Source organism: Thermobia domestica, chromosome 17, assembly GCF_964235325.1.
Source record: "Thermobia domestica chromosome 17, izTheDome1.hap1.1, whole genome shotgun sequence".
In the NCBI taxonomy this organism is placed as follows: Eukaryota; Metazoa; Arthropoda; class Insecta; order Zygentoma; family Lepismatidae; genus Thermobia; species Thermobia domestica.
Window position 1 is genome coordinate 171,565,686 of NC_137470.1, and position 279,265 is coordinate 171,844,950.

Here is a 279,265-nt window from a genome sequence, read left to right on the forward strand (position 1 = left end):
TTTCAAATTTCGAACCAGGAGGGTTTCAGCGGGAGGCGTTTTCCGGTACCGACCTGGGGATCAGACAAGTTGATCGAAAGTTACCAAATTTTGGTCATGGATACCTTGGTTCAGGCCCCAGACCTAGTGATGGGTACTCCCGGGAATATTTCCTGGGAATATTCCCGGGAAGATTCCCAATCTGGGAATTTTTCCGGGAATTTATGTACAATCACAAAGAAAATTGCATTCTATTACTATATTATGATTTCAAAGTTAAATTTCTTCGTATCTTCGTATATTGAAAGCAACAGGGATTAAGTCCTTGGAGAAGTAAACAAATTCTTTTTAATTCGTGGAATTGTGCCAATGCACTAGGTCCAGAGAGTCTCTAATTTAAGATTATTATTATTATTATTATTATTATTATTATTATTATTATTATTATTATTATTATTTTATTGACAGGTTTTCCTGAATATTAAGCAATACTTCACAAAAAGTTGGTATTTTTTAACAAATATGTTCGATATCAAGTTTTCATCTCTCCTATAAATAATTTCAGAGGGGCCGCGGTGGCTCAGTGATAAAGCGTTCACCTTTGGTGCATGGGATCCTTGGTTCGACCCCAGCTCGGACCAATGGAATTTTGTGGTGAACTAACACCATGTGAATGGATTTTCTCGGAGTTCTCCCGTTTTCTCCCACTTTCTTCATTTCATTCATTTCTCATCATCACCGTCTCCTTTAGCCTAGCCGGTATAACCGTGGGTCGCAAAACTTAAAGATTTGATTTCAAATAATTCCAACCAAACAGTTGCAGGTAGTATGTCATTTCGAATAAAACAAACTACTCTATAAAATTCTGGGTATTATTGTTTTTTATATATATAATTCTAGCGGACCTTATTTCTAAGTCGAAGGGTAAGAAGACTAAATTCACTCTCTTATCATTATATATTCATTTCAATTGAAGCAGTCAAAATAGTTGGGAAAAATTAGAAAGCCATACCCTATATTCCAGTGTGCTACAACCGGATAACGCGGCACACTGGCGTGCCCAGCAAAACGAACAGTGTGACGCAAATTTTTACCTATTATTTACAATAATATTTGTAGAGTTTATTTTATTTACTATTATCAACGATTCTTCCACGGATCAGCTATCTGTATACAGTTAAACAAACAAGTATCACATTGAGAAAATGAGTGTAATTATTTACTTTTATAGTATTAGAAAGGTATATTTTCTTGTATTTTCTACCGGGAATAACTGCATCTGGTCTTCAAAGCTGGGACTAATAACAAAGGAACCCGATGTGCCAACCACACACCAGCCTATAGTCGTGAGTGCCACAAGTCCTTTTCTACGTCTTGGCACCCTAAAGGTTGTTGCCTTCAAAGAGAGAGAGAGAGAAATAGCTTAAGTCCATTGCACTTACATGCTTAAATAAATAAATTATATAAATAACTGTTTCTTCTTCTTCTCATTATTATTATTATTATATTATTTCTTTATATTATATTATATTATAATATATATTATATTATTTCTTTGTATTATTCATTAGCTTGGTTAGGCTTGTTTAAACACTTTTTTCTTTGCACCTATCTATTACCTATACCTTAACGTTGGATAAAAAATACACTAGCTCTCACCGGGAATCAAATCCAGAACCAATGCACTTGAACTATTTGGCCACAACAAGGCACATTTAAAAAGAAGTTTCGATTTTGTTAGAAAATTTGTGATTAGGTATAACATTTAAATACGCGTGTCAAGTTAGACCAACCATCAACACCAAAACGACCGGAACATATGGGCTATTTATGGGCTAATTAGATGCTCTAATCCCAATTTTTGGGCTCCTACTGTTTAGCGGGAAATCGGATTCAAAGTGGGCGAGTCTAGCTTGATATCAAGCTAGTACCCCCATATGGTTACAATGGTCCGATCGAAAAAATTCAAACGCCAAAATTATGGGCTATTTATGGGCTAATTAGTTGCTCTAATCTCAATTTTTGGGCTCCTACTGTTTAGCGGGAAATCGGATTCCAAATGGGCGAGTCTAGGTTGATATCAAGCTAGAACCCCCCCCCCATATTTTTACAATGTTCGAATCGAAAACATTCAAACGCCAGAACTATGGGTTATTTGTGAGCTAATTAGTTGCTCTAATCCCAATTTTTGGGCTCCTACTGTTTAGCGGGAAGTCGGATTCAAAATGGGCGAGTCTAGCTTGATATCAAGCTAGAACCTTCCATACGGTTACGGTTAGAATGGTCCGATCGAAAAAATTCAAACGCCAGAATTATGGGCTAATTTGTTGCTCTAATCCTAATTTTTGGGCTTCTGCTGTTTAGCGGAAAATCGGATTAAAATGGGCGAGTCTAGTTAATTTCTTAAACTGACTCGTGGTAGGCTGCAGCTATTACTAAAACATTTATTTGGGAAATGCGAATAAAATAATGGGTTTTGGAAAACTTTGTTTGAAGCAACTTACGTCCAAAAGTAAAGTACCCATTAGTCATATTTCTGTTAGAAATAACTAATGCCATATATTAGAATTATTAAGGAAATAATTGTGAACTATGAGCAAAAGCGTCTGAGTACTTTCTGAGAAAATCGTCAAAAAAGTTTTTCCCAAGAATAAAATATCCCTTGTATATCTTTTCAGGACAAACGAGTTATTTTATTTATGAAATACGAACAAATTTTCCTGAGTCGTTCTCGACAAAATCGTAAGGTAAAACTTGCTCCGAAGGGTAATATACCATTTCTAGCTTTTTAGGATGATGGAGTTATACCATATCGTTAGGTTATTTATGTAACATTTATTTATGAAATATGAACAAAATTGCATCAGGCGTTAATGGGAAAATAATCGGAGAAGAGTAAACTACCCCTTCTGAAGTTTAGAGGACGAACGAGTTGTGTCATATTGTTAGGTTATTAATGATACAATCATTTATGAAATGTGATTGAGAAAATTGTTCGAAAAAACGCATCCCATACAGTAAATTACACCTTACGTATTTTTTAGAGCAATGATTCATACTACGGTGAAGGATTATTAATAAAATATATATTTGTAAAAAAAAAAAAAAAAAAAAAAGTAAAATCTTTACAGCTGTTTTTGAGACAATTTAATTATTTTAAATTTTCATCCTTAAGTAAACTACCCTTATTTTTAGGTGTCGGAGGATATAGAATTCGAAACGATAAAGTGTTATAAAAACTTCATGTCTAGAATTCGATCCAGATGTGTCGAACAGTATGGCCCCTATTTGAATGCATGTAAAAGCGTGACGAACCGGCAGACGAACAGATGGACAGACATCAAAATCACTTTTTCGATATGTGGGGTTGTTGCAGGGGCGGATCCAGGACCGACTTCTGGGGGGCGGTGGGTTGTCATACTGCTACTTTTAAGGGCTCCAAACTTTGAGATGGGTTTTATTTATATATATAAAATAAGAAATTTTCCTCTTCTGGGCGGGGCATTTGCCCCGATCGCTCCCCGCTGGATCCGCCCCTGAGTTGTTGAATCCATTGAAATCTCGAGTTCGATTTTTATCACTATCATTACAATTTCTTCTTTCGTCGCTCGAACGTGAAAACGAATAGGAATACGACGAAACGTAATGTGTTGTTTAATATAAATTTAATAATAAATTTGAGTATAATTAAAATAAATGTAAAAGCTGTTCTTTTTAGAGTCATGTCCTTAAGACTATAACTAAGAACTAGCTTCAAGCAAGTAGGGCTGTGTGTTGTTTAATATAAATTTAATAATGATATTGAGTATAATTAAAACTTTTAAAAATTCATTTTAATATAAAGGCAATAGCAGCACTCTTTAGAGAAAAGGTATTTCATCAGACGTACAAAACATTGTAAACAACTTCTGGTGAAAGGGAAAGTGTTCTGCCACAATCATATAAAAGGACTCACTTTTAACAACAAGTTAGGATTTGAAGATTCGAGTTACCAAGATCTTGAATAGGTTCTTCGAGGTTTTTCAAGAATGGCAGCACACTCTCCTGGTCAGTAAGTTGTCCTTTCTCTCCTAACTGCTTATTGTTATGACAACATTAGCTATGCCAGATTGTTGGTAGGTCTTCCAACAACAGGCTTCACTTATACTACTGAGTATTCAAATTTATAATTTATGTAATTATCGTGATTGACTAGTACATTTGTTTTTGAGAGTGCAAATCTCAGTTGGCTCCCATTCATTAATGTGTTTGTTTTAAAAAGATATCTGCTAATGCTAATGGCACATATATAACTAATTAAGTATCCTCCATAACTGTGCCTGTAATAGCGAAGAAGCAAATGTGACTTTGTATATTATCTGTCTAATAAATCTGTTAACAGATCTCGTCATTTCATTTCACATAACACAAAATAACATAATAAAAAATATTTTTAAGAGACGAAATAGTAAGGTGATAATTTGTAATCCCCAAAATTTAATGAGTTACGTTTAATGTGTTGCCGTGATAGCAAAAAAAAAGCTTATGCCTGTTTGTTATATCATTTTAATATCAGTTTTTCACGCTACTATATAATGTAGAAATATGGTATGATTATCGTTCATATTCATGCTATCTTTTGAAAATATTCGTGTTTCGCATACATAGATCTGTATAATTTAGTTTCGTTCAACGAAAGCATAGACTGATGATTGCATTTCTTGCACTTGTGGATATGAAAAAAAAAGAGAGGGAAAAAGTCAATACTCTAAAAACGAAAAAAGAACACAAGCACCCACACATATACACACACAAACGATAATTTGACATCAGCTTTTTCCTTTCTTCCTTTTTTTCATGAAAACAAGCTATTCTAACATTTGATGTAACGTCATGTCGATGTAACAAGGGTAAGACTGAAAAGACTGTCAAGGTCGCGTATGTTCTTTTTCCAGTTCCTGACACACAAATCCGAAGTGAGTTGTCTGCTGTTCAAGAACGGGCAAGGAAAATGAACATACAAGACCATAAACTGAAAACAACAACTGTCCCCAATATTACACGTATTCTAATACTGAATAAATACGTCGATTAAAGGATACTATCAATAAGTTATTTCTTTATTTTATTGTTTCGGTTCTTATTAACATCAAAATTATACACTTCCTATAATATTTTATAAGAAAAAAATATATATGGAATGAGATGAGATTCGATCTCGTGTCAAAATAATAAAATTACTACTTGTCTGCAACTCTATCCACCTAACCACGTAGACCATGTTTTGTTTGCTTTCTTTTCCTTAACAAATAATGCTCACAACCATCGTGCGTATCGCTTCGAATCTTAAGATAAGAGTTTTTCTGTTTAATTCTATATTTTCGTACGACAACAGTTACAGGAGCTAATTTGTATTTGGCAAACCATCTAGACACTAGGTTTAAACCAATAAATTCAATATTTTACTTGACTTTCCAGTTTCTTACGTCAGCTCGTTCACTGCCTATTGTCAATTTCCCTCCGTATCGTGCTTTGCTACTGAAAAATCCCTAGAAATCATGATTGCCAGTATACACAAAACCGAGCATAATTTTGTTTTTTGCTTATATTTTTATTATTTTATTATATTTTTTTGAAATATCTGCTTAGATGGATTGCTTTCTATTATATCCACATACTAATAACTGAATTTTACCTACAAACGTAAGGAAAATGGAATAAATGCGAAAAATCGTGAGTTACAGTATACGCGCAATTTTTATTGCGCATGAGAGTACAATTTATTAAAAAGAATTATATTCCTAAGTGTACACTGACAATCATGTAAATGGCTTATTATGCGCGCCTTGCGCACATCTATACGTATTAGAGACAACAACAGTACTTATTTTCTGCCACCTAATAGCGGAGAATGCCTTGCAATCTCCTACTTGATAAACCTTACATTTACCATAAATACTCATGGTTTAAAAATATAAATTTTGTTGCAAGATTTTTAAACATTTATATATAGCATTTTCGTAAACACTACGTTTTGCCGTGTAATATATTACAATGTATTATAATGGAATAGTTGGGGATAATTGTAAAACATATTACCTGCAGCAAAGGTACTTCATATATGTTATATAAAAGTGGGAAAATATTTGCAGTCTTCCGACATATTTATTTTTATGTTTTCATCGAAGACTACAGTTTAGTAGATAATCATTTCTCAATAACTCAAAATCATATTTCTTATTACTATCAGCTAACAAAACATGAATTATATAATAATATGCTGTAAGAAAGCGCATACATAATGCCATCAGTACTCCGATTTTAGAGGTGTAATTCCATAGATGCTGACCCCTTATGTACCATGTGAGTACTAAGTAGAAACTTGAATAAGTAAAATTTTAAGCAGTTCAGTAGTCCATTGGAAGCATGCCAGACTACTGCGAGCGAGACCTGTGTTCCATCCCCGTCAATTTTCTTTCTTTAAACTTATATTTCGTTAATATATATTGAGTGTCAATAAGGTTGAGTCTATTATACACGGCATTTCATTCCAACCGTTCCCCCCACACAAACTATTAAATCGAAAGGGGCACTTTTCCACGTATCTTATATATTACAACTCTCTACGCTGCCGACGAGGCAATTTTCAGGAGTTGCCCATTTGTGTGTGTGTGTGTATTTCCTTAAAATTAATATTTTATACTTTCCAGTTATGGTATTCACTTCAAACTTGGTATACGCATGTATCTTAACGAGGGACATAAAAGCAGAGAGAGATATTTTGCAATCATTTCCGGATTTAAGCAGACACTGTTGTCGTGAGACAAAATGTATTTTTGTCTTGTATTGACACTATATCGTGAATATGATGCCCAAGGTTTCTTTCAGACTCTTTTCGGGAGACACTGCCTCCTTAGAGCTCCCCTGGAGGAAATCAAAATAATACCTTTATAATACAATAACAAATAGAATATTATCAGCAGTGCCCCCGGGCTAATAATTCCCCCTTCCCGGAACATTGCTTCCGAAAGAGACACTGCTGATGCTTCATTTCCAAAGCTACATATGTTTGATTTTAAATACTTTAGTATCGTCTCGAAACTTCACACGAACACACTGCCTCGTTTTGGGACCATCTCAAAAGTTGCCGTATAAATATATCTTTTCCCTCTACGTATGTAATAATGAAAATATTTTGTTCCCGCAATACGAACACAAAGTATTTTGCTAATACAAAGAAATGGAGATAAGAAAAAATACAAAACAAAAAACCGTTTAGTCGGGAATAGAACCCAAACCTGCTACTTACAAAACCCACACGTTATCCCTGAACCAAGCTCGTACGTTGATTTATGTTTATTCTATTATGCTTAACGTAGCTAATAACAAGGCAAATCAAGCCAATTCAACAACATGGCAACTTTGCTTTCAAGATGGCGACTTCTCCAATAATTTGTTTCTTCATTGAAACTGCACTTCATCGTTAAGAGTATAGCAAAACATGACTGTCCTACCGTGAGAACAACTTACAATTTTCATGGTTACAAACTTTTGAACCGCCATCTTGAATCTAAGATGACGACTTTTGGAACATGTCCGATTTTTTCCCTTACTTACTGTAATCTACACACTTGAATGCAATTTCGTGATTCCACCATATCTAGAAGTTGTCCAGAATTAGGTGCACCCTTATAACATTCCTAGCACTTTCTTACACCGAAGATGACTATTTTTTTTAGTTTAAGCACAGATTCGCAAACTACGCATCAGAATAAACATCACCTCGAAATTTCAACGTCCCAGACACAGCCATTCCAAATTTCACATTTTTTTGGTTTGCGCCACAAAACCAATACGAATTTAATGCTCTTTTTTTCTAACGTAAACTATGTTCTTATCTTCACTCCCTGACAAAATATGACGTTTCTATGATGTGCGGCACTACTTTAAAAACCAGCATTTCGAAACGACGAAAAATTTCGACACTTCATTTACATGGAAAATGTCGCCTTTTTCATGATATCGGAATTTTCCCATTACTCGTATCACATAACGAACAAGTATGCCAAATTTGGTGTTTGTATGTTTTGCGGAAGTATACAAACAATTATGTGTGATTGCGACTTTAGAGGTATATAATTCGTTTTTTATCCCAGTATATTATTACAGTTGTCCCCAGAGGATTATTTAAAATGTATATTCTGAACGGTACTATGTTACTTTATTAATATTTTTTTATATTTAGAGAGTATACATAAATGCATATTTACTTACAATATGTTCTATGAAAGTAAATATGTGGAAAAATGGTATAGTAAGTCCAAATATTTTTACACCGCTAAAAAGTTAAATTTATAAAAAGTGGATTTTCAAAACTTCACTCTACTATTGATATTATAAACATATTACATTTTTAAATGTTATGAACAAATTACATTGGGTAACTGCCAAAAAATACATGTCCCACCAATTTATCAACATTTGCGCATACATATTTATGTTCACCATATTTGCAAGATACTGTTTTATCTTTATAATATAGCCGTAACATTGACACACACGACCTTCCTTCCTACTTATTTCTCGAAATTTCATGCGTTAATTCACATGTAAGAGAAGACCGAGTACCTCTTTCAGAAATTCGAGTCAGAAACAGGAGACACCCGACGTCTATTACTAACGATGATTCGAGATGTATTAATTGTACTTCATCTCTACTTCTACATGATTTCTGCATTACTTTACAAACTCGTTCCTTTTCATCAAATGAGTACTTTGCTACTTTTTAGTGCAAATGGAAATGGAACTAATTAATCATATGATTAGTTATATAAAGTACAGCCAAGGAATTTTATTTTTTTAACCTCCAAATTATTTAAAGCTTAGAAGTAAATGATAATAAATGAAAATAAAGTAATTAGTCATACGGTTCTTATAATTTGGAAGATAAAATAAGGAAATGGAAATAAATTCCTTCCCGGGAATTTATATACCAGGGAAGAAACCCGGGAATATTCCCATTTTTTATTTTCCTTCCCACCGGGAATATTCCCACTGCCCATCACTACCCAGACCAAGGCGAAGCGTTTTTGTCAAAATTCGAACTAGGGGTTCCTTAGTGGGGCTGGAATTAACCCATAAGGCATTTTGATGCCAATTGGCATCATAGTGAATCAATAACAAAAACAATAATAATGATATTCTTAAAATGTGTATATTAGCGAATAGCGCACGCTGATGCCATATGGCACCAATGGAGTTAAGCTTTCTACTACAGTTTTCGCCTAGTAGCATAGGTCGGACAGAGAATGTCAGAGAGCGTCAAAAAATATAGAAAAAGCACAAAAAGTGTACATTTGTTACTTGTAAATTTTTACACAAAACTTGTTTTTTTTGTTCTCTTAACATTAAAAAAAATGTTTCACAATTTTCCACACTACATGGTTTCTGCTGATATCGACACTAAACTCTGTTTTCTTTAGTGTAATACAACCATGACATCTATCGTGTAACTTGATAGCCCAGAAGTAAAAACGAAAAAATCATATTATTGGATACTATTTACGTTTATCTACATAATTCATAAACAAAGAAAGAAGAAAAATAATTTCAACACGACCAAAATCAATTCGTACAATAAAGGGTTAATAAATAACTAAATTCGGTAAACGTTCTCTCTGATCCATTGTAAATTTTGGTGTGTATCTTGTTGCCTCTTATGGGTATAAACATGGCCAAATAATCAAATTTCGAAGGTTATTGAACTATTTTATATTCTTTGATACAGCCTTAACGGGATGATCTACCTTTTCTCGGCACAAAAATGTTTATATTGGACCTTATGGGGAGAACATGGCTACCGAATTTCCTCAGTTTCTAAGGAACTAGGTATCTCTAATGGGAAAGAAAAATTTGCAGCATTCTACAGAAGTTTATGAACAAGTTGAAATACTTAAATTGTATATTTGTCTGCTAGTTTAGCAGAAATAAATTATTAAAAAATAAATAAATTAGTTTCTTTTTATACAAATTATAATATGTCTAACTTTGGAACCAATTATGGTAGAAAGATCAACTTTTTTTTTGTTTTATTCCTTGAGAAGAAACGACTCTAATAGTTTTAATCACAACCATATCTGATACGCCAATTAAAAATTAGTATTTTAATATATGTATTAAAGTCCACCTGTCAAGAAGTTTGACGAGGGTAAGGCATCCGCGCCCACCCTTTCCTTTTTTTTTTCGTCCCGAGAGATATGAAGGGACCGTTTTCACAGCAGGTGTCAATGCAGATGTAAACATCCTGTCCTCACGTTCAATAGCCCAAGTTCGGCCACTTTCTCTCTTTTTTTTCTCTCTCTCTCTTCCGAGGAGGTGTTTCTACCCTGTATGAAAATTATAGATATGTAGAGAAAATGGTGATCAATTATTTCTGATAGCCAGATGATAGACAAGCATTCTAAAATGCCTTCGAATTCCAAAAATGTATCAACCATAACTTTACCATCTGGTTATTTTCAGGAGGCAAAAGTTATATTATTATTATTATTATTATTATTATTATTATTTGTAGTTAGAGTGCAAAGCCACGAAGATACAAATGGCTCCATTGGCTAAACATACACATAGCTGCCCCCATTCAGAACATCCCTTTGTGCGTTAGAAAACATGCTATAACAATGCGCCCCTCGCAAAAAATATAATTCAACTCTTATTGACCTCAGTAGCGCTTACTAATAGCGTAAATGCTATAAATCACGCATTTGCAAGTAGGAACAGAGATTGGCCGAATCACAGAAATCTTACTGTCGTCACGGGCTGTAAAAGGTAATATATGACATTTTCACAAGAAATAATTATCGGATAATTTAATAATGGACAATTTCGCGGGCTGTATAAAAGAACTCGGCGTGTCAGATCCGGCCCTGTAAGGACTATTATGAACGGAACGTGGCAGTCAGTAGTGAAAGAATCAAGATAATTGAGGAACAAACACGTGATCAAAGCCTAACTGAGACTTGGTTTAAGGAAAGAAAAATCCGGATTACTACATCAAATGCAAAAAGGATTGCTTGCAGAAAACAAAACACTAGTTGTGCAAAGATAGCGAAGGACCTGGTGTATCCTAAGGAATATAACACTGTTGCGACAAATTGGGGGAAAGCACACGAGGCTATAGCACGAAGAAAATATGAACAGGTTCTAGGAGTCTCTGTTATTCCTTGTGGTCTATTCATAGATAAACAAAACCCCTTCCTAGGGGCAAGTCCTGATGGTGTCGTTTATCCAGATGAAGGAGAACCATATCTCTTGGAAATAAAGTGCCCTTACAGTGCACGATTTTGCGAAAGTATCGCTGAAGCTTGCGAAAAAATAAAATCCTTCTGGCTACGCAAGAATGAAAATTTTTTTCTCCCAAAAAACCACACGTACTACTACCAAAGTCAACAGCAAATGCTTTGTGCTGGAATGAAGAAGTGTGATCTTTTCGTGTTCATCCTTGTAGCAAGTGAGATACCTAGTAATCAGAATGAAAATTATGCCATTATAACAATAGAACGTAATGAAGACTTCCTCAATGACCTTGTGCCAAAACTGCGATGGTTTTATATGAAATGTATACTACCAGAGCTCGCTGATTCTCGTGTGTTTCGTGGGCTTCCAATCAGGTAACCAAAGAGGCCATTCACGAAGGCAGATGACAATCCACAAAAAAGGTACAAAGGAAGTAGTGATGTGAACCTCGGTGTCAGTAACAATAAAACTATTTAGTGGCCACAAATATAAAGCATATTGTAAGTATGTACTGGGCAGTGTAACGCATTCTTAAGCACAAGTTTATTTGTGAGAAACTGTCACTTTGTGTAAATATACAAATTCATATATCACTCAAATATGAGTAGTACATGGGAAGAACGATGAAAGCCACATTTTCAGTCAGGTTTGGTTATTTCAGAAAATGTTTTTTCTGCACCAAAATATATAAAATGGATGGTGAACGCAGGTTGTAGTTCACTCATGGGTACATCCATGAGTGGATTACAACTTATTGTTACCACCCATGTTATATATCTTGGTACAGGAAAAAAAATCTAAACATAACCCAGGGGCGGATCCAGGACCGACTTCTGGGGGGGGGGGCGGTGGGTTGTCATACTGCTACTTTTAAGGGCTCCAAACTTTGGGATGGGTTTTATTTATATATAAAAAATAAGAAAACTTCCTCTTCTGGGGGGGGGGCAATCGCCCCGATCTCCCCCTGGATCCGCCTCTGACCTAACCAAACCTTACTAAAAATGTGATATTCATCATTCTTCCCCTGTACTACTCATATGTAATTCATCACAGTAAACATTTGCAATAACCTACTGTTTACAAAATATTACTCGTATTCTAATGTAAATATTGTAAATAAGTGCATGGATGTCATTAGTGAATAGTCTCAGTAGCTTAATCTCCATACAGAAACTGCAAATCAATGGTTTCATATCATACAGGGGAACCTTCCATTGTAAAAATAAAAAGGTAACGCATCATGGATAGTACCCCTCGGGTGATATGGAAATCTATCCAGTGTTTTCTGCATATATATATATATATATATATATATATATATATATATATATATATGTGTGTGTGTGTGTGTGTGTGTGTGTTTTATGTATGTATGTGTGTGTCGTGGATGAATAGTTAAGGCTCATCCCTTATAATCAAGGAGTCCCTTGTTTGATTCCCGATGAAAACACAAGTGGTTCGGATCCTACGTTAAGCTGTAGGTCCACCCATAGGACGTCATCATTCTGAAAGTATGTTCTTTTCTGCGTATCCTGCTTCTTGTTTCAACTCTTTAGGATAAATCGAGACTAACTGACAGTGCGTAGTCTTAGCGGGGTAAGCGCGGAAAACGAAAAAGTCAAAGAAAACAGGGCTTTGATCCCTTGTCCCCATATAACAATGCACAGTATGGACACCGTTCCAAATGGGTCTTATAGGAGCTATCATGGCAACATTTTTGTATAAGACAATTGGTGTGTGTCGTCTGCATGATTGTCTGGGGACAAAAAAGGGCAAACATGTTTTTCAATAAACAAATAAATAAATAAATAAAAGAAAACGTGCATTTTTCAATTCCCATATCCTCGTCCTAAGAAGGCGCTTAGAGCAACGAGCCTAAACTTTACATGCTTTGAAAGTTTGTTCTTTATTGCGTATCCTGCTTCTTGTTTCAACTCCCTAGGACAGTGATGATTTCAGGGGTGATTCTGGGGGGGGGATTCTCCCAAGAGCTACGAAATTCACCCTCGGGTGCTTGAGATCTTCGCAGAAATTTCTGTGGAGCACGCAATTTTTAGTCGCTTTCCCCCCTGTGCGTGGTGCCTCCGGAGGAAATGATCTGAAATTAACACTGCTATAGGATAATTGGAGATTGGCTTACAGTGCTTAGTCTTAGCGAAGTAAGCACGAGAAACCAGAAATATAACAAAAAACAGGGCTTTTGCTCCGCTGTTCCCCCGTGAAAATGCACGGTTTACACACAATACAGGTTGGATCTAACAGGGCTATTGAGAGAACGTCTTATAGAGCATTTGGTGTGCAGTGTTGTCTGCGGACAAGAAGGCAAAACCGTGTTTTTCATTAAAAAATGGAGTATTTTAAATTTCCCTTGCCCCCTCAGGAGACGCTTCTTTAATGAGATCGTATCCTGCCTCTTTCTCCCATTCTCTAGGCTCTAGGCCAATTAGGACTGACAGGCATTTGAATAGGTGGCGTGCTAACTGCCACGGGTGCTGACTGCCACAGCCAATTATTGGTGCTGATTGCCACGACTGGCACTGATTGCCAATATCAAGGTGCTGACTGCCACGATGGCGTGCTGACTGCCACGAGCCTGAGAAAAAGTTGCTAGACGTAACATTACCGGACGCCAAGAAGCATGAAACAAACTAGATGATCATTAGGAACGTGTTGTTCAGACCAACACCTAACCAGGGTAAACAGGTCTCTGTATGTACACTCATGTCCAAAATTATTGTGACATGATTATAAATATGTTGTTCTAGTAATATAATTTGATAACGAATTCGCCCGGTACTTCTTATAATGTTAGTATGTGTATAATCGGCAAAGACAAGTATGTGGTAAATTTCATGTCAAAAGAGCAGTAAATAAGAACAATAAAACGAAAATAAAATTTTCTTGTCCATTTAGTTACATTTTATTTTACTCATTATGGTTTTCATATTTATAATCCTTTTCTTATGAAATTACCACAAATATAAATATCCTGATTATACACATAATATAAGTATTAAAAGTACTCTGCAAAATTATCAAATTATATTCTTACAAGAAGACAGTTATAGATATGCGACAATAATTTTGGACATGAGTGTACTTTCAGTTTTGTCAGGGAGCGGTGCGTACAAAATTGGTACGATTTATGTATTCTCACTTGAACTCCCTATGTCAGCATGAACTGTGTGCAGCTGTGCAAATTGTTTCGAGCAGCTCTTGAAAGTTCCATCAAAAAAGCACTGCTGGCTGTACCTCACAAGGGAAGTGCAGAAGAAAGCACTCGCCTGCAAAGAAACTAAGCATGCCATTTGAAGTCCCAATTCATGCTGATTATAACAAGCTAATAAAATTCCTGTCCTGTTGAGAACGGTTCGAGATATTTAACTTGGAAGTTTATATGAGAAAATGAGGATATACGCGTTAAGCACAATATAATTAGTAACGAATATTGACATACGAATTGAAAGCTATCGGAAGTAACAGAAAAAAAGTGTTTCGCAATAACTAACGGGTTTGTCAGATACAATTAGTCATTACATTGTTCACAATAATCATAGGTTAGAGATGAAAATTGATCACTGTTGTTCTTCTGTTTTATGAAGAAATGACGCAGGCAAAAGACTCCCTTGCACCATGAACATTTTATATGTGCAATTGTGTTGCATCCGTCAAGAGAACAGTTCGCAGAACCAAAGCAAAAAGCAAATTCGACAAGTGATTCAAAAGTTATAGGCCTATAATTTGTTCGTAACCTGCCTTGTAGAACGCAGACTGGAACAATCCAATGTATCGCGGTGATCGGAAGTGATTCGTATGGACACGAACTTTATTTGATTGTTTTGTTGGTACATTATAACGTCCAGATGAAGAAGTTTCATACTATGTACAAATCTCCTGCCATAATCTTTGATTGATCGGAATCAAAACACATCAAATGGTTGCACAAATCGTGTGCAATTCTTTGGTATCTTCTCAACCATTAGGTCTTTGCCATCCGTCATGCAACTTGTAATGGACAATTTGTCTGTGAATGGACCCCAGTGATCAAGCAATAGCAAGTTCAAACCATCAGGCTTCGCCATGGGTGAGAATACTTAACGCATTGAAACGTGCATCCACTCATTTTCTCATATAAATTTCCAAGCTGAATATCTCGAACAGTTCTCAACGTACAGCAGTTATATTACCTGTTGTAATCAGCATGAATTGGTCCATCAAATCACATGCTTATTTATCTGCAGGCGAGTCCTTCTCCCAAACTTCCCTTGTCAGCTGGCTTCAGACCATCATATCCATTAAATAATACAATAAAATAATTAATATAAACAATGAAATGTGCAAATTGTACATATAACAGAAAAGACAATCCCTTTATAAACATCCAAGCGTATGTCGTTCCACTTAGTGAGCAACTTTGTAACTTATAGGATGCCACATAGATTTGCTGTGATTATTACTAAATTAATTAATAATCATAAATTTAGTATGAGGGATTAATTCCTCTCTTTCCAATGTCGCAGTACGTTTACACCCGTAGGTGAGGACAATACTCAGTCGGTAACAAGAGAATAAAAACTAACCGAGTAGAAAGAAGAAGAAGAAGAAGAAGAGAGGAATGGTAGGTTTTTCGGCCGACTGATGTGCAAAAAGGCAAACTGAAAGTATTAAGTTCTCCGGGCTATAACGAAGACTGTGTTATTGTGAAAAGTATATATAGACAACGTAGATTGTGTCAGATATATGGTCTGTCAAATATATAGTAGTGTAAAGATTGTGAGTAAAACTTTTGTGACAGTGGGAACAGTGTGCAAGTAGTTCATGGCACATGCACTTGTGTAAGCTAACTGCGTAATTCCAATAAATCAAATGTGTAGAGGAATGTACATAGTTTATTACAACAGATACAGTCATTAATTTATATCAAGGTAAGTGGTGTTTCTGCACTGAACTACCATAACAGATTATCACACGCTAATCACGCGCAAAAGGTGAGTATAACAGCGTGTACCTGCTGAGTCTATTCATACGTTGATTTATCCATGTTGTAGCACGTGACCTTCACGGGCTGTAACTTTCATCTACCGAGGGCGACATAAAGATTATGTTCGACTCAAAACTCACACATATCCGCGTGTGAATTAGTGCTATAAGTGTGTTTACATCTGAACGGTATTAGTGTAACAGTGCATCGAAGTAACTAAGGCCAACATTAGGCTTAGAAGTGGTAAAATATACAGTGTAAGTATGGAGGCGAGTGCAGACAACCAAACAACGACAGAAAACATGGACATTCTTCAAGTGTTGCTGAAAGATATGGCCGAACAGTTACACTCATTTCAACAAGACACAACAGTAAAGGTGCAATCACTACAACAAGGTAATGAAAACATTCGTAAAGAAATTGGTGACCAGTTCAAGTCATTCCAAGAAGACACAGCAGTGAAGTTACAGTCATTACAACAGGATTTGAGTACCGACATTATGTTAGTGCAGTCTGAATTAAATAGTAATCAAGAAGAGGTGAAAAACCAATTACAGACACTCCGTGAAGAGATATCTGATTGCCGCGACACTACAGAAGTGCAGATAGCAGGCTTACGCTCCGGATTAAACGAAGTAACTCACATCATGCAAACAGTGCAAGAAGGTGTCAGTCGATTGTATATTGAAGTGGAAACACTGAAGACTACTAGCAACGAGCTGCAGGATCAGCAGCAGACAATGAGGAAGGACATGGAAGAGATGCAAGTAAATCAGGTGGAAATTCAGAAACGTCAAGGTGATCAGGAACTACAAATCCAAAATTTGAAACAGAAATTTGACCATATGGTTAGTCACCAATTTGAACTACGTAAAACATCGAAAGTGACAGAGGGACCAATGAACCAAATCGTTGATCCAAGCCCAGACAGTGACTCAGAGGGTTCTTCGAATCAAGATGAGTTAGTTTCACGATGTTGTAGAAATAGAAAACACCGAAGACAGGAATCATCACACCATAATATATCAGAAGAAAATTCCATAACCCAAGATGGACGACCGAGTATTTCTGTGTGGTCTAATGACGAATCGCCAAACATGCCCAATTGGAACAAGGACCGACTATTTAATGGTACACCCAATAAAAAGAAAAGAGTCTATCCAGGAAAAGTCGTAGAAAATATTAACCATGAGGAACTACCGTGTTCAAAGGTTTCCAGTGGAAGTGTAACGCTATTGAGAATGAGTGATATCAAACATCTTTCACGCTTCTCAGGTGAATTTAACGGTCCCTTGGTATCGTCATTTTTAAGCAAGATTGAAGAAGAAGCTAAAGTTATGAATATGTCCCATGCCCAGTTACTAAGTATCATCCCATTAGTACTTGACGAACCGGCACAGTCGTGGTTCAAACTACAACCCAAGCCATTTAAGACTTACCAAGAATTCAAGATATCTCTTTTAGATACGTTTCAATCAACTCAGGTTATATCTAGCAAGTTAGCAGCTTATAAGAACACTAAGTTTGACCCAAGGGTGAACCAGTCTGTGAAGCAGTTTGCAATCGAACAGTTTCAGAAGTTGCGTGAATTGTGTCCTACGTTATCGGAAACGTATCTGTTATCAGACGTCACTGCGTTACTACCATGGAAATACCGTGAGGTGTTTGTGATTAAACCGGCGCAGTCTTTCCCCGAATTTTTGTCTACTATCGAGCGTGTAGAGTCTTTACGAAATTGTGAGATGAAGAACCGTCAAGATAAGAGTTACCATAAAGCGAGTCCTAAACCTAGTGTGCACCAAGTTGTGAAGAGCAAGTCTAGCAAGCGGACTGCACAAAGTGACGAGGAAGGAGGCTACCAACAGCAGAAGAAATCGACGCGGGGCAACAAACGCAAGGGGAAACGATTTCAGCGGAGAAGATACAAAAGTGACGGATCGGCATCCGAAGAAGGGATGAACGAAGAGATCAGGAACCAATTTGAAGTAAGGTTCAGACAAAGTGATCCACCTGCGGTTAATAGCCTGTTGAAGGACAATAGTAATTTAACCCATCATGCACAATGAAATCAGACAGAACACATCAGAGGAAAAAACGGCAACCAACCGGGAAATGCATCGACCGTGGGTTGGTAGGCCCGCAACCCACGTCCACAGAAAGGCTTAGGGCCCCTCAGCAGAGATATCTAGTGTGCTTTTCACATGCTAGGAGTAACCCCGAAGAACGAAGTGATGTTGAAGATGATTATAATAAAGAACTGGTAGAAGAGGTGGTACACTCAAGTTCAAAGATTAAGGTTAAGGTAAACGGAGTGACCTTAGTCTCTCTCTTGGATACCGGAAGTGAAGTGTCATTGATGACTCAAGAAGCGTGGCAAAAGGTGAGTTATGATGTATGTCATCCTCGGTTATTTCCTGCATCGGATATCACTTTAGTAGATTACTCGGGTAAAGGTAGAAATTGAAATCTTGGCAAACATCGAAGATATTGAAATGAATATACGAGTGTTTGTTGTTAAAAAGATGAGCCAGGACTTGCTATTAGGATTAGATACCCTGGAGAAGTTAGGAGCCATTATAAATTTCCGAGATAAGACTGTAATATTGAAGTCGTTGACAAATGATAGTATATGCAAGATGATACCTATATTACCAGATGAAGAGAGCGCTGAAGAAGTATATCTGTGTCATAATCAGAAGAAGGACAAGTCATGCCAGCCATTGTATGACATGCCCAATGAAGAAGAGCTGAAAGAAGTGGTTCGGAATGCAGACGCCTTAGATGGAGACCAAAAAGGAAGATTATTTAATTTACTTAGCGAATATCGTGATATATTTAAGGATCATCCAGGACGTTGCAGAGGTTATCAGTATAAGATGGAGGTAAAAACAGATGGTGCAATTGTACGCCGGCAATATCCCATCCCTTTGAAGTATCGCCCACAGATTAGACAAGAGATACAGAAACTTTTCGCAGCAGGGTTAATTCAGCCCAGTGGGTCTATACATTGTAATCCGATCCTTGTCGTCCCAAAGAAGGGAACGGAGAATATAAGAATGTGCTTAGACCTCCGTGAAGTGAACAAGCACGTATCGTTGAAACCTATTAAAGCGGAGCCTATCGAAGATATATTTGCTAAGATTCAGTATAAGCCCTACCAAACACAAATTGATCTCGTCCAAAGTTACCATGGGATACCATTACATCCCGAGTCCAGACAGTTTACCGCTTTCAATTTCGAAGGTGAAAATTGGGAATTTACCGTCGTGCCCTACGGTTATATTAATGGATCATCAGCTCTGGCTTTGGCATTGCAACACGTGCTACCGATCCAACAACTTGGTTCATCATTTGTCAGGTATATAGACGACCTTCAAATTGCAGACGACAGCTTTGATGAACATCTAAAACACCTCAGGATATTATTCCAAGCTATTCGTGAAGCCAATCTCAACCTGAATTTAAGGAAATCAAGTTTTCGTCGAATGGTTAGGCGTTTCCTAGGGTATCTTGTAACACCGAAAGGGATCAAGAAGCACCCGGAAGCCATCAAGCCAATACTTCAATATCCTCGGCCCACCAGTATAAAGATGCTACAACGCTTCTTGGGGTTCCTGCAGTACCAACATCGGTTCCTAGAGAATTTAGCTGAAGTAGCCGCACCTCTGTACACTCTCCTGAAGAAAGGCAAGAAATGGAGATGGAATGAAGAATGTGAACAGTCTTTCGAGAAGTTGAAGCAGATGGTAGGCGAAGATGTCATGTTAGCCCATCCTGATTTGAATAGTGAATTTATTATTAGAACGGATGCTTCACATGTTTCGCTAGCAGCATCCCTCCAAAAGGTTCAGAGTGGAAAAATGAAGGTGATACACTATGCTAGTCGTACACTAACACCGGCTGAGAAGAATTACTGCTCTTCGGAACTTGAATGCCTAGCAATAATGTTTGCAGTTCGAAAGTGGTCCAAATTACTGCTAGGACATAAATTTAAAATTTTATGTGACAACCAAGCCTTGTCCTGGTTGAGAAATGCTAAGAAATGGAACTCTAGATTGCTCAGATGGAGCGTGGAACTGCAGCAATATGATTATGAAGTTGTTCATGTGAAAGGGACACACAATATAGGACTAGATGCCCTCTCCCGAGTAGCAGCCAAAGATGAACAAAAATACCATATCCATACATACCAGACGTTTAGAAATGAAGTTCTTGCTGTCAAACCACGTGAACTACAGGATGCACAGAGAAAGGACGAACGACTCTTACCTATTATTCAGGCTTTGGAAGGAGACAACGACTCAGAAGATGAACTCAGGAGATATAAAGAACACTATCAAATCGACCATGGAATACTAAGGATAAGGGACTATCACTTTCCTGACAAGTGGAGAATATGCATACCTAAGGTGTTGGTGCCATGTGTAGTGAAGGCATACCATGATAACGCTGGACATTGGGGATTTGATAGAACATTGGCCAAAATCCAAGAATCGTTCTACTGGAAGAGTTGCAGAGTTGACGTGAAGAACCATATAGCTAATTGTGATCATTGCATGAGGATAAAACCTGACTATCACCCTACGGCTCGTTTGTTGAAACCCATGCACCCTGACAGAGTGCGACAATGGATTTGTTTAGATTTCTTAGGTCCGTGGCCTACAAGTTATAATGGCTATAAATACGTCCTAACTGTAACAGAAGGATTCACAGGTTATTTGGTAACATATCCTGTTAGAAATGCAAACACGAACGCAGTCCTACGTAGTCTGGAAGATTACTTTAAACATTTAGATATCCCTGAAGCAGTAGTATGTGATAATGGCATGGTATTCAAAAGCAAGAAATTCGTTGATAGAATGGACCAATGGAACATCAAAGTTCACTATACCACTAGATACCATCCCCAAAGTAACTACGGTGAAAGGAACCACGGAGACCTGGTTAAGTTGATACGAAACTTGTGTAGCAGCCATCATGACAAGTGGTATTATCATCTCCAACAGTGCGTCAGGCTGATGAACCACGCGATTTCTAGTTCACTGGGGACGTCGCCAGCTGCCCTGATGCTGAATATAGATGACAATGCAGCAGCCAATCGCTACTTCGGAATGCAAGACCAGATTATTGATCACGAAGTGTATCAGAGAGACTGGAAAGGAAAGTTATTAATGGCCAGCATGAGAAAGAAGTATAAGATAAACCGGGACAACGATCGCCATAACAGCCAGCAAAAGCATAGACCCATAGTCCATAGAGGAGACCTTGTTTTTGTCCGGCAGCATAACTTAAGCAACTTACCTCATTTGAAGATCAAGAAATTCTTCAACATTTTCAAAGGTCCTTATATATGTAGAGATATTTTAAATGATAAAGTTCTTCTTCTGGAAGATCCACAGAATGGACAAACCTTACCACTTGAATCCATGGACAATGTGAAAATTTGGAACCCAACCCCAGAAGTTAAAAGGAAATGGTTGGAGCGGAGCGAGCAGAACCACAATGGACGTGTGTAACTAGTAATTGTTCGGACAGTCCAGAAAATAATAAGTTGTATGTAAACTGTGTTATTAGTGATTTTTCGTGTACCTTGCTTGTCTTTTCTTTGTTTTTTGTTCATTTACGTTAGTATGTTCATATATTAGTTTAGCAGTATTTCATTATGTTTCATACAGGGTGTCACTAAAATAAAGATATAGAAAGGTGTTTATCCACAGTAAGGAGTATGGGTTCGAATCCACGAGGATTTATTGATCATCGTGGAATAGCCCGCTGGGCACCATTTGTCGCAGTACGTTTACACCCGTAGGTGAGGACAATACTCAGTCGGTAACAAGAGAATAAAAACTAACCGAGTAGAAAGAAGAAGAAGAAGAAGAAGAGAGGAATGGTAGGTTTTTCGGCCGACTGATGTGCAAAAAGGCAAACTGAAAGTATTAAGTTCTCCGGGCTATAACGAAGACTGTGTTATTGTGAAAAGTATATATAGACAACGTAGATTGTGTCAGATATATGGTCTGTCAAATATATAGTAGTGTAAAGATTGTGAGTAAAACTTTTGTGACAGTGGGAACAGTGTGCAAGTAGTTCATGGCACATGCACTTGTGTAAGCTAACTGCGTAATTCCAATAAATCAAATGTGTAGAGGAATGTACATAGTTTATTACAACAGATACAGTCATTAATTTATATCAAGGTAAGTGGTGTTTCTGCACTGAACTACCATAACAGATTATCACACGCTAATCACGCGCAAAAGGTGAGTATAACAGCGTGTACCTGCTGAGTCTATTCATACGTTGATTTATCCATGTTGTAGCACGTGACCTTCACGGGCTGTAACTTTCATCTACCGAGGGCGACACCAAATACAGTTTCTCCAAGGCTCGTGGCAGTCAGCACGCCGTCGTGGCAGTCAGCACCTTCATATTTGCAATCAGCGACAGTCGTGGCAGTCAGCACCAATAATTGGCTGTGGCAGTCAGCACCCGTGGCAATCAGCACCTATCCTATCAATAAGTCCATTACTTGGTTGCCTAGTAATTAGCCATCATATTGGCTGCCGTATTGGATTTAGACAAATGTTCTCTCATGTTACCATGTAAAATATGTCTTGTCGTGATGAAAGGTACCAGAAAAAGTAGGTTTCGTTTAGTCCTGAGGAAGTACGCTACATCCTAGAGTAATGCGTGCATATACGCATTTGTAACTTTGTACAGTTAATCGTTAGACAACAGTGTTGCCAGGTTTAAGGTTTCTAAGTGGCAATAAACAATGCCATATTTAAATTCACCGGCCTCAGAAACCTATAGTTTGACACCAAAATTATCTTTCTAAGTGCCTTGGTTCACGATCTCTCTCTTTATATTTATAGGCCTATATATATATATATATATATATATATATATATATATATATATATATATATATATATATATATATATAGAGAGAGAGAGAGAGAGAGAGAGAGAGATTTACGTAGGGCGGCGGCCATATTGGAAAATGACGGCTACCAGGAAAACACCTCAAATTTGAAATATATTCCCAAGACATTGTTTTAAAGAAAACTTAGGGGACATTTTTTACGGACACCTATATATGGAGGCCAGGACCTTACATTGTCGGAATCCTGTGGGGGCACCCCTCTGCCCCCCTTCCCTTCGCCCCTACTGTATGCTATAATATTTGTCCGGAAGGGAAAAAATTCCCAAAATAACAGCGTTTTTTGATATATACTGTTCTTCCTGCGCACTCTAGAATGCATCTTGGGGGAAAAGAGGATACTTCACACCACATCGTCCAGTCTCTTAGTATGGAACCATTGAGGGGGACAAACTCTATAAAGCTAACAGTATTTGGCAGCTGACAGGTAATCTCAGAAACTGGTCGAGAACCTGTTTCATTCAGACGTCCACCCCCTTCCCCCTTCATTTCACCAACCCCCGCCCTTTCCGCCGCCAAGCTTAGAGTGGGGCGTGACTTACCCTCGTCAAACTTTGACAGGTGTACTTTAATACTTATATTAAAATACTATTTTTTAATTGGCGTATCAGATATGGTTGTGATTAAAACTATTAGAGTCGTTTCTTCTCAAGGAATAAAACAAAAAAAAGTTGATCTTTCTACCATAATTGGTTCCAAAGTTAGACATATTATAATTTGTATAAAAAGAAACTAATTTATTTATTTTTTAATAATTTATTTCTGCTAAACTAGCAGACAAATATACAATTTAAGTATTTCAACTTGTTCATAAACTTCTGTAGAATGCTGCAAAATTTTTCTTTCCCATTAGAGATACCTAGTTCTTTAGAAACTGAGAAAATTCGGTAGCCATGTTCTCCCCATAAGGTGCAATATAAAAATTTTGTGCCGAGAAAAGGTAGATCATCCCGTTAACCTAACAGTACAATTACATAGCAGGCATATGACTATCATGTTCCCTCACGGGAATGGGAATGTGCCCAGTATGTGTCTTATGTATTATCTGTCAGAAAAGTAAATGTACACTTATTTTTCGAGTCTGGCATTCCTGCGCTCCATCCGTGGAGAGTATGAGAATTAAATCAATCAAATGTTTACTGAGGGGCAAGAAGGAATGTCTAATCTGAATAAGACATTGGAGAGGGGCAAAAGCTGTGAATACGAATAGTGCATAGTGTAAATAAAGGACGACACCCAAAGAGAAAGCCAGAAACAGCTGCTGAACGAAAAAAAGAGTAAAAATTGTCGAAGTGGGACTATAAAACACAAATACAACAAATACACCGACAACTAAACGTTTACCACGCTATGATCTTGGTGTAGCGGTTAAGGTGCTGGCTTACAAATGCGAAGGACGCCAGTTCGAATCCCCGCTAAGGACATTTTTAAAATTTTTTGTTAATAATACACACAGCTCATGAAAGATGGTAAAAGAGGTCGTATTTAGTCTTTCGTAGCAATTAATATTGGTAATGTTTAGTACTGATAATACTTTTTGTCTTTGCGTATTGCATTTATTCTTGTCCTCATTTCGAAAGAGAAGAATATCCGAACAAATGCCACCAAAATTCCTCTTATTTTGAATGTAAACGCCATTTGCAATATTAGTAAAGAATGAAAATTGAACGTCCGACGTAGCTGCAGAAAGTAAAAAAAAAATATGGAAATAGAGGGGTTCGAACCCATACTCATGGTTATTAAAAATACAATCTCTACATGCATTACACCTCTCGATCATGTTTCTACGTTAACAAATAACAGGCTTGTGTTTAGGTTAGGCTGGTCAATACGTTTTGCAAAGAGGCCCGGTTTACCTCTGACGCAGCACAGGTGCGTGAAGGGAGAAGGGAGCAAAACACTTTTTCTCTCTCCCTCTTTGTGTCTATTTATCTATCTATCTGTATATATATATATATATATATATATATATATATAACGCTTTTTGAGAATGTCATAACCACCCTAATTTTCAGCGGATTGAGACGAAACTTGGCACAAACATTAATTGTTGAAATATCTTGATGAGTTCGTTAACCAGAATAATCAGATGAAAATGTTCAAAATGGCGGCCCTTCAAACTCTCAAAAATTTCCAAGGGAACCAAATTTCGCCAATAAATAGGTATTTAGAAAGGTTGAATAACTTTCCTCTTTTACTGAAATATTTGTGTGCAGGCACTTATCCTCTTTTATTGAAATATTGGACCCGATTAATCGCCTAAAGAAGGTTCACGCCCTTTCGCTACGGTCAGGCTTTTTTTTTGCAGGAGGGGGCAAATTTTCCTATCGGAACAAGATGATTGTTAGTGACGATATGAAATTACACATTGAAAGTGAAGTAACTTGTGAAATGTTATTTGAAAGAATAATATAATAAATGTGCTTTCCCCTAACACAGAGAACAGTAAATCATGTATTTCGAGTTCGGGAGCGTGAATCGCGAGGAGTGTTATTTGATTTGATTTTTAGTAACACATTGCATTCAAATAAAGGTAGGCAACATTAGTGGTAAGTAAAATAATAATAATAATAATAATAATAATAATAATAATAATTTTTGTTGCTTGTGGCAAGGCAATATATTCCTCAATTCTTCTTCAAACGTAATGATTGTAACGCCATATCTCCCTTACAAACAAAATATTAGCAATTCATATCGAGAGAACGGGAAATTGTATAGTGATGGGAGCAACGTTGGACAGTATGCACTCATAGTACTCAGAAAAATAAGCGATTTCAATGCAAAATGAATCAAGAGTCATATCATGGGGAGTCATGGGGCCACGGCAGAGCCCTCTTTAGGCAAAATGTCGATAACTTATATCGAGAGAACAGGAGATGATAGTGGGATTGGACCAACGTTGGACACCGTGGACCCATAAGGCGCATCGAAAAAATTAGAAGGGGGGGCTCTAGACAGCCTTACTTATTTCACATAATAATATAAAATTATATTGTAGAAATACAAACACAAGTTAGCTAGTAATATTTCATATTATTATTATTATCACTATTATTATAATTATTATTATTATTATCAACAATGTCTTTTCATTACGTGTGCATGTTTGACATGAAAGCAAAGAGAAGATCCATCATTCGTAGAAAGAATAAGAATAGCCAGTTACTTAACTGAGAAGGACGGCGAAAAATACGAAAAGAGTGACTACCTGTAGGGAAAAGAAACAATACTTTCATTCAAATGGATAAAAAATCAAACCGAGATAGATTCGAACTCGCATGGACGGCGCGAAAAGCCAGTGCTTTGTCTACTTTTTTTAACTGACTCACCGAACGTGTTTCAGTAACTTACTTATTGCTAATTTTACTTGCTCCTCTCGTTTAACTTTGTTTTTTCTAATAACTTATAACGAAGGGACACGAACACAGAAACATCGAGGACAGTTAAAAATCATAAATTCTCCCCCGCCGGGAATCGAACCCGGCACACCATACAGCAAAGGCGCACGCGCTAGCCACTAGACCAGCTAGTAGGACACCGCTCATCCCCTATGTCGCTAGGGATTTCGACCACTGTATTGCCAGCTATCACTTCTGTTGGCTGTATACTATGATCACATATTCCTTCTTTGCTGGAAGAGTTAAACCTACATTCTATGTAATACATGAGGTATTTAGACCTACATGCTCTTCATATAATGTAATAAAAGGGTCATAAGAAAAAGGATAAGAAAAAGAACATTGCTTGGACAAAACGGAAACTATTGGCATCAAAAATCATTTATCTACGAGGCATGCGCAGTATTATAATTCAGAATAGTTAATGTTTAGTTCAGTAAACGAAGAAAGGGGTATAAGAAAGCAAATATGTCGCGATCAACGAGATCGACCAGAGTTGACAGAAGCGGAAGCAGATGTTAGTAATACAACAACTTGGTTAAATTGATAGTTCGTTCTGTATCATGTAGTAGATCGTATCACAACTTTACAGGAGAGCAGAGAAAGACTTACTAACGTTATCATATAATAAGCTTTAGTAACATGATCATATAGACACAAATAGAGGAAACTGTGAGTACTACAACTTGGATTTAACGAAAGCCGTTTAGATATTCAGTGGTTTGCAGGGTTGTATAAGACAAAAAGATAACACACAATACAATTCTTCATACCTCAGCTTCCAGTAGCAAGATACATGCAATTTCTGGTTAGATACTGAAACTCCTGTTGGATTTTAATACACGGCGTATTGCAGGATACAAAATGCTTTGCATTACTTGTTTGTTTGTAGACAGCTACTAGCTTATTGTTCTGAAAGGTTGTGTATAATCTAGGGATGGCCAATTCCAGAATTTTTACTTTCCGGACTCCCGAAAGTAAAACCGGACAAATTCCGGAATTCGGAAAATTCCGATTTTGGAATAATTCCGGAATTCGGAAAAACACGAAATTTAGAAATCTGTGATTTCGTTAACATTCCGGAATTCGAACAAATCCGGATTTTTTCGAAATCCGGAGTTTTTCTCAATTTCAGTTTAAGAACAGCTCAAGTTATTAATGTAAACTTTACCGACATCATGAAAGAAATACGAAAGACATTTTGAATCGAAGAAATATAACATACAAGTTCGCAAGCGGAGACAAAGAAACTTAACGTAACCAGACTTAAGACGAATCGTTTACCGCGTAGCGATCGCGGTTCAGTGGTCAAGGTGCTTGTGCAAATCCACGTTGCATTTTTTTTACTTTATGAATTTGATGGCGATTGATCGGCGATGACATACGTTTTATTATATTCAGATATATGAATACTCGGATGTTTCAATACTTGAACTGTCAAATCTTCAGGAATAATAATAGTAATAATTATAAACTAATAATAATTATTATTATCTCGTAGAAGATTAAAAGCTAGGAGTTAATTATCGTTCAGGTCATACCGTTACAAGGAGAAACGTGACATTTGGAAAGAATTTTTCGGTTTGGTTTAATGTTGCCCACGAGAAGAGGAAGGTCTCATCTCGTTTCTAAAACAAACAAAATAACATGAGAATTAACATTTTACATTCGAGACGGAACAAGGCTAACTCAAAATTTTCGTCTCGCTTTGAAGATGAGAATCGAGACGAGACGAAAAGTATCGTAAACATTTCCCGTCTTGTCTTGATTCCCGAAATAGTGTATGTCCATTATTTAAGTAACAATTGCTCTGTAGACTGAATCTCATAGGCTATTTCGTTACATTGTATTTCAGAACTCATTGAATTATGGTCTGTGTAGGTATTTTTGTAGCAAAGCTTTTATATTTACCTCTGAATATCCTAAAAATTAGTATATAATATGCCTTACTGTTGCGTGATATTCAGTTATTTTTATTACAGTTATTTTCCTTAAAACATACAGTAGAATACTTTCTACATGAAACTTCAGTGGAACGCTCTAATTTAAAATTTTGGTAGTTGCAGAGGTGTGTCTTGAAGGTACAGAACCCATTCCCCGAAATATCTAATTTAAGTAAGTTTTGCCAAATTTTAGGGCAAGTTTAAAACTTTTAATGCCATTATTATTATTATTATTATTATTATTATTATTATTATTATTATTATTATTATTATATCACACTGTGTATAATCTTTAAAAGATATGCGGTTTGTATCTGAATAGTAAAAGCTAATTGACTGTCGATCTCGGTCGTCGTGAAGTCTTCAGGAGACAAGGACATATTTCACGTTCTGGGTTTGAGTTCTGAAATTGTAAAAAGTTATAGGCTTCAGCCAAACATGTTCAAAACACCTGGGACCGGGTTTAGGCTTCTCAACGGCTCAAACGGCTCGGCTTATAGCTCATTCACTACCGAACCCAACCGAGAAGTGAGCCGAGCCAACAGCTTACCCAACCGAGCCGATTTGAGCCATCGGCTTAGTTGAGCTGAGTCGAACCGTGCCGATGAACTAGTTTCAACTTAGCCGGCTCGAACCGGTTCACATGAGCCGAGTAGGTGACCCATCCCAACCGAGAAAGTTCGAGCCATCGGTTCAATTGAGCCGAGTCGATGGCTCGTTCCTACTGAGCCGGCTCAGGTCATCGGCTTAATTGAGCCGAGTCGACGGCTCATCCAAACCGAGCCGACTCGAGCTGTTCGCTCAGTTGATACGAGCCGAGCCGGTTGATATCACTACCCGGGTTGGTCTTCTGCTTGGGCTCAAGAATTCGACCGTGCAGGTCTCAGCCTTGATTTTAAGAACTACAGTATATACTTATATTGGTGATTACGACATTTCAGGCTGTTTCGTAATGATAATAATAATAAACTCTTGTCCTCTCGTTATCTAGACGAAACGAGATACACTAAAATTGCCCCACGAGATGCACTAGAATTAAGAGACGAGATGCACCCCTGTCGTGAGCAACACTAAAAGTATTCCACATTACTGCTTACATTTCTCATGGCTTTCGCTTTCCAGTCTAATCAGGCCATTATTTCAAAACGAGTTAAAACGAGCTCAACGAGCGAGCGAGCCATTATCAAACTCGACTCAACTCAAAACTCGACCTCGGAAAAAGTGGACGAGATGACCTAACCCAGTGTCATCTCGTGTTTCCGAAACAAGACAAATTGTTATCTCGTCTCGACAAATTATTATTTTACTTGTAGTTATAAATGACTACTTTATTGGTAAAAAGCAAAAACCAGTTGACTTCAGCGGGAATCGAACGCTGGACCGTTTACACGGGAGTCGTGAATGCTCCACACTCTGCCACACCACCACTTGATAATTTTAGGCGTCGTACCATATATACGGCGAGTCGAAGCTTTGAGACGCTTTTTCTAAGCTATTTCTGGCTATTGCGCTCTCCCAGTTGGCCCCTAAGTTCATTTAACAAAGTGCGCCTTGTCCTTGTTAGATATACTCATCTCAGGTAAGTAAATAGAAACAAATGCAAAAGAAGAAGAAGAAGAAAATGGAGATCCTAAAAGTAAAATTTAGACAAATTCACCACTCTTCAGAGGATGGACTAAGCAGAGTGTGTCGGTGGGTCGTAGTGGGTATGTAGGTTATGGTGTGTCACGGGGGATGGTGGGTTGCAATGGGTCACGTCCTGTTGACCCACGGCCCACGATCTACTTCATTTCTGGTGAGAGGCTTCCAATCCAGCATGGGCGAGACAATATAGGTTTTGTTAAAAACGCGACGAGACGAGACAAAGCGTCTGTCTCGTCTCGTTTTCCAACACGAGACGTGACAGGTCCTTGTCTGGACTCGTTGTGTTTTAAATGTCTTGAAAGCATTCCATAGCCCTCTCTTGTCCGATTATCAATTCTAACTTGTAAACTTCGTTACATTTCGAAGCCGCATGGCTTCCAATTTTGCTTCTATTATTATAAGGTTTACGAAAAAATACACGAAAGGAGACTAGATAACAATTTGTCTCGTTTCGGAAACACGAGATGACACCGGGATAGCCACGAAACCAGTGGCGGATCTAGAAGGTAAAAACTGGGGGGCTGCCTGAATTTAGACTATGATAAATATATCATGACCGTACTATAAATTTTCAAAACTATATAAATAATAGCTTAAATTATTTTCGTCAATCTGAAAGTGGGGGGCCTAGGCCCCACGCCCCGAACTATATCCGCCACTGCAGAAGACTAAACACAGGCTTTTTCTCGCCTCTCTAAAACGAGACATTTTCACAGGACGAGACGAAACAGACAACCATGTTGTGTCTAGCGCATCATAACCATTCCTTTTATAAAATTATGTTTTCATCTCATTATCAAGTTATTTCTCGAAATCTGACCTCGGATCATCTTCCTTTCATTGACTGTCGTTGTTTCCTTCACTGATTTGTGTTCATAATTGTATTTTTTTTAAATCATTCATTTTTCTACGGTTTTCATTCCACGGTCAGTCTACGATTTTCATTCTACCACTTGTGAAGTGGAATTAACATATGATAGGTTCTAATGGTGTTGCGAATGTTTGTTATGTGTCTAATTGTTTGAAACTAGTGTATATTTAGACAAACGATATTATGTGGGGTTAATTGCATTCATCTATTACTACTTAACTCTCTATGTATGGTATATCTATAAGTGTAGTGTTCTACGTTTTCCTTCGTAGAACAAAGTTGTTTGAAGGCCCTGGGTTAAGTGTAATGAAACTGCATAATAGTCTAAGCATGTAACTTTGATGGGGAAATGGAAGTTAAAACTACAGCATGAAGTGTGGAAAGAGGGATCTTTCTTTTTTTCTCTTGAAATGTCGGTAATGCATTGCTTTTTTCGTTCACTGTATCGCTATCTGTCCTCGTTGCTTCCTTCAGGCGTTATTCAGCGTGCTTTGGTAGCTAGCCTCTGCATGACTCACTATGTAACGCAGTGTTGCAATAACTTCGCTTTGTCGTTAACAAATATAGTGCTTTTGCTGTCTTGTATATCAATAAAACTGGTTGTGGAAAAAAATTACTGAATACGAATCTGCTAAAAGTCTACTTATATAGTTTAATATTGTAGTCTCAATATTAAACAATTAAACTCATTCCGGGGGCATCTCTCACTCTCTCTCTTTCTCTCACTCACCCTCTCTCTTTCTCTTACTCTCTATCCCTCTCTGCAATAGGCACTTTTCTGAAGAAATTCGCCTATCGTAGAGACTCATATGGGCGAAATTCGGGAAAATTTCCAGTTTTTCCGGTCACAACCCTCTGATACAACCCCTGATTATATATACTTGCTTCCTCATTTTCATTATCTCACTTCTCTAATAAATTTCACCGAAATTTTTAACTCGTTTTCACTTAACATATCAAACGGGTAATACGCTGTTTTACCACCTTTCACGTGCTGTACGCATTATTTAAAAAAAAAAGTATTTGGAGCAGATTCGATCCGCCGTTCTTTGGATTTGTAATCTAGCGTCTTAACCACTACACGAAGATCGTTGCTTGTTAAACGCTTCGTTGTTGGCATATTTGTTGTTTATGTTCCCACTTCGACACTTTTTACTCTATTTTCTCCTTTTAGTACCTGTTTCTGGCTTTCTCTTTCGGTGTCGCCCTTTATTTACACTATGCACTATTCGTATTCACAGCTTGTGCTCCTCTGCAACGTCTTATTCAGATTAGACTTTTCTTCTTGTCACTCAGTTAACATTTGATTGATTTAATTCTCATACTCTCCATGGATGGAGCGCAGGAATGCCAGACTCAAAAAACAGGTGTACATTTACTTTTCTGACAGATAATACAAGTGTTTAGTTTGTTTTTGCCTCGGAGGACAGAAACTATAAACATAATTGAATTGAATTTGTATTGAGTACTCAGTGCAATCTAGATCATTCTCTATAAAGCGTATACAAAATGTTTGAAAACCTAGAAAAAGCAAAAAATAGCCAAACAGTCGTCTAATCAGAAATTGAGAGCACAATCACGAGCTCGCAAATTGTATGAATGAATTGTGAGCAGGGAAGGACAATGTGTGTTGATGGACGATGAAACTTACTTCAATTCCTTGGCCAACACTGGAGAAATGAAGCTGTAAACTTACTTCAAGATGGACAAGAATTAGTGATCAGTGGTATTTGGAATGTAACAAAATTAACATGAACCCTGTCCCGGAATTAGAAAACAACCATGTAGAAGTTGACACCAGGATATATTTACATGCGCATCATGCTATCCAGAGTTCTAACAATAATAGCATCTCAGTAATCATACAGTCCTGACACTGACGTATTTATTCTCGGTATCTACTTGTGGCAAAACTTTAGAATTGCTTTATGTCAAGCCAGGTGGATAACTTACGGCACAGCGAAACGACAAAATCTAGTCATGCGTTCAGCTTCTGAAGCGTTAGATAATGACTTGTGTGATATAATGCCTGCTTTCAATTATAAATTTTCTTGTAGGCCTTATATCTGGAGAACTAGATATACTGTAGCCAAACCAAACCTACCATTTAACTCACAAGTAAACCTTACGTTTGGGTGAATCGAGTTGCTGACTGAGACACATATGAGAAAGTAGTACTAAATGTGGTCAGTATTTCAGTGAAGTTGTAGGTGCGAAGCTCCAGGGGTTTAGGAGATACAGCTACCAGAACATCACATGGAAGTACAGAATAGTGTTCATACAGTTGGAGGTAAAAGTCCTGTAAGACCTCTTGTAACGACAAAAGGTGAATAACAAATATATGGGTACATATTAGGACTAAGGGGAAGTCATATAGTAAGGTACACCTGACGGCGGCCATCTTGAAATCCGCCATTTTGAATTAAGTTTAAGTTTTTAAAATAGGAATAGGGTCATGTGATACATGATTTAAGTCGTAAATTTAATCAGAAGAACAATGGTGACGTTAATTTTGATTTACGCGCAATTGGTAAGAAGTTACAGGGAAATTAAACATTGTTGCAGCATATGTATTAGTCCTTTACCCCATCTTGTAAATTTTGTGTTAGTGATAATAATTAAATAAAAAGCAGGTGGATAAATATTAGGTCTATGGTAAGAGTTGCCTTGATGGCGTCCATGTTCAAATCCGCCATTTTGAATCAAAGAAAACTTTTAAACAAAACGCATAACAGTGACACCTTATGAATAGCAAATTTTATCATAAATCCAACGGTATAACCATTTTTGCTTTATCATTACCTAGCACAAAAGTAAATGGGAATAGAGTAATGCAATAGATGACTTCGGGCTAGAAGTTAATCAGAAATACAATGGTGGCGTTACAATGTTAGTTGTTTGATGTTGTACTTGCAGGCCATTTCGTTGCTTTTCTTGTATCCTGTTCACATCTATTTCTCGCTCGCTCTTGTCCTGGATTTGAACAATGGAGGATTTGAACATGGCCGCCATCAAGGCAACTCTTACCATAGACCTAATATTTATCCACCTGCTTTTTATTTAATTATTATCACTAACACAAAATTTACAAGATGGGGTAAAGGACTAATACATATGCTGCAACAATATTTAATTTCCCTGTAACTTTTTACCAATTGCGCGTAAATCAAAATTAACATCACCATTGTTCTTCTGATTAAATTTGCGCCTTAAATCATGTATCACATGACCCTATTCCTATTTTAAAATCTTAACCTTAATTCAAAATGGCGGATTTCAAGATGGCCGCCGTCAGGTGTACCTTACTATATGACTTCCCCCTAGTCCTAATATGTACCCATATATTTGTTATTCACCTTTTGTCGTTACAAGAGGTCTTACAGGGCTTTTACCTCCAACTGTATGAAGACTATTCTGTACTTCCATGTGATGTTCTGGTAGCTGTATCTCCTAAACCCCTGGAGCTTCGCACCTACAACTTCACTGAAATACTGACCACATTTAGTACTACTTTCTCATATGTGTCTCAGTCAGCAACTCGATTCACCCAAACGTAAGGTTTACTTGTCAGTATCATGTGCTTATTCCGCAAAAATATGAAATCTCGATTTAGGGTCCATTCAAAATTTTTGTGGTCCCTCGTCCATAAAATCCAATACATTTCATTCAACCAAATACTTTCTTCTACGCCTTATATCTGCAGAACTACATATAGTGCAGCCAAACTAAAACTACCACTTAACTCAGTATGATGTGCTTATTCCGTAAAAGAATACAAAGACTTGATTTAGGGGCCATCCAAAAGTTTTGAGCCCCCTGATAAAAAAAAATCCAATGTTTTTCGTTTAATTACAAATCTTCTTGTACGCCCTATATCTCGAGTACATATACTGTAGCTAAACCAAAACTACCACTTAACTCAGTATGGTATGCTTATTCCGCCAGAAATATGAAATCTCGATTTAGGATCCATTCAAAATTTTTGTGGCCCATGATCCAAAAAATGTAATATATTTCATTAAGGGGATGTCTACCCACTTGCAAGTGTTTCAGGATCCCTATAAGATAACACGTAGATATTTGTATGTGAATATTTAACAAGATATTGCACTTACCGTCTCAAAATTTTCCATGATATTTTCCAACAGCAATACCTATATGTTCATGGTTTCTGTTTTTGATTTAATGCCCCAGATCAATTTAGATTAATTATAATGTATACTTCCGTTTACACTTGGCAACGTAGAGGATAGAATTTCTCCTAGAATTGAGAGCTCTCTGCTGAACCTAATAGTCTTCGCGTCACGTGGTAGTGATTTATGAGCGCTTCTGGCTAAAAACAAATGTTGTCTCTGTTTTTCTTCTTCTTCTTCTTTTTTTTTTGTCAAAAACTTGTTTTGGGCAGCTTTGTCCTCAGTTTTGTCCACTGCCTCTATCGAGATAGCAGTTATACAATGGAGATCGTTTACAGATCTCATAGCAGATAATGTTACATTCTTTGAAGAAACTCGAAGACTGACATAGGAACCGCGTGACAATTTGGGGAGGGAATCTGGAGCGTTGCAATTTTGTGTTCTGAAGTCCGAATTGTCACACAAGACGAAATGACCATAAACAAGAGACTTGTGAAGGAAGAAGGAAAATGTTCTTAGTAATTGTATCCAATTGTTTCCACATTTTTCACCTTTCCCCCCGAAAGATCCCTTCGAAAAGGGAAAGAGGGGAGGGTGATTTTGTGACCCTTGAGTTTTAGAATAGTCTTGAAACGAACTGCAAAAGTGCACTTACTGGAAATTCTACTGTCTTTGTGCTATAATACATGCCAGCTGGTAAACATTCACAACCTAGAAGATCGTGATCAGTGCAATGACATCAAACAATCCTTTCGTCTTTCTTGGCCAGAGATCGCTACCACTTTATTCGGATAGTTCTCCATTTCTTTCACAATGTTTACTCAACTTCGGAAGTTGTGAGCTTACACTGGCAATCGAATCCTATTCTACGTACAATGGAGACACAATATAACGAGATTCAGCTAAGGAAAAACTCCTAAATATACCTAGTCATTAGTAGGAAAAGAAGCTGAGTACTATTCAGGAATGAATTGTTAATCACCTATTAGGGGGAGGATATTTTCGAGAAAATGTACGCATGGAAAATAATAATAATAATATTAATAATAATAATAATAATAATAATAATAATAATAATAATAATAATAATAATAATAATAACACAGCTACACAAAAAGAATAAAAGTTCTGTGCACCAGACCCCAGGGTATGGATTCAAAATATTTTGGTACCCAGAATCCAAATTTCGAAACCCCAGGACGATTGACCGTGATATTTTTTTAAATGGGCGATAAACATAAGCAAACGTAAAACAGCACTTACGTTCTTCGCCCATAAAACAAAGTTGACACGGTCAAATCGTCCTGGAGTTTCGAAATTTGGGTTCTGGGTACCAAAATACATCGAATCAATACCCTGGGGTCCAGTGCACAGAACTTTTATTTATTTTGTGTGGTTGTGTAATAATAATAATACTGTATAAGGAAAAGGAATGAAGACGTACTAAAGGAAGCTAATGAAGGACGACAGATCATGAAGATAATAGGAAAAAAAAAAGAAACAGCATGCTTGGACATCTTATTCGGCACTCCGATTGGATCACCATGTTGATAGGGGAAAAGGCAGAAGAAAAACCAGGAAGTGGAAGATCAAGGATAGAAAAATCTATAAGTTTTACGTCCCACAGTTATGCCTGGTAGGTTAAAGGAGCTAGTGATGTTGTGAAAAGAAGGAAATGCTGGAATGCAGAAAGTGGAAGGAAACGGGAGAACCCGAGAAAACCCCCACACATGGTGTTTGTCCTCCACAAAGTTCACTTGGTGCGAGCTGAGATCGAACTAAGGACGCCATGCATTAGAGGTGAACGCTCTACCACTGACCCACCGCGGCCCGACAAAGGATAGATGCAGTTACGAAGAAGAGACCTTATCAAATTATAAAACAGCTCTCCCAAGGGAGAGAAAAGTTTTAAAATTTCCTTCTTGCGCATCAACCTATGATTGAAGTGAGAAAGATTATTATTATTATTATTATTATTATTATTATTATTATTATTATTATTATTATTATTATTATTATTATTATTATTATATCGAGAATGTACTTCTGGGTTTCCTCCTTAAAAAATATACACACTATTTCCAATTATGGTTATCCTACTTTTTACAAATTTGTCTTTTTCTTCCTCTGTCTTTCATTCCCATCATGCGATGGGTGGGCCATAGAAGGTGACGCCTTTTCTGTGGCCAGAGTGATCAAATTTGTCTAATTCAATATTGGTTTAAATAGTATTAGTTTTCAAGCTATATATATGAGTTCTTTGACTAACTGAATAGTGCACGCCCCTTCTGGCTCACTCGCCACTATTTAACATTAAATTTCAGATGCCTCGATATACTTGCATAAGTTTATTTCTAAAATAAACATTTCGTAAAAGGTTATTCAAATTGATATCAAGTTTTTCTGACATTTGTATATTACGCATATCTTTCTTAATTTGCATTACTCACATTACCCCAGAGAACGAACAAATTTTAGAGTTCTGGTTTGAACTTCTCTTACAATAATAAGCAAATATACGAGGAACAAATTTACCATTATTGACGATGCGGAGGGGAGGAGATTTTCTGGACTAGGAAGGAATGTGTGCGGGTGCAGAGCAGAGGTCTGCACGGGCCGGAATTTTCAGCCCGGGCCCGGCCTGTGAATTTACAATGTGAGGCCCGACCCGAGTCCAAAATATGTCTTAGCATTTAGGCCCTAGCCCGGACTGAGCTCTGTGATAATCAAATGAGCCCGAAATAAGCCCGAATTGCAGAAACTTAATTATTAATGCAAAATTGTATTTTTATTTACAGCAATTCGAGGTTTGATTTTGCAGTTGTGTTTTAAGTGTCCTCCAGAAAGAACGGTGCAATTTGTATCGTTTACACTATATTTACAAAGTTAGGCCCGAAAAAGTCCGAGAAATATGGTTGTATATTTAAAAATTCACAGCCCGAACCCAGGGGCGTCATTTAGGAGGGCAGGGAGAGGCATTTGCCCCCCTCCCGAGTTTGAGATTTATATAATTTTATCAATAGCATAGTAGTAAATCAGTGAAAAACGCGAAATTTTACATATATCAAGGGGTCTTGGCCCCCCAAGCCAAATCTGAAATGACGCTACTGCCCGAACCCCTCCCGGGCCCGAAGTGATACATGCTTTGTAGGCCCGAGCACGTGCAGACTTCTAGTGCAGAGGCGTTTCAAGTGGTGGGCGACTGCCCAAGGCCTTGCATCTTGAGGGACCTCGCAAAGACCAACGAGCCTAAATCGATTTAGCACTCACTTTTGTCGATGCAACAATAGAAACAAATATGAATTCGGACTTAATTACAGAAAAACAATACGCTTCAAACTAACTTTTCATCTATTCGTATATATTAGATCGCTAGCATACGCGACAGGCGGCGAGTTTATTTTAAAATTGCAATAATGAATGTGTATAAGTCTTTATCGTTGTTTTCGATAAATTTTATTATAATTAGCAATTTTTAAAAAAGGGGGCAGGAAGGACTCGTAAACCTTATTCGCCTTCTGTGCAGATGGTATGGTAAAAATCAATACTGGATAATGAAAGTGTAAGTGTAAAGGCTAATATGGAACAGAGAAACAAAAGAGAACTTCTTCAGAAGGGAATTGGGAGGGGAGGGGATGAGAGTACAATGCTGTGACACTTAAAATGCGTCTTGATTTGTATACTTCAACAAACTTTTCTTATTAGATTACGCAATTTCTAGTTTCTTACTCCGATTATTCAAAGTATTCAAATGTTCTCGGAGGGAGTGACCGCCCCTCCCTTTAATCCGTCCGTGGTGTCATTCAGTTTGGCTTTTCGCTACTAATTCAAAGTGCTTTCCGAAACAAGTTGTCTTCTTGTGACAGCAGGGGGTGGAAGAAACAAACAAACCGTGAAAGGAAGAAAGAAGAGGTTTTGGGCTCTTCCAGTCCAGACCATTCTAACCACTGAGAAGTGAGAATCACAACGTGATTTTTCTGGTAAGAGCGTCCTTTTAAAAGCAGCTAACAAGCAAACAGATGGTCAGCCCTCTCCCCTCTGCAGCATACTTTTTATTCTCTGTTGCCAAACTTACTGAAGAATATATTGCAATTAATCTAACGCATGTAACGTAAATTGGAGACCGTGGTTGGATTTATATGGGTCTTGTGTATTTGTATTAAAAATTTCAAGTTATTACCTGCAATACTTTGTTAGAAATTACCATATTAAATTTTACATGTTATCAAATGGAGAGTTAGAAACCTAAGCGGAGATGGTAGAAGATCCCCTTAAGTCAAATATTTTTATTGCACGCCTTATATCTGGAGAACTACATACAGTGGAGCCAAACCAAAACTACCACTTAACTCAGTATAATCTCATTATTCCGTAAAAAAAAAAAAATACGAAAATTCGATTTAGGGGCCATCCAAAATTTTTATGGCCCCTGATCCAAAAAATCCATTCTTTTTCATTCAATTACAAAATGTCTTGTACGCTTTACAATCTCGATAACTACATATACTGTAGCCAAACCAAAACTACCACTTAACTCAGAATGATGTCCTTATTCCGCAAAAAAATACGAAATCTTGATTTAGTGGCCATTCAAAAAATTTGTGGCCCCCGATCCAAAAAAAATCCAATATATTGTATTTATTTCGTCGTTTGTCATACATTTAGCACTGTAATACAATGCATATGAAGTGGACACGTCATTTGTATATGAATGCAAAAGTAAAAGAAACAATAATAGTGAAAATTACACACACTAGGTTAATAATTAAACCTTACTTCTTACATCTTATCACACTGTACAATTTACATGACATCATTGTTAAAAATAAATTTAGCAATTATTACTTGCAGTGTATTTAGAAATCATCTAACAAATATTTAATGCTAAAAGCGAGTAATGACATTGATTTACTGTACATCATGTAACATTTCTATTCACTTAGCAGTTCATGCATTCCTCTACCGAGTAAAAGCAATGTTGTAATAAATATTTCTGGAGTTCTTTTTTAAATTTAGCAACAGAGTCCTGAGTTTTAATTTCTTTCGGAAGTTTATTGTAAAGCATGATACCCGCGTATTTACACCCTTTTTCATATAATACTGTTCTGTGTTCTACAATAGAAAAGTTTTCTTTGTTTCTTGTATCATGATCACGTTGCTGTTCTACTCGTGTAAGGATACCTTGTAGGTGTCTCTTTGCAAATATCAATAGATTTAAAATATACAAACCGGGTACTGGAAGTATACGAAGTTTTTTAAATATTGGTTTGCAGTGATCTTTTGGTTTAGCAGTTGCCATCATTCTTATTATTCGTTTCTGTATCGCAAAAATTACTTTGGCCTTGTGTGTATTTCCCCAAAATATAATACCATATGTTAAAATTGATTGGAATAGTCCAAAGTAAACTGTTTTTAAAGTAGACTCTCTTAAAACATTTTTAAGGACTTTAATTGCAAAATATATTTGGTTTAATTTTTTACTAAGCTTAGTTAATTGCACATCCCAGGAGAGATTTTTATCTATCCAAATTCCTAAGAACTTAGTTGAGTTTACATATTCTATTTCGTTATTTTGAATTACAATGTTCCTAGGCTGTGCATGTTTGTTGCGCATGTGATGAAAATTGATTGCTTGTGTCTTTTCAATATTTAATTTAAGCTTATTTTCTTTAACCCAGTGAGATAGTTTACAAAGGATTTCGTTTGCACTACCTTCAACAACCTCATTTGTTTTACCTTTTACTATAATATTGGCGTCATCTGCATAAAAAGATGTTTCTGCTGGAGCAATATTACTTGGTAGGTCGTTAATATATATCAAAAATAATAGCGGCCCTAATACGGATCCTTGTGGCACTCCACATGTTATTTCTTGTATCTCTGATATGTAGTGTGTAGCTTGGTTTGTATCCCTATTATTGTATGTAATTTCCACTACTTGCTGCCGATTTTTCAGATACGATTGAAACCATTTGGATGCAATGCCTCTTATTCCGTAATCTTGTAGCTTTGAGAGAAGATTTCTATGTGACACTAAGTCAAATGCTTTCGAAAGATCCAGAAAAAACACCTATACATTTCTCCTTACTATCTAAACTTTTATGTACACTTTCCACGAAGTTATATATTGCGGTTTCCGTTGATTTCCTTTGTAGGAAGCCATGTTGCTCGTGTGTTATTAGATCATGTTTAAGTAAAAAGGATGCTAGCCGGACACTCATTGTGGTTTCTAAGATTTTTGAGAAAATGGAGAGAAGCAAAATAGGCCTCTAACTTTCAAGCGCTGATTTGTCGCCTTTTTTATATATTGGTTTTACTTTTGCAATTTTTAATATACTAGGGAATTCTCCACTTGAGAACGACATATTTATGAGGAAACACAGAGGGTCAGCAATATATTTAATGCTTTTCTTTACAATACTTGGCGGTATGCCGTCTACGCCAGCTGACCATTTACTTTTCATTTTCTTTACCACTTTTATTATTTCTGCATTAGTAGCTGGATGTAGATACATTGTATTGTTGCAAATTTTTGAGAATATTTTCGAAGTGGACAATGCTGGATCATTATTGTACGTTTGTGATAAGTTGGTGTAATAGTTATTAAATAGGTCAGCAATTATACGTGGATCTTTTATTATGTTGTCATTTTTAATCACCTCTAAATTACCGTCATCATTACGAGTGTTTAAACTTAACTTCACTAGTATCCACAACGCCTTCGACTTATTATCTGATTTTTTAATGATTGTGTCATTGTGTAATTTTTTGGCTGCTTTCAGAACCCGTTTGTATGTGTTCTTGTATATTTTGTAATAGGTCTCTGTACGTGGTGATAGATTTCCTTGTGTTTTAGCTTTGTTAAGAAGTCTCATTTTTTTACTTGCTATTCTGATCCCTTGTGTTACCCAGGGTTTTGATTGTTTTGTTGAAGTTACAGATTTTACAACAGGGAATGCTAGATCAAAATAGAATCTTATGGTGTCAATGAAATAACTAAAAGCTTTATTAACCTGATTATGTATATAAAGCTCGTTCCAATTTTCTTCCCTGAGAAGGTGATTAAAATATTGTATATTTTCGTCATTAATTTTCTTTTGTACGTCACACTACTTGCTTTTGCATTACAAAAACTTTTATAAGGAGTTACATGTATGTCGAGTACTTGGGCAAGGTGATCTGAAAAACCACTGTTGAAGACGTCTACTGTGTTGTAGTTAAGATGTTTGCTCACTATGAACTGGTCAATTGCACTTTCAAAGTATTTTGTAATTCGTGTGGGAACTTTAACAATTGCGTCCATATTAAATGAATCTAGAAGAAGTTCTACCTCGTGTTTTATAGGCTGTAAAAAGTCTATGTTGATATCACCAACAATTACGACGGTCTTCTTGATTTTCATAAAATAATTTAGTATCGTACCCATCCTATTTATACAAATTTCTATATCACTGTCAGGAGTTCTATATACACATACAATTACAAGGTTATAATCTACTATTTCTAATGCTCAACTTTCAAAGTGTTTTTCTACATTTAAATATTTAAACCTAATGCATTCTTTCGTTTTTAGACCCCTCTTTGCATATATACAGGCTCCCCCTCTATCTCTATTACTTCTGTAGTATCCTGCTCTTAGCTGAAATTCAGGAATGCTTAGGTATTCTAAGCAGCCTGATTGTAACTAGTGTTCTGTTATACAGATTAAATTTACTCCCAACAATTTGTCCAAAAGTAGTTCTTCCAACATGCTCTTTTTATACAACGAAAACCCTTGTACATTTTGATGGAAAATAACTATATTATTTCTATTATGTTTGTAACTTAAGTTGTCAGACTGTATACTTTGATAACATGTCTGCACTTTAACGGCATTACTCTCAATATACCTTAGTTTTAATTTATTGTCAATTAGACATTTATCAAAACTCCAATTATCTTTACGCATGTCTTTATGTTGGGTTGATGATCCTACCATAAAAAATAATCCGGACGGTGTGTTGGAGGCTTTCTTTCTCTTTTTGATTTCCTATATACATTGTCCTGATATGACGTAATTTCTTGAGGAGAGACAATGCCATTTGAAACATTCATATTTTCAATATTCGATTCTACCCTGATACCGTCTTCCGGGTTCGATTCCCGGCGGGAGCTCATGTGGTTCGGATTCCACGTTAATCAGTAGGTCCACGTCTCATATAGCCTCGCTGCTGAACGGGACGCTAAACTAAAATCAACTCAACCTGATACTGTCTTCATTAGATGGTATGAAAAAATTTTGTTGACATGGAATTTTATTACTTTTGCAATTTATGTCAAAGTTTTCGCGTACTGTACCATTTGTATCAATAGTTATGGGTGTTTTATTTACACTAATATTTGCTGGAAGCTCTCGCATCATTACGCTAAGTTTCTCGCATATTTCTTTTTTACCTGTATTGCTTAAGTGCATACCATGTCTTGTGAAATATATTTCATTCAATCAAACATTTTCTTGTACGCCTTATATCTCGAGAACTACATATAGTGTAACCAAACCAAAACTACCACTTAACTCAGTATGATGTTCTTATTCCGCAAAAAGTATGAAATCTCGATTTAGGAACCGTTCAAAAATTTTGTGGGCTCTGAACCAAAAAATCCAATGTTTTTCATTTAATTATAAATTTTCTTGTAGGCCTAGATCTGGAGAGCTACATATACTGTAGCTAAACCAAAACTACCACTTAACTCAGTATGATTAGCTTATTCCGTAAAAAATATGAAATCTAGATTTAGGATCCAATCAAAATATTTGTGGCCCCTGATCCAAAAAATCCAATATATTTCATTCGGTGTCTTCCCACGTGCGTACATGTCAAAATCCTTCCCAGGTGCGTACAAGTGCCAGATGCAATGAAATGTCATGATTTAAAAGCGAGATAAGAATTCCCATTTGCGTACAGGTTCAATAGCTGGTATTATTTCTGTGACTTTTTGTTAGTTCTTGAGCAGAGAGGGATATGGAATCTAAAGGTTTCGTTTCGAGTAGCAGCCACAGTGAACAAGAGTTCCTGAATAGTTTCATTTTGCAGGCCAGCCCGACCTTCTTTATTTACGGCACATTTAAGAGCTACAACAAACTTTTCTCCCAATTTTTTGTAATTCATGCAGATATTGGAAATTTAGTAGAGGAAAGTAATGTGATTCCAGTAGTTTTTGGCCTTCTCCCGAACAAGAGAAAGCATATATATGAAAGGTTGAAGTCCTGAATTCGAATCCTGAAGTTGTAACGGTAGACTTCAAGGAAGCAGTAATAAATTCTTTTAGGACAATTTTCCCTTCAGCTTCCATAAGTGGGTGTAATTTTCACTTTAACCAGTGTCTTTGGTGTAAGATACAGGATTTGGTCTTGGTTATAGACTACAAAAACAATGACTTCAGGTTCTAATGTTTGCGTCATTAGCTTTTCTTTCGTTAGAAATAGTCGACAGTGGTACACTGTCTATTCAAGAAGATATCCCCTAAGCTTGAGCAGTTCTATGGCTATTTCATTGACCAGTGGCTGGAAAATTCTACAGTTACAATAAGCATGTGGAACTGTCATGAAAAACGCCATACAACAAATAATCCCGCAGAGGATTGGGATAATAGATTAAATAATCTGCTAAACAAGCAAAATCCTCATGTCATCGAATTAGTCCGTTTTCTCAGGTTAGAAGCCAGGAGAAGTGACCATGCATACGACATAAAGTATCTCAGCTTGCAAGGTAAAAGAAGAAAGTATATATGCAGCTTGACAAAAAAGAAAAAGAACGTTTTGGGTAGTTATGATGTTTCAGTAGATGTTAGATGATATTTGGTTGCACTATATATATATATATATATATATATATATATATATATATATATATATATATATATATATATATATATATATATATGTGTGTGTATGTATATTGATAAGCATTACTCATAGGTGGTGGTAACAATGGTAAACGGCCAACTGCACATGGACCGAGATCATAGAAGATCCAGATCAGAGGCGGTCTGGTCAGGTCGGCAATCGCCGAGGGCCCCGGAGCTGTGGGGCCTCCAAGAACAAAACGATAAATTTTTGGTTGGTATTAAAAACGTTTACATACATTTAGATATTACCCTATTGCATTCAAGCATAAGATGTGTGAAAATTACTTCAAAGCTGTAGTGCTATGCCTCGTTCGCACTAACTCATGTTTGCAATAAGCATTAATATAAACTTACCTTGCAGTGCACAAATTTTGTTGAAATTCTGAAAGAAAGCAAACCTGGTGGGCTGCTGAAATTTAGACCTAAAATATGAAACTTGTATAACTTAGCGGTACTCAGTAAAGAATAGCAACAGTGCAAGCATTGGAACGCACCTCGGCTCTCGCTCAACCCGTTTATTATTCCGTACTTAATATTTATAATGTTATTCGTTTCATGTGTGTGAGAAAGACTTATTGTGAAATTTTAGATTAGGCCTACTAGCAATTTTGATATCATTTATTTACTGTTCTGGGGGCCCCCTTTGAATTGTCAAAATAGAAGTGACGTTGGAAATTAAAAATAGTTTCGCTGATTAGTATTGTGGTTAGCTACATAGCGCACGTGCCTACGATGCTTATGGTCTCGAATTCGATTCCCAATGGGGACACTCAAAAATTTCAGTGTTGACCAGCGTCGTAAGGACAATTGGAGAGCTACCTGAATTAAGAGGTAACGGACTCCGGTCTAGAAAGCCAACATTAAGGACTTCGGGTGTCGTTGCACTGATTTCGCATCCTCGTTGCGATGGCAGCTTTCGAAAGCCAAAGCGGACATGATATTGAAACATTATTAGCTTCCAATCAGATAAGAAAGAGAGAAGCAGAAATTCAGACCAGAAGGTTGGTTATACAGCGTTTAATCGACATAGTGTTATTTATAAAAAGATTAGGAATTGTTTACAGAGGAGAGGAGTCAGAAGGGGCGCATTCATTAGATTCTGTCAAACACCATGGAAATTTCCTTGAATTGGTCATGTTTAGTTGCAAATTATGATGTGATTTTGTAAAATCATGTTACAAAGTGTATTGAAGACACCAAAGCGCACAAACTGAAAATAAAGGAAAAAAGGAAGTAGAAGGAAAGGCGACTAAAGGACAAACTGTACAAGGCTCTCTCTTGACTTTTTCTTGTCAAAAAGATTCAGCAAAAAGCTAATCAAGATAATAAATTTGGACGAAATATGATTTTGGGAGACCTTCAAGACAATGTTGTTTATAACTTGATGGTGGATAGTACACAAGGTATAGCTTTCATGGACCAGTTGGCAATCGGTGTCCGCTACGTAGTCCAAGGAAAGGTATATGAAAGACTTAAATTGAACAGTTGTTGATGATTCAAGTGGACTTGCTTTGTACGAATGTATAAAGTCAGTGCTAGTTGAATGTGGCATTAAAATTTCGAATATTATTGCGTGTTCTTTTGATGGGGCGAGTAACATGAGCGGCTGTTACAACGGTCTTCAAGCGCATTTCAAAAGAGAGAATCCGTATTTAATTTACACTGCATGGGACACGTACTAAATTTGGCTGTAGCTGATTCTACAGTAAATTTGCTCCAAGCAGAAAATTTATTTGGTTTAGTAGAGGAATCGGCTGTTTTCCTAAGTTCTTGTTACAAGATAATGACTGTCTGGAAGAAAGAGACTAAAAAGAAACACTGCCAGCACCAAACTATGCAGACTCAACAGAATTGGTGCCACAAGACGGTGGAGTAAGCATACGGCACTTTCATCAATTATTGACGTACAGTTTTTGATAAGTGATACCAACTCAGGAAAGTTGACCCATTTGTTGAATGTTTTAAATAAAATATTGAATGGAGGCTTGCATTGCAAATCAAAGTTTGTGGTCATAAATATGATAAACCAATAATCCGAATTCGAATATGTTCTCATGCCTTTTGTCATGCTCGATATTTTTCTGGTCACAACTCCCGTTTTAAAATACTTAAAGAAATGGATTACTGTACAGCTTGGAAATTGGTGCAAACTTTGTTACAACAAATCACAGCTAAAATTAGTTCAGAGCACTTTGAGTGTCTCACTTGACAGGATGTGGATGATGTAGAAGTTTCACTGGACTTCAATAAGAAGAGAATTCCGAAGAAAAAATACCTAGTGGAAAAGCAAAAGATGAAGTTTTAGAAGTTACTCCAGTTCAGAAATTTAAACAAATCTATTTCCGTATTATCGATTGTGCTACTTCAAGTATTGAAAAAAAAAAAAAAGATTTAATCCAAACATTGAAAGATTGTTCATGACTCCATAAAAAAAAACTCCCTGAAATAGCAGACATTGTCGAATGTCCAACAGAAGCCTTACGTACCATTTGTCACCTAACCTTAGTTGATCTTAGACTCAGTGGGATCAAAGTGATGAAATTGATGCGAATAACTTAAATGAAGACGAATGACGGTTCAGTCAGAAGAAGGCGAAGATAACTATGTCAACTGCTCAGTGAAGAAGAAATGTTCTAGGTGCATAACATGTACCTTTAACATTGTTTTCGTGCTGTCACAATATGAATTTTTTACCAATCTATATACAGGTTACAAGTTTATATTAACTCTGCTTTGTACACAGTTAACCTGCGGAAAGACCTTTTCACAACTTAAAATTGTTAAGAATAGATTAGAATAGAACTTAGTAATAGATTAGAATAAAATGCGCTAAACCAAGATTTAATGTCTAAGCTACTTTTTATAAATGTAGAACGAGACTTGTTCGTAAATTTAGATAAAAATTTGATTATAGATTAAGCAGCATTAACGAGTGAAAAACTTAGGAAAAAGTTATTAATTTAATGAAGCATTTAGACATTATACCTATACACCTGATCTAGGTAGAAGGATACTTCTTTTCTCTGTTAGTAAATGTTGTATTCATAATATGCCAATATTCTTCATCATCAACAGAATACAGTATTAGATATTCAAACATAATTTTACAAGTTGATAGTTTGAAATTTTCTTTTTATGAGCGAATCTGAGTACAATACGTACACAATTTGTATATATTTCTTTGATTTTATAGGATTTTTGTGTAGTTTTGTATACACCTATGCAAAATCACTATTTTGAAGTTTGAAGCAACCTACGTATTGTAAGTTTCATGTAATAAAGTGTGAAAAGTATAAAGTATTCCTGGTAGTATTTAGGGTCTATTGGTTACTTACCTTATATCATTGATCAAGGTATTGAACATTTGTTTTTAAAGAATATTATGGTTGAATTTATGTAATTAGAACATGTAAGCATACTGTAGAGGTTTGCTATTAAAATAATGCTCCTATAAAACAATGCAGTATGTAACTTTACTTAAATAGGCCAATAATAATAGAATTTAGTAACATACGCAAGTGGATATTTTTTAAAAGGAGCACCTCTAGCTTCCTGCAGCCGAGGGCCCCCAGAGATGCCAGACCACTCCTGATCCAGCCGACCTGTGTATCCCTTTGATGTGATTTGTGAATTCATATCACACACATTTCGGGGATACATTGGTCGAATTTGAATTCAACGTGAAGAGTTAAGTCGGAAAAAGAAAAAAAAAACTTACAACAGTGTGGAAAGCATGTATGCATCTTATCGTATTTCCTTGAGCATGCAATTCCATATCCTCCTCTGCTTAAACTTTATTTAAAATGCACAGAAACAGTGTCAGTTATTAAACATGTACGGAAGTGGGAAAACTCTTATAAATATCAAAATATGTCATGTCATCGCCCATGGCACTTGACATGTACGTATCTGGGAATGTACACATCTGGGAAGTAATCTTTCATTCAACCAAACGTTTTCTTATACGTCTTACATCTGGAGAACTGCATATAGTGTATCCAAACCAAACTACCACTTAACTCAGTATGATGTGCTTATTCCGTAAAATATACGAAAGCTCGATTTAGAGGCCGTTCAAAAATTTTGTGGCTCCTGACCCAACATCTAATTATTGGCCAAGATCGCAATCTTTTGATTCATTTTTTGGATCATTCCTAAAATTCTTGTTAACTTTTAGAAATTTCGAAATATCGTTCCAAAGTGTTTTGTATTGTTTTCGCTTGCATTTTCTTTCAATTCTTTTTCGTACTAACATTGAAATAATAATTTAATCATTACGATTAATGCTTTTGTTCGCTACTTAATTTTTAGACGAAGTACAAGAGGTTGCATAATACGAGGGTATTTCCAAGTTTTCGACCTAACACTTAAACATAGCACTACTGATAATAGGTCGTTCACGTCATACACTGCCATCTATGAAGGAGATAATGTATCGGTTTTAACCGTCTAGCTGTGTCAGATCGTTGCAGCAAGTCGTTTGAATCAGTCACAGTGCTTTTTAGCTCTCATACTCCGCGGAAATTTTCCAGTCCACGCGGCTGTTCTCACCAAGGGTCCAGTGAAACAATGTGGCTGCTTGATGTAGCACCCATTCTAAAACCCAGATTTAGCACTTCAGTCTTGGGAAGAACAGCCGTGTGTTCTGGAGCGACCGATTCAAATCACCGCCTGCAATGAACTGATGCAGCTAGACAATTGAAAGTGATACATTACTTCTTCCATAGATGGCACTATAGGCCGCAAACAGGTACTGGCACATTTTTCAATGTCAGACCAATAACTTCTGGAAATACTCTCGTAACTGGCGAACAAACACATGCATGGATTTACTTTTTAACCTTTGCATAGAACATGAACAATGGATTTATGCTTTGGGTGCCTAATTTTAGCTCTGAGCTTTTCAAGAAGAAAAGATCAGGAGCAAGTGTTATTCTAGTAGTAATGTCACGGAAGAGCAGAGTAGTCGAAATTGTTGCGAAGGACAACCATGCCGCATTCAACTCGTTTGGAAATCTGTCTTGTTTGTACTTCGAAAATAGGGACCTACTTCATCAATTATCTAGTGGCTAAAAAGATCAGCTTTACATTTCACGGAACATTAATTCCTTATACTAATTATGTTATTTTAATCAATAACATTGACTTTACCAACACACCAATAATTTTTAAGAAACATTATAGCATACGTTCTTGATGTTATCTCGCATCTGCATGTATAGTATTCACTTTCATAACATCGTAGTAATTCGTAATTTTCACATTTTCTTTCATATTTCAGACAGACAGGTATACAAACTATTTATCGGAGCAAACTTTGGCTCTTCATGAATACGAATTTGTAAAAATACTGAGAATGGAATCATTACAAGCCAGTTAATAATTCTGTTACCACAATTTTGTAAACATAGGTGCAATTTCCTATACAATTCACTGCCTTAGTACCTCCACATCATACTGCTTTACCACGATGGAGCGTTTATACATCCATAATGTTGCGCCATGATACTGACTTTTTTTTTTCCGTTAACAAGAATTCCTATAGTTGTTCTCATCATTTTTATATTTTAGAACTCTATCAAGAGGGGCGCATCTCTCAACTACGAAAAATTTTATTGAAATATGAGGACAAATAACCACATTACACTTTTCGGTGATAACCTAAACTTTGTCGTACATTAGGGTTGAGAAAAATACCGCCTGCGTATGCAAAATATTTTTAAAATTTACTATCATTTTACTTAGAGAACTAACTAATTAATTCTATAGCCTATGGAACTCGCGAGTCCAATGCCGCGTTCACAAAAGCCCTCCATTGACTTCTGTGTTGTAGTCAACTGGATCCGGTTTCTACTTTGTATTTCTATTTCTGCGAGAGCTATCTTAATATTATCCTCCCATCTGCACCTTGGTCTTCCTAATGGTCGTTTTCCGATTGGATTTACAGTTAAAGCTTTGAAAGCGTTCGTACTTTCTTCCATTCTAGCTACATGACCTGCCCACCTAAGACTCCTAGACTTGACGACCCTAACAATGGTTGGTAAACGGTATAAATTATGTAGTTCCTCGTTATGAAGTTTCAGTCATCCCCGTTCCCGTTCCTCTTGGGTCCAAATATTCGTCTCAGTATCTTGTTCTCAAATGCTTTAAGTCTATGTTCTTCCCTTAGAGTAAGTGACCATGTTTCGCAACCATACAGGACAACAGACATGATTTGAGAAAACTGCGTTGTGAACATAGATTATCTGTAACATTTGTGGAGATATAGTACAGTCAGCTACAGAAGTTCTTTCCGTTTAATGAAATTAGCTTCGTAAATGACTTCAGAATAGAAGGATAATTTGAGTACAGTTTTCAGTATATTAAAAAGAATGTAATGATTGTACGTTATCACCACCGTTATTCCCAAAATGCCAGTCATACCACCGATATTTCCAAAATAAATTTTACAAAAAGGAAAGAAGTTTTGTTGCTGACTGTACAACTACAAATAAGGGAGGAATAAAGAAAGGTATTGAATGAATAAGAAAATAAAAACAGCTGTAATATTGGTAGTGTAGCACTCATCTTTATTCATTATTATACACAAATAGATAAAATCCAATTAGCACATATTTCTACGTTTTCTTTTTTTCCTCAACATCTGACCTTCAATATACCTTTCATGTTAAAAACAATTGACGATCTTTCTCAAAAAATATATATATAACCATATTTGTATATACCTACCAGAAAAAAAAGCTTCTTAATTTAATTTTTCCCCTTAATTTTGGTGCTACACCCACCTTCGTCTGTGATTTTACAAAGCTATTATACAAGTTCTCACAGCTCGCAAGCACTGAAAAAAATCACACTGCATTTTTTGTTTGTATATATATTTATTTTCTTATATCAACATAGTGCGTCCATCCATTCCAAATTCAACAGTGTAGAAATTAGTTGAATCATACACTCACTCACACAACAAGGTTTCTTTTTGGTTCCATGTTTCTGGCAGTACATATTTTGTTGTTTTATCTTTGGTATTTGAGCATTAAAAGCTTTGATGTTATTACCCGAACCCACCCAGCCTTGGGTTCAGGCAATATAAATTGCAAAGCTTGTTCGATATATATTTTTTTAAATAACAGAGTTGACATACTGCAACAACACTAGATCTTCAACTAACTAACTTCTACACTGTCGACTAATTATCTACAAAGATTTTCGGTAGAAACAGCGATATTTTCTTTAAGGCGATGTTAATAATATTTATAATATATGTATAATAAATATTTATATAAAGCTTAAAAACGTACTCTTAAAAATCTCCAACCCGTTACAGAAGATGTATCGTTGTCTGAAATGGAGACCTGATTTGTTTCTTACGAGAACTTTTCCAGAAACCACGCATAATCACTGTATGAATAGCACCATAAAATGAAACAAAATTTACTTTGATGAAAACGAAAAACGTACATTACAATACGTTTCGATTAGTTATCAGTAATAAAATATATTAGGTTTGATATATATGACCAAAAATATATCCTGATGTTACCTGAGATGGCGTTTTTCTGTTTCAGTAAACTTTATCCTGTAGCTTACTTTTATAATCGATAAAATTTATTTTCGCCATGGAAACGTCAATAAAAGCTAATTTCTTGTTTCATCGTTTAGTAAATAATGTTTAATTTTGTGATGCCTAATGCTAATTAGAGTGACTGCGTTTTAATAGTTTGTTTATTTTTTTAATAGCTTTCAGTTGTGGTTGTCTGCCTGGTTTCTTGCACCAAATAAACTTGGCTTCCTGGGACGGTGCTTGTTGTAACAAATGTACGATGTTTGGCTCTGATGAGAGACAGATTGCTTTCAGCTGTTTCGGCACGGTCCTCTGCGGCTTCCAACTCCCTCTGGAAGCGTCGCACACGGGTCACGTTCTGCTGGGACAAGCCCTCCTGTAAGGAAAAGAAACAATAGATTGTGAAATTAATTCAGTATATGAAGAATAGTCAACGAATTAAAAAAAGAAGGTTTCGTTGTCACTTATAAATTTCCAGGAATATCATATACGTGGATCGGGTCAGAAAGTCAGTTGCACTCCTTCGTAAATATTTTGGGTCAAATGCTATTTTGATGAAACTGTGTGGCAACACTGCAGACAGGTAGCTATATCGTCTGACGCAGTGGCTTTCACGAGGCAAGTGGAGGTGTTCTGATAATCAGTCGTAAACATGCCTCGAGAGTGCAAGTGGCGTCCAAATTGGAAATACTTGCAGTGATTCGTTTTTTGTGGGTGAAAAGGTGTAACTGCACTGAAATTTATCGGTAGTTGTATGAAGTGTATGGTGAAAATGCAATATCACGTCAAGCTGTCACGAAGTGGTGCAACATGCTTGAGAACGGACGTACAAATATTGACTATGCTGAGAGCGAGGGAAGACCATCACCCTCCTTATAGCCCAGATCTTTCACCATATGACTTCCATGTGTTTGGTCCCATGAAAGACGAACTTTCAAAGCGATGATACCACTCGGATAACAAGGTGAAAGCTGCAGCCCAAGAAAGGTTATCGGGCATTGGACAAGATTTATTTGCAGAAGCCATAGAAAAACTTTTACCACACCTCGACAAATGCTTAAATAACGGAGGCCATTATGTTGAAAAGTAGATTGTGAATGGAACTTTACGTTACAAATAAAGTTATTGTAAAATTTCTATTCTGTTTTAATTTCTTAAACAGTGCAACTAACTTTTTGACTGATCCTCGTATCTGTTTGCTTGAAACAACGCTAAGAAGCGTAATATACAGGGTGGACCATTTATCTTGGTACGTCCTTGTAACTTTTTGAACTAATGGACAAAAAATGTCAAAACATTGTACCGTGCAAATATCGCCAGGGGGACATTGTTTCGCATACTCTGAGATACAACAAAGTTAACGGTGTTGCCAAGTCAATATAAAGTTTTATTATTTCAAATTGGACTAGGTCAGGTTACTACACATTTCTAATTTACATGTTAAAAGAAAACATAAACTATCACACTTGTCTGGTTAACTGCTGTATCGCCGGACCAATTTTAGAGAATTTACCAGATGAATTGGAGAATTTATTTTGGTTTATGAGGAAGAGTGAGTGAAAGTAAGGTAAGGGGAATAGCTGAGGTTAAGAAAATACTTGTTACTCTTATTTGTTTATGATGTAAGCGGCATTATATATGGAGGTGGAAGGGGCTATTTGGCGAAGAGGTACACTTGTTATTATTTATAGGAATGTCAGTTGTTGAAATTGTGCGAAAGACATGGTCTAGCAAACAACAGTGTATCGAAAGTGTAGAAACGAATTAAAACTACAGAGAAGAAGAGGAACATCTCACCAAATCAAACCGAATCTAACCTAATTTAGTACTACCACCGTTTGCATTCTTTGTCTTCCACTATTTTTACGATTCAACAGTTTATTCGATGTCTTTCTATAACATAGCATAGCCTTCTCCCACCAACTTTGCCCCCTCCGTTTCTTATGGCGCTCAGCCGCTATATCTTTGCAAATACACATAGTTTCACATCCTCTATTAGGCGCACTATGTCTCATCTCGCAACTCGATTCATCCATTTGGATCCTTTACTTGTAAGTTTAATAAAATGTACAAAAGTACTTGTGAAGCCGAAGCTCTTCGTTACTGACTAGCAGTTGAAGGTAAGGATTGGTTGCCGAAATTATACTAGGAATATAAAAATACTTTTAGGGTTCCCAAGACTCATTATAAATAAATGTAAATTAATCTCAATAAATGTGCCTGATATCTGTGTCAATTCACTGGACTTCCCGCATGGGGGTATTTTAAAACCGACAAATGATTCCTCACACTCTAGATATTTTTGTCCCTCTCTGTTTTGAATTAGAAAACATAGCTGTTACCTGTTCCTGAAGCTGTCTCTTGTAGGTGTTAATCCTCTGGTTGGACTTATCCAGAGTTTCTTGCAACAGAGTAATATTCTTGGCATCTTCCTCGCACTGGATCATCAATTCCTTCACGCTTCGTTCCTTCTTGCGCAGGATCTTGATGGTTTCTGCATGACGACGCTTCTCCTCATCCAGTTCAAGCTCCAAGTCTCGTACCTGCAAGTAACCACACATATTCACTACATTGAAAGTCTGCAACGAACACATGCAGAACCGCTGAACTTTTATTTTACGTAAAAGAAAATATTTTACGCGTATTAATACTTAAATATTCAAATATTCATTTAATTGGCTCGTATGCATTTGGTGAGCATGGTCCAGGATTAGAATTCCCAGTAGGAATGAGTTTTCTTATGTTGGAAACATTTTGAGGCAATAGAGAAGTTACTTGAATTAAGAGGTTACAAAATCATCTTTACAAAAGCCAAAAATAACTGCGTTCGGACAGGATGCACTGACAACGTATCAGCCAGCAGAACATGTGTGATCTGACCGGCCATAGATTTTCATAAGACTGTAGTAGCACTAGGAATTTTGATTTAATTTACACAATAATTTAACTACCGGAGTTAATTTCTAATATGAAGAACAGTGATTTATTTAGTTGAATTATACAGGGTGTTAATGAACTATACCAACAAACTTAAGACGTGATTCCTCACATCAAACTAAGAAAAAAGGTGCATACGGTCCTGTGGGGAAAAATACACAATTGCAGAGCGTGGAAAACATTCATTGTATTTTGCGTTATTTTGAACACAAGAAACCATGGAATGGCTGTCCATATCGGCGTAAAGGAAGTCATGTATACTCCATCCAAGAATTTATATTTCAGTAATGTGCAATGGGTAAGCAAGAGATTTCCCACAGAGCATAATTCTCACATGCTACCAACAGAACTTCCAGATAAGCTGGGACATAAAGGTAGGTCTGAAGTGGGTGAAAAGTAAGCTTTGACAACAAGGAACGCAGAACGTGTCGATGGGAGGTCGGAAGTGTTAGAAACTGGTAGCTTCACGGTTCTTTGTGTTCGGAATTACGCGCTGTGATGATCTTTTTTTCTTCCATTCTTCACGCTTTTGGACGGCCCTAGCTCCGAAACTATGCACTTTTTTCCACATGCTCATATGAACTGTTTCTCTTATTTTGATTTAAGGAATCTCCTCTTGCACTTTGTGGCTATAGTTCATTAACACCTTGTATATATCTCACAGTTATGAGCTGTAACATATTTGTACAACTTCAACACGTAATGAAATCAGAGATTACACGTGACAAAGAGAAATGTGCAAAACACACGAAAAACATTATATCTTGCGTTACGACCATTACTGACAATTTATGTGTCGCAACTGAAGAGTTTATTAATTAATTTAAATTGTTGTAAGTAAAAATTATATATCTTATTCAGGAGATCCCATGCCAGAAACCTTTTTTTTTTTTTTTTTAAGCTGGCATAGAAGGAAATATCTAAAGGATTTTTGGTAAAGGAAACTCCGTACAAAGTAAAAAAGTTAGAACCTAAGTAAAATTTGATGTATGTACGTAACTCAAAATTTAGAACATTAAAAACAAAACGAGAGCCTTATTAGCTGTTAGAGTGACCTTTTTCCATGTTATGAAAAACATGAGATTTTAGTTCGATGATGTGCTTGATGAAGGCAATAATGTGTTGCCGTAACTGCAACAGAGATTAATTACAGTAAGGGGTTGCTTTACCATTAAAAAAAAAATAGTGAAAGGTTTAACTTTTAATTTTAATCCGTTAATTTCCCATTAATTTTTCCAACTATGCTGATTTTTAAATAGCTTTAAAATCATTGCTAATGATGGAGGTAATGCTTACCCTAGCTTCCAGCTTGCTGATGATCCTCTTGCCACCAACAATAGCATTGGCTTCAACCTCCTCCAGTCGCACAGACAAGTTCTTCACTTCAATCTCCAGAGACTTCTTGATGGATTCGATCTTCACAACACGCTCTTGTTCCTCGTGCAACAGCTCGACGGTGTGCTTCAGCTCAACTTGCACACGCTGGTAGCGCTCATCTACTAGCTGTAAGCGAATGCAAAATAACATTTTTACTTTACAGCTTTTCCTCACTATTTTAAGTTTTTTTACTTGCTTTAGAATTTTATTCCTTTCAATTTATACCTAAACTAAAACTAGAAGTTAGTACGTTAGCTTAGTTTGTTGGCTTTCGCAATATAGAAAGAAGTTCAAATTTGCGAAACATTAGCAATATTAAGAAAAAAATATGTAAATGAACCTACAAATGACAAACATCTACTTTGGTCAACTTGCAGCACATCGTTTTATTCTGGAGTGCAGTGCACCTTAGTGCGTTATACATAAAATTCATAAGCCTTCGTCAAGTACAGGCTGGCGCAGGTAAACGAAATTTTGAATTAACAATTAGTAACATTGTATGGCCGGTATTTGTTTGGACTGATAAGACAACATTGAAAAGACTTTGCCCTTTAGTAATAATGAAGCATGGAAGTTATGCGAAAAAAAAAAAAAAATGAAATTAAATCTTTAAGTTTTACGTCCCATGGTTATGCCGGCTAGCCTAAAAGGAGACGGTGATGATGAGAAATGAATGAAATGGTGAAATGAAGAAAGTGGAAGGAAACGGGAGAACCCCGAGGAAACCCACGCACACGGTGTTTGCCCATCAAAGTTCACTTGGCGGGAGCTAGGATCGAACCAAGGACTCCAGGAACCACAGGTGAACCCTGTACCATTGAGCCACCGCGCCCTTCAAGAAATAAAGTGACATATAAGCGCTGTAGCTAATGTCACTGTTAATGGCATACTCTCTACATGCATCTGAATCATTAAATGTATTCTTTCCTGTGTTGATTAGTGCATTTTACGTCAATTAAAATTTTCCTGTTTTCCTTCGCCACCCTGTACATATGGCGCTTCCGCATTAGTCATGAAAAGCTCTCTGAAAATATGAAGGTATTCTGTTTTCTAAGCCATTCTTGACTTCCGTCTGTTAATCTTCAATATGATAACGCTAATTTTCGATTACATGTTGAATAAGAACAGGAATCGATATCACATACGTATAAATTTCGATTATGTTACACTTAAATTACGACGGCATTTCATATCTTTTCTTGGTATCAAGCTGTAATATCAAGTGCCCTCTGCGTTAGTTTAGTGGCTAAAACGCGTACCTTTGGTGTATGTAGTCTCGAGTTCGATACTCGGTGGGAGAGCATTTTAATTTCAACCATTACGTTGGATGAGATTTCATTTTAACTTGTAGGCATAAACGTCTTATATAGGCTCGGTGCTGAAGACGGACGCTACACTTCAATTAACAAATAAAATCAACTACCGTACAAAACAAAACAAAAAAATAAATAAATAAATAAATAAATAAAACTAAGGAAAGGAGTAACTCCCTTCGAGGATGGCAAAACATATATGTATATATGCACGGGGGAGCGAATTTCAACTTTAAGAACCAAATCAATACGACCATGGCAAAACATGCAATGCCACTTTCTGGTCATTTTTTGCTTCTCGCTCTGGTAGTTGGTAACACTGACATTTATAATGCTGGAGAAAAGTTGATAACGGCTTAATTAAAAAGTATTTAGCAATAGATATATTTCGTTTTTGCCAGTGAGCTGAAAGCATTTTATATTTAATTCATAAAGTCATAAACTGCTTGCCTGTACAAATGTACAGATAGTGTTTTACCATCTTCATACAGAACTTGTCTACAGCAATGTGTATTACGAATGATTTACTAAGTGCATAAACGTCATTTCCAACTGGGTGCTGTGTAACGTCACAGTTTGTTTCTCACCTTTTTAGTGGGAGGGGAAGGAGCGATTCCAGTGTAAATTGGCCTTTCACACTGGCGTACACAGAACTTTATCAACAGGGGGAGGGGAGGAGTTCGATTTGCCAAGTTCACATAATTTCAGGTGTTTGTATACAAATCTTAACATGGAAAATTTTAATTCTTGTATTCGGAGGGGGAAGGAATTAATACCGAAAACTCACCTTGCGTACGCCACTTTACCTCTCAGGTTATATCTGAAGTAAGTTAACTTTGAATCCTATCCTATGAACAATTATATTTAATAATTACGTATAAGAAAGGACAATGGCAAACTAAACTATTTTTTATATATGGTCGTACACCCCTACAAAGTGTCCCTTTTTAAAGTGTTGAGCCTCTGGACTCAATTGAAATAGTAAATTTTGTTTTGGTTGTTGAATTGCCCACCTCATGGCTGCAGCTCGAATTAGTACTGTTAATTATTCAAAGATTTCTTTTAATTAATGTTGTTCACCTAAACATTAGTAAAATAATAATAGTATTCGTACAGGAAATCAACTCTAACATTGTTCTCAACACTGACAGAATGTTAACTTACCCTGAGCTCCTTAGTAACCTCATCGTAGTCAGCTGAAAGGTTGGAAAGATCCTGTTCAATTTTGGCTTTTGCAGATGCAATGTTAACGTTGATGGTGGTGAGTTCGTTGATACGGGTTGTAGCTTCCTCGTAGCTCTGCTCAATATTGCGCTTAGCCCTCAAAGCCTGTGAAAAGAAAATAGATTGTTATGTAAATTTATACTAAAATGGGTGGTGACGGAATTAACTTTGGGGAAAATCTTATTATGTATATGTATCAAAACAACACCAACAACATTTGGGAGGTGATTCCTGACACCAAGTTAAGACAAAAAGTATAGACCAACCTGGGTACACAATGTTTCCTTTCGGAATTATAGGCTGCCGAAAACATTAAAAAACTTTAAAGGTCCATAGCTCCAAAACTATGGGACATACCGTAGTCGGGTCAAGACTTCACTTAGGAACTAATATGTCCGCTCTCCAAAAATACATGTTTCAGAATCCTGTGATAGTCACGCAACAATTTTTATAGAGGGAGTTTGGCTACGGGCATATAATTTGAAGTACTCACTAACTACCTCCATAAAATTGTTACGGAAGTACCGCAGGATTCTAAAACCTGTATTCAGAACGGCTCCATTATCGGCTTGCCTAGCATGTTAGAGGTCAGTTCTTAAAACGGGCAAACTTTATCTTAATAAAATACAAAAAGTAAAAGATATTCGACTGGACCGGGAAATAAATCTGAGTCTTCGACTTATCGTGACGGTGCGTTAACCACTATGCTACCCAATCCTGGTCAAGAAGCATAGTGACTATTTTTGTTTAAAGTAGGAAAAATATAGAGCTACAGGGAACAGTAATCAAATTAATTTGTTTACTTTAAATTAAGCATTGAGAAAATAATTTAGCATGGTGACTATGCACAACTATTTTGATCTTGCACTGTTCAAGTAAACAACGTAATCTGGTACTATTTTGTACTATTTTTTATCTTTCAGAAAAAAGATCAGTATGATCAAGTAGCATGCGGGGGTTTGCTTTAGAAGAAAACTTTTAGATTACATACGGTTTTAGGAAAATCAGAATCATTTTCGAATCCCTCTCAGAACGAATATATAACTATTGATTCGATTTTAAGTTAATGTTTTCATAATTATATTATCATTATTCGTTCCGAGAGAATTTAATTTAAACATTTGTTGTAAAGCCAGTTTTCTGCATTTCAAATATTTACTAAAAAGAAGTGAAATGAACTTACGGATTCGAAGTTGCCACGGACTTCCTCAACCTCTGCGGTGAGTGATTGTACTTTGCGCTGAGCAATGCCCAATTGGTCCAACGTCACTTGCAATTGTCTCTGGACTTCGTCGTAATGAGCCTGGATTTCCTGTTGATCAACAAAAACAAGAAGCTTTAGAACACAACATATGCACCTTAAAACAAACAACACAGACACTATCACGTGCGTTCATAAAACAAAGTATTAGTAATATACTCATTTTTACAATGAATTTCCCTGAAAATACCTTAATATGTGATATATTAAAAAAAACTATGACACGCGCAGATCTGTGGCATCCGGATGTGTGGGGTAGGCCCCTGAGACTGATATAAGCTACACAGTGACAGGAATATTGGGATGGATTTATCTTGCATAGTCTTTCCTCACCGGAGTTACTTATACTATATACTACGTAACGGGACCCCTTAAGCACCCAATAAACTATATACTGATGGTGCAGAGCCATACAATACAAAATGTGATTACCCAAAACGTCTGGTCCCCACAGTGATGGCGGAGTTAAAACTACTATCCTGCGGACAAGGACACTGAATAGGAATAAGGCTGAGACAACAAGGTGACCCATACGATATTTACTACTTCAATACAAAGCTAGCTTCGTCACCCCTTCCAATCAGGACTCATGTTAAAAGCCATTCACTCTCGGAGGGTCCTACTCACAAACATATGAGGACACTATAATTTTGCTCCAAATAATCGTGTGACGTTAAATTTAAATTTCATTTCATTTGATATTAGATGGGTCAAACCAAGGATGTTATAAAATAGAGGATCAGCCCATACGTATCTTCATCATATGAACTCAATGAAGCCATAAAACAACCGAGCATCGTCTGAGCCGGCACGTCTGATTGGCTACTCTCGTTTCCGCCATGATTGTTGGCTCGAAACATTGCGATTTTAGTGGCGCGGAGCGGGCAGAGTAGGTGTGGCGGAACTGTGACGTATGGCTTCACGATTTTGTTGTATGGGCAGATCCTCTATTTTATAACATCCTTGGGTCAAACCATGAATTACTTTTCCCAATACTTCTTTCATTATCTAGTGGGGTTCCACAAAAATTTTACTAGATACAGAAACTAGAATAACTGATTTGGCGCTGACCTAAAAAGATTATAGTGAAAGAGTTGCATTTGTGTAAATTTCTGAAGGACAAAAGTTAAAAGATAAATCACGGATAAAGAAGATAAAATCTATGTGTAGGACAAAAAAGTGAAATGTGTGCTTGTCTATGCGTTCTCTATCTACCACTCAGTCGTTTGAAAGAATCTTGAATTAAATGAAACTTTTGGAACTCTGCCATTTAGTTGATACCAGAAGTAACTTCGCTCATCCACTGAAGGTCATGCGGTATAGTATGTTCTCATGTAGAGATAGCAGACGGTGAATTCTATTTCAGGTGCCAGAAATCTTTCCTGTCTCAAATCTAGGACTAATTGAATGAATTGAGTGTGCTAGTTGGAGATAATGAGTAAGTTCACAGCAACTTCCCAGGCTTTAGTATGGTGGGTATCTTATAACTTACGACCCCACCATCACCCATCTGAAAATGGAATGAATATTCAGGATATGTCAGATTCAAGGAAGACTATTCCCCTCCTACCAGTTGAATTACTTCTTAAAACGATTCGTTGGGGTTTATTGCCATTGTGTACAACAAATCTCCTGCCATTTCTGGGGCGGATAATGACACCCTTGGGATACAGCCAATTCGCGGTGGGCCAAAGCCCATTTCTCAGTTATGCCTGCTGGTGAAGGAAACTCTTCTACTGAATAGCAGACCACCGGTATATTCAACGTCAGCAATAGAGTGTTAAGGCAAGCTCACTTTTCCCCAGCAGTGCCAGGAGACGTCTTGACATTACTAATCCATGGTCTCACCATAGAGGCATCACATACACACGTGCATTACGAGAAGAAATGGCATATGTAATTCGCTTATTTGAAAATGGACCAAGCATCTCCTCCCTCCTTAGCCTGCAACTACACACTGAGGTTTGAAGTACCCCGACGACATTTTAAACTTATACCCTGAATTTGTTTTACGAGACTACTAAACGAGACTTAATGAAAATTCAGTTCCCAGCCTCAGCTTCTGAAAATAGTATAGTTAATTTATGTATGTGCTATATCTTTTCAAATGTAGTGTGTGAAAGCGGCAGCAATTTAATATTTTACATTGTAGAAATCGTACTTTCTACGAGATAAAAAAAATCTACGTAGGTATCTTTATAAAGATTTTTTAATTTATTAATTTATTGGCATATTGAGAATTTTGGCATTCATTTTATTGAAAACCAGCAACTCATGACGTACATTGTAATGTAACGCAGTTTGAAGTAACTAATAATCATTACAGTATATCTGCATTTATTTAGACTCGAACACCAATGACAAACTTCCTTTGCGATCATCAACGCTAGAAATTCACATGACTGTTCTATACAAACTTCATATTTATTATTTTCATACATTAAAACATGTTAGTTTCAAAATCTTATACATAAAAATGAATCTGATCTTGTGTGTGATCGCACCACGGGAAAACGACTGAACAGTTTGAAATAAATTTTGCCTGAAGTTAGCTTTTTGTCATCTCACTTTGATTCAAGAAAGTAGCGAGGGATCAAAATTTCAGCCAAAATATAGTATCTCGTGAGCCCCTCAAGATAGGAACATGAAACTCCGCTTATGAACTCCTTGTTCAAAAAGAAACGGGCACATGTTCCAGCGTTTTAGAAATTTCCCGTTTCAAGGGCGGAAGGAGAGAGGTTTCTATATTTTTTTCGCCACATTCAAAGCAACGTTGTCTGTTTTTGTGATCACATGAAGTTTTAAACATCGTTAGTACCTACCTTGAACAAGGTTTCTGTGATACAACTTTGATTCAAAAATGTATTTGAAAGAGGGTACGAGGAATAAAATTTCAATCAAAAATAGGGTACCTAACGAGCTCCTCAAGTTACGACGGTGAAAAAAGGTATATAAATTCCTTATTAAAATAAACAGACACGTGTCCCATCGCTTCAAAAATTTCGATTTTAAGGGAGCAGAAAAGGAGCAGTTTTTATAATTACTTTAACCACACTAAAATTTTATGTTGTATGCTGTTGGTGATCGCAGATCAGTTTTGAAATGAACTTTGGAACCTAGAACCTACCTCGAGCTGAGCCTTGATCATGTCACTTTGGCTAAGGGGGATCGGAGGCTACAAAATTTATGCCGAAAATAGAATATCGTATAGGATACCGGAATGCGTATCCTATGGTGGGGAATGAGGATCAAATATTCCCCATAAAATTATTCTCCCCGCGCGGAAAACGATAATTTTAGCTAATTTTACATAAAATCAATCAAGTATTCCAGGATTTGTCAGATTCCAGTGCGTAGTTCGTGTACCAAAAAAATTGTATTTGCAGAATTAATTAAAGAACCTCAACTTCAATCAAACTCACTGTTCGTAATCAATGGAGGTAAGAGAGCAACGGTATGATGTCACGATGAGTCAGTTTAATGAGACAACTGAACTTCGGACGTAATTCTGCAACAGATGTTTTTGAGTTAAAAATTTACAACGCATTGGGTGGTTTTGTTTTAGAGGCGGAGAACGTTATGTTGAAATAAAACACAGAAAAATATTTTTAATATCCATGAAATAGGCTTTATTTGACAGATCATTTTATGGCATTAATGTTTCAATATGATTTCTGGCATGTAGCCACCGCGGCTGGAGAGTACATGCCGTAACCTGGAGATTTAATTTTCACACACACTCTCTTCGCAGTAAATGAAGCTGTATTTCGGCAATAACGTGCCGAATGTTGGCTTGCAAGTGCTCACCTGTTTCTGGTTTCTCGGGATAGACATGTGACTTTACATATCCACAGTGAAAAAATCTAATGGCATCAAATCGCACGAACTAGGTGGCCAGTTAACAGATCCATTTCTTGAAATTAATCGTTCGTCAAATGTTTCTTTCAACAAATTAATTGTGGCGCGCGCTGTGTGAAATGTGGCGCCATCCTGCAGACACCACATACCTGCAACATTAACGTCTTACAATTGAGGCATGAAAAAGTTAGTAATCATGCCTCTGTACCTCTCACCGTTGACTGTAACGTTCTAACCAGCATAATTTTTGAAGACACATGGACCAATGGTTCCACCGGCCCATTGAGCGCACCAAACGATGACGACGTCTTACGGGATGCGTATTATCGTTTAGAGTAAATGTATTGTGAAAACGATCCATAGTTTCTCGAATTAACCGCTCTGATGTACGATTATGAGCACCGTAAAATGCATATAATGCCCGATGAGTTTGTCCAATTGAATCATCGTTTTCAAAATAAAGTTGCACAATTTGCAAACGTTGCTCCAGCGTGAGTCTATTCATGATGAATTACCAAACCAAAATAACCTCATAAAAACTCAGAAATGTAATATCAGCTGTCATAGAAAACAGTGGTGCTAGTTTAGAGTTCTCTGCCTCTAAAAGAAACACTCGTTATGTTTTCTCTATTTCCTCCCAGATCACTTATAAACTAAAACAACGGCAGTATGAAAAAGAAAGAATCATTAAGAAGATACGTTAATGGACTTACGGTGAGTTGCAGGGACTGCTTCTTGATTGTCTTCTGAAGCTCGATGTTGTTCTTGTTTGCAGCATCAAGAGACATCTCGAGCTCAGTGATCTGGATCTGCAGCTTCTTCTTGATGCGTGTCACTTCAGTCTTCAGCTTGGTCTCTGCTTCCACAACGCGGGCATTCAGCTGTTCAATCTCGATGCTTGTCTGCTTGCTATGAACAAATAGTAAAATTACATGATATATTATGTACTCATTAAGAGTCAGCAGTATTATTACTTAATGACGTGTTGTATATCAATTAATTAAATAAGATATATATACATATACCCACCAAAGCACCGATATGGCAATTCGACTTATACGTTTCAAAGCAGCGATTTCCATACGAACACGCAGTGACGATGACGACAACTGGTCGCTGAAACGTATGCGTCAAAGTGCCATATGGGTGCTTAGACATCAGCATTACTAAGAAAACTGCACCAAAAATAGGTGAATTTTTAACACGGATGTGAAGTAATTTTCATGGAATTTGTTTTACTAAAACTTCTTTATGTATTTACCTGTCCGCATGTCCTTCCATTTGTCCGAAAAAAAAAAAAACACCTCAAGAAGTATTTGATAAATCACAACCAAATCTTCCAGGATAAAGAAAGTAAAAATTTAGGAATCTAATTCTATAAGAATTATATTTAAACCGAAAGTGGTAGAACTCGATCACCTCCAGTTTCAACGCTCGTCACTATAGAGCGGAAAACGATAAAAGAGCGAGAAGCGGCTTTCTGCAATTGAAAAAATACCATCTTTAAGTTTTATGTTCCACGGTTATATCGGCTAGGCTAAAAGAGACGGTCATGATGAGAAATGAATGAAATGGTGGAGTGAAGAAAGTGGAAGGAAACGGGAGAACCCAGAGAAAATCCCCCCACACGGTGCTTTCCACCACAAAGTTAACTTGACGCGAGCTGGGATCGAACCAGAAACTTCATTCCAGAATAGATTTGGCGTTGTAAGACTACGTACCATCTTCTTTTGTAACCCTCTATGAAGACTGAAAATAGCAGAAATAAATTCCGGACCAAGAGCGCCGATTTCTCTGTAAATTTGGGCGGGGGGGGGGGGGGGGGGCATTCAGATGCAGAAGGTATATATATGAGGATTTTAAGACAAATTGCATTCAAATTATGCCAAATTTTATATATTCATAAATACAATAGGGGGCCCACATGAGCTTTGGCCCCTCCTCCCCCGAGGATCGGCGCCCTTGGTTTTAAACTTAATCGCTACAGAATAAAAACCGTAATAGTGTCACGGCCTACGTTAAACTTTTGTCCGTGAATAAACTTTTACTTAATTACTCCTCAAAATGACTTGCGAAAGATAAAGATTGTGAAACGAAACTTTGCATATTTTAAAACTCATTTATGATTAACTTAAGATTTCTTTGTCCGCAAAACTGCTTTGTAATTCTACCTTTCAATGTTTTCGCGTACGATGTGAACTACTTTATCCAACGTTATCGTGTAAGTTCATGCATTAACAAATATGATTACACAAGTATATTCCTGTAGGTACATATATCTACTATTTCACTATTAACTACAGTGGTGGGTATTGGACCTCAGCATTAGTCGAGGAACAAAACTACTTGGGATCTGTAAGTCGTGGTATTAAGACTTTAGACTTTTACTACGAAGAACAGATCGTAGTTCTGGTGTGTGCTGTCAACAGAGTTCGTATAATGAGGACCATCTGTAATTCAACATCAAATAAAATATGTACAATTATGTCCAAAATGACTATCGCATATCTATAACTGTCTTCTTGTAAGATAATTTGATAATGATTTTCCAGGGTACATTTAATACTGATACTATGTGTATAATCGGGAAATGTATGTTTGTCGTAAATTTCATAGGAAAAGAATTATAAACACGAAAATTACAATGAATAAAACAAAATGTTGCTAAATGGACAAGAAAGTTTTATTTTCGTTTTATTGCTCTTTTGACATGTAATTTGCCACATACATGTCTTTGCCAATTATACACATACTAACATTATAAGAAATACCGGGCGAATTCGTTATCAAATTGTATTGCAATAACAACATATTTATAGACATGCGACAATATAAAAAAAATGAAATCTTTGAGTTTTACGTCCCACGCTTATGCCGGCTAGGGTAAAATAGACGGTGACGATGAGAAATGAATGAAATGGTGGAACGAATAAAGTGGGAGAAAACGGGAGAACCCCGAGGAAACCCACGCACATAGTGTTTGCCCACCAGGAAGTTCACTTGAACATGCGACAATAATTTTGGACATGAGTGCACCTCTATAATGTTTGTCAATGCCTTCCCATGATACAATACTTGGACCACTTTTATAAACACGAATAAACGCGTTAACTACATGCACTAAAAATCATTCTCGGAAACTCATTTCTTTTGATTTCATCATAAACAGAATGCTCATGAATATTGGTGTGAGATTATAGATGTCTAGATTTCTAAGAAATAGTTGGTTATCGCTATGACTGAGATACATACGTTCCTACGTAGTGTTATTCATAGACAAACTCATGGCATAACTGCAATAGATAACGAAAAGCGGTTTTCTGGAATTAATTAAGAGTTACAAGAATCCATTCTAAACTCTCTATTCTAAAGAATCCCATTTCCGTTCTAAACTTTTTAATGAAATCGGAAGTGGCAAAAATCTACTACTACTTTCAGTTTCAATACTAGTTGAGAAAATATCATGCACTACAAATCACACATCTTCACGTGGTGCACACGTGACTCTTCTATTTGTTTTTTATTAACACACTAACTAACATGCTAGTAGTATTTAACTCTCACTAGTTTTACATCGAGTCCCCATGAAGTAAATATATAACACAGCAGACATAACTTTATCCGTCAGGCGTTGCAATTTCTGCGCCTTAATACAGTTCATAACAAATTTTCAATTTCTTCATAATAATGTAAAGTAACCAAAATTCAAACAAGCATTTTGGAAATTTATTTTGGCTGTTGTAAGGTAAGGGACCGAGAATCAAGCTATTTGTTTAAGGAAATGAAAACAGATAACGTAGGCATCACACCAAAGTTATAGAAAGTTTTCCAATATGAAAATAACAGAATAAGAAATTTCATAAGAAAGCCTGAGCTAAGCTCTACGCTACAACAAGGAAGCGTCTGGATCCCGGAACAGAATGGTGGTAATTGGTACGAAGAGTTAACTCGGGAAGTATGAATTAAGATCTAATAGTGAAAAGTCAATGTTAGAAGATCATCAAAGCTGAATTATCCAGTGAGTATTACATGTGCAATTCCAATGTAGAGATTTTTGTAATTTATACCATTTCGAATCCTGACAGCTTATGGTGTGATGTTGAAAATAACCGAAGAAATTGATTTCTATTTTTTTTTTCATTCTTTTATCCTAAGAAATTTATTAAATACATCCTTAAATTATCTTAATAGATAGTATTACAAATTTCTGATGAGCTACGCTCTGCCCCCAAGCATTAAAATTTCTAAGATATTAAGTTTGAAATTTGTAGCACACGTTAATATTTTTCCTATATTAAATCGCTTCTATCTTCCTTTCCATTTGATTACTTAACAGCTTTTCTGAATATTTGTAACCTTAGTTCTAAACTCTGTTAACAATCAAGTGATCAGTATTGAACTATAACTCATGAGATACTCAGGGCAACTCTCACCCACAAAACAGTAAAATGTTATTCATTACACAAGATCATTTTCTTTTCCAAGTTTTATATATGTATCTTTCGTAATATAGCTCTGTGACCCCAAGCACTTTCTTCTAGTGTGGAATTCAATGTTGAGTTGATATTGAGTTTAATGTCACGTTCAGCAGCGAGTTATATGAGACGAGGACCTACTGATTAACTTGGTATCCGAACCACATGAGCTCCCACCGAGAATCGAACCCGTTTCCCACGCGAAAGGCGGGTACGCTAACCGTTTAGCCACGAAGAAGCTCGGAATTCAATGTGTTAATAGCAACAAAAACAAACATTTTCTACAAAATGTTATAATGGAGATACACATAAAAATTAGGGCTCGGATTTCTTTGGTCTAAAAGATTTGAAAATACGCATCCATTCATACCCTAAGAATGGCAAAATACGATGTAGAAAACATCCAACCTCACACTACTGAAGCATCTGAATTTAGGCATCTTGGAACTATACTGAGTGATGCCAGGGATCTCTCCAAGAACAATTCAAGGAATGTCTAATAATTTCCATATGCGAAAAATATCACTACGTTGTGAAAAAAAAAAAAAGAAAGAAAAAAGAAAAAGGCCAGTGATAGTTACACCGGGTGGCCTGATGGAAGACTCTCCAGGGGATATTAGTTTCATCATCTCTCGTGTATTAAACTCTCCCCTGGATGCGGATGGAAATGTTTTCCACCAATATACAACAAAACAAAGTGACAACAGGTATCTTTATACGGGAAGAGTACCACAGAGTCTGAGACGTCGATTTGTTTTTCCGAGGTTAATGCTATGCTAGGTCAATTACTTTGACCCTCTTACAATATACAGTGTTTCTTTAAATCCCGTTACACAAGGAAAATACTTCTAAGAAAGCAAACTCGAAGAACCCGTTGCCAATACTGGCAAATATATTTTTGAGCAATAAGTGAAAGTTGCCTAAAATAAGGGAAAAAAATATGTTTTTGTATAACTTCGGATCCAAAGCTAAAATTTGGTTTAATTATGCATTTATATGACGAATTAAAAATATATTTTCGTGCTACTAAGAGTTACAAATGTGTTTATACTTAATTTGAGATATAAAAAGATACCAGGATAAAAATATGCCGTATAAATCCGATCCTCAATAATAATTAATCCATTATGCACATAGTTTTTGCCAATTTTACATAAAATTATATTAAAATACCATTAGAACTTTTTCTTCACAAGATACCTAAAACAATATAATTTTGATGAATTTCTCTATTATAACGTAAAAATATCTAAGCTTCATTTATGCTGCATTTCTCTCCGAAATATAGGGCAAGTCAAAATGATGGACCTAATATCACAAATTTATTGAAATCTAATAAAGAAGTGTTATTGTGAGACATGTGCTAAGAAAGGTAAGCTGTCAAAGTTTCCTTCAAATGAAAAAAAAAATGAAATCTTTAAGTTTTACGTCCCACGGTTATGCCGGTTAGGCTAAAGGAGACGGTGAAGATTAGAAATGGATGAGATGGTGGAATGAAGAAAGTGGGAGGAAACGGGAGAACCCCGAGAAAACCCACGAGCACGATGTTTGTCCACCACAAAGTCCACACGGCGCGAGCTGGGATCGAACCAGGGACCCCAAGCACCGGAGGTGAACGCTCTACCACTGAGCCACCGCGCCCCTCAAAGTTTCCTTCAATTATATCACAAATGTTCTATGTAAGCACCTGGCATAACACGGCACACATCACTCCAATAGTCTAACTCCTGTCAAACTTTTTGTAGCGTGTTACGATCAATATCAGGAACACAGGTCATTCAATGTTGTTGGACCACTTACGAATGGCCTTCCCTGTAGGTGAGTGTCTCCGATATTTGGTACGGAAATGTTGTTGCATACTAATCACCGAGTTGATAATGAAACACACTGAAAGATCTCCATCCTCTAGTCAATGTCATTTTCCTTAACTGCTTGCTACTGCTTCTTAGTGGTAGAAAATGGAAACACTGCGTCGAAACTAAAGTTTCAAAGTTAATCTTTCAAAGTGCATGTCTCACAATAACATAGGTTTATATAAGATTTCACAGAATACATTTCTGAACTCGGGTCCATCATTTTGAGTTGCCCTGTATAATAGCGGATTCTTAAATGCTAAAATACATAAGCATAACCAAATGTACGTTTGTTAAATAGTTGGTATAATCGAAATAATAATAGCTTCGAATTTATTGTCTCACGATCTATACTATTGAAAAAGTAACTTTAGGGTTCTAAAGTATGCGTAAGTGTGAAAAATCTTGTGAAACGGTTATGTCCAGCTTTTTGTCAAAAAAACCTCTTAGAAAAAGACATCAGTATCAGGTGGTTTAGCAATCTTTAATCTGGAGAAAGTTATCATTTTAGCCTTTTGAATACTGAATTGGAAATTTCAAAAATACTATAGTGTCAATACATCAGGAAGTGGTTTTTATCTCCACTGTGATTAGAACAGTACGAATTGTATTGATGACTCAGGTTTTGTGGAATCCTGACACACAAAGCAATTTTAGCATGGCAATTCCGTAACGATCGCCTCATCCTCGCCCGATTGGGAACAGTTCATTTGGCACAAATTCAACTCAAAACATTCGGAAATAACAAAACAAGGATCACAAATTCAGACCTTGAAATATCGAGTTTCTTGATAAGTTCAAGGTCTATTTTTTCCTCCTTGTTCTTTAATCGACCTTTTTAAAAAATGTATGTTCTATTAGAAACACAAATATGAGATCAAGCATATTCATCATTTTTCTTTAATGGTACATTATAATATTAAATATGGCAAGTAATCCACTGCAAGTACCTGAATTACTGTTTTTCTTCTTTCTGTTTTTGAATCAAAAGATCCAATGTATTTCAACAAAAATGTCCTTGTGCGCCTTATACTATCTGGACAACTACATATAGTGTAGCCAAACCCAAACTGTCACTTAACTCAGTATGATATGGTTATTCCGTAGAAAATACGAAAACTCGATTTAGGGGCGATTCAAAAATTGTGTAGCCCTTGATCCAAAAACTAATTATTGGCCAAGATCACAATCTTTTGATGGGTTTTTTGGAACATTTCTAAAATTCTTGTTGCTTGTATTAAACTTATCTTGTAAAGCTAATTTTTATTATAATCCACTCAAATAGCTTTAAAAAATGGGATAGTTATTTTGTTAGTTGATTCTTCATTCAAAATTCAATAGTTTATTTAGTTTAAAAAGCTCTGCGAGAGCATTCAAATGTTATGATTTGAAATTAACTTTGAAGTTTATTGTAATTCATAAGTATTTGTAATAATTGTACTATTTTTTCTTTTTGTAGTACTTGTAAGGTGTGAGTTATCCTGGGTTCGATTTCTCATCAATTACAATGTTTTCAGCTCTAACCTACCATTGTAAGGTGATATATCTGAATTAAGAGGGAACCAACCCCGAGGAACAAAACCAGAGCTTACTGTGTTGGATTGAGTGTGTTTGTAGCGCTGGGGAGTTGTAGTTGAGCACACATGGTATTATTATTATTATTATTATTATTATTTACCAACCTATTAATGGTATTAATGGGAGAATACCTATGATACACTAACTGAATTACTGGTGGCATAATGAGCGCCAGTGTTATGGGATTTAGAGTGATACAAAAAATGTATAAAATGAAATGAAATCTTTGAGTTTTACGTCCCACGATTATGCCGACTAGACTAAAGGAGACGGTGATGATGAGAAATGAATAAATGGTGGAATGAAGAAAGTGGGAGAACCCCGAGAAAAGCCACGGACACGATACTGTTCACCGCAAACTCACCTAGCCCGAAATGAACCAGAGACTCCGATCACCAGAGGTGAGATCTATTCTACTAAGCCATCGGGCCCCCATAAAAGAATTAGTAGAATACGAGTGTGGGAGGATTCATGAGACACACTAGAGAAAACAAATGGTCATGATGTTGGATCGAACCAAGGACCCCTAGCACGAGAAATAAGCACTCTACCTCAAATGGACAAAACTTGTGGAATGATGAGAAAGTGGCATAGTTCGGAGAAAACCTATAGACGTACGAACTTCACCACAAAACTCGCTTGTCTTGGAATTAAAAATCTGACACCTTACACTAAATTGCACTACCACTAACTTCCTGTGTTCCTTTCCTAAACATGCACCTATTTTCAAGTTGTGTTGCACCTCATTTAGCATCCAAATGGTCAAAATCTTGCATCTAAAAATCCATACTCTAATCATTAGCAAAAACATAATGAAATTATTTAAATAATGTAGCTAGCTGGGAACAAAGACGGAATATTTGCAAATAGCATGGAAGTAAAAATACATCATGGAGACCATACTCACTTTGAGTCTCTTTTGTAATTTTCAGTCATTAGTCACAACTTTCGACTGGATAAAAAGAATAAAGCGAGTACTGTCTTCATGAGTCGACACAGGAATTAAATTGTTACAGTACCTTTTGTCAGCAAAATATTCATTCGTTTTCTGCTCAAATGCCTGAAGATTATGCTTCAATTCATCTACTGGTTTTAGAACAATAGTATCCAAATCAGCGAGCTCCTTCCTGTCCTCCATAAGTTTATCGTGGTCTCGTTTGCTGTAAATAGTGATCACTTTGTTTCGTTTGTACTTGTTGATGTCCAAACCTGACGCTGAAGACTCGTTCTGAAAACTGTCAAGAAGAATTTGGGCTTCGATACCTCTCACACTTTGGCCGGCATCAAATTCCAATAGCTGCTGTCGTCTCGATTCGGCAAGTTCTTCCTGCTGTCGTATTCTCTCTTCTTGCAGAGCCTTTTCCTGTTCGACCAGAGCTTGCTTCTCTTGTTCCATATGATGCACAAGCCTCTTCGTGACGGCAGACGCAGATAGAGATTTGGAGAGAGAAAACGCCTTTCGAGCACTGACAGTGTATGCAGATGATAACTTAGTCCTGTGACTCTCGCTTTTCTTAACTAAACTTTTTAAATCATCCTCTGTGTACGATTTGACCTCTCTTCTAGAATGATACCTGTCCAATCCTCGCTCTTCAACGTACGGCAAATGAGGCAGCTCTGGTCGCCTTTTTCCTGTGTCTTTTGCGTTCAAGTATTCAATCATTGGTTGATAAAAATTGATCCCATAGCCATAGTTATCTTCATACACTGCTGTGGGTGGTTTCTGCCAATGTGAAGCTATTTTCGCTGGCGCCATATTAAATATAAAACGTTAATATTACTTCTGGTTCCAAACACGACACTTAGAAGTACATAAAATGTTTTTTGAAGTTCTCCAAATCTCCAGATGCGCCGTCTTCTGATGTAGTGAGTGCTACACTACTTTTAGACACTCTGAGATGGATCAGAACTTAGACATCTCGTCTTCGTGTGCTAGTAATTCCTGCTGGGATTACATCCAATGGCAGGCCAGTGTATTTAAAGCTTTAATCTAATTGATAGTATATTTTTAGAAACATTCTTGAGCTGCGAACAGACATTACAAAGACACTTGGCCTAGTTTTTATTCCTTGTGTGTCCTTGTTCTGTTGTGTTTTGTTTGTATTTTGTTGTTTGTATGCAAATGTCCTCTCCTGCCTTCGCTGTTACGTATTATTACTCTTTTGGCTCATGCAAAATTGGCCAGTGATGTAAGGAATTGCACGCGGAAGGAGTTTAGCCCCTTTCAGTGACACTCACAGGTAAGAATCGTTCTTGGAACCATATACTGAAACACGAGATGTTCTCTAAGCATATTGTTTCTTTAGATCCCGTTACTATTATTACACTGTATTTTTAAAAGTTTATCGTTACGTGCTTTTAATTTGAAAACGGTTTGGACTTCTAAGTAAAAATCATGTTTGGGTTATATTCACACTGAAGCCAGTTAATATTTATTTATTTACAAGTACTTTCGGTTACTTGAGTACATGTTGATCTGTAAGATCTACAAAATTTTATTCACCACTATGTGGAATTTGAAAGATTAAAAAAAAAAATCATCTATCATAAATAAATAAACAGACCTTTTATTTAATTATAAGCGAACTACAAGATACAACATTATGAGATCATTTAGCAATGCTCATTTATTTTTGTTTTTGAAAGAATGTCAGTGTTGTGTTTACATCGAGACAGAAAAAAAAAAAAACTGACGCATAACAAATAAACAAATGGAAAGATGATACATACATCATTCGACAGATTTCATAAAGATGAACATGTTTAAGAGTAAATCCTCATGCATCGTTTTCGAGAAAATCGATAAAACTACATATATAGAGAGTATTAAAACACAACATCTACGTTTTGGAGATGATTCCTGACACCAAGATAAGACGAAAAGTATAGACCAATTTGGGTGCACAAATGCTTCTTTTCGGAGTTATAGGCTGCCGAAAACATGAAAAAAATGAACTTTAAAGGTCCATAGCTTCAAAACTATGGGACCTACCGAAGTCGGGTAAAGACTTCACTTAGGGACTAGCATGTGCCCTATCCAAATTTCACAATCCTGCGGTATTTCCGCAACAATTTTTATAGAGACAGTTGGTGAGTACTTCAACTTACATGACCGTAGCCAAACTTTCTGCATAAAAATTCTCGCACGAGTACCTCAGGATTTTGAAACATGTATTTTTGGATAGCGCACATATTAGTTACTAAGTGAAGTCTTGACCCGACTACGGTAGGTACCATAGTATTGGAGATATGGACCTTTAAAATTCAGTTTTTCATGTTTTCGGCAGCCTATAACTCTTAAACGGAGCATTTTTGCACCCAGGTTGGTCTATACTGTTTGTCTTTTCTTGGTACCGAGAACCACCTTCCAAACGTTGTCGGTGTTCTTTTGAAATAACCTGTATATATATATATATATATATATATATATATATATATATATATATATATGTATATATATATATATATGAAGCTCTACGACAACCACCACACAATCTGTGAAGGTGAAACTTATACTAAATACAAATCTGTATTAAGCCTTTTGTCAGTGAGGAGCCGCGGTGACTCAGTGATGGAACACTCGACTATGGTGCGTGGGGTCTATAGTTCGATCCCAACTCTCACTAAGTGAGTTTTCTCCCGTTTTCTCTCATTTTCTTTATTCCATCATTTCACTCATTATCAGCATCACTGTCTTCTTTAGCGACGCGGAATAATAGTGGGACGTAAAACAAAGATTTAATTTCATTTATGATATTAGCAAGACAACAGCAGACAGTGTCGTTAATGAGATATAACACAATTATCATTAACTTTTAAACTTTTTGTTAACTATGTAATGCATGCGTAGTACCAATTGAAAGATTCATGGAGCTCAATCATGACATATGTATTTGGTTATTGTAGTAACTACCGCAATAAACAAAAGGGAGGAGATGAGAAATACAGAGTTATGTTGACACACGACACTAGAAAATCGATTGGAACAAACCACTTCTCCCCATCTATTTCCCGGTTTCTGCTGTATCCTGATTAATGTTCAAACCGGGCGGAAATGGTTGATTTCTATCACTTTCCATGGATGGATCCCGTTCATCAACGGATTTGATTTCTAATTTTTGACTGGTCAAATTTGATGGTGTTCCATCAAGTAGTTCTTGAGATTTTTTGTGTCCCGGACGGACGGACGGACAGGTATGATAAATATATAAAGGACTCTTGGTAAACCAATTTCTTAGAAATTAAAGAAATTTACTAACTCTATGGCCTATGAAATCCGGAGGATCAATGCCGCATTCACAAAAGCTCTCCACTGACTTCTATCCTTAGCTAACTGCATCCAGTTTCTACTTTGTATTCCTATCTCTGCGAGATCCATCTTAATATTGTCCTCCCATCTGCGCCTAGGTCTTCCTAATGGTCGTTTTCCGATTGGACTTGTAGTTAAAACTTTGAAAGTGTTCCTACTTTCTTCCACTGTGGCTACATGACCTGCCTACCTGAGCCTCCTAGATTTGATGACTAACAATGATTGCTAAACCGTATCAATTATGTAGTTCCTTGTTATGAAATTTCCGCCATCCCCCGTTCCCATTCCTCTTGGGTCCGAATATTCCTCTCAGCAATTTACTCTCAAATACTTTCAGTCTGCTTGCTTTCCATGTTTCGCAACCACACAGGACAACAGGCATGATTATCGTTTTATACATTTTAAGCTTTAAATTCCTTGACAGAATTCGCGACGACAAAACACTTTGAACTGAATAATAACACGAATTCCCTGCTTTTAGTTGACATTTAAACAAAGTTACTCACGATTTATGTTATCGAACGATCGCAAGCTAGTGGTTAACGTTCTTGTTTTGCAATCGATAGTTTCAGGGTTCGAATCTGGTAGCCGTCCATCTTGACTTGAGATTTTTCCTCAGTTCTACCAGAAAAATGCCAGACAGGTACTTTTAAAGAGACCCTGGTCGACATCTTTTCATCCCCTTTCTTTTTATTGTTGTTACAAAAAAAAAAAAAAAAAAAAAAAAAAAAAAAAAAAAAAAAAAAAAAGCAAGGCATGTTGTATCTGGAAGCTCGTTAAACAAGAAATATATTTTAAAGGCATCAAATCCAGAAGGTATCGATCTGCCTGGGCATTTTCTTGATAAAATTAAGCGGGAAAAAGACAAAAACCTGGACAATCCAATCATGTTAGACGGACACAGAATTGGAACTCAAGACCTCCAGAATACGACGTGAGAATGTTAACTGTTTACCTACTCGCAATCGCAAATGATAGATATACAAGCAAGTTAGGAACATCCCGGTTTCACTCCTAATTGCAAGTATTTAAAATGGATCATCTTCCTCTTCTAAGCCTTTGTTCCCAGTTAGCTGGGGTCGGCTTTTCGGATCGCTGTCCACCTGTTTCCATCTTGTGACATACACGCTGTGACATAACATTGCACGATATCGTCCTCAACACAATCTTTCCACCTTTTCTTTGGCTGGCCTTAGGCTAATTCCCCATTCAGTTCTATAGCATCCACTCGGTGAGCTACGTATTCCAAAGTCCTTCTTCATACATGCTGGCTGTTTTTCTACTACTAGTCTCACCTTTACTCTTTTCTGGACATTTATTCTTATCTTTTTTCCTTCCGCGTCAATCCACACATCCATTTCTGTTTGTCTCTCTTCTCCGTCGTCCAACATTTCGCCCCGTATAATAACGCAGTTCTCACTATTGTTTTGTAAACTTTTGCTTTAAGAAATATTGGTACCCGTCGGTCACACAATACTCCTGCTGCTTCTCTCCAGTTTGTCCAACTGCTGTTAATTGTACTGTTTACGTCTTCTGTTCCTGCACTTTCAAGATGAATATTTATCGTCAACAGATGACAGAGCTTTCCTCGTATCTTGTCTCTGCATTTCTTAAGAAGCGGCAATGCTGATAATACAAAAACTGTTCAGTCTACATTTGGCCAATTTCGACTTACCTAAAAATTTAGAAGAGTCCATGGCGCCAGGTCCGTAAGTGCTCGATGTGTTTCCCTTGGTTCCTAACAATAGCCCGACAGCGTAATTTCCACTGTAATATGCTTCTCTGAAGAACTGGGAGGAGAATCTTGTCCCATTCCCTTTGCACGGCTTTCCAAAGTCCTTCCACAGTTGTCACACGCAGTTTTCGCAAAGCCCGCTTCAAAAATCCAAATCCACAATAGTCCATAGGACTTGCATCTGGAGATTTAACAGGTACCTCATTGAAAGGTATCGCCTGTATACCATTTGCCTCCTCCATCTCCCTGTAGAATGCGAGGGATGATCGTGAGGTATGTGATGAGGCCTTGTCCATGTAAATGCGCACCAGATTGGCATCATTTCCGTACATTGTTGGAATCTCATGCTCATAGATCGGCCGCATGATCTTCTCCTGAAAATACTGCGAATTTATCTTGCCGTTCTTCGCCACCCTACGAATCTTCACTTTAGCTCGGTAACAGTAGCCAGTAACCACCATGAACCCTTTTGGGAAGGACTCTTTACAGATACGGACCCATCTTCTGAAGTTCTTGGCGCCTTTCTCTCGGTACATGATGGCTCTCGGTTTACCGCAGTCGGAAAGGTAAATCCATGCTTCATCGAGCGTTAGGACGTACATCCACCTTTGTTTTGCCAGATGCCGTTCGTACAGCTTCCGGGCGTTACACTTTCGTTCCATTTGGTGGGCATCCGTGAGAAAATGGCCGCGAGCTTTCATGGCTATTTCTAGCTTGAGTTGATGGTGTAACGTCTGGTTCACAGTCCCCAAAGACACGTCAAGACGATTGTATTGGCGGATTTTCTTGCATTGCCATTCTGCGAAGTTTCCTCTGCATGGTGGAGGTGGCCTTGGTGCATTCCCGCTTCCTAGGCAACTTCGTTGGTGATCCAAATGGTAGAGCTTCGCTGCCCTTGTACTTTTTAATAACATTTTGTATTCCACTTAAACTGATGCTTCAACCATTCTTTTTGCACTGTTTTATAACGACAGAAACACTAAAGTGGGCGTCATAAAGAGCCGCAACATAGCCTTCCCAAAACCGGATTAGTTTGGGCGGCATTTTGGTCACAGAGCGGAAACCCACACACTTGGAAACAAATTTAACACAACACTCACAACAATGATCCTGTTTTGTGCGTTATTGTCGTCCGCGCGGAAAAACAACTCAGTTCCCAGGAAGCCACTGCACAACAGTGCAGGACGCCACGAGCCAGGTCGGGTGAGTCCATTCTGCCCGGGAGGGGGAAGGAGCGAAATCAGCCAAACGTACGTTGAACAACCTCTGTATATCTTTCAAATTCGAGAGTTGAATTATTGCTATTTAACAGAGAAAATGTCCACGGATGAGACAGACAGCAATTGATATATTTCATTAAGCCAAATAAAATGATAGGGGTGTGTATAAAACCTCATGCGTAGTTTCTGAGAAAATCGATAAAAACGAATTTGTCTGTAAACCTAAAAACTGATTTTACCCAATTATCACGCCATCTACTAAAGTGAAACTAATAAAACAGCATGTTCTCGTCAAGTTTTCCTCTATGGTATTAGAAACGTGACGTTATACAGCGCGATTAATGAGATGTTTCTCCAAATTATAGTTTTGTTATTAATTTTATTTCAGCCTTTTTCGTTGGCATAGTGGTCCCGGATTCGATTCCCGGTGGGAGAGCACAAAGAAATTAATCTCTCATTCACTCACTTTCACCAATCATCCGTCTTAGTTAGCCTGAAGAGCATAACCGTTGGATGTTAAACTAAAAACATTGAGGAAACAAAGAGTGAAAAAGTAAAAGACTGGACCGAGGCTTCTGAAAGGAGAAGATGACCGAGACCTTAGGCATACCGTGCCGATGCGATAACCACTACACTATCCAGTCCGCTTCTCAGAACAGCCACACACTCTGTCACTCCTGAAGTCGGTGCTACCTACTCAGACCACGTGGCTTGTATCACAGCCGAGCTGCTGTGCTTGGACACACATTGAGAACACTTTTGATGGTTGTACTTTCATATACAGAGTGTTTCAAAACAACACCGACAACGTTTGAGAGGTGATTCTTGACACCAAGATAAGACAAAAAACATAGACCAACCTGGGCGCAGAAACCCATCATCGCACTCTTACGGAAGTACCGCAGGATTCTGAAACGTTGATCTTTGGATAGGGCACATACTTGTTCCTAAGTGAAGTATTGACCCGACTACGGTGGTTTTGGAGCTATGGAACTTTAAAGTTCATTTTTTCATGTTTTCGGCAACTTCGAAATGGCGCATTTCTGCACCCAGGTTGGTTTATACTTTTTGTCTTATCTTGGTGTCAGGAATCACCTCCCAAACGTTACCGGTGTAGTTTTGAAACACACTGTATATTAATGAAAGGAGAAAACAACCGAATTTTTTACACAGCTGATCCTCTGTAGGTGGGAACTAAGTGACACAAAAAGAAGTGGACTGGGCAGTGTAGTGGTTACGGCATCGGCACGGTGCACTGAAAATCCCGGGTTCGTGTCCAGGTCCAGCCACCTGTAGAGGATCTGGTATGTAAAAATTTGGTTGATTCCTCCTATAACAAACAAAAGGTAAACAAAATACGAGGTAAACAAAATAAGATGCTTGAGGGTGAATTCCAATGTGCAAATTTCCAGAAAATCGAAAGAAATTATGTTTATGGCGTTTACGAAAACTAAAAACGTTCGTCACCTATAATAATAATTGTCAGTGCTCATTTCGCTAGAAAATATAGTTCATATATGTACTGTGTATGAAACAAACTCGTTAACTGCCAGACTCTATCTATTATTGTTTGTGTTCTCGTACCAAGTACGCCTATACTACTACTAAATTAGATAAATAACGAAGAGAATTTTCCGCTCACTTATTTGCCACTTTGTTTCGTTCGTTACTGACGAAACTTCAAGTACTCGAAGCATGGTGCTGAAAGGTAAAACACGCGGTCTTAATAGTGAATGAAAGAAAAAATCCAACGTGATTACTGGTTCTACTTATCCTTGAGCAAAGTTTGCACTCAGCTTAACACATGCACAACTAACTTTTTCAAACTATAAACGCTACAACGATAAAATAGTATTTTTTACAAAGCAAATGGTATTTATTACACATGAAGAGTGAAAAAAATCAAATGGGGCTCAGCTCGCGCCAGGTGAGTTATGTGGTGGACAAACACCGTGTGCTTGGGCTTTCCCGGGGTTCTTCCATTTGCTGCCCCCTTTCTTCATTCCACCATTTCATTCATTTCTCACAATCACTGTCTCCTTTAGCTTAGCCAACATTACTGTGGCACGCAAAACTTAAAGATTTCATTTCATGAAACAGTGAATAACTGGACCGAGACTCGAACCCACGATCTTCAGCATGCCTTGCCACTGCCTTAATAACTACGCTACCCAGTCTATTTCCCAGAACAGCCACACATTCTCTCACTCCTGAAGTCGATGATTTCCAATCAGACCACGTATTTAGTACAACTTAACATCATATAATATAATGAACTCATCCACGTTTATTAAAAAAAAAAAAAGTAGGTAAACATTATAACTGTGATACCTTGAAGACAATATTTAGTTAACCATTATACTACATTCACCACGAAGGCAAGACTATTTTTTTACAGCTTAATATTTAATCAAATCAAATAGAGTTAGCCATTTGGACGAAATCTATAGTAACCGTGTACGGCAGATCAGAGGAGACCATTGTAAAAGGATAAAACAAGTCCCATCATTTTGGTTCCGCTTGTTATCAGACCAAGGATTAATGGTGTACGTTTAAATGGCCAACAGCCAACTATATAAATATCTTAAGAACACTAGGTTGCTAGCTCATCTATTTTTTAATCTGGCACACATTTACACACACACACAAAACTGTAGGTTTAATACTCAGCTTTTTTTTTTCTCCGAACTATAATGTAAGAATATATTTATATTTATTTTATTTATTTATTTATTTTTTAATTTAAGAAGGTACAGCCTACAGGACCAATTTATACTGAAAACATTAAAACAACAGCAATGAAACGAAATCATAACGCGTCTTTAGCGTGGGAGACCCGGGTTCGATTCCCAGCGGTAGCTCATCTGGTTCGGATTCCACGTTAACCAGTAGGTCCACGTCTCACTGCTGAACGTTTAACTAAAAATCAACTCAATCAACGGAACGAAATCGAATTAATTATGCAACTACATATATGTATTGGGTGTTCTAAAAATGGCGCCCACGGACCACAGAGCACTATTCTACAATTCAAAACAAAGCGAAATATTATTGTTTACCTTTAGGGTCCTCGTCTGGAGATGTAAATTGCACTATATGGTAATGTCGCAGTTAAAGAAGCATATAGAAAATCCACCAATCTATCAAATACTTACATCGATTCTTTCCAGATGGAAGTTAAACTCTATATACGTTGGCACTAGCACAACTTATTAGCATAACAGTCGATGTAACTATTTAGTGTATTCATAGAGCAATATTAATGGTTCTAAGTTAATCTCCGACGTTGTCACACAGTGAAATTTTGATTCCCTATAGCGACTGAAAGAGACCATGGAAGGTATGTAGTTATAGAGGATTTTCGCTTTATTCTGGCCTGAAGAATAGCGCTGTGTTGCTCGTGGGCGCCATTTTTAGAATGATCAATATATAACTAGATTTTAAGTAACACAATTCATTCAAAAGTGTACTAAAAACTGAAAGGAAGTAAGTGTCCTTCGTTTCTTCCATATTACTAGCAGTCACATTTGATTAACTATACAACCATGTAGGGCTTAGAAAACATGGTTCACTTCGAAATTCTGATATTGATTTCCCTGACTCATTACGTAAATTTTTTCTGAACCTCGTGATCGACAACACTATCATTTATGATTAGGTTTTATTTTTTTTTATTTTTTTTTTAATCAGCTTGCACCATTCCTACAGCCGTCTAACGGACTCCTTTTTTATTTTTCAAATTTAGTAACTTTCTTACTGTAAATATTTATTATGAGTCAAATTTCCTGTATTCGGAAAAAAATAAAACATTAGTACCAAATAGTAACGTAATATTTCAATATTCTGAATACACTCAAACATAAACTAGTGAACATATGTCATAATTTGGCCTAAGATAATTATTTTTTATAACCTTTTTTATCTTCCTTTTGAACCTGCACTCATTCTTTGAAATGTCTTCATGTCTTCTGTGAGCAACTCTGTAGCTTGTTAACATCACTTGTATAAAAGGAGCTCTGAGCACTTTCGTGAAACTCGATTGCATTTTCCCTGACTCTGCTGTGAAACATAACAAGTTTCCTGACTGTGCTGTAAAAAATATATCTATTTTCCTGACTCTGTTCTGAAACATAGAAATTTACCTGACTCTGTTGTGAAATCTAGCAATTTTCCTGACTCTGTTGTGAAATACAGCAATTTCTCTGATTCAAGTCATATTTTGAAGCATTTCCCTTACTTTCCATGACCTTCTCTGACTTTCAAGAAAAGTCTGAATCCTGAAAAACATTAATTCAGTAAACGATCTGATTAGCATCTTACTATTTGTTTTTAGTCGTGCCCAACGATATTGTGGAAAATGAAACAAGATTCTTAAACTTTTGAGTAGAACCATACACTAAAAATATTACGTTGTATTCATCTCATAAAAAGCCACTCAAATGAGTTGTATTTCTTACCGGATGGATTCGATTTCTTCATCCTTCTCACTCAGCCTCTTCTCTGCTTCATGACGGAACGATGCCAGCTCAGAGGAGATACGCTGAGCTCGCTGTTCTTCAGACTTACGACCCTGTTAACAAAACAAAACAACAATAGTTACAATTACAATTACTTTTAAGATGAATAGCATATGTTTTGTTTATTACAAGAACTCAAATCTTTAGCAGAAAAGGGAAAGTTACATCATCGAATAATGCGGGTGACTGTATTCTGATCAAAAAAGAATGATCTTTCAGTTTGACAACAAAAGCAAATCAAAATCAAATCGCGAATAAAGCGATGCTTGGTGCTAAATGAAATTATATCAGGTTTGTCACTTGAGATTATCACCTCATGTATTCATGCAAATTACGAGATATCAATTTCATATGACTCATCGTGCGGGAATTTTAAAAACCCATTCAAACAAACTTACCAACAATATCACTTGACCTGGCTACTAAAGAAGAAGAAAGACAAGAAATGGAGTGCGTGAAATCCACCCTTAGGGATGAGAGAGTAAATCTGACATATTTGAATGAATGCCTTAGCAACAAAATTGATAGCTGTCACACTTTTCCACAAATAGAAACTTATTCAGAAACGAATTAGGTGAATATTCACATTTACTCTATTAAGATGAAATTATGTCTTTCCACAGACACTTTAGATAGTTTACAATATCGAACCTACCTCAAGGAAACCAGTACAAGAAAAGAAATTTTAAATTGGCTGATGAACGATATTCCCAAAGTGACATTTTCAGAACTTCCATGTTAACTAAGGCTTCATGTAATAAATGTGATACCACATATTCTTAAAGCATAATACAGGCTTTTCGGGAATGTACGTACTTATTTTTTTTATATATATTTTAGATTTCAGAGTAACAAATGTGTCAGTAAAAACAATAATTTTATTTTACATTATATCAGAACGAAATTTTGTAAAACTAGAAGGTTGAAGATAGTGTGCAATTTGGCTGAATGTATTGTTAAGAAATCAACTATAAATTGTTGATTAGATATCTGTAAACTTCTAAAGTATAGATTAAGGACCTACTGACGTGAAGCAATGTTACTGACATTTTCCAATCTAAACCCTGAAGATTAATATAAAAGGCTGAAGTATTTGAAATAAAAAAATAAATAAATAAAAGCAATAAAAAATAAAATAAATGAAATTTTGGAAACTATCATACTCATTCCACCAAACATGTCCTTTTACCAATGAAAAAAAATGAAATGAAATGAAATCTTTGAGTTTTACGTCCCACGTTTATGCCGGTTAGGCTAAAGGAGACGGTGATGATGAGTAATGAATGAAATGGTGAAATGAAGAAAGTGGGAGGAAACGGGAGAACCCCGAGAAAACCCACGCACACGATGTTTGTCCACCACAAAGTTTACTTGGCGGGGGCTGGGATCGAACCCGGGACCCCTAGCACCAGAGGTGAACGCTCCCTTTTACCAATGAATGGACCAGTTCGAGTACAGGTTTTACTAACAACAATCGAGTATCACAAAATGACTTTCGATTCTTGTTAGTGAGAAGTTGCTAGATTTAAGTTGGTCTACTCGCATCAAAATTACTGGCAAAAAATATATGTATAAATTGAATTTGTAGTTTGTTACAACTATACATCAATCCGTTTCGAAGTTATACCCCACATCCAAAAATATAATTGAGAGCTGTCTGGAAACCCTTATGCAACGAGTATCTCTTCAGACACATTGAAAGAATAGGTTTCGTAGAAGAAACACATTACGAAAATCCATAAAATGAATTCGAATATGTTACTAGCTATCAGGATATTTTGCGTGCCGTCAGCACTTTTCATGAAGCGCGTTGCACGACTGATATATATATTAACTTCTCTTTTCCATAATCTATTTCATTATTCGTTTACGTTTCACGGTTATAAATTATGGATTAATAAAGATTGGTGCACAATGGAAATCGAAACTAGAATTACACTACTCGATGAATTCGGCGCTGAATGTAGCTTTTAACTGTTAGAATACCTTTCTCATGGATCTGAGAACTTCAGGTTCGAACACAACGACATTTCTTGCTAATGTGATCTTATGCTAATCAAGACACGTCCTACATATATAGATATCTTTCCCTCCGAAGAAGCTGAGAGTGATACGAAATTTTTGTTTCCTATATTTGTGACTTTGTCTAACTGGGCCAGAATCGATCTGATCCAAATATAATTTTACTTCAGTTCGACGACCCAAGAGTAACTACATCTCGATTTGATGGACTAGTGCTTCATCTCGATTTTTAACTCAAGAAAATTTCAACAGTCCTACCGAATCAAAGTAGCAACCATTTCACTATTCTGTTCGACTTGAGAATTTATGTTCGAACAGATGTATAAACTAACTGAACTTATATACGCACGAATCAATAGAAATGAGATGCATGGAAACGATGACAACATGGTACGTGTACACTCTACAAAGAACACATTGGAAATGTCACGCTTACTTCTGAAACAACCAAGTTAGTTAGGGAAACATCCGTACACTACAAGAAAGAAACATTACGACAGGGACAGAAGATTTTCTTTTGACAAGTACTCAAAAGAGTGTCTAACATTAACAAATAATAATAGAAACGGCTCTTATTTATAATTGAAAATTCACTTCTAGTTAAGAAAAACTCCGTAAATTTTTATAGTATTCCAGGAAACTCACGAAATGAAAAAAAAAAAAAAAAAAGTTTGGGATGTTGATCGAATAGGAATCATCGGCTTACAACACTGGTATTTAAGCAAGACATCCGGGTTGCAGATCCAGTTGCACATTCTTCATTCTCTAAATTCCCAAGAGAACAAGAAAAAAACTACAAGTGTAATATTTAATAAGAAGCAGCATGTAATAACAGCAAAAATCCTCTATTCCACGATCTTTGGAGCGAATTTCCGTTAATTCGTGCAAGTAAATAAGAATTTCGTATTGTCTTAAAAAAAAAAAAAAAAAAAAAAAAAAAAAAAAAAAAAAAAAGTGTCCTGAATGGTGCGGTTGAAAAATAAATATATTTACTTATTTCCCAATATTTATTTTTTGCAACATTCCTAGTCTCAAAAATATAAGACTGAGATCCACTTGTGGTATAAGATATGCATATGAAGGGTAACGAAAGATAAAATTTCATTTTTATTGAAGACTGCCGACTGAAACTGTTAACTTTAGAGGTCGCTGGTTACATTTTCATACCACAATTGTTGCTAAATTTCGAACGAATTTGAACCAATAAAGTCTCTCATAACTATATGGTTAGCGTATATGCCTTCAGTGCGGGAGACCTGAGTTCGATTTCCGGTTCGAGCTCATGTGATTTGAATCTCACATTAAGGTGTAGGTTGACATCTCATGTAGCCTGGGTAGTGAGAGGGGCTAAAAACAAACTTAACCAAACAATATGGAACATATAGGCAACGTTAACTGTGTCCATCGTCTCACATTTACCATTCCCTCCCCCAAAAATGTGGTAGAGACCGGAGTTCGTTGTGAAGAAAGTAGGATTTCTTGTCTTGTTCGACTAAATTTTACTCAATTTGAAAACTTCTTAACCTGCGCCCTAAAACCTGCCAGTGGGTAAGCGTGAAGTAAGTGCTGTAAGGAATATCGGTTGATACCTTCTATTTCGCCATTTAATACTAACCACTTACTACGTAAGCATTAGGTTCAGACTCTCCTTATTTCCTTCTTTTATTTTTCGTCAGCAGATCTTCCAACATGTTTCTGTAATTCCCTCAATTTCTTTCTAAACTTTCATTTCATATCTCCCAGTTTTATTTCGTAACACATTCTTCGAAATCTTACTACAAATGCAGGCTTGATCCAATTTTAATAGTGGTATTTTACCTGTCTTGGCGAAATTCTCAATACTATTACTCTAGTAATAGTAGTCTAAAACTTTTCAAAATCAAATATTTTAGAACAGTATACGCAATAAAATCAATACAAATTAGAGGAATTAGCATTAGTATTCAAAAATGACTTCTACTATTATTTTAATATTTCTATTTCATGATATTTTATGATTTGTAAAAAACATTGTAAGACTAGAGGCTTTTTATTTGAAGTGTGCCCGTGCTGGTGCTGCTGTCGATATGTGTTTTTCTGTACCTCCCTAGCAAGAGGAGGGACAAGTTGCTTTGGCTAAGATCCTTCAATAGTTTGATCCGGACAGGGTTGCCACATTGAAACATTCAGTATTATTTCACGGGCTTCGCTGTGCACTGTGTTGTTAGCCACTCTAAGTAGCCGATGATCTTTACTCGCCAAGACCAAACGACTGAATAATAAATTGGCAACACAGCTAAGGCAAAGGGAAAATTTCCTTCTTAAGAAAGTTGGCGGGGGTGTGACCGAAGTATGTTTCACATGTTTTCCGAAGGCACACTTGAAACAAAAAGGCTTTAGTAGTCTTGAGGAATAGGCCTGTGTCATTCACATGTATTTATTAGTTTGTTTACTTATTACGTAATGGAGAGCTTGTCCGATGAACGTTCCACTTTAGAATTTAAACTGGATTAGAAATACCGAGTTTGAGTTTAGTTGAGCTTTTGTGTTCTCTGTTCTTATACAACAACTAGGTTACGAAAGACAGGACCGAATATTGTTTTGTCGTAAGAAAACGTGTAACAGCTCGCACCTCGCACTTGGCGGAGTTTTGTATTGCAGCACACATTTTGAGACGCTACAAAAGTGGAACTAGTGATCAGACAACCTTCACTCTACCACGGCTGGATGTAGACTGATCTACCGCGCACGTCTTTGCAAAGATAGTAGCGCTGCCCCACTACTACACGCCCAGTGACCAATCGGAGGCTACTTTCCAAACGTGCCTCGTATAATAACTGACCTTACGAGATTGAGCCAAATTTTAGGCCTAATTTCAGAAGTTGGTTCAATATCAAACTGAATCAAATATTTCTCGTAAACATAAGCCAAAGAAAAAAAAACTTTCTACACAAAAAATATTTTTCCCTACCAACATCATAATAAATAAGCATAGACTGACAAAAATTAATCTATTAATACACTCGAGGATGACCGTAAGAACGGCTGTTCTCCCAGTGGAAGGAATAACTACGAACTTGTCACTGAAATTGACCACCAAATTGTCTATACTGCGTTACGAGCCTTCTGTACTTCGAAAAGCAACGTAAAACTTGGATTAATTTAATGTTTCTGTTCATTAATCTTTTCTAGTAAGAGCAGTTGGAAACATAAAGGAACAAAGATAAAGGTATCTCTAAAATTTCAGACTCGTACAGCAATTTTAAAAAGAAATTAAGAAGATAAAGCAACTAACCATGGATAAGTTTCTCCATAGAATTAACTCTATAGCCGCAGCACGATTCTGAAACAATTAAATAGGACATAACCTTCCACAAACTACTTTTTCGAGGTTTCATAGTTACATATTGTGATCAAACTAAACGTATGAATTAACTTACAGCCTCGGCTTCCTTGTAGGCAGCTGTGAGCTCCTCCCTCTCATTTTCCAAGCGACGCAGTTCAATCTCTAATTCGTGGTAGCGGCGGTTCAAGTCTGTCAGCTGGTTTCTGGTATCATGCAGATCGTCTGTGATTTAAAAAGCGAGAAAGAACATTAAAATATGATAAATTTTCATGAACATTCTGTAAATGATGACCATTCACACATTATGCTCAAGTAAAACAGCACACAACATGTCAACGCATGAACCCGAGGTGGGTTCATGCTCCCTTGAATAACTGAAAATTCAGATAAAACGGGTAGCCACGACAACTTCACGAGGATAGTTAACAAGTAAGGTAACAAGACCTATGAATCCAAAAAGTCATGCCGTTTATACATATAAACAATAGTATGGTTTTGGTACAACCTGTCTTGTATGAAACCGGTGTTTTGGTATAACACCGCCTGGCAGAGAAACAACTGTCATCTAAAGGCAGCCACTTCGCTTCCGCTCTGGTGGTTTCCCGCTTGGAACCGAAAGCGGAACGATGCTTGCAGTCATTTTTCCTTCACTTCGGCAGCTATCCGCTATAAAGCGACAGAGGATCGATGCACACGGAGTAGTGTTCTAAATGTATTTTTCTGTTATAAAACTCATACCAGTTTCTATGACCACACCCGTACAAACTGACGATGAATTACAGCTAGTAATGTATGATTTAAACGTAGAAATGTGCTTACATTGCGCACTGCAAGAACTGATTATTTCCGAAGATGCCATCTAACGGGCATGTGGAAAGAAAAGTCAACAGATGCTGCTTGAAGAGAAATAATGGTGTACAAAATATTACAACTGGTACCTTAATTTTCAAACCATCTATGCATGTTGAAAATTATAGTAATTAAAGATTTCAACAATTGGTATGGCACAATCTCCACAAAAGGTCGATATTTGGTATCTTTGTACACCATTTCTTTTCTGAAATGTGTCGGAATGAACAGGAAAATTTAAATAGAGTCACAATTCAAAATAGAGAGAATTAATATTAAATTAAAGGGAAGCTGCGACCAAATAGGTTTTCTCATTTAGAGGTTGCTGAGTGAAGAAATTGCAAAAGGGTTTTAATTTCATGGCATAATTACAAAGCATCAATTTAATATCTTCCCAAAATCTTACAAGCTTTAATAATATTCAGAAAAGGAACTTATTTTGCCGCCCAATCAGTAACATAAAAAGACAATACTCGTTTATATTCTTACAGCCTGCGTTTAAACTTTTAAGCAAAATTAGCAATTTAATCTTTTTTCTACGCTGAAATCTTTCACTGGACTTTCTAAACCATTCTTTTAGTTACAAGTCAAACAGTAAATCAATCACTTTTGAATTGTAAATTTGGATCTTATTAAGCTAATGAACGTGACAACTGATGCCTCAAGGTAGTAGTAAGTGTAAAAATGCACTCTATCAGTTACATGGTTTGGTTTATGTTAGCCAGTTTTATTTATATATATATATATATATATATATATATATATATATATATATATATATATATATTTTAAATATACAGTCTTGGACTCGAAATGACTAAAATGTGTGCAGGATTTCTTCCCATTATCATTCACATATTACAACTTACCACAATGTAACTTACGTATACTGACAAACGGAATGGATAATGTTGAGTATCTCGTTCTTCTGATCTAGTCCCATCTTTATTTTAGAGATAGTGGCCACGGAGAGGATATCTCGAATCGACCGCTACAATCGAGACCACGCTCGAATCAAACACTGCGACATACGGAAAGGCACCTCTAGGTTTTTCTATTGTCTCGATGACATCTTGAAATACAATAAGGGAAAAGGTACACGACTGGAGCAGGATTCAAACCTGGATCTCCGCATTACCATGCATTACAATTATACTACCCAAACCGCTCCCTAACATTATTTTACTGTTGATGTGAAAGAAGCGGATGGGTGGCGTAGTGGCTAACTCATCGACACAGTATGCAGCAGACCCAATCCTCATCTAGTTGTTCACTTTTTCGCTCTGTACACCACTAAATTTGCGCCTATAGAAGAATTGGTGTGATATAAAACGTGCTTTCTTAAATTTATCAAACCGGAGACATACTGTTTAAATATATGTCCAGCTGTTATGACCTATCGAGTAACGGAGACAAATACTGGCAATAAATACGAGTGAATTATTATGACAAAACAGAAGGAATGAAGCTATTAGGGCGAAACGGGAGATCAGCGATAATATCCCTGGGTATGATCTTGTCCATCACAAACCGAGACTGTTTTAAGATTAAACCCGAAGTAAGGCACTGTGCTCTCGAGCCAACTGGAATGTAATTTTGAGAAACGTAAATCATGAGTTTTATTCTTTAATACAATAAGTTTAGAAGTGAAATAAATAAATACACAAAATATCAAGAAGAGAAATTTTAGCATAGCATATGTACTTTTTGAACAAGATACAATGCACGTACAACACGTATCAATAATTAAATTTTCAAGCATTTGAATGACAAATTAGAACAGTATCTACTTTCGAGACAAAACAACATTAGTAGCATTGTAAACACTTGGTCACTGTTGAAAGTAATACCTGAGAGCTTCTTGTTTTCACGGGTCAGAGCATCCTTTTGCTCGCGAGTCTTGTCGAGTTCGTGATTGAGCCTCTGGATCTCAGTTTGTTTGTTACGCAGATCCCTTTGGGCCTGGTCGTAGAGTCCCACGGTCTCATCAAGGCGGGCCTTCAGATCCAAGTTAATCTTCTCCAACTGCTCCACACGTTTCTGCAGGTCACGGGCTGTATTGTTCGCCTGGAAAGAAACAACAAAATCATATCACATGCATATCTATTTACATTCTTACAGAGAGGTTAAACAGTAACCTAACAATTTGTAAGCACTACCAAACTTACTTTTTAATCGTTTTTATTTTAGCATTGTAGGAAAGAAAATTCTGATGATAAATGAACAGTAAGAAACTAACCCCATCCCATCTCATTCAAGCCAAACACATTGTTGTTGTGTTATTCAATACAATATTAAAACTCAATAAAGTGCTTGGACACAGTAATTAATATTAAAGTGACAAGTAGCATCAGAAGGTTTTTTTTTCTTTTCTTTTTTTTTTTAATGTAAATGACTGAAAGTCCTTTAAATTTTCCATTCTTAAAGCTTTTATGCTAAGAAAAAAGAAAGAAAAGATAAAGTAAAAAAGCGCTTTATAATGCATATTTTCTTGAATATAAAATTACATACACATAAAGTGAAAAAATGAATGAGTGGACCGAGACTTAAACCTGGAATCTCCAGCATGCTGTGCTGATGCGTTAACCAATACGCCATCCAGCCCAGTCCGCCTCCCAGAACAGCCACACACGTTCTCACATCTAAAGTCGGTGCTCTCCACTCAGACCACATGGCCTGTGCCACAACCTAGCTGCTGTGCTTGGATAATCCGTGTGAGTGTGTGGCTGTTTTTGGAGGCGGACTGGGCTGGGTGGCGTAGTGGTCAACGCATCGGCATGGTATGCCAGAGATCCTGGGTTCAAGTTCTGGTACGGTCATTCACTTTTTCACTCTTTGTGTGTTATTGAGTTCACACTAACAGAAGATCTCGTGTGTAAAAGTAAGTTAAAATAGGTTGTTTCCTCTTTTCATTAATATATATTAAATTACATACTCCAAAATTTTACCATTTATTTTTAATTGCTATATTCTATTCTGCATGTGTATACGTAATTGTATATTTATTTATTTTTAATTCGATGCATAGGTTTTCTTTCGAATTGGTTACCAGCGCATTCAGAGGTACCTGTGTTAAGGATCCATTTCTCGATTATGCTTTAAATTAGATAAATAATAATGGAAGTGTGCAAGTGAATGCTAACGTAATAAACGTTTTTGTACGGTATATGTGGCATTCGTGATTTTCCTCTCCCTAATCTTCAGATGGAAAGAATCAGTTCATCCTTGTTTTACTGATCTAGTACTCCCCCTTACGCACATGTGTTGGAGCCTTTTTTTATTTTTATTTTTTTTTACAGAACACAACACTCTTTTAAAGCGTACATATCTCACCCTACACTTGTATCTGCTACTACAACTATTGTTCACGAAATAGAGAATAACTGATGATTACCCGGCTACTTGAATGACAGTGCTTGAATAATAATAATAATAATAATAATAATAATAATAATAATAATAATAATAATAATAATAATAATAATAATATAAAGAATATCTATAGCTATCTACCTCACTCACTTACTCAATGCCCTATGGAATCCGGAGGTTCAATGGAGCGTTCGCAAAAGCTCTACAATAACTACTTTCCTTAGCCAATTCAATTCAGCTTCTACTTTGTATTCCTATCTCTGCGAGATTCATCTGAATATCGTCCTCCCATCTGCGCCTAGGTCTTCCTAATGGTCGTTTTCCAATTGGGTAGCCAGTTAAAACTTTGAAGGCGTTCCTAGTTTCTTCCATTCTGCCTACATGATCTGCCCATCTCATCGTACTAGACTTGATGATCCTAACAATGTTTGGTAAAGAGTATAAATTATGAGGTTTCTTGTTATAGAGTTCCCGCCATTCCCATTCGTGTTCCTCTTGGGTCCGAATACTTTCAAATGCTTTCAGTCTGCATTCTTCCCTCAGAGTAAGCGACCAAGCGTACGGCACAACACGCATGATTTTTGTTTTATATATTTTATGCTTGAAATTCCTCGACAGAGTTCACGAAGACAAAACATTTAGAAAGTGAAAAATAACACGAATTTTCTGCTTTCAGTCGACATTTAATTTCTTCGTAGATATGGTATTGGTCTCTTAAGATCAATCCTAGATATTTGAAAGTATATACTTTGTTGAAAGTATTATTTGACGCATCCATAATTTGCAGTATTATGATCGCGGCAAACTTCTATGTATTTAGTTTTCTCTGCATTTAGTTCTAAATCCATGTCCCCGCAAGCGTTTAATAAAACCTTTGCGTTTCCTTCTATTGTTCTCCTGTCATCCCGTGTCAGATTTATAGCAGCAGCATAAAAAATTGAATCAGAGGGTAAATATCTCACCCTACATCTTTATCTGCTACTAGTTTTACAACTATTGTTCACGCCATAGAGAATAACTAATGATTACTCTCCAACTGATGATTAAATGTATCCCTCTCTCTCTAAAATTAATGGTTCTCAATCTAAACTTTGGATTGTTCGCAAGCACACCAGCCGTTTTCGGCTCCACTCTGGTAGAAAACAATGTTAAATGAAAAAGTTGTTTCCAGACCAGCAGACTGTTGGAACAGAATGTACGAGCACGCTAAAACGACACGGGGAACGTTCACATTGTTGTGTGACGGGAACCAAGAATGTCTCAAATCTGTTCCCCAACAAAGCCGTATTATTGGTATAGTGAGAGCCCAAGAGAACAGCCTCCGGAACTGGTAACGTTGCTTTTTCATTTAATATAGGGTGCCTTACTAGTGTGGAGCCCAAATGGACGGTGCGATTGGAAAAAAATCCACATTTTAGATTGAAAACTACTTATTTCCAACTACTTCTTGTTAACCTCAACCATAGGTTGGTGGGCAACATGGGGAATTTTAAAACTTTTCTCTCGATTGAGAGAGCTGTTTTATACTTTGATAACGCCTCGTCTTCGTAACTGCATCTAGATATTCTATCCTAGGTCTTCCTTTCCTGGTTTTCCTTCTGCCTTTTCCCCTATCAACACAGTGATCTAATCGGAGTGTCGAATAAGATGGCCAAGCATGATGTTTCTTCTTTTTCCTATTATCTTCATGATCTAACGTCCTTTATTAGCTTACTTTAGTACGCCTTCATTCCTTTTAGTTTCGGTCCATGATATGCGCAGCATTCTGCGTTAACACCATGTTCAAATGCTCCCAGCTTGGATATTTCAACTTTTCTCAATGTGCACGTCTCTGATCTGTAAAGCGCCATGTTCCGTACCAGTGTCTTAATAAATCGTTTACGAACGTCCAGCGACGCAATTTCTCGATGTTAGCAGTCCTCTATTCCTATTGAATGCTTGTTTAGAATGCGCTATTCTTGAACTTACGTCTTTTTCACTTTTTTCGTCCGACGATATTAGACTTCCTAAATAGGGCAAAGTCTTTACTCATAACGAAGTTGGTTTACGGTTCCCAATTTTTGATACACCCATTATATATTGGAGCTCTTTATGGCCTACGCAGAAATACTCTCAATTTTACACCGTCCGATTCTATATCGAAGGCATATTGAATCCTTTTATTCGACTTATTTCCCGTACTTTTTTTAAAACTAAGGCATTTTGAGATATTTCAGTTAAAAGTTCTACGATTATGCTTTCTACGCTAAGGGAGACGATGATTAAAACAAGTGAATTATGATGGAATTGGTGGAATGAGAAAGTGGGAGGAAACGGAAGTATCTCGAGAAAATTCACGAACACGATGTTGTCCACCATGAACTTGCTTGGTCGGGGATCCAACAAGGACTTAGGACTTAGATTTCTCAGCCTTCATCATCTATAGCCATTTAGGTCGTCATGATGAGGGATGGTGTCCCTCGGCGAAAGGGAAAGAAGGAAGCGAACTGGGACCTATAAGTTAGTACCAAACCGGCATTTGCCTGGTGTGAATGAGGAAAACCTCATTCAGGGTGGCTGGCCTGAAAAAGCTTTCTACACTTTTTCGACCGAGTGCCCCCACAGGAACTCGAACAATGTACTTTACGTCCACAAGCTTTCACGTCCAGAGTGGGCTGAAACAAGGAGATGAGTTATCGCCATTATTATTCAACTTTGTTCTTGAGTACACTGTAAGGAAAATCAAATATAGCAACCAGTACCTAGAGCTGAATGGTATTCACCTCGTTATGACGTACGCTGATAAATATAAGGATTGTTAGGAGAACAATAGAAAGAAATACAGAGGTCTTATTAAACCGTTGCAGGGACATGGGTTTAGAAGTAAATGAAAAAAAAAAAAAATGGAAGTTCGCTGCGATCGTAATACTCCAAATTATGGATGCGTTCGATAAAGTGGATACTTTCAAATACCTAGGATTGATATTAATAGAACAAAATCATATTCACGAAGAAACTAAATGCTAGAAAATTTGTGTTGTTATTCAGTTCAAAATCTCTTCTCTTCGCGAATTCTGTCGCGGAATTTGAAGCTTAAAATATATAAAACGATAATCACACCTGTTGTACTGTATGGATGCGAAATATGGTAGCTTACTCTGAGGGAAGAACGTAGACTATAAGTATTTGAGAACAAGATCCTCAGACGAATATTCGGACCTAAGAGGAGCGAGAATGGGGAACAGTGGAAACTTTATAACGAGGAACTACGTAGTTTATACCGTCTACCCAACATTGTTGTCATCAAATCCAGGAGGCTTAGGTGGACAGGTCATGTAGCCAGAATGGAAGAAAGTAGGAACGCTTTCAAAGTTTTAACTAGAAGTCCAATCGGAAAACGACCATTAGGAAGACCTACGCGCACACGGGAGGACAATATTAGGATGAATCTCACAGAAATAGAAATACAAAGTAGAATTTGGATCCAGTTGGCTAAGGACAAAAGTCAATGGAGAGCTTTTGTGAACGCGGCATTGAACCTTCGGGTTTCATAGGTCATAGTGTTAGTAGGAAATTGCATTGAGAATTATATTTGCAATACCTTAATAGTCAAATATATGATGTGTCAGAAAGTGTGTTACAACGTATATCTACAGTTGTAATTTTAAAAAACAAGACCTTGCTTTCTAGGAAAGTGTTTTTCTTTGTGTATCTGTTTCTTATGAAATGTTTCTTCTTACCTTCTCCAGATCGATAATAAGAACCTCCACTTCGCTCTGGAGTCTGGACTTTTGTTTCTCGAGGGCGGTCAGTTTGGCCATCAAGGTCTCAATGTGCTCCTCCTGCTCCTGGATGCGGGCGGTAAACTTGCGTCTGATGAAGAAAGGAAACAGAAAAATACAAATAAATACATAATCACGTCATTGTTAAGTACAATATCTTAACACTTGGATTCGACAGAAAGGGTAGCAAAAGAAAGCAAGATTTTCGCGGTGTCAGTAATTTGGTCACTTCCGGTGTGAAATAAGGGAAGGACTCGAGAACATTTAACACTCTCAAATCCAGGTTCAGAAGGAGTTCTGAAAATGTAAGATAAATCCTAGAAGAAAATCTTACTTTCTGCACATACCTGCTGTAGCTAACGCGCCAGATTCCTACGCATGTACATCCGCACTTTCATGCGAGTCCACCAGCTTCAGCCTGCGCTGAACCACAATAGATACAATTCTTGCTTATAGTGACACAGCACAGGTGCCATGTGCCAGATCAATAATAAGTAACAGAACAATACATGTTTAACATTTATTATCATCTTACTTTAACTTTGGTTTGTATATTCTTTATAAAAGTATAAAAAGAAAAGAATCTCTTAGTATAGAAGATAACCACTGAAAGTCCTTTGAGACCCATTGAAAACAAATGATATCGGAATGAAGATGCGTCATATTTGACCTACCCATTAATGTGTACAAGAGGAGACGTTTTCGTGGAAAAAGAATTTGTTTATGCTCCAGAATTATTCTGGAATATGTTGAGTAAATAATTACGAAAACTTGGTATACACATGACTTTAATACTGTGGGAGTAAGATCTCTCTACCACCTAGGGATGGTGTCGGAATGAGTAACATAAAAAAATAATTGAAAACGACCAATGTTAGTGTTTAATCCACAGTTTTCGGGGCTGAGATAAACAATGACATTCTTGATGCTTTTAAGTTCAGGGTCACAAATTAGTGGGGTATACACTCCTAGCATCCCAAGGAGTAGGGGTGGAAGGAAGTAATATGTAAAGATAATTTGAAACGATCGATATTCGTGTCGAATCCACAGTTTTTGGGGTCGCTGAGATAAATAGCGTCACTCCCAGGGTCAGGTTCAGACCAATGGCATGGAGCGGGAGAAGAAATTACGGGTGACATTACTATTTTTTACATTCTTTTCTTTAACTCATAGTGGTTGTGATCTTCTCGAATCTTGCAACTTTAATTTGACTTAATTTTCGATCTCGCACAAAAATGAAATAATGTACAGCTATAGAGATCTGGTGCCAATAAAATATTCCATCTTACTTCCGCATATTTCTATATAATCATACTAATATATAATAATATTACTTGGAACTTATGAGGAACCTTAAATTGACAGTGTTTCATCCTGCAACCTTATCCTATTCCGCTATCCAACAAAAAATGTTCAGGAGTTTGTATGTTTAGTATTAGATATACTATAATTGCAAATTAGGAGAGAAGATATAGGCCTTTATTGATTATTACCGTTTTTTGGTAATTACTCCTCAATGCTAAGTCCGATCTGAAAACGCGATCACTTACGATACTTAGAGCGCGCTCTCTGAAATCACCATATCAAATTGGGTGAAGAACGGTACAGGGACCTGGGAAATGCAGTTTTTCGGTAATTATTCCTCCATGCTAGGTCCGATCTGAACATACAACCCCTTACTACACTCATCACGCTCTCTAATATGTAGAAATCCTTCCTGAATAACTCTATGACAGCCATTTTGTTGTAGTTTCGAATAATCGGTAGTATTACTTAGCATCTAAGGGCCTTATGCTGAGTTGTTTTGACGTATGATTAGCGTCATACTAAAGGTCTGACTACTGCAGGAAACATATGTTAGTTGAACTCTTTAGCACGACACTAAACACGCGTCATAACGACTCTGCATAAGACCTTAAGACTTCAAAGTTGGCTAAGCCGTTGACAGTGGTTTGTATCCACTTCTCTACTCACCAGGAAGACATAAGCTGCCTACTGTATTTCACAGAGTCCAGAGACAATTCAACTAAACAAATCAATTAACTGCTGGTTTTAATCAGTGACAAAACTTAAAAATGCAAGCTATCGTTGTGTTGCGAGCTCAAATTTTCCTTAGCACTACCACTTCACCTCTATACTCACTTCACTCCCAATGACTATACACAATTTAAAATACGATTACTTATGGTCAAACCGAATTATGATGCTAATAGAATAATCTAGTATATAAACAAGTGACTCTCTATTCACAATATGAAACTACAGTAGATATCCAAACTACACGAATTCATTACTAAAACTTGAAGTAGTACATCCATGCTTTCCTTAAAAATTATAACAAATCATACTAAATAATAAAATATAATACAAATGATAAGAAAAAGTAAAAAAGTAAATTTGTTGTCACGATAATTACTTACATGAAAGATTAAATTTCAGTATATTGTTATATAACGCAGAATCATATTATTGAACTTATTTTATTTTTGGCATATAAAATAGTTTATAGACACATAATAATATACTGTATAATACTATTAGGTAATGTAAAATCTTTTTAATTATTGATACAAAATAAGGTAAAAACTTCCCGGAATTATATTGTAACTCTTAACGGACATAATTAATATAAGAATACATTTACCTAATCGCCTTCAACGTAATAACCTTCGAAATAGACACAGTTGCTCTACTGTTACTGCCATTGCAGGAAACACCGATGAAAGTCATCTTTTGATCCCTTCATATTAATTTCGATCTCTTCCACGTACTAGGTGATAAAACGGGTAATTTGGGGACTATTTCTAGCTTCTAAAGGAACCAAACATTCCGATGTTGCTAAACACACATCAAGACTATCAAAGTCTCTGAAGATTTCCCCAATTTGAACATTAACATTCTGTTTCCGCGTTGCTCGAATTTCGTCATTGCGCCAACTGATTACCACACACATTTCCGTCCAGCTACACTACTTGTATGATGCCTGTTATGACTAGGGACTGCACTGTACAATATTCATTGTGGTTGCATCACAAATGCCGGGTTTCTTCTTCTTCTTTTTTTTTTTTTTTTGACTTCCCCTCGTATAGCTACATATAACATGAGGGATGAAAAATTTATAAACTGATTGTACATCGGAGCGCTGACCATCTTTTCTTTTTACTTACGCATAAATACATATTTTAAGAGTAATTTTCTTAACAGAATTATTTTTTGCTTTTATTACGTTAGTATCATTATTCTTTAGAAAAAAATTCTACGGCTTATTTCATTTCTTAAGGAAAGCATGTTTTTTGTTAATTTCTTTTTTTTATTTTCACGGATTTTTTTTCGTTTCTACTCCTAATTTTGGCAAATTTCTTTCAGGAACATAATTCAGAGAACCATTTGAAATTTTATTTATTTTGCTGGATACCAACTATCGAATTTAAACCGCACATTATTAACTGTACTAGAACACTTGCCCGCATTTCCATTTAGTCGTACTGATGCAAGTATCCAATCTGGTTACTAAACTTGCCTTCACTTGCCATCGCTCGCGCGGTATTTCTATGTGAAATGAGTACTGAGCTTTGATAAAGAAATGAACCTGCCTACTAACTCACTTTCACCTATATGTGCGGACCAGCATCTAGAACCTTCCCAACTGCACCGGATGGTCAGGCTGCCTCTGGGTGAAAAAGTGCAACGTAAAGAAATATTTTCCTTATTCTACAAATTGGAAGTAGAAAGTTTACTTCACTTGCCTGGTTGGATGTTTAGAAGGTTGAAGTCTCGTCTGAGCATCGAGGCTATGAGACATCTGACTAGTTTTATTTGGTTTTCAAACCACACGAGCTCTCCACGGGAATCAAATCTACTATGTACCAGGAAGTTTATTTAGTTCACTCGCGTTTGTTTTCTCTTCTTTATGTTCAAATTTCCGACGCAAGTACGCGTAAATAAAAAAATATGAGATAAAGTCTCGGCACGAAACGAAGGTGGAAAAAAACTTACGAAGTTTCCGAATAGTATTTATAAGTTAAGCGAAGGGGGTTAGAAGCCCGATAGGGCTCGTTTTATTATTGGTTCCTATGAATATTCTGCTGAAATTGTACTTTCGCCAAAAATAAAAGATAATTCATTTTTTGCAAGAGCGCGAGTTACTCAAGCGTGTTGTCAGAAATGCGACGTGAAATAAAAGAAAGAAACCAGTAGTAAAAAGAGACACAGGAAACAAAAAAGATTGGCGAAAATTCCAGTGGAACGTAAGTGTTTTACGCATATACCCACCATCATTGACACGCCTGCTTCCTGCGGACGCAGTCCCTTTCTGCTGCTCTGCTTTCCCTGATTCGGCTAATGCCTTTAGTAGCCATTCAGCACAAATAGGTATGTTTTTAAGTTAGCTCGTGTTTCATACTGTTCCCCTAAAGAGAATCTGCACCCATTAATGCAACTCCCCCTCTATAGAACATTATCTAAGAGAGTAAGAGTGCATTTCCTGCTAAGAGAAGATTACGTCATTAATGTAATTATATCTCAATATATTGGCATGGCACGGAAATTTAACACTTAAATTTCCCGATCTTCATGAATAATGTATTTTGATTTCCAAGGGGCTTTATCTGGTTCCCCAGCGCCATGCATTGTGTACCATTGTTTTGACTCCACACACCTACACATCTGCCGACAATAATTAGATTGAAGATTATTTTCCCTATCTTCAGTTCGTGATACACTAAATCAAATTTCAATCTCTTCAATAAATAGCAGAACACGACAAAAATTCTTTCTCTAATTTGTTTATCTTCGAAAACGTCCTTTCAAAACAGGAACACTTGAATTTGAATTTGGAACCGGAACCGCACTTATGAATCGTCAAAACATAACAGCACATATTATTTGTAATTTTTTAAAAATTAAAAATGCATGATTCTGAAAAAGCATCCTATATCATTCCACTCATTTCTTCTTGTACAAACAGAATGAAAAAAAATGACAAATATTTAAAAAACAAAACGCGGCACATCATGTTTACCGCTAGAAGACAATATAAAAAACTCATGGATCTAATACTAACCACGGCTGCAGCTTTTGAGCTATGTCGACCACATCAGTGAATTGTTTTATATGGAAATTGATTATGAAACGAGAATTAAATAAAATTATGCAGTAAAACTGCTAAAGTGATAAAAAAAAACTAAATTGCACGATTCCAAATGATTATTCACAATTATATAATATTGATTAAATACGGAGGTGGGGCGCAAAAAGATGAATTGTTATAAGCAAAGATGGTTATAAAACACATACACACAAAACGATTGGATCAATGTTCCGTTAAGGGGGTCCAGTGTCTTTGACACCACTTCTTTCTATTGATTTTCGTTTGATTACATAATATAACGTTATATTCGGTTAGGTTAGATCAGGTTAGGTTAGGTTAGGTTACCTTAAGGGGTCCAGTGTAGTTCTGGACCCCCTTAACGGAACATGGACCAAGAATTGTACTAGTAAAAGAATTGTCAATATGCAGAAAAGGATTACACGTAAAAAAAATAATAAAAAAAGTTGATGTAGAAACAGAATGGATTCCAAGTGGAACATCTTCGCACCAGTATCCAAATTGAAATATTCGGTATCTTCTTGCCTTAGATCTTGCCTTAGCGAGATAGATCTGCAGGCAATATTAATCGGTAATTTCAAAAGACAAAGATGAATGAACAAAAGAAATCTTTAGAGATGGTTATAAGACAGGGCCTAAAATTGAGTGGAGTACCCCACACTTTGTGGAACTGTAGGAAAGGAGTGTGGAACTGTAATTCTTAAAGTGTGGAGTGGTATTAATGTGAGTACCTTACTTTTCTCGGATTATGTATTTAAACGCGTTTAGTGTGTCAAACTGTCTTACTGATTCAATACATTCATTATGCAATGGGTTACTCAATTCCATATAACTGCTAGTATATGACATTAAGCCAGAGTTAATACGTATAGATGTATCCTAGATGGCAGGGGAAACCATTGCCAATTTTGAGGTGAAGGAACTTTTTAACTATATTTAGTTTTCAAACGTTTTCGGTTGCATTCATATAGTTTTAAAATATGCAACTAACTGCACGTTTATCTATTGTTTCAATAGTACATTACGCTTTTCCGATATAATGAAATATGTTGTTTTGTAGATAAAAATTACACGATCCTTTGAATCCGTTATAGAAATATGTACTACCAAAGATAACATACATCAATAACCGCCAAAAATTTAGCCGAAGCACCGTAGACTCTCAACAACCAATCATAACAGGAAATATTATCCGTGCGTAAGTTGCATGGGGAAAAAATCTCGCTAGCCGGCCCGGGTTAAGTCTTTTGTCTATAGATCAGTGTTCGCTGTTTGGTGACGATGCATTGTTGTCTTCGGTAAAGTAATTTCATCACTTTAGAAACAATAACGAAAATGGAACAGAGGAAGGAAATAAACAAACAAAAAGGAAGCCAATGTTCCTCGTCTTTATGCCTGCAGACACGACACCTGATACATGGTTCTCATCTAGTTGATTTACCGGTACTTTGTGCCTACAAGCAGCATAGGGTATTCAATTTTCCTTGTTGCTGGGCGTTCGACATTAGGTCTATTTATGTTTATATGGAACGAAATTCAAAGCCTTAGTAAAACTATACAGGGATCCCTCCAGGAATTTCTTAGTGTGGGCACCCACTACTGACTAAATATTACCCGGTTTTGAGAAATCGCGCTCACAGTTAGCAGTATGAACAGGTACAGAAGGCAGTAGCCTATAACGCAGTAAATTTGAGCCAAGTTGGGCATGTTGGGGAAAAGAGTACATGGTCTTGTCAGTGGAGAAGTACTTCACCAACTCGGAGTATTTTCATTCTTTTCACGTATTAACGCGGAAATTCTAAGTGCGGGTAAGGTGCGGGGCGGCGTCCCGGCGATGTTAAGTGCGGAAAACGATGCCCCACGTTGGAGGGATCCCTGAAAATAGGTACGCTTACTAATATAAGAAACGTAACATCTGTTTCTGTTCCTTCGTCATTACTTTCCATCGTTTTGTGTATGCTACAGTGATAATGGGGAGTAAGTAGAATGCTGTAGATTAGACCCCCCCGTATCGCTTTTATGAACCTATTTTATATATATATATATATATATATATATATATATATATATATATATATATATATATATATATATTCAAAATTATAGGCCCATGTTGAGTTTACAAGTGTTGTTAAATATTGTTACGTGTTTTTTAATGGTTTTATTTCAAGAAATGCAACTTACTGTGCTTTTGCAAGCTGAAAACAACATATGTCAATGTGAGTGCAAAAACACAATAAGTGCAAAATTACTAAAATCTATATGATAAACAGTTAAAAATCTGAATTTTTGACTGTACAACATACAATCGCAAACAGTATAATATCTGTCAAATCTGAAAACTTATTCCTAAGTCGCCACAAAGTTATTTGTCCTGATAGAGATCTTTTGCAGTTCGCAATGCAATATAGAGAGGGAACATCGTGCAGTATGTTGAAATGTCTGGATGCTAAAAGCCTTCTCATGAGAATCTGTGGAAATCAGTCATTTCATGCTCTGTGAACAAGTCTATCCCGAGTTGTTGCTTCGAAACCATTTTCTTCTTATTTTGAAAGACTTATAAGTGACTACAACACATTGAAAATAGATAACAGACTCCCTTTGGCTCCCACTACTGTGAAAAATTACCTTCACGTTAATATAAATATGAGTCCGTTTGAAGATTTTAGCCCAACCCCTGCTGTTATGAAATGGCTGGCCAGAAAGGAAAGGCGTTTTGAAGTTGGTAGGAAGCCAAAGGAACAGCCCTGGTATAACGGTGTATTTGCCTCGGCAGAAAACAGACTGAGGCAGCGTGATGATCACGGAAAAATGACTGAAATTCTTATGTAAGAAAAAGTTACTTTTTTCTTCCAGTGTGACTATTTTTCTTACCGGTTAGTTTCCTGTATTTTATGGTTTAATACAATACAATTAAATATGCCAACATTTTTCTACATAATAATAATAATACAGTAATAATAATAATAATAATTTTGATCGCAGGTAAACATGATGTACTGGACAGAACACTGATTATATGTCAAAACAAATGGTGACTAAACTAGTTTTTCTATACTATATAAAATTTTTACCAGTGTGGAGCTGTGATTTCGTTGAATTTTAGGCCCTGTTATAAAATGCAAAATAATGTAATGTTACAAATATAGGTGGTAAGTATGAAGAATAGATGGGAATAAAAGAAAAATCAGAGAAACCACATTAAAACTATGCTTAATCATTTTGTATTTTGATTCGATTTTCTATTCTACTATACAGTGATGGCAGTCTCAAACGCAATTCTATTCCGATTGGAAAAACGTTCCATCTTTCCTGTTTTTTTTTTTTTTTTTTTTCTATATTAATTACCAACCATTGGGAGTCATTCTGTAAAGGATTACGTCAACACAACGCAAAATCTACGTTTTAATTTGTGACAATAAAGTTGTAAATGTTCTTTTTATTTTTTGCGTAACGTTTAATTCCAAAGTCTTGTTCGAAATGTGGTCCTTGTCCTCCAATATGCAAGTGAATCACACCGAATCACTTCCACACACTTTTGCAATCCGCTTGGAAGAGTTTGGGCGAATAGAACGGTGTATGGAGATTGGGTTTGGGTTCCAAAGCGCACAGCGACCGGGAATTAAAGCCATTGGGTGTTAATATCCTTTCGTTACCGCAAGAATATATGTCACCCTTAATTTTATTTCTTTATTGCAAGAGGAAGTGATAGACAAAAATTAACATTTTCAGTTTTAATGTTAATCCACTCAGAGCAAAAGCAATCAGAGATTGCTAGTAATGGATTTCTGATATCAATTCAGGTTCTGATCTTATTTCTTTACGTCAGCTTGAACTTATGGATGTACTACTTCAAGTTTGAGTAATAAATTCGTGTAGTTTGGATATCTACTGTAGTTTCATATTGTGAATAGAGAGTCACTTGTTTATATACTAGATTATTCTATTAGTATCATAATTCGGTTTGACAATAAGTAATCGTATTTTAAATTTTGTATAGTATTGGGAGCGAAGTGAGTACAGAGGTGAAGTGGTAGTGCTAAGGAAAATTTGAGCTCGCAACACAACGTTAGCTTGCATTTTTAAGTTTTGTCACTGATTAAAACCAGCAGTTAATTGATGTGTTTAGCTGAATTGTCTCTGGACTCTGTGAAGTACAGTAGGCAGCTTATGTCTTCCTGTTGAATTGAGAAGGGGATACAAACCACTGTCAACGGCTTGGCCAACTTTGGAGTCTTAGGGTCTTATGCAGAGTCGTTATGACGCGTGATTAGTGCCGATTAGTATTAGTGCCGATTAGTGCCGTGCAACTGACATATGTTTCCTGCAGTAGTCAGACCTTTAGTATGACGCTAATAATACGCCAAAACGACTCAGCATAAGTCCCTTAGATGATAAGTAATACTACCGATTATTCGAAACTACAACAAAATGGCTGTCATAGAGTTATTCAGGAAGGATTTCTACATAACTAGATGTAGTGGCAATTGTTGCTGATAAGTTGTGTCCCAAAACGGAAAGGATATAATGTGGGGCGAAGTGGGAAAAGTCAGTAATAATGTAAGGCGTGGCTTAGGTGAGAAATTCCCCCGGTGACATATTTAAGATCGTGCTCACGTAGGTTGCCAGTATTTTTGCAGTACTGTTTGCTCCCACCCCATGTATTGAAAATCTCTCGTAGGAAAACTTCTGAACTTATTACGGGTACTTGTACCTGACGAAAATGAACTAACAGGTTAAAACATACCAAGTGATTGGCATCATGAATATTGTGTTGGTGTTTCCCATAAAGATAAGTTCGTTTGCAGAAATTGTTGAAAGTGAGTTTACATATGTGGTCAATTAATGCTTTATAGATGTCATTGCAAGAAGTTCCTACCGTAAATAGAAACTTGAAGCAAATAGAATATAGGAACAACTTATATAGCTTCCAGACAAGAGTGTGTTAATTGCACTTCAATCTATGACAATGCATGCACTCTGCGATTTATGAAACTATATACAGTGAAAACGAACTATTTCTGGGGTATTGATTTTCTCTACATTTTCAGGAGAAGCACATTGTTTTCCAGTACAATTGCAAGTTTTACAAAATGGACTGTATACTTTAAGCCTGAAAATGTATTATCTGATTTTGCAGTGCATTTAGGATAGAGTAGGCAGTGGTGCTACTCAGCCGGTTAGTACTGGTTGTTAAAATATTTAGAGTTCGCAGAACCGTTTGTTATATCGAGACAATAGTAAATTTTACTTCGTTATACCCAGGAGCAGTAAATTTTAGTTTAACTATTCTTTTTTGGAAATTCTTACAGCTAATGGGTTAAACATATAATTTCTGAGAACAAGGTATAAAAGTTTATTTCTTAGTCTCAGACGCTCAGATATCAAGAATGACAACTGGGATGACATGAGTATAATGGTAAGCGATATTTATATTTTAAATGCGTACATACCATTATCAACAATTGTCCATCCATTGCTGGATTAAGATCTTTCCAATACCTTTTGGCAACCGTCTATCTTGGATAATTCATTTCCAAGACACTTACACTGTTATCTAATTTCCTTACACCACCTTGTATTAATGTGCTGTGAAGATCCCTACTTGTCATTTGTGGTGTCCAGTAAAAAATGTACTTCTGTCTATCTCGTTTGGTTTGTTTCGAAAGAGAATTAAATCTATCCATTTACCCTCTGTCTCTGTATATATATAGATAGATAGAACGGGTTGTTGAACATTGTTTAGAATAACCCACTGACAGTAGGTATATGTGTAGTAGTGAAATATGTTATTTTATGCTCACTTCGCCCCATGAGGTTATCCGGCTTGCTCCTTCTGTTGGGACAAAGTAGGTAATTCGTACATCTCCTTTAAATCATGCACTACATGTTAATTCTTACACATATCGGTACAATTTCACTTGTGATAATTAACAAAATGAACATTATGTCTGTATCAAGAAAACGTTCACAATATATACTACCTGCCACGAGAACATAGTTTATAGTTGAAGTATACACACTTCGCCCCCATTGATCCTATATAAATTGATTCTTTAATTAATTTAGTAACAGAATGTGTGCTTGCAACATTGGATAATTTATATTTGTAAGTTTGATTACTATTTTCCATACTTTACCTAATATCCTCGACTTCTTCGGCTCGTGCAGCGGCCTCTGTCTCATATTTAGACTTCCAAGTCTGGGCATCTCCATTGGCTCGTGTGAGTTGCCGCTCCAGATCGAGACGAGCTTCGGATTCCTCCTCCAGCTGGACACGGATGGACTCCAGTTCAACCTCCAGCTGGTGCAGGCTTGCTTCCAGAGTGGATCTCCTCTGGAAAATGCACATTAATTTAGAAAATGATAGAAACAAGTCATACAAGTTAGTTTTTCTTCTAATAAGAGTTGTATGCGAGGTATTTGTAAATTTATAGTGTTTATATGTACCTTTCCAGATACAACACGTTAGCTATTTTACACTGGAATATGTAGCATCAATAATAGGCAAAAAATAATACAACAGAATATCAAGAAAGCATATTAAGAAAAATGTAAATTTTTTATAATGTGGACTGAAACAATATTTCAAGGTTAAGACATCTTTGGTAGATGAGAAGTCTGTTGAGTACAGTAGAAAGCCTAAACATAAACGGCCTTTGGATTGTAGCATATTTAGTTTTCGTAATACAGAACAGACTCATATTCCGTGTTGTGCGAATGGCTACTCTGATATTATGAGATGTAAGAGAAATAGCTTAATTCCAGGGAATGGGGGGAAGCAATGGTAGCCCTAATTCTAAAAGCGAGTGGGTTGAGTTCACAAAAACAACGAAAAGACCTGCTATACACTATAGGATAGATCCTAGAAAATCTCTTACGATTTTTCCTAGAGTCAAAATCTCAACGTGTGTGGCATCAGATCGCATGTCATTTAGTATGTTCTCAACGATCCTATGAGATTACTCTCGTTTAGAGCACTCTTTATTTCGGAAAGCAAATTTGTAAAAATTCGATTTAAGTGACATCAGGTGTGAGAAAGTATTTTTTTTAGGTATACAACTTAACAATTGACAAACATGGGCATAATTATCCTGGTGCTATCCTATTTTGGATCTCACAAACTTGTGAAGTGTTATATAATTTTGAAAGAACATTTTACAAGAAATCCCAATATGTGTGAGCTCCATCTGTGAGTTTAATATTTCGTGAGAAATATATATTGCATTTCTCAAGCACTTAATCAGGTCAGACAAAAAAAAATCTTGACGTGTATGGCACAAAAAGGTAGGATTTCCTAGAGATATGTCGTAACATTTTTCCGAAGATAAATCGTAAGAGATTTCCTAGGATTTATCTCATAGTGTATAGTAAGCCAAACACTCGTGTGAGGTGAACTGTGGGAAAAATTCAAGTTACAATCAACAGCATAATGAACATGCTTTTTTCGAACTAGAAATAATTCCACAGTTCAGCTCACATGAGTGTTAACATTGCTTTTGTAGACTCAGCTTATTCGTTTCTAAAATGAGGGTCATTTTTCCACATGTCCTTTAACTTTTCATTTGCTATTTTAGGAAGAAACAAGATCAGCTTTCTTGAGACTGTACTTTATGGTCCTATATTCAATATATTATCATAGTTCCATTATTTAACCACGTAGCTCAGAAACCCTATGACGAACAATAGCTAAAAGAAGTTGAGAACCGTGTCTAGCTTGGAAAGCTGTTAAGACAGGCTATAGATCAAATAAGTGAACATCATTCCGTTACAGGAGAAATCAAGGTCTTGTAATAAGTACTTGGGTCAGTCAGAAAGTTAGTTGCATTCCTTCGTAAATATTTTCGGTCAAAGGCTATTTTGATGAAACTGTGTGGCAACACTGCAGACATCGAGCTGTATTGTGTGACGTAGCAGCTTTCACGAAGCAAGTGGAGGTGTTCCAGCCGTAAACATGTCTCGACAGCTGCAAGTGGCGTCCAAATTGGAAATGCGTGCATTGATTCGTTTTTTGTGGAAGAAAAGGTGTAACTGCACTGAAATTTATCGGCAGTTGCATGAAGTGTATGGTGAAAATGCAATGTCACGTCAAGCTATCGAGGAGTGGTGCAGTATGTTTGAGAACGGACGTACAGATATTAACGATGATGAGTGCGAGGGAAAACCATCAACTGCGACAAATCCGAAAATCGCTGCTCGCGTGAATGAATGCATTCTTGCAAAAGATCCATAACAATAGACGAAATCGCTAATGAACTGGGTATTTCAGATGATAGTGTGCAAGAATAGTTATCGGGCATTGGATGGGATTTCTTTGCAGAACGCATAGGAAAGCTCGAAAAATATTTAAATTACGGAGGTTATTACGTTGAAAAGTAGACTGTGAATGGAACTTTACGATACAAATAAAGTTATTGTAAAATTCCTATCCTGTTTTATTTCTTTAAGCAGTGCAACGAACTTTTTTGACTGACTCTCGAAGCTAATGTCAAATTTTGAACTTTTGTAAATCTATATAAGATTTCTAACATTGGATATATTTCTTTTTTCTTTCTTTTTTTATTTCTTTTTTCTTCTTTTTTTAGTATGTTCACTGGAAGTAAGTTTGTTAACAAATACCTATTAAAATAGATTATTACGGGCTTGTCATTTTGATGATCTATATTGGTGATAGTGTAGTCTTGTTTAATACAATTTTTCTTGAGAAAAATTGTAAGAGAAGCTCATTTATTACGATTTATCTTTAATGACCGAGTTCTACATCAAGAGGAAAGTCTTGATAGATCATTCTTTAACAGATTGTGAGCTGTAACTAAGAAAAGCATATGAACATATCAGTTGAAAATCGGAAAACATTTGTTCCTTCCTTACCAAACTGTCTCTGAATGTATAAGTTAGATTTGTCTGAGTAAAGTGTGATGATATTCTAAGTTTTATAATCCTGAAGCACTTAGATACTAACCCTCTCATCGTCCTCGAGTCGTCTACGTGCATCCTCAAGTTGAGTTGCTAGCTGCGACTTCAGGTAGGTGGCGTTCTCGATGTTCACCTTCAGCTCCTGTACCTCCTTTGTCAGCTCGATGTTCTCCTGTAAAAAGAATTTGTGCCTGTCAATATATTTGTAAATCAGTAACGCTGTAAAGAATTGAACTTCTGCAAACGAGTGCAAAGATACAAATCCTGCAGTTCAAATATGCGATGCATCAACTTAATTGGGCGGGTTAACATTACAGTTAACTGCACAGAGATTCGTCAGATAGCTTACTAAACAATGATTTTTCTGCTATTAGCTACAAAGTAATGGGTTTTGTCTTTCTAATGGATCTATTCTGATTGTTAACTTGAATTACGATTACACATCATTTTCAAGCTGAAAGTCGCGTATACATTTCAGAGGACAAAACAGCTAAAAATTCACTTACACTTCCTTAATTCTACATGAGGAGCTTAGAATAAAGAACTATAAAAGTCCATTTTTAGTTTAAAAAATATTTATAGATCGGAATATTCCCCCAAGATCGCAATGGAACTGCACACATTAGATTATAGGAAATATTTCAATATTATCTAAAGCTGAGAACGCGAGTGAAAAAAGTTTCCTAATAAGGGAAACGTAGTCTTTACCCTGCTTTAATTCATTTCTTTCTTATGTAAAGGATGTAACTTTCTATCTCTACACGAATAAGTTAGAGGAATTTATGTCAGAGAGATAGTCACTAACATAATGCGGAAGTGGATAAATTCATAATTTTTCAGTTCTTCTAAATGCAATATCTAATTCTAATTCTAATTCTAATTCCCAATGCAGGTTTTCACTCTAGCTAACTTACTTCCAACTTTCCATATACTCTTCAGAGCTTCAAAGGAAAGGAATTTGTTACCCTAGTCGTGCTCTATTGACTAAATGCTAACGCTTAAGTAAATGTACTAGAATATCATCTGGGGAGAACATTCAAAAAGTTCCTTGACTACTGTAAAACTGTCATTAGTATCGTATTCCTCACTTTTGTCTTTTATTAAGTTTCAAGTTCTTTCCCAAACACAAAAATAAAGTGATTTGATCGTTCTCTCACAGACATTGTGTGTTTTATATCATACTTTGGTCCCTGTTGCTTGCTTGCAATGGAACTAATTGATAATCCATGTAATTTCTATGTATCTAGGGTACTCTCTTTATGTCTTACCTGAGATAATCTTGTCTTGTGGGAGGTAATATCAACGATGGTGCGGTTGAGCTCCTCAATCTTGATGTTCAAGTCATGGACGGTGATTTCCAATTTCTCAACCTGCTTTACACTCACCAACTAGAAAAAGAATGAGTAAATGAAACATTTAAATTAATATCTGAATACTTATGTGGCTAATTAAAACTAAAGGTGCTTACATTAATGCTTAAAAAAGAAAATAATATTGATTTCATTTTTAGCTTTGATAATATTGTAATATAACACATGTTTGTGTTTATAAAACAATTTATACATGTTTCTATTTATAAACAACAAAAACTTACGTTAGAGTACTACAAGTCACATAACGATGAGAGAATAGCAGCGCTACTGCCTCATCTGGAGCCTTATACAACTAGGAAGATTCCATGGACAGCCTTAGTTTTAACTGGTTAAATTTCCTTTCTGAGCTTGCAGTAAAGCCTAGAAAGTACCTACGATAACCTAAAACCTTAACTATCAATAGAGTTAAAGTTGGTTTAAAGGGACAAGTTTTGCCAATAGATGTCACTACAGTCTTCGTATCTCTCTTATGTATTTTTTACCTTTCACGAAAATTCACGATTTCTCTTACAAATTTCTGCCTAGAGACTTCAAATGTTTAGAGAAGGAACTTCATAACCTATCGAAGACAACAATCCGTGCCGATTTTTTAATTAGAATTTTCTTCATTGTTGAAATGGCTTGATTGTTGAAATGGATATTCAAACCTGTAACAATATAACTGTTTCAACAATGAAGAAAATTCTAAATAAAAAATCGGCACGGATTGTTGTCTTCGATAGGTTATGAAGTTCCTTCTCTAAAAATTTGAAATCTCTAGGTTGAAATTTGTAAAAGAAATCGTGAATTTTCGTGAAAGGTAAAAAATACATAAGAGAGATACGAAGACTGTAGTGACATCTACCGGCAAAGTTTGTCCCTTTACACCAACTTTAACGTTTTCTATTTGCAATGTAGCTTTGTAAAAAAAATACATTTTTGGCTTGCAGTGAAGCAACGCATGTTTTACACTTTTCTTTTTACATAGCTTGCTACTGAGGGATCTTTTCCAAAACCATTTAATAAAAATAACTTTATACCAACTTTATATTAAAAATTACATTATTATATTATATTTGCAAAATAAAGTTTATAATAAATTTTATAATAAAAGCCAATAATAAAAACAATTCCAAATTATAATTTGCTATACCAAAGCTCTACCTACTAGAATAAATAAATAAATAAATAAATAAATAAATAAATAAATAAATAAATAAATAAATAAATAAAGGAAGAATGGTACAATGTTCTTTGATGATAACTATTGTTTTAGCCCACTTCCTTTTCCTTTACCACTGTGTGCGGCAGTCGAATTGACGTTTAAAGTTGAGAGATACTCTCACGTCAACATATCTGTTTGCAGTGACGTTTCCAATGCTGTGATGCAGGAGTCCGATTAGGTTCACATGCTGTATGTTCGTAGCGAGTCGAGCTGCTTATCAATATGTAATTTTCGCCCACTAAAAGTTAATTTATCACCGTAGGGTTGGCAATCGATCAATGCGGACTCATTGGTTTATTCCCAACGTGAATTTGACTACCGTGTAACAGAAAGTATTGATTCTTCTTTGAAACCTTAAGTTTCAAGGAGAAAATATTTCTCAATATCTAACCTGGTGCCTTTACTTAACCTTTACAAAATATATTCAAGCAATTTGTAATATTGTCCCTTCTTAGTCTAAAATATCTTGAAATGATAAAAAAAGAGCACAGTCTATGCAATATCCCATAATAAATATTTTAATTTATTCGCACATTTTTTTCGAAATCTATTTATTAACATGTTATTTCTTCATGTTAATTTCACTAAAATAAAAGTTTACTTTTGGAGAAAATTTACAGAACATTATAGAAATATTCTTTCTGGGTTGTCGGATAATACAGAAACATACTTTTATACAAAGCTGACGCATCTAGATTTATTAGATAGTTTCCCTTTTGGCTTAAAGATACTACCAAAAGAAAAGCCTGGTCTGTGGTCTGAAAATACTTATGATACGACAGTCATACGGCATGATACGCTGAAACATTTTTTTTTTAAAAAATGCTATTAACAATAAGGGGTGTTGCCGATTCATAAAGACCATCAACCGCAAGAGCATCAAACAACGTTAAAATTAATTAAATGATCCGAAGTAGCTCGCAATGTTGATGCATGAAGGGGGATCCGCTTATGGTATGGAGTTCCAACATTATTAACATAAGTTAAACTATGATTAACGTTTGATTCTTTAGAACATATTGCAGCGATTTTCTGAAAAGGCATGAAGACTACCGCTTTGTGGTCTCAAGAGCCTTTTAGAGTTATCTATATAAACTTTATAAACTTTTGAACATGATATTAATAAAATAGTCCATCATTTGAGAATATAGTCACTGAACAAATCGTGTATAGTGTGAGATGTACAGGAGGATTCTCACGTTGTGGTTCTCATGTCACTAGAAATACATGAATGACTTGACTGTGGTACGCAACCAGTCTTGAAGAGAATTAATAACAATTTCCCAGGACGAAGCCCTTCGTAGAAAAGTAGGTTAATTAAGATATAACAATTGTGTAAACAAAAGGTGTAGCTCTTAATCGCGCACTTACATTTACATGAGAATGTTTCAGACCTGGTTCGCTTTACTCGCTTGGGCTCGCGCTCCCACGGACTCCGGGTCGCTACCCTCAGTCGACTAGAGCTTCCGCAGGCTGTTGGCTGTTGCAAGGATATTTCAGATCGTCTCCAGCCTAACTCTCAAATATCACACGTTTCAGTTTGCAATATTCTAGATCACATACTGATTTTCCGATTTGATTTATGCTACGCAATTATTTTCACAGAACCGCCATTAAAAGTTCTTAACTCATATTTTGCTTTGTGTTGCATTGCGGTAGGTAAAGTTTGCAAAAGATGATACGGAATGAGGTCCCAGATGAGCTAGGTATTCAGTAACGAAAGTAAGAGAATGCTAATTGTAAACCATTAGGCAAACACTAGCGGTCTTATTTACGTTAGGATAGTAGCTACCTTTGTTGCGACATTCTTACCACATTTAATATTTTAACGTAAGTGAATCCTAACACATGCAATGAAAGAATTATCAGTGTTACACTGTACGCCACATTACAGTGTTACAGTGCAAGGAGTTTTGTTTAATCACACTATGCACAACGTGAAAATTCAGAAATTTATGTAAAATATTTTGTCGTAAACCAACTCCTTGAAAGCAGAAAATTGTCTGGTAAATAGGCAACCACATTAACAACTATGTTGTGTGTGTTGCATAGCACAAGGGGAAGTTGATTCCCTGATATACTAATACGTAGGAAAATGTGGGGAATTAATTTTTGATTGGTCATATTTTGGGACCAAAGTGGATGAAACATCTCCATCAGTGAACTTGATTCTCAAATTGTACGCCAGTGAATTTGATTCTCCACTTGTACGCCAGTGAATTTGACCCATTACATCCTAACCAAAATTGATGGTGATGAATTAAGCAGCTCTTGAGATTTACTGACAGAAAAATATACTGTTATATGACTTAACCTACAATAGAATGCATTATCTGGAGGGCATAGTCGAGGCAGATGTAGCTACCTGGAGCAAACGCCTTCTTTCCCTTCTGGCCTCTGGAGTAATTTGCTCCAGTTGCTACATAGCATATAAAGAGTTGCCAATTTTTTCCCCTAAATAACCGTTAATTTCTGTCTCTTCACACTTATTTAGCTATATACAATACTGAATTCGTGTTTTGTTATTCATATTATTTTTGTTTTAGTTTGTATTTCCTCTCAATGTGAATTTGATTTTTCTTTATTTTTTATAAATGAAAAATATGTAGTTTATTTTTTTCAGTTTTAATTGTTTACACTATTTTCATGTATTTTATGAACAATACAAGCTCATATACTGTATGTACAGTGCATGTTTAAGTGTTTGGAGAAGGTTACAGAGCCTTAACTTTGTTACTTAATGAAATTCATAAATAAATAAGAGCATAAATAAAATACGTACTCGCTCCTTGTTGGATGACTCCAGCTGTGCCAAAAGCTCATACACTTCTTGTTGGAATTTCGCCTTTTCCTTTTCGGTTCTGCAAGGAGACATGAGACCCATAAGTATCCAATATTGACATTGCTAACATATTTCTTAATTACATTGATGTTAAAAATTGAAATTCGTATCCAGTGCTGTTTTGTCCATTTCAGTTATATGATAAGTAAATATATAATGCTTATATTCGGTGATAATATCTCCTCACGTGACAAGAACTTTCTAGTTTAGTATTGTTTCTCCTGTCGAAAACGACACGAGAAGTTTGAGGGTGGATCAGAAACTAATGCCTCCCTCGCTATAATTTTGTTTCTATTACAACTACTTAACTATCTATGCATGGTATTATAGAGGTAACCTTATTCTACTAATGTAGTCTTTTTTTATTTTTCAGATTGACTACTTAGAACCATGGTTCTGAAACTAAAACAAAGAGTCGTCATTGAGTTTCTGGCAAAAGAAGGTTGTCCACCTGAAGAAATCCATAATCGCTTGAAAAATACTTATGCGGACGTTGTAATGGCCATCAGCAATGTGTGGCGTTAGGTGACAATTTTCGAAAGGGAGAAACAGAGATTGTAGATAAATTGAGAAGGTGTCGGCAACATTAGTCACAGATGCAAATCGAGAATGCGCTGATGGATTGACTCGAGCAGATAGGCGCATTACAGTTCAGAATGTTGCTGATGCGTTGAACGTCTCGTATGGCTGTGCCCAAGGAATAATTGGTGACTTCAGATATCACAAAGTTTGAAATAAAAGAGCTTTAAAATCGTGTGTCAAGAAGCAAATCCCTGAATTTTTCCAAAATGGTTTTGATGCCTGAGTTCAACAATGGAAAAAAATATCTTCAAAACCATAGAGACTATGTTGAACTGTAGTTTCCTGTAGAGGACACTTCAGGATATGATCTGAAATACCTTTTGATCTTATATGTTCATTAATATATTTTTGTACCACAGGAGGCATTACTTTTTGAGACACCCTCGCACATTGTTTTTGGATTCGAGACGAGGCGAGGCATTTCACGAATCTGGTAGTTAACCATTTCATCAAAATTTGCATTGTTAAAATCAGTTAATAGTAATTCTGTGTTGTGAGCGACTTTTAAGTTCGCTTGGATATCAACTTTAAGGAACCTGGGTGATATACAGGATGTTTCAAAACAACACCGACAACATTTGGGAGGAGATTTCTGGTACCAAGATAAGACAAAAAGTATAGACCAACCTGGGTGCACAAATGCTTCCTTTTGGAGTTATAGCTACCGAAAACATAGAAAGAAAGAATTTTAAAGATCCATAGCTCAAAAACTATTGGACCCATGGTAGTCGGATCAAGTCTTCACTTAGGAACTAATATGTGCCATATCCAAATATCTAAGTTTCACAATCCTCCGGTACTTCTGCAACAATTTTTATAGAGGCAGTTGGTGAGTACTTCAAATTATATGCCCATAACCAAACTCCCTCTATAAAAATTGTTTTGTGAGTACCTTAGGATTCAGAAAATTGTATTTTTGGGTAGTGCACATATTTAGTTACTGAGTGAAGTCTTGACCCGACTACGGCACGACTCATAGTTTTGAAAGTATGGACCTTTAAGTTCATTTTTTCATGTTTTCGGCAGCCTACAATTCCGAAAGGAAGCATTCATGCACTCAGATTGATCTATATTTTTTGTCTTATCCTAGTGACAGGAATCACCTCCCAAACGTTGTCGGTGTTGTTTTGAAAGACCCTGTATACATCTTTTTAACTAATGTTAATTACCGGACAGCTTTTCCTATACAGCATTTGAACTTCCTAGTACAATTTAACAATTCTACCAAGATTACTTCCAAAAAATACAGTACTTAAATTTAGGAAACGGGTATCGAAATTTTCGAGACGAGACTAGAAGACCTTATTTCTCGTCTCATGTGTAACACTACTCAGTAATGATTTCAGGGTGTGGATCGAAGGGCAAAGGATTCTCCCCCAAAGTACTGAAATTCCCCTCAGAACGAAGTGTAGTTTCGGAGCATAGTCGTGGGATATTAAAATGAAACAAATGTTTGCTTATTTCAACTAAATCATTTCGTGTCATGTAATGAGTGTCCCAAAATTTCACGCAAGATTTGAATTTTGTTCCTTTTATGCTGTAAGGTATTGTCAACGAAAAGAAAAAGATAGCTGAGAGCCAACGCGATAGCTGAAAGTTCAGGGTTATTAAAAATGGAGCGCTACACGAAAGAACAACACGATTTCATTGTTGAGCAATTTTTTTTTTTTAATAAAGGTTTGATAGTTACAGTTCGCAATTTTCGTACAAAATATGGTCTTAACAGTGATTTAAATTCATCAACTGTGAAGAGATTATTTTTTTTTAAAATAGGGAGACTGGATCAATTTGTGATCTTATACACTTTGGCCGTCTTTCAACAAGTCGTTCAACACAAAACATCGAAGCAGTTCGTGAGAGTGTTGCTGAAAGTCCAGGAACATCAATTTGAAACCGTGGTCAAGAACTGGACATTTCGAGAAGGTCTCTACAGCATATTCTCATGAAAGATTTGAATGTAATGTAACGCCTTGTTCTTTTTGTTTTGGATTTTCTGAACTCTAAGGTTTATTCCAATAAGCCCACGACCATCCACACCTTGAAGGAGGAAATTGATGGTTACATCAAAGAAATTCAGCCACATTTATTCAAAACGATCATAGAAAATTTCAACAAAAGAGTGTAAATTTGCCAGCAAAGACACAGAGGTCATTTACCAGACATGCTATTCCGTACATAACCCTATGCTGTATACTTTACGAATCAATACAAATTTTACATTTTAAACTATAAATCTGTGTTTTCTATCAAAATTACTTCTTGTATGAATTATGGGATATCCGATACATGGAATGCGTTCTCTTTTAGGTTTACCATCTCTTTTTATTGCCGAGGCTACGTGGGATGTAGTCCTGAAATTCGAAATATATATATATATATATATATATATATATATATATATATATATATGCACTCCTATCGGGATCGAACTGGGATCTCTCGCAAAAGAGTCAATAATAGTGACAACCGCGATGGAAATCTCAGAGTATTTGTTTCAATCTATACACATTTGGATTTTTGAGTTCGAAAGCTAACCAAACTTAGGCTCCAGAACTTAAAAAAAATACTGGTTATTTGAACCAAGCCATATTTTCTTCACAGACTAGACTATTTATTCTTACACTCAAATGTAGATCATTGAGAAATTTAATGTGGAACTTATTGTACCAGAAACTGCAATGAATTTATATTTTTGGCAGTAGCTTCGAAAAATGGCTCGCAACATTGAGTAACCATTATTAGCATTCTTGTATTTTTCTTTCTTTGTTAATTGTTGCTAAGGGTTGTAGTTAAGTATGTCTCAAGTGAAGCACGTTTAGGATCGATCTGCATGAATTCCAAACATGACCGTTTATGCCAAATATAATTCGTGGAGGCGTAACTTTGCCAGTAAATCAGGAAAAAGGAAGCAATCAGTATACAGTGATTTTATGGATCAAGTTGTTCCGGACTTTTAAAAATTGCACTAAGAGAATTGCTACGCTAAGTTATATTTATTGGCTTTTTCTGCACGGTTAGTGATCGTTGCACGTCACACAATGCTCCACTTTTGTTTTTGGAAACGATTCGTTTAATGGAAGGATTAAGAGCCAAAGTAGGCCATCTCCATGTTTAAAAGACCGGAATAATGTTTGCTAGTGTGTTCGTATGGAAGTCTATATTTATACTATTATACAGGAGTTCGGAAACAACACGGATAAACTTTATGAGCTACTGCCTGCACTAACACTTACCAGAGTGCGTGGACACGAATACATGTTGTTACCTGCATTATCGCTTGCCTGGCTGCAACTATGATAATATGTATATACACCGCTGCCTATCCTATCGCTTATTTGCCTGCGATGATGATAATAGATGTTGCTGCTTATCTTATCATATTTATACTGTTATACAGGGTGTTCGAAAACAATACGGAGAAACTTTATGAGATTATCTTTTACATCAAAACACGAAGAAAGGACGGACTAACACGGTGAATAAATGCGTTATTTCGTAGCTATTGCCCACCGCAACTTTGCCAAGACAAAAGTCATAACTTGAATGTGTTTTCATGGTTTATCTCCTTATAAAACACGGAGATTATAAAGGTTTTAAAAGCAAACCCTTTTGCGGGGCTGAGCCGCTTCAACGCCATCTGTTAGCGAGCGGTTGAACTACGTCCAGAGTATCGACAAACACGTGATCAGTGCACTGTGTGGCCCTGTCTCTAACAGGTGTATCACGAGCTTTCTAGACCTAGTCATGTGACTTCCCAGTTTGCCTCACGACACTGGGTAGACGCCGAAAATTGGGAAGCAAAGGCTGGGAATCAAACCCAAGATCACGCGGACGTGAGTCCAATTCTCTCTAATCACTAGACTGCAATATTTCTTTATTTCGTAAATAACCTACTATTATCATGCTTTCCGAACCTGAGACTGGAACTTGAAACAGTTGCAGGGTGCAGAGTCCATCGTGCAAGACGCTTACACAATAGACCACTCACCGAAAGATTATCTAGCTTCCAAGAAAGCTGCTGCATTACAGAACCACATCAGGAGATCATAGTTCGAGAAAACGAAATATCGGATCAAAATCAGGCAAAAGACTTATTGTTATAGAGCAAAGATTTTATTAAGATACAAGTGGCTATAAAGTACTAGGGTATTTCCAAAACTTTCCGTTCTGACACTGAAATATAGCGTCACTGGTAATAAGCTGTCCATGACATATAGTGCCATCTATGACAGAAATAATGAATCAGTTTCAGTTGATCAGTTGCGTCAGTTCGTTGGAGGCAGCCACCGGAATTAGTGGCTATGCGTTGAGCTCTCATCCTGCATGACAATGCTCCAACTCACACGACTGTTGTTTCCAAGGCTGCAGTGAAAGACTGTAGCTTCGATGGGATTCAGCATCCACCTCAGGCTGACTGTTTATCATGCCGCTTTGATTAAAGGGCGTATTCTAGGGGCTTAAGATGTTTTAAACTTTATGGCGAAAGTAGAATATCTTATGGATTTTTATCATTACACTTACTTTGGAAGGCATTTGAGTATCCTAAGGAGGAAAAATCTAAAATATTTCCCATAATCATATTCTTCCATGTGGAGAACGGGCATTTCAGCTCATATTTATAAATCAAATTCAATTTCACTAATGTTAAATTTATATCTTGATAATGAACAGATAATGTCTCAATCCTTCATTCTATGCGTGACGCTAATCCTAATAATAAAGTCGCACAAATATATGCCATTGTCTGCCCTAACGCGTGCCCATCTGCGCGGACGCTAATATATGTCGCTACCTGCCCTATCGCTTGCCTCCCTACGATGACATTTTTTTAAAGCTCAGATCCATTTGAAGACTTTAACCGAAAGTGGTATCATTATCGCATTTTACTTTTTCTCTAGCCTTTCTCATCATTCTTTAGTTGCCTACGATGATTGCCTACGATGACAATGAAAATGTCGCTACGTGTCCTATCGCTTGTCTGCCTGCGATGACAATAAAGATGTTGCTGCCTGCCCTATCGCTTGTCCGCCTGCGATGACGATAACAGATATCGCTACCTGCCCTATCGCTTGTCTATCTGCGATGACGATAACAGATGTCGCTACCTGCCTTATCGCTTGTCTATCTGCGATGACGATAACAGATGTCGCTACCTACCCTATCGCTTACCTGCCTTCAATAACAAGAAAGATGTAGCTACCTGTTTTATTGCTTCCCTGCCTGTAACAACAATAAAGATGTTGCTATTTGTCCTATCGTTTGTCTGCTTTCGATGACGTTAACAGATGTCTTACTTGCTGTATCGCCTGCCTGCCTACGAGAACTACGTATTATCATTTGTTTCCTCACCCATTTTGCTTCATACTTCTTATTTTGAATTTGTGAAAGTTTTTGTTAGACATAACTTTTCAAGTTGTACTAAAACTAGAATTTTTATTTTTAAAAGTAACTGTATGCTCTTAATTTTATTTAGGTATTAAAGTATGCAGGGAATTTGCCAATTTAAAGCCACTAGTATAAGATAAATGAGTTTGCATGATGCAAAAGACATCTAAATAGACACGACAAATAAATGCGTAAAATAAAATTATTAAAATTTCAGATAGTTTCAATTAAAAGAAAAAATACTTTCGGTATAAATAAGTGGACAAAAAACCCGAAAACAAGCGTAAGTACTCAACAGTGTTCAGAATACCTGAGATTGTGCTTGGGGCAACTTGATTCGAGGATACCCTTTGCTACGCCACTGGGTGTCCATTTTTCTTAACAGGAGTGTACAAAATCAAAAACCTGTTCTAAATCATTGATGCTAAGCTCTTGACAGTTAACAAGAACAGTTGTCACCCTTCATCTGCAGATAATGCGTGTTGTTTTAAAACATCCACGTGTTTGAAAATGTTATGAGTACTTTGAGGTTATGCCGTTTTGTGAACGCTAAGTGCCTGTTATTTTTTTCATTTCTTTCTTTTTTTTTCCTGGGTTGGCCTTCTTTCGTAGCGGTAACTGTGGCTTCGTTTCCTTCTCACTCGAAAATAGTTGTAGTTGCCAGTTATTTTTAACACTGCCGCGTAGGATTCGCCAGCAAGCGACTGAAGTCGGCAGCCGGCAGAAGCGACCCCTGCCTTATTTGTTCAGAAGCCTCTGCTGAAATGTCACACACAACGAAAGAAGAGCAGCGCTTTCTTACAATATCTCGTCAAGTAGTCATCAGAAACCACCTTCACAAAGTCAGTTCACATCTCTCTGAATTTTAAGCATTATAAAATGGTTTGTCAATTTTAAGAAGGGAAGTAAAGCAAAAAAAAAAAAAAAAAAAAAAAGGAAATGACTTTCTGTACTCACGGTTATCTCCTACCGTATTTCCAAGCTTTGCTCTACATGTGAGTGATATGGTGGATAGTTCTCAAGGTCCAGTACAAACTTGCTGGTTCTTCAGTGAGAACTACGTCAGTTACAAAGTTTTTTTCTATTTCTCAACATTTTGTGTTTTGGATTCATTCTTTTCTTAAAACTGGTGATTCAATTGCTCTCACAAAAGATTGTACGTTGTAATTAAAAATAACAATCAAAAAGGTAAATAATATAATCTTGCTCCCTGTAATGATACATAAACTAGCACACATATCTGAACTCTTGAATCAAAATAATACTTGTATGTTACTAGCAAGGGCATTACGAAAGCAGGATTAAAGCTTTCTGGAAGTGCGAACATGTAAACTACCGGTAAAACAAATTGGCTGGATGAAACGAAAAGATAAGAATCAGGAAGGTGTTACGAAAAGTTTGTTTAGAAGACTAACAACTGAAATAGTTCTAAAAGGAAAACAAAGATTTAAGGCAGTCATGCTCAATGTATAATGAACGATGGGCCAAGACATACTACAAATTAAGTTAGGGGGTCATTTTCCATTTTACTTGTCCCCGTCCTGAGGTAACAGTTGCATAAATATGCATTAAAGTCATGCATTTTCTAAGCTCAAGTAGTAGAGCGTTGGTTCCGCATTCGGGAGGACGTGGGTTCGATTCCCAGTGCCGAATATCCTGACTGAGATTTTCCAGGCTTTTCCTCAGTCCTGTCAGGCAAATGCCGAATTGGTACCTACTAAACAAGCCCTGGCGATACCTTCCCAAATCCTTTCCATTGTTATTGTTAGATATCGGGCATAAAATGGCTTCTGAGCTGTATCTGGTGATTTTTCAATAAATAAATAATTAAATCTTCGTTCTGTTCTGCGCATTTTGTTTCTTGTATAGTGTTTCTAAGTCAATTAGGGCGTTGTGTTCTAAATATTTAAAAGTAATTCTACGAAGTTGCATTTTTTTTCTAATAATAGGTCCAGTGCTAAAGGCCTTACCTTGCAGAATTGGCTTGGCAATGGTTTGAAAACGAATTGAAGCTTTCCAAAGTATTATCACGAAGACTAATAGTATAATCTACAAGTAAGGCCTTAAGGGGGGATTCCGTGTTTGGGGTCGAAATTTTCGATTTTTGGAAAGTAGTATTTTCAGAATCTATATTCTTTGAAGCTTTATTGCTGGAAGTTTCATGTTCGTACGACATGAAATACCCTTCGAGAAATACAAATTATTGTGTACTTCCGTTGTATTTTCAGGCTTAAAAATATCTATTTTCCGTTTCGACGTTCATTCCAGGTTGCTTGATCATCCCAATCTTCTGTAATGATGTAGTAAATAGATTTTTGTTTTATCGTTCAGAAAAGAATACACAGATCATTTGGCTTACTGTTGTTTACTGTTCTGAGAGCACAGTTCTTCGTTTACCTTATTAGTCTGTGTTAGCAAAGTTAATGCAAAAAAAATGATTACTTTCCCATAATATACCTCTAAGTTATCAGGAAAGACGGTGACAACCTGCAGGAGATGCAGAAAACAGTGTGGGCAACTTACTTTCATAAATATTCAACTAATGAGAAACCAACGCATATGCTTTGTCCCTAGTGATGTGAGGTGGAAAATTTTCCGCTATATTTTTCCGGAAAGTTTTCCGTTCTAAAAAAATATCAGTAATCAAGTAACAATTCCTCATCAATCATAAAATTGGTTAAATTCATGTATAGAAATGATAAAAATTGAAAGATCGTTTAAAGAATCTGAAATTTGTCATGGCTCAGACAATTTTCAGTACTATGTAGGAACAAGTGAAACAATTTTTCATGAATCGAAATATTTTGTGTCTTATATGGAAAAATTGAAGAACTTTTTATGATTCGGAAAATTTTCATCATTTTGAAGCAAAAAGTAAAACAACTTTTTGTGAATCGGAAAGTTTTATTGCTCTGTAGAAACAAGTGAAAGGAATTTTCATAGATCGGAAAATTTTCATCACGATGTAGAAACAAGTGGAAAAAACTTTTCGTAAGCCGGACAATTTTGGATATTATGTATAGTCATGTTAGGTGGAAAATTTTCCATTATATTTAACTGCACAGTCCCATAGGAGAAAATTTTGGTGTGGGTATAACAGATCTCAAGCAACTGAAGAACATTACAAACATAAGCATTCATTGTGTGCTGCAGTGGTGGAGGCTATCAAACCTATCTACTGAGCTCTTGCGGATCACGCCCTTTTGGGAAAATGTATGGGAAAACACAGAACCCCAATGAAAGTTCCAATGTACTGATATGGCAACGATGCCTAAAAACCAAATTTGCGGGTTCAAAAATCGTACAAATTGCAATGTATGATGCTGTTCCATGTTTTACAAGTGGCCGTGAAGCAAGAACTTGTGTTCTGGAAAAGATTGAAATGTCAAGCGGTAAGTACACCTGCAACCTACTGCGTGACATGGGCAGAAAATGTATAACGAAACCTGAGTTGGCAAACCAAAAGCTTACCAAGGAGTCGAAAATGAAGAAAAGGTGTCAGAAGGCTGAAGAAGACATAGCTGAAGAGGAAGAATATGGTTGTGGTGCTTTCTCAATGTTGTGATCCGACTTATTGGTGAAAATCCATTGTAAATTTTCAACTTTTTAATTTCTCAAAGTTGCATTTTGGACATTTATGTACCATTTTCTCACAAGCTATTAATGCTAAAGTAGCCAAATTTTGCACAAATCTTACTTATATGTACATCTATTTACTGAACTAGAATTATAGCATAGTTCCTTTATTTCTCTCAATTACTGTTTGGTGAATATAAAAAATCACATTAATAAAATTCTTCGAATAATTTAAAAAATAACTATTAGCTTTGTATGTAGCCTAGAAAAATAATCCTAGTTCAGTAGCATTACCAGCTAGTGTAGGGTATGTGGTATAAAAATTAAACGAATCTGTTGAGTAGTTTTCAAGAAAAGAGTTACAAAGATTTTTAGGGCTGTGCTAAAAATTTGAGCCCATGCCATATGCGTAAAAGGAAGAGTCAGGGGGGGGGAATTGACACAGAGACGCAAAACTACTATACACATCTACCGACCAAAAATTAAACTTCTGCGAGCAATAGCAAAGTGTTGATTGGCAAAGTTCTCGTAAGCAGCCAAAACACGACATCCTCCTTTAATTACAAGTAAAATTGGACCAAAGCAAATCGATTTTGATAAATAGTAGTCTTACGGTTTCAGCAATATACCAATACCTTGATCAGACACATTATCCTATTGTGAACTTCTGTCAGTTTTTTCACTAGTTAAATCCCGTATAATTTTTTTTTTTTTTTTTTTGCTTTCTTCACCAATTGTTTTATCTCATTACCATGTGAAACAAGGAGATAAATCCCGTATAACCTGTTTTTCTGCTTTCAAAACCAGTTGTTTTATCTCATTATCATGTGAAACAAGGAGGTAAATCCCGTATAACCTGTTTTTCTGCTTTCTTCACCAATTGTTTTATCTCATTATCATATGGAACAAAGATATATAATTGGTGACTAAAGCAGAGAAACAGATTATACGGGATTTATTTAGAGACAAAAACGAAATAATTTCAAAGTAGGATAACGTCTCTGATCAAGGCATTGGTACATTGCCGAAACCGTAAGATTACTATTTATTAAAAGCGATTTGCTTTGGTCAGATTGTATTTTTAATTAAGGTAAAGCAGCTCTAAAGCTAGGATGAACGATATTAAGTTAGGTCTATTCACAAATATTTGTTAAGCTCATCAAATGCACTTAAGGAATTACCAAACGATTGATTTGTTATTGCCACACTCAAATATTTATATCTTATTATATTGTACACTACTCAGAACAATACACACTGCTTCATAAGAAAACATACAGACTCTAATCAATTTATAACATATTCATCCGTTTATTTACTAAAGCACCCGAAAGTCGAAAAGATAAACGAACAGTTAACATGAATTACATTTAAGTTAAAAATGAAATATTTTAGTACAATGTCCCACGGTTATGCCCTTTTAGGCTAAGGGACACGGATGATTGAAGCAAGTGAATGGTGAAGTTAGAATGTTGAAGGAAATGAAAGTACGCCGAGAAAACCCACGGACACGATGTCGTTCACCACAAACTTACCACGGATTCTACGAACCAAGGTAAGCGCTCTACCAATAAGTCACCGTTTCGTCCGACATCTTGATTTGGCAATAGGTGTTTATCAAGATCTTTCTGCCATATTTTCTGAGTAACAGAGAAGGATATTTTTCATTTTCGACTACTTGGATTCACAGAAATTATTGTTTTGTCTGTATTCTTGATAATCTTGCATAATCAGTACTTAATGACTGTTAAAAGAACCAGAAAATAACAATATCAACATATGTCGATTGATTGTCTTTGGCTACTTAGATCCAGCACATTGGTTCCTGATTCCTGATTCCTTTTATCTCCGTTGTTACGTCATCAGGATAACGAAGAACATCGGTAACCATTTTTTAATGCAAGTGCCAAAATTTTTCATTGTCTTACGCAGAACACAAGTCTGAATATTGAGATCATTTACCGTATTTTTGCATCTCATAAAAGGAGTGTGTTGAGATTTTATCAAGATTGATATATTGGCATCGACTCCTGGCAAGTAACGGCAAAACTTGGGTCAGTTCCATTGGATAGAAAGATTAATTGGCTTCGTAAGAGCTTTACATACCAGTCAGTGCATATGATCATACATTTCAAAGCTGTTAACAATTGTAGGGCATGTATGTTGCTAGATTAGGTTATTTCTAGGCTTGTAGAAATGAGTCTGTATTGGTTGTAATACTGTTAATACACTAAGAATGAACTTAGCAATGTTTATCGTTCTTAATTTTATTGCGTTTTTAAAGCCTAGAATTTAGGAACAGATATATCGAAAAACAATTATATGAAGTTAGCATACGGTCGCTGAAATAGCGTTTCCGATATTGTAACTTGTATTTTCTTTGCAATATGGGAGATCACCATAACTCAGTACGAGCTGACGGCTATAACCCAGTGGTCTCGCGCGTTTTGTTTCGAATCACGAGGCATAACACACTACAAACCATGGGACATTTTATCTGTCCTCAGAGTTTGTACGTTTTTTGTCTCTGGCGTAGTGGATTAAAGAGAATTTACAACAGGATGAATTGAGAGACAGTGGAGACAAGTGTTCCAGTTGGAAACGACATATAGTTTACACATGGAGAAAATCATTGTGGTGTTTCTTTGAGTTCTTTTCTTTCCTCAGAAATTCTCATGTCACCAATTTTCGCATACTCATTCACTTGCGTTTACTATACACACAAGGGCGCCCATGTTGTGGTTTCCAAGGGGGGGGGGAAGTATAAGCGACATTTCAAATATAGTTTAAATTTTGCTGTAACTACTCTAAAAATTCAATTCAGTTTTCGATATTCCGAAATACAATTTCTTCAAGGGGGCGAGCGCCTCACCTTGCGCCCCCTAATGGGCGCCCTTGTATTTCTCTATTAATCTAAAGAGTATAGTCGTGGAACGTAAAACTACAGTTTCCCCTCAACACAATAAATACAATTTTAAATCCTTTGAGTTTTTATGGATGTTTGGAAGATAGTACTACTTAAGTACGATAAAACGGTGAAGTTGAAATGGCATCGCTTGGTGAATTAAATTAAATGAAACGTAATATCTACAGAAAATGGATCATTAATGAAAGTTAATGATTGTGAGAGGATTGGAGAAGTGAGAGTGTGGGAGGAAATGGGAGTATACCAAAAAATTAGGGAAACGATGTTGTAACCCACACACACACCCCAAGTAGCAAGAATGCTTTCGACCAGTTGGCGCGTTCTTGGCTTTTGGCTTTCTACGTTTGCACTTGAAACGCATGCTTTAATGCAATCTGTCTTTTGTTGTACTTGCAAGCCATGCTTTAAATCTTTCGTAGAGCGTCGTAGCATTACTGGCTGTTCATTTGCTATTTACTTGCCGCCAGCGTAAAACGCTTGCATCAAGCTTGAACGGAAGACTGAATACAAGGTCGCCCCTATGCAACTTCGTTATTGGAATCCAGCTTGCGACATGCTTGCACCCTTTCTAATCAAGCTGGATGCAAGCTTGGACGACTTGCAATTCAAGCTTACAGCAAGCGGTTTGCAAGTTGTCTCTGCTAAAAGGGGCAGACCTGGGATCGAACCAGGGATCCTTGATGAATTAAGTCAGCAGTTTTTTCTAAATCATGCACATATATTATAATTGTATAGGCTACGTATCGAATAAAAATGAAATGAAATATTTCAGTTTAACGTCCCACGTATATGCCCTTTAGGCTAAGGGAGACAATGATTAAGGCAAGTGAATGATGGAGAATGTGGGACGAAATGAAAGTACCCTGAGAATACCCATGACGCGATGTTGTCCACTAAAAACTTACTTGGCCGGGGATCGAAACAGGGATCCCACATCTTGGAGGTAAGAGCTCTACCACTGAGTCGCCGTGCCCCACCCCCACGTAGCGAATAAATTCAACATGCAATTTCAATTAAGGTTCTATTACGACCAGACCAGTTCTTTCTCATTTTCAGTTTAACGTTCCACGGTTATGCTCCGAGGCTAAAAGAGATGGTAATAGTGGTAAGAAACGAAATTGTGGTAGTAGGAATGTAGCAGGAAAACTCCGAGGAAACTCACGCACACGGTGTTTGTTCACCACAAAGGTTACTTCACGTGTACTAGTATCGAGCCAGAGACCTCACGCACTAGAGATTAGTGCTCCACCACTAATACACTCCGTCCTGTTCCTGTTTTTTTTCTTTCCCTGGAGACAAATGATGTGGTTCAAAGTTATAGGTTCACATCACACGCAATTTTCTACGTCTCCGTCTCTAAGAGGCCAATTAATTATCGTTAGATTGCTTCTATAATCAGCACACTAAGAAAAATCCGTTATCCGGACAGTGGTATATTGTACAAATATACGGAGTCCATATGTTTACTACGGAAATCTGTAAGGTGGATACATTACTCATATGGTTACATACATACTAAGCATTTCTTGCTGAAATGTTATGTCATGCCACTGCAGGGTGTCTGACATCTAACAGTCTTCCGTATATTACATACGTATACGTACGTTACGTACGTCAACTATGTGTTATATACGTAAATCTGTATGTGAGATTCTGACAGCCTATATACAGTTCTTTCTTTCGTATGGAAAGTACGTTTATTCAGAACACTTATACGGAAGGTACATATAAAATATACTTCTTCGGTTATACGTTTGCTGTACATTGAGTCCAAAAACTACAGCATTTACATATGCAACCTACGTTTTTACGTACTCCACGTACATTTCTTTTTTTATCAGTGCAATATAATTCACCTTGCAAATTAACTAAAAACATGAAGAAAGGGAGTGTACATACAAAACAAAATAAACGGTTTAATAAATTATCCATTGGACCATTTCCTATTTATTTTTCAGAACCTGGATAATTTGTTTCTTTCACAAACAAAAGCAGGACACACATTTTTTTTTGTACTTCTGTACTGTAATAAAAACTGTTTCTAGCTTGTATAACAGTTGTTCTGAAATCACTAGATTACACAGAATTGCCCTTCTGCTTTACCGGCATTGGAATAACAACAAATTTTGGCACTTACTAAAGTAAAATCTAAACTTTAAGAGAACCATAAGAACTTATTCGTATGAGTTATTTAGATATAAACTGTTTTCAGCGCAGGCATTTGCCTTCTAGTTGAAGTATCATGGTCTTGTATTTAGCAGCTCAGAAAAGAATGTGTGGAGGTAGTCCATAAATCTGCACTGAGGATAGGAGGTTGTAAGTGCATCGAAAGTAAAAGAACAGTTGTTGGTGCCAAAAGGAGGTAGTTAAATCATTGTTCCTTACAACGTGCCATGTTTGCTGGCGAACATCCACAAGAAAACATTTCCTGAAAAGCCAGAACAGATGTTTCTCCTGCTCTCATACCTCTAGAAGTGTCATGATTTCGTCTCGTCTCGAATTAAGAAAGAATTCTCGGCTCAATTCTTATTTCATTTCCGAAACAAGAACTGAAATGAGACGAAAAATGTCTCCTTTTGTGAGCAACACATTTTTCGGGGACGCGGTGGCTCAGTGGTAAAGCGTTCACCTCTGGGGCATGGAGTCCCGAGTTCAAACCCTGCTCACGACAAGTGACCTTTGTGCTGGACAAACACCGTGTGCGTGTGTTTCCTCGGGGTTCTGCTGTTTCCTCCCACTTTCTTCATTCCACTATTTCACTCATTTCTCATCATCACCGTCTCCTTTAGCCTAGCCGGCATAAGCGTGGGATGTAAAACACAAAATTTCATTTTTAAAAATATTTTTCATCTGATTTACGCACACCTACGATTGGGGGCACGGTGGTTCAGTGGTAGAGCGCTTACCTGTGGTGCGTTGGTCCCTGGTTCGATCCTCGGCCATGCAAGTTCGTGGTGGACAACATCGTGTCCGTGGATTCTCTCGGGGTATTCCCTTTACTCCCACTTTCTCATTCCAACAATTCTTCCATTATCATTGACTTGCTTTAATCATTACCTAAAAGTCATAATCGTGGGACGATAAACTGAAAGATTTCATTTTCAAATATACTTGCTACTGTGATCAAAGCTAAAGCATTATATGTATTGAAAAGAAGCGAGCGCTCCTGAGCGTACACTGAGAAAAATCCGTTCTCCGGACAGCGGTATATTGTACAAATATACGGTATCCTCTTGCTTACTACTGAAATCAGTACGGAGCATACGTTATCCATATGATACATAGGCACTGCCCTTGGATGTTACATCATGCCGTTGCAGGATGTCTGACATCTAACAGTTTTCCGTATATCACATGCATAAACTTATGTTACCTTCGTCAGCTATATGTTATATACGTCCATTTGTATTTGAGATCCTGACCGCCTATATTGTTTCATACGGAAAATATGTACAGATGGAACACTTATAGGTCTACAGAAGGTATTATAAAACATGCGTTTTCAATTATACGTCTGCTGTACGTTAAGTTCAAAAACTACACGAATTACGCATGTAACCTATCCTGTAAGTACGCCACTTACAATTTTTTTCAGTGTAGCGCCATTCCTCCACAACGCACCTAATTAGTTGTGCAGATGTCAATTTTGTGCCCTTCAATCTATTCTAACCTAATTCTATAGTACGATAGTGACCATTGACGAAAGAAACGAATTATCAGAGTTTCAATCACGTGTGTCAGGAAGAAATAATGACGAAAAATCATCCTGTTACAAAGTTCGAACCGCTCAAGTAATGCTAAACAAATCTTGTACGGTGACGCTAACCACTGATTTAACCATTAAGAGTCTTCATCCCGGCGAAATTAAAATACCGCTAATTTTACAGCAATTATGTGATATCTTCAAATAGATAAAAGATTATTGAAATATGGAACAAGAGCGCCCTAGACAATATCATTTTGCGTGAGATATCGTTATCACAAGTCACCTAGTGGCTTTCCGTTTTCAGCTGTTTAGAAACGCGAAAATAAATGCCAATTTTCAAAATGGCTCGAAATCGAAAGCAGATAAGTGAGTCGTGATAACGGTTTCTCATGTAAAATAATATTGTCTAGGGCGCTCTTGTTCCACTTTTCGATTATCTTTTATCTATTTGAAGATTTCACATAATTACTGTAAAATTAGCGGTATTTTAATTTCGCCGGGATGAAGACTCTTAAGGACGCAAGGTGGATAAATTAGGAATTGAACTCATCACGGAGCTATTATCACCGAGAAAAACTTTATCCCATAAAGTTCAATGGACATTAAATAAAACGACGCGAATGAAATGTAACAATATCAACAATAGAATACAATTTTTGAAACATAGAAAATAGAGGAAACCCAGTCAAATTTCTTCTGTGCATATTGGGGGTGTTACAAAAACGTGTCATAATATTTTGGGAACAGATTTCTCACTTCAAAATAAGAAAAACAGTTCATATGAACTTGTGCTCAAAAGTGGATAGTTTCAGAGTTACAGGGTGTCGAAAACATGAAACAAATGAACTTTGAAAGTTCATAGCTCCACTACTATGGGACCTATCGTAGTCGGATCAAGAGCACTAAAGAACTGGTCCGTGAACTATGGAAATATCCAGTTTAAGAATGCTCCAGGACTTGTACTTTTAGAGAGGTAGGTGGAGAGAGATCGAGTACTCACAAACAGCCTCTCCAAAAATGACTGTGCAAGTACCGCAGGTTCTGAAACATGGATATTTGGATAGTTCTCATACTAGTTCCTTAGTGATGTCTTGAGCCCACTACGATCAGTGCTACAGTAGTAAAGCTATGGACCTTTAAAGTTCATTTTTTCACGTTTTTGTCATCCTATAACTACGAAACTATGTATTTTCGACTACAGATCTATATGTACTTTTTTCCTTACTTTGATATGTGAAATTTATTCCCAAAATATTGTGACAATTTTTTAACACCCTATAGATATTACATCAAGGGTAAATAGAAACTCCCATTATAATTGACAGAAGGTAACATTTTTTTCTCCAGATGGGATATTTCTTTGAATGAAATGTCTTATTTCGAGTCAATGATCACATCTCTGTTCATTATTGTTCAGGAAATAAACTGACATGAGGAAAAAGATTTTTGATTTAAAATTCAGATTTCTGTTTTATCTACTTGTACAAATGTGAATTATCAAAATCGCAGATGGTTATGGATCATCGCTTTATTTCGATGTCCCTTAGCAAATATCCTGCAGGGTTCTAATAATATAAGTGAATATAATAACTTTTTGGGTATGATTCTGGCTAGATTTCCAACTTACGACCCGTCTTCGTGAACCTACTAAGATTAGTTGTCGGATTTCAATCTAAAAGGAATAATACTCTTGCATTTTAGATCTCACATTTCAAAATTTAAAACATATACTTTTGTACAAATAGGTTACACACTGCAAAGAATCTGCTTCGGCGAAGTTTGTTTAACACGCTGAGAAAACAAAACGTATTACTTCCCCAGTCAAAGAATTTTGTATAATGTGCATTGAGAGCCTCCATGAAAAGGGTACTTGTTTGTAGAAACAAATATAACATAAAAATAATCTCCTCGTTTTGGTAACGTTTTAATGTACTTCTAAAGTAGACGTTTTAAGTCATCTATATATAAGAAAGAGTCAAAAGATTTTGTTGAAACAATTACCAAAAATTCTTTACAATTTTAAGCTTCTCTCCACGCCTTCCTCAAATATTATGACAGTCCTAACGAATACCATAATACAAGAAATTTGCTTGATGAAATATATGTTATCCGGGTTTCGGCGAAATTCCAACACAGTAGATCAACTCGAGGTTTCACGTCGAGATGTACTTATGTTGAATAGAAACTATGTTTAGCTCGTAGGGTGTGGCTCTCTCACCAGATGTCTCGCCTGTATGACACTTTGATACAAACATATGAGCTATTTTATTTTTAGACACGCAATTTTGGATTCACCATTCCGGATTCTGTTGCGTTTTATTACCCCTCCTATATCTAGGGAGCATATCAAAGTTTGTAATAGTATTAAAGAAAAAGAACTTAGGATTCTTTTAAGTAAATAGTCCACTAATATTCGTAATATCACGTGACGCATAATTGGCAAAGATTTTGTTCCCAGTGCAAAACAAGAACAGAGGTATGCTGGATATAGAATGGTGCCAAATATCCAGGTTAAAAAATAACAGTAAAATATTGGGCACCCAATATTCACCTGTATAAAATTCATTGTTTTGATTTGTCTATATTTATACACATGTGTTTGAACTCTGTTTTGTCTTCTTGAGTTTCATAAGTAAGCAATTTTTGAAACTGATTTCATTATGAGATTTTACATTTTACGTCTTCACACTTATATTCTTGTGCAGTTCACGTAGAGTATTACAAGTTTGTGGTATATTTAAATTCGATTTTGTTGGGAAGCAGCATTTCTCATCTGGGCGCAGGTGTTTTCATTTGTAAGTCAAACACGTTTCTGTAAGGTTAAAAAACCGGTTTTACTTGCTTTGCAGCAGTTCGTAAGTTTTGATTTTACCTATGGCTTCACTAACTAAAACCTTTATTAATACCAATTTCACTATTATCACAATTTGTATATGTGTCTTGTTGTTCCTTCGCCTTATAATTTGGATACAGTACGATACATTTTGGCAAGATACACTATGAATAATTAGTAAGGTTTGTAGTTCAACATGTCACTATCATACTTCAGATATCTCAACAGCATGGAAGTGCATGGATGAGTGAACATTCTGGTTTTCTTCTACCATTCTCATTTCTCATAAAGATAAGTGTGTACAGTCAGAAACAACGTTAAGTATAGGTTGAAACTATCATTTCTTATACCTCCAATCTATACTTAATATTGTTTCTGATTGTACTACTATTCTACGTGGACTGCACAAGAAAATAACTTCGAAGAGGCAAAATATTGAGGCCAAGTGCGAAATCAGTTTAAAACAAATGCCTATGTAAGATCAACGGAACCTTCCCACAAGATGTTATTTATAAACAGAATCCTTAACAGAATAAGGAAAAATCAGTATTACGTTTAGTTTAATTCCGAGAGTACAGTAATAGTAAGTATACTGGTGAAATAGTTTCGTCCTTTGCAAACTGAACAGTAAGTATTTCATAAATTTTATGTATAAAGATTCAGAAACAAGATTCGGTTATATACTGACTACAAAATATACAACGGAATAAAATTAAATTTATTTAAAATACAGTACATGCACATCATAATCAAGACGAACCCTTATCATAATCGTTTCCAGTATAAAATGGACATTGGATTTGTAGCTACATCTTTGTTAATAAATTCTAGAAAGTATTTCGTATGGATACAAACTTTCTCCCATAACTTTCAGGACCTGTTTGCCATAAGCTTAAGCCTCGTCTATATTTTGTTTCGAGAAATTTCTCATAATTCGGACATATTACTGATCTAAAATTTATTTTCATATTTAGTTGAATGCTTTGTGATCCCATGTATTCGGTATTCATAAATGATTTTATTTTATGTATACAGAGCAGAATGTTCATGATTCATAAGAGTTAGACTCTTTTACTTTTAGAGTTCCTTTCTAGAGAATTCTTAGGTAATAGAATGATAATGAAGTTGTAATTTCTTAAAGAAAAAAAGAAAGAATTTTAAATTGGGAAGGTAAGCTTAATTACAAATCTTTTAAATGTTTGTTCTACACATCTTAAGCTTTTTATTGTTCTCAAAGTAGTTTGTGTCAATCCTAACACCCCAACTTTCTGTCAATTGTAGAATAAATATGAATAAAGCAATTTCTTGCTTTAATTTAAATGATTGTGTTTTATTTTCTTAGTGAGTTACCTAGAACTCGGAAAAGAACTTCGAATTTCTGATTATGAAGTAAACAAATCCTCTAGCTAATATTACATGTATGATAGGAGGAAATAATACCTTACCTGGCTTTCGCTTTTGCCAGTTGGTCGATTTGGTCTTGGAAATCGACCACGATTTCCTGGTGCTTTTTCCGTAGAAGGTGAGCAGTTTCTTCTGATTCCAGATGGACATCTTCCAACAACTTTCGTAATTTGGCCAACTCTGCATCGCGTTTCTTGTTGATTTCAAACTGTAAGAATCAAAGCAGGAAACTTCTCTGTGAATTTGTTGACATGATATATTACTGATAACTTTTGCAATAGTTGGAGAAAAATGTAGTAATATGTGAATCTCTTTTTCTATAGGTCATCATCACGTCCAATAACAATAATAATCAGTGGCGGCTCTTGAAGGAGGTGTACACGAGCATTAGTACATTACATCCGTGATTAGTGCCCTTCCCATTGACTGTTGCGATAAAATTCAAATGTTTACCGATATGGCTTCCTTCAAGACCCGCCACTGGTAAGACATAATTGGTGCATGGAAGAATTAGTCGTTCCCTTAACATTTATATTCTCAATGCTTTTACCTCATATGCACTGAGTATAAGGAAACAGAATAACCAGACATTACACACAATCAGATTTTAAAATAGTAAGCAATATAAAACAATAATGCGAAATGCGTGAAATACATGTTCATACACCGCTTGAATGCTACATTTTTCTTTGTCTTTGCGGTATGTGTCTAGGGAATTAGGAATTAGGTTTCTGGGCTCTCGGCATCTATGGCCATGTTAACCCGTCACTAGGATTAGGATTAGGAATTAGATTTCTGGGCTTTCGGCATCTAAGACCATGTTAGCCCGTCACTAGGATTAGGATTAGGAATTAGATTTCTGGGCTTTCGGTATCTATGGCCATGTTAGCCCGTCACTAGGATTAGGAATTAGATTTCTGGGCTTTCGGCATCTATGACCATGTTAGCCCGTCACTAGGATTAGGATTAGGAATTGGATTTCTGGGCTCTCGGCATCTATGGCCATGTTAGCCCGTCACACATATGAAGGATGACGTCCCCCGCGATCAGAATACTTGAGAAATTCGAGAGGAAGAAAGGAAGCGGCCTGGGAATTTTATGTGAGATACCATCCCAACATTTGCCTGGTTTCAATTAGGAAAGCCCAGGAAAATTTTAACTGAGGATGGCTGGCCTTAAAAAGCTATTACACGTTTCCGGACATGTGTCCCCACCGTATTATTACCTTTGTTTGAAATTACAAAGCCCTATAGAAAAACGATATAATAATAATAATAATAATAATAATAATAATAATAATAATAATAATAATAATAATAATAATAATAATAATAATAATAATAATAATAATAACCATAATTATAAAGATTGGGGCCATAGTGGCTTAGTGGTAGAGCGCTCACCTCTGTGTATCGGGTAACTGGTTCGATCCCCCGCCAAGTAAGTTTGTGGTGGACAACATCGTGTCCCTGGGTTTTCTCGGGATTCCCGCTTCCTACCGCATTCTCATTCCACCAATTCTTCCATCATCGCTCACTTGCGTTAATCATCCGCCTCCCTTACAAGTAAGGGACCATATGGTTGTCGCGCAAATCAGATGCAGACATACGCCATCTGATTGAGCATGAAAAGATATGGAGAACATAGAAATTTAAGGTGCTAAGGGACATAGGGAGCGGAGCGAGGAAAGAGGAAACATTGATTGTCGGCAAAATTGAAGAAAATCAGGAATGAAGGGAAAAGTTAATTTCTTGCAAACAGGGAAAGAAAGTCAACTAAAAGAACGAAAATAAACATAACAAGGGCATCAAGGACGAAGAAAGATCATATCAGGTTTGCCATCCGGACCGCAGTGTTGCCAGCGCTGTATAACATTGATATGGAAGATATAGCACAGTATAGCAATTCATGCACAAGGAAAAAATATTAGTAACACAAAAGACAATTAAAAAGACTCTGTACACGTACGTGAAAAGGTTTAACGATAGTCATGAGTGAATAATATACATGAGGGAAGACAAATATAGACATGAAAGTGAAGGGGATACACATGATAACACAGAAACTAAAGTGTTTGGGAGCATCGTTCCATGATGATAATGATGATCGGTGTTCTGCCCAAAGGCAGATTGTGACGTTTGCGTTTTTCAAATGTGGCTACTCCAATGAACATCCTGGACAGTTTGAAACACCTTCCGCATATTGCTTTGAAAAAGGACTCACAGAGGAATGCTGCAGAGACGCGTGTGACAAGCTTGCTTTCATCCGCTGTGCTCACTGCGAGAAATGTTTGTGTGTTGACCACGCATTCATTCGTGATGTTAACGTCAACTGCAATTAAACTACAAATGGTGCGTACTGTTCTCTATTTTCCTCCATTTGTATTCACGCGGGTGTAATATTCACTCACGACTACGTCAAACCTTTTTACGCACGTGTACAGAGTCTTTTCAATTGTCTTTTGTGTTACTAATATTTTTCCTTGTGCATGAATTGTTATACTGTGCTACATTTTCCATATCAATGTTATGCAGCGCTGGCAACACTGCGGTCCGGATGGCAACCCTGGTTTTGATCTTCTTCGTCCTTGATACCCTTGTTATGTTTATTTTCTTTATTTTGGTTGACTTTCTTTCCCTGTTTGCACGAAATTAACTTTTCCCGTCATTCCTGACTTTCTTCAATTTTGCCGACATTCAATGTTTCCTCTTTCCTCGCTCCGCTCCCTATGGCCCTTAGCACCTTAAATTTCTGTGTTCTCCATATCTTTTCATGCTCAATCAGATGGCGTATGTCTGCATCTGATTTGCGCGACAACCATATGGTCACTTACTTGTTAGTCTATAGAGTATAATCGTGGAGCATTAAACTGAAAGATTTCATTTCATTTCTTTTTATGAAAGGGAAAAGTGAAGATAATTCGTTTTCAACCACCAATAAAGAGATTAAATTATTTCTAAATGGCATCTACATGAATATTGTCACTTATGCTTAATTAGTACTTAAAAGTGTCTCCCCGTACTCCAACATCTATCCAATTTGTTGCACTTTTACCGCAGGATTCTGAAACATGAATATGACTTTATTTTGTGACTGTTCCAAACTAGTGAATGAAATGAGGAAATGCTGGTTGATGTAGAGACTTACACAGAACTTAGTTTTCCGGGTTACGGGTCTTGTAATTCACCACTACTAGAGTGATGGTCGTACAATTAGGTATTCCTTTTTATCCTGGACAAGTAGCAAACACTCAACCGTTCAGCACCAGGCAGCAATTGCGTTTCGATGACATATGACAAGGTGGCGCAGGAAAACAAGTAATTTTTAATTGACTTGAAATGCACTAATCAACACACGAAAACGATACCTTGAATGATTTAGATTCATGTAGAAAGTATATAATTAACAATGACATTAGCTATGCAACTTACATGTCACTTTACTTCCTGAAGATCACATCTGAAAGATGTGTCCCATCTTGGAATACACATTATGATACAAATATGTTTTGGAAATTCACTGGAATGCTCAGTATATTATATCTTGAGGAACGCCATTCAGTCCTTCTTTAGCCCTCAGTTTCAGTTTAACGATGTTTGCAGGACGTGAACTATACTCTTTGCTTTCGAAATGCCCCTATAGATTCTTCACAGAGAGAAATCGCACACACAGAATTCAGGGGATCTCTGAGGCCATAGAATGTCACTGTTCTTATCAAATGCTTTTACAGCGAACACACGTTCCACACAGCTTTAATGCTTCATTATTATTAAATGGCAAAGTATTCTTAATGGTGTCGTCTCGGTCCCAAACAAATGCCATCCATACAGTGTTGCTAATTCTAGATTCCAAATTTCCCGTTTCCCTGTGCCACTCTGTATAAAGTGTCCAAAATTTTGTCATTTATAATATTAGTGATTTTTATTTTTTTAATGAAAAATATGCCATATACATACCCGCCATATTTTTTTTAATGAGTCAATAGGTCTTAAAGCAGTCATTTCTAGCTGAATGCTCTGTGACGTGACGGTTAACTGCTTGGTTTCTCAGTAAGAAGGAAAGAGCTTACTGGCAATCCGACATTGATAAAAGGCAGCGGTGATGGGAAGAAAGTAACATGGATAGTGCAGTAAATGCATTTGCAGGCAGGTTATTGATGCGGAACCGTGACTACATTGCCAATACTTGTTCTTCTACATCATCTTCTCCCTTTGCTTGTTAATTGTGTTTCTGCTTTTATCAGACTGTAAAAGTACGCTTTTCCGTCATATAAGCTTGTAGGACCTATCTTAAATCTAGAACTAAACATTCAACATTACGTATTGGTACATAAGTAACCTACCTGACTTTCTGCTCCACCTTCGGCCTCTTCTAGACGCTCTGATAACTGAATGACTTGGACGCTTAAATCTGCCTTTTCTCGCTCAATCTGAAAAAAACAAAATAACGTAAAATTTTAAGAGCACAGTCCAAAAAATAATGAGCATAGAAACTTGAGATATTGGAACATTGTGTAAACTTTGTATAAATCGATTACCAATTAGTTCAGTTTACCAATTTAAAAATAAAGTTATAAAGTTATAAATTACGAATCACTTTTTCTATCAATGATTGGCAGTAGTTTGTGCGGTACTAAAATAGATAAGTGTGACACTGTTAGAGTATGTGTGTTTTCTGTTAGGGATTCATGTGACACTATTAGGAGTATATGTGTTTTCTGTTAGGGATATATGTGACACTGTTAAGAGTTAGTGTATTTTCTGCTAGGGATATGTGAGACACTGTTACGGGTATGTGTGTTTTCTGTTAGGGATATATGTAACACAGCTAGGGGTATATGCGTTTTCTGTTAGGGATATATGTGACACTATTAGGAGTTAGTGTATTTTCTGTTAGGGATATGTGCTTGGACTATATGTGTTTTTTGTTAGGGATATGGGTGCAACTGTTAGGAGTATGTGTTTTTGTTAGAGATATATGTGGCACTGTTAGGAGCATGTTTATGTTTAGTTAAAGATATGTTTGACACTGTAAGGAGTATGTGTGTTTTTGTTAAAGATATGCGTGACACTTTTAGGAGTATGTGTTTTCTCTGTTCTAGATATGTGTGACACTGTTAGGAGTATGTGTGTTTTCTGTTAGGGATATGTGTGACACGGTTACGGGTATGTGTGTTTTCTTTCAGGAATATGTGTGATACTGTTAGGAGTATGTGTGTTCTCTGTTAGAAGTATAATTGTCAAGGTTAGAAGAAGACAAGTAAAATTACAGGGTGTTCGGAAAGGCTTTATACACCTGTGATTTAATCGAACTCATACCGGTGTATAGAGCCTATCCGAATACTCTGTAGAAACAGTCTCCTAGTTAACAGTGTATTTTTAAGATACACAACCAAAAAAAATGAAAGGTCTGTTCCAGTAAAATAAAAACTATAATTTATTATTGGCAACCCAGGATATACATTTTAACGCCATAATAATTCATATTAATTTTTTTTCGAAAATTACGCATGAGACCTTGTTCTCAAGTGTCTCATTTTGATTAGCTCAATATGATTTATTGATTAGTATATATATCATATTTGGACAGTTTACTCCGTTAAAAGCTAATAATAACACAGACTAGTGTATATATCCCTAGTGTTCGTCCCTAGGCTCCTTCCCATTTCTCTATTTCTATCTATTAACAGGACTATTGTAACCCTTAGTAATGTACAACTAAAGACTGCTTTTCGTGTTTCTTTAGTTATAGATGTGAGACAGCATTTTCTTAAACTACGACCTTATATGCATCTATCGTCAAGCGAGGAATAAATGAAACAATCAATGAATCAAGTTTTCTTGGCAATTACTGTATTAAAATTACATTTATATATCATTGTGTGCGAATAGCAATCTTAGATATTTCGTACATGTGACAGTTTAGGAGTATGTGTTTTTGTTAGAGATATATGTGGCACTGTTAGAAGCATGTGCGTGTTTAGTTAGAGATATGTTTGACACTGTAAGGAGTACGTGTGTGTTTTTGTTAAAGATATGCGTGACACCTTTAGGAGTATGTATTGCAGATGTATGCTTACTTAGTAGCCGAAATACAAATTCTTTGCGCAGAGGACGAGATTCCTGGAAACATTGAGCCCCTTTCCCCCTTAGGATACGCATGAGGGTCGAGTTTAGACTTAACGGCACCGGGTGTGTCACTATCCATCTTAGCGACCCCGACAACTATATGTTTGGACACTAACATTTTATTTTAATTTTGTTACAAAATCATATGAAAGACGGATTTGTTAGAAAATCAATTGAAGAAAAATGATTTTGTAGAAAATCAAATGCATCATTAAAAAAATAACTGAATGACGATGATTTTTTAAAAAATCAAGTTAAGAACTAAGGTGGCTTTTAAAAGATCAAAGGAACGATGATAGTGATAAGAAAATGTGCTCAAAGCTAATGAAAACCCTTAAACAACCCTTCATTTATATTTGCTGGTTTGTGACTAAACAAACTCAGAATCGTGTTATATTTTGTCTCGTCAGATTCCCCTTGTTTCATGTAGCGGCAGTTCCGCCATTTTGCAGAAGTCTGACGTAAGATTCCGTTACGAACACACACATTTATTGATATCGTTCGTACGAGTGGCAGCAGACCAGACACAACACCTGCAATAAGAAAGCTGATATGTACTGATTTTTTTAAGTTTCGTTTACGTCCTGAAAATGTCTACCTCTTGAACGTGAAAGAAACAAATGAAGAAGGAAATAGAGGTAAAAAAGAAACGGTCTCTTGTTAGAAGAGTGAGTTATTTATAGCAGAACTGTTATGTGAGAATAATTGACTTCAGCACACTGCATCAACACTTTATTATAGACACCACGCGCACTGCACACCCACAAAAAAACCTGACACTCAAATCTGAATTACTTTTAACACCAAAGCACAGCTGCAATATTTAAGTTTTTTACAACCTATGTTTTGAATTATTGGCGATCTTTTTCATTGTGTAGGTAACCCATTGACCACTAACGCAGCAGTTATTGACTGTTCTTTATTAAGTGGGTCGAACACAATTCTCATAGGAACAAAGACAAAATTAAACATTGATAAAAAATGAAGAAAAAATGCGTGTACGGCACGTGACGAAAGTAAAATTAAATGCAACTATCTTCTATTTTTATAGAAGTCTTAAAATTTTCAAACTTAATAGTGTCTAGGCTCTGTTGGAAATGTTAGTTTAACAATGTTTTTTGCTAATAAGGGAAAGGCGATATTCGTATATTCTTTTCAGTCTTAAAAAATATTATATAAATTCTTGAAGGGAAAATATATGTGTTCGGTAAGACAATTTCCCTTTTTTGTGCACCTGATGTTATTCCCTATAAGCTAACTGAGATAGCGAATTTTTTGAACTCTGATTTTTTTGCAAAGATAATAGAACTTATATACCTCCTGTTTAGACGACAGCAAACGTCCTGCAGAAAGAATGTTACATCGGGAATCGAACTAATGAATATTAGTGTTCGAGTAATAGGTACCATGAACACACTATAAAATTTTATATCAATGGTGTAGGGCTAGTATGGGTGTGGCTGCTTTCGAGTCTATTCAGGTCGCCGGAAGGATTTCTTACGACACAGGAGCTGAGACTATCTTGTCTCGAAAAGGTGTCTCCCCAAGAGATATCTCGTCTCGGAAAGTGTATTCGTTCAAATTGGAAGAAGTCTCTCTTGTTCTGGATCTCGTCACGAGAATTTTGTGTCCTCTTGTTTCGTCAACAACACTAGTCACCTGGTCAGACGAAACCTGACAATCAGAATTGAAATTTGGGTCACGCGTACAATAAAGATAACCAAGGTGCCTCGGTGACTTGTGCAATGACTGTTGTGGATACATTTAAGGATCGGAATAACGTAGACAAGGACTACAGGAAAAGAAAAGTAGATTGGACATTGAATCAAGTTGGTATTATCCATAATCAACTACGCAAATCTTAAGACTGTCTATCGATTCCGCTCTCATTTTCCCACATATTTCAAAATGATGATAGTAATAATAATAATAATAATAATAATAATAATAATAATAATAATAATAATAATAATAATAATAATAAGAAGAAGAAGAAGAAGAAGAAGAAGAATAAATTCTTGTAGACAGTGAAAAAGTATTATGCATTAGAAATTTCTATTTCCTTCGATAGATGCCAACCACTGGAGAAGATTTACCGCCATCACACGGCGAGATGTGTAACTTTTATCACCTTTGTTTCAATGGTAGAAAATGAGATATGGATACCCAACATTTGAGTCACCGTTACTTGTTAAGATGTTAATGAATTGACTCCGTTAACGCACTCAGCCGAGATAATAGCTCTAGCTATGTCTTAACAAAAAAAAAAAAAAAAAAAAGGAAAAGGAAAAGAAAAAGAGAAAAAAATAGTATTCAAAAATTCACTTTCGTTTAAGAGTTGCCGTGTGGGCTAACGGATGGATGTAAGTTACCATTACTTGTTAAGATGAAATAAAATGAAATCTTAATTTTATTGTCCCACGGTTATGCCGACTATGCTAAAGGAGACGGTGATGATGAGAAATGAATGAAATGGTGGAATGAAGAAAGTGGGAGGAGACGGGGGATCCCCGAGAAAACCCACGAACACGGTGTTTTTCCACCACAAATTTCACTTAACGGGAGCTGGGATCAAACCCTAGACCTCACGTACCAGAGGAGAACACTCTACCACTCAGCCACCGCGTCCCCGACACTTGTTAAGATGTTAATGAATTCACTCTGTTAACAAGCCCATGTGAGATAATCATTCCAGCTATATAATGCAAGAAAGTAAATTCAAAAATTCCTTTTTGTTCAAATTCATCGTGTAACTAATGAACTACGTACGGACGAAATAATATTACAATATTTGAAGTCTCACTTGCGTGACTCTAATAACACTAAAAAAGGGTAATTATTTAGTGCTTGGAAAATGCTACTTACTGAAAGCGGAAACATACAGTAAAATTATTTCTATACGGGAATGCCAAACATGATATACAGGGTGTTTCAAAACAACACCGACGACATTTCAGAGGTGATTCCTGACACAAAGAAAAAACAAAAAAATAAAGACGAATCTGAATGCAGAAATCCGTCATTTTGGAGTTATAATCTGCCGGAAACATGAGAAAATGAATTTTAGAGGTCCATAGCTCCAATAATATGAGACCTACCGTAGTCGGGTCAAGATTTCACTTAAAAACAAGTATGTGCCCTATCCAAATATCCAAGTTTCAGAATCCTGCGGTACTTTTGCAACAATTTTTATAGAGGTAGTTGATGAGTACTTCAAATTATGTGCCCCTATCCAAACTTCCTTTATAAAAATTGTTGTGTGAGTACCTTAGGATTCTGAAACATGTATTTTTGGATAGCGCACATATTAGTTCCCATATTAGTTATCTTGGTGTCAGGAATCACCTACCAAGCATTGTCGGTGTTGTTTTGAAACACACTGTGTACATAACTTTGTGCAGGCAAGCAAAATATCAACTTTATGTGTTTAATTTAAAATACTGATGAAAACCCAATGTGTAGGCTATTGCCAAATAGAGAACTTTAATTAAGGTTTTATGAACTTATTCGACCATCTCGATGTGGCCAAATGCCGGAGCGAAAAGCACAAAATGGCCAGAAAGCAATATAGCGAATATAGCGTATTTTTCCCTCCTCGTATTAACTTCATTCAGAAGTTTGAAATTCGCTTGTATGTTCAAATGTACACATCATATTTTGCAATCTTCTCATAGAAATAAGGTTACATATCAGCATCTATTAACTGCTGTTCTGAAATGCAATTGGTTAACTTTTCTTTTCAAAAAAATTACTAAGTAGAAACGTCATCTTTGATGATCCAGAACTCGGAAAAGAAAAGTCTACACGGTAAAATGTCCCACATGTATATTAAGCAAGTCAAAAAGTACCTTTGTGTTAGCTTTGGATGAGATCAGATCAATTCTTTCGATTGCATATGCTATATACTGTATACTCACAGTCCTATCTACAATTTTAATAACCCATAACTCGTGACCCAATATGCAGAGAAAAATATTTACCGTGCTTACTAGATCATGATTTCCTTCCGTGACAAATTTGGATAAGATCGAATTAGTTGCGTAGATTGCATGTTTTGTATATACTCAAACTTGTTCAAATGTATTCTAACTAGTTCAGAAACAAACAAAAACTATCTCAAACTTGTTGAAACTAGTTTACAAAGACAAACTAGTTCAAACTTGTTAAAACTGCTTCATAAACAAACACAAATTTGTTCCAACTGCTTCATAAACAAACACAAACTAGTTCAAACTTGCTTCAAGTAATTCACAAACCAACACAAACTAGTTCAAACTTGTTCAAACTAGTTCAAAAACTTCAACAAAGTAGTTCAAACTTGAAATTTGTTGAGTCAGAACTTAAGAAAAAAGTTTGCATCAGAAAATACTTCACATTCCTAGTGACTAAGTTAAGATCTATTTCCATGCCTAGTTTGATCACAACCGGAAGAGTTCTTTGATTGTCTACGATAAACACTACCTTTGTCATATTTTTCCTTTTAGAAAAGTCAGATGAAATACAATAATTGAAAACAGATGAGATTGCCAAACATTCATTATATAGGCCTATCATCAATGCAAATCTATCAGCAAACAAATCCACGAACAACTGAACTGTCTAAAGAAAATATGTCGACATAAACAAGAAATAAGAATTTAATTTTCTCATAACTTTTAGAGCTAACTGTTAAGTTCAACAGCCGCTAAACTCGTACGGGAGGTATTTCGTGGCGTCAAAACATGTGGGAACATTTATCGCCTACTTGTTGAACTAGCTAATGGATGAGACGGATTCCAACAGAACGATACTCTTCCCCTCTTTCTGTGTTTCTCTCTTCTGGTGAATCATGGAAGACAAACAACAGGTTATTTTCGTCAAATCCGGTTCAAAGACAAGAGTGCAATGCCAGGTGAGGCCAGAAATGAAAAATTCTTTCTTGAGAATTGGAAAAGTACTTTGAATTTCTTACAGGTGACTAACAAGCTAAATTTGGTAGACGATTGCAGGGGAGGATCTAGCCCGGAGGCGAAGGGCCTAGCCCCCCAGTTTCTTAAATGACAAAAATAATTTAAGATATTATTTATATATTTTTGGAGGGTTATAGTAAACTCATGATATACCCATCACAGTGTGGGTTCTCGTTGCCCCCCACTTTTTACCTTCTAGATACACCTCTGGACGATGTTTAGGCAATTTGTCTTATTATTGCTGAAATCACTGTTTATATTCCAACAATGTTAACCATACTCGATTTCTTGAAACACTAAAGTCGTCCGTTTATTTATTTATTTATTTATTTATTTTTTTGATCGAAAGACACAATAGCTATATTTCAGTCAAATATATTCATTTTGGCCTTAGACCCTATATCTGCAGAAGTATATAAAGTGTATCCAAACCCGAACTATCACTTAACTCAGTATGATGTACTTATTCTGTAGAAAATACGAAAACTCGATTTAGGGTCCGTTCAAAAATTTTGTGGTCCCTGATCCAGAACCTAATTATTGGGCAATATCACAATCTTTTGATCCATTTTTGTTTTTTTTTTCTAAAATTCTTGTTTGAATGGAGTCTACTTCAGAAAACATAAAAGAAAGGTTTGAATTTGTACCACATAAAACTATTTTAAACTGTGAAGCCATTCTAAGTACAGTCTGCTGCGATATAGTGTCATTATCAAATTACATTCTGGTTTTGAATAGTTGCCCTTTCGAAGCCAAATTCAAAACTACTGTGTTATATATTTATTTAAAACAGTTCTTTAAGTTTTTGTTAGACTATTGTACTTAATTGATGAAGCTTCAACTAAAAATAAGTGATTAATTCAACACTACTTCCATAAACCCCTTCCATATTATTAGTTTTCTCGCATTTGTCAAGAAAATGTGTTTGTAATGTTTGTTTCAATTGATAGACATAATGCACTTTCGTTCACAATAAATGGATGGACTACACGTAGTGACAATCTAACATATCTTAACCCTTTTACAGGGTCGATTATTTATAATATTAGCACTGCCACGGGATGTAATAAGAACCCCAAGAAAAATACGTCTCAAAATTTCATTTGTAACATAATTCTATTTGTGTGTGTGTGTTTTATAAGTAAAGTGAACATTTTCATTAACATCAGTTCAATTTTGAAATAACTTTTTCAGCGGGACGAGGACTTGACGCGACAACCAGTTAAAGTAAACTTACGTATTTTCTCAAAACAATTGAGAATGATAAGGCTTTATATTTTGATACGAAGAGTGTTAGCTAGAAGTGATAAAGTACCGAAGAAAAGGATGTGTGAGATTTTCTGAACATTAGTGTGTTACAGTACAAAAGGACACATGGCACAATACACTTCCTAGTATAGAGAAAGTGACAACTATATATTCACTTAACCAAGCACCAAATGTCCTGCACCACATCCGCATCCAGTAACTTTAACATTTTCAGTAATCATTTGAGATAACGAATGTGAGAAATTCCTACAGTTCATTACACTCTGACCAAGCCGTCTTTCTCTTGGTGAATCATTAAGAATTAAAACCAGAAATTCCGTTTATTTTGGAGCCGTGATCTATAGATGAATACACAACAACAAGAGAAAGTCAACCACAAAACAGTAACGTCTTTTGGGAACGTGACAAAATAAGACTGGTACTTCGCATTTTTTGAACGTGACGTCATCAAGAATCTAAAAATGTTCTTACATAGGATCATCAAGATGGCGAGTGATTGTGGAGGTTAAGCTTTCTTTCTCAAGACCCACGACGCCTGCCGACACACCGAGGAAAATCTTGGAATGTTTACTTTAGTTATTTTTGTAAATTAGATTCATTCTCTAGGCTTTATAAAATTCGGAATTTGTTTCAGGAATTTATATTGTGGAAGAAAACTGATGTTTTTACATTTTATTGCGCACAAAGAAGATAAATTTTATACTTGATATATGAGTAAATAAATGAGTGACAGAATTTTCTACGCTTGCAATGATAGAAAGCAAAGCGTGATATAAGAATGCAATTCCATCAACAAAATGTGCGGTATGGGAAGAGCCAAAATTATTCAAATTTGCAATAAACTAGCTGAAATTGCGCCCAGTACACAGCGCATCATTCACATATCAGCATGAATCTCCTTGTCATTTCTCACAACATCTGTACATGTCCCTTTACAGACACAAGTGAAAGACATCTTGATAAAAATCTGCAAGGAGTACCATAAATCTGCAAATCTGCAAGGGGACATTTTTTTTATCAATATCTCCCACCGTTTGCAAGATGTGAGCCTACTTCCGATTGGAGTTTCTAATTTATGTATGATCAGTGCTTTCTTTCTTCTTACATGCAGTATGTAATAAGAAAATACGTTACATACACAATTAATTATAATGTCAGTGATATATGGTGTTTATTGAGCAAAACACTGCAAACAAAAAACATTCGTCATAGACAGGAGAAATGGTTATCCTTCGTTTATCATTATCATTTGGTCATGAAACAAACGCCCAAGTCATATGCTACTCCCGTATACAATTATGTGGTGTTGGAATGTATAACTCTTAGGATATGACGCTTTACTTTCTCAAAATTTCAACAGGTTCAGCTAGTCTATATATTTAAATGCTAGGTTTATATGTTTGTCTCCAATCCTTTTGACAATGAGATATTGAAAACCACAAGTACAAGAAACATGCCATTTTCACTGGTCGATTCCAAATTTTGTGTAGATTGTCCAGCTCTAATTGCATATTTAAAAACTGTGGCCTGTATTTCATTATTACATCTTTAGAGGTACACTGGAAGTGTTGGAATTAAAAAAAAAAAAGTAAAGCATAATATCCTATGAGTTATACATTCCAACACAACATAGTTGTGTTGCACAAGGGTTGTATATCTCCCAGGCGTTTGTTTCATAGCCAAATGGTAATGAGAAACGAAGGATAACCATTTCTCCAGTCTAAGATGAATCTTTATTGTTAGTAGAGTTTTGCCCAATTAACACTATATATCACTGACATTATAATTAATTGTGTATGTAATGTATTTGCTTAATACATACAGCATTCAAGAAGAAAGAAAACACTGATCATACATGAATTAGAAACTCCAACCGGAAGTAGATCAAATGTTGCAAACGGTGCGAGATATTGAAAAAAATAATCGAAAAAATCTCCCCTTTGTTGTATTCCTTGCCGATTTTTATCAAGACGTACTTCATTTATATCTGTAAAGGGACATGTACATACAGATGTGAGAAATGACAAGGAGATTCATGCTCACATATGAATGATGCGCTGTGTAGAGGGCGCAAGTTCAGCTAGTAAGAAATATAATTTCAGTTCGTTAGTTATTCATTTAGACTGGTTATTCACTGTCCTGGAGAAAGTTATTTATTCACAATTACATGTGAGGAATTTAGAAGGCGGTAGTTTCTTTTTTAATCTCTTAAGATATAGATTTTAAACAGAAGATTTTAGTGTATTTTTATTACTCAATTGAAATAACTATTTAAGAACATTATAAATGGTGATTATAATATTGGTTGTTTACAACTCAACAATGAAGATAAATTTGAAAAGTCCTTAAAATAAAATCTTAAGAATATCCGTCCTTGCAATAGCACCAATATTACCTATGAAACTTGTGAAAATAAGCTACAAAATGCATTTGAATTATCAAAATAAACAGAAGAGGAGTGCCATCAAGAAACACATAATAAAACAAAGGCGCCAGAATTTGCTTTATCACAACCAGTGCTGTAGACAAAAACAAACTGGAATTCTGAATGGAGTAGATTGCAGTGACATCTACCGGAAAGCCACATAAAAATAATATCAACAGCATTATCTGGTGGAAAGAAACAGAAGCATAGGAAAACGAGTAGAATCGTAATTTTGAAACATGTACTGACAAATAGAATTTGACAGGAGAATACTCTGGATTTTATATTTTCGATAAAATTAAACACTCAATTATTCTTTGGCTTTTATGTTAAGAGGTTAACCTAGACTGTACAACTGCGTGAATATTGCATTGACATTTCTGGGTGTCTCCGAGAATTTATCTAAGATAATATCTATGTTTTAATGTATACATTATTTATCCTGTAAATTTAGGAAACTGCATTTGAGTGGATTTATCAAATTCGAGAACTACTTGTTACATCTTAGCCATTGGTTCTCTATACACTATGGTTCTCTATACACCGTGTTCAATTTCGAGCTGTAATTGATTACATTTATTCTTTTAGTTTTTCCAACCAACTAACTCGAGATTACACAAATAGTATTCCTCAAATCTAAATATGATTAAAAAGGTTTTCTATAGGGATTCCCGGTGGAGACACTCGGTCGAAAAACTGTAAAAACTTTTTTCAGACCAGCCATCCTGAGTGAGGTTTTCGTAGGGTTTTCTCATTCTATCAGGCAAATGCCAAGATGGTATCGAACATACAGGTTCCAGGTCGCTTCCTTCCTTTTCCAATCCTTTCTTCCTTCCCTTTCATCGGATAGTGTGATCGCCAAGAAACGTTATTCCTTATACGTGACGGGCTAAATGGCCATAGATGCCGAAATAACAGAAATCTATTTCCTAATCCTTATCCTTAATAACAACTAGCAAAACACATTCATGTTCACCATACTCACTGAACATTTTCAAATAATTAAATTGCCAAATTATATTACTGTAGAAATACATAAGTATTGCCACTCAGGTCTAAATATCTTTACAGTCTTTGTGTTATTTTGAAATAACTAAATTGATACAATATAGATTTTAGGTTGCAATTAAACCGCCACAATAGTTTTAAACCTATAATTATCTGCACGCTAGTGACATCTATGTTGTCAGTCAGGTAGGAAGGCAGTTACACCTACGAGCGCGGCTGTTTACTATTAGGATTAGTGTAACACACTGACATATTTGTGAGCTCTTTCGTGGCTAAGCAGTTATCGTACGCACCTTTGGCTTGGAGTACCCAGGTTCGATTCCCTGTGGAGCGCATGTTGTTCGGATCCAACGTTAAGCTGTAGATCTACGTCTGATTTAGCCTCGCTGTTGAAATGGGACGCTGAAGTGAAAATTAAATCAACTGACAAATTTGTCTTAAATAGGATATTGTCCTTTGCAAGTATGCACATTTCGACTACTTGCGTGAAATAATTTAAACTTTCAGTACTTGGGATGTATAATCAAACTTTGGATACATTTCATTCTCATTTTTCTATAAGAATGTCCTATTAATTTGTTTGATCTTGACTTAATTGATTCAATACTTGCATGAAATAGGGATCCAATGCTCATAGTCCAGATAAGGTGCTCGCTTGAGTTGCAATAGTGTTCACTTTCGTTGCTTGGTTGATTCGGACTTTAGCTTTCTTTTTAGCAGTGAGGCTATATAAGACATGTACCTAGAGCATAACGTGGGATCTAAACCACATGAGCTCCAATCGGGAATCGAACCGAGATCTCCCGCGTCAAAGGTGCGTATGCTGTCCAAATAGCCAGAGTTGAGTTGATTTTGAATTTAACGTCCGGTTTGGCAGAGAGACTGTATGAGACGTGTTCCTACTGATTAACGTGGAATCCAAACTGCATGAGCTTCTGCCGGGAATCGAACCCTTGTCTCTCACGCCAAAGGCGGGTACGCTAACCGCTTAACCCTGAAGAAGCTCTTCCAAGTAGCCAGAAGAAAGCTCTTGTTGACAGTGGCAAAGGATCTACAAAGTAAAAACTGAGGGCAGTCAGAATCCAGATTATGGTAGGATAACATGAGTTTACTATAAACTTTCAAAAATATATAAATAATAGCTTTAATTATATTTGTCACTCAAAAGGCTCCCCGGCCCCGAGCTAGATCTACCACTAGTTGTTGAGTTTTGTAAATAATAATAAAATATGTATTGATGTTTAGTAACTTAATACAATAAAATGTAATATTAAAATTCATTTTATACTGCATATTTTCTATCTTTGCACAACCAATATATATTGTTGTATTTAACCTAAAATTATGTCTAAACATTTACTTCGTACGTATTAGAATTTACGTGATGGAAGAAATTAAGCAGAACAAACTAGTTAACCGGGAAAGTGAAACTAACTACTATTTTAAAATTCCTTGTGTTGATTCATCGTCAGCAGCGATGACAGAGCGAAAGATAAATAGTTAGAATAGAGCTACAAGCTTTGATGACGCTATGCAAAAACATCACCGTGTGTTTACTTGAGCTATTTTCGTCCCGTGGACTCCTAACATTTTACAGTGAGCAGAAACTTTGAAATTGTTACGAGGAAATGATTTCCACGTAGGAAGAGGTCAAAAGAGTGACTTTGTACACTTACGTCATTAGGAAATTTTCCATCCGGATCTCGAAATACTAAGAATAGTGTCAATATTAGATTTTTTATAAGATTGTGAAAACTTGAGAAAGGTTATTTTATTACAAGTATTTCACACGGTATATGCCGGCAAAAGTACTTAACGATTTGTTTTTATTATAGTAAAAAGTTAGGGATTTAGGGAATCTTTTATTTATTATTTGAAGTCAGACGAGATAATAGACTGTTACGAATAGTATTCCTAACCCTAGCCACGAGACGGTTACACCCTGTCTTTGGTACAGGATTTACTGCATTTAGGTTCAGGGGCGCGGTGGCTCAGTGGTAGAGCGTTCACTTCCTTGTCCTTGGGGTCCGTAGTTCGATCCCAGCTCGCGACGTGTGGACTTTGTGGTGGACAAGTACAGGGCTCGTTGGTTTTCTCGGGGTTCTTCCGTTTCTTCCCACTTTCTTCATTTCACCATTTCATTCATTTCTCATCGTCACTGTCTCCTTTATCCTAGGCGGCATAACCGTGGGACGTAAAACTCAAAGTTTTCATTTTATTTTCTATTTTGGTTTGTGCAGTGTGTGAAAGGAAAAAGTTGAAAAAGATATTTAAACACAAGATCGGTGTAAAAGAACATTAAATATGAATGCTGAAAATGAAATAAAAAACATATATAAGTGTGCAAGTAGGAACAAAAGTAGTGATTATTTTAATGTTTAAAGAAAAGAGCGGTTGAGAGTTTGAGTTAAGTTGATTTTGAGTTTAACGTCCCGTTCAGCAGCGAGGTTATATGAGACGTGGACCTACTGATTAACGTGGAATCCGAACCACATGAGCTCCCACCGGGAATCGAACCCGTGTCAAGAGTTTGAGTTGTACTTTATGAAATAAATATGATGATAATGAAAGATGAGGTACAGTGCGTGCACGCCACAATCACAGACATAGAGTTAAGTAGACAAATGCAAATTAGCTCTTCTTTTTCGGCGCGGCGACATGGGGAAAGCCCAGTGTTAGTGCTCAAATTAGATATGGTGCAAAGATGGAAGCAAATAAGGAAGATTATAAGATATATGATAAATATGAAAGATATCGGGGACACTGTAGTCTAGTGGCTACAGCGTTGGACTCACATCAACTGGTCCCGGGTTCGATTCTCAGCGGGTGCTTCCCAATTTTTGGCGTTCCCAGGGTCGTGAGTAAAACTGGGGAGTCACATGAATGAAAGACGTGACGAGCACTAGGTCTAGAAAGCTTTTGATACGCCGGTTAGTAACAGGGCAGAGCAGCGCGCTCATCACATGTTCGTCGCTGGCTTTACGTAGTTCAGCCGATCGCTGACAGATGGCGTTGGAGTGCCTCAGGTTTTCAAGAGAGCTGTTACGCCAAGCGATTTGTTTGTTTATGAAAGATATCGCGCTCGTCGGCGGTAGGATGGTCAGTATTATACAGTGTAATAAGTACATTTAATCGTGTTTGCAACTAGTTATACGGGACGTCACTTTCAGCATCAGCTTCTAATGAGTGTGAGACTGGTTTAACAAATTACTTCAAGGGACACAATTCAAGTTACAGAAAATTAGTAATTATATCCAAGTGTTCGGTCCGATTATATCTTCCGATTATATCTAACTGGATTACTCACATGTCAAGTAAAAATACTTCTAAAACTAGACGTAAACTTCATTCGTATCGAAATTACAGTTTGATACCAACTCCAAACAAATTATGACTAAGGGAAATCTTGGCATACGTGAAATCTCAAGATAGACTGGCCATATAATCTTGACAGAGATCCTTACAATATGCATATCCTTGTCAGTCAAGATGCTAATCCATACGACTAAATACTCTGCTTTGAAGTCTTCTGGTATTTCGTGAAATTTCGAATGTTTTAGGAAAGAAACAGAAAACATAAATGATGTTTTACAGTTGCACGTTTGACTTTAGGTCGCAAGTAGTGTTCAAAATGGTCCAAAAAGAAGGGGAATGGACCTTGTCTGTATCTTTCATTTCCATTTCTGCCAGGCCATAATACTACACAATCAGAATGAATAAATGGTATGGAAACTAACTGATTAACTAACTCTATGGCCTAGGGAACCCGGAGGTTCAACGCCTCATTTACTAAAACTCTGTATTGACTTCTGTCCTTAGCCAACTGGATACAGTTTCTACATTCTATTCCTATTATTGCTAAGCCCATCTTAATATTGTCCTTCTATCTGCCATACCGTGGTGACAGAGACATAAATTACATGGCGTAGTATGGGACCTAATTTTAAAAAGTAGATTTAAACCGTTCTTCACCTCAAGCACATGGCACATGAATGTTATATTTACTAACGCATATAACATATGTGAATTATGCTAGTTTACAGCTTAACAATGAATCCATTTATACAGATCCCCATTAAATTAGTATTGGGGAAGGGAAATGTGTGGCTTTGTATATCATTACACAAACCAAGCTTAAAATAGTTGGCCTTTTGGGGACCAGTCTTCTACTCCGACCTCGCCGTGGATCTACCACTGCGAGTGATGAAATTTTCTCGCTATTTCATTAAGAGATTTCTCCAGCAATAAAATTGTTTTCGTGAAATTTTAAAATGCTCTCGTTTCTGGATAAAAAATCTAATATATTTCAATTAAGAAATTTCTTGTACGCCTTATATCTGGAGAACTGCATATAGTGTAGCCAAACCCAAACTATCACATAATTCAGTAATGTGTTCTTATTCCGTAGAAAATACGAAAACTCGATTTAGGGGCCGTTCAAAAAGTTTATGAGCCCTGATCCAGAAACTAATTATTGGCCAAGACCGCAATCTTTTGATGCATTTTTGATCATTCCTGAAAATCTTGTTTAACTCTATCATGTGGTAATCCTATGTAATGCATAGTCTTTGTTAGTAGTCTGTGAACCCGCCAACTGCACCAGTTTTAAGAACAGTCGTGGTTTTACCCCATAACCTAGATGTTGCATAAGGATGCAAAACACTAAAGCTCTAATAATAAAGCTCCCATTACAAATCCTGACTTTAAAAAGAAATAACTCTTCTATTGAGATTATTGATTTTTAAAATTACTCGTTAAATCTTTCATTTCCTATTGACGTAATGATGTAATTAATGATTCTTTTCCTTCTACATTATATGTTCTAATTATAAAACGATATTTTCCCAGCACACTGCTCAGCAACAGGAAATGTTTGATACCAAGACGTGCAACATTCAGTTAGGACGCTCGTGCCAAACGAATCGCTTCTCGCATTTTAAAAACAGCTGCTCATAATGAATCGCAGCGAACCAAATCAACTTGATCCACGGGAGGGTTTTTAAAATGGTAACTATTCACATAAATTCACTGCTGGGCACATTGCCGTCTTTGAGTTCTTGTATTTCCGTAAATCTGTCAATTTCACTAACCTACTATACATCATTTGTTGTTTCTCAAATAATAATCTCAAACATTATGAATTGCTTGGTTTTCAGTTTCATTTCCTTTCACACTGAGGATGTATGAAACATGGACTTATAGCTTAATGTAGGATACGAACTAGAAAGCCCACGAGATGTGACGAAACATAGCTTTTCCAAAAGAAATAGATATATTTTCCGAGATAAAACAGAGCTTTTTCCAAAAGAAACTGATATACTTTCCGAGATAAAACAGTACTTTTCCAAAATAAACAAATATAATTTCCGAGACAAGACAAAGCTTTCCAAAAACAAACTAATATACTTTCCTAGACGAGACTACTTTCCGAGACGAGAAAGAGATTTTCCAAAAGAAACATTTATACTTTCCGAGACGAGATAAATATTTTCCAAAAACAAACAGATATACTTCTCGAAACGAAGCAATATTTTTACTTATTTTAAAGACGAGAAAACTAATCTCTCTTGGCGTAGACAATCCAAATCTCAACAACATGAGCTCTTATCAGTATTCGAACCCATGTCTGCGAACGGGGTAGAGTGTGTCAGTGGTAGAGCACTTACCTCTAGTGCATGAAATCGCTGGTTCGATCCTTGGTCAAGTAAGTTTGTGGTGGACAACATCGTGTCCGTGGATTTTTTCGGAGTACTCCCGTTTTCTCCCAGTTTGTCATTCCACCAATTCTTCCATCATCTTTCATCTGCCTTAATGATCCGTCTTACTTACCCTAAAAAGACAGAGCTTTTCCAAAGAAACTTATATACTTTCCAACTCGAGACAGAGCTTTCCCAAAAGAAACACGTATACTTTCCAACTCGAGACAGAGCTTTTCCAAAAGAAACATGTATACTTTCCAACTCGGGACAGAGCTTTCCCTAAAGAAACACGTATACTTTCCAACTCGAGACAGAGCTTTTCCAAAAGAAACATGTATACTTTATAACTCGAGACAGAGCTTTTCCAAAAGAAACATGTATACTTTATAACTCGAGACAGAGCTTTCCCAAAAGAAACACGTATACTTTCCAACTCGAGACAGAGCTTTTCCAAAAGAAACATGTATACTTTCCAACTCGAGACAGAGCTTTCCCTAAAGAAACACGTATACTTTCCAACTCGAGACAGAGCTTTTCCAAAAGAAACATGTATACTTTATAACTCGAGACAGAGCTTTTCCAAAAGAAGCATATATACTTTCCGAGACAAGACAGAGTATTTCCAAAAGAAACACACTTTCCGAGAGGAGACAGAGTATTTCCGATGGACGTTAAACTGAATCATTTCATTTCATTTTTCTTACACCAAACACATGTTTATACCAGGGGTCAGTGGTATAATCCTTAAATCCAGTTCTCTTGGAGGCGGGGGGCGCGGTGGCTCAGTGGTAGAGCGTTCACCTCCGGTGCTTGGGGTCCCTGGTTCGATCCCAGTTCGCGCCGTGTGGACTTTGTGGTGGACAAACACCGTGCTCGTGGGTTTTCTCGGGGTTCTACCGTTTCCTCCCACTTTCTTCATTCCACCATTTCACTCATCTCTCATCATCACCGTCTCCTTTAGCCTAACCGGCATAATCGTGGGACGTAAAACTTAAAGATTTCATTTCTCTTGGAGGCACTAGTGAGGTGGGAAACGGCAATGCCGAGAGTTTTAATTTTGCATGTTCGTCCATTCACCCTTTAACATTAATTCCTAATAATAAATAGCCATGGTAATAGATTTTACTACCAGCGCTATCAACAAAATGTTTTGTATAACGAAGTGTTTGAATAATTGCATAATTTACGTTTGTGATGGTTGGAGAGTAGACTAAAAAATGTAAAATGCAAACAATTGCAGCTTTAAATTAATTTTACTCTATAAAATGAAATGAAATCTTTGAGTTTAACGTCCCACGGTTATGTCCTTGAGACTAAGGGAGACGATGATTAAGACAAGTGGATGAGATGGAGGAATTGGTGGAATAAGAAAGTGGAAGGAAACGGAAGTACCCCGAGGAAACCCACGGGCACGATGTTGTCCACGACAACCTTACTTGAACGGGACTCAAACCAGGGACCCCGCGCACCAGAAGTAAGCCCACTCTACCACTGAGCAAATGTACCCCCTTTTTCTTCATTGAGAAACAAACAGTTGCTATTTCAATATTAATAAAGCAATCGGTAAATACAAGAGGATACCCATGGCACCTCTCTGTTGTTCGAGGGTCATCCATTTGCATACCCCAATTTATGACAGCGGCAGTCAAAGTGTTAATAAATACAAGAGTGTTGAGTCACGTGGTACACTAGTTCAGAAACAAACCACCACAAGCGCTAGCGGCAGTTGCAACAAAGATGGCTGCCTTTACTGGTTCCGAGCGTGTTAGCTGTGTGTTTTGGTTTGAAGAATTCAAGTCTGCGACAACTGTGCAACGTAATTTTCGCACAAAGTATGGTAAAGGTCCTCCCATTAGGCCTACTATTTAACAGTGGCATAAGTGTTTTATTGGAACTGGATGTTCGGTAAGACACAACAAATTTTCAGGTCGTCCTCCTACGTCTGAAAACGTTGTAGAGGAAGTGAGACTTCAGATGAATGTGTGTCGTATTACCCATGGAAGCTACATTAAAGGTGATGATATATATAGGGTAAGAAACGTAGATATAAGGTAAGAAACTTGATTGTGTATTGCTACAAAATGACACCAAAACTGTCTGTAAACTAAATAAATAAATCAACATAACTTTTCAAAGTTGTAGAGTCCTTTTGATAACCCTGTGTTTGTAAACTTGAAGCGCCAATTTATTGCTCACATCTCTCATTGTCCCATTACTTTCAAGGGCTAATAGTTGTTGGGTGTGAAGCTATGCGCAAACTCTTTGAAAAATGCACTTTCTACGTACACACCAAATTGAACGATTTACCCTAGAAAGTGTACCGCGTACAAGCTTTGACACAGACAGCTCCTGCTCATTGAATCATACGATTGCCAACTTCTAATTTATTTGCAGCATATACCGCACTGAGAAATACGTCAAACCATCTGAAAATAGTAACGTCCTGGCACGTACGCACACCATATATAAATATGAAGAGAATATGAAAAAGTGGAATTATATATAAGCTGTTAGGTAGTGAGTCATCTTCGAGTTTTATGGTTATATACATCCTGAACATTTCTCAAAGATATATAACTTTTTTTCTAACCATATGGCTCACCGAGACTTATATATGAACTAATATTTATTGGTTCGCATATATTAGCTTCGAACTTGTAATTATATGTTTCTTTTACGGGGACCAAATTTCATGCTTCGTAGCATAAGCACTAGACCGTGAATTAGTATAATTGTGCAGACAGGAAAAACATTCAAACTATTCTGGGGCTTATGGTAATCGAAAAGCTCAATTTTTCTAGACTAAATTGAATAACAGCTAAATTTAGAATATTTCTGCTATTGCACTTCCAACTTTGGTTTCCTAGAAACAAAGAAACATTCGTTGAAACGAACAAATTAAAATTGCTATGGCATAAGTCACTTTTTGAGTACGAAAAACTTAGACACGAGATCTAGATAAGTCAATCTGTTAACAGAGAGTGTAAATCAGCTCTTCATTCAACTGTCAATTCATAGGAGTAGAAGATCCTGTGGTAAAGGAAACCATTGCTTTGTTGTGGAAAATATTACAATACCATTTAAATTAATTTCTGGAAAGCAAACAAATTGCGACTTGAACCACTGTAACTTTAAGCCGCCCATACATCTGTGCCCAAATATGGTTGTCACTACGCATTTTCTTTACTTCGTACAGAGTATTTGAGTAAACAAAACTTACGAATGTCAAGGAAATTTTTAACTCCTCTTCCACAGAAATGGAAATGAGTCTAAAATAGCTCGACATTACAAAAATAGTTATCTTTGCAGTAATTTCAGTCAAACCTGACAATTTATAATCCGTAAAAAACTACATACGATTAAATACTGATTAATTCCATTAACTTTCAGTTTTCTCAACGTAATTTAATATGTGTATATTTAATTATTTATTAAGGAAATTGCAAACATAATAAGTCAAGTTTCAATATAATGTTTATTATTATTATTATTAAGTATTCTGAATGTTGACAGGTGCTGGGATTAATGATGAGTTTTTTTTCTTTTTAACTTTGGAGCTCCTTCGTGGCTAAGCGGTTAGCGTACGCGCCTTTGGCGTGGGAGACCCGGTTTCGATTCCCGGCTGAAACTCATGTGGTTCGGATTAATCAGTAGGTCCCGTCTCATATAGCCTCGCTGCTGAAAGGGACGTTAAACTCAAAACCAACTCCACTCTTTTTAACTTTAGGTTTGGAACTAGAAATGTTTCTTCCAAGTTTCCCGATCTTCATCTTCTTCTTTTAACAACCAATACTTTACGTTTTTCAAATCACCGATCAGTTGTGTTCTTCTTCCTATTCCTCACTTTCCTTCCATCTTTCCTTCTATGGCGGTATGAAGCGGACAATTTCTTTGCAAGATGTGTTCAATCCAATTGGTCTTCCTACGAAGGATGCTGGCCAAAAGAGTAATCTTCTTTCCTATTGGTTAAAAACATCTTCGTTTGCTACTCTCTCTGTCCATTTTGTCTTCTCCATCTTAATCCAACACCATATTTCGAAGCTCTCTAAATATTTCTTCTCTAACTTACGTAATGTCCAAGTCTCTGAACCATACAGTCCAATACTCCAGATATAGCAAAGGGGCGTGGTGGCTCAGTGGTAGAACAATCACCTCAGGTGCTTTGGACCCCTGGTTGGATTCCAGCTCGCGCCGTGTAGAATTTGTGGTGAGCAAACACCGTGCTCATGTGTTTTCTCGGGGCTCTCCCGTTTCCTCCTACTTTCTTCATTCTACCATTTCATTCATTTCTCATCTTCACCGTCTCCTTTAGTCTAACCGGCATAATCGTGAGACGTAAAACTTAAACATTTAGTTTTTTATATATAGTAAACTTGTCCAACTATAATGTTTACATACAGAATAACCCATATATTTTCCATATTTTATTCTATTGACAAGAGATGATACGCAGAAATACATTCATATAACAAAGTTCAAAGAAGTTCTTTGTTGAGTCAAAAAATCACTTTATTTGATGTTATATTCAAAATTATTTTTATTTGAATACTTTATTTTCTTTCACAAGCCCTCTATTAGTCATAAGTAGCATAGTTTGATACACATGCCTTCAAGAAAGATTGAAGGGCACAAAGAAAAGCTAGACGTTGCGGTGGCTCAATGATAGAGCGCTTGCCTCTGGTTCGTGGGGTCCCTGGTTCGATTCCAGCTCGCGCTAAGTGGGCTTCGTGGTGGACAAACCCCGTATGCGTGGATATTCTCGGGGCTCTCCCGTTTCCTCCTACTTTCTTCATTCTACCATTTCCTTCATTTCTCATCATCACCGTCTCCTTTAGCCTTGCATGTATAACCGAAGATTTTACATAGAAATAGGAGAAATAATGTAAATAAATAATTTATTTACGTACTTACGTGTTTTTCATTAATACTAATAAAATGTCTTGAAGTGCCAAGGAGGTGGGGACGATGGTTTCTTAATGTTCTTTACATGGACGTCCATGATTGTATTATGAGTAGTTTAGATACTTGTGTATTTGTAATAGGTGAATAGAAAGAAAAAAATGTTCTTAACTAAGATGATGCAATTGCCAATTCATAACAGCGAAAAGTTGATTTCGGAAGTAGATACATACTATAATTATTTCGTTAGACTTTAGCATCCCTTTTCTATATGAGAAGTGTATGTACAATTTAGAGTGTAACCTGAACCATCATAACCAGGGTCGGCTCTACCATATGTGTAACACGTGCATTTACACAGGGTGACAAGTTTCGGCGGGTGAAAAATCTGTCATAACTATAGTATTTAAAAAAAAATATACTTGAAAACTGACTTCATGATGATGGTAGTTAAATTCACTGAGCTGACCTTCTATTTGAATACTATATTTATAAATGATGTTTAGATCGCATTAGTTTAAGGTCACATGGATAGTGGTAAAGCAATTGGTCAAAGAAATCCCAGCATGAATTGTTTGATTGTTGTCAAATACTAGAACTCAATTCTCAAACAGTAGCGAACACCTGCTACATTTAGTTAGTTATGACAGTTTCGATATGAAAAGTAGTCTTCTCTTTGTCACAAACAAGTTTCTTAGCATTGAAATGGGAAACATTTTTTTAAACAAAAATAACCGATGTAGAAGGAAAATCAAGAAATAAAGATAAAAGAGCTAGTTGCACTGGAATTGTAAACTGATATATTGAGATTGAAGCTCGAAATTGAATTGTATAAAAAGGATTACCATCTTTGCAAGTGTGTTTATCTTCCACTAAAATAATAGATTATTATTTGTATTTGTAGTGTTTGGGCCTTTCTGAATGTGAGTGCCCTTTCCCTCCGCTTCGTTGTTCATGGTGGGTAGAATAGATAAAATCGTAACTTTTAAGATTTGTTCTTCTTGGAGAAAGGGGGCTACAAATGGTGGCGGCAAATTGCCTAGGACTGACCTAATCGTAACGCATTCAAATTTCAAGTCTCTCCCATCGAGAATTGAACATGGGCCCCCGTGCTAGAGGGAAGAACTCATAAATATATATTACAGTTATTATATATTTCATATGGGGAAACCAAAGGGAGCCGCTCCAAACAACTTGAAGGAATTATGAAATGTGTCAGGAAACTTGGTTACAAATAATACATTTTTATTTTCTCGCTTTTTATTATTCATGTTTAAAGTTGCAGTTTAAATATCAATACTTTGTTTAAATTACTTAAATTCAATATTTATTTGATTAAATTCAGTGCTCCTGGATTCATTATTTATCTTTGCTCAAATTTTCTGTTTATATTCATAATTGTTGACCTTCCAGATCAAGTAACATTCCGGTTGTATAAAACAATATTTCATGAGTAGACCTCAACTGGATTAAGGGAATCAGATCCCCATCAAAAACCTTGAGCTGAGAACATTAGTAAAGCGATACCGCTACCCTTGGCTGCAAAGCTGGGATGGCCTAATTTTGGTCCTTCTTCTAGCAACCGTTGCTTCAAATCTGAATCAGAGCCAGGTCGCCTTCTCTCGTCTGAGAATATCTGGCTGCCAGAAGCAACTAAGACGAGTCATGAGCCAAGTATGTGGCCCTCTCTTTTCCTCGTCGCTCTTCACTAACGCCTCTGTTTTCTCAACACTACAAGCAGACATCGTAATCGCAGAATGCACGAGATGTTGAATTCTAGACTCCTCGTTTATGGTAGCAAGAACAAAGAACTTGTACGTGGGAGGCGATAACGGAAATATAAGAGTGGAAAATCAAGTTCTCTTATCACGTACTGCGAGACATAATTGGTCGTCATATTGAGAAGTGATAATGGAAACTAGAGCTAATGCCACCGCGTATGGTGAAGGAATCAAACATGAGAATGAATTTTATCTCACTCTGTAGCTGAAATGAAGGATCTAAAGTTTCTACAAAAGGTATAACTGATTTTCAAACTTCGGTCGAGTGATCGAATAAAGGATTGCGGCAATGGAAACAGGTACTATCAAAATTATATGATTTATTCAGCACCAAACTATGTTCTATAATCCAAGAAATGTTTTAAGAATATCTGTGGGATATTGAGACAATCTATTATTTTTTCAGGCTTTGTTCATTCCTATACTCCGTAGATAGTAACTCACCTTTCATATTTTGTGTAATGGCTACATATGGGCAATATAATTACGTTTTATATTTGTCGTATCATATACATTTTATACTTGTCATAACATACACAAATTTCTGATTTTCAATAACCTAAACTCACGTTACACGCAGTGCACCAAGAATTTTAACCATATTCGTGTGATTTTTTTTTCAGAAAATTTGTATTTAAAGATATTCTTTGTTATCCACAATACATTTTCTCTTATTAAGAAAATTAAAGAAATTTTTACATTGTAAGTTACTAACTTACAAAATTGGTATCCGCGTGATGTAATTTAAATTTGTCAATAGTTTTGAAATTACTTGTTCCATTAAAATACAGTTTCCATGATAAACTAAAATATTATATATTCTACACAATTTTAACGAAGATATTTGTAATTAAATTTAAATTGGACTGAGGTGTTCCACCGTGTTTTATTTATTCTAACTGACGTTTCAAAGAGTCACTATAAATAAATAAGTTGGCGCTAATTCAATGGAGATATAAAAGTAAGGTAAAAGCTCATCTCGCGAGTATCTTCCTATTGTTCGAATTTTCTATCAGACCGCAACAGATGATCACTACTTTGTCACACAGTCGTTAAATGACGTACATGTTGCATGAAAATCATGCAATAGTGTTTCCAAGACGGTTAAATTCAGTGAAATATGATCAATCATGAAAGTGGGTACTGTGATCAGATATTTGCATTTAAAGAGCACCTCGTCAGCACAAATTTATCGGCGACTCGTTGAAATATATGTGAATGTCATGCTACGGAAACAGGTGTCCGTTTAGTACACTAAGTTTGATAACGTCAGGATACATATCATGGAAACAGGTGTGCTTTGAGTGCACTGAATTTGATAACATCAGATCAGATGTGCAAAATATGTAAAGAACTGGTCGGCCAAGCATGGAAACACACATCGTCTGCATGTGGAATGCTTTCATAATAACTCTTGTTATCTTAATGAATCATGAACCTTCCTAAGCTGTTGACAAGAACGTTTCAGATTGTGGACTATAAGTTCATTGCTGCGTATTTTGTGTGTTCATTGGGGCTCATCTATCGGCCTAGTACCGCTTCATCCGCGAGGTACTTACAAGATAGTACCTCTGCAGTGAAAAAGAAGAGATTCAATGTTAGAATACTCACTCAAAAATCACTATATTATCCAGTGTGAACGTATTTACTTGGTTATGTTTACATATTGGTGCTTAAATAATACTATCCAAGATGAGAAAGAACATTTGTCGCCTTTACGCCAACTTATGTCTATTATTTTGAGGCATACGTGAGAAACAAGATTCAGAATTGTTTGACCCCAAGTAAATCATTTTAAAACTTGATACTGCTTCAACCCACAGAAAACAATATTCATCGTGCAGTCTATAAGGCCTGACGTTTAAGCGCTCCTTATAAACTTCCAGTACCTCTTATCCAAATACTTATAGTGCTACTGTATGTCCCCAAAGGAGAAGAAAACTAGGAAGTAAATATTCGGATAACCGAAGCTTCACTCTTTCTATTAATTAGCTTAGGATGAATGAAGTACGAAAAATATAACTATAAATTTATTTGTTTGTTTATTGAAGTTTTTCAGCAACAAGGCTATAGAAGAAGTTGACCTACAGTTTAAGGCGAAATCCGTAACTATAAGTGATAATGAATAAACAAATACTGCATCAATAAAGTATAAAAAATGTTAAATAACCTAGCAAATCCATTACGGTGTATTACAAGCGTCATACGTGGCAGAACAAGTAAAACATACCTTCCGATTAACCGAATATACAGGGTGTAACAAAAAAGATACGGCAAAATTTCATGCGTGGATTCCTTAAGGGGAGACAAACAAAACGGCATATGATCATATGCCGGGAAATGCATCGTTACAGAGTTACGGCCATTGAGCCGCCTGGCAGTGTAAAATAGTCATATTTTGGTCGCTCCTTAATGTAACTCAATTTAAACCTCAATTATGTAACTCAGCCAACTTTAATGTAACTCAACGCCTAATTAAGCAAGAAAGATAATTGTGGTATATATGTATTACTGAAGGACGATGCTTTCCGCCGATATGTATCTTATGTATGTGGGGGCACTACGGCGAACGGGGGAGGGTGATTACGTGTTTTTGTTGTTTTTTGTTGTTTTTTGTATCCGGAGTTTGGCTATAGCATGCCTTCCCCCTTGGGATACACTCATAAAGTGCATATCGGCGAAAAGCTTCATTCTTCAGGAACACATTGCTACCAAAATTATCTTTCTATCTTAATTAGGGACTGAATTATTGAGGTTTAAATTGAGATACATTAAGGAGCGACGAGAAAGTGACCATTTCACACCGTCAGGCGGCTCAATGGCCGTAACTCTGTAACGATGCATTTCCCGACATATAGTCATATGAAATTGTTTTGCTTGTCTACCCATAAGAAATCTACCCCTGAAATTTTGCCGTACCTTTTTTGTTACACTGTATAGGAGCACGTCTTCTTTTTATGGGGTGTGGTTATGTGTGTGAACCCCACTGGGGAAAACTCTGCATTGCATTATTAAAAGCTAAAGAAAATTAAATTCTAACCAAAGATCCAATACAACAGGAAAATTAAATTGAACAACGTTATAGGTAAATTTTGTTAAGTGGAAAACTGTAATCAATAATCACGAAATATAGTTTTTGTCCTTGGAGAAACATTCGCTGCAAGTGGATTTAGCCGATTCACTCATTATATGTAAGTTTTAAGAATTCCCACTTTTCTAACGAAACTGGGAAAGGTTAGCTTACTTCTTGTTGGTGACATAAGACAGTATTAGTAACTGTCACGAAAGAAAGAACAGCACTAAAGATCCATTTTGGAGCAGAGTGCTCTCTTCAGAATCTGGTGTTCTCATTATATAAAGAAAGAAGTTGGCTGATCAAATTCTTAAGAAACTAGGGAAATCTAAACTAGCTAGTTCATTCAGTTCATTTACAGGTCTTACGAGCCATTAATAAATTGTCAATTTGGGTCGCACTGGAAAGCATTTTTGATAAACGGTACGAATTTTACAACCGATTTGTTACGCAATTCTCGATATTCATTAGATCAATTGATTAGAGAGAATAAGCATTCAACTAATTTATCTTCCTGTTATTGTTTCATCAGCATTCTTCCCATCGACAGATTTTATCCTATTCGCCTAAGTAGCTAGGTGAAGTTGCTAGAGTAATACAGCAGAGCTGATAGCTATATCACAAAACTGAAAGTCCCTATGCTTGTGACTTAACTCTTGAACCACTGGACCCATCTCGATCAAATTTTCAACATAGATGAAGTTCGTACCTGGATGTGTTTCTATTATTTCACTTTGATGATAAAATTTAGGGGAGGGGGAGAGGAGAGATATATATTAAAATAAATCAAACTTAATAACTCTTGAACCACCCAACCGATCTCGATCAAACTTTAAACATAGGTGAAGTCTGGGACAGTGATGGTTTCCATGATTTCATTTTGACGTTGCAGCTTAGGGGAGGGGAAGGAAAATATATTTAAAAATGTTCGAAAATGACCGATATTAGTGTCGAATCTATAGTTTTCGGGATCGCTGAGAACAACAGTGACACTTCCGATGCTGTTGAATCGAAGTTAAGCTCCACAACCTGGGGTGAAGGAGGTATATATATATATATATATATATATATATATATATATATATATATATATATATATATATATATATATATATATATATAATGATCAAAAATGACGAATATTCGTGTTGAATCCATAGTTTTCCGGGTCACTGAGATGAACAGTGACACTTACGAATCGAAATTCAGCCCTGCAAATTGGGGAAGGGAAAGGCGGGAGATATATAAAAATGTTCGAAAATGACCGATATCAGAGATCGCTTTAGTAATAGTAAACATTGACTGACTAACGGTACATATTACTATTTTTTTTTCTTATTTTAACCCAGCGAAGCGGGTAAATGATGCAAGTACATCATAGAAAAGTAAACATGAGCAAAACTTGACAGAGAAGAAAACTGTAATTTACAGAAACACAGTATTAAAGGAAATTACTTGAAAGATCTAAAATAAATGTACTGCGGAAGTAAAAGCGACTATTTCTGTGAGTATTCTATAACTCAAAATTGTAAAGGAAAAACTGAATGATAGATTTAGAACTAGGATTAAGGGTATCTCAAATAAAAGAATTTAGTAACTATCGTTTGATTAGATAGACAGTCACTAGCACACTTGACCTAATATTTCTCTGACCATTCTCACTTTCTGTGGTGCAGAAATCAGGTCCTTAGACGTAAGAGAAATTTTTCACCTCTTAGTTCTTACCATTTATTAAGTAAATTAACTAGTTATCAAGTTTCCGATTGAGGAAAAGATTTGTCCGTCATTGATTTCAGAAAATGTTTATTATAAATACACTGAGAAAAAATGTATGTGGCGTACTTAAAAAGGTAGGTTACATGTGTAAATCCTGTAGTATTTGGACTTAACGTACAGCAGACGTATAACTGATAACGCACGTTTTATAATACTTTCCGTATAAGTGTTCCATCTATACGTACTTTCCGTATGAAATAATATAGGCGGTCAGGATCTCACATACAAATGGACGTATATAAGATATAGCTGAGCAATGTAACATAAGTATATGCATGTGATATACGGAAAACTGTTAGATGTCAGATATCCTGCAACGGCATGATGTAACATCTAAGGGCAGTGCTTGTGTAGCATATGGATAACGTATGCTCCGTACTGATTTGTGTAGTATGCATGAGGATTCCGTATATTTATACAATATACCGCTGTCCGGAGAACAGATTTTTCTCAGTGTATACAGTTCATTTGCAAGGTGCGTAGGTGCCGTTTTCGCATAGGTCCAAAACGGCGCAGAAAATTTTACTGAAATTGAGAATATTGAATCAAGACTTAAAGATATAATTGTGCCAAATTGCAAAATTTAATGACAATATTTTCTTTTCCAGGTGCGTCTTTGAAGAGAACACTTTTGGTCACTGACATGAAATGACGGATTTCACCGTAGCGGTGCCTGATAAAGTTTTTGTCTACATGCTGTGAAAAAGGCGTCAGGATTCATTGACAGTTGAAGAATGTTCGTGAGGACAGTTTCTTGTTGGCTGTACTGTGCGGAAGTGAATGGGTGAATTTATCGAGGGGTGGGGTCAACTGAAAATTTGCCAAGGCCCGGAATGCCATTTTGTGTAACCACCGCATTGCTATTGATCAGGTCCCGGTTACGAGAGACAGGAAGCTAACCTTTAACGAAATATGTAACCTTAGAGGATTTTCTCATTTTTTGACAAAACATTTGAAATTGCTCAAAGTTGGTTCACGTTAGATCTTTTGACACTTGGATGAGGGGGAGTGCTGGATAATTAGATTTCTACAGGATAGGAACATCGCAGCGGTCCATAATTCATTCTGCTCCCAACAAATATCCTTCAGTAGCTTCTGACTGTTTTCAAAACTGAAGGGATCATTGCGAGACAGACGTTTTAAGTTTGAAAATGCTCTTGCATGAGTCATTTTCAAGTGTCTGAAAGATATCTTCCAAAGACTTTCCAGACACTTTTGATAGTAGAATAAGAAGATTACAATGCTATCCATAAAACCGTTTGTTAAAATATTTAGAGTTCACAGAACCGTTTGTTATACCCAGACATAACAGTAAAATTTTACCCAGTTATACTCAGGAACAGTAAATTTTAGTTTAACTGTCTTTGCTTTTAGAAATTCTTACACTACAGGGTTAAACATATGATCTCTCAGAAGAAGGTATAAGCGTTTATTTCTTAACCACAAATGCTAAGGTATCAAGAATGAGAACTGGGATCACATGAGTGTAGTGGTGAGGGTTTTTATATTTGAAAGACATACATACCATTATCAACAATTATCGATCCATTACTGGATTAAGGTTTTTCCAATACTTTTTGATAACCATTTATCTTGGATAATTCGTTTCCAAGATATTCGCAGTGCTACCTAATTTCGACTCATTACTTTGTATTAGGATTCTGTGTAGGTCATTACTTGTCACTTGTGGTATTCAGTAAAATATTTGCTTGTGTCTACGTTGTACGGTTTGTTTCCTAATAGAGTTATATCTTTGTATCTACCTATCTATATCCATTTACTCTTTCTCCTTAAAATAACGCTTAACAGGTTTGTTCCATGGAAACAACAATTGGAACGTGGGATTGAACTACAGAGCAAGCATCAATTTGATCAAAGCTGGAATTATCAGTGAGACATCAATATATTGGTGAAAAAAAATCTCACGGATTACATAAACCTTCTTTATGCACGATGTTGAGCGCTACAACGGGACATAGTATGTAGAGACCGTTCCAGGTGGATACAAAGTGAGTTGAAGCCTTTAAAATTGCTTGTATTGCTGTGCTTCTTCTGTAATCCGGCCCGACATCTGAATTACTGATTATATATAAGTTGTTTTAAAAATAGCGCCTACTGACTACAGAGCACTAGTCTACAAGTCAAAATAAAGTGAAAAATAAGTATAATTGTATACCTTTCGGATCCTCGTCTGGAAACGTGAATTGCATTATTTCTATATGGCAACGTCGCAGATAAAGGACTTCAGAGAAGAAATACCAATCTATGAAATAGTTCCATCAATTTTTTCCAGATGGCAATTAAAGTCGATAGACGTTAACACTAGCACCATCTATTAGCGCAACAATCGACATAACTACTCGATAGAATCATTAAGCAATACTAATAGTTCCAACTAATTCTGCGAATTGCCACATAATGAAAATTTGATTCGTTATAGCGGCTGAAGGAGGCTCTGAAAGGTATGCCATTATATATTATTTTTGCTTTATATTGGCCTGAAGGATAGCGCTCTATTATTAGTGGGCGCCATTTTTAGAGCACCCGATACATATATATAATCTCTTCCTACACAGCACCTTGGGTATATCAGGTATTAATGCTGGATTTAAAGCTATAATTTTGATGAGTACAGATGTGTTCATTAACATGTGTGTGTATTCTTTCTCTGTATCGTCAGATAGTACTTATTTCTTTCTCAAAAACCACTCGTTCAATTTCGTGAGAGGCGGTTCGGTTTTTCGTTCACCACCCTGCATATTAAGAGATTTCCTTTGCCATATTCTCTTCTAGGAGTACAATAAACTAATAATCAAAATTTGAGATTTTTCCAGAGTTTTTAATATGCAGCATTTATAAGTCTAATGTTGTTAAGAGGCCCTATCATTGCGAAATTAAAATACCGCTAATTTACAGTAATTATGTGATATCTTGAAATAGATTAAAGATAATCGAAAAGTGGAACAAGATCTTCCTAGACAATATTATGTTACGTGAGATACCGTTATCACGACTCACTTATCTGCTTTCGATTTCCAACCATTTAGAAAATCGGCATTTATTTTCGCGTTGCTAAATAACTGCAAACGGAAAGCTACTAGGTGACTCGTGATAACGGTAACTCATGCAAAATAACATTGTCTAAGGAGGTCTTGTTCCACTTTTCAATTATCTTTTATCTATTTGAAGATATCACATAATTACTGTAAAATTAGCGGTATTTTAATTTCGCAGTGATAGAGCCTCTTAAAGACTTGACCATGGGCGCATCCGCGGGAGGAGGTTTACCGGGTTCGTACCTGCAGGAAAAAATCTTCCGAACTCAACATACTTTTGTACACTTTCTCAACAAAACTATATTTGTTTAACAGATAAATTATTGATGTAGCATGAAAATTTGATCTTACACTTCATCTCTACTCTTTCTCTTATAAAAACAATTTAATTATATTATTTGTTTCTAAAACCATATGTGGAGGTATCTTACAATTTCTTATCGTATTTTTGTGCGCAGAATAATACCCGTTCAGTACTGCATAGACGTAGGCCTAGTAGCTTGTACTATTGTACCCCCCCCTTCCAAAGCTTGGACCCACTGAACAAACATTTCTGGACTTAATCTATCTTAAGACAAACACATAATGTAAGAAAAACACAAACAGGCATTTCAAATGTCATATAAATAATTTTTCTTGGGAAAAAGACCGAACCAAGATAGGCTGTTCCAAAAGCGCAATACAGACCCTTGTTTTTTCTACTTTATTATTCGGAAAACAAACGCCAGGATCTACACTTGAAGTTGAAAGTGAAGATTAAAATATGTTTACAGCATGGACAGAATATTAAAATGAACAAAGTGAAAATTATTATTATTTGAAATTTTAACAGTGGACATTGTCGTGCACGTAAACACCTAGTCAATCTTAATGAAATGAAATAAAATATTTAGTTCGTTCCAGGTTATATTCTGAAGTGTAGAGAACATTTTTTTAAATACAAGTGGATATTGACAAAAGAGCTGAGAAATTTAGAATGTGAACATGAAAACGGCAGTTAGTATGTTGTTCACAAGAGACGTATATGACCGGGATCAACCCAGTAGTTCTCTGCACTACAAGTGAGTGCTCAATTATGGATTAAGCCACTGTACCTTTCTGATCAACCTTTGAATGAAGGCTAAATAAATTTTGTAATGAATTCTCCCAATGATGATTTCTATCATATGAGGAGTATGAAACCATTCTTAAATTTTGTTCTACATAAAATACAAGGTACTATCTAATCAAGCGATTGTGCAGCTAAGAACATGCCGTGTAAGTTCAACGGCTTTCAGACAAAAAGTTTAACTATTGTCCTCTCTAAGAAAGGTGTTATTACGCTGTCATCACGAGCCGGTCTCTTGGGATCGAGTAGCTGCGAGCTAGTTTGAGCACGAGACCTACAAATAGATAGCAAGCGAGAGCCCGATTCCGAGCGAACGCAACCTTCAATGAAAGTAGTAAACGAGGGCAAGAGAAAGTGTGAGCTTTCTTTTGGATAGCGAGCTGAGTTCGGGAGAACGCAAGAGTGAGATAGGGTAGGCCTCACTGAGATATTGAGTGTAAGCCCATTGAGAATATTGAGGATATTGAGCCTGAACTAGAGTGATCCTCATTGACATTAAAGAGCGAAAGCTCCATTGAAGATAGTGAGTCTCAACTAGCGTGTCCTCATTGACGTTAGTGAGCGCGAACCCCATTGAAGATAGTTAGTTTGAGCTAGCGTGACCCGCATTGAGATCAGTGAGCGTGAGCTCCATTGAGGATAGTGAGTCTGAGCTAGCGTGAGCCTCATTGACATTAATGAGGGAAAGTCTTATTTGAGATAGAGAGTCACAACTAGCATCTCCTCATTGACATTAGTGAGCTCGAACCCTATTGAGGATAGTGAGTTTAAACTAGCGTGATCCGCATTGAGATTAGTGAGCGCGAACTCCATTGAGGATAGTGAGTCTGAACTAGCCTGAGCCTCGTCGAGATTGATGAGCGTGAGCTAGATTCAGGATAGTATGAGGCTCATTGAAATTGATGAGCGTGAGCTGCATCGAAGGTAATGAGTCTGAGCTACACGAGCTCATGTGAGTCTCAACAACAATCTGGCCATCTCTTGTAAAAAACATAACAAGAAATTCATGTTTCTATTGTGTTTACACACCTTGACTAACTTTAACATACACAGCAGATGAAAGCAACGAAGAACACAGTACAGGTAGACAAATTCTATTGTCCCAGAATAAAAAAGACTCTAATTATCTTCCTGAACTTGCATTAAATACACATTCCCGTACCTGTTTGTTTACGCTAAGTCCTTGATCACCGGCCAATGTCTTTTATTTCTGCACGTGTTTTGTGTCTCGCATTCCAGGTTAAACGGCCAGTCTGTGGTCACTGGTTGATTGTTTTATACAGAGTAGCTTCCTGGGTTCTTCTCTCAGGTACATTGTAAAAGCGTTTCTTGGACACATATAATACCAAGTTAAAGCTGAAACTACCAGGTCTTAAAAAAGCTCTTTGATTAAAGAAATAAACTGGAGGAGAAATTAGTTAGGGAATATTGAGCTTGAGAAGGGTGTACTCATATTTGAGAAAAGTAGTATTATATCACATCTGCTAGCTGCCAAAGAAAGTGAGAGAAACCTTCCATTTGAGATATTGGTACCATAGTTCCACTTTATACTACCAGTTGGCGTAACTTTACGTACAAAAGATTCAGGTGCGAAATTTAGAGTATATATTGTATTTGGTACCGTTCCTGTAATTATGTCCTCTTCTATCTGTTTAAATTAAACATTTTAAGGACTTACTTCAGTGCTAAACGTTTATGTCTACAACGTTTAGGAGAACAAAGAACGTGCCCCATTATATATCTTGTGTAATAACTCAGTTACTGCATTTATTGAAAATATGACACATTAAGTAGTTGTCACATCATATTGTCTACTAAATTGACATATGATTATTATTTTATCAAATGATTTATTTAATTTTGTTTATCTAAAGCAGGAAATTTTTCTCCCGTGATTGTCAATCTAAAACTCGAATTATCCAGAGATGCTTACAAAATTTAGGAGTTCGATTTCGATCTGAGATCGTCATTACATTCGGTGGTGTACCATTAGAAGGCGTCGGGTTTTATTGACATATCAAGCTTTTAAAATATAAGATGATGTTGATGGATAAGGAAACGTTCGGTCATTAAAAATTGCATATACTGTCATTTACGGTAACACAAATCAAAGTTCACTATTTTTGGGTGTGAATTCATAATGATCACTATTAATACGCTGTTCATCACAGAGTACCAAATCTGAAATTGGATTTTGCTAACTAAACATCCATAATGACCAAACACACAGTTTCTTACAAAATGTCGCAATTTTAAAGTAATTCTTCACTTGTTTTAGGGACAAATTTTAAGAATATTTTTGTTACTTTTACCTTCATTTTTCTGCGAAATTCTAGGCTAACAAATACGGACCATGAGTTCGAGTTCTAATTATATTCTTTATTTTATTATTTTTTGTATAAATTAACTAGCACATACTCACATTTTTCGTTTTATGTGAAAGCATTACCAACAATTTCACGGCAAGTAGTAACTGTATGGTTTATAGAAGAGGAAGGTTCATCACTAAAGAAACAAAGCCAAGTAGTTGGTCTGGTTCTTGTCAATTCAACACGATTTTCATTGTTTAGTTATCTAAGATCCTACCCAACGCGTATCTTTTTGGCCTACACAACGTGTATCTTTCCCTGACGCTTTTTAGCTAATACTGTATAAAACATGCAGTACTTCTTATTTAGTGGCATGCCCCGGACATTTTTATGTAACTTATCCATACTAAATTCTGTGACAAGAATATATTTTTGCGAATTTTTACACTATATAGCTTGATCAATTTTACCTCTTTCTGCAACACGTATGTTCCACAGATCTTTCTTTTAAGAACAGTCTTCTTGTACTCATCACTGAGATTTAAAGCTCAACTTTCGAATCCACATAACACAACAACCAAATTATGCACTTATAGATTTTTACTTTTCATTCCTTCGCTTCTACTCACAGAAATATGGAGTTCTACTCATATATGTACTTATTTTACCCAACATTAATTTACTGTTCCTGAATCATGAATCATTGTAAGGAATCATGCATTACTTCACAATTCCAGTTAAATCTTTGGGAGGTGATCGTATTCACAAAACTGTATTCAATGTTACGTTTAGCATTCCTTTCAGAAGCGAGGTTATATGATACATGGATCTATAGCTTAACGTGAGATCCAAACCATATGAGCTCCCACGAGGAATCGAACCCAGATCTCCCCGCCGAAGATGCATACGACAACCATTTGCCACGAAGAAGCTCTATACACAGAAAAATAAACTAAAAAGCCCTTTTTAGTATTACTGAAGCGCTCTCTATCAGTCATTTCCTATCATTTATATATATATATATATATATATATATATATATATATATATATATATATATATATATATTCTCCTCCCTTAAGTTGCGGGGATGAATTTGTATTTAAACGGCATCTGAAGCGTCACTGTTCATCTCAGCGACCCCGAAAACTATGGATTCGACACTAATATCGATCATTTTCAATCATTTTAAATATCTCCCCTTCCCAAAGTTGCACTGGCAAAGTAAAATGATGGAAACTATCTCAAGCCAGAACCTCATCTAGGTTGAAAAATTGATCGAGATTGGTCGGGTGGTGACAGACGTATGAAGTCACAAACATAGTCATTTTCATTTTTATGTATATAGATAGATAAGCTTCGCAATTTACGGGAATGGTGAGAAAAGATCATATTGTTCTATCATTGCTCGGGAGACCCTCTACTTTGTACGGAAACCTCTTTTAATAACACTATTGTCTACTTTGTATGAAAGATTCCACTATTGAACTATTTAGAACTAATTAACATAACTCGTTAATTAACATAACCCGTTTCGTTTCCACACGAGACAAAAAAGATCTTTACCACTCAAAGATAGTTTTGTTCTCACTACAAAATAAAATAGGTACGTACGGACAGAACAACTCTTGAGCAGTACACACAGTTTCAAAATGAAGGTTCAGTTTTGGAGCCCAGGTGTCCTCAGCATACCACTGTCCGGTCATCACAGAATATTGACACTGTTATTGTTAAGAGACTTTCAGACAAAATTGTGAAAGTACCGATCATGACTTAAAGTGATGTGCGTAGCCCCAATTTTAACTTTCAAAATATTATACTGTTGCTTTCTATTAATTCAGAAATGAAATTTTAATTTAATGTGTCAGTGCGTGCGCTACCCTAGACATTAATTGAACTATGGTAATGAAGAACTGTGTGCTCTCACCTTTTGAATTTGTTGACCTAAAAGCTACAACTTTGATAAATGAAACCAATGAAATGACATTGCCTTCCTTAACAAATCATTCGAAATTATAAAGGTTTAGATATAGTCTACAATACAAGATGTGATCAGAAAAGTACAGTGTGTGTAGTGTCATAGTTCTATCATTTGATGATGTCCACTTCAACTAGTAGCCTAAATCTTTGGTTCAGTCAGTGTCGAGTTTAAACGAGTTGTGACATGTTAGTTGGCTTCCAGAGGCAGAAGAGTGAGGACGTGTTAAGAGTGTCTGTCGCACGACAACAGTAAGTTGTTCTAAGCTGGAAAAAAAGTGTCAAAGATGCTCACGAAATGTCAAAATCTGTGTATGGCGATGAAGCGGTGGGATTAAAGACTGTTTACAAGAGGTATGGGCGATGCAAAAGCAGCAAGGAGTCGCTTAAAAATGAGCAACAATCGAGACGTTCTATGACGTCAAAAACGGATGAAAAGGTGCAAAAACTGGCATGAGTGATTTGTTCAACAGGTGAATGACTATTCGAAAGCTATCTGAAGAACTAAACATCTCGTATAGGTCCGTGAAAAGCATTTTACTTGAAAAATACTAAACTTTACTACGGAAACGCGCCGTGCCGCTTCTTGCATTTGATCAGCGAGTTTTTGGCCGGAAAAAGTATTCCTGTCTGTCGACATCCAACTTCCTCACCAAATTTAGTACCTGCGACTTCTGGTTCTTCCCAAAAATCAAGACTGCACAATTCGTTACATTGAGAGAGCCACAACAGAGCAGCTGAAAGCCCTTCCTAAAGAAGTCTTCCAGAAATGCTTCCAGAAATGGATTCAACGCTGGGATAAGTGCATTGCTAGCAAAGGACAGTTCTTTGAAGGAGATTAAATCAAATTCCATTTAAGCTTATAACTTTGTTTCTAATAAAAAATATTCGCCGTATTTTTTGATCACACCTCGTAAATGTTCCTTTAAATGTAACATGTTCTTTTACTGAGATGATAGAAGATTTATGCATAGAATGGAATGCATAGCATCACTTGGAAGAGGCGAAGTAATATTTCTAGTAGTATGGAGTCTTTTTTAGTTCTTCTATTCCAGAAAATTTGACTCTGCGCATATGAAATCTTCCTACTCATATCTATTCCCGTGCAGGTGTTATATATTCATCAGCTTTATAGTACTCTATCTGCCTGAAAGCATATACTTGTTGGTAGGTGATGGTGTTTGCAAGAGTGTGTGAGTGTATGGAAAGACGAAAAGAGGCTACGTATGCGTGTGACTATACATGTGTCACGTACTTCCACCCCTTCTTTATGGCATTCCTGTCTTGTTACATTTATTTACTTTGATCGTGTGCCAAGTTCCATTTTGGAACTCAAGGAAAAAGCTTCTCGGTATGAAATCTCTCTCTCTGGTCCATCTGAGAATTATTTCAAGAGTTCGTTAAGAAGCAACCGAGATTTCCTTTTTCTTTTTCTAGAATGAAATGGAATGGCGTCTAGAATTTTCTCGAATTGCTTACGTTATTTGAAAAAGGTTTGAATGTTTCATCATTATATTGGTAGGATTTTGCTAGTACTCTACTCAAAAGAGCGAAACTATATGTGCAGAGATAGGAGAATGGCTGCTGTAAGCGATTCGAAGAGTTCAGATTTACATTGTCCGAACTTGAGAGTTCAATTGTAAGGCCAAATAGACCTTTAGCTTAATAATTAAGAGTTTGCATTTGTAAGCATGAGCGTTAGAAATGTATAACAAACCAGAATTTGAGTCCGAGCGAATCGGTCTTCAATGAGGTTCTTGAGGAAAGAATAGATCATATTGATACATCATCGTTCGGGAGATTGTTCTAGATTCTCTACTTTCTATTTAAATCTCTTTTCATGATCAGATTCTCTATTTTCTATGGAAAATTTCTTTCAATGATCAGATTCTCTACTTTCTATGGAAAACTCTTTCAATGATCAGATTCTCTACTTTCTATGGAAAACTCTTTCAATGATCAGATTCTCTACTTTCTATGGAAAACTCTTTCAATGATCAGATTCTATACTTTCTATGGAAAACTCTTTCAATGATCAGATTCTCTACTTTCTATGGAAAACTATTTGAATGATCAAATTCTCTACATTATATGGAAAATTCCTTCACTGAATTTGCAAGCACGAGCAAGTGTGAACCGTTTGAGGATAGTAAGCCCGAACCCTTAGCAAGCACGAGCCCATGGAGATACATGAAAGGTGCGAAATCCAGCTAGCGCGAGATTGACTGAAAATAAAGATCCCAAGTTTGAGCGAATGTGAGTCTGAGCTTGCGTAACCCTTAATGAAATCAGTGAGCATGAACTTCTTTGAGGATGGTGAGCATGAGCCTGTGCCAGCTCCTATTGAGAAATAGGCACAACTAACAGTTATTGTGACCTAGATAATACCGTTCATGCAGATTCTCTACTTTATATGGATAACTCTTCTTTATTGACACAGATTTTCTACTTTCTAGGAAAAACTACTCCAATACTACATATTTTCTACTTTTACAGAATTGAACTCAGTGAATCTTTGAATTACATTTAACTATAACCCCCAAAATCAACACTGCATTAGTTTCATAAAAATTTTGGAGATTAGTTAAATAGTCTTTCGGGAGGAGTCCTGAAACATACTAAATTAACCCAATTCCATGAAAATAATTCGTTTACTTTTTTTATACTAAACTTTTTCTTTAAGTACCATGTATATCAGAGTCACAGTCACGACTATTAAACTAAAAGCTGTGGGATGTGTGATCAGCACATTGCGATCGGTGTACTTGTTTTTCTTGATCAGAGTTTGCTATTTATTTATATCAGATAGATTCCTAGTTATCCTCACGACTCCAGATAAACACCGTACAGCCAACTCCAGGTAAATACCGTAAGCTCGACCAAAACATGAAATTGTCAACAATTCTAGAAAGGGTAATAACAACATCATCAACTTCAAATTCAGTAAATAGAATATATTTGAAGTAACATTACTTTTTCGAGGGCATTTTGGAAGTATTGCGTAGGGAAGAAGAGACTGTTAATTCGGCCCTAAATACCACAAATGAAATTAGACACAACGACGCGTGTAGATAGTAGTTTGTGGTATGACGGAGATATGCCGGTTGATGGAATCGAAAGATGAAAAAAATATTGTGTGTTTGTGTGTCTACAATCAAAGAGTTTGTGCTACATACTTAGAGCAATTTCTGTGAATTTTAATACAAGACAGGTTCCACGAAAAGAAACAAATTCCCAGAAACTCTACAATAGCTTGAAGGAAACAACTCTGTGTTATTGGAAAACTGGCATGTCTCCCTATTTATCGTATATCTGTAAAAACATCAACACTCTTCGCGTGATTTAACTCGAAGTCCATTCAAGTAGACATGGCTAGCAACTGTTGCATTCTTGTTCTTCGAAAAGTAATTCGACAGACAACTCTTTAGTTGGTTCCCCTTAAAATCACCGAAAAACCTAGGCTAAAATTTGTGCTAAAAATAGTGATAAAACAATTTGGAAGAAGTTTTTTTTATGAAATCTGTCGTCACATTGTGTATGTTCATCACTAAGGTCTATTTACGAATCATTCAGTTCCCTTTAGTCTGAAACCAATAATGGAGGGACGCAAAACTAGGAATTTTATCCCATTTCTTTTCTGCATCAACTGTATAGTTCTCAATATATATGCAAAAGAGTTTTATTTATAAAACAAATGACAGAATATATGTAGGTTCAAAGTGGAGCATCTGTTTATAATCAGTATATTGTATCAAATGGGAAGATCGTCATTTTTGATATTATTAGAAACTTATTTCAATTATAAAGTTAATTTGTTTAACAAAAATCAAAACATTTCTTCTACCAATACACTAAAAAAATCCGTTATCCGGACAGCGGTATATTGTACAAGTATATGGAATCCATATGTTTACTACGGCAGTCTGTACGGAGCATTTCTCGATATACTACCTTTTCCCAGCTTAGATGTTACATCACGCAGCTGCCCGATGTCTGACATTTAACAGTTTTTCGTATATTACATATATATACGTATGTTACATATGTCAGATATATGTTATATACGTACATCTGTATATTAAATTTTTATCGACTATATAAAGTCGTACGGAAAGTACATATAGATGGAACACTTATATGGACAATATTATAAAACATACGTTTCACTTATACGGTTGTTGCAGAATATTATATGTAGTCCTACTTTAAGTTCAAAAACTACATGATTTACACATGTAACCTACGCTTTTACGTATGCCACATACGTTTTGTCTCTTTGTGTACAACCAGGATTCAATATTATCGACAAACTGAGGTTGAGACCTGAGGAGATGCAATTTAATTACTTCAAAATGAAATTAAATTAATTTTTTCAGTTTTACGTCTCACGATTATGCCCTTTAGGCTAAGGGAGACAAGGATTAAGAGAAGTGAATGATGATGGAAGAGTTAGTGGAATGAGAATGTGGGAGGAAACGGGAGTACCCCGAGAAAACCCACGGATACAATGTTGTCCACCACAAACTTACTTGGCTTGTGATTGAATCAGGGACCACACGCACAAAAGATAAGAGCTTTACCACTGAGTCACCGCGCCTCCCTAAGTATCTTCAGTATCTCGTCTTTCGGTTATTACTTATTGTCGTTGCGACATGCATAGATTTTAGAATATTGTATTGGTTTAGATTAGTACAGTGACCCTGTGCTCCAGCTCTCTTTGATGCGATATGGAGTAGTGAGGAACGGCCCATATTTTAAGGCTAACCTTGTATGGTGGTCTGCGAGCTCGCCAACTGCATTGAATTCAAATCCTTCTTCATAATAGGCACCCTTCTCTTATAACCTTGGTGTTGCATATGGACGTAAAACACATAATCCCAAACTCAGATTCTTTCTTTCCGTTTCGCTGCGTAGATACAATGAACTAAAATTTACAAAAAAAAAAAAAAAAGGAACATATCTTTATATTTTAGATAACCCCAGTTCATTTGTTTCCATTTATTCTTTCCTAGGTTATTGTGTTTAGTAAGGTGGTATGATACACAATACAAAAGCATGGATTGCAAAACAAACAAATAAAACAAATACAAACGTTCGAAATATGAATATGATTAAGAATGAATACAAGTGCTCCATTGACTTCAAAAGCAAATATTTATTAAAATTATTTCGCAGGAATTTTTCTAAGTTTGAATACCGAATTTGATTACCTGTAGCTCAAAAGCCAGAAGCTTGCACACAGTAATAAATCACACCCTTACAGAGTAGTTAATGGTATATCAGTAAGCCAAGTTTGATATAGATTTAATGAGTTCGGTTGAAGTTGTACGATATAATATTGCCTATTACCTTCCTGGTTCAATTTTCTTATCGCCCTCTTCACTGGTCTAACGGTTCAATTTTCCTATTGGCTTTCTCACTGGGCTAACGGTTCAATTTCTCATTACCTTCTTCATTGATCTAACGGTTCAATTTTCTTATTGGTCTTCTCATTGGTCTAACGGCTCAATATTATTATCGTTCTTCTCACTGGGCTAACGGTTCAATTTCTCATTACCTTCTTCGTTGGTCTAACGGTTCAATTTTTTTATTGGTCTTCTCATTGGTCTAACGGCTCAATATTATTATCGTTCTTCTCACTGGGCTAACGGTTCAATTTCTCATTACCTTCTTCATTGGTCTAACGGTTCATTTTTCTTATTGCTCTCCTCACTGGTCGTCTAATGGTTCAATTTTCCTATTGGCCGTCTCATTAGTCTACTGGTTCAATTTTGTTACTGCTTCCTGTCTGGTGTAACGGCTCAATTTTGAATATTTTTTGTCTTTGAGAAGAAAATTAATGAAGGACGAAAATAAACTGGCTAAAAGGTAGAGACGAGGAGAAACTGTTGAATAAAAGTAGCGGAGAAAATAACAATATTCAGGAAAGTTTAGAAGTGGAAGAGAAGCTGATTGTCTGAGAAGTAATTCCAAAGAGTCACTCCATATATTTTTATATAATTAGTATATTTAGAAGGAACAGCCCTTGAGAATTCGTTTGGTGTGTTTTCTTTGCAGTGTGAGTGGAAATGCCATCTGTGCTAAGCACGGAAAAGCGAGTAAGAATAGCAGCTTGATGTGAAGTCTTGGTATCTCATGATTGAATGCAAAAGTGGAGAAGGCTCGAACGAGGAGTCCATGCGATACATAATAGAAGAACAATCGAACATGTTCACAAATAGTTAATAACAAAAGGTAGTGTTGCTGATGGAAGGAGATTGAGAAGATCATCCACTTCGAGAACATCAAAGAACATTCTCAGAGTTTATGAGATGTTCGTGAGGAATCCAAAGAAATAAGTGCATCAAGGAGTTCGTCAAAGCCCTCTCACACGTAATGCAGCTGCCACCATCCTGAAGAAGGATCTCTCTTTCAAGCTATGGTAACTTGCAATAATGGTTTCTTGAGGCTGTGACGTGCACATGGACTTTGCAGAAATTATCTTGGGTTGATAATGACGACTGTTCAGAAATCCACTAACATGAAGCACTGCCCTATCACTTTGCAACTTATTATCAAACGGTTCGGACCAGACACAAAGTCATTTATGGGTTCACGATAACCTAAACACATGTGTGGAAAAATCACAGGAGCGTTCGGTGTGGTCTGACGTTATCTGCAGTTCTTGGTTGTTGGTCCTTTTTATACAAAACACAATGAATGGCGAAAGATATTTCCATAGACTTGGAACTTATGTGTGGCCCCTAATTTTGTGTGGAACAAATTACATTTTTTTATGCACGACGGTGTGCCCGCATAATACAATAATGAGGTCCAGGAATGGGATCATGGAAATTTCTCAAATGGTTGGATTAGGAGACATGGTGTTCATGAATGGCTGGTCTGCAACCCAGATTTAAAGCCATATGATTATTCAAATGTAAATGCTTCTTTCTTGAAAGGTTTGATTTCATTTATCTAAATTATTGTTTGAGGAATAGTTCAAAAATGTTTTCTTCCTTCAATTGTTTTTTTCCTGAAAAATCAGACATTTAAGTTGAGCTTATCCGATTAAGATCAAACTTAACACGGTGGTAAATCTTAACCTGGTACATAAGTGTGTAAAATATTACGTTGTACACGCTGTTGCTTTCCGAGTTATGGGCTGTGTGAAATTTTGCTTAGTATTTTCGGAAACAATAACCCATGTATACGTAAATCATTCGATCAGAATCAAATTTAGTATCGCAGTAGATCTTGATCTGCAATAAAATAATGTAAAACATTACGTTATGTAGTCTTTGGATTTGGACAATGGATTTTTTTTAAAAAAATCACTTTATGAGACATAATAAAAACAAGTAACGATTAAATAGTAATTAAAGACCAATCTTAGAAAAAAATCAAAACAACAAACAAAAGACGATTTTTTACGGCTATATGTATTTCATTTGCTTTTTAAATTTTAAAAATGCTGCATTGGCAAAGGTTTTTATGCTATTTAAAATAAAGTTGTTTCCTCTACAAAATAGTGTACTTTGATTTCTTCTTTTTTTAAAAAAATTTATTGACTTTTCTATGTTTTCAGAACAGCAGAATGGAATATCAAGTGGACAAAACTGTATTTTCAACACCACTTACTTTTCACATTTAATCAAATTGTTAAGGCTGCTGATGCTGCTCGTGAGATTTATGGCGTGTATGGAGGAGGAACAATGCGTCAGAGTACCATCCCCCCTTTGGTTTTCGGTCTTCGGAAATCAGAATTGTGACCTCAATGACGGATCACACTTCGCTTTACCAATGGAGTTTGATGAAGAGTGATAGTATCCCTTTTTTCACGAAAATACACGTCAAATGACCAGCAAATTGACAAAGCCGATGTATTGTGTTCAAAACAAAGTAATTCTGCAAATAAATACGACAACGACCATCCTCACTTTGCCAATATGACAAAAGTAGTGATTCATGCACACGAATGGGAAGTTCTGCCTCATTCTCCAGACTTGATGTCGTCAGATTTTCATCTCTTTCAAACACTTCGCGTAGTATATCGTTCAATAATAATATTCAATTGATGGCTTGATTGGACGAATTCTTTGATCAAGACCGGGAGATTCCTATCACAGAGGCGTCGAAAAACATATTGAGCAATCAGGAGAAGCCAAGAATATCATTGATTCGTTTGTTGTAGTTTGCTTGTTTAATGTAAATGTAAAAGAAAAAACGCTCAATCCAATATTTAAAATGTTATCCGTTTTAGATGTGTGAAATAATGGACATTCATCTGGTTTATCAGTGTATTTATCTTATGGTTAGTTCTTTCCCTTTTATCAAAGAATAAACTCTTGTAATTTTCTATTGTGTTCTGCAAGATTGATCTGTTCATTCCTTTTCAGAATATCAATCTAGAACATACAGCAGATGAATCTGCTTTTCCAAAATATCAATTCAGACCATTCAACAAATCGATCTGCTTATTATTTTCACAATATCGATTTAGATATTCAGTTGATCAGTTTGCTTTTTCTTTTCCAAGATACCGATCTAGATCGATCTGCTTATTACTTTCCAAACTATCGATTTAATATATTAAGCAGATCGATCTACTTTTTCTTTCTAACATATCGATCTAGACTATTCACCACAGCACCAAATATATTTTAAAGTGGAAAGTGGAATAAAAAAACTGACATTTTTTTCTGCAGTGGGCAGTGCGACATGCATTTAAAGTAAAAAGATCGAGAACGAAATTGACTAGAGCTTTTGTGACTTAGCTTCGTCCATAGATTTATCTCCTCTCTCAACGATAACTTAATCTCATAGAAATAAATTGTCGTAGTTGTATAAATAAGTCTCTTTTCTTTCTTTGAGCACGAATTGAAAGTAGAAGCCAACGAAGAATCTCCACCAACAAACTTGTTAAGGAAACTATGCACATTGTAAATACAAACGACATTTTGATTACAGAAAATGGTTTTCTTGTTCAGTAAAATTTTATTTTCTAGCTGTGCTAGTAGCAAAGAAACTTTCAGCAGGTTAAACTTTTTATCTACAAACTTTTGTAGTCCAGTTTCAGGGTCAAACTAACTTTATTAAGATCTAACACGAACGAGCACCATAAAAGTTTCCCTCTGCCATACTGCAGCCAACTAGCTGAAAAGTTTACAATGTTGCTAAAGTCGCATAAAATATTAAAGTTCAGAAATGTATGTCTCCTAGCCTCATAAACAATATTTCTTATTAGGATCTAGTTGATTTTCTCGCAAAATCTTTCTTCAACCATCTGCAGTTGTTTGGCTGTTCTCCATGGAACTCCCACACTCGTATGCGTGTTGTTTCTCCTATTTCAGTACAGTATAGACATCGGCACGTATCAACAATCTATTTACGCAATGTCTACTGGAAGACGAGAACATTCCAACCCGTCTTTCAAGCAGTTTCTCACAGCCGTCATTTGAATATATTCTCAAGAGAAGCTAAAATTAGATCATTGTACGGACGGAACGAGAATGACCATGTAGATTGCTGTTAAAATCCCTGTATTCATATTAGGAACAAAAGTGTGTGAATAAAGCTTTAAGTACTTGTCATGCATGATTTATGGACTTCGTAGAAGAAAGCTAAGTTATAGTCATTAGGCTAAATTTAATTTGGTTATTAATACCGTTCTCATGAATTTTCTTAGACCGTCTTACTGGTTTTCCTGCTTTTAGCTTGTTCAGACTGACCTTCATACGACCTTCATTACTGAAGAAACCACCAATACAAGCAGCGAAATGCTCAGCTAAGAGGAAAGCATAAGCTCGATATTTACACCTAAAATGAGTTTTACGCAAATTGGAATCTCGTCTCTTTGGAGCCTGGGCTATGGCAACCTAAGTCCAATAAACGAAACCAATATGTAATTTGTATTCTTATTATCATTTTTGATACTTTTTTCTCTGTTTTCAACTTCCTTTCACTTTCTTCTTTAAGTATCTGTAAATAATTGTTACATTTCGTTTCACAATAAGTGTTTCTTTTATTCAGCACTAGCATAAATGGCAGTACTTTGCATGGGTTAAACGGAAAGTAAGCTGAAACACAGTAAAGCTGATTGAGCTGTTTATCTTGAGGAGCTTAAAGTATGTTTTAAATTTTGAACGTCCCTGTTCATACGTATTATTTTAAAATACAATATCCTATTGTGTCTTCCCTACAAGCATCTAGAAGTATGTCTAGCTAATGTTGTAGATTCGTATAAAGAACAATAATAAACAAACATTCATCTCTACTCATAAAATTTATCTTGAGGGAGGCTTTGGGAATTCGTACCTATCAATACAAGAGTACACAATAGTTCTGGCACTTAATACAAGCCACTGTAATTTATTTCATAATTCTAGATGCGTAGGGCTTGTACAGAGTACTTGAAATACCGACATATCCACCCCTTATAAAACTATAATTTTCCTTTAGTCAAAGGAATTATCGCTGTCAATCCTTCCAATCGTATATGGCAAATTAAATATTCTGTTTAAAACTTAGCGATGATTGAGACGCCAAGAGCTCATCCGATGCACAATGTGCATCTATGATGATTTGTAACTGGCTGTCCTATAGGATTCAGCAAGCGCAAGGGATACACTGTACTTCATCTGAATTCTGAAGAAAGAATACTGAACACTCATTTTCTGCAACTGTTTCTTAATCAAACGCATTTGTGGCTTTTGCCATGCTTGTTTAGCCTCCTGGTAACATTTCAATTCAATATCGGAATAAAATGCGGCATATTACATTGTTTTATGTAAGAAAAAAACACTACTTAAATTTTCAACATCGTTTTTCTAGAACTGCATGTTTCAGACTTACGCCCTTGTTGCATCAAACTTTTCAATTTTTCACTTTCCTCAAAATTAGGAACATTCCTGCACCCCTATATTAAAGTTTGTAAGAGAAAACTAACAATTAATTGCTGACACTATGATGAATATGGAAAGTGAAGGGTTACATACTACAAGTAGCGTAATGCTAGCTTAGCTTTAGTCACAATGAGGCAAGACCATAATGTTATTTTTTTTACCAGTGCTGGCTGCTTGTGGCGAAGTTGTTGGTTCCATATATCTAGTATTTTTAAACAATAAAATTCTTTATTTGTAGCTTCAGCTTCCTTGAATTATTTCTGCTATAAATCAGCACACCAACAAAACCTTTTGAGGATGACAATTTGTTTAGCCAAGGAACCCTCAACTTTTGATGCCATAGGTCATTCTAGATTCATTCCTCACAACTGTCAACAATTCAGTGCAAAAAATTTGTCTGTGGTTATTCCTCAGCATAGAAAGACGTACATATTTTGAGCCGGTCTAATATCCTCATTGTGCAGATTGTTGCCGTGCTTTAAACCTCAGTATAGAGTAGCAAATCCAATACGGGGATAATATTGTAGAAACAGTGTCATTAACTAATCTGAATAAATTTGTAGGTATCCACGTATCATTCAACCATATATCATGTATGCGCAATTTAGCAAACTAGCATTGAAAGAGGCGTTTATTATCCATACGTGATACAAAAGCTGTGTTAACAGCTTCAATGAGATAAGAAATACCCAATTTAAACCGCTACAGGATAATAACCTCAAATGATAAGAAGAGTTGCAGGTCTTTTCGTGTGTACAGATCTCTGTGTATATTTTTATATGTAATATTGATACGGTAGTATACAAATAATCAGATATAAAGGGTGTGTTAACATTTCTAATCGCAATATCAGAATTGCCCAGTTTAAACTTCTGTAGAAGAACCACTCGAGTTGATAAGAAGAGTTACAGATCTTACTATGTGGACAGACCTCTGCGCACATTTTTATATATAAGATTGATAAGGTAATATGCAAAGAATATCTGATATAAAAGCTGTGTTAACATTTTTGTCTCAATGAGATAAGAATTACCCAACTGAAACTACTATAAAATAATAAACAGCTGATAAGAGGAGTTGCAGGTCTTTTCGTACACACAGAACTGTGCGCTTATTTTTATATGTAAGATCGATACGGTAGTATACAAATTAATAATTATTTTTTACACCGAAGCAAATATTATTTAATACACAAGCTTAACGGTTTTCATATTGTCTGTGCTATAGCAGAGCATAGAGAGTTACAGTTGTCAGATCTAAAGCTTGGATTTCGAATTGCAGTGCCGTACCAAGAAATCAATTGCGCAGTTTGAAGACATTTGTAAACAGTTTAGTAACCCATAAATTGTAGTAAAAGAATAATTTGTTTGTTTTCATATTATATATAACTATGCTTAGAATCTGTTGAAAATTTACAAGTATAATTACCGAAGACAAGTTCGTTATTTTTTCACTTACGACACGTAATTCACAAGAGAAATATGAAGGGTACAGGGTGTTGAGGAAAATAGAAATCGAAAAGGAATATGTACAGGAAGAACTAAATGAAGTTTTAATCTCTAGGTGAATCAATTGAATAAGGTTGTTTAAATATTTAATAATTTCTGACCCACCGACCTAAGAATTTAAGCTTGGTTATGTTATTCCTTTGGGTCACCCACCAAGTGTAAATTATGCATAAGAATGTTAGAATGCTGCGTCTTATCCATGTGTTTTAAACCGACGTAAGAAAAAAATATATTCTTCTCATTGATCTATTGCCAAAGGTTATAAGAAGTCATAGTTTGAGAAGCGTTTTGACAATAATGACGAATAATTGGAAAACATTTCTGGACTACAATCCAGACTTTATAGTCAAGAGTTCAATCATAATCTCTGAAACACCTCTAAAACTAATAGACTGATATTCATGAAAATCTCACAGAGTTGTTAACACAACGACAGAAAACATTGTCTCTGGCCACATCAGCATTGATGCCAAGCTAATATTTTGTATACAATAATCGACTTACGTGGCAAATAGGTGCCTGAAACATGTGTAAACCATTAGCATTGGATTACATAGATAGGCAATACTTCAGCGATTTTCAACTTCTTCAGGATGGTAACACCAGTGCTCACGACATCACGACACACTTAAGCTAGATATTTTTTTATTGATTAATATTATAAGTTTATCTAGAAAATACTGTGTACGTCAAACAAAAGGACCACAAAAGTGATTTTAGCGTGTTGTTAAAGACTTCATGGTAACAATAAAATGTGCCGTGTATAGTCAAGACTGGAAGGCTTTATGTATGGCATAATTTTGTTTCCAAATTCCATAATTCACGCCTCAGCACATGGGAATGAGTCACATACCAGTGCTTTTGCAACACAACTGTTGAGATTCGCTGTGGTGATTAATAGAGGTTAATTGAGATTTGATAATCTATTGTTTGATTTTGGGATGTTTAGAAATAAGAATAGATAGTAGTTTCTCTTTAAAATGTTTCTTTTTTCGGTTAAATATTTATAACTTCAAAAAAAAAATCCGTCTTCAAGTAATAGTATGTTATCATTTATTTTATTAAGCAAAACTAATTACCACAAGTTTTTAACTGTAAAGTCAGTGCAAAGAACTTCATCTTTACAGTCGAACAAATATAGTATTTTTCAATTATTGTTTCACTTACTTTAGTATGAAAGTTACTTTAGTTCAGTAAAATAAACTACTTTCATTTGAAGGAGCTATCACCTTTTTTGTTTTAAATTTTTTGAAAGGAAGTTTCGTGTTTGAGAAAGAAAAGTTGGGGGCTGCTGGTTATAACACTGTACCCTTCATAGAAAATTTAAAGTACATACAAATATGAAAATATGCAACAGTGGATTGACGTTAACATAAAATCAAGACAAGTTACATTTTCGTTTTTACTTACTCTCTGGCGGATTTCTCGTTCAGTTTCCAAATCTTCCTGGAGAAGGCGAATTTTGTCCTGAAATGAGAAGAAAATAATTGTTCAATATATTTCAGTTTTTTAAATCTCTCCTTCATTAAAATATAACACAAAAATCTCTCGTTAGGTTAGTTACTTAATTTTTATTTTATCATTTACTGAAGTTGTCCAAGGCTCAGATTCAACTTCATTACTTTACCCACGTGAAATTATGAAATGTGTGTCTCTCTTTAAAGAGACCCACTTTTCATACATATCCGTGGGAGATAATCCTAAGAGAGTTTTTTGTTTTATTTCTTTCAGTGTGGTCAGATAAATGCCATATTAAAATCAAACTGTTAATTTCAGTTTTACAAATTACTTCTTTAAAATCGTACAAAAAGTATTAAAATGTTGAAAACTATAGCATTTTCCCCCAAGGTATAATGTTATTTCTTAGCACGTAGGCTATGTGGGATGTAGATCGACAAGCCCAATGTACGGTTCAATTCAGAAATACTTTTACTAGAAATCGAATTGAAGTCTTCCGAATCAAAGGCGATAGCAGTAACAACTTAACTACCAGATTGCAAAAACAGAAAATTACAGAATTTTATAATCAAAGTTCTAAAGAGCGTTTAATTATAAATTTATGTAATTATATCTTGACTTTAAAATATTTAACTTTTTCATAGTTCTGGAAAATAGCAATATTATCGCATCAATTGACGCTGATGTTTCAAAGTGTTATACTTCGTAAATGTATAACGAGTTACAATCTTGCTAAATATTCTTTGTATGTTTTAGGGTATAACATTTTTTTTGATGTTCTAAAATATAACGTTTCTTTTGTATGTTCTATAGGACAACGTTTCTTTTATATGTTCTACAGTATAACGTTTATTTTCGTACATTCTAGAGTATACCGTTTGTTTTACATGTGCTCGAGTGTAACGTTTCCTTCGTATGTTCTAGAATACAGTGCTTATTTTGTATGTTCAATGATTATAGTATAACGTTTGTTTTAGAAGTTGTTTCATTCATCTCATCTAAATGCAATTACTGTAATGAAGTATTCAGCGTATTATTCATCACTATTCACTTCTACAAGAAGGTACAACATGATAAAGCTGAAGTTTTAACATATTCAATTATTATTTGCACAATTCGTTTGAATCTAGTAACACCCATTATCAAATTGAGCTAGAAAAGGCGAATATTTGCTACAGTTTGAGTAGTAACAAAAGTACATTTGGTTATAGTTTTTGTTTAGAATTCTTAAATTCAAGGTCAACTTTACAAAAAAATTGTGAGGTTTAACGTCCCATGGTTATGCTCTGAGGCTAAGACGGTAATAATGAGATAGATGATCATGGTAGAATGAAGAAAGCGGGAGAGCCTCGAGAAAACTCATGCACACGGTGTTTGTCCCCCACAATTGGCGATAGCTGGGATTGATCCAGGGTCCCCACGCACCAGAGTTGAGCGTTTTACTACAAAGTCATCGCGGTCCTACATTTTTTCACATATCAGCTCTAACGGCATTGATTGTTTTAAGATCACAACTACTTCAGGACATAGATTTTTTTAATAGTTAAGTTCAAACGTTTGTTTACTTTTATAAAATATGTTTGCTAATAATTTGTGGCGGAATTCAGCAATTAAAGCACTATTTATTCATTCCGGTATCGAATTAACTTCATTTGTCTGAATAGAACAGTAGTTTAAATTGGTTTACATTGTATAATATTCTAAAGTTACGGGGAAATTTGTTTACGATGATCCGATTTTGGATGTATGCATTGAAAATGTTAATAAATTAAGAATTTGGGTTTATGAGATAACGAAGTTTGTTTCAATTTCTGCAAAATTACTGCTTGTTATTCCCTGAAACTACTGAGTATCTCTTCTCAGAATAAGTTTATTTTCCCTCGTGTGCACAGCAAGTACTTTTCTGATGTGTTAATTTTTTCTGTTACTTAAGCTAGATTGTCATGTTGCAAGAATCTTGTAGCCCTACATGTAAACATAGTCTTGAAAGGAACATGCAACAATTTCTTCATCTTGCAAGGAGTCACACCATGTGCAACTTTCTGAGTCGTCATGCTTGCTACCTGCTATCGCCCTCCCACTGAAATAAAGAAGAAAACAGTTTCACCGCTTCCGAAACGACGAATTCTTTTTGAACGGGGAGGGGAAGCGTGTCAGAAATCTTGTTGTTAAGGAGGAGGTTGACTATTTGTCCAGTAGAGTGCAGTGCTGCATGGATGGAGATACCTTTTGTGCTCTCAGAAAGTTGTAATGTGTAAACAGTAAATAGAAAGATGGGATTGCAAGATTTTCTTAATGACAGCTACAAGATTCTTGCAGCATGGCAACCTAGCTTTAGGCAGAAACGTCAGAACATGAGTGTGTAGAATTGAACCAAGTCTGATTCAATTGTGAGGCGAAATTTTGTTGGTTTTTAAGGCGTATCCTATACTGTTCTTTGGCTGGTAAAATAATATTTTTGAACTAAATAAACTCTTTGACATTTACTTGGTCACACGAAAGAAACACAAAGAAACCTCCCTCAGCTGGGGTAACCTAGGCCATATTTCTTTTTATCTAGGTCTCCCAAAAATATATTTAAAATTAAATTTTTCATTATTAGTTTGTTAGTCCTAAAATTTTGAACATTCAACTAACTAGAATTAAGAAGATGATTAGTTCTATCAGAAATTAAGGTATTCTATAATGCTTTCCCATTTTGTTAGAAGTGTTTAAATTAAAGAGTTAATTAGCTTCAATAAAAGTATTTTGAGATTTCTCCACCCACCTGCCTTTGAAATAATCTCTTTTAGTACACAAATTGTTTACAAGATCTTTATTTTTTTCATAACGGGAGAAAAATAATTATTATTAGGTGCAAAGTAATTATCACATTGTTATCAGAACACAAAAGTCTAGCTACTCTCTTTCTAAGTCTAAAATCAGTTGATTTTTAGTAGACTGTACATTATTTCTATGGTTACCGATGAGACGAGGAGAGACGAGACAGAGCACTTACGATAGAAAAGATATTTTTCAAGACGAGACATAATTTTCGCATCTTTTTCGAGACGAGAAACTTTGTCTCGAAAAGAACCTCAATTTCACCATCTTCTAGTAATTATATAATTTCCTTGCTGAATTTGTAGTGAATAAGGGTTATATAGAAAAATGGCGCTCAAAGACTACAGATCGTTATTCTATAAGTCAAAATAAAGCGAAAAATATATATAATTGTATACCTTTAGGTTTCCCGTCTCGAGACGCGAATTGCACTATGTGGCGACGTCGTAGATAAAGAATCTTAGAGAATATCTACCTATCCATCAAATAGTTACACCGATTCTTTCCAGATGGCAGCTAAAGTAAATGGACATTGACACTAGCACCATCTATTAGCGTAATAATCGATGTAACTGCTTGATGGATTGGTTCTAAGTCAATGGATCCTGTCCCACCGCGACAAACCAATCTACTCGGAATTGTTGTTAGCCGTCTTCTTCGGAAGATATTTTTATTATCTTCACAAATTTCTCTTGGCCTTCCCAAATGTCCTTTTACACTAGACTTCCCCAACAAGACTCTATACATCATGCTAGCCACCCTTTCGTGGCTATATGCTTTCTGTACCGGACTTTGAAAAATGAAATCTTTGAGTTTTACGTCCCACGGTTATGCCGGTTAGGCTAAAGGAGACGGTGATGATGAGCAATGAATGAAATGGTGGAATGAAGAAAGTGGGAGGAAACGGGAGAACCCCGAGAAAACCCACGCACACGGTGTTTGTCCACCACAAAGTTCACTTGGCGGAGGCTGGGATCGAACCCAGGACCCCAAGCACCAGAGGTGAACGCTCTACCACTGAGCCAACGCGGCCCCTGTACCGGATTTTGGTTACCGGCGGAAGTTATGATCTCACGTGAAGAAGTAGGTGCACGTCGTTGCTCAAAGGGACACCAAGGTCAAATCCAACCAACCAACGATATATCTTTCTATTTTAGAAGTATGATACATACGAGGAGCGGTCAAAAAGTTCCCGAAATTTTACTCTTGTTCTTTACATAAGTACACATTTACCTAGTCGCCTTGAGAGTAGGCATATTCGGAACATACACACTTCCTCCACCGCGGATGCCATTGCTAAAAGCAGAGACGAAAGTCTTCTTTTGGTATCTTCCGAAGTTCAGCCGTCACGTTTGTTTTGATATCTTCTACGTGGCGAAACGAGTATCGGTGCTGTTTTCTTTAAAGCACTGACACCGTAAACTAATTTTAAGGCTATCAAAGTAAGTATCTAAAGCAGATTTATCCAATTTGCACATGAGCTTGACGTTTATGCATTGTTTGAACCGCAATATTCCACCAACTGGTCACCACATACTCCTCCATCTGGCTAAACTACTCGTACACTGACTGTTATGACCTGTTCACACTTGTCATATTCATAATTAGGGAACATAAGGACTGCACTGTACAAGATTCACAGTGATTGCATCACAACGTTTCTTGAACTTTCTGACTGCTCCTCGCACTTATATGTAGCAATTCTGACGACTGGCATTTAGAATGATATGAAATATTTGTAGTTTTACGACAAACGATTATGTTCTGTAAACTGAAGGAGAGGAATTATCAACAAAAATAAATGATTATAAAGAAATGGTGCAATGTTAGAGGAAATAGGAGAACTCCGAGAAAATCGAATTACTCGATGCTTTCCAGCATAAATTGCAATGTAAGAGGAAATAGGAGAGCTCCGAGAAAATCGAATTACCTGATGCTTTCCGTCATAAACTGCAATGTAAGAGGAAATAGGAGAATTTCGAGAAAATCAAATTCCTCGATGATTTCCAGCATAAACTGCAATGTAAGAGGAAATAGGAGAACTTCGAGAAAATCCAATTACTAAAGGTTTTCCTCTATAAACTCGCATGGCCCGTGATGAAACCACAGACCCTTCTCACCTGGGCTGAGTAATCAACACGCGCACACCCAGAAATTTTTGTTGAGATGGATCCAAAGGTTGGCGCCTCCAATACATCAACCGGTATTATTCTGCATCCGAAAAGACGATAAGTAATTGTCAAGTTCTTCCATCTAAATTATCAGAGAAATTCATGAAATTGATTGTTTTTATAAGGAAAGAAATAGTACAAATGAAGTGAAAATCAAATAATTGCAAGCTTCTTTGCTTAGCAAGTATAGTTTTAATAAGAAAGTATACAATGTAAGCCGAGTTATGAACTTTTTTGGGTGTATGAGCTGCGGGTAGAATCCCATGTGGGCGCGCCTCTTGTGTTCTATGACGAAGTCACTTTGCTCCCTAGTTCAACGTTTTGTAGCTTTGTAAATTCATTCAGGGGCTGTGGTGACTCAGTGGCAGAGCTCGTACCTCTGGTGCGTCAGGTCCGTTGTTCGATTCCCGGCCAAGTAAGTTTGTGGTGGACAACATCGTGTCCGTGTTTCGTTTCGGGTACTCTTATTTCCTCCCACATTCTCATTCCACCAATTCTTCCATTATCGTTCACTTGCCTTAATTATCCGTTTCCCTTAGCCTAAAAGATGCAATCGTGACACGCTAAACTGAAAAATTTCATTTAATTTCATTCTAAATTTATTCAATTGGTCGTATTTCCATTCTTTACAAACTTTTTTTTTCTAAATAATTTTCAGATCATTCTCTGCACATAAATGACCAACTTCCACATATTATTAAGTAAGACAGAATTATACTTCAGAGTTTCTTTTTATATATTAATATTTCGATGTTACTCGGATGATAAAGTGTTCTTTACTGAGTGATGACACGGTGGTGATACTCGGTCAAAAACATCGCCCAACATGGTTTTTCAAACCAGCCACCCTGAGTGAAGTTTTCCTGGGTTTTCCTCATTCATAAGAGGGAAATGCTGGGATGATACCTAACATACAGATCCCAGGCCGCTTCCTTACTTCCCAAATCCTTTCTTCCTTCACTTTTCTTGGATAGTGTGATCACCAAGGGACGTCATCCCTCATATGTGACGGGCTAACATGGACATAGATGCCGAAAGCACACAAATCTTAATCCTAATCCTAATCCTAGTGACGGGCTAACATGGCCATAAGTGCCGAAAGCACAGAAATCTTAATCCTAATCCTAATCCTAGTGGCGGGCTAATATGGCCATAGGTGCCGAAAGCACAGAAATCTTAATCCTAATCCTAATCCTAGTGACGGGCTAATATGGCCATAGATGCCGAAAGCACAGAAATCTAATTCCTAATCCTAATCCTAATGACGAGCTAACATGGTCATAGGTGCCGAATGCCCAGAAATCTAATTCCTAATCCTAATCCCGGAATGATAAGGATTTACCATAAATTGTACATTTTGTAAAATGCTAAATTCAATATTTGTATTCTTTGCACTACACCTAAATATGTAAATTTATTCACCTCCTCTACATAATTACTGCTTATTACAATGTTTCTGTTGACACTATCATAAATAGTTATAATGTACTTCCGTCCACTTTGAGACCGATATCCTTACACGCTTCCAGCTGGAAATTCGCATTTACTTACACTGACCTTATCTCGTTTCGTACCAAGTCTTCATCCTCCACGTGTACAAAATCCTGAGTCAGTCACATTATTTCAGAGGAAAATTGTGCCCCTTTAGCGATCAAGTAGTTACGATACAAGCCTTTTTTTTGTACGTGTGTTTCCGCGGTCGATTTACGGTGGGAATTCTTGTCTCGGATATGAACCCAAATAGTGACTTTGATCTCCTTTTAACCCCACGAGCCCGGAGTTGAATATCCATCAGGCGCTGCGAGAGGCGGTAATTTTAAATCACCAAGACATCAATTTTTGCATCGTCTCTCAAAATTAAGTATAATTTCATGTAATAAGAAGGAATCTAACAGTGGGCAGCACATTGTAGTCTACTCTTGAGTGACATTCGTTTTCATTCATATAAGAAAACAACAGATGGCACAACGTCGAACCGCCTCTAGAAGCACTTTGAGGGTCCGTACACATGTATGTCGAACAGTATTGAGCGTGTTTAAAGACTAGTTCATCTCGTATGGGTCCTTCAGTGAACAGAAGAGATTTAAACGCTCCATTTAAATACATTGAAAAGTGAACACTTTTTTTTATTATAAGAGCAATTTACAACATCTGGGCGTTTCTTTTAACCACTGACACAAGATTCAGGTAGACATCCTAAATGTGAAACAAGTTGAAAATTACTAAAATTGGACTTTAAATGAAATCAAATAGTTCAGTTTAATTTCCCATGATTATACCCATGTAGGTCAACGGAGATAATTACTAAAGCAAATGAATGATGATGGAAGAATTGGTGAAATGACAAAGTGGGAGGAAACGGGAGTACACCGAGAAAACCCACGGACACAACTTTGTCCACCATGAAATTTACTTGACCGAGAATCGAACCAAGGACTCCACGCAACAGAGGTGAGCGCTCTACCACTGAGTCACCAGGAGTCCACCTGTTTCTCATACGTCCTTGGTATGGCATAAGGACGTAGAAGACATAAACTAAACTAAAGTTAATAAATTTTAAATTTAGTTCGGTACAATAGAAAAGAATCTAACTCCATGTACTGTAGCTGAAATCGCTTGGTTTTCTATAACATTTTCTTTTTAAATTTAAAATAAATACTATAAAATTGTGAGAGTTTCCTTAAGTGTTGGTGTTATTCACGATTGATTGTTTCAAAATGAACATTTGTCCACTGCACCAAACCTATGTAAAACATCCATATACAGTCAGCGACAAAAGATTTTTTGCTTGGTAAAATTTATTTAGGGAATAACGGTGGTATGAGCGTACAGAAAAATTACATATATATTTTTTTTAATTACTGAAAACTGTGCTCAACTTTCCTTCCATTCTGAAGTTATTTACGAAATTAATTCCATCAAACGGAAAGAATTTTTCTCACCTACTGTACAATTTAAAATGGAATGAGCACGCGTAAAATAAAGTCAGATGTCGCGTGCAAAGAAGAAACAGTTGATGACCATTTGATTACATCACTGCTTTTCTTATACTAAGATAAAAATAAACCTTTAGTTTTCAAGTTCCCGACAATGCATAAAGTCTGCGTATAAATTGAGAATAAATCCACAAACTAATTTCACGATTAAAGTAGAGAATATATTGTGTTTACTATTAAAATATATTGAGAACCAATATGAAATAATCTAATGCTAGTAGTTTATGTATTTTTTTAATATTGTGTATGTTATATCAAATACTGGTAAGTTTATTGAGGGCACAAATCCTCACTGGTAGAGTCTGCTTTGGTCTCAGACTATGGCAGTTGGTGGTAAATAGCACCATGTCTGCTGATTTCTTCCATGGTTTTACGGTTTCCTCTCACATCCTCATTTCACAATTCCTCTAAGATGATTCGCTTTATATAATCACCCGTCTCATTTGTTTAAAAGATCATCAGTGTGGGACGATAAATTTAATATTTAATTTTCAGAACTTCGTTCGACTATTTTATATGTGTATGGAATTGCTAAAGAAATGTACCTAATAACTTGTCAACAGAAATAATCTACCCTTCTTAACAAAGGAGGGCGAATTCAAAGCAAAGATGTACAATACATTTAAAAGAAATCATTGTCAAGTTTAGCTACATTAAATTAGCGTTGATATAAAAGTAGAATAGAATTGGACAAAATAACATTAAAAACAAACAACAATTTAAAAAAATATTTATCTTAAATGTCACCTGTATTCTTGTTTTAAGGTTGGCCAGTAATTAACCACAGATATAACAATACTTTTGATGGTGTTTCCTTGTAAATTTCCTTGTAAACCAATAAAATTATAAGCATGGTTTTAGTACCAATTAGTTTAATCTTTCCAGCCCACGAGAGACTAGCTTCTCTTAGGTCACTCTTTTCATCTAATGCATCCAAATGCAAATATTTATAATTATTATAAAAATAATTTACAGTGGTATTAGATTTTTATAAGTTAATCAATTTAAAAACAGAAGGCGATAGTTTAACTAACTTAAGCGAATTAAAAAAAGAAATGAAATCATTAAGCTGACTAGGCTAAAGAAGACGGTGATGATGAGAAATCAATAAAATTGTGGAATGAAAAATGGGAGGAAACGAGAACCCCGAGAACAATGCGGTGTTTGTCCACTACAAAGCTCACTTGGCGCGAGCTAGGATCGAAAAAGTGACCCCATCCACCAAAGGTAAGAACTAGCTTAAACAAGTTTAAGTTCAATTTACAAAGACAGACAAGTAATACTTTATTATTGTTTTTACTTCTCTTGCAAACAAACAATACTGACCAATTATATGAAGAGCAATTCGTAATAATGGAAGAAGAAATTGTGGAGTGTAATACTTAGTAAAAAGTCCACAAACTATACCAAATAGTCTGGGACTAATTGCCTCAATCCTAACGTGCAAATTAAAACTCAATCACTCTGTGCCAAATAGTAAATACATCTTTATTATTGTCCAGAACTTTGACTAGTACACCTGAACATTAGCGGTTTCCATTGTCAAGAACTTTGAATTCAGTAATTTGCCAATTAATTTTCTATTATTTTAAAAGATAACGAAATGTAAATTGAAATTTTAATACTAACAAAAAAACGTGGAATACATCAATTCAATACGTCTTAATCATGACTCATTTTTTTTAAATGGAATTACGAAACTCATATTCAAAATATACTTCCTTTTATTTAATTTGATTACAAGAATTATAGTAACATTCACTAGGAAAACGGTTTGGTTGATTCTGTCATTGAATATGAATCGTAGGTAGAAAACATAATTTTAAATGTTTTTGTAGACATTGTTTAAAATATATTTTAAATTGATTTTAAAATAAATTGAAATAACTTTTTCGTACACACTGAAGACTTATATATAGATAGAATGACAAGTTATTAAGTATCCCCAGACTAGTTAATAAAGCATCAACTATCCTGATTAAGAGTTTATTTTTGTCATTGTTGGTAAAACGTAGAAAAATTGAAGTTTCGAGTATATTATTGAACTAGCTAACTTGATTTACAGAATTTTATTGTTTGTTAATTCATAAGTGTTATGTTCTTTACACTTTGTAACTGGGACATCATTGCAAAGCGAAACATACTTCCCTTCTTTTTAGTGAGCGGTATTTAATTAAAGTTTTGTGTAGAAATAAAATTGTTCAAGATTTTCTAAAATTTTTTGAACTTCCTAACTGTAAAAGCATTTTCTCTACAAAGTTGTAAAATAAATAACAAGGATAAATAATTTACACATGGTAAATTTAATTTTGAACACATGGATTAATATCACCACATTTTAAAAGAAAATTATTATTAGTACAGTTTGAAGAATCCGAGTAATAAAAAAAAAGTTTCATTGACTTTTTATGAAGAACATTTACTATTTTAAATAAACTTCTACTATTATGTACGGGCATATTAATAAAATGCTGAGTGATCATCCATCTTTAAAATGGCCTTCCTATTTCTTTAATAGTGAATGAGCTTCCAGTGTAGCAGACATTGCCCAACCTTTTGAAAACCTATCTTGCAAACTTGTCTCAAAACTGCTAGTTATACGTGACAAAAAATATAGAAATTGAAATTAAAAGTGGGCGTTCAACTTTTTAAAACAAAACCATACGAAGATTCTCTCGAGCGTGAAGAAAAAAATACATATTTTCAACAACATATTTTTGATTATTACAGACTTCAGGCTTTGACAAATTCAAACCAAAATTTATAAGATCAACCATTTGGTAAAATATAACAATTGCGAGTGTATTTCAAGCAGCATTAGCAAATGAGTAGGTGTACAATCGATTTTCTAAATTGTCTCATTATTATTATGTATTAATGTCATTAGTGTGAAGACAAAATAAAACTTTAGTTAGCAAAATGTGGGTTAGAATAATAGATCCTCATACTACGGTAAAGGTGTTCAATATTGAAAGAAAAATTTTCATCAACATTCGCTTTCTTGTTCCCACAGCCACCACTCACTTTTATTCAAAAATAAGATACTGTCCCAACATAACCACGGAACAAACAACGCCGTAAGTTATATGAAAACACTTTGTGTTGAAACAAATTTACTCTTTTATTTATTCGTGGTCATATTCTTGTTGGTTTATTCTTGTTTTCGTAATGCAGGCGTTAATTTTTGTAACGAATTCTATACTTTCGCCAGTTTATGATATTTTTCACAACTCCTAATTCACTATGCGAATTAAGCACTTATCAAGTAGATATGTAAATTCTCAGCAAAAAGAAAAGCAACATTTACTTTTGATTGTTGAGTTTAATTACTAATAAACTTGTCAAATATTTCACGATCCAGATTGCTAGAGATTTCCTATTTTGGTTGTACGCCTCAAAGAAATTTACGCTTTTTTCTTTCTGTATCAACGGGATAATTTAGAATATCACATTTAGAGAAAGTGTTTTAATTGTATTTAAGATTGTTATAAAGTGAATTTGTCATTACGTACAAGAGAAAATCTTATTGGAAGTACTGAGAGTGAGTATGCTAGAATTCTCTTCCCTTTTTCAGTGTACAAATTATATCTTTCGTATTTATCTATTTCTACCCTTTTAACTAGCAAACATTTCGTCAAGAGATTTCATGTAACTTGTGTATGTGTTTACGTGTGGCGAAGATTATTAGAATGTTTCTTAATTGCGAATTAATGTGTGAAAAGCACAAAACAACACAAGTAACACACGCACATATATCCTATTTCGTGTGGTGTGTTTTGACAATAAAACATAGGCCATGTTTCCCCTTATTATTCATAACATGACCTAGTAAACAGATATTGAGCGAGAATTTTTAAGGTACACATTTGTAAAAGATATTCTTTTTTTTATTATTTATTATTTAACAATTGCACCGTTAGGGTTAATTCGTATCGCTGTTAAGAGGTATTAGTAGTATTAGTTCACAATAGAATTGGTGATTATGATACAATACCTCTAATCTCGTAAGAGCGCTTAGATCGGCGCTATATTCAATGCTAACATCTGCATTCCCTCCACCGGTGCTTCGGTAGGTGTATGTTTTGGTGGTTTTTGTGGTAGACATCTTCGCTGCTATTGGAGAGGTAAACGGAGTATTAACTTTTGCAAATCACAAAAGCACCAGGGCCCACTACTTCACCGGAGTAGCACGTATTCAAAGAGAGAGGCTTTTGGTACGCTGGATTGTAAGACACCCCCTGGCCTGCCGCTGCTATAGTCGTTCGTGTGTGCCTCAAGACAGCCAGAAAGCGAAGGGATGAAGCCTTCAGGTGGCGCCCTCGAACGGTTTTCTGGGCAAGCGCCGACGAATGCTATTCTTAACACCCAAAACGTCTTCTTTACTGCTTTAAATTCCCCACTAGATGTCTACACCGTCTTAATCTCAAATTACTCTATGTAGTTAAGTAAAGCGCAGGGGGCTTCCTTTTATAGACCTGAGGGCAAATTTTCAACTCGGCCGGTGTTTCTCTCCTCTTCTCCATCTTGATGCTGTAACTCCCACCTTTATCTGAGTCAGGAGCTTGTAAGAGCTACAGTGTTGCAAACTGCCTCGCAAATATACTGGGCTTATCTCTACACATTACTACAAGATGAACAAGATAGTGGAATTCCTGAGAAGGAATTCTGCACAAACACAGTACACGGTGTGAATCAACAACAATTTGAAGCGCCCGTATGACACACCTTAGTGGTTAAATAGGTCGAATACTTTTGACCGCAATAACATGGACGATATAGATAAAGACATGAAATTATACAGTTAAGTATAATTAATTAGTATGCATAGTAATGTTAATCAATCACAGAGAAACACTGAACGAAATTCTACATTATTAATGTTTAACGGGGAAAATGTCCAAATATCTCATTGAGTTAAACTAAATAACAGGAATAAGGGTAATTCTTATGCGTCGTTTTCGAGAAATAGAGAAAAATATCTTTTTAAAATGGAATAAAATGATATTTTTCAGTTTAACGTCCCCTGATTATGCCTTTTAGGCTAAGTGAAACGAACAAAACAAATGAATAATGATGGAAGAATTAGTGGAATGATAATGTAGGACGAAACAGGAATACCCCGAGAAAACCCATGAATTATCTTTTGTAAACCTAAAAATTGATACTGTACGAATGCCCCAAAACCCATTAAGATGAAAATAATACTGAAGAATACTATTATCAAGTTTTTCATTCTGACAATATCAAGACGAGGAGGGAGGATATACGTGGATCAGTGGTAGAACGCTTAGCTCTGGTGTGTGGGGTCTCTGGTTCAATGGGCGGACAAGTAAATTTGTGATGGACGGACAAGTAATTTTCTGATGGACAACACCGTGGTCGTGGATTTTCTCGGGGTATTCCCGTTTCCTCCCTCTTTCTCATTCCAGCAATTGGTCCATTATCATTCACCTGCTTTGCTCATCGTCTCTCTTAGCCTTAAGAGAATAATCGTGGGACGTTAAACGTAAGTATTTCATTTCATTTCATGACAGTAGCTTGTATGGTGAATGAGATATAGCTAAATCTTTAACTTCTCTTTACTCGTGATATTGTACAGAAATGAGATATATAAGCTGCTCATGGAAAGTCAATGGCAAACACCACTCCCGCTGAAATTATTGGGTGGAATATGTTGGGATTATACCACACAACAGTATGTAGGTAGTTTTATTTTGAAAATGTATCTGCACATGGCAAGGTAATTTTTTTTGGTATGTTTCATTGCATTGTACTATATAGAAATGTAGAATTTTATTTTCCTCTTTAGAGTTCCCTTGTGGCTAAGCGGTTAGCGTACACAGCCATGGTTCAATTCCTGGCGGGGCTCATGTAGTTCGGATTCGACCTTAAGCTGTAGGTCCACGTTTCATATAGCCTCGCTGCTGAAAAGGACGCTAAACTAAAAACCGAATCAAATCTTTCCCAGTTTACCCGAAAGTTAGAAAAATGTAATCAATCCCCCGTGTCACTTATATATTAATCGATTGATCACACTGAACAGAAAAAATGACATGATTGTAGGTAAATTCTGATGCGAGGTTTTTGAGGAAATCGAGAAAATAATCTTTATGGTGCTAGAATTATGTTGTTTGTTCCCAACAACACTTGATTGTTTTTACTCCGTAGAAACATATTTTATCATTTGTGTACTACGGCAAGCACGGTGACTTAGTGGTGGAACGCTTAATTCTGGTGCGTGAGGTCTCTGGTTCGTGGCTGTTTGTAGTAAGTTTATAGTGGCTAACATTGTGTACGTGGATTTTCTAGGGGCACTCCCGTTTCCTCCCACATTCTCATTCCACCAAATTTTTCCATCATAAATAATTTGCCTTAATAAAGGGGAGGGTGGCTCAGTAGTAGGGCGCTTACTGCTGATCCCTGAGCTCCCTGTTTCGATCTCCGGTCAAGTAAGTTTGTGGTTGACAACACTGAGTTCGTACACAGAGGAAAAAACGTATGTGGTTACGTGCGTAAATACAGTAGTTTTTTGGACTTATGATTATATGAACATTCTCCAGCAAACATATAGATATCTGAAAATGTATGTTTTATAATAATTTCCGTATAATATTCCATCTATATGTACTTTCCGTACGAAAGAAAGAACTGTATATAGGAAGTCAGGATCTCACATACCGATGGACGTATGTAACATACAGCTAACGTATGTAACTCGTATACGTATGTAATATACGGAAGACCGTTAGATGTCAGACATCATGCAGTGGTATGATGTAACATCTAAGCAACAAAAAGGTAGTACGTATGTAGCATATGAATAACGTATGCTCCGTACGGATTTCCGTAGTAAACATAAGGATTCCGTATATGTGTACAACATACCGCTATCCGGATAACAGATTTTTCTCAGTATGTTTTCTCGTGGTACTGTCGTTTCTCATTCCGGCATATTTTCATTCGGGCATATTCTCATTCCGGCAATTCTTCCATCATTATTTACTTGCTTTAATTATCCCTCTCCCTTAGCCTCCAGGACATAATCATGGGACGTATAACTGAAAGATTTATTTGTAATGCACCAAGAAAAACATGGTCAACAATGTAAGTTGACACATTTGTAATACGTATATTTGTTTGGTAATTAATATTCCTTATCAGCACAAAGATTACATAAAACTTAAGAGTCTAAAGTAGGCATCGAACTGCATGCCTCTTTTTCATATTTGTTTTAATATTTATTGATTTTTTTTAGGGATGAAAGAAACACTATGTTTGTGTCTCTGTGTGTGTGTTTACAATGTTCTCTCATCAATTCCCATTTCATTTATTCCCATATTTTGTTTGTTCTAGTCATGACCGTCCGCCATATCTTTCAGAGCCTAAACGTGGTACGTAAAACTGGAAATTTTCAATCCAGCTTTTATTTCATGGACTTCATAGCCTTTTTCATGAAAATCTTGGAAATGTTCAAGTTTAACGTCCCACGATCATGGCATTTAGGCTAAGGGAGACCATGATTAAAGCAAGTGACTGATTATGGAAAAATTAGTGGAATAAGAAAGTGGGAGGAAACGGGAGTACCCCGAGAAAACCAACAGACACGATGCTATCCAACCCAAACATATTTGGTCGGGATTTCGAACAAGGGACCCCATTCACCAGAGATAAGCGTTCTACCGCTGAGTTACCGTGACCCCAGCCTTATTTATGACTAGAGCGCAGATTTCGGTGCGCGTGTTGCGAAGTTTAAACCCTAAATGTACAGCACCTCGGTTAAATAATCTCCATCCTTCGTAATTTTGGCGCTGTATGTTAAGGATCTTCACTACAGCGAAATTAAACTGCCGCTAATTTTAGAGTTTTTCTATAATATCTTCTAAAGAAATAAAAATATTCGAAAAGCAGAAACGTAGTGAGCTAGACAAAACGATTTTGCATGTAATACCGTTATCACAACTCATCTATCTGCTTTAGATTTGCAACTGTAGATAGATTTAGCATTTTTTGAGGGTTCTGTAAATAGCGTCATACCAAAACGAGATAGGTGAATTGTGGTAAATGTATCGCATGCAGAATCGTATTGTTTAGTTCACTACGTTTCTGCTTTTCGAATATTTTTATTTGTTTTGAAGATATTACAGAAAAACTCTATAATTAGCGGTAGTTTAATTTCGCTGTAGTGAAGACCCTTAATGTAATCACACCAAGTTTTAAAAATATGTTCTATAACATATTACTACAATGAACAACCCATTGTGAATTATATGAAGTCTTTAAGATTTACGTCCCACGGGTATGCTGATTAGGCTGAAGGAGACGATGATGATGAGAAATGAATGAATGAAATAGTAGAATGGAGAAAGTGGGAGAAAACAAGAGAACCCCGAAAACAGCACATTCACGTTGACTTTCCACCACAAAGTTCACTTGGCGCGAGCTGAGATCGAACCAAGGGAGTGCACGTCTGGCAGGGAAACTCATTTTAGAGAAAGTGCAATCTAGAAGGAAGAAAAAGTATCTCCAAAGCAAGAAGGAAAAACGAGTGACTGATTTTTTTTTAAAAAAAGGGGTAACTGAACAGTTTTTTTTACTGTTTTTTTTTTGTTTAGTGTTTTAGACGTAGAGCAAACGTGTCTGCTATACTGTAGATATTTCAAAAGTTTTATTATTTTCTTTGTATAACAAAACAGTTTTTACACTAAAATATTTCTTTTCGTGTTTGCACCTCATTTTGAGTCTTTTTTCGGGTTATCCGCAATTTACGCTATTTGATATGGCCTTGCTACTCAATTCCGCAGATAATCGTGGCTTTACTGTGTATACATTTTATATCAAGTAATGTTTACTTGGTTTCCTCACTTAGTTAAATATATTGTGTAACACCACTTGGGTTGATATTGGAATGGTTCTTTAATAAAGCTCTTTTGTAGGCGAGGTAGTGTGGTGGGGAACGGCTTCTACCTCAAAGACGGCTTCTACCTTGCATCATGATCTTTGCATCCGACAGCTGCATTGCATTCAAATCACGATCGTAATTCTCAGGATGAGAAGCGACTTTGCAAAGAAGACGTTAAAAGGATATATTAAACTTACTATATCGGCATTTGTCTCGTAGGACTGAATAAGCTCCTGAGAAAATTTTACAGCTCAAACCTCTTCATTTTTAACGCGTGTCCTTCTTTTCACAATATTCAATGCAAATTGGGTGACGTTGTCTAATAGCTTTGTTCCTGGATTAGGGGAAAGCAACTTCAAAAATACATCCTTACGATCCTCGTATGTCACTATAACGTTGATAAATTTGTAAGAAAGAATTTTTTTTCAATATCTTAATTTCCCACCTTAATGTTTCACGTTATACCTGTATGCGAAAGGAAGCGAAATCCGACAACGTCACACCTGCACACCATTGGCTTTCGACAGACGTCAAGGGATTGTAGTCAATAGGGGAATTTTAGCCTAGATATTTTTACTATTGTTATTGTTTCTTTCGTTTAATAATAATAATAATAATAATAATAATAATAATAATAATAATAATAATAATAATAATAATAATAATAATAATAATAATAATTTTTACTCAATTCATTTGCTGTATAGAGAATGAAATTTGTTCTTTGCATTGGTATATTTCCTTCCTTTCATGCACCAGAATCCTTCATTTCTGGAAAAGGACACGGTCGAAATTTGTGTTTCTTATTTTCCATCTTCTTATTTTATCTTTTTTTTCTAGGTTGCTTCTTATATTTTCTTATTAAATCTTTCTCTTCAATGTTTAGTTAATGCCTTTCATTTTGTTTTTGTTTGTTTCCTTCGTTCCATTACCATTTCATTGTTATTTTTAGACTTTGGAACTATGCAATGCATAAGTGTCACAAGTCTTACTCAGGTATAAAACAGCTTTGGATGTCCCTCCTCTGCCGACAAATTTCACAGCAAAAACGGTTAGGAAATTTGACGAGTAGTTTAATGCAATGGATTCAGCGACCTAGGAATACATTTCATCCTCTCCGTTAATTTTTCTATTCAAAACAGGAGTGGTTCAAATTAGCAATTTCCGGTTTCAACATTTATCACTATTGAACGGAAATTGTAACAGATAGGTAAAGCTGTTTTCTGCAAACGATTCAGCATCTGAAGACAATATACCGGTACCATTGCTATCCATAATACTCTACCAAAACTGGAAGTGGTTCAAATTTACTATTATTTTCGGTTTGAATACTGATTTCCATAGAAAATCAAAAATGAAATCTTTCAGTTTTACATCCCACGCTTAAGCTGGCTAGGCTAAAGGACATGATGACAATGAGAAATGAATGAAATGGTGGAATGAAAAAGTGGGAAGAAACGGAAGAACCCCGAGAAAAACCACGCACACGATGTTTGTCCACCACAAATCTCACTTAGCGCGAGCTGGGATCAAGAAAAGGATCCCATGCACCAGAGATGAACGCTTTACCACTGAGCTACCGCGGCCTTCTGATTTCCATAGAGAGAAAGCGTTAAGAGATATCGAGGAGCGGTTTCTTGCTATAGATTCAGAGACCCTACAATATGTTCTACTTCCGCTGGTAATCCTCTATGAAACTGGAAGTAGTTCAAATTAACCATCTACGGCTCCAACATTTATCAACATAGGACAAAATGGTAATAGACATCGACAGGGTCTTAAGAGAACACATTGCCACAACCGTCTACCAAAACCGGAAGTGGTTAAAATTTATTACTCCTTCCGGTTTCAACACTGATTTCCACGTAGGGTAAGGGAAAATTTTCTTTCTTTAGCAATCGAATTACCGTCAGAAGAATAGGTTTAATCTCTTCCGTTAAGCCTCCATTCAAACCGGAAGCGGTTCAAAATAATCATTTCTGGTTTCAACATTTACTGCAATATAACAGAAATAGTAATAAATGGCAACCCACGATTTTCTGAAATCGATTCAGAGTTTTACGAGATTATATTTTCACAACCCGTAGTACTCTACCAAAAACGAAAGTGGTTAGAATTTATTATTTTCGGTTTCCATATTAATTTCGATAAAACAAAAACTGTAACAGATATCGAGAAGTGGATATTAGCAATCGATTGAGCTTTCCAAGAAAATGTTTCTTCTCCTCCCTTTACCTTCTATTCAAGCCAGAAGTGGATCAAATTAGCGATTTCCGGCTTCAACATTTATCGCATTAGAACTGAAACAGTAGCGAGTGAGCCTAATGACCTTTTGAAATGAAAAATAAAATAAAATTTTTGAGTTTTACGTCCCACGATTATGCCGGCTAGGCTAAAGGAGACGGTGATGATGAGAGATGAATGAAATGGTAGAATGAAGAAAGTGGGAGGAAACGGGAGTCCCCCGAGAAACCCTCTTGCACACGGTGTTTGTCCACCACAAAGTTCACTTGGCGGGAGCAGGGTTTGAACGCAGTACCTCATGCACCAGAGGTGAACGCTCTACCACTGAGCCACCGCGAATGACCTTTTGATATGATGATAAAGGAGATCGGAAAATGCTAATGACATCAACTCTTCTAACTGTAAGTATAGAAGTCATGGAATTGTGAAGCCTCACTTCCCCAACGCCTCTATGATGGAATGACGTATTTTCAAAGGTGGACAAACTTTATCTTACATATTTTATACATGGATTTTTCTTGTTCTTTTTAGGTACATTTTTTTGATCCAATCTACTACAAAGGGCGTCCAATAAATTTTGCACAGATGGATATAATATTTATATTATTTGAAACATGATGAAATTTTGGGTGAATATACTTTGATCCTTGAGCTACAAGACCAAGTCACTCAATATAGCCTCTGATGTGACTCATCTCGTTGAACGTTCTTTCCATGTCTTGAATGCACTTTGATAAACTTCAGGTGGCTTTACACCATTGTCTCACACAAGAAATGAGGGCCTTGTCACTGAAAAATGCTTATGCTCGGAGGTAAGCCTTGAGACCACCAAACAGGAAAGTGGATCCAAAGAAACCAAATCCGGACTATAGGGAGGCTGAAAGACGACTTTCCATCCATTTTCATAATTTTCTGCTGTTACGTCATGGCTGTGTGAGGATTGGCATTGTCATGATGGAGTTTGATGACCTCACCTTGCAATTCCAGTCTTTTGGTCTGCAGAGCACGACGTATTTCTCCCAGTGACAAACAATAACGCTCCTTGTTAATTGTGGAGGCATGTTCCAGGAAGTCAATGAAAAACCACGCTACACTGATTCCAGAAAATAGAGGCCATAATTTTCTGGCGTGACCTGAAAAGTCTAAGTTTTTTAAAGCGCTGCAGCCAACGTTGGGTATCATCGCGGTCCAATGTATGATCCCCAAAAACCAGATGCAACATCCTATAAATTGATGTGACTGATTCATCCCTGATTTTGAACAGGAATTCCATTACCAACCGTTGTTGGGTCCTTATATCTACTTCAGTGTCCAATGTGGTTTACCTGAGAAGAACAGAAAAAAAAATAATTACTGCCATTTTGCAGCCCAAAAGTAAAAGATGTTCGCTATAATTCTTCAATTTATATTTTTTATTTTTATATATTTATTTTTTACTACTTGTCAAGCTCTTTATACCCTAGACCTCTCCACCGTTAAGGGAATGAATTTGGACTTTAACGACATCGAGTGGATCACTATTCATCAAAATGGACCGAAAACTATAGTTTGGACTCTAATAAATAACTCTTATCGTTCTTGAAGATTTTTGCTTATCACATTGTTTCCACCTCACCCCTATACTACTGGCAATAATAACTATCTAAGTTAAGACACTATCATCACAATTAACCCATTTGTGTAAGAAATCAGTCATCAAATATTTTTACACACAATACACAACACACACACACACACACACACACACATATATATATATATATATATATATATATATATATATATATATATATATATATATATATATATATATATATATATATATATATATATATGAACAAAAACACCAGAGGTGCAAAAAGTGCAGCCAAGTTCGTCAGCCTCAAAAAGTGTTGAGATGAGGATGGATGAGCCAAGTTCCTTGGCCACTGCATCTGAAAGGAACACTGGAACTTGGCGCGAGGTGTCTAACATAGTCGAATACATTAAGATGTCTGTTCCTAGTTTCACGGCCGGGACATTTCATCCCTAAGGCTAGTGGTGACCCCCAAATCCACCACGCTCACAAACACTATCCCTAAGGCTCTTTAACATCACTTACTTTGACACTTCGTGGAGGAATATAAGTTTTCCTTGTCTGGGTTTCGAACCACCAATCTTACTGCAGTATATTGTATATGTGCCTTAGCAAAGTTGATATTCCTAAGGTTGATAGTGGTCCCAAACCCACCACGCCCACCACCACTATCCCTAAGGTTCCTTAACATCATTTTCCTTAACACCTCGCGCCAAGTTCCAGTGTTCCTTTCAGATGCAGTGGCCAAGGAACTTGGCTCATCCATCCTCATCTCAACACTTTTTGAGGCTGACGAACTTGGCTGCACTTTTTGCACCTCTGGTGTTTTTGTTCATATTTCACTTCTTTTTGTAGTTCATCATGTCAATATCGTATATTGGGATTCTCAATTGTGACATATTGCTGGATTTAAATTTAAAATTTTACATTTTTAAAGGAGTCGTAATGTGTCACATACAACATTAGTTCCCAAGGGCTCTCCCACCGGTAATCGAACCCAAGACCCTGTACAAGAAAGGCGCACATGGTAGCCACTAGAACAGCGGGGAGGATTTATTCTATTAAATATCTGTCAGGGAGTTATGTCCAAGCGAGATTCCAATTCATTTACCCGAACTACAAAATCACGATCGCTAATATCTCATTTTTCATTACCTACATACGAAGAGTATCAACAGGGCCCAAAACCCTTGATGCTGAATCCTCGCTGCTACATCACTAGACATAGCTGATGTTTCAATATACTTAGTTGTTCTCTACCTTTTCACATTGCGAAATTACGGAGTTCATTACATGACGCCGCACATGTTGCGCAGTTTCATACTGCCTCGGGTTTTCCTTCCAATGATATATACCTTTCAAATAGCTTGTAAATTTAATAATATTTGCAACCAACATATCCTAACTGCATATAAAACTACATGAACTGACATAAATTAAAGGGGTGCTTCCGGTTGACGTGGAAAGTTGAAATGATGAAGGGGGATGAAGAATTTTCCCATGTTATATAAATGGGACTTTTTTTGGACATATAATCTCATGTTTCAGAAACTTGGAATTGGAATAAAAAATGAAATTCGGTATGCTTGTACGTTTTCATTATTATTACCTAAGTGAATCAGTAAAAATAAACAATTCCAACTTTAGAGTGGTATTATGGGGAACTGAAAAATCTTTCCCATGGTACGTATTTATATGGGACACCTTTTACACCCCAAAATTATACGGCACTTACTGTAGGGTTACAATGATTAAATTTGACCTGATTGTAGTTTTTTGGAACTAAACGACAGAAAAATTGCCAAAAGTGAATATTTTTAATTTTTAGGGAGTCTAAAGGGGAGATGAAGAAATTCCCCATGCTATTTAAATAGGCCATTTTTGGACTTATAATCTCATATTTTAGGTACTTGAAATTGGAATACAAACGTGAAATTCGGTATGCTTCAACGTTTTTGTTTGTATTACCTAGGTAAGTCAGTAAAAATGAAAATTTCCAAATTTAGAGTGGTTTTATGGGGAACAGAAAAACCTTTTCCATGTTATTTATATTGGACGTCTTCTACACCCCAAAATGTTTAGGCACTTCCGGCAGGATTAGAATGATGAAATTTGGCACGATTGTAGCCTCCCTGGACTAACCAACAGGAAAATTGCTAAATTGGAATATTTTTAATTTTTAAAGAGTCTAAAGGGAGATGAAGAAATCACCATGTCATTTAAATAGGCGTTTTCCTGGAATACAAAATCTTATCTTTTAGATAGTTGAAATAGGAAAAGAAACTTGAAATTCGGGAATTATAAGCTTAAGAGGTGTGAGGAAGTAGGCCGGGCAAAGGCGAGGGTATGGGGGCGAACCCCCGGAGGGCAAATTCAGGAAATATGAAGAGCAAAGGCACAAAATTCACTGTTGATGAAAGGGCTGATACGTAAGAGATTCTCACACTGTTCACAGAGAGAGACACGAAGTATGAAGAACATTTTTACATAACGACTGTGGTAACTATAATATAACTCGTGGTACCAATATATTAACGAAATCGGTTACATTTTGTTGCTAGTCTCACATAAATTCGAACAATTAAATTTCTCATTTCTTCGGAAACTTCATTAATTATAAATATCCTCACTTCTACAATCTCTTACTTATCAATTAATTTCAATATCTATTTAATACCAATGACTGCAATAAAGGAAAAATATTCACCGAAAAAAGACAAAATATTGGCTTTCCTTGTCTGGGTTTCCAACCACGAAATTTACGGCAGTATGCACGTGTCTTAGCCCACGTTTTTAAAAGTTAACTGATTCACAGAAAGTGCCTCATTAACTTGCTTAACTACTTATTACTAGCTTTCACTTATTTTACTCGCACACTGAGAAAAACTGTATGTGGCGTACGTAAAAACGTTGGTTACATGTGTAAATCCTGTAGTTTTTGGACTTAACGTACACTAAACGTATAACTGAAAAAGTATATTTGAACGTACTTTCCGTATAAGTGTTCCGAATAAACGTACTTTCCACACTAACGAAAAGACTGTATGTAGGCCGTATGTAACTTATAGCTGACGTATGTAATGTATGGAAGACTGTTAGATGTCAGACATCCTGCAACGACATTGTGTAACGTCTAAGCGGGAAAGAGGGCAGTACGTATGTAGCATATGGATAACGTATGTTCAGTATTGATTTCTGTAGTAAACATAAGGATCCCGTATACTTGTACGCTATACCGCTGTCCGGATAACGGATTTTCCTCAGTGACCTTAGCTCATTTTTCTATTAACCTAGAACGACAGGGACACGAACACAGAAACATCGAGGAGAGTTAAGATTCCAAAGGCTCTTCCACCGGGAATCGAACCCAAGACCCCATACACCAAAGGCGCACGTGGTAGCCAATAGACTAGCTAGGAGGGCACCAACTCGACCACTCAGACGATTGGCAACATTATCATTATGCACCTGATGTGTTCAATAACGGAATCGTTCCCGATTTCTGATTGTAAGGACTTTTTTTTTTTTTTTTTTTTGCTAATGAAAAAATTTCCATAGCAAATTTCTCAAATTTCATTTTCAAACCGTTATAGTGTACCTTTATGGAGAGTTTCGCATCTTTATCTCATTAAGAAGTACCTAATGGCTATGGACAGTTTTTCGCCCATAAAAATTCCCATAGTACATTCCTTAAATTTGGAACCTTTCCATACACAGGTCATTACATAAGGTAGGTACCATTATGCAGAGTTTCAATTCTCTATCTCATTTGGAAGCACCTAATCAATGAGTGAGTAAATGAACTGATCTCTGAGTAAGGACATTTTTTCACCCATAGAAAATTCCATAGCACATTCCTTAAATTTCGGATATTTTTCATATTCAAGCTATTACAAGCTACCTTCGTGTAGACATTCACATCTTCATCTCATTGGGAAGTATCTGATGGCTACGGACAATTTTTCGTCTATAAAAAAATTCCCATAGCACATTCGTCACATTTCGGACTTTTTCCATACTCAGGTCATTATAAGATACCTTTATGCAGAGTTTCACGACTTATGTCATTGGAAATACAAAAACAATGTGATGAGCGAGTGAGTGAACCTATTTCTGCTTGACTAAGGACAGTTTTCACCCATAAAATTTTTCCATAGCACTTCCTTAAATTTCGGACATTTTACATACTAAAATCATTATAAGGTACCTTTATGCAGAGATTCACCCTTCTATCTCATTGGGAAGTACCTAATTAATGCTATGAATGAATTAGTCAGTGAGTGAACCGATTTCTGCTTGGCTAAGGACAGTTTTCACCCATAAAATATTTCATTTAATACATCACTTAAATTTCAGACCTTTTCCATACTCAAGTCATTATAAGGTACCAATATACAGACCTTTACGTCAATATTTTATAAACAAGTACTTAATCAATGTGACGAGTGAATGAATGAACCGATATCTGCTTGGCTAAAAATAGTTTTTCACCCATAAAAAAATCCCCACTGCACATTCCTCACATTTAAGACTTTTTTCACACTCAAGTCATTATAAGGTACCTTTATGCAGAGTTTCACGTCTCTATCTCATTAGAAACTAGCAAATCAATGTGATGAGTGAATGAATGAACCGATTTCTACTTTGCTAAGGACAGTTTACATCCATGAAAAATTTCCCATAGCACATTCCTCACATTACGGTCCTTTTTCACATTCAAGTCATTATAAGGTACTTTTATGCACAGCTTCACGTCATTATGACATCGGGAACTAACAAATCAATGTGATGAGTGACTGAATGAACCGTGTTTTGCTAAAGACAGTTTCTCGCCCATAAAAAATTCCCATAGCTCATTAATCACATTTCGGACTTTTTTGGTACTCGAATCATTATAAGGTGCTTCTATGCAAAGTTTCACGTCTATATTTCATTGGGAAGTACCTAATCAATTTGATGAGGGAGAGAATGAACTGATTTGTGTTTGACTAAGGACAGTTTTTCGCCCATAAATAACTCCCATAGCACATTCCTCATATTTCGACCTTTTTCCATATTCAAGTCATTATAATGTACCTTTGTGCAGAGCTTCACATCACTATCTCATTGGGAAGTACATAATTAACTTTATGAGTGAGTGAGTAAAAACGATTTCTTACTTAGCTAAGGACAGTTTTTTCGCATAAAAAATTTCCCATAGCACATTCCTTAGATTTAGGACCTTTTCCATACTCAAGTCATTATAGGGTACCTTTATGGAAAGCTTCACGTTTCTATCTCATTGGGAAGTACCTAAGTAATATGATGAGGGAGTGAGTGAAACGATTTCTTGCTTGGCTAAGAACAATTTTTTGTCTACAAAAACTTTCTCATTTTACATTCCTTAAATTTCAGACTTTTTCCATACTCAAGTCATTATAAGGTACCTTTGTGCAGAGTTTCACGTCTCTGTCTCATTGGGAAGTAGGTAATCAATTTGATGAGTGAGTCAGTGAAACATTTTTTTCCTAGCTAAGGACATCCTTTGACATAAAAAAAAATTCTCATAGTACATTCCTCAGATTTCGGACTTTTTCCATACTCAAGTCATAATAAGGTACCTTTATTCAGAGTTTCACGTCTCTATCTCATTGGGAAGTACCTAATCAATTTGATGAGTGAGTGAGTGAAACGATTTTTTTCCTGGCTAAGGACAGTTTTTTGCCCATAAAAACTTTCCCATAGCACATTCCTCAGATTTCGGACTTTTTCCATACTCAAGTCATTATAAGGTACCTTTATGCAAAATTTCGCGTTTCTATCTCATTGGGAAGTACCTAATCAATTTGATGAGTGAGTCAGTGAGTCAGTGAGCCTGAAAACTGCATATTTTGGGGGTCCAGTACTCGAATATGGTTGAAGGTAGGAATGTGAGATTTAGCATATGAGTACATCTGTGGGATATCTCCTTACATTCTAAATTTCATGTTTTTACCCTTAATAGAATCGTTTTTACAAAGCCTCGAAATCGGCGATTTTACCCAAAACTCTTGTTCGTGTATAATATGCTTACGGCAGTGCAGGCCAGTTTTTATTTTTTTTCGCGGAACTTGGCTGCCATGCACTGCCGTGCATGTTGATATATATATATATATATATATATAGAGAGAGAGAGAGAGAGAGAGAGAGAGAGAGAGAGAGAGGAGACTGGAGTATTCACGAACACTAAGCTTTGATTATAAATAACTCTTGTTTTTAGAGATAAAGTTAAGATTTCTTGTGTATAGAAAGCTTGGAGTTTTTCTTGTTTACTTAAGTGCAGCGAAAAGTCAAAAGTAACATTTTTCAACAAATCAGTGAGATGTTTTAAAAATGTACCTATGTTCGGGATTTCGCCTGTGGTCGGGGTTATCCCGAACATAGTGTTTACTTTAAGCCTTCCTTTACGAACGAAGCGAAATGCATTAAAATACATTAACATTATACCGGAATTTAGTACTTAAATCTTTAATAAGAATTATAATTACAAATATAATTTAAGTTAATAAGAACCATGATCAGATATCATCGTCTTTGAAACTATTACAAATGAAAGCTAATAGGTAATAAGCTAAACAAAATGTACTCTTATGAAACAAATTCAGAAATAACAGTGCATTAAGTAAAAAATGCATTAATATGAAAACATTTGAATTTGTAGAAATCACAGATATACACATTAATGTTTTGCTCCCAAAGACAGTATTCTTTATTAGTCCAACGTTCAAATACGGTTAATAGGCTGAACAAAATTGGCTAACTGCTAATGGACGCTACTAGGCTAAATAAATTTGTAAAACACTCTGTGAATCACACAGAAAGAAATTGCAGCCTATGATGAAGGATCATATATCTCAAATAGGGTTACGAGTATAGAATATTGAAGTAGGCTACTAATGGCCTAAAATAATAAATATAGCGAACTATTCTAATTAATAAAGCTAATAACGCTTATTACCAAGACCTGTTCTATTTCCCAAACCAATTTCATTAACTTATTACTTACTTTTCAATAAAAAGGAATTATTTAAAAATTTTTGATAATGTATTTCACACCACTGGGCAATCTCGAACACTTCGGCGTAATGACGAACAGTCTGTGTGGCATTTGCACATAAGACGCATTTTTATTGTTAAAGTTGAAACTAATTGATGACTGCATTCAGGCTAGTAAGATTACAAAGAACTAATGCTCAAATATAGGGGAATATGTAACCTTATCTATAACAATATAGATAAGAGCCAACTTATCTTGCCCAGATTCTTGACTCAACGTTATAAGTGAATCAACAAAAACAACAAAACGTCTTCTTCCTGGCAATCCACTCAAATTACTGTCACAAAATTTATGTTACACTTTTTTTTAGGTCTCTCCCCTAGCATGCAGTAAAATTGTCTGTTTCTAACAAGCTTCCTTCGGCGTAAACTTGGGTGTTCGGCATTACCTCAGTGTATTTAGGGTGTTTCAAACAACACCGACAACGTTTGGGGTGTGATTCCTGTCATCAAGATAAGACGAGAAATGTGGATCAACCTGGGTGCACAAATGCTTTTTTTCAGAGTTATAGGCTGTCTAAAATATGAAAAAATGAACTTAAAAGGTATATAGCTCCAATACTAAAGGACCTACTGCAGTCGGGTCAAGACTTCACTGAGGAACTAATTTGTCTTTTCCAAAAATACATATTTCAGACTCCTGTGGTACTCACGAAACAATTTTTTGTTCTACGGGCATATAATTTGAAATACTCACCAACCTCCTCTATAAAAATAGTTGCGGAATTATCGCAGGATTCTGAAACATGTATTTTTGGCTAGCGCACATACTAGTTCCTAAGTGAAGTATTGACCCGACTACGGCAGGTCCCATAGTTTTGGAGCTATGGACCTTTAAAGTTTATTTTTTCTTATTTTTGGCAGCTTTTAAATTCAAAAGGAAGTAGGATCATTTAGGAACATTTCGACACATTAAGAAACAATTCGACACTAGACACTACTCTTAAAGTTACGATAATTTTATTCTGCAAAAGCGATAATACTTGACAATAATCCTTGCCCTAGATATAAAGCACATCATCTTCCTCATGAATTCAGTACTTGCAAATGCAAGAACACATAAACGGAATGATGAAGATAAGTAGATTTTGGAAGTCTTGCGGGAGAAATTGACACTTGCTAGGGGACGGAATTCCTCTTCCGTCAGTAACCAGTTCACCTGTGAGTGTCGTGGTGTGAAAGAGGTGCGGTAAAATGGGCGACCTGACAGACTTCCAAAGAGACATGTTCGTTGGTGCCCGTCTGGTTGGAGCTTCAGTGGCAACAGTGGCGAACATTGTGGGGGTATCGAAAAGCACTGTGTCCAATGTCACGAGGGCACACACAATTCATTGGCAAACGACATCTGCAAAATACATCAGTGGTCGAAAGACAATCGTGTCAGATTGGGACCGGACGGCATTAAAACGAATTGTAGCAGCTAAAAAGAAGACCACTGCAATGAAAATTATGTCTGAACTCAATTCCGGCCTATAAAACTCGGTTTCATCGAAAACAGTGCGATGGGAACTTCATAAAATGAAAATTCATGGCAGGGCCGCTATTGCCAAACCCCTGGTCACAGTAGTAAATGCGAAGAGGCGTATCCAGTGGTGCAAGGACCACAAGGCGGGAACTCATGAGCAGTGGAAACACGTAATGTGGTCCTATGAATCGACCTTCACCTTGTTTCCAACAACCGGTCGTGTTTACGTATGGAGAACACCGTCGCATACTGTCTGCTCCCAACTATAAAGCATGGGGGTGGTTCTGTCACAATATGTTCAGTGATATCGAGGTTTTCTGCAGGTCCCATCATAGCCCTGCATGGAATGATGAATGCTAAGGCGTATGAGGCCATTTTGAGGGACCAGATTCTACCCATGGAACAAATATTGTTCCCTGATGGTGATGGCATCTACCAAGATGATTTGGCACCCTGTTACGCTGCAAAAGCTGTGAAATCATGGTTTAAGGAGCATAACCAGAAGCTATAATACCACCCCTGGGTCCCACAATCACTAGGTCTGAACATTATTGAGCCATCGTGGCCTGAGTTAGAAAGGCGTGTTCGGTTTTATTACCCTCTCCCAGCATCCCTTACGGAACTGGAGCATGTTTTGGAGGAATATTGGTACAAAATTCCACACACCACGATTCAGGAGCAGTATACGTCCATTCCATGTCGGATCCAAGAAGCTGTTTTGGACGCAAAAGGAGTCCCCACACCATACTAGGTATGTTTTTCACACTTTTGCAGATCTTTTGTCCAACTCATATATATATATATGTGTGTGTGTGTGTGTGTGTGTGTGTGTCTGGAAACTGTAGTCTAGTGGATTCATGGCCCTTTTCCGCGTGGTTCCCGGTTCGATTCCCGGCCGGTGCTTTCGCAAATTTCGACGTTCACCTACCGTCGTGAGGCAAACTGGCAAGCAACAGGAATGAAAGACGTGACGGCCACTAAGTCTAGAAAGTTCTCAATACGCCGGTTAGCAATAGGGCGACTACCCTAACTGCACAATTACATAGCAGGCTTATGCATATTATGTTCCCTCAGGTACATGAAATGTGTCCAGTCCGCCCCTAGGCACATGCCTAACATGTACCTGGGGAACGTGCCTAGTATGTTCTAGGTATGTTCCCTATGCTGTAAGCGTAAATGAGTGACAAAATTACTCCCCCCAAAATATGATAAATCGCCTATATGCGTAATGCGTTTACATTAAAGTGAGTTTAAAAACACTTTAAACAAGTAAAAGAAAAAAACCTGGGTGAGCGCGAACCACAACCTTTGTTTGGATTAATAGCCGCGTACTTTTCCGACTTGGCCATGGAGGCGATAAACAGAACGCCGCTCATAGAGGGATAAATTGTTGAGGTCTTTTGAATTTGGCTAATAAGAATGCTCATTTAACTGCGTATATTCAACGATAACCGTTTGGTATCAGATAAAATCTGCTCGCCATTTAATTCTATGACGAGTGTGTATTTACTTTCTTTTATATTCACTTTCAAATGATCGGCGACAATTGCCATCTAATAAAGTTGATGCGTTTGTTGCTTCTAGTACACAATCGCTGAGAAAAAGATGCATCAAATGTGGGAGATGAATTTAGAACACCCAAAATGGCGCATGCGTAGCACATCTTGTGCTATTAGGATACCTGACACTCACTATAAAATCATGTATCTCAAACATCTGTATATACTCACACACGGTCAACTCAGGACCGAAACGCAACTCTCAGAATTGTATTTTCGAGTTCCATTCAAACAAACACGTAACACCCATCTTTTTGATATACTAGTCCGACCTAGACTTTCAATAGTTCAACGTTCACTGATCTATTAGAGTTAGTAAGTTATAGAATGAAATTCCACGTACATCAATAGATTTATTTAATTCTGAAGCTCTGTGTAACTCTGCACTACGACATAATTTAGTGGATAATTTCTTGTCCACTATTAACGACCTGCTGAGGCGCATACATGTGATGCAACGGGTCTGGACTGCCTGAAACTTCCTAACTCAACACACATTTGTACACGTTCTCAATAGAACCAAACTTGTTTAACCCTTTTAGGATTTATGGTATATTTTTATACCATGGCGTTGTATATCGTCTTTGACCGCTTAAAATTCTATAAAAGGTATTTAAGCTGGGGTTTTTTATTAGCCAAGTCAAGGATGGACCGAAAAACATCCTAGATGCGTTTTGGAACCGGACGATAAACTTAGCGATACCAAGTGGGGGCGTAGGGGCATGACTATTGTATTTTTTCTTAAGGCAAATTTCAAAAATTTCTCACGCATTTAGATTTCAAGATAGCACATTAAAACTTTCCATACTAATTGCAGGTACCTTTGGATATTTCCCAATTTTTTTTTTCTAAGATCTCTACTTGAAACCGGTGCCTGAAACAGTTTTATATCTTAACTATATATAAAACTATGAGCTGACATAAATTGTTGAGCACTTCCTGTAGAGCTACAATGATTAAATTTGGCATGGTTGTAGCTTTCCGGAACTAACCGACAGGAAAATTGCCAAAAGAGAATATTTTTAATTTTTAGGGGGTCCAAAGAGGGGATGAAGACTTTCCCCATGTTATTTAAATGGACCTTTTTTTTGGACGTATAATCTCATATTTTAGGTACTTACAATTTGAATAAAAACTTGAAATTCGGCATGCTTGTACGTTTTTGTTAGCGTTACCTAAGTGAATATCAGAAATTAAATTTTCCAACCGTAGAGTGGCTTTACGGGGGAACTGAAAAATCTTTCCCATGTTATTTATATGGGACGTCTTCTACACCAAAAAATGTTTAGGCTCTTCCGGCAGGATTAAAATGGTGAAATTTGGCATGATTGTAGTTTTTCAGGACTAACCGACAGAAAAATTGTGAAAAGTGAATATTTTAATTTTTTAGGGGTCTAAAGGGGGATGAAGAAATTCCCATGGTATTTAAATGGGCGTTTTCTTAGGATACAAAATCATTTCTTTTAGGTAGTTAAAATAGGAAAATAAACGATAGAATTGTGGGTTCGAAAGGTGAGAGGCTGTAGGCCATGCAGAGAAAGTGTGGTAAGGGCGAAGCCCCCGAATGGACAGATTCAGAAAATATGAAGAGCAAACTGACACATAATTATAGTCAAACGTCTTGCAAATAAAATCAGAAAAATAAACACACTGCTGAACAAGACTGCACTTATTTAATATAAAAAACACATTTACACGTGACGTTTCGATCTCCTAGCCAAGATCCTCATCAGACATACACTCTGAGTGTACGTCTGATGAGGATCTTGGCTAGAAGGTCGAAACGTCACGTGTAAATGTGTTTTTTATATTAAATAAGTGCAGTCTTGTTCAGCAGTGTGTTTATTTTTATGAAGAGCAAGTTCACGAAATTCACTGTTGATGCAAAGCACAATAGATAAGAAATGCGAGGCCGTAATCCGAGCAAATCCGGTGGTCTTGGGGCGAAGCCCCCAGCTAGCCAAAGCTAATATATATACAGTATAGCCACAGCTAACATATATACAGCCAAAGCTAACATATATACAGCCAAATATTACAGAGTTCTTACTAGTATACATACATAATGATCGAAATGACCAATATTAGTGTCGAATTCATAGTTGTCGGGTTCGCTGAGATGAACAATGACACTTCCGATGCCGTGTCCTGCAATATGGGGAGGGGAGCGGAGGGTATATATATAAATATAATCAAAAATGACCAATATCAAAGAGCGTTTTACTATTAGTAAAAAGTGACTGACTAACGGACCATATTACTATTTTTTCTTAATTTAACTCAGCGAAGCGGGGAATTGAGGCTAGTATGAAGAAAATGGGTCAAATTCCTTACGTGATAGCTCTTGTAACAGAAAACGATACATCCCTAATAGCAAGAAATCTTTCGGTCAATTGGCGCGTGCTTGGCTTCTGGCTATCTACGCTTGCACTTGAAACGCATGCTCTTATACAATTTGACTCTTGTTGTACTTGCAAGGAATGCTTTAGACCTTCGCAGAGCTTCATAGCATCACTGATTCTTCATTGTGTATTGACTTAACTTGATTTGTAAAACGCTTGCGTCAAGCTTGAATGGAACATTAAATGCAACTTTGCCCCCATGCAACTACCGTTACTGAAATCCAGCTTGCGGCATACTAGCACGTTTTCCAATCAAGCTCGGTGCAAGCTTGGCCACTTGCAATTCAAGCTTACAACAAGCAGGTTTAAAAATTGTCTCTGCTACTAGGGACTCTCCTACAGAAGACATCTCTTTCATGATAAATTTTCGAGACGAGTCAGACATAGCTCTCGTCTCGAAGACAATCCTACTTAATATGTTATCTTTAAATTAGTCTGCTAATCCTATTTATAATACAAAGACGTATCTGTCAGTCAAGCAAACTTCAAAACATTTAAGAATCGCGGGTTGCATAAATATTTAGGCGAAAGTTCTTAATCTATATATACAAAAATGAAAGTGACTATGTTTGTAACTTTACACCTCTTGAACAACCCGACTGACCTGGATCAAATTTTCAACAGAGATGAGATTCGGACCTGCAAAAGTTTTATCATTCTACTTTGACGGCTCAACTTAGAGGAGGGAATATATATATATATATATATATATATATATATATATATATATATATATATATATATATATATATATATATATATAAGTATGATCGATAAGACCGATATTACTGTTTTCGGGGTCGCTGAGGTGAACAGTGCTTTTGATGCCGTTCAAATTCAAACTCGGCCCCACTAATTGGGGGAAAGGGAGAGGGAAGATATATATAAAATGATCAAAAATGACCTATATTGGTGCTGAATCCATAGTTTTCGGGGTAGCTGGGATGAACAGTGACACTTCAGATGCCGTTTAAATGGGAATTGAACCCAGAATAGTAATATTTAATTTTTGAGACAAAAAAACATCGTCTATCAGAGTGCGCTTCAGTAGTAGTGAAAATGACTGACTAACGAAACACATTACTGATTTTTGTTACTTTAACCCAGCGTAGTAAATAATTGATGCTAGTTTATACTGCAAAGACATATCAGTCAGTTAGTGAAATATCAAAACATTTATAAGTTACGGGTTGATTAAATATTTAGGCGAAAATCCTTAATGATTATTATAAATCCAAAACGCTGCACTCAATTAGTCAAAGTAATTCTTAATACTTCACAATCAGGCTAATAGTTTTCACTACCTGCGCTGCCTCGTGCCTGACGCCAAGATACATCGTTAGAGTATGGGAAATTTTCAGGTGAGCCGAAGGTTTGGAGATATAACTAGTATACATGATGTTAAAACGGGAAAGCTCATACATTGTGTGTTGATAAGCAATAAGCAGAGTGGTTACAACTAAAACCTAGTTCCTCTTTACTTCGTGTTTCAAAGGGGCACGGTTCCTCAGTAATACAACGCTTACCTCCGGTGCATGAGGTCCCTTGATCGATCCTCGGCTAAGTAAATTTGTGGTGGACAACATCCTCTCCGTGGGATTTCTCGAGGTACTCCCGTTTCCTCCCACCTTCTCATTCCACCACTTGTTGCATCGTCATTCACTTGCCTTAATCATCCGTCTCCCTTCTAAAGAACATAATCGTGGGACGTTAAACTGAAGAATTTTTGCTTCGTTTTTCAAATATAGTGTGAATAATTTTATTAAATGACTTTTCAGCATAGAAATTACATTAAATGTTTAGAGTTCCTAACACGTGACTCTTTCGAATATTGGAATCTGGAAAATATTTAGTGAAGACCCCTGAACCTCTGTACTAACTGTGAATTGAGACATTAGCATCGGTCACTAGACCACCTCAGACAAATTATTGAACGTCAAGAATGCGAAGCATCTTTCTTGGAACTTGTACAAAACAACGAGCCGTTTTGAGTCTCGTTCAAAAGGTGACAAATGTCGCAGCACTTAGCCAAACCCACGGTGATCTCAGTGTATGTTAGACCGCTTGTATGATTAATGCTTTTGAATCATGTAGCGAAGCAAACACAATCCAACGATAATGATACAATAGAACGGCGAGTATGTGCTCGTATGGGAGAGCTCCAAATTAGTAAAAAAGAAGCGTTTTGTCAGAACAGAATGAGGAAATTTAACATCTGGGAAGTGGGCGTTGTGGATGCAATGTTTGGTGCAATATCATTGGTTCTGTGGCCGCACCGCAGCTATAGATTATGTAACAAGACCCTGTTTGTTGTTGGACCTTGTCCATTTTCTAAAACGGTCTATTTGCTAATCCATACATTTCTTAGAAATGTGACTTACCCAGACATCACGCTGTTATACCTACGGTGCAGCAGTTCGTAAACATATTTTTATAATCAAGTAGAAATGTGCATACAATAAAATTATCGTTAACCATATTTCAAATATTATTTTTAATTTTTCCTTTCTTATTTTATTTATTTTTTAAAAATATTTTTTGCTGTGTTCATGATTTTTGATATTATACAGAGTGATTTGGGAATTTACAAGCTTATAACGCTGTCGTTTCGTAACATATTGCAATAATAAAAAATATTGTCGTACCAACTATCAGAAATCCATCTGGCAATTTCTACATACCTCTATGCCGGAAAAATACAACATGGTGAAGTAGCAATGTTGCGTAATGGAGTTCTTAGAAGAAATTCTTTGACTATGATACAAAAACGATTCCAATTCACCCGAACACACTAGTAAAAGAACAAGTTTCAGAACAACGGATGTTTATGCAACCCAACATATCATTCATGTATATTTGGCTACCTAATAATTCGGAGCCCTTATATACGAAACCAAAATTGAAATCTTGAAGTTTTACGACCCACGATTATGCTGGATAGGCTAAAGAAGAAGAGGGTGATAAGAAATGAATGAAATGGTGGAATGAAGAAAGTGGGAGGAAACGGTAGAACCCGAGAAAACCCACGCATACGGTGATTGTCCACCACAAAGCTCACTTGAATCAAGGACCCTATGCACTAGATATGAACGCTCTACCACTGAACTACTTATATCCAAATAGAATATTAATGGGTTTTGGAATTTCATTAATGCGGTGTGCGTGAAAGGGCGCGCTATTGCAATCATACCTAGGAAATTGCAGTAATCTGCTTTAAGATAAAAGCCCAATTGGTCCTACAACATTCACACTTGATTTAATTTCATCTATGGGTAATAATACACAGTTTTTCAAAGAGAGGTGACTGGCTAGCTGTTTCGAACAAGACTGTACATGAGATTATATCACACCTTTTTGTGTTGAAACATGGTAGAATGTCTGAAGACATTCTTTTGAATGGCAGTGACTACTCACTGAATAATAGCAAAATATTTACAAGCAACAGATAGTCATACGGCCATGAAAAAGCATAGCCTTAATTAAATCTGATAAATCACGCGAAACTTACATTTATGAATTAATCATGCTGGTAGTTGAAAATATTTTAGAATAACTGGTTTCAAACAACAATATTCTAGTCTAGAATTTAACTTCACCAACTCTTTTTAAGGCACAAAGGCACAACCAATAATCATTATATTTGAGGTTAAACCGGCCCTAGGCAATTTTCCGCTTCATGCAATGGCATTATTTGGTACCGTCCCCTTTCTTCGGAGAGAACAAATCTTAAAAGCCACGATTTTAAGTGTTACCCCACCATGAACAACGAAGGGGAGGAAAGGAGCACTCGCACTCTGAAAGGCCTAAACTCTACAAATACAATCTCGTTGTGTCTGTTATTTTTTTAAATAATCTATTATGTTAGTGAAAGATAAAGCAAATTCACTTGCAGAGAAAACATGGTAATCTTTTTTTATAGAATTGAATATCGAGCTTCAATCGTAATATATCAGTTTGAAATTTCAGTGCAACAAACTTTAGTTTTTATTTCTTGCTTTTCCTTCTTCATCTATTAAAAAAAAATTAAAAAAAAACTTGTTTCCACCTTCAATGATAAGAAACTCGTTTGTGACCAAGACAAGACTAGTTTTTATATCAAAATTGTGATAAGTAACTAAATGGAACAGATGGTCGCCACTGTTCGAGTATTGAATTCTTGTATTTGTCAACAATCAAGCAATTCATGCTGGGATTTGTTTGACACTTTGCTTTAGCACTGTTTATGCGACCTTAACTAATGCGACCTAAACATGATTTATGAATGTAGTATTCAAATAGAAGGTCAGCTTAATAAATTTAACTCCCATCATCATGAAGTCTGTTTCCAACAAGAAATATTTCTTTTAAATAATATAGTTATGACAGATGTTGCTGCCCCATGCAAATGCGTAGAGCGGGCCCTGGGTTAAACTCATTCCAATTAACAATACTCTGCGCTTTATATATCCCATCATATTCAAAATATGTTAGGTGCTTACCCTTTCACATCACAAGTATGTTAACTTTCAACCTCGTAATATTTTGTGGTTTAACCCAGGGGTAAAAGTGGATCTGAAAAGTCAGGGGGACGTATGACGACACACGTCCACACGTCCCAATACCTATCTTTGTATATTATATTTTTTCAGAAAGTGAGCGGACAGGACAGATATTTGCTGAAAGTGGCTGGACGGCATATCTCCGCGTTCCCCCTCACTTTTACTCTTGGTTTATCCAAAATATCTTTTAAACTCTGGAAATGTACATATTTTGGAATCAGTTTAAGCAACAATAATATTCTAGTTTTTATATACCCTGTCATTCCTCAAGAATGTAAAATTTTAACTTCACCAGTATCTTTGAAGTATAATTAAAACATTCGTTAACTACAAAGGGTGTTCAAAAAGTTTTGCACACTGGTCTCTAATTTTTTTATTTGTTGCAGGAGGAGAATGATTTTTTTCTGAATATACTTGGAAAATTTAGCTATAAGTTGGTATATAAAAGGATTTTGTTTTATTTACAGGTGAGCTGTAATGGACCGTGAAGTAGTTGTCAGGTTGCGACAACGGTCGGTGATGGAGTCCCTCTTCAAGACCGGCGATGACTCTGCCACATCATTCACAGAAAGTTGCTCCCTGTTTATGGGGAGGACACATTGGATCGCAGCAGTATCCACCGGTGGTTTCAGAGGTTTAAAGGAGGCAATTTTTCTCTACTGGACAATCCACGATGCGGTAGACCATCGACGGTAGTGAGTGATCTGAATAAGGAGACCATTAATCAAATCATCTAAAATGACAGATGTGTGACGATACGACAGCTTGCTGAAATGACTGGTTTGTAATCGGGTAGTGTGGTATCAGTGGTGCAGTCACTAGGGTACAGAAAAATCTGTGCACGTTGGGTGCCTAGATTATTGACAAGAGAAATGAAAAAGATGAGGAAGAATGTGTGCGAGGGTCTCATGACGACCTTTACTGAAGAGTGGGAACAGTGTTTTGACGGCGTCATTACGCAGGATGAAACATTTTTGTTTTATCCTCTTTGGTCGTCTGAAGGCCCACCTGCGCGGTAAAATATTTGATAGTGAGAAAGACCTTATTTCCTGTGTCAAGCGATGGTGTAAAAGTCAATCCCCAGAATTTTACCAAAGTGCATTTACATCATGGAAAGAACGTTGGACCAGATGCGTCACAGCTGATGGAGGCTACATGAGTAGGCTCAGCGTATAGCTAAATGTTCCAAGTATGCTCACAAAAAATTTCATTCTCCTTCTGAAACAAATAAAAAAAATAAAGACTACTGTGCAAAGTTTTTTAACACTCTTTGTATAAAAGAAAAGAAAATAATAAACATTTTCAACCGAACAAAAAAAAAATGACTTCAAATATTTTACCAGAATTAACTTGAATTGTAACCTCAAATGTTTAACAACTGAGGCAAAGAACTCGACCAAAAACGAAATGTAATCTTTCAGTTTAACCTCTCACGATTATGCCTGTTAGGCTGAGAGAGACGGATGATCAAGGCAAGTGAGTGATGATGGAAGAATAAGTGGAATGTGAATGTGGGAGAAGACAGGAGTACTCCAAGAAAACCCACGGAATGTAGTGAACCACAAACTTACCTGGATGGGGATCGAACCAAGGATGCCACATGCACCAGAGATAAGCGCTCTACCACTGAGCCACCGAACACCCATCAAAGTCAATTAAAATAAGGATAAATATAATACCATTTAACATAAAAAATGTAATCTTAAGGTATATTTTCATACATAGCATATGGGATGTGGATAGCCATAATTAACGTCTTCGTTACCCGTGAAGACACTAATGCATTGACTCCATTATCGAAGTCAGCCAAGATAACTGCACTAAGAAAAACTACATATCCTTTTATTGTAGGCAACCAGCATTTCTTTGTTACTGTGGAGGTTGCGTACAAGCTAGGGAATGTTACAGATTTTAGATCGGATATTGGTTACTGTCACCCGTATCGTCATACTATAAACTAACACTTCCCAAGTGTAACACTCCGATTTTGATCAAATTAACAGGTATATACTACACATGAAATAAACGAAAACGTGTTTTTTTTTTATTTTCTGTGGAAAAACAGTTTTACGGAGCAAAAGCCCTCACCCAAAATTTTAAAAGTTAACGCCCTAAAGACAAGAAGTAGATCGAAGTGAATGAAATTGTGCACAGATACTGTAGACGTAAAATGAGGGAATACCTGTTTCGTATTTTCCTATAAAAAAATACGGTTGGATAGGGCACAGATCTTCTAAACCGTTGATTACAAAATATCAAAAGTGCGAATAAGTACTATACGTCAGGTGTTCCTAAAGGATATGGAGAATTACAACGAAATTTTAACTAGGGACAATTCACAAATAATAATAATAATAATAATAATAATAATAATAATAATAATAATAATAATAATAATAATAATAATAATAATAATAGTAATAGTAATAATAATAATAATAATAATAATAATAATAATAATAATAATAGTAATAATAATAATAATAATAATAATAATAATAATAATAATAATAATAATAATAATAATAATAATAATAATAAATGAACACGTGTCTTTACTGTGTGCGGAAAAGCAGTGTTGGGGCCAAGGCCCCCTATGAAGAAAAGTAAATATTACCGTAGTAGCGCAGGAAGGAGTGGACCGAAGCAAGTCAAATTGTGTGTAGACATTGTATACATAAAATAAGAACTTTCGTGTTTCCCAAGTGTCCGATTTTCTTCAAATTTCGAACATTAACAGTAAACAGGAAATAAATCGACACGTTTATTTGTTCATGCGGAAAAACATTGTAAGGGTTAAAGGCGCCTCCCAAAATACTATAAAATATGCTATACTGCTTGTGCTTACTGTTGAGTGTGGCAAATTTGAAGAAATAGAACGGGGACACTTGTTAAACACAAAAGGCCTTATTTTACATATCCAATATCTACACACAATTTCATTTGCTTCGGTCTACTCTTTCCGGCACTCAACGCTTCGGTCCACAGAAGCTATTTTTCATTTTTTTTTTTTTTTTTTTTTAAGGAAAATTCGAAACACATATTCCTTCATCTTACGTCTACAATATTTGTGCACAATTTCGTTCACTTCAGTCCACTTCTTCTTGCCTTTCGGGGGTCAACTTTCAAAATTTTGTATGGGGCTTTTGCCCCCTGAAAACCGGTTATCCGTAGAAAATAAAAATTCGTATTCGTTTATTTTTTGCGCGTTGTCCCTACAGAAAGTTTCATTGGAATTCTTCATGTCCTTTAGGCCCATCTGACATACTGTTTAATAGTACTTTTGGTATTTCGTGATCAAAGGTTTGGAGGGTTCCTTGCTCCACACAACCGTTTTTTTTTCTTTTTTCAGAAAAATACGAAACACGTATTCCCTCATTTTACGTCTACAATAATTGTGCAGAATTTTGTTTCACTTCGGTCCACTTATTTTTGCCTTTCGGGCGTCAACTTTCAAAATTTTGGGTAGGGGTTATTGCCCCCCTAAAACCAATTTTGCGCAGAGAGTAAAAAACACGTAATCGTTTATTTCATCTGTAGTATCTACCTGCCAAATTTTATCAAAATCGGAGTATTACACTTGGGAAGTGTTACTTGTAAGAAAAGATACAAGTCCAGTACATATAGTCCAGTCAATTTAGGTGAAAAAAGGGCTTAACATCAAACTAATTGTAAAAGAAATAAAGTAAGGTTTTTTAGACTTGAAATAATATCCCCGAAAACATATCAAAAGTCTACAGAAATCCGAGCATGGGAAAGGAGCCATATTGGCCGCCATCTTGGAATTACTCTTAAAATCTATAAAATGCAATTATTCTTCCAATGAACTTCAAATCTGTATCGAAAAGAAAGTTTTTGGAAATATGAACGTTATTTTAAGCCATTTACAAACATTTTAACCAGTAACAAGCTTGAAAAAGGCATTTGATATGTTTGTTGAGGTCTTTTTCTTGAATATAATACCATGCAGTTTCTTTCTATTTCTTACCGCTGTTAAAATTTATTCGTTTTCGTTTTGTTTGAGATGTTGATTATTTTAAACTGTTTATTTATCGTGGATGGGAATGTAATTGTGAAATGTGCCTTTGTGACGAAAAGTTATTTGAGGTGCCAATAGTGACGTGTCGAGCAAAAAAAGTGAGTGAATCAACAAAGCAAGTGAATGAAGAGAAAGTGACATACGAACTCAAAAACAGTGTGTTATTTTAAACCACAAAAAACTTTACCAATAATAAACTTGAGAAAGGCTTTTGATATATTTGTTGAACTCTTTCCTTCATCATAATCTTATGCAGTTTCTTTTCATTAATATTGTTAACGATTTTTTTCACCTGTTTTTTATAAGCTGATGTAATTATCATGGATAAAAATGTAGATGTGAAATGTGTCGTTTGTGACAAGAACTTATCGGGTGAACAAACTGTGACATCACGAAGCAAAGGAAGTGAAGGAATAAACAAAGCAAGCGAATCAAGAGGAAATGATATACGAACTCAAGAAGGACAACCCGTTCATGTGAAAAGTAGGAAAACATGGTGTAATCCAAGGAACATTAAGGCTTTGAAAAGGAGAAAACCAGTTGTTAGTACTAGTAATGAACCTGTGCATGGATCACAAGTGGGTAAGTTTCAATTCAATAAGAATTGTCTCTTTCGTAGGCAGGAAGCCAAATTCGATGGTAGAAAGAGAAGATATGATGTTTTCCCAGTTCGAACTCATGCATTGCATGCTACCATAATGTATGTATGCACCAGTAGGGACGATGAATGGAGTAAACAAGTGTCTGCAAGACTTCTGTTTGCTAAGCATCTTCCAGCCGTAGATGCAGTTTACAACAATCAATGTAACGTAAACTTCAGAAATGGAAAAGCAATTTCAATGAGTTATATCCCAAAGAGTGAAGCAGCAAATGATAAGCTGCAACTGAAAGGTCGACCCCAGGAGGATAAAAGAACGAAAAGTTTTCTTGCTGCCATGCAAGACCTCAAAGATAATGATGAAGACCAAAAGACCATATGCGACTTAGTGAAAAAAAAAACGGACGCAAATCTGGAGTCTTCTGGTTCCGAATATCACGCATATTCTGAACAGTATATGAAACAGAAAGTTAAAGAATTATTTGGGGATGATGTAATATTTACAAATATGAAGGGATGTAATATTTACAAATATGAAAGGACGAGTACATCTTGTAACACTTCGAACAAGTGCTTCTTCAATTCTTCAGCAATACTACAACACTCCAAAAGGTGAGAATAAAAAGGAAGAAAAACATAGGATAATTAAAACAGCTCCAAAATTAATTAGAAACATTTAATTATTATTATCCACTGACTGAAGATGTGGCTTCTGTAGACAAAGCAATAAATCTGTTGCCTGACAGTCTTCAAGTGTTTATGAAAACAGTAATTGGAGGAAAAAAGGATTTAAAAAGTCGGCTTCTATAGGTCAAGTAATAATACAAGCAATAAAACCAAGATTCTTTGTAGCGCCTCTCCAATTGGGACTGGCAGTCCAAATACACCAACATTTTGGTTCAAGGTTTTTGATAGATACTTTACACCAGCATGGTTTCTGCTCTTCCTATAGCGAAGTACAGAAATATGAGAGAAGTGCAGCAACAACGTCAAACCTTGATATATTGATTGATTCGCATTAGTTTGTTCAGTATGTTGCAGACAACATAAACCACAACATTAACACACTAGATGGTTATGGCACCTTCCATGGTATGGGCTCCATAGCACTAGTAACTCCTGGGAAGATAGTAAGTAGAGTAGTCCCCAAGAAGGTAATCACAACTCACGATCTTTGTACTGCAGGAAGAATAAAACTTATACAGTACCAGACACCCAAATCACTTGCAGAGCTCAAGTTCAAAGAGTCTTTAGAAGAGCCTATGAAACTACAGGTTGATATCCTTTGGAAACTATCACCATTTGCAGCATATCCAAGACCAGGCTGGGGTCTGGTTTTATGCGCATGATTCATAAAGGTTATCAGCACCCAGGAAATTCATTTATTATATTCTTGTCTATTATTGATCTAGAACCATCAAATATGTCGTGTATATACTCTACTCTTCTCTTTCTGAATGACCAAGCAAATAAGAACAGTTACACACCAATCGTAACATTCGATCAACCGTTGTGGTGGAAGGCTTTAAGCATTATTGAAAATGAAGCTGAAGGAAGTAAGTTGAAAGAAGTAATCCTTCTACTTGGAGGTTTACATACGGAGATGAGCTTTCTGGGATGTATAGGTCACCTAATGATTAACTCTGGGTTAAAAGAAATTTTGGAGCAGATATATGGCAGTAACGTAGTAATTCGTATGCTTAGTGGGAAGGCTGTATCAAGAGCAAGAAGAGGACATATGTTAGTAGATGCTGCTTTGAACATATCAATATCAGACTCTTTGAAACTACCTTTGCTACATCAATGGATAACTCCTACCAGTCAGGAACAGAATGACACAAATCGGGAGCTATCAGTAGAAGATGACACTGAATCTGCAAGGGATGAAATGAATGGTCTTATTGTCAGTGTTGGAGAAATATATAATAAAGTAATGTCTGGTGATGGTGAAGATCAATATTTGGAAGATGGGTCAAGTACCTTATTACTAGATATAAATAGTAAGCTACAAAGTATCAAGGACAAGTACAAGGTGGAAAGTAGAACCGGTAGATTATGGGTACAGTACATAAAAATGGTCAACATTTTAAAGAATTTCCTTCGGGCAGAGCACACCGGCGACTGGAATCTACATTTGTTAACTTTAAAGGATATGCTACCATAATTTGTTGCAGCAGGGCACAATTTATACACAAGCACAGCCTATGTATTGTTACACCGTTAAGCGTCTAAGTCCTAAGCCGGACTCAAATTATGGGGTGAGACGCCCGCGCTTTTCTAATTGTGTGTGTGGAAGAGAAAGAGAGAAAGGGAGAACTCAGGTTGTTCGTTTCCGGCATTCGTCTAGTGAAATTGGATCTTCGCTCCGGACTCTCGTTGTAACATCAGGTATGAGATTGTTTTTTTTTTAAGTTCCCTTGGTATGGGATGAGAACTTAAGACTTGTTAGAAATTGACATTAAGTTGTGACTTGAAAGTGAGACCAAGTTTCCACTTCGGAGTTTACCGTTCCCCCTTTCCCCAATGCAAGTTGCAAGTACGAATCATCAAAATTACTACTTTCAATAAATCGCGGCTTAGCGTGATAACCTTCTAGCACCCAGTTTTGTAATGTAGGGGTTGTGCCCAAACATGTCATGTAATAATACTTTAAGGTTGTATTTTCAAATATCCGAATTGTAAAATCCTTTGTATTTTCATTTTTATTCTTTATTCTTATAAATAAAATTAACAAAGGAAGTGGTCTCTTTAATTTAGTCATGCTATCCCTCTCTATCTGGATTCAGTTCACAGTCTTAATGAGTTACCTGGGTTTCGATTTTCAGTACGAGCTCTACCTCTGAGTACAAGTCTCCCCCCCCCCCATTATTGAGACTTTTAGTGTACTTTCTCATCATCTTCGAACCAGTAAATCATAAGACGTCCCGCTACTGAGGCTTGAAGGGAGTTGGACTCAGTACCAACTCGACATACTGGGTGGAGAATAGAGAAGTGATCTCAAATACAATTTCACGAAAGAAAGTGTACACAAAACACAACGACAATCTCAAAACACATAACAGTATACCTTCAAAAAATGCAAAAAATTAAGGAGTCTCACCCGATTTCCTTGTGTTTTGCTGGTATTTTAAAAGAGTGATTAGTAATTTAAACGAGTCTGTACAAGTTTAACCAACTCTTACAAACATTGATAATGTATCCTTACAATATTCATAACTTTACTACCTATGGGCTTATTTTTTTCATTTTGTAATAAATGGAAAATGAATAGAAACACGATCGGATGATTCCTGGTTTAAAAAGCTATCCATTTGATGTATATTTCAAGTAAATTGAAAGAAAATTGGAAATTTCTACATTTTGAGAGGAAATTCAATATGGCGGCCAATATGGCTGCTTTCCCATGCTCGGAATTGAGTAGACTTTTGATATGTTGTTATGGATATTATTCCAAATCTAAGAAACCTTACTTTATTTCTTTTACAATTAGTTTGATGTTTTCACCTAAAATGACTGGACTAATATTCTTTTATTATAGCCAACCAACATTTCTTTGCTAATGTGCAGGTTGCATACAAGCTAGGGAATATTACTTTTAGACGGGATATTAGTCACCGTTATCCGTGAAGACACTAATGCATTGACTCCATTAACGAAGTCAGCCAAGATAACTGCACTAAGAAAAGCTAATAGCCTTTTATTGTAGGCAACCAACATTTCTTTGTTACTATGGAGGTTGCATACAAGCTAGGGAATGTTACAGATTTTAGATCGGATATTGGTTACCGTCACCCGTGAAGATGAAAACGGATTGAGTACGTTAACGAACTTGGCTGATATAATCGCTCTGGCTGTATATCGCAAGAAATAGAATTCAAAAATTTGCTTTCGTTAAAGAGTTCTCCTTTGAGCTAGCGAACGGTCGCATTAACATTGCAATTTTATAAGCCTCTCCAGCTTCATCCTAGTAAAAAAGTGAAAAATTCTAACGCTAAAGTGGTAATTGCATCTGAAACCACAAAAAAAAATTCCTAAATTAATAGATCGAATGATGTGAAACCCAGAGACAATGGCGTGATTGTGTAATTCAGCTCTCTTGCAGGTGAAATAGTGTGGTAGGGAATGCTGTATGGTACGAGGGCTAGTCATCTACTGTACACCCGCCAATTGCACCGGATTTGAAGCCGCGGTCATGGTCCGGAGCGCATCTTAATTGTAGATGCAATCCTTCATTCTCTTAGTGTTGTATTAGGACGAAAAACATGGAAACTCAAAACTCAACTTGAAAGGTGTTAAAATTTGACATATCGTATTATTGTACGGTAACTGGGTCACAACAAGACGTTGTGGCTATTTTGGACTTTCCCTGCACAGAATCGTCATCTGTATTTGTAATCAAAGTAAGAACACAAGAGACTCCCTATTTTCTACCTTTACCGAGCTGTTAAGTTACAAATCTTTTTTTTTTCAATACTTCCTGACTGCTTCCTGAAAAAATCTCAGCCACGATTACCTCACCATAACTCTCCACCTCATTGTAAACTTATCTTGTTGAGGTAGAAGGTCGAGCAATTTACACACGGGAATCGGTTTTCTCCCACAATTTTTTATTATAAAAGTTTCTCTTATAAAATAATATAACACAGAATTACTAAGATCAATATAAAATCTAGTAAGTAATTAGAGAAAATAAGTGTCCCAATGTCTAAGCAGCCAAGGAAAGGCTCCCCACAAAGCTCCAGGCAAGCTGAGTGTAAATGAGTTAAAATTGTCAGTGCTCCATACAAGCAAAAAGCAGTTGGAGTTCCGCAAAGCTCCAGGCAAGCTAGACGGAAAGGAAAATCACGAAACTCTATGCAGCCTGGTTGATTGCGGTTACGAATCTATCTGAGCTCCACATAAGTAGAAGGAAGGTTAAGTTGTAACAAAGCTGCAGAGAAGTTGAGTGGGCAGGTAGCCTCAAAACTCTAGGCAAGCTAGGAGAAGGCAAGTTGACCAGTCGAAACTAATGGCGATTAAGGTGATGCATGAGTTTCATACCTTTTTCTGAGCAGCGGTGGCGTTCGTCTTCTATCAAATAACTAAATGTTGACGAGGATTCCTGTCTTCTGCTTCTCGTAATAGTTGTTGTAGGAGAACACGTGGTTTTGTTTATAAATAAAAATCACATGTTGATGTTCACAAACATAAAACACGTGTAGAATATTACACTATTTTTCACTTACAATTTTATGTTGATGTGGACAGCACGTCTGGACAACACATACAAAAACGAACATAAACATACAACAAAACCACTGCACGGGGTCCGAGAGAGAAACGTTGGAGAATCAAGAAGTCAGCAAGAGGTTAATTTCAGAGGAAGCACTTGTATCCAAGACGTGGGGGCATCCATAGCCTTATACCATTCTGAGGCAACATAACCCTTTCATAAGCTCGCAAGGAGGGAGAAATCGACATCTTTACTAGAAGTCCCGGACTCAAGTGCCTGTCAATTGGACACCAGAAACACGAGAACTCATAGGCGCTGTTGTAGTGTTGTCTTTCACACCTTACCAGCTACTAACGTAAAAATTCTAAAACTTCATCATGGTTGAGATGCAAGAAAAATCCTTTCCTGCACCTTGGTTGCATCTCTCGGATTTCTTCTATTAAAGAATTTATCGTGTCTCATTTATTGTTATCACCAGTTTCATTTACAATTGCAGTACTGATGTGATTCCAGATTAATTTTTCTTGTAATGCAGCATTTAGGAACACTCAGCAAATTTAGTGCTTCTAACACATGATATATCGTACAATACATTCCTACAACGAATATTTATATTTCCTACAACTAATGAGAAACTTTTATTACGACAATTGTGAAGGACTGCGAAACAGATTTTTCTTGTACACTTTGAGTACCGATCTACGGACAGTATATTTATTTATCTGATGACGGAGCGTTTCTAGCCATGTTCAAACCTACTAAAGAGTTGAATAAGCATCATCGAGTTTGTACCAATGTAGTTCTTTTCTACAATGACAACCCAAGAGGTAGCATATTCCAACCAACTACGCTCTTTATAATAACTAGGAGAGGCCGTTCATTAATTCTAGGCAATGATGTGCCGTAGAATATAATTTTACGTTTACGGTTTCTACTGTAATCTATACATAGCCTAGGCCATAATTTTTCCTGTGTAGATTATATAGACAATGTAAACTATAATAAGTGCTATTTTCTTCCATAGAAACAAAAGCAAGTCAAGTGAAAATACACAATGTGCGTACACAACTTCAAAAAGTTTAGAATGAAATCTAGTATCACAAAATAAAAGGAAAAATTAAAAACTTTATTCTTCCTTTATGTTACACGGAGCTAAAGTCATATGAGGCATCTGGCTGAATAATGAGACCTCCTATGTAATCCATTATAAGGGACAACTGCGCAGATCACATTAGGAGCTAGTGGTCTACTTCACCATGCTTAGCTCACGCTGATAAAACGTGCTGCGGCCTTTCAGCCTATTTAATGGACCGGATTCGGTAAACAAGGTACCCGACCCTCTAACTGGACTGTTGGTCCATGTGCACGTAGTGTACCGTCAGGATCTGTCCCTAGACCTTGACTCGCCTAAGTGATGTAACCCCTATTCTCTAAGGGAGTTGGATGCGCTGACACTGAGTCCCTACCAGTTATCAACTGGTAGAGGCGGACTGTTTGAAAGCCAGTCCTCCCAAGCTCTGAAGGCATGGTGCCCAAGCGCTTTGAGGCAAGTTCACCTCCCGCCCATGTTATCCGTTACCCAGATTCCTAGGATAAGCTCCCGTGAGCTACCGAATTCCAGGGTTTGACCACAGCCCGGCAGAATATAACCCAATTAGGAAGCCCTAGACATGCCCAAGAGGGCTTGTTCAATCCCGGCCCTAGGGAGAACATAGTGAATGTGCTTACCAAACATCCTATAAGTGAGAAGAAATGAGAGGTTCTGGAACAAATTCCGTTAACTTTTGCCAACTTAGAAAATGCACGATGGGTAGGTTTTAGGTTAGATTATGAAACGTTAAATTAGTTCTGTTTAGACTACCGTGATATCAGTAATCGCGGCGGAACGTAACGGAATTTGACCAAAATCCTAACCCATTATGATACTCCTCTGACTTGCTCCCTGAAGATTAAATTCTACTCGAGCTGTTACAAAAGCTATTATGCTCTGCAAGGTTGTCTAGCAACATGTAAGACTGCTAATTTAATAAGGGGTCTGAAGACATTAGGAGGATAAATTAGATTTCTCCCGAAGGAATAACATTATATGCTAGTCATTACATAATAAACGCATACTCTTAACCAGCATGGATCTCAGAAGATATACCAGAATTAAACATAACGTTAATCAGACACAGTAAATTATATTACCGAAACACTTGTGTAAGACGAAATGAAAAAAAAAGTGATTACTATATAGGTCAGTTCTAATTTTACTATTAATAAATGTCCATTCCAAAAGTAACGAAAGATTCTCTATGTTAATATTAAAATGCAAGGTTTATATGTTTGTGGTCAAGAAAAGTTTATATGTTTGTGGCCAATCCTTTTGACAATGATATCTCGAAAGCCACAATACCATTTTCACTGAATGATATCAAATTTTGGGTAGATTGTTAATTTTAATTGAGTATTTTCTAAAAAGACCGTTGTTTCTTTATTACATTTTTACGGGTACACTGGACGTATTGAAATTTTAAAAAGTATCATATCCTACGAGTTATACATTCCAACACCACACATTTGTATACGGGGTTAGCATATCTCTCCGGCGTTTGTTTCATGGTCAAATGATAATGAAAAACAAAGGATAACCATTTTTCCAGTCTAAGATTAATCTTTATTATTTGGAGTGTTTTGCCTAAAAAACACCATATATCACTGACATTACAATTAATTGTGTGTGTACTGTATTTGCTTATTACATACTGCATGCAAGAAGAAAGAAAACACTGATCATACATCAATTAGAAACTCCAACCGGAAGTAGGCTCAAATCTTCCAAACGGTGAGATATATTGAGAAAATCATAGAAAAAAGTCTCCCCTTCATGATACCGCTTGCCGATTTTTATCAAGACGTCTTTCACTTATGTCTATAAAAGGACATGTACAGATATTGTGAAGAATTCCAAGGAGATTCATGCTCATATGTGAACGATGCACTGTGTACAGAGCAGAGGTTCAGCTAATCTATATTATAAAATTGAAAGTGACTATGTTTGTGACTCATAATCTCTTGAACCGCCTGACCGATCTCGATCAAATTTTCAACATAGATTCGTTTCTGGCCTGGAACTGTTTTTAGCTATTTACTTTCACGGTACAACTTAGGGGAGGGGGAGGAGGGGGACAGAAAAATAAATAAAACTTAATAACTCTTGAACCACCCGACAGATCTTAATCAAATTTTCAATGGAGATGAGGTTCGGGACTGGGATGAATTTTATCATTTCACTTTGACGGAGCAACGTAGGTAGGAATGGAGGGGGAGATATACAATAAACAATAAATATAAAAATAAAAGTGACTATGTTCGTGAATTAATTACTTTTGAACCACCTGATAGATCTCAATTAAATTTTCAACACATATGAATTTCAAACCTGGGAAGTTTTTTTTTTATCATTTCATTTTGACAGTAGATCTTAGCGGAGGGCGAGGGTAGGAGGGGAAATATATGAAAATGAATAAAACTTACTAACTCTTGAACCACCAGACCGATCTCGATCAAATTTTCAGCATAGATGACGTTCGGGCTTGGAATATATTTTTTTTCATTCAACTTTGACGGTGAACGTATGGCAGGGGGAGGAGGAGGGGGAGATATATGTTAAAATATAAAAATGAAAGTGACTATGTGACTTCACTCTTGAGCTCCTCCGTGGCTAAGCGGTTAGCGTACGCGCTTTTGTCATGGGAGGCCCGGGTTCGATTCTCTGCGGGAGCTCATATGGTTCGGGTTCCACGTTAATCAGTAGATCCACGTCTCATATAGCCTCGCTGCTGAACAGTACGTTAAACTCAAACTTACTCAACTTCATTCTTGAACCACCTGACCGACCTCGATCAAATTTTCAACATAGATGACGTTCGGGCCTGGGATGGTATTTATCTATTCACTTTGACGATAGAGCTTAGGGGAGGAGGGGGAGATATATAAGGCAGATAACAACTTAATAACTCTAGAACCACCGGACCGATCTCGATCAAATTTCCAACCAATATGAAGTTCGAAAATGAGATAATTTTGTCATTTCACTTTGACGATGTAACATAAAGGAGTGGAAAGACATTTACAAATGATCGAAAATGACCGATATTAGTGTCGAGTCTATAGTTTTTAAGGTCGCTGAGATGATAGATAGATATAAAAATTGAGCAATATCAGTGTCGAATTCATACTTTTCGGGGTCGCTGAGATGAACTATGACACACACTTCCGATGCCGTGGCCCGCAACATGGGGAGGAGATGGGACATGTAAAAGTCATCGAAAATGATCAATATCAAGGACCGCTTTAGTAATAGTAAAAAGTGACTGACTAACAAAACATATTAGTATTTTTTTCTTAATTTAACCCAGCGAAGCGGGTAATTGATGCTAGTGTATATAGATATATAAAATTGAAAATCACTGTTTGTGACTCTAAATCTCCTGAACCGCCCGACTGATCTCGAACAAATTTGTAACATGGATAAGATTCGACGCTGAGCTGGTTTTAGGCTTTCACTTTGATGTTAGAACTGAGGGTTTGGAAGGGGAGGGTGCACAAAAATAAATAAAACTTAATAGCTCCTGAACCACTCGATCGATCTTGATCAAATTTTCAACAGGTTCAGGCCTGGGATTGTTTTTATGATTTAAATTTGACGGAGCAACGTAGAGGAGGAAAAGGAGGGGAAGATATATAAAAATCAATTTATATAAGAATGAAAGCGACCGTTTTTGTAACTTGAACTCTTGAACTATCCGACCGATCTCAATCAAATTTTCAAGATACATCAGGTTCGGATCTGAAAACATTTTTATAATTTCACTTTAACGGTAGATCCTAGGGAGGTGGAGGGGAGGGAGAAGAATAAATAAAAACTAATAAAACCTAATAACTTTTGAACCACCCAACCAATCTCGATCAAATTTTCAACGTATATGAGGGTCGGGCCTTGGGTGTTTTTTTTTATAATTTCACTTTGGCGAGCCAACCCAGGGGAGATGGAGATATATGTAAAAATAATAAATAAAAATGACTGCCTTTGTGACTTCCTCACACTTGAACAACCCGACCGATCTCAATCAAATTTTCAACATATATGAGTTTAGGGGCAGGGATTACTTTAGGATATTCACTTTGACGATGCAACGTAGGGAGGGGAGGGAGAGAGAAATTTCAAAATGATCAAAAATGACCTATATTAGTGTTGAATCCATAGTTTTCGGGGTCGATGAGGGAAATAGTGACACTTCTGATGCTGTTTCAATCCAAGCCCTGATAGTTGGGGAGGGGGTAAACATTTAAAATGATCGAAAATGACTAATATTAGTGTCGAATCCAGAGTTTTAGGAGTAGCTGATATTAACAGTGACAATTCTGATGCCGTGTGCCGCAACGCGGAGGAGGGGGAAGGAGAGCTATATATAATAATGATCGAAAATGACCAATATTAGTGTCTAATCCATAGTTTTCGGAATTATTCAGATGAATAGTGACATTTCCGATCTGGTTTAAATCTAAAATCAGCACCGCCACTTGAGGAGGGGGAGTAAGAGATATATAAAAATGATCAAAAATGGCCACTATCAGTGTCGAATTTACTGGGTCGCTTAGATGAACAGTTTTATACTTTCGATCCCGTTTAAATTCAGATTCAACCCCGTAACTTGGGAAGGGGAGGAAGAGATATTTAAGAATGATCGAAAATGACCGATATTAGAGGTGAATCCACACTTTTTGGGGTCTCTAAGATGAACGATGACATTTCCAATGCCTTGGCCTGCAACATGGGAGAGGGGAGAAAATGGCCGATCTTAGTGTTGAATCTATAGTTCTTGGGGTCGTTGAGATGAACAGTGACTTCTGATGCTGTATAAATCCAAATTCAGCCCCTCTTCTTGGGGAGGGGGAAAGGGAAATACATAAAACTGATCAAAAATAACCCATATTAGTGTCAAATCCATAGTTTCTGGGGTCGCTGAAATGACCGGTGACACTTCCGATCCCGTTTAAAACCAAATTCAGCCCCGCAACTTATGTGAGTTAGAGATAATAAAATGATCGAAAATGATCAATATTAGTGTCGAATCCATGGTTTTCGGGGTCGCCGAGATGATCAATGATCTTTCCGATGCCGTTTAAATCGATGCCATTAAACAATGCCATATGAAAACAGCATATTTCACGGGTACTAAACACACGAGATACGAAGTTGTGCATTTAAATTTTCATTTCAAGCCAGCGAAGCGGGTAATATATGCTAGTCATAACTAAGAATCAATTATAATCTGATTATTATCACAGACATTAACAATGACACTTTCTACAAGTATCAACAATCACATGACACTTTGCTACAGACTGGTATTTATTTCTAATGTTTATGTTGAAAAATAAAGACTAACACTCTTTCTACATTACCATATTAGAGGATACAGACATCTAGTTGACACTGTAAACAATATTACATTAGTTTCATATTACGCCTACTTATTTGAAATTGCCTATATGGATATTAACACGTTATCATGAATCTTTCATTTTACTTTTAGAGAAAAAATTTCAATTTCAATTTCTATCATTAAAACTGTTTTTTTTCTTTGCAACTGTTATAACTTATACATTATTGAAAAAAATAAAGTAGCATATCAGATTTATGTGTATTGTCTACATAGATTACATAGTCCACGTTGTTTACATTGTCTATGTATTGTTTACGTGTAACTGCTGACTATCGATTTTTAAGCATAGACACATCACTGATCCTAAGACTAAAACTGACACAGCAATCATGGGATGACGAAACTCGGTGACACGATTGTATCATCCTTTCTTATAGCACCAAACAAAAGTAGAAGGGGCTACCACTTAACGTTCGGTTTCAGTAGGGTATAGAACGTTTATACCCAGCGATATCTACGAGTGAGCCGCGATACTTACGATATCCAACAAATCACTGTTTCCAAAGCTGCTATTTTCAAGAATGCGGATTCCACCTTCGTCCTTATTCACCCTATTCTCCAGTCTTGGCCTCAAATTGCATTTTTCTTGTTTCAAAAACTAAAGAAAAATTTGCATGGTTCATGTTACAGTGACAATGATGAGTCAACGTTCATTCTTTATGCTGTCCTTCCAAGTGGCTGACACTCGACCGAAAAGGTGTAAAAACTTTTTCAGACCGGCTACCTTGACAGGTTTTCTTGGTTTTTCCTCATTCACACCAGGCAAATACCGGAATGGTACCTAACTCCTTCTTCACTCCTTTCTTCCTTCGCCTTCCTCGGCTAATGTGGTTGTCGACGAACGTCATTCCTCATATGTGAAGGGCTAACATGACCATTGATGCCGAAAGCCCAAAAATCAAATTCCTAATCAAATTCTTTGCGCTGCCCAAGACTGGTTTCACAATTATTTAAAAAAAAACTGTTTGTCTGCTGGAATTGAACGTCTTACTAAATTGTGTACTAAATGCGTTGAGATTCAGGCGAATTCCTGTAAAAATCTGAGTAGGTATTTTCAAATATTCAAGTTACATGTACTTCTTATATGTTAGGGTTAGAACTTATTAAACGCTCCCCGTACAGCAAAAAAGACCAGAATTGAGATCCTCCGCATGATGTCACTACTGTAGACTGATTGCAAATTAAATGTTATTTATCATATTTTGTATTTGTTACTATTGTTGCAATTTCGTAGAAAAATACGTAAAGTTTTAGTAAAGAAATATTGGATTTTAACGCAAAAACATCACCTATACTTCCGTCGCTGTTATTGGTGGCTTGATCAACCGGCTCATTTACCCGTTCTAACTTGGAAGCACGTGAGTCATTATTGTGTTGCAATTTAAAATATACCTCTAAATCTCCCAATCTGTCACGACTACGCGTTTTTTTTGTGTATTGGCGCTACGTGACAACGGCTAAGTGCTTTCATGAACATCAGGTCAACAGCAGCCAACAAGAAAGCGTTGTCTGGCCTTGTCTTCTGTTTTAAACGGCAGTGCTATGTGATTGGAGGACAGTTGGTACACCGACACGACTATAATTTTTTTTACATGTATTGAGAACTTACGATTGAACTGAAAGTTTAACCCTTTCAAGCCCTTTCGAACCGCCAGAAAGATTATATCTGCACTTAAGGGGATTGAAAGGGTTGCAAATATCACAAAGACGCGTTTAGAAAGTTACCTTCGATTGGTCAATGTGATTGAAGTAGTGGGGGCAGCTCTACCATCTTTGCACAGACGTGCGCTATAGATCAGTCTGCATCCAGCCATGGTAGAGTGAAGGTTCTCTGATCACCAGTTCCACTTTTGTAGCGTCTCAAACTGTGTGCTGCAATAGAAAACCCCGCTAAGTGCGAGGTGAGAGCTGTTATAAGTTTTCTTACGGCAAAACAATACTCGGCAGCAGCTATTCATCGGGAACTTTGTGCCGTGTATGGACCAAGTGTGATGAGTGAAGGAGTTGTTCGTGAATGGGTTCGTTCATTTAAAAGTGGACGAACAAACATTCATGACGAAGAGAAGAGTGGCAGGCCGTCAATGGTCACTGACGAACTCGTTCAGAAAATTGATGAAACGTTCGTGAAAATCGACGTTTCACAATCTCGGAACATTCCGATGAATTTCCGCAAATTTCCAGGATCTCACTATATCATTCTTTCCAATTCGATGCTTAGATAAGACCTAAATGGAAAGGTACTATAGATCTCGAGTAGTAAATTAACCAGTCTGGATGTTTTACTACGTGGGGTATTCAAAATAATACAGGGGGCGCGGTGGCTCAGTGGTAGAGCGTTCACCTCTGGTGCATGGGGTTCTTGGTTCGATCTCAGCTAGCGGCTAGTGAGTTTTGTGGTGCACAAACACCTGTGCGTGGGTTTTCTCGGGGTTCTATTTCCTCCCACTTTCTTCAATCCACCATTCCATTCATTACTCATCATCGCCGTCTCCTTTAGCCTATGGCATTCGGCATAACCATGGGACGTAAAGATTTCACTTGAAAATAATACAATCAAGTAATAATAGTAATCAAGGTACTAAACTATTAATATTTCTAATTGCTCATTGCTTAATTATGAAGTTACCAGCAATTGGAGATATGGTGACATCTTTTTTTAAGCAGTAGTGGTTGGAGAACGTAGTTCATAAAAATGTTACATTGTCTTTATAGACTTTGAACGGGTTATTTCTAATTTAACATTCAATGAAAAAGATGAAATGAAATCTTTCAGTTTAACGTCCCACGATCATGCCCGTTATGCTAATGGAGACGATGATAAAGCAAGTGAAAGATGATGGAAGAATTAATGAAGTGAGAATCTGCTAGAAAACGGGACGAAAAAACCCACGGACATGATTTGCCCACTATAAAGTTACTTGGACGGGGATCAAACCAGGGACCCATACACCAAAGGAAAGCGCTTTAGTACTGAGCCACTGTGCCCCTTAACATTCTATATATGATAATATTAATGTATCTTGCGTTGCGCACCCTTTGCTCGCCATAATGTTTCCCCGTCTTGGCTTTCGACTTCAAGGATTTTCTTCCCCTTAAGGTACCCTTAAAGTCATGAATCAAAGTCTAAAGGTGAAGAAATCTTTGGCTCTGTCTGAATCGGGAACATAAACCACAAAAGCAAACAAGTTGAGTAGTTCAATAAATAATCCTTTTCGTATTCCATCTGTGTTTATTTGATCAAACAGACGTTTCAAACGCACTGACTGTGTTTACCTCTGGAGTTGTACTAACTCGGAAACCTGTTATGCAATTATTATGGCATATATATATATATATATATATATATATATATATATATATATATATATATATATATATATATATATATATATATATATATATAATTTTTATACTTTTATATTTCAACGGTTGGGTACTAGCTTCGCAGTGTTAAAATAAAAAATTCAAATCCACAACTCCTTATCTCGTGTGTTTGGCAAGGGTGAAATACACTATTTTTGTTTTAGTGACATGGATCTGAACAGTATCGGAAGTATCAGTGTTCATTTCGGCAACCCTGAAAACTATGGATTCGACACTAATATCGGTCATTTTCGATCATTTTTATCTATCTCCTCTTCCCTCAAGTTGTGGGGTTGAATTTGGATGTAAACGGGATCGGAAGTATCACTGTTTAACTCGGCGACCCCGAAAACTATTTATCCAACCCTAATATTGATTATTTTCAATCATATTTATATACGTCCCCTCCTCCCACATTCTCAATTTGCGGGGATGAATTTAGATTTAAACAGTATCGGAAGTGTCACTGTTCCTCTCAGTGACTCCGAAAACTATAGATTCGACAATAATATCAATCATTTTCGAGCATTTCTAAATATCTCCTCCTCCCATATGTTGCACCGACAAAATGTCAAGATAAGAACCATCCCAGGCTCAAATCTAATCTATGTTGAAAATTTGATCGAGATCGATAGGCTTACTCAAGAGTTATTAAGTCACAAAAACAGTCAATTTTCTTTCTGATGTTTCGAAATATATCTTCCTCTTCACCCTTTTCTACGTTGGACCGTCAAAGTGAAATGATGAAAACTATCCCAGGCCCGAATCTCACCCTTGTTAAAACTTTGATTGAGATTTGTAGGGTGGTTCAAGATTTATTAGTTCATAGTCACTTATATTATATATACGAGTATATATATATATATATATATATATATATATATATATATATATATATATATATATATATACTAGTCATTGACTAGCTAGGAGCTCCGCCCCTAGATCCTTGCGCGTTAATGTTGTCTTCTCTGGTTGATTTAATCGTATGTATATCCTGCCACACCGGTTCGAAGTTATTTTCCATATATATAGAAGTCAGTTAAAACCTTTTCATGAGTGGATCTGCATATTGCTGACACACTTAAAGAAAAACTATTCTTCTATTTCATGTGGTGCTAATGTTGACTTCTCTAGATTTAATCGTATGTACATCCTGTCACACCAGGTCAAAGTTATTTTCCATATATATATATATATATATATATATATATATATATATATATATATATATATTTGGTCTAGGAATTAATTCGTGCGGTTGGTACGCACACATTCAAGCTGTAGTACAAACACAAAATACATAAATACCTTAAGAAAAATATTGTCCATCGCTAGCCACCACTTTCGCCCATCTGTCAGGCAATGTACGGATTCCGTGGCGAAAGAAGTCCTCATCCTTGGAAGCGATCCAGTCAGAGACCCATGTTTCGATATCTTCTGAAGAAGTAAACCGCTGTCCAATCAAATCGTTGTTCATGCAATCCAACAAGTAGTAGTCCGAAGGAGCAACGTCTGGTGAATACGGCGGGTGGGGTAAAACTTCCCATCCGACATTTTCTAAATAGGTTTTGACCGGTTTTGCGACATGTGGGCGAGCGTTATCATGTTGAACAATAAGTTTATCATGTCTTTTCTCCCATTCTGGTCGTGTTCTGGCCAGAGCTTGCTTCAAACGCATTAATTGTCGTCGATAACGTTCTCCATTCATATTTTCACCCGGTTGCAGCAGCTCATAGTACACCACACCTTTCATATCCCACCATATGCACAGCATAACCTTTGCACAGTGAATATCTCGTTTTGGTTGTGATGGACCTGGTTCACTTGGTTTCACCCAGGCCTTTTTTCGTGTAGGGTTCTCGTAATGGATCCACTTCTCATCACCCGTAATAATTCGATGCAGAAACCCCTTTCTGCTCTGTCGTTGAATCAGCAATTCGCAAATGGTTTTTCGTCTTTCAACGTCTCTGTCTTTCAATTCATGTGGAACCCAATGTGACATCTTTTGAATCATTCCCATGGCTTTCAAGCGTTTGGAGACTGTTGTTTGATCAACGCCTAATGCTGCTGCAAGTTGTTCCTGCGTTTGACACGAATCCTGCTCGAGCAATGCTGTCAATTCTTCGTCTTGAAATTTTTTTGGCTGTCCAGCTCGCTCTTGGTCTGCCAAGCCGAAATCACCACTTCTAAACCGTGCAAACCACTTCTGACACGTTCGCTCAGCTAGAGCATGGTCACCATATACTTCCACCAAAATACGATGACTTTCAGTCGCACTTTTCTGCATGTTAAAGTAATGCAGCAGGACACCCCGCAAAAACACTTTATCAGGCACAAATTGCGCCATGTTCACTTAACTACAAACTGGTGTTGTTGACGCTTTAATCCACTGCCCTATACTACGAACGATACGCGATGACAGGGGTTTGCAACACATGTGTGGATACACGGAACTGTGGGACGCTCCGTTCGTTGCGCCATCTCTTGTCCACCCGCACGAATTAATTCCTAGACCAAATATATATATATATATATATATATATATATATATATATATATATATATATATATATATATATATATATATATATGTGTGTGTGTGTGTGTGTGTTCCTTGTATGAGTCTTAATTGTATGTACCGTTTGTCCATTTCGAAGCACGGTGTCTCAGTGATTTTGTTTCGATCCCCTCGCAAGTAAGTTTGTGGCAGATAACATCGTATCTGTGGGTTTTAGCCTTAATTTCTTAGCCTAAAGCCATAATCCTGGAACGTTAAACTGAAAGGTTTCATTTTTAGTCCAGTTGGATTTTGAGTTTAACGTCCCTTTTCAGCAGCGAGGCTATATGAGACGTGGACCTACTGATTAACGTGGAATCCGAACCACATGAACTCCCGCCGGGAATCGAACCTGGGCCTCCCACGCCAAAGGCGCGTGCGCTAACCACTTAGCCACGGAGGTGCTCACTTTTTTTTTTTTTTGTCCAGTGCATGTTAATCAACATTCACATGTCACTGAGCAAACACCCGGCATGTCTAAACATTCTCATCTTTCAACTGAGCACAGCATTTGTCTTATCTTTAAAGGTAGCATGTGAATTGTTTTTATTTCATATTTTCTCAGTAAACGATTTATTTTACTCGAGGTATTGTGAATAAAGTGTATGAATGCAATTCTTCTTCTTCTTCTTTTTTTTTTTTAGAAATTCTGCTTGAATTCTGCTATTTATGACATTTTAGACATTTCGTTATTGCCTTATTGATATCTCTTTGTTATAACTATTTTCTAGAAAAACCTGGTTTAAGTGTAGAAAAACCTGTTTTCTGATGTAGAAAAACCTGTTTTTAGATGTAGAAAAGACTGTTTCTTGTAGGTAATCTTTATCTGATATTCACTCTGCTCTGTGTAATAATGTATTTAGTAATGTTTTCTTCTAGGTTGCGTGTTCATTGGAATCAGCTCTTAAGTATATGGTAAAACTAAATCATGATCTTTTTAGTTACTTTGCGAAGTCTAACTTACTAAATACGCGTAGAATTAGTTCTCGTAAATAAGGAGAAAATTTGAACGATATTCAGGACTTATTTTATTATGACCTGATTGTATCAAATTTAACTTATCAGATAAATGACGTAAAGTTTTTGCTCTTAGCTGGGCTTGGCAACACTACCAGAACAGGGGAAAAATGAATGTGACTTGGGAATCGTTCTAAACTCGCTCGTGCGTGGTGATACGTACAGAAGGAGGGCAAAATAATAAAGATGTGTTTCTTGGGCTGGCGTTCAGATAGGATGTGGAATACCCTCCGAACAATATAGTATGTGAATGACCCTAAAGAAGGAGAGGCATCAGTAAGAACAACGGGACGAGCAAACGGGGAACGAAAATAGATGCGGTTCGTTTACGAATGCCTAGTTAAGGGACCCCCACCACAGCGAGTGGGTGGAAATAAGAAGTGGGTTGCATTCCATTTGCACAGGTGAATGTGAAGAGACCTAATTATATATAAAAAAAAGAACTTTTCCTGGCAGCTTCCTTGAAGTTGTAATGTTTTTTCTTATATTTTTCTCTAAAAAAATTTGGATAAACGTATTTTCCCTCTATATATGCTTTCAGATGAATTTCAGATTTTACTGCAAGAAAACGTCTCATGGTTTCGTTTAGAATCTAAAGTACAGGCCAAGTCTAAATGATGGACCCGATTTCAGAAGTTTATTCTGTGAATAAACATGTGTTTTCATGGTGACATGCGCTTTGAAAAATTAATTGTCAAACTTTAGTTTCCACTTTCTATCGTTAAGAGTCAGTAACAAGTATGAAATTGAATTGGTTATACTGACCTCAACACGCTGCAAAATGTTTAGCAGGAGATAGACTATTGGTTTGATGTGTGCGTGTTACCCGAGGTGCTTACATAGAAAACTTATGTTTGAAGAAAATTTTGACAGTTTACCTAGTGGTGCCCCCCTTGTGTCCATGACGTACCCCCCCCCCAACTGTCTATCCATAGGTGTTCTTCCATGAAAAAAAAATCTTTTAGATTAATTTTTACACCCCCTCAAACATATTTATATAGATTTTAACCCCCCAAATATTTCAATGACGCAGTTTGCGTCATAGCCCCCCCTTGTGGGCACCCCTGGTTTACCTTTCTTAGCACATGTCTCTCAATAACATTTGCTTATTAGATTTCACATAATAAATTTCTGATATCAGGTCCATCATTTTGATTTACTCTGGACGTCACGGGAAGGTTTAGCAATATTGTGGTGGAAGTAAAATCCTTTCCTCATCTCCTGTACATTTATTCGCAAAATTTAAACAAGGATAGATATTCCTTTTTGCTGAATATTTTTGTAAAAATACATAAATATTGATAGTATGGATCAAAAAAATTTGGGATTAATCTACTTTATTTGCTGTAGGGGTGTACATAGTTATTTTACCGAAGGAAGTCCCAATTACTGTAATTAACTCAACATGCCTAGATTAGAGAAATTGCATTTTACTACTAGTAGTGATGCGGAGCAATGTTCAAGTGAGCAATCCTCTCTCTTAGTAATTTCAGTACCAAACTATGTGCATAAGTCTCCAATTTCCGACAAAGCATACAGAATGTTCTTAAAAATCTGAGCGTGCTTAATAAATATTCAGAAAAATATGTTATAATACAAAATAGGGAAGAACGCACTCCCTCATTATTGGCCCATTTTAACTGCAAACAATAGAGAGATTGGAAAATTAAAAAAAAATGAGAATGCTCCAAGGGCGTTGCAAAAATGAAACGAAACGAAATATTTAAGTTAAGTTAAAGGAGACGGTCATGATGAGAGATGAGTGAAATAATGGAATGAAGAAAGTGGGAGGAAACGGAAGAACGCCGAGAAAACCCACGAGGACAGGGTTTGTCCACCACAAAGCCCACAGGGCGCGAGCTGGGATCGAACCAGAGACCCGAAGCAGCGGAGGTGAACGCTCTACCACTGAGCCACCACTAGAAAAAGGCTAGTTATATATATATATAAGAGTAGATGTAGGTGACTCAATATCGTCCAGGTCATACTACTATCGGTAGAAAGTGACATTTGGAGAAGATACTTATTTTGTTACGAAAGTAACGGATAAGGAAGGACTATTTTTAAATTTTGTATTAACGCTTTAGCTTTGTTCTATAGCAAAATTTGAATCATCCGTTTCAATATAATCAAAATAAATCACACAAGCTAAACTTATATCCTGCAGTTGTAATGACAAATGTACCTTCTATCATGATTTTTTTTCATTTTAAAAAAGAAATGTTTACTTCTCTTATTGTTTTAATAGAAAATAACCTAACCGACTCGGTGGTCAAGCGGAAATACAGTAAGGTTACACAAAGTTAGATACTGAGTTTGCCAGGTTACTAACAAGTAAACCTTACGTTTGGGTGAATCGAGTTGCTGACTGAGACACATATGAGAAAGTAGTACTAAATGTGGTCAGTATTTCAGTGAAGTTGTAGGTGCGAAGCTCCAGGGGTTTAGGAGATACAGCTACCAGAACATCACATGGAAGTACAGAATAGTCTTCATACAGTTGGAGGTAAAAGCTCTGTAAGACCTCTTGTAACGACAAAAGGTGAATAACAAATATATGGGTACATATTAGGACTAGGGGGAAGTCATATAGTAAGGGTATACCTGACGGCGGCCATCTTGAAATCCGCCATTTTGAATTAAGGTTAAGTTTTTAAAATAGGAATAGGGTCATGTGATACATGATTTAAGGCTCAAATTTAATCAGAAGAACAATGGTGACGTTAATTTTGATTTACGTGCAATTGGTAAAAAGTTACAGGGAAATTAAATATTGTTGCAGCATATGTATTAATCCTTTACCCCACCTTGTAAATTTTGTGTTAATGATAATACCATTTTTGCTTTATCATTAACCAGCACAAAATTAAATGGGAATAGAGTAATACAATAGATGACTTCGTGCTAGAATGCTGGTTAATGATAAAGCAAAAATGATTGTATCGTTGGATTTATGGTAAAATTTGCTATTAATAAGGTGTCAATGTTATGCGTTTTGTTTAAAATTTTTGTCTGATTCAAAATGGTGGATTTGAACATGGCCGCCATCAAGGCAACTCTTACCATAGATCTAATATTTATCCACCTGCTTTTTATTTAATTATTATCATTAACATAAAATTTACAAGGTGGGGTAAAGGACTAATATATATGCTGCAACAATATTTAATTTCCCTGTAACTTTTTACCAATTGCACGTAAATCAAAATTAACGTCACCATTGTTCTTCTGATTAAATTTCCGCCTTAAATCATGTATCACATGACCCTATTCCTATTTTAAAAACTTAACCTTAATTCAAAATGGCGGATTTCAAGATGGCCGCCGTCAGGTATACCCTTACTATATGACTTCCCCCTAGTCCTAATATGTACCCATATATTTGTTATTCACCTTTTGTCATTACAAGAGGTCTTACAGAGCTTTTACCTCCAACTGTATGAAAACTATTCTGTACTTCCATGGGATGTTCTAGTAGCTGTATCTCCTAAACCCCTGGAACTTCGCACCTACAACTTCACTGAAATACTGACCACATTTAGTATACTTTCTCATATGTGTCTCAGTCAGCAACTCGATTCACCCAAACGTAAGGTTTACTTGTAAGTGCTCCATCTAACGTTTATAAAAAGTTAAGACTATGCTAGCGGGTCTTATAATATTTTGATCTTAGTACGTCTGATAGGGTAACTGGCTACAATAACGCTACCATTCTTAGTATTTCGAGGATTTCACATTTAATATTTAACGGGAAAAAATTTATGTTGCATTGTTTAGTAGCTTAGTGTTCACTGATTACAACATAGTGCAAAGAATCTAAAAAAATATATATGTAGTACAAGTAATACACAAAAATGTTTCGCAAAGTGAAATGGCGTTATTGTATACACTATGGATACAATAGCGCCAGGTTATCATTATTCATATTATCTTTAAACCAGTGAACTGAGATAAACTGGAACAAGTACAATTAGTTGGAACAAGAAGAGCAGTGTCCAGTAAGAGGCAGTATGTCATCACAAGTTTCGTGATACCACCCCTTACAGGCTCTACATTCCAACCGATCAATAGTTTTACCAGTATTGTTGTAATAGCACCCTTTGCAAGTAACTCAATAGTAGGAGCTATACGTTTTTCAACTTTTACCTTCGACATTCTTTTTATAAATACCCTCTTTCTTTCGCCCACGTGCTTTCAAACTTCACTCTTTATCCTTCAGGTTAGGACGTTCGTTAAACAGACTTCTAGTCACTACCACTACTTTAACGTTTTTTTTATCTATTCCTTCCAAGAAGAGATCTTTAATCTTTGAATTTGGAATAAGTTCAGTGAAGTAGCTGTCACTGGAGAATGTAGAGTGAGAAGACTGAGACGAAGCAGTAGCTACAGGATCATGGATACATGAAGATGATGTTGACGGCTGGGGACTGTTGATATCTTCAGTGGATGGCTGGTAATTGTTGTCCAATGCAATTCTGGTAGGAGCTTGTGCCGGAAACACTGAAGAGATGGTACTTGGTGCAAAGGTTGTTTCCGGGAATGCTAAAGGACTGAATGGGCATATGCCAGTAGCTTGAAAAGGAGATATTACATTCTGAGGTGTGGCAGCTTTAACTAGACAGTAACGCCATTGCATCCATCGCGTCCGTCGTTATTGCAGCGACACAACACAATGAACATACCATTGACCCACTGCTCTCTACTAACACATTGACTTATGTAAACATAGTCGATACACACATGTTATTAACCATTCTGTTTTATATTTAAGAAAATGCCGTTTAAATTCCTACACACTACGCGTTTGTAGTGCTATTAATATAAAGGACTTCAAAAACTTCACGTTTTCTGTTCTCAATTTTCTAGTCTGAAATGATAACACAAACTGCACAACATACACATTACACGACAGAAAATCAACTCACGCGCGAAAACAACAGCTCCTATGATTGGCACTTGCAGAGTGCTGCCACGTGCTTAATTTCTGTGCTGTAAACAGTTGAAAGACAAACGGGGTTATTATATCCCTGGCGTTATTGTAGCCAGTTACCTAACTTCAGAAGATATCTCTTGAACAAAAGTGAATTTTTCAATCCCGTTTATCACAGTAGATACTTAGAGCGCTATTCTTGACCGAGTTCGTTAATGAAGTGAATCCGTTAACACTTCATGGGTAACGGTGATCTTACGGTGGTTATCTATACCCCATACATGTCGGGTTCTTAAGATTCTCTCTACTGTTCTTAGCAGAGTGTATTTAACCTAACTTTACATGTTCATATTTGTACAAAGAATTCAAGTTACTCGCATTCAAGAAGTGTAAAACAATGATGGTTCTAACATTACTCAATCTATTTCTTCAATTGATTTTTTTCAATTGATTCTGTTAATGAAACAAAAATTCTAGTAGCACACTCAATGTTACTACCCTTTAGGCTAAAGGAGACGCATGCATTAATGAAAGTGATTGAAGAGAAAACGGCAGAACCTGGAGAATATCAACTAACACGATGTCATTAACCACAATATTCCGTGGGCCAGGATCAAAGCAGAGACCCCTCTACCAATGAGCCACAGTGCAGAGATGGAGTGGGTCAGTGGGTCGTGGGTCAAGAGGACGTGATGCACGGCGACCCACCAGACACCGTGACCCACCGACCCACCATGAAACAGCGACCTATTACGACATAACGACCGACTCTGCTCAGTACATGCTATCTTCTGAACACTGGTGAATTTGTCTACATTTTACTTTCAAAGCCTCTTTTTTTTTTTTTAATTCCCTTTCCATTTGTTTCTATTCACATACCTGAAATGAGTATATCTAAGTAAAAAAAAAAAAACTTCAAGCACTTTTGAATATTGATATTTGTAATTGTAATAATATATAATAGTAGCAACATGACTTATTACTTGGCTTTCAAGACAATCGAATTTTACAGTTTTTTCCCCTTTACGTTGGTCTACTTTACCTTGATTTGAGACTTTGAAATTTCATCCTATTTTCCACTGAAAAGTATCTGTAATTCAACAAGAAAATAATTATATATGATAATTCAATAAAAATTCATTGTAATATGGCCCATCACAAAAACTTTACCACTTTATATCGTAAAGGTCAGATCCACCGGTACTGTAACAAAACGGTGCTTGAGCGATTGACCGTAGAAATTGAAACTCAGATTAGTTAGAATTTCACAACCTGGTTTTATTACAAGTGCAAACTCTTTAGACAGTGGAGAGGAGAACGTGGATCATGGAACAGAGTTTATGACGATTGATTTTCGTGGGTGGTGGGTCAGAGTGGGTAATGGTGGGGGTGGATTGGAGTGGGACATGGTGGGTCATGTGTGCAATAAGCCGTGCGTTACGGTGTGTGGTGGGTCATGGGTCAAGTTTTCATTGACTCACGCCATATTTGCCACTGTGCACCCTTCTCAATGAATTCTGTAAAAGTCATTCTGTAAATGGGTCAAGTTTAAATTAACATACATACATAAGAGTGTAATCTGAAAAGGATACAAAAACTGTAGGTAGTAATGACAGATAATTAGTCTAATTTACCTTAAAGCTTTAGGCAGAATTGTTTGGTTGGTTGGAGTTCAGTGATCCGTTTCAGCACGGAGGCTATACGAGACTAACCAGAGTCTATATGAACCTAAAATTTAAGGTGAAATCCAAACCACCGTAATGCAGTATAATTTCAAGGTTTTCCCAGCGGGAATCAAACCCAGGACTTCATGCATCAAAGGCGTGCACACTATACACTAGACCAACAGTAAAGTGAAGACATACGTTCAGCAGTAGGGGTCTAGTACTTTTACCCACCTGCATTCGTCAAGATCAGGCCAGCATAGTGATGAGCAAGTTTCCGGGAAGATATTTTTAGGGAATACTCCCTGGGAAGATTTCCAAAAATGGGAATTTTCCGGGAATTTATGTACAATCATAAAGAAAATTGCATTCTATTACTATGTTATGATTTCAAAGTTAAATCCGTTTTTAATCACAATTTATTATTACTGTTGTCTCCCGAGGATTCTTTAAAATGTATATTCTGAACGGTATTATGTTATTTTATTAATATTTTATTATATTTAGAGAGTACGCATAAATGGATATTTATTTACAATATGTTCTATGAAAGTAAATATGTTTAAAAAATGGTATAGTAAGCCCACATACTTTTAAACCGCTAAAACGTTTAAATTAAGATATAAGTGGATTTTCTTAACTTGACTCTACTACTGATATAAACATATTAGATTTTTAAATGTTATAAACAAATTAGGTTGGGTAACTGCCAGAAGACACATGTCTCACCATTTTATCAACATTTGCGCATACATATTTATGTCCATAATATTTGTAAGATACTGACTTATCTTTATACTGCACGTGACATTGCCACACACAACCTTTCTTTCTACCTATTTCTCGAAAGTTCATGTAAGAGAAGGCCGAGCACCTATTCAGAAATTCGAGTCAGAGACAGGAAACAGACCAACGTCTATTACTAACGGTGGTTCGGGGTGTATTAATAGTATTTCATCTCTATGTCTACATAATTTCTGTATTACTTTACAAACTGGTTCCTTTTCACCATTTGTAAACTAGTACTTGGCTACTTTTTAGTGCAAATGGAAATGGAACTTTAAAAAAAAATCATATTATTAGTTATATAAAGTACAGTCAACAAATTTTAATTTTTTAAACCTACAAATTATTTGAAACCTAGAAGTAAATCATAATAAATGAAAATAAAGTAATTAGTCATATGGTTCCTATAATTTGGAAGATAAAACAAAGAAATGGAAATAAATTCCTTCCTGGGAATTTATATGCCAGGGAAAAAACCGAGAATATTCCCATTTTCTTTCCTTCCCACCGGAAAATTCCCACTGCCCATCACTAAGCCCGCAACCAGTCACAAAAGTTTTGAGGGGGGCAAAGTCGTAACAATTCTAAACCTTTCTATATCAATAATTATTCATATCTGATATCCGTAATTCTTGCCCTACCCTCTTCACTTTAGATCTCTCCCTAACTTCTCCGAGCCACATTCCCATCCATATATTTATCAGTCTACCCAAACTTCGCAAAAAAGGCAAAAATAAATTATAATTGCTATGCTGATTATCAAGAACTAATACGCAAATCTCGCTTTACGTCAACGCAAAAGACTAGCGAAGGGGATGGGAATTATAACGAATTTATTATAATGGATCTCATAGAAATATATAAATTTTATTTATTTATTTATTTATTTATTTATTTGTATTAGAGGAACAAATAATGAGCATTGCGGTTTGAGAGGCCAAACAATTTTTAGGGGTCCAGGCCCCCCGATCCCCCCTGTAGTTGCGAGCCTGGTCCCGATGGAAATCTCAAATCACCACTGTCTCAGATAATTTTTTTCATTGTAGCTTGCTCGTGATTTTCAAGTTATTTTTCAAGTAGAGGAGCTTTTCAGAGATTTTTTAGTTATTTTACCAAATATTTTGATGAAAGAAACCGAATTTGTATTGTTGACTATTCACAGCAGGTGCAAATTCTAAAGTGGGTAACGAAAACATTTACGTTTCTGCTTTGCAGCTATCTTCGAGGCAAGAAAAAACATCCATTAGTCATTCTAGAGTATTCAACACAATAGCTCGCTCGTTCGGATACATTTGCCTGCCATCTAGTGGTTAAAATCAGTACTACTTTGCAATGAACAACATCGAGTGAACAAGAGACTCTATTTAAATATTTTCTCCAAACTGGTTACTTCAGAGATTTTGAATGTAGAAATTCTGATGTGTTATGCATATTAGAAACTCAAGCCGGAGATAACAGGTATAAGTGCAAAACACTTATACGTATGCAAAATGCAAAATACAGTATACTTATACCTAGAACCAGGGCAGGCCCTAGGCAATTTGCTGCCCCGTGCAATGGCATCATTTAACGCTACCTTTTCTCCAGAAAGAACAAATTTCAAAAGCCACATTTCAAGTATGCTACTCCATCATAAACAACGAAGGGGAGGGAAAGTGCACCCGCACTCAGAAAGACCAAAACACTATAAGTACAATCTCGTTATGTCTATTTTTTCTTTAAGTAATAATCTATTATGTTAGTGAAAGATAAAGCGAACACACCTGCAGATGAAAGATGCTAATCCTTTTGATAGAATTCAATATTGAGCTTCAATTTCAATATATCATTTTGCAATTCCAGCTTTTTTATATTTGTTTCTTCATTTAGCTTCTACATCTGTTAAAAAAATAAGAAACTTGTTTCCGCCTCCAACGATAAGGAACTTGGTTATGAGAAAGGCAAAACTACTTTTCATGTCAAAACTGTAATAACTAACTAAATGCAACAGGTGTTTGCTACTGTTCCAAAATTGAGTTCTTGTATTTGGCTACATACGTACTGCCCTCTTTCCCGCTTAGATGTTACACAATGTCGTTGCAGGATGTCTGGCATCTAACAGTCTTTCGTACATTACGTACGTCAGCTATAAGTTACATACGGCCATTTGTATGAGAGATCATGACCTCCTTCATACAGTCCACTTGTAAATATGCCCCCCGAAACTCAGAACTCTGGCTACGTCCCTGCCCTTGATGCTGAATCCTCGCTGCTGCATCACTACACATAGCTGGTGTTTCAATATATTCACTTGTTCTCTACCTTTTCACATTGCGAAATTACAGAGTTCATTACATGACGCGCATGTTGCGTGTTTCATACTGCCTTGGGTTTTCTTTTCAATGAAATACACCTTTTAAATAGCTTGTAATCTTAATTATATTTGCCACAAACATATCCTAACTGTATATATAACTACATGAACTGACATAAATTAAAGGGGTGCTTCCGGTTGACGTGGAAAGTTGAAATGATGAAGGGGGATGAAGAATTTCCCCATGTTATTTAAATGGATCTTTCTTTGGACCTATAATCCCATGTTTTAGGAAACCTTGGAATTGGAATAAAAAATTGAAATTCAGTATGCTTGTACGTTTTCGTTAGTATTACCTATGTAAATCAGTAAAAATAAACAATTCTACTGTAGAGTGGTTTTATGGGGAACTGAAAAATGAAATGAAATCTTTGAGTTTTACGTCGAACGGTTATGCCGGTTAGGCTAAAGGAGACGGTGATGATGAGAGATGAGTGAAATGAAGAAAGTGGGAGGAAACGGGAGAACCCCGAGAAAACCCACGAGCACAGTGTGTGTCCACCACAAAGTTCACTTGGCGGGGGCTGGGATCGAACCCGGGACCCCAAGCCCCAGAGGTGAACGCTCTACCACTGAGCCACCGCGCCCCCTGGGAACTGAAAAATCTTTCCCATGGTATTTATATGGGACACCTTTTATACCCCAAAATTATAGGGCTACAATGATTAAATTTGACATGATTGTAGCTTTTCGGAACTAACCGACCGAAAAATTGCCAAAAGTGAATATTTTTTAATTTTTAAGGAGTCTAAACGGAAATGAAGAAATCCCCATGTGATTTAAATAGGTGTTTTCCTGAAGTACAAAATATTATCTTTTAGATAGTTGGAATAGGAAAAGAAACTTGAAATTCGGGAATTGTGAGCTGAAGAGGTGTGAGGAAGTAAGCCGAGCAAAGGCGATGGTGTGGGGGCGAACCCCCAGGAGGGCAAATTCAGGAAATATGAAGAGCAAAGGCACGAAATTCACTGTTGATGAAAAGGCTGATACGTAAGAGATTCGCACACTGTTCACAGATAGAGACACGAAGCATCAAGTACATTTTTACATAACGACTGTGGTAACCATAATATAACTCGTGGTACCAATATATTTACGAAATCGGTTACATTTTGTTGCTAGTTACACATAAATTCGAACAACTGGATTTCTCATTTCTAGAGAAAAGAAAAAAATATTGGATTTCCTTGTCTCGGTTTCCAACCACGAAATTTACGGCAGTATGTACGTGTCTTAGCCCACGTTTTTCAAAGTTAACTGATTCACAGAACATACCTCATTAACTTGCTTAACTACTTATTACTAGCTTTCACTTATTTTACTCGCACACTGAGAAAATATGTGTGTGTCGTACGTAAAAACGTTGGTTACATGTGTAAATCCTGTAGTTTTTGGACTTAACGTACACTAAACGTATAACTGAAAAAGTATATTTTAAACATACTTTCCATATAAGTGTTCCGAATAAACGCACTTTCCGCACGAAGGAAAGAACTGTATGAAGGAGGTCATGATCTCTCATACAGATGGCCGTATGTAACTTATAGCTGACGTACGTAATGTACGAAAGACTGTTAGATGCCAGACATCCTGCAACGACATTGTGTAACATCTAAGCGGGAAAGAGGGCAGTACGTATGTAGCATATGGATAGCGTATGCTAAGTATTAATTTCTGTAGTAAACATAAGGATCCCGTATATTTGTACATTATAACGCTGTCCGGATAAGGGATTCTTCTCAGTGAGCTTAGTTTATTTTTATATTAACCAGAACGACAGGGACATGAACACAGAAACATCGAGGAAGTTAAGATTCCAAACTCTCCCACCGGAAATCGAAGCAAGGACCCCGTACACCAAAGTTGCACGTGATAGCCAATAGACCAGCGAGAAAAGCACCCACTCGACTACTCGGACGATTGACAACATTATCACAATGCATATGTGTTGAATAACGGAATCGAACAGGATTTCGGATTGAAAGGACAGTTTTTTTTTTGTTGTTGTTGTTGTTGTTGTTGTTAATGAAAAATTTCCCATAGCAATTTCGTCAAATTTCATAGTCAAGCCGTTATAGGTTACCTTTATGGAGAGTTTCGCATCTTTATCTCATTAAGAAGTACCTAATGGCTATGGACAGTTTTTCGCCCATAAAAATTCCCATAGTAAATTCCTTAACCCTTATCCGGGCAAGACATATTTGTAACGTAAACGGGCAACCGGGACCTGTGAGGCCCAGTATATATTTTAAGTGCAGAATACACAAAATCAATGCCTATTGTCACTTACTGTTTAGACTAGTCTAGAATGTACCGGTATATATTTTTGTCAAGTAGCAAAACTTCGTGTCACGCTTTTGTAAGCCGCCAAGCAGAATAGCAAATCCGGTCCAGACATTTTTGTAACGTAAACGGGCAACCGGGGCCTGTCAGGCCCAGTATATATTTTAAGTGCAGAACACTCAAAATTCAATGTCTGTTGCCGCATATTGTTCCGACTAAAGGTTACAATAGTCACGTGTTCAATATATAATTATGTGACAATTTGATCTAATATTTGACAGGAATTTCACTAAAGTTATACGGGGCCTCCTAGGCCCCGGTTGCCCGGTTACGTCAGGAAAAGATTTTCAAATTAAAAAAAAACATTAGCTTTACCAACTCGATATGTTCATGATTTTAACTTCGACGAGATAGAAGAATTCAGTATTTTATGTCTTCGAAATATGTATGGTTATTGAGAAATTTTAGAAAAATGAAGCTACTGGGCCTGGGAGGCCCCGGTTGCCCGGATAAGGGTTAAATTTGAAACCTTTTACTTACACAAGTCATTTCGTAAGGTAGGTCCATTATGCAGAGTTTCAAATCTCTATCTCATTTCGAAGCACCTAATCACTGATGAGTGAGTAAATGAACCGATCTCTGTTTGAGTGAGAACAGTTTTTCGCCCATAGAAAATTCCAAAGCACTTCCTTAAATTTCCCATGCAAAATGATCCATGAAATATTTCCCATAGCACATTCCTCACATTACCGTCCTTTATCACACTAAAGTCATTATAAGGTACCTTTATGCATGGCTTCACGTCATTATCTCATTGAGAACTAGCAAATCAATGTGATGAGTGAGTAAATGAACCGTTTTCTGCTTTGCTAAGGACAGTTTTTCGCCCATAAAAAATTTCCCATAGCACATTCCTCAAATTTCGGACTTTTTCCATACTGACGTCGTTATATGGTACCCTTATGCAAAGTTTCACGTTTCTATCTCATTGGGAAGTACCTAATCAATTTGATGAGTGAGTGAGTGAAACGATTTTTTGCTTGGCTAAGGACAGTTTTTTGCCCATGAAAACTTTCCCATAGCACATTCCTCAGATTTCGGACATTTTTTTTATACTCAAGTTATCATAGGGTACCTTTATGGAAAGTTTAACGTCTCTATCTCATTGGGAAGTACCTAATCAATTTGATGAGTGAGTGTGTGAAACGATTTCTTGCTTGGTTAAGGACAGTTTATTTCCTATAAAAACTTTTCCATAGAATATTCCTCAGATTTCGGACTTTTTCCATACTCAAGTTTAGTTTTTTTTTTTTGACAAAAGTTTTACTATCAAGTCTAGTGTTGTAAAATTTCCGGAAATTTTTAACCTGCTGGTAAAAAACCGTTTTTTCCGGTTTCTTTCCGGAAAAATTGGGAAAATAACAAAAAACTTTGTATTAGGTTAGTTTTACTAGTAATGGAACCGTTGTTTTTTTTCGAACGCGTGAAAAATGTAAGTTGAGAAATTTAAATATTGTAAATATTTAAAAAAGAAGCATTCGAAAATAAAACTGTAGTAATTATTCATAAAAATTAATAGTCTGCACTCATTTCCTTTATGTGCCTTTTAGTCGTTTACTTCTGGTTGTGCATTAATTACAGAACTTTTACAATTCCATACACATCTACCATCATGAAGCGTTTCTGTTGCAACAAATAGGGCTCTTGAATGAAACTGAGTTCTTAATGTGCCCTTTGATCTGGTGAAATTTTGTTAATTTTAACCAATTACTTCTTAAAAGAGACAGCAGTAGGCAAATTTCACTAATACTCATGCACTAAAACATATAATTACTATTATTTAATATTCAAATACAAACTTTAACATAAACTTTATGTACAAAATTTTGTTTGTAAACAAATACCTGTTTTCTATTGCGACAAATTGTCTACTTACAGTATATAAAAATGAAGGACACTATGTAGCTTAACTGATCTCGAAAAAAATGTTCAACATAGATGAGATTCGGGCCTGGGATGGATTTTACCATTTCACTTTGAAGGTGCAACTTGGAGGAAGGAAGTATGGAACAAATCTTTGTGTCGAACGCATAGTTTTCGGCGTTGCTGAGATGAACAGTGATATTTCCGATGAAGCTTAAATTCAAATTCAGCACTGCAAAATGAAGGAAAGGGAGGGGAGATATATAAAATGATCGAAAATGACCAATATTAGTGTCAAATCCATAGTTTTCGGGTTTGCTGAGATGAACAGTAACACTTCCAATGCTGTTTAAATAAAAATTCAGGCCCACAACTTAGGGGAAGGGGTTATATATATATATATATATATATATATATATATATATATATATATATATATATATATATATATATATGATTGAAAATAGCCGATATCAGTGTCGAATCCATAGTTTTCGGGGTCGCTGAGGTGAACAGTGACACTTTCGATGCCGTTTAGATCCAAATTTATCCCCGCGAATTAGGGGAAGGGGAGGTATATAAAATTATGCAAAATCATCGATATTACTGTCAATCCATAGCTTTCAGGGCCGTCGAGATGAACAGTAACATTTCCGATCCAGTTTAAATCCAAATTCAACGCCGAAACTAAGGAGGGGAGAGGGGGTGATATATTTTAAAAAAAAATGCTCGAAAATGACTGATATTAGTGTCGAATCCATGGTTTTCGGGGTCGCTGACATAAACAGTTACACTTCTGATGCCGCTAAAATCCAAATTCAGCGCCGTGACCTGGAGGAGGGGACATATATATACAAATGATCGAGAATTAACGATATTAGTGTCGAATCCATAGTTTTTGGGATTGCTGTGATGAACATTATCACTTCCGATGCCGTTTAAATCCAAATTCAGGCCCGCAACTTGCGTAGGAAGAGATATATAAAAATGACTGAAAATGGCCGATATTAGTGTCAAATCCATAGTTTCCTGGGTCGCTGAGATAAGCAGTGACATTTCCGATGCCGTTTAAACCCAAATTCATCCCCGCAATTTGGGGGTGGGGAGATATATAAATATGATCGAAAATGACTGATATTAGTGTCGAATCCATGGTTTTTGGGGTCTTGAGATGAACATTAACACTTCCGATGCTGTTTAAATCCAAATTCAGCGCCACAACTTGGGAGAGGAAGAAGGGGTGAATATATAAAAATGATCGAAAATGGCCGATATTAATATCGAATCCATAGTTTTCGGAGTGGCTGAGATGAACAGTCACACTTGCGATGAAGTTTAAATCCAAATTCAGTCTTCATTAATACTCGTAACGGGGGAGGGTGACATGGTAGAAGTAATTGAAAATGACCGATTCTAATGTTGACTTTATAGATTTTGGGGTCGATAAGTTGATTGGTGACAGTTTAGATGCCCTTTATGTTTAAAATGAAACTTATTCTCCCCGTGCGAAGAACGGGTATTCTGCTAGTCTTTAATAATAACGAACGGAAGTTTCACATGTTAAGTTCCTTAATATATTTGTCGCTGCTCAAATTTACGCACTTATGCGGTGTGTGTGTGTATATATGTAAATAAGATCATTTCTCTTTTTAGTTGTTCGAAAAATATATACAAATAAAGAGGTTTTTATCGCAAATCAAAAAAATAAAAAGTAAAATTAAAAGCCGTTGATTTACGTATTTTTCCTCCTAGCGAAATATTATATGATCCAGACACGTTACAGCAAATAAGATTAGCATCAGGCGAAGAAATAGTTTTTAAATTATATTTTCCGGGTTTTGCCAATATTTCCGAACAAAAGATTTTTTCTAATGGATTCAAAATTTCCAAAAATTTTACACAGCACAAGGAAGATACGTATCTCCATAAAATATATATTTGGTCTAGGAATTAATTCGTGCGGTTTTTAATAAAAATTGAAGCTTTATTTCAAAAACAAAGTAAATGAATACGTTAACAAAAATATTGTCCATCGCTAGCCACTACTTTCTCCCATCTTTCAGGCAATATACGGATTCCGTGTCGAAAGAATTCCTCATCTTTTGACGCAATCTAATCAAAGATCCATTTTTCGATATTTTCTGAAGAAGTGAACCGCTGTCCAATCAAATCGTTATTCATGCAATCGATCAAGTAGTAGTCAGACGGAGCAGTGTCTGGTGAATATCGCGGGTGGAGTAACACTTTCCATCCGACATTTTCCAAACAGGTTTTGACCAGTTTTGCGACATGTGGTCGAGCGTTATCATCTTGATAAATAAGTTTATTATGCCTGTTATTCCATTCTGGTCGTTTTCAGGCTAGAGCTTGCTTCAAACGCATTAATTGTTGTCGATAGCGATGTCCATTAATAGTTTCACCAAGTTTCAGAAGTACATAGTACACCACACGTTTCAAATCCCACCATATATACAGCATAACCTTTGCACAATGAATATCTCGTTTCGCTTGTGAAGGACCTGGTTCACCTTGCTTCACCCAGGCCTTTTTTCGTTTAGGATTCTCGTAATGAATCCACTTCTCATCACCAGTTACAATTCGATGCAAAAATCCCTTCCTTTTCTGTCTTTGAAGCAGCAATTCGCAAACGGTTTTTCTTCTTTCAACGTCTTTCTTTTCAATTCATGTGAAACCCAATAAGACATCTTTTGAATCATTCCTATGGCTTTGAGACGTTTGGAAACTGTTGTTTGCTCAACTCCAAATGCTTCTGCAAGTTCGTCCTGCGTTTGACACGAATCCTGATCAAGCAATGCTCTCAATTCTTCATCTTCAAATTCTTTTGGCTGTCCAAATTGCTTTTGGTCTTCCAAGCTGAAATCACCACCTTTAAACCGTGCAAACCACTTCTGACACGTTCGCTCAGCTAGAGCATGGTCACCAAACACTTCCACTAAAATATGATGACTTGCGGTAGCACTTTTCTTCATGTTAAAGCAATGAAGAATAACTCCCCGCAAAAACACTTTATCAGGCACAAAATGCGTCATTTTCAGTTGAAGAAAAAATGTTGTTGTTTCCGCTTCAAGCAACTGACATATACTAAACAAGATGCTCAATGACAGTAGTTTTCAACGCATGTTTGGATCAACGAAACTATGGGACAATAAGCTAGTTACGCCATCTTTTGTAAAACCGCACAAATTAATTCCTAGACCAAATATATTTGATTTTAACATACTTGTATTAACTATAATGATTCTGTCCCTGTTATTTAAAACTTCCCTGCCATAAAACGGTAACTTTATAAGATTACTTAGGATAATCTATATGCGTCTATATTAATTAATCTAACTAGGATTACATTTTGGTATCTTTTGAGCCATAACTATTCTATCACGGTGCTAACTTTAAAGGAGTGGTGCAAACATATTTGTTGGCACAAAAATTCCCTATTCTAATACAAGAAGCATAACTACTCAATGATCTTAACTGTAAACTAGTAAATATAAAATAGTTCTCATTTTAAAAGCATAATGTAGTAAAATATTCGAAAATTTAAATTTTTTCCAAATTTTCCGATTTTTCCAACTGTTTTTTATCCAAAATTTCCGGTCTTTTCCAGGCCTTTGCAACATTACTAAAGTCAATATAGGGTATCCTTATGCAAAGTTTCACATTTCTATCTCATTGGGAAGTACCTAATCAATTTGATGAGTGAGTGGGTGAAACGATTTCTTGCTTGGCTAAGGACAGTTTTTTGCCTATAAAAACTTTCCCATAGAACATTCCTCTCATTTCGGACATTTTCCATACTCAAGTCATTATAGGGTACCTTTATGCAAAGTTTAACGTCTCTATCTCATTTGGAAGTACCTAATCAATTTGATGAGTGAGTGAGTAAAACTATTTTTTCCTGGCTAAGGACAGTTTTTTTGCCCATAAAAAATTTCCCATAGTACATTCCTCAGATTTCGGACTTTTCCCATACTCAAGTTGTTATAGGGTATCTTTATGCAAAGTTTCATGTCTCTATCTCATTGGGAAGTACCTAATCAATTTGATGAGTGAATCAGTGAGTCAGTGAGCCTGAAAACTGCATATTTTAGGGGTCCAGTATTCGAATATGGTTGAAGGTAGAAATGTGAGATTTTTGGCATATGAGTACATCTCTCGGATATCTTCTCAAATTCTAAATTTCATGTATCTACCCTTAATAGATTCCTTTTCACAAAGCCTCGAAATTGGCGATTATACCCAAAACTCTTGTGTAATATGCTTACGGCAGTGCAGGCCAGTTTTCATTTTCTTCCCGGAACTTGGCTGCCATGCACTACCGTGCATGTTGATTAGGGGCTTGAAATGAGAATTAGAGATTTTATTTAAAGATATAATTTATTATGATTGAATTTGTACAGTGGGTTGCGTTTTACCAAGAGACTTATACTGAATGACTATTTACTTACACATGCCAGATGGCAGTTTTACTGAAACTTCCTTCCAAAGTGGAGAAGGGATATTATGGGAAAAAGAAAAGGTACTTACAAAGCAAGCGTTTCAAACTTTATGGTAGTTACTGAAGATTTTTACCAATGATTGACTTAGAACGTGTAATTTGACGGAGAAACAAATAGTGAATTGTGATGATTTATGCTTTTTTTTTTTGGTGCTTTTTATATAATTTAACCTCCTGACGTATTACGCAGAAAAAAATAAAAGTTACTTTTAATAAGTATTTTTGCTGCTGTTATTTTTTTTTTTTGGGGGGGAAGAAGTTTGTGCGTTTGTTTTTTATATTACGTTACTAAATGTATTTATGTTTGGTAAAAGCAACGGGTCGAGAAGCTTATGTAGAGGTTAACTGGTTGTTTTTATGTTGTTGTTTTTGATGGGAAAGTTTGTTTTTTTATTTACACAACTAATTTTGAAAATATGTTGTTGCTTTTTATTAACTATTTTTCACCTTTCGTGTACGAATATATATACCAGGGGCGGATCCAGGGGGAACGATCGTCCCCCTCCTTGAAGAGGAAACTTTCTTATTTTATATATTATATAAATAAAACCCATCCGAAAGTTTGGAGCAGGGTGCGAAATCCTGGGGGGACTGGGGGAATTTCCCCCCACCAAAAATTTTATGCTTCCATTTCCCTCCCACCGAAATCTGTAGGGGGGACACCTTAATATGAAAATATAAGTATAACGAAAATTTTCATACAATTTTAAATGCATGACAGCTCAAAAAAAAAAAAAAAAAAGAAAGAAAAAGAAAAAAGAAAGAAAAGAAAAGTGTTTTAGTTATAACGATGTGAAGACCTTTATCCTCTGGCGTAGACTTGGAGTTATCCAAAAGAAAATAAAAGTTCATTAGCTCTCTTTATGTACAGTGTTTGTCCGATGCCGACGACTGGTCGGAGGAGAGTCGATGAAGAAGATTGAGGCTGACAGTTTTCTCTTTTTTGCCTGTTTTTTCTACAGTTGTTTCCTTGAGATGAACAAACAGTTGCAAAATTACTAATATAGTATAGAGGGCACGGTGGCTCAGTGGCAGTGCGCTCACATCCAGTGCGAAACATTGATATGCAGTTTTTCACATGTTCCAAATCGTGAAATATTGTAGAAAGCTATTATATATTTAGTATAAGTATCAAATTTTATTGTTGTTTCATGTTGCAGTTTAAGATTTCTAGCTGCATTTTTGCTTTAATTCTGCTCCCTTTATACAGAGCTAATTAAGAGTAATTTTCCGTTTTTGTTGTTAGCATGTACTGTACATATTTACGATATATCAGTCATATTTATTATTAAGATATATTAGTCAATCTGTGTTTCAAAATAGACTAAAACGTTTACCAAATTTTTTGATCTTTGCATCTATTATAGAACTGTTTTCTTTGTTTTGCTAAACCAGTTACTATGTATACAGTACTTTATATTCTATTACTATAATGTTTAATCGGAGTTCAAGAACGACATTTTCGCTTGCTGTGTCACGCTGTAAAACTGGTTACTGTATTTGAGTTATAATACCCCCCATCCTCCTTTTGAAATATTGCGAATCTGAAATTATCTGGTCAAATCTCCGATCCTCCTTTTAAAATTATCTGCTCAACTCCCGTTTCATGCTCTCTCGGAATCAAGTTTTAATTGACATTGATCAAAAGGCACAATGGACACAGACCACAATAATAGACTTTATTCCCAATAAACAGGGTTGTAGTGCCAAATTTATCTGTGCTGGAGCGCTTGCTTACAGAAAAGAGAACAAGAAATATAGACCCTTATTTAAGCATAGACCCAAAGCTGAAATCAAATTATGAATGTTTATTTTAATATTATATAGTGAAACAGTACATAACAGAAACAGCCGTACCATAGCACAATGCTTTCCTTATTCGGTACTGGAGAGTCTCTCCTATCTCAAAACATGGGCGTCTCTGGCGGGGGGGGACGAGGGAGACGCGTCCCCTCCAATATTTTGAAGTACAAAATATGCAATATTTTATTCTAAGTTAATTTATTTACTAACAACAGAATAGCATATAAATAATAATAATTATATTTATTTGGAATATATTATTCAGGTTGTGAAACGATTATATCAGAGTTCTTGATACATCTTAAGGGGTCGTGAAGGTAAGCACAAAGGTAACAAATAAAATCGAAGATAATAAATAGGTTGGGCTAGGTAGCACCATTTAAATCACTTTCTTGGATGCCCCCCCCCAAATTTTATATGCCAGAGACGCCAGTGTCTCAAAACATATGCCAATAACTAGCATATTCACAATAGATTCATTAAAAAATATTACAAAACGATTTATATTTCAGTAATGCAGTGTGTTATTGGTTTGGACTGATTTGTGTTTAGTGTCTCTCTCCAGCACCCAAGCTGAATGGGACAGCACCTATTGTTTAAAGTGGTTTCAGAACTACTACTCAATTTACATTCGAGATCTTTGAGTTTTACGTCCCACGGTTATGCCGGCTATACTAAAGGAGACGGTGATGATGAAAAATGAATGTAATGGTGGAATGAAGTGGGAGGAAACGAGAGAACCCCGAGGAAACCCACGCACACTGTGTTTATCCACCACAAAGTTCACTTGATGGGAGCTGGTATCGAACCCAGGACTCCACGCAACTGAAGTGAACGCTCTACCAGTGAGCCACCGTGGCCGCTCAATTTACATTCGAGACAGGAAGTGTGAAAAAAAAACGAAATCAAAATAAAACATGTGAATATTTACTGCCTGTTTTGTGTACAAGTAATTCGTGAAACTACGGGTTGATGTCTTATATAACCTCGGTGTTGGAAAGGACGTGACTCCAACCAACCAACTAAAAGGGATTCGCGAGCACCTTTTTAGTTATGTTATAAATCACTGGAAAGGAAATCTTAGTTTGCCACTTTCTGCCACCAAGGCTATATTAAATGTGGACCTCCATTTTAAGGCAAATTAAAACCATCGTAATGTACACATTTCATGTCTACGAAGAAATAAATACTTAGCGAAGAAACGGAAATTTCATAATTAATAATTATAAAAAGTATACTCTGACTCTACAGCTTATGGAGATCTATGACTAGCCAGGTAGAGCGCTTCAGCTTCGTAGGTTTAATGCTTGGTTAGCACATCGGTTCTCACGCGCCATTATTTCTGACTTCTAGATCTCATACCGCTATTTTCGTGAATGCAGTCCTCCATATAATGGCAAACACAAGGGGGCTGTGCTCCCGCAGGAGTAATCCTCGACCATACGCACCGAAGTGTATCATAAACGAAGTAGATAAGTGTACCAATTTAGGTTAAATGAATAAATAACATTATTAAATTATTTTAAATAACAATGACGACTAGCTTGAACATTTATTATTATTATTATTATTATTATTATTATTATTATTAATAATAATAATAATTGAATATTTCAACTGTTTGGATACCCCACTTCATTTGTGAAGCACAGTGAGGCATTAATGTGGATTACTGAACTTCTTCCCCCCACCATTTTCAAACGATTTCGCACCCTGGTTTGGACCCTTAAAAGTAGCAGTATGACACCCCCCCCCCAGAAGTCGGTCCCGGATCCGCCCCTGATATATACTGATAATATGAATTTAATTATTTTAATTTACATTTAAAAATTATGCATTATTAAGTGCCACTTTATTATATGACACTGGGCCCGTAGCTAAGGGGTGACAAGTGGCGCTCATCCTCCTGTGACCACCTATATCCTCTCTGAAACTTCCATTTCTTTGTTGGTATGTATGTATGAGACTAAGGTGAAGTCATGTTGATTCTACAAAATGCTTATTTGAAGAGTAGCAACAAATAACTCGAATAAACTACTGTTGTTGGAAAACAAAATTTTACTGAAGAATACTTGTGTTACCATCAGAGGTAATAAAAAATAATAGATTTACTAATGCACTACATATTTACTGGTAGCACTGGCACCCATGGCCTTAAACCCACCAAACGGATGAGGAACAACGTCCCTCACCATCGCCGAGCACACTATTCACGGAAAGTATTTTCTAAAATATAAAATTGCATATTTTATTTCAAATAGGCTATAAGCATAATCCACACATTAATATGTTTTATAATAATCTCAAGCTAAGGCAAGTTTTTTTTTTTTTTTTTAAATCCATTCAGAGCATTCCGACCTTGATGAAGGTTTTATGTAAATGTTGTTGTATACCTTACCGTGTAAGTATCTAAATCGCCAAAGGAAAGTCCAAAATCTTATAAAAAACACGTTCACTGTGATCACCTTAATTGTACCAATAAAATACTAACAAAAAGCTCAAAAACCCAGGTGGGTATTAAAGTGGTTTTTTTCAGGTGGCTCCAATCCTAAAAAAACCGGTGTTTTTTTTCGGGCTGGGCCCACTTGGGCAAACCCTGAATCTAACATTAATCAATGTCAATGATCAGTTAGATTTGAAGTACGTATTAATTAAAAATAAATCAGAGCTCCCTTGTGGCTAAGCGGTTAGCGTACGCGCCTTTGGCGTGGGAGACCCGGGTTCGATTCCCGGCGGGAGCTCATGTGGTTCGGATTCCACGTTAATCAGTAGGTCCACGTCTCATATAGCCTCGCTGCTAAAAAGGACGCTAAACTAAAATCAACTCAACTCAACTAAAAATAAATCACTGAAATGATGGAAATTATTACAACTTTTCATTTGAGAAACTAATCAGAGGAAGTGCAATGCACCCTAACAGTGGAAAATAGTAATATGTATTTATCCAATTTCCAGTGAGAGTTCATGTGGTGCGGATTTCACGTTAAATTGTAGTCTCATATATAATACAGCCTCGCTCCAGAAAAGAAGGATACACACCCGTCCATCCATTCATCCCGTTAGCATAGCGTTTTTCAACCTATTATCGGACCCACTTATGAAATTAAACTTTCGTAGGATTTAAAACTACATTATTCATGAATTAACCAGTTTTGAAAATTTAAATGAAATTTAAACGAAGTGTATATCATCCTCAAAGGAGACTAAAATGATAAAGTGTAAGCCTATTCAGATAGTTGATTTAAGTTACTTTTTAACACCAAGGTAGTAGATTCACCTGTAACTGGATTTGAAATCGGAACTCCACCCAGCACTGACGAGAATGCTAACCATTTATACGCATAGAGGAAGAGGTTGCTCTCACTTTATCCAAAGCTTATTCACACACAGCATTAACAAAGAGTAGCGTAAGATATTACACGTAATGTTACATCCACATTCTCACGTTCACCTGTTATTGTTATCCAAGGATCATCTGCGCATAAGAGTACATGTTGAAAAGAGAAATTTGTGACCCACCTGTTCACTGGCGGCTCTTATGGAAAACTATATCGGTAAAAATTTACACTTTCTCGATAGGACTAGACAGCAAAAAAACAAAATATGTATCAATTCTCGTATATAATAATTACTACATATTTCAAGTTTTTTCCCTTAAGTTCTAGCGAGAAAACGTTAATTTTCAGCAATGTGCCTTCCCTAAGAGCAATCCTGTATCAGTCACTTGTAATTCATTAGGTTGAGAATTACTGCTCTAGTGTACACAGTATCAGTCTCATAGTCTCATATTTAAATTTACTGACCAATAAAACCAAAGAAGGAAACTAATATTGCACATTGTGTTCGTTATCCATAATTCCTTACTGCATGGATCCACAAAAGCCGAAAATAGGAATTCTGTATTACCAAACGAAAACGTTTCTCGCACTGTTGATTCTTGAATCAATTTCGGCATATAGCAACTGCGCCTCGAAAAGCCGATATGTGCAGAACTGGCATCTTTACAGAGCTAAAAATGTTTTCTCATCATTTACATTCTTAGCAAGTACCATTTTTGTTTCCTTATTAAAAGAACACTATTAGAATTCACATAAGACACTTATTAGAAGAGGCAACAGAGCTTTAGGCTTGTATCGTAGTAGGTCGAATATGTCGGATTCCATTGGACATATTCGAAGAAAATGTCACATAGCGATTTATCGAAGCGCAGCGACGATGTAATGTAGTGAGGGAATGAATAACAGTAAGAAAAAAAATGAACAAGAAGCAACATTATTGGGCTTTCTTTTTCACGAACCTTCAACACATGAAAGAGTGAACTTTAAAGCTATGTTCACATACTTTTAGTCTATAATTCAAGGTACAAATACTTATTATTTATTCCCCCAAAACTACATTATGTTTGTGTGCAAAGCTGATATATCCTGTATGAAAACACGATTCAAAGTTGAATACAAAAAAGGAGGGTATCTATTGTACCAAGAAAATGTCACAAAGCACTTTAAACTACTTCCATATTAGCATGACATAGTTTGATATCGACTAATATTTAAAAGTCAAATTGTATACAAAAGGTGAGAGAATGCAAGACTAGACTAAAATTTGAACCTGATTCGCAAATTTACTCTATTGATGCATTCACCACAACGCTACTCACTGTTCTCGAACAGTCATACATTCTATCACTCGAAGTCTGTGTTAAAACATCAGACTGTATTGACTGTACCGCAACTTGTGTACTACTTTCACAACCAGTGCCTACACTACTAAATACCTCTGATAGTTGGCTTTATATGTGATAAATGGAGGAAGTAACTAATTTTAGATCACGTATATTTAGCGTAACATACAATTGATTAGTTTCTCCAGTTATCGTATATAATAAAAAAAACTGTTTATCCTTAAAACTATCTCAATTCCACTATCCTATATTCCTGCATAACAAATTGAAAGAAAAATAAAGGTATGAAGTTTTAAAAAAACAATACATAAAATAAAATCTTGTACATTTATTGTGGATGATTACAGTAATAATTTTTCAATTTTACATTAAGTATCCATTTCTAGTGCACAATATTTTTAATATGAATGCACAAATAAAGAAAGGTGATAAAAATTACATTTTATCGTATTTCGAAAGTATTTCATCTACTGATCCAATTTGAAAGAGGAATGACATTCTTTCACTCTTCTGCACTTTTTTCTATATACAG

At 36.4% G+C, this 279,265-nt stretch overlaps 1 protein-coding gene across 1 annotated transcript; it reads right to left on the minus strand.

The window, feature by feature from the left end:
* Positions 1-51,603: 51,603 nt before the first annotated feature.
* On the minus strand, positions 51,604-205,098 carry Prm (Paramyosin). Its single transcript, XM_081744655.1, has 18 exons — positions 204,749-205,098; positions 192,717-192,773; positions 141,801-141,887; positions 137,500-137,666; positions 116,987-117,065; positions 112,896-113,015; positions 111,674-111,799; positions 108,852-109,048; positions 97,563-97,695; positions 92,322-92,538; positions 89,717-89,844; positions 84,216-84,328; positions 65,302-65,497; positions 60,653-60,781; positions 59,410-59,574; positions 56,852-57,058; positions 54,961-55,161; positions 51,604-52,994 (listed from the first exon to the last, which is right to left on the minus strand). Exons 1-18 carry the CDS (start codon positions 204,857-204,859, stop codon positions 52,788-52,790), a joined length of 2,640 nt encoding a protein of 879 aa, XP_081600781.1. The 5' UTR covers positions 204,860-205,098; the 3' UTR covers positions 51,604-52,787.
* Between the last annotated feature and the right edge of the window lie 74,167 nt (positions 205,099-279,265).

Coding starts and splice junctions, on each gene's coding strand:
- Prm (XM_081744655.1), bottom strand. CDS start 204,859: ATGTCTACCACAAAAACCACCAAAACATACACCTACCGAAGCACCGGT. Junction 57,059..59,409: donor AGGTTACTAAGGAGCTCAGG/GTAAGTTAACAT, acceptor ATTCGCTTACAG/CTAGTAGATGAGCGCTACCA. Junction 55,162..56,851: donor TCAGCAAGCTGGAAGCTAGG/GTAAGCATTACC, acceptor GGTTACTTGCAG/GTACGAGACTTGGAGCTTGA.